General features: G+C 47.7%; 7 protein-coding genes across 14 annotated transcripts in view; 3 read left to right on the forward strand and 4 right to left on the reverse strand.

Moving 5' to 3' along the window:
- Positions 1–8,616, reverse strand: part of RBCK1 (RANBP2-type and C3HC4-type zinc finger containing 1) — a 39,207-nt gene extending 30,591 nt beyond the window's left edge. For 2 of the 3 annotated variants that reach the window (XR_014175124.1, XM_081949725.1), the window contains exons 1-2: positions 8,414–8,616; positions 113–331 (exon numbers count right to left, since the gene is read on the reverse strand). The gene's annotated coding sequence lies outside the window, so the exon portion shown is untranslated. Of the gene's footprint in view, positions 1–112; positions 349–8,413 lie in introns of all 3 variants that reach the window. The other variant, XM_081949726.1, reaches the window with a different exon arrangement.
- Positions 8,617–12,441: 3,825 nt separating this feature from the next.
- TRIB3 (tribbles pseudokinase 3) lies at positions 12,442–22,543 on the reverse strand. The gene is made up of 4 exons (XM_081948911.1): positions 22,314–22,543; positions 18,883–19,167; positions 16,425–16,717; positions 12,442–13,342 (listed from the first exon to the last, which is right to left on the reverse strand). The coding sequence occupies exons 2-4, from the start codon at positions 19,165–19,167 to the stop codon at positions 12,856–12,858; spliced, it is 1,065 nt and encodes a 354-aa protein (XP_081805037.1). The 5' UTR covers positions 22,314–22,543; the 3' UTR covers positions 12,442–12,855.
- An 8,295-nt stretch (positions 22,544–30,838) lies between these two features.
- Positions 30,839–35,944, reverse strand: NRSN2 (neurensin 2; the record flags this gene model as incomplete). The annotated part of the gene is made up of 2 exons (XM_081949679.1): positions 30,839–31,252; positions 35,756–35,944. 2 exons carry the CDS (start codon positions 35,942–35,944, stop codon positions 30,857–30,859), a joined length of 585 nt encoding a protein of 194 aa, XP_081805805.1. The 3' UTR covers positions 30,839–30,856.
- Positions 35,945–62,495: 26,551 nt separating this feature from the next.
- SOX12 (SRY-box transcription factor 12) lies at positions 62,496–63,716 on the reverse strand. The gene has a single exon (XM_081948940.1). The coding sequence runs from the start codon at positions 63,666–63,668 to the stop codon at positions 62,700–62,702; it is 969 nt and encodes a 322-aa protein (XP_081805066.1). The 5' UTR covers positions 63,669–63,716; the 3' UTR covers positions 62,496–62,699.
- Positions 63,717–85,553: 21,837 nt separating this feature from the next.
- Positions 85,554–101,554, forward strand: LOC309390431 (uncharacterized protein C20orf96). 2 transcript variants are annotated; one of them, XM_081949773.1, is made up of 12 exons: positions 85,951–86,108; positions 86,140–86,208; positions 86,826–86,932; positions 88,614–88,749; positions 90,447–90,562; positions 91,948–92,106; positions 97,734–97,833; positions 98,338–98,495; positions 98,620–98,721; positions 99,696–99,782; positions 101,024–101,142; positions 101,342–101,554. In XM_081949773.1, exons 3-12 carry the CDS (start codon positions 86,873–86,875, stop codon positions 101,400–101,402), a joined length of 1,098 nt encoding a protein of 365 aa, XP_081805899.1. In that variant the 5' UTR covers positions 85,951–86,108; positions 86,140–86,208; positions 86,826–86,872; the 3' UTR covers positions 101,403–101,554. The 2 variants fall into 2 exon arrangements, with proteins under 2 accessions (XP_081805898.1, XP_081805899.1); XM_081949772.1 differs by lacking the exons at positions 85,951–86,108; positions 86,140–86,208 and adding an exon at positions 85,554–85,691.
- A 5,181-nt stretch (positions 101,555–106,735) lies between these two features.
- Positions 106,736–124,857, forward strand: REM1 (RRAD and GEM like GTPase 1). Of its 2 annotated transcripts, XM_081949792.1 has the most exons (5): positions 106,736–106,859; positions 114,415–114,817; positions 115,781–115,863; positions 120,079–120,277; positions 124,100–124,857. In XM_081949792.1, the coding sequence occupies exons 2-5, from the start codon at positions 114,493–114,495 to the stop codon at positions 124,375–124,377; spliced, it is 885 nt and encodes a 294-aa protein (XP_081805918.1). In that variant the 5' UTR covers positions 106,736–106,859; positions 114,415–114,492; the 3' UTR covers positions 124,378–124,857. The 2 variants fall into 2 exon arrangements, with proteins under 2 accessions (XP_081805918.1, XP_081805919.1); XM_081949793.1 differs by lacking the exon at positions 106,736–106,859 and having other exon boundaries at positions 114,278–114,817.
- A 31,906-nt stretch (positions 124,858–156,763) lies between these two features.
- HM13 (histocompatibility minor 13) lies at positions 156,764–198,645 on the forward strand. Of its 4 annotated transcripts, XM_081949744.1 has the most exons (14): positions 156,764–157,016; positions 163,075–163,173; positions 167,431–167,553; positions 170,636–170,718; positions 175,889–175,977; positions 178,861–178,946; positions 181,114–181,239; positions 183,719–183,776; positions 185,011–185,094; positions 186,150–186,186; positions 187,144–187,246; positions 189,222–189,307; positions 193,797–194,008; positions 198,097–198,645. In XM_081949744.1, exons 1-13 carry the CDS (start codon positions 156,843–156,845, stop codon positions 193,945–193,947), a joined length of 1,299 nt encoding a protein of 432 aa, XP_081805870.1. In that variant the 5' UTR covers positions 156,764–156,842; the 3' UTR covers positions 193,948–194,008; positions 198,097–198,645. The 4 variants fall into 4 exon arrangements, with proteins under 4 accessions (XP_081805870.1, XP_081805871.1, XP_081805872.1 ...); XM_081949745.1 differs by lacking the exon at positions 193,797–194,008 and having other exon boundaries at positions 156,765–157,016; XM_081949746.1 differs by lacking the exon at positions 167,431–167,553 and having other exon boundaries at positions 156,765–157,016.
- Positions 198,646–217,500: the final 18,855 nt, after the last annotated feature.

Below are 217,500 nucleotides of genomic sequence, written 5' to 3' on the forward strand. Positions count from 1 at the left end.
CTGAACTTTGACCACGTGACTGCCACGGTCGTGTGAAAAACGGGACAGAAATCACTATTTTCAGAACGCCGAATGGTCACAACGGAACGAACGGTTGTAAGTTCAAGGATACCTGGGTTTGGTTTCCCTGCTCCTTACGCCTTTACGATGAGTCCTCCTTAAACGACGGTGCCTGGACTTGAACTCAGGGCAGGAGGCCGAAAAACCCAAAGCACGCACAGCTTTCACTTCCTCTGACTTGTGACTCCGATTTCCGTTGTTTCAGTTGAAAAGGTCATTTTTGGTAACTGGGGCCCAGCGGTGACTCATCTTCGGTTGCAAGGCGTCCAATCTATAGGGGAAAAGAATCTATAGGGAGAAGAAGGCCGTGAGAAATTGGGCCTATTTGACCCCGATACAAGACAGTCCTCAACTTACAACCGTTTCGTTTAGCGACCGTCCAAAGTTACAACGGCTCTGTGAAAGCGGCTTACGTCCACTGCAGCATTCCTAAGGTGACATGAGCTCCAAGTTTCGGTGGCTTCGCCGTTTCAGTTGTTAAGTGAGTTCGCCCCCCCGTTTTGCGACCTTTCCTGCCATGGCTGTTGAGCGAATCGTTGCATTTGTTAAACTGGTAATACGGTTGTTAAGTGAAACTAATCAAGGAGAGAAGCAACTTAGAACTGAGGAGAAACTTCCTGACAGTTAGAACAATTAATCAGTGGAACAGAAGTTGCCTCCAGAAGTTGTGAATGCCCCAACACTGGAAGTCTTTAAGAAGATGTTGGATAGCCATCTGTCTGAAACGGTATAGGGTTTCCTGCCTAGGCAGGGGGTTGGACTAGAAGACCTCCAAGGTCCCTTCCAACTCTGCTATTGTATTGTATTGAATACCACTTCCTTATGGACTTCGCTCGTCAGAACATTGCAAAAAGGGACCCTGTGACCGTCGTAAATACGAGTCAATTGCCAAACTCTGAATTTTGATCACATGAAGATGGGGTTGCAAGCAATGGTCGTAAGCGTGAAAAACGGTCATAAGTCATTTTTTTTCATTGCCGTTGTAACTTTCAATGGGCACTAAACATAAGTCAAGGACCTGGGCCAGCAAATTTGTTTTGAAAAGTCGGCAACCCAAGTGTGTTTCACACTGTTGAACACAATCCCGCCTACACAGCTAGTCCTCGACTTACAATGGTTCATTTAGTGACAGTTCAAAGTTACGATGACTCTGTAAAAGTGACTTATGACCGTTTTTCACCCTTACGACCATTTGAGCATCCCCATTTTCATGTAATCAAAATTCAAACTCTTGGCAACTGAGTCATAATTTTTTTTTCAAGTTTGATTTGTTCTATTTATGTAACATCCAATTTCCATCAAACAGTGTGTGTTCTGGGTACAATTTTACAACTTAAGTAGTCATATTGTATATTTCTGTTGTTATCATTCCTTGCCATCATATTAATAATATAATAACATAATAATATAGTAACATTGGTGTCTAACATTTGACTCAACTGTCTCATAATTATGACGGTCACATGTCCCCTTACAACTTAAGTAGTCATATTGTATATTTCTGTTGTTATCATTCCTTGCCATCATATTAATAATATAATAACATAATAATATAGTAACATTGGTGTCTAACATTTGACTCAACTGTCTCATAATTATGACGGTCACATGTCCCCTTTTGCGACCCTGAGCAGCAAAGTCAACAGGGGAATCCTGATTCACTTAAAAACTCATTTAACAAATGCAATGATTCACTTAACAACGGTGGCAAGAAAAGTCGTAACGAGGGGCAAACTCACTCGGAAAATGTTTCTCTTAGCAACGTAGATTTTGGGTTCAATTGTGGTCGTAACTACAGAACTATACAGGCTCTATAAATTCTCTAAATAAATAAATATAAGAAAAATCAACAGCAAGGCAAAAGTTCCAAGCCAACAGCTATTCAGAGTACAATTTCCAGCTAAAACTGAAAAACACAAAACTCTGTACAGTTTTGTGTACAGTTACATTCAGTACGAGTTTGTGTGACTTCTCCTTGTGCAAACAAATGGAGGCAAAATTTCCTTTTCCCACCAGGTTCATTTTTCAGGATCCAACTTTTTTTTAAAAAAAAATTACACCCTTCGAGTTTATAGCCAGCCAGCACTTTTCTTGCACTGTTTGCAAATACTTAGTAAAGAATCAAGAGTTGTACCAGGAAACGTGACAACGGAAGAAAACCACACCCAGATTACGGAACTGAGAAAAAAACCAGAAGTTTTGCTTCGCAAATTGAACTTCGTAAGGCCCATGGAGATAGACCCCCGCAAACAAGCTAAGAAGGAAACAAAAAGACCACAAGACACATATCAACGGCCAGATAAGCAGGGATTGACACCAGACAAACAACCAAGCAGAAAACAAGAGTCTCATCAAGAAACTGCCAAGCAGAAGACACACGTCATTACTAATACAAGTGCAAACATTATTGTATATAAAGAGGGGGGGGGGGACCCACACTTCCCTGCACTGATGAAATGTCTGCAAGAAAATACCAAGTTGAGAGAGCATCAAAGACTCCACAGTCCTCCTCACTCCCCCCTCCTCCTCCTTACTCCTCCCTTCTAGCATTGATGATGTTACCTAGTTGGGTCATGGAATGTCTGCAAGAAAGCAACCAAACTCAGAGAGCACCAAAGACCCCATAGGTCTCCCACCTCCTCCTCCTCTTCCTCCTCCTCCTCCTCCTCCCTTCTATCATTGATGATGTTACCTAGATGGGTCATGAAAACGTCTGCAAGAAAACAACCAAGTTTAGAGAGCACCAAGGACTCTACACTTCAATTCCGAGCTATAAGTACTCTAGTCTACTCATTCCCACATATTCTTCCCCTCTTTCATATGGAGTGTTTACAGTACCTGAACGTATTGTTTAGTCACAGAAACCCAGATAAAGAGGGATTTACACCGGGCAACAATCAAGCAGAAAACAATACCTCAATCAAGGAAGTACCAAGAAGAAAACCACACCCCACCAACAGTGGCAGGGCAAGCTATTATATATATATGTATAAAAACAGGGAGCAAACCTCGCCCTCCCTAGCACTGATGATATTCCCTAGTTGGGCCATGAGACGTCTGCAAGCCAACAACCAATCTGAGAAACTGCCATGGGTCGCACAAAAGAGAAACTCAGATAAGCAGGGATTAACACCAGACAAAGCACCAAGCTAGGGGGACATGGTGACTGAATGGCTAAGTGGCTGAGCTTGTCGATCAGAAAGGTCAGCAGTTCAGCGGTTCGAATCCCTAGTGCGGCCTAAGGGAGTGAGCTCCTGTGACTTGTTCCTACTTCTGCCAACCTAGCAGTTCAAAAGCATGTAAAAAATGTAAGTAGAAATATAGGAACCACCTTTGGTGGGAAGGGAACAGCGTTCCGTGCGCCTTTGGTGTTGAGTCCTGCTGGCCACAGGACCACGGAGACGTCTTCGGACAGAGCTGGCTCTTCGGCTTTGAAACGGAGATGAGCACCGCCCCCTAGAGTCAGGAAGGACTAGCACATATGTGCGAGGGGAACCTTTAGCTTTACCTTAAAGCACCAAGCCAAAAGCAAGACCCTAATCCAGAGACTACCAAGGAGAAAATTACACCACCATCAACACAGGCGGGGCAAGCTATCATGTAGAAATATGTACACCGATGGTTCTATTCTATTCCTTATTCTCTTCTTTTCTCTTCCATTCCTATTCCTATATTTCTATTCCTAGAATAGAAAATGAAGGAAGGAAGGAAGGAAGGAAGGAAGGAAGGAAGGAAGGAGAAAGAAAGAAAGAAAGAAAGAAAGAAAGAAAGAAAGAAAGAAAGAAGAAGGAAGGAAGGAAGGAGAGAAGGAGAGAGAAAGAAAGAAAGAAAGAAAGAAAGAAAGAAGGAAGGAAGGAAGGAAGGAAGGAAGGAAGGAAGGAAGGCAAGAAAGGCCCAAACAGGCTGAATTATTCCCCAGGCTGGGGGGGGGGGTTAGTTTTGGAATTTATTGCTGTTGTGAGCTACCATGAATTGTGTTTTTAGATTAGCAGTGAATGAAAGGATGACTCAATCAATTGGAGAGAAACAGAAACAGAAATAGAAACAGAAACAGAAAGAAAGAAAGAAAAACATGACTTAAACAAGCTGAATTATTCCCCAGAGAACCCAAAAGGCTGGGGTGGGGGGGGTGGGGGGGGTTAGTTCTGAATTTTATTGTTGTTGTGAGCTACCATGAATTGTGTTTTTAGATTAGCAGTGAATGAAAAGATGACTCAATCAATTGGAGAGAAACAGAAACAGAGAGAGAAACGAAGGAAGGAAAGAAAGAAAGAAGGAAGGAAGGAAGGAAAGAAAGAAGGAAAGAAGGAAGGAAGGAAGGAAGGAAGGAAGGAAGGAAGGAAGGAAGGAAGGAAGGAAGGAAGGAAGGAAGGAAGGAAGGAGTGTTCAAGAAAACCACCAAGCTCAGGGAAGAGCAGCCTGCTTCTTTGTTTGTCTATATGCCCACAAGCCACTCTGGACTCTGCTGAAAAGTCACCAAAAGAAATTAAAAACAGAATAAAATGGAATAAAAGTTGGGAAAACTCCAGCCACCTAAAAAACTCTTTGTATCGACTGAAGCAGCAGAAATCTACTCCAATGCACTTATCGGACTAAGAACACCCAGCTGGCAAAAACTAAAAATCATCAACCTAATTAATAAAGCAACACAAGCAGTCCTCGATGTATGACCACAATCCAGTCCAGAACTTACGTTGCTAAGGAAGACCTTTGTTAAGCGAGTTTTGCCCCATTTCACGACTTTTCTCACTGCCTTTGTTAAGCAAATCACTGCCGTTCTTAAATGAGTAGCCCGGTTGTTAAGTGAATCCAGCTTCCCCCTCGACTTTGCTGTTCGGAAGGTCGCCAAAGGAGATCACATGACACACACCCCACCCAGGACATGGCGACCGTCATAAGTATGAACCGGTTGCCAAGCACCCAAATGTAAATCAGGTGACCATGGGGATGGTGAAAAGGTCTGTGAGAAATGACCCTAAGGCATTTTTTTCAGTGCCGTAGTAACTTTGAAACCATTGCTAAATGGACTTTTGTAAATCAAGGACTACCTGTAAGAGTAACGTTCTACATTTAGGCAACAAAAACGGAATGCACAGGTACAGTACTATAGATGATACCTTGCTCAACAGTAGTAACTGTGAAAGGGATCTTGGAATCCTAGTGGACAACCATTTAAATAGGAGCCAGCCGTGGGCAGCAGCTGCCAAAAAAGCCAACACAGTTCTAGGCTGCATCAACAGAGGGAGAGAATCAAGACCACATGAAGAGTTAATGCCACTTTATAAGGCCTTGATAAGGCCACACTTGGAATACGGCATTCAGTTCTGGTCGCCACGATGTAAAAAAGATGTGGAGACTCTAGAAAGAGTGCAGAGAAGAGCAACAAAGAGGATTAGGGGAGTGGAGATTAAAACATATGAAGAACGGTTGCAGGAACTGGGCATGTCTAGTTTAATAGAAAGAAGGACTAGGGGAGACATGATAGAAGTCTTCCAATACCTCAGGGGTTGCCACAAAGAAGAGGGAGTCAAACTATTCTCCAAGGCACCTGAGGGCAGGACAAGAAGCAATGGGTGGAAATTAATCAAGAGAGAAGCAACTTAGAACTGAGGAGAAACTTCCTGACAGTCAGAACAATGAATCAGTGGAACAGAAGTTGCCTCCAGAAGTTGTGAATGCCCCAACACTGGAAATCTTTGAGAAGATGTTGGATAACCATTTGTCTGAAACGGTATAGGATTTCCTGCCTAGGCAGGGGGTTGGACTAGAAGACCTCCAAGGTCCCTTCCAACTCTGCCATTGTATTGTATTGTATCTAAATACCCATATGCACACGTGACCCCCGTACTTCCTTCTCCCCCCCATGCATTTGCACACGACCCCCCCATGCCCCATTTTGGGCCTAGCAGGCCTCCCAAGACCAAAAACAGGCCACGGGGGAGGGGGGGAAACACCGCACACTCCCCGCTCCCACTTTTGGGCCTAGCAGGCCTCCCTGAAGCCTCTTGAGACCAAAAACGGGCCACTGGGGGGGGGTCGCACTCCCCTCAGCCCGTTTTGGGCCTAGTAGGCCCCTCTGAAGCCTCGTGGGACCAGAAACGCTCCCCCTCCCCCAGTGCACATCTCCCGCATGTGGCAGAGACCCAAAAATCAGCTGGCCGGCGGGAGGTGCGCGCAAGCGCGGTGGAGCTAAGGTGGGGTGAGGACTCAGATGCCCATAAGAGAGGCCACAAGTGGCACGGGTGGCATTGGTTGCCATCACAGGTCAAGGCTATGGAGACACAGATAAAAAATAGTTAGGGTATGATAGTGAAGAAAAGGGAAATGGGAAATTGTAAGTATAAAATTGTATCCTGGCTTGTGGGGATATCATCCCGAAAATAAACCAGTTGAGAGGTGAAAAGAGATAACCACAACAGAAGAAAAGGAAAGGAGGAGAGGAGGAGAGAGGAAAGGGAAGGGAAGGAAGGAAGAGGAAAGGAGAAGAAGGCTGGAAGGGATAGAAAGAGAAGGAGAGAGGGTAGGAGGGGGAAGAAGAGAGTAGGGGAGAGGCAAGGGAGGAAGGGAAGGGAGAAGAGAAGAGGAAGGAAGGAAGTAGAGAAGAGAGGGAGGGAGAAAAGAAAAGAAAGGTAGGGTAGTGATAACACACTACCTTTATATGGAAAAACAAATATGTAAAAGTGATAAATAAAAATAAGAATTGTAACTACGTATGTGAATGGATGCCTGTAACCGTATGTAAGAGATTAAAAATAAATAAATAAACTTTTTTTAAAAAAGGCTCTGGTTTTCCCAGTTGCAATGGATGGCGGTGAAAGTTGAACCATAAGGAAGGCTGAGCGTCAAAGAATGGAGGCCTTTGAACTCTGGTGCTGGAGAAAACACCTGCGAGTCCCTTGGAGTGCAAGGCGATCCAACCAGTCAGTCCTAGAGGAGATCCACCCTGGCTGCTCTTTAGAAGAGGAAACTCAAGTACTTTGGCCACCTGATGAGAAGGAAGAAGGACTCCCTGGAGAAGAGCCTCATGCTGGGAAAGATGGAGGGCAAAAGAATAAGAAGGGACGGTAGAGAAGGAGGGGGCTGAATGGAGTCACCGAAGCAGCCGGCGAGAGCTTCAATGGACTCCAGAGGTTGGGAGAGGACAGGAAGGCCTGGGGGAATGTGGTCCATGGGTCGGACACGACTTCGCAGCTAACAACAACAAATGATGCTTTGCCACTAAAGCCAAAGCAACATGGATTATTTAGGCAACAGGAGAAATTTGTGAGTGGAAGGGACACAAGTGAGACACCAAACACGCTCAGGAATTGTGAGTTGTGAAGGGTCAGACACAACTTCGCAACTAACAACAACAAGAGAGTTAAACCTGCATCTATTTGGTGCCTGGAAACTTTGAAAAAGTCAGGAATTACAGAGTCCTGAAGAGATGAAATTCTCCTCCAAATTGAGGCTCAGTGGCTGGCCACCATCACACAGGGCCCCACGGTGGGCTGGGGACCCCCCTCCAACTGTCTGCAGCCCCCTCCCACCATTACAGCCGGGCAAAAATCCCACCCATAAGGTGGAGGAGGAACAGGCTCCCCTTAAAACTGGACCCACCTCTGCTTTTCCCTGGTGGAGGGTGGGAAATGAGATGATGGGAGTTCCATGACAAACAGACACTTGAAAGCAACAATCCAAACTGTAGTTAGGGAGTTTGCAACTGGTGGGGTTAAGGGGGGGGGGCGTTGTGGACTTGGAGGTCCCTGGGCAAAGGGAGAGGAGGGTGGATGGACCCTTCCCCTTTAAGGTTGAAGTTCATCAGTCCCCACCCACCCACCCCACTCCCCTTCCAGCCCTTCTCTTGCATGCCAGAGCTGAGAAGAAGCCCCAGGGGGATCTTGCCCCCTGTCTGCCTAGGGGCGTGGGGGTGGGGTGGAGAGGAGGGTGCATGCCAGAGAGGGACTAACACCGCCAGGCCCCTAGCAAGGCATATACACATACACACACAGACATACACACACACAAACACAAAAAGAGACACATGCAAACACAAACACCAAACACACACAGACACACATACACACACACCTGGGACCGCAGGAAGCCCGCGGGGTCGGCCAGCCAGGCCCCCTTTGGGGAGGGGAGGAAGTGACTGGGGGGGGACAAAACTCTTGGGGAGGGGAGCAGAGATCTAGCCCTCCCTCCCACTCACCCACCCCCAGGCGGCCTGGGCCTCCCGCCCCGACCTGCAAAACTTGCAAGCTCCGCTATGGGACGGGAGGGACGCCAGCCCCTTTTCCCGGGCGGGGAGGGGGAGATTGCAAAGAAGGAGGGGGGGTAAAGTGGGGTGGGGGGGTCCCGCAAGACTGACCTCCAGACCCGGCAGGGAAACCGCTCCGCCGCTCCCAGGAAAACGAAAGCCAACCGGCGGAGAGGAGGAGCAGCGGCGGCGGCAGCGCTCAGCACGCGCCTTCCGCCTCCGAGCCCGGGCAGAGGGAATCCCCGTGACGTCACGGGGCCGGGTCTCCTCTCTCTCTCCCCCCCCCTTCCCGTAACCGACCCCGCAAGCAGTCCGGAGTGACGCCCCTTCACGGCCAAATCCCCGGAAGCAGAGCCGAGCCGGATTAGCCGGCAAGCGGCTTTTCCGGGCTCGTTTTTTAAATGTTTCTTTCTCTATCTCAGCTCCGAGATCACCTGGTGGTCCCCCGTCCCAATCCAGATTCCAGCCTCTCCCGCTGCTATTGGGGAGGGGGGGCTGCACTTTGGGGGAGCAACTGCCTTTTTCTCAGTCCGAAAGGAGGCAACGGGGAAGAGAGGCTGGGAGTCCTCCAATTAAGGGCTGCGATGGAGCCCCAAATTTCCGTCGCTAAGCAAGGCGGTCGTTCGGTGAGTTTCGACCCATTTTTGCCACAGTTGTTAAGTGAATCACAGGCCGGGTCTTCTCCCACGGTGTCCCCCTGAGGTCTTGAAAGCTGCCGAGGATGGGCTTTGTAATACCCGAAACATGGTTTTTGTAATACCCTGGCTAATTCTTAATTCTATTGATAAAAAATACAGTATATTTTCCCTTTATCACAGTTTGCATATTTCACAACATACCCTATAGAGCATCTTGGCCACTTTAAGACTTGTGGACTTCAACTCCCAGAATTCCTCAGCCAGCTTTGCTTGAAGTCCACAAGTCTTAAAGTAGCCAAGGTTGCTGGCTGAGGAATTCTGGGAGTTGAAGTCTACAGGTCTTAAAGTGGCCAAGGTTAGAGACCCCTGCTATAGAGCAATGTGTGTGGACTACAACTCCCAGAATTCCACAGCAGCCATGCTGGCTGAGGAATTCTGGGAGTTGAAGTCCACAAGTCTTAAAGTAGCCAAGGTTAGAGACCCCTGCTATAGACCCCTGCTATAGACCAATATGTATAGGTCGGTAACTGTGAACTATCTTGAAAGACTGTGGGCCGGGATTTTGCTGGCGAGGACTTCACAGAAAATTAAATAAAAGGGGTTTTATTGGGACGAGGATTCAGCTTCGTGCGGGAATCTGTACTTTGTTGAGGATCCACTGGGAATTCTCCTCGGATAAAATCTGTTTTTCTTTAGTGGAGTCGGTGAGTAGCAACCATTAAAACCCTTTCTGCCATCCATACGGATAGTCCTCGACTTACGACCACAATTGTGGGACAGAGTTTTTCCATTGCTAAGCAAGGCGGTTTGTTAAGAGAATCTCACCCGATTTTATAACTGGGGGGGAGGGGCACAGCAAAGCAAATCACTGTGGTTTTTAAGTGAATTGTGTGGTTGTTAAGTGAATCATGTGGTCATTAAGCGAATCCAGGTTCCCCCACTGACTTCGCTTGCGACAGGTTCGCGAATGGCAATTACGTGACGTTGGCCAATGGCCTGAATTTCAATCCTGTGACCTGGCGATGCTGGGACAGTCGTAAGTGCGAGGAACGATGGCACATCCGTTTTTTCACTTGGAACCGTCACTAAAGGAGTGGTTGTAAGTCGAGGACTACCAGTGTTCTGGGAGTTGAAGTTCACACAAGTTGCTAAGGTTGAAAAATACCACTCTAATAAGCAACAGTTTTTTACAGGTGGTCCTCGACTTACAACCACAATTGAGCCCCAAATATCTGTCGCTAAGTGAGACATTTGTTAAGTGAGTTTTGCCTCATTTTACGACCTTCCTATTCACAGTCGTTCAGGGACTCATTGCAGCTGTGAAGTGAGCAGCACGGTTGTTTAAGCGAATCTGGCTTTTACACACACACCCCTCCCAATACAGCAGCTTGGAAGATCAAGCAAGACGTCTGTTCCCAAGGAATTCTGGGAGAGGTAGTTTTGCAGGCACACTGGAAATTCGGCTGGTTCTCGGGGAGGACAGGCCATTGTCTCCTCTAGTTACGCTCTCTAGCACAGAGCTGCTTGAAGCATCCTCTCTAGATGGCCATGGGGCTCCCCACAAATCCCAGTTCTTCTCCTGGAGAAGATTCTCCATCATGGGGTGCAAGAGTTGGTAGAGCTTGCATGCATAGCTAGCATTTTGCAAGTAGAGCTAGCATGCCGTGGGTTGGGTTGGGTTGGGTTGGGTTGGGTTGAGTTGGATTGGGTTGCCTGGGCACCCATGACCAAACCAGCTCCATTCCTGGAACTAATGGATAAACCAAGTCTTTCAGGGGAGGAACTCAGACGCAACCATATCTTGCTCAACTAACTCATGAAGTGCCTTTCTTAATGGCTACTCTTCAACCCAACCATGATCTACTATGGCCCTCTTCCTACAACATCCCAGTTTCTGGAGTCGGAGAAAGAAACGTGAGAGAGGGAAATATCCATAACTGTTTTATGGGGAGGATCACGAGGTCAGGGAGGAGGACCAGATCTTGGTGGCTTCAAATCTTGCCTTGGTCTTCAAACCCAACCAAGGATTATGGACTCAGATTACAAGGCTCTCCTTTTTCCACCTTTCCACCCATCTTCACAGGTCCATGGTTAAAATCAGCACACGTATCCACATAGACCTCCTCTGATGGCTACCCTTCAACCCAACCATGATCTACTATGGCCCTCTTGGCTGCATCATAAAAACAGGAAAAGAAGGACCGAAAGGACGTTGGGGAGCCAATGTTTTTCAACCTGGGCTACTTTTAAGATGGGTGGACTTCATCTCTCAGAATTCCCCAGTTTCTCTGAGGAATTCTGGGAGTTGATCCACGCATCTTAAAAGCAGAAAGTTGGAAAAACACTGATCAACCCAATCTGTTCACAGTGTAATTATTCATCCTAAGGATGCAATTTAAGGCCATCCCAGTTTTGGGGGGTGTCAGAAAAAAACAGGGAAAGTCAACCCAAGGACCCCCCTCCCTTTGGCCTCCTCCCCCTGAGGCTACCCTCCTCCTACCCCCCCTCAGAAAGCACAAGTCCCTGTTTCCATCACAACCTTTTCTTTGGCACCAGGGAAAACAAAGCTTTGCAGAAATGTCTATCACTCAATGTCCTTTCCCATCCATTCCTTCCCCGGAAATGGTGGACCATGAAATCCAGCCGTGGGAGATGGAAAAAGCAGGGTCTGCAACCAGATCTCTTTCTGAAGGGTGCTTGGTGCCCTCTGAGCTTGGTGGTTTTCTTGCAGACTTCATTACTAAACACGGTAATATCAGTGTGTCAGGCCTGCAGCCATCTTTTCTTGTGGGTCTTTGGCCTGTCACACTTTCTATTATTCTGCTATGCATTTTCTATGGTGGGAAAATGGGAGAGGGGATTGTACAGAGTTAGATGATATGTAGCCATAACAAGATTCTTTCTAGGAAGCCAAGGTCATCCTTTGTCTCTGCACCGCTGCACCTGACCGGAACTGGATGGGTGGAAGCTGCCAGCATGGCAGAGGAAGATTGGACCATGGGATGGGCTTATGGGTGTGGGGGCAAGATCTTGAACTTTCAACTGGGTGGGGAAAACTGGGAAGCTTTCAGATTCGGGTTTTCCCAGATGTGCCAGCATGGCTCTCTTCATCAATTGGAACTTTGAGGAATCCTTTGCCTGGGACTCTGATTTACTTTTGGATGCTATTTGGAACCCTGACACAGTGCTAAAGGGACTGAGAAAGAGGAGGCCCGTGGGGTCCCTGGTGCTCTCTGAGCTTGGCTGTTTTCTTGCAGACATCTCACAACCAAGCTAGGTAACATCATCAATAGAGGAAGGGAGAGGGCTTTGCAGAAAGGAGGAGAAAGTGGGGAGGAGGAGGAAGAGGAAGAGGGAGGAGGAGAAAGAACTAGAAGGAGAGGAGGACTGTGGGGTCCTTGGTGCTCTCTGAGCTTGGCTGATTTCTTGCAGGGAAGCAGAGGAGGGGAAGGGAGGGGGAGGGGGAGGGGGAGGACAATGATGACAACAATGACTTCAGGGTCCCTTCCTTTGTGCTCTCTGAGCTTAGCTTTTTACTTGCAGACATCTCATTACCAAACTACATAACATCATCCATGCTAGATCTTTTTCTCCCACCAATCATTCCACGGCAGGTTCCTTGTCCAAATCAGCAATACAGATCCCGAATTAAAGGTGCAAAAGAGCCCTCTTTAAGAGCTTGCTGGTGCTTGACAAAACTCCCCTAGGTTTCTTTGGCATAGGCGAGAACGCAAAGGGCAAAGAGGGGGGGTGAAGCCCTTCTCTCCCCACGTTTTGGGACAAAGCGACCCCTGCCCCGTGGAAGGGCAAAGGTGAAAGATAGTTTGTCCCCCAAAAGGCACTTCCGAGGTGGCTGAGATATGGCTTTCAAGGCCACAGGTTTCCTTCTTCCGCATTCTTCCCCTCAGGGCCACTTCAACTGTCCTCTCCTCGGAATTTATCCGAATTCTTTCGGCAGCTCCCCATTTCGGGAACCACTTGGTCCAGTCCCTGCCCTCCAAGGAGGCTGACCCCCAGTGCTTTAGGGACTGGGTTGGAAGCCAGCCAAGGATGGAGCAAGATGCCGCTGGCGGTCAGCCTTTCAGCCGGATCCCTTCGCAAGAGGCACCGGATAAGGCACTGGGCCTTGGGCGAGAGGTCGCCCGGAACCGTAAAACGTCCGCGACAGATCTTGCCAAACAATGAGATGGGCTTGGTGCCCTGGAAGGGATAGCAGCCCACTAGCAGAGTGTAGAGGGCCACCCCTAGGCTCCAGATATCAGCTGCTTTTCCAGAGTAGGAGCCCTTGAAGCTGAGGATTTCGGGACCCACATAAGCTGGGCAGCCATGCTTGTCCATCAAGGCGTCATCGTTGCCCAGTAGGACCTGGGCATCTTCCAGGTTCTCCAGCAGCAACTTGGACCTGGAAAAACCAAAGGTAGAAGTACAGGTTAGGCGACACCTGGCTCAAAAACAGTCACTGGGAGAGGGATCTTGGGAGTCTTAATGGACTTAATCCCTTAAACATGAGCCAGCCGTGTGCAGCGGCAGCCAAAAAGGCCAACGGGATCCTTGGTTGCATAAACAGAGGCACAGAATCAAAATCACATAAAGGATTAGTAGCGCTTTATAAAGCCTTAGTAAGGCCACACCTGGAATCCTGCAACCCATTTTGGTCACCACTGTTAAGTAATTATGCTCCCTGTTAGGAGAGCGAGTATGCAGAGAAGCCTAATGAGAGTGGTATGGAATAACACGCACAAACCAGCATACAGAGACACTAAATAGTATAAAAATATCGTAGTTTACTATGTAGACATATAGAGTATTCAGAATCCGGTTAACAGTCCAAGTCATACACGGTTCAGTCATTCAGTTATCAATATTCTCAGTCTAACACACAAAGTACAGCTAAACAGTAGCAAACCACAATACCTCAAAATACACGGACCAGCTTCTAACAAAACAGAGAGAGATCTAACAGCCATTCTGGCTCCCTCTTATGGCTGCTTGAGGTAACAAACCAATTACATCTCTGAATCATTTAAAGTAACAGTAAAGTAATCATAGCTTATATACATTGCCAAGCCAAGCCTAGGGTTACATCCCTAACAACCACATTACAAAAAAGATGTAGAAACTTTGGAAAAAGTGCAGAGAAGAGCAACAAAGAGGATTAAAGGCCTGGAGACTAAAACATATGAACAAGGGTTGCAGAAATTGAGTATGAACAGTCTAGAGAAAAAAAAGGTCTAGGAGGGACAGGAAAGCAGTACTCCAGTATTTGAGGGGCTGCCATAAAGAAGGGGGGATCCGTCCTCCTATTCTCCAAAGCACCTGAAGGAAGGAGAAAAGGCAATGGATGGAAGCTAATCAAGGAGAGAAGCAACCTGGAATTAAGGAGAAACTTCTTAACAGTGAGGACAATTAACCAGTGGAACAGCTTGCCACCAGAACCTGTGGGTGCTCTATTACTGGAACTTTTTAAGAAGAGTCTGGACAGCCATTTGTCTGAAATGGTATATGTTTTCCTGCCTGAGTAAGGGCTGGACTAGAAGACCTCCAAGGTCCCTTCCAACTCTATTCTGACTGAAAGGGAGAATCAAGTTCAGAGATCAGCTCCAAAAGGTTGAACAGGAGTCATTGGGAATCCGTACCCCAGATTCTGTGGAATTCAGAAAAATCAGAATCCTGCAACCGCGATGAATAAAGTGTCTTTTGGATCATTTTAAAAGGAAATCCGGGCTGTTATTGCTTATTGTTATTTATTATGGAGCTTCTTGACTTAATATGAACCAGTTATCATCTGAATTTTGATCATGTGACTATGGCGATGCTGCAACAGTTGTTGCATTGTGTGAAAAATGGTCGCAGTCCCTTTCTTCAGTGCCGTTGTAACTTTGAGCGGTCACTAAATGAACTCGTTTAAGTGTTTTAACCCTACATTCGGCATGAATGTCATAAAAATAAGATAGAAGTGAGCTAAGGGCCTCTTCCAGTCTTGTCAGTTATTTTGCTCATTTGTTTGTGTGTTTGTTTATAAAATTGATTCCAGTTATTCCAGGGAGATGCTGGAATTAGAAATATGACGCACTAAATGGTGGGATATTGAATTTAACAGCTGGAATGGTAAAGCGTTCAAATGGGCCAGAGAACACACAGTTGTAGTTGATTGGTTGGAGAGTGCTGACTCTGGCATGAGGCAATCTATGATAGGATTGGTTCTTGGGTGTAAAAGGGGAGTTTCCCTTTTTTTCCTGCCTTTTTTGTCTTTCCTGTACGCTCTGTAACTGAGGTTCCAGAGTGCTGGATCATGCCTGAGGCAATCTCTGTTATGATTGGTTGCTGGGTGTAAAGAGGGTGTTCCCCTTTCCCCCCACCTTTTTTCTCCTGTGTACTCTGTAGGTGGCTTGATTTACCGTATTTTTCAGAGTATAAGATGCACCTTTTTCCCTCAAAAAAGAGGGTGAAAATCTGGGTGTGTCTTATACACCGAATACATCGTTTTTGGCCTCCCGAAACCCCACCCCCCCTTTGCAAAAATGGCCATGCATAGCCTTTAGGAGGCTTCCAGAGTGCTCCTGGGGGCTGGGGAAGGACAAAAATAAGCAAAAATGGGCAGTTTTTTGCTTGTTTTTGCCCCGCCCAATCCCCAGGAGCACTCTACAAGCCTCCTAAAGGCTATGCATGCTCTTTTTTTGACAAAAAACACACCTGTTTTTGTGAAAAACGAGCCTCTTTTGGGAGGTCTGCAGAGTGCAAAAACTTTTTTTTATAAATTTGCCTCTTCAAAATTTTGTTGTGTCTTATACTCCAATGCGTCTTATACTCCAAAAATATGGTACCTCATGAGGTTCCAGAGGCCTGGCTCACGCATGAGGCAATCTACGCTATGATTGGTTGCCACAAGCATAAAGGGGGTGTTTCCCTTTTCCCCCCGCCTTTTTTCTTCTGCGTGCTTTACCTCATGATTTGATTTACCTCATGAGATTCCTGACTCTCTTGGCTGCTATAAATCTAAATGTAAAATAGATTTATTTATCTAAAATTACAAGTTTGTGTCAATGTCTCTGACTGCGCAATTCCCTGACAATTAGACTTTATCTTCTTTTAATGACCCCATAATCCCTTGTGGGGTGGAGTCTGGGCAACTGAATGGAGCTAGTTTACTGGCCAGATGCCCTTCCTGTCGCCAATGCGGAGTTTTACTTCAGCAGATATATTCTTCATTGTGCCCAGAGAGAGAAATATCTGCCTCTACCTAGGATTGAACTCACAGCCTCCTGATTCTGATGGGAGAATTCCACCTCTACGCCACTGCACCACCCCTTCCCTGACAATTAGACTGAAATACGCTAAAGGGGAGGTGTGTTAATTGGACACCTCACTGCAATTACAATTTAATTTTAATAATGTCTGAAGGCAAATGAACTGAAATCCAGGATTTTTCTGCAGCAACTTTTTCTGTGGTTCTGTGGAAATCGGCTGGTCTTTTCGATTCTCACCGTTCTCGATCCGCGAAGACAAACTTCCTCAGTTTGATGTCTCGGAGGACGATGCCGTGCTGGTGGCAGTGGGCGACAGCTTCGGCCATTTGTCGGAAGAGAGCGATCGCCTCTGACTCTGGCACACGCTTGCGCCGCCTCACCAGGTCATGCATATTGTCCTTCCCGGGCTCAAAAAAGATGTAAACATTCTGGTCTCCCACGATGACCTCGGCCACCCGGGCAATGCTGGGGTGCGAGGGGAGAGCAGCGTATGGCACCATCACTTCGGGGTAGCTCTTCGTGGGATAAACCTGGAAGGGAAGAGAAAGAGGTGAGAGACAAGGTCAGGTGGCAGAATTATCTGGGGGTAAGACGGGCGGCCTATAAATTTGATTGATGAGAGAGAGAGAGAGAGAGAAGAGAAGAGATAGATGATAGACACAGACAGACAAATAGACAGACTGACAGACAGAATATAGATAAATAGAGTAGGTAGGTACTAGTAGGTAGGTGGATGGATGGATGGATGGATGGATGGATGGAGAAAGAGAGAGAGATGAGAGAGAGAGAGAGATGATAGATAAATAGATAGATAGATAGATAGATAGATAGATAGATAGATAGATAGACAGACACACAGACAAATAGACAGAAAGACAGGATATAGATAACTAGTGTAGGTAGGTACTGGTAGGTAAGTAGGTAGATGGAGGAGAGATGATAAATAGTAGATGGATGGATAGAGAGAGAGGGAGATTAGATAGATAGATAGATAGATAGATAGATAGATAGATAGATAGAGATAGATAGATAGATAGATAGATAGATAGATAGATAGATAGATAGATACATACATACATACATCCATACATCCATCCATACATCCATACATACATACATACATATACATAGATAGAGATTGATAGACAGATAGACAGACAGACAGACAGACAAATAGACAGACAAGATATAGATAAATAGTGTAGGTAGGTATTGTTTGGTAGGTAGGTAGATGGAGGAGAGAGAGATGATAGATAGTAGATGGATGGGCGGACAGATGGATGGATGGATGGAAATTAGATAGACAGACAGAGATGATAGCTAGCTAGCTAGCTAGCTAGATAGATAGATAGATAGATAGATAGATAGATAGATAGATAGATAGATAGATAGATAGATAGATATTAGATGACAGACAGATAGATAAGATATAGACAAATAGAGTAGGTAGGTACGGTAGGTAGAGATAGATGGATGGATAGATGGATGGTTGAGAGAGTGATTATGGATAATAGATAGATAGACAGACAAATTAGATTAGATAGATTAGAGAAAGAGAGAGATGACAGAGTACACCTTACCAAAATTTGTATGGCAACAAATTTGTAATGCAAACAATATTTGCATTGAGATAATAAATCTTTGAGTATAGTAACAGTCGAAGGGCCGAGACGTTTGCTAATTATGACTATGTAGCCTTACATTGTCTATTACCTATGCATATGGCTGACTATCATTTTCTCCTCCTTTGCTGAAATGTATAAAGGAACTGCTATAAATTGAGGACTACCTGTATTCTCTTTCCGACAGCCACCCCACGAGGGGAGACTAATTGCATGGCTGACCCAGTTTTCTCTATGTGATGATTGCATCCGTGCAAGGATCTTGTTCCGGATCTGTCACATTCAACAACTAAAACCTTACACATTTATTCTTTTCCTGGGTCTGCTTATGGTTGCTGGGGGATTCTGGGAGTTGAAGTCCGCACGTTTGAAAGAGGCTGTTCTGAGCGAGGCTTCCCAAGAGCCTGAAGCAAACGCCTCGTCCCGACAAAAACCCCTTTTATTAATTTCCTGGGAATTCTGCTCATTCCCATCCAGCAAAGTCTTTCAAGGGAGGATTTACGGTCACAGACCTTATCTGGCTTGGAGAGCTGCCAGGCCAATCTCTGCAGAACTTGGGAAGGAGCCTCAGAGAATCACGAACCAATGAAGCGAACTAATGGTCTCCTGCAAACTCCACTCCCCTGTCGCTCCTCTTTTATTTCCTCTGGGAGGGGCCATTCATCCTCCACCTGTGGCCTTACTCCCAAGTCGACCCCTGTTCTTTAGCTGTTCCCTTCGTCTGGCCCCTCTGCGCATGCGCACCCTGGGAACAGGCTCCAGCTGTTCTTCTGCCTCACTGATGTCTGATTCAGAAGGCAGCTGATAACTGTCAGACAGCTCTGGGCCCCGCTCTGCCTCCGACGCAGAGCCCTCGTCCGAGTCTTCCCCAGCCTCCAGGACTGGCCCAGGTTCCTCCCCAACCATCAGTGGCCAAGCTTGAGAAAAACTGCTATCGGACAGGGGTCTCCAACGTTGGCAACTTTAAGCCTGGCGGAATTCAACTCCCAGAATTCCCCAGCCTGGAGTTGAAGTCCACCAGGCTTAAAGTTGCCGAGGTTGGAGACCCCTGGCCTAGACCCACCATCTCTTACCTTGCAAGTCAGCTCTGCTTCGGTGTGTCTGTTCACAGCCCTGTAGGTACGGCCACCTTCTGTGGGCTCCAGAAGGATGTAGGGGCCGATCTGAGTGATGGTCAAACCCCGATCTGTGGCAGGAGGGCACTGAGGCAGGGGTTGGAGGCAGGGAGACGGCCCCGGGAGCTTGTCCCCACGCGGGCGTTTGGGTGCCGAGCCTCCTGCTTTGGACGCTTTCTCAAAGCACAGCCGCCTTTTTGCCACGTGGGCCTCTGCGCGAGGACTTGGCACTAAGAGGCTCATCTGCAAAGAGCACAGAGGAGAGGAAAGGGTTAAGGGCAGTGCGAGGTATTTTAGGTCAAAAAAGTCATGGCTGGCACGGATTCAGATCCTTCTCCTAGTTCTGTGCCTGGCCCTTGCGGTTGTAATTGGAGCTGGGTTGCTTTCTTGCAGACGTTTCATGACCCACCTAGGTAACAGCATCAGCGTGGAAGAGAGTGGGGTTTGCAGGGAGGAGGACGAGGAGGACGAGGAGGACGAGGACGAGGAGGACGAGGAGGATAATGACTGTGGGATCCTTGGTGCCCTCTGAGTTTGGTTTTCTTGCAGACATTTTATGACCCAACTAGATAACATCATCAGTGCTAGAAGGGAATAGGGTTTGCAGAGAGGAGGACGATGACAATGAATGTGGGGTCTCTGAGCTTGGGAATTTTCTTGCAGACATTTTATTATCCAACTAGGGCAGGGTTCGGCAACCTTAAACACTCAAAAGAGCCACAAGTGCCCTAACCGGAAGCCCCCTGTTCAATTCTGGAGCCGACAGGAAGTCCGGTTCCCCCACCATAGAGTCTCTTCCTAGTGTGCCGTCCTTTTTCCTCTGCCAACCGGACGTCCAGTTCCCCCACCATAGAGTCTCCTCCTAGCGCGGCGTCCTTTTTCCTCTCCCTGTCCTAACCGAAAGCCCTATCCATTGTGGAGCCAACCGGCGACAGGGAGCTGCAGCAGAGGGATGAGAGAGCCACATGCGGCTCCGGAGGCGCAGTTTGCTAACCCCTGAACTAGGGAATATCATCAGTAGTGCTGGGTGGAAGAGAATGGGGTTTGTGGTGAGGAGGAGGAAGAGGAGGAGGACTGTGGGGTCCTTGGTGCTCTTTGAGTTTGGTTATTTTCTTGTAGACATTTCATGACCCAGTTGGGGAACATCATTGGTATGGAAGGGAGTGGGGTTTGCAGGGAGGAGGAGGAGGAGGAGGGTGTCCAAAGTCAGGCAACAGCTGGGAAGGTTGTGCCACTGTCAGCGTTGCAGCCGCAGCGGCTGATGTAAAGTTAGAGCAAGTTACTCCTGGCATTGATTCAGGAGACGGAGCCCAAGGCAGCTCCCTCGGCTCCAATCCCAATCTGGATTTCCTGAACAATGGCTGCATTCTTTCGAAGTTACACGGGAAAACGCTCTGACCAATGACCCTTAAAGCCGCCGCTTTCCCCCCGTTTTGCCATAAACAGTGTTCTAGAATCACAGAATAGCAGAATCGGAAGGGACCTTAGAGGTCCTCTAGTCCAACCCCTTATATCCTATATAACAATTCAGACAAGTGCCTGCCCAGTCTCTTCTTTAAAACCTCCACTGATGGAAGCACCCACAACGTCTGGTGGCAAGCAGTTCCACGGGTTGATTGTCCTCCCTGTTAGGAAGTTTCTCCTCAATTCCAGGTTGCTTCTCTCCTGGATTAGTTTCCACCCATTTGCTTCTTGTTTTGCTTTCAGGTGCTTTAGGTAGCATCATCGCCGCTAGTCCTACCTACTTGGTTACTTAATTTGGGTAATGAAACATCTGCAAAAACCCCAACGAAGTCAGAGAGCACCAGGGAGCCCTTCCGGGTTTCCCATCGAAAGCCGCAGCTCTGCCGAAAGGCCAACTCAGGTGCCATTCACCCTCCCCGCACGCAGGTGAGTGAGTCACCCGGGGCATGTCGCAAGAGGCTGGCAAAGCAGCTCACCTTTGCTCACCTGTGGCAAAGTTCCTTCTCACCCCCCAGGTGATCACCGACAAAAAAACAACAATCAGCAGTGTCAGATGCAACAATTGTCCCCCTGCCTTATTTTACTGCGCATCAGCAGTGACTAATCTAAATATAGCTAGTCCTCAATTTACAACAGTTCATTTAATATCTGTCTGAAATTGCAACGGCAGTGGGGGGAAAAACCCTGACTTATGGCCATTTTCCACACTTGTGACCACTACAGCCTCTCCCTGGTCACGGGATCGAAGTTCAAATGCTTGGGAACTGCCTCGTATTTATGACGGTTGCAGTGCTTACGTGATCCCTTTTTGCGACCATCTGACAAGCCAAGTCAGTGGGGAAGACTGATCCACTTAACAACCATGTTACTAACTTCACATCGGCAGTGATCCACTTAATTACTAACTTCACTTGGCAATGATTAACGATCATGTCACTAACTTCGCCTCGGCATCAATCCACTTAACAACCGTGGCAATAAAAGTCGTAAAGTGGGGCAAAACTAACTTAACCGTCTCGCTTAGCAACAGACATTTGGGGGCTCCATCGTAGTCGTAAGTCGAGGACTACCTGTAACAGGCGTTATTAGCGAATCATTTCATGGGGTTTATTTCAAAGTTGCAAAACGGGTTAAATCCTTCTCTAGGGTGCCCCAAAAGTGCCCGATCCCAGCTTGGCCTGGCCTTTGCCCTCTTCCCATGTGCCAAGCACATACCAGGGTGACTCGTACATGGGCGACTCATGGGTGATGGGCCATTGGTGAGCAATGCACCGGGGCTGAATCAGCGACTCCCAATTCTTCCATCCCCACTGAACCATTTGTGCCAGGAGGTAGTTTAGCCCCTTTCCCCCCCCCGCCCAATCTGCCAACCTCTCGGACTGCCAAAACCCAGGCTGACTCAGGATTATGGAGCCTGTAGTCCCCGCTCCTCTCAATTTGAGAATGCACCTGTGGCGCCTCTACCTGGGGAAACACTCCGAGGGGAGGAAAGACTTTTTTTTTGCAAGGGGGGATTTTTTGCCTCTCTCTGAAACCGAGCCCCCTCCCATTCTCCTCCCCACTCCTCAATTCTCCCCCCTCCCCATTTGCGTTTCTTAACCCCCCCCCTCCAAAAAAACCACACCCTGTTAAACCTGCAATTCTGTGAGACTGAGAAAAGGGTCGGCTTCGATGCGGTGGGGGGGGGAGGCGGCTGAATGAACAGGGGACCTCTGAGCATGAACAGAGGGCTCTTTGGGGTGGGGGAGAGAGCCCTTCGCAGATAACGCACCGGAGAGAGGAAGAATTGGGAGAAAACCCCCTACCCGCTGCTTGGAGGGACGCAACGCTTTGTCCTTGCCCCCCCGCCCTCCCCCCCCCCGACATCAGCACCCCAGCTAGTCCACGACCCCCCCCCCCGCTTTCCCCTCCCCTGCTGCCCCTACCTTCGCACCGCAGCAGTGGGTGGCTGGCTGTTCTGCCTTCCTTCGCCCGGAGGAGCGACCCCGAGGAAAGACCCCTGGCAGAGGTGGGGCCGTGGGTCCTCAGCGGCGGCTGGGGGCCATCCTCGCTGTTGCGACCGACCCCGCGGAGCGGCTTTGTCTGAGCCCCGCCGCCGCCGCCGCCGCAGCTCCTGCCCGAGCCGCCGGGATGATGTAACCCCGGCCGCGGCGGGTTGGGCGGCTGGCAGCGCCGCCTTCCCTCCGCCTCCGGCTCCTCCTCGGCCGGCTGATGCGGCGGGCGGCGCGGATTGCAGCAGGGACGGCCGCCGATTGCAGCCCGATTGCGCCAGGGGCTGCGCTGGCGAAGGGGAGGGGCGGGGGGGGGCACCTCCCATCATTCCCAAGCGGCAGGGGGGCTGTTGCGATGGGACTTGGAGTCCTACGGCCCTGATGATTGGGGGTTCCTGCGATGGGACTTGGAGTCCTAAGACACTGGCCATTGGGGGCTGCTGCGATGGGACTTGGAGTCCTACGGCCCTGATGATTGGGGGTTCCTGCGATGGGACTTGGAGTCCTAAGACACTGGCCATTGGGGGCTGCTGCGATGGGACTTGGAGTCCTAAGACACTGGCCATTGGGGGCTGCTGCGATGGGTTTTGGAGTCCTAAGACACTGGCCATTGGGGGCTGCTGCGATGGGACTTGGAGTCCTAAGACACTGGCCATTGGGGGCTGCTGCGATGGGTTTTGGAGTCCTAAGATACTGGCCATTGGGGGCTGCTGCGATGGGACTTGGAGTCCTAAGACACTGGCCATTGGGGGCTGCTGCGATGGGACTTGGAGTCCTAAGACACTGGCCATTGGGGGCTGCTGCGATGAGTTTTGGAGTCCTAAGACACTGGCCATTGGGGGCTGCTGCGATGGGACTTGGAGTCCTAAGACACTGGCCATTGGGGGCTGCTGCGATGGGTTTTGGAGTCCTAAGACACTGGCCATTGGGGGCTGCTGCGATGGGACTTGGAGTCCTAAGACACTAGCCATTGGGGGCTGCTGCGATGGGTTTTGGAGTCCTAAGATACTGGCCATTGGGGGCTGCTGCGATGGGACTTGGAGTCCTAAGACACTGGCCATTGGGGGCTGCTGCGATGGGACTTGGAGTCCTAAGACACTGGCCATTGGGGGCTGCTGCGATGGGTTTTGGAGTCCTAAAATACTGGCCATTGGGGGCTGCTGCGATGGGTTTTGGAGTCCGATGGTCCTGGTGATTGGGGGCTTTTGCGATGGGACTTGAAGTCCTACGACCCTGGCCATTGGGGGATGCTGGGGGATGCTGCGATGGGACTTGGAGTCCTAAGACACTGGCCATTGGGGGCTGCTGCGATGGGATTTGGAGTCCGATGCCCCTGGCGATTGGGGGGTTCCTGCCATGGGATTTGGAGTCCTACGACCCTGTCGATTGGGGGCTCCTGCAAGGAGATGCGGGAATAGAGAGGAGGGGGTTTGCGCAAGCCCCTCCCCTGACCCGCTTCTTTAGAAGAGCCGGAAGCATTAGGGGAGGGGGCTTTGCGCATCCCCCCTCCCCCGAAGCCCCGCGCCTGCTTACAGCAGCCTCAGATCGCCAGGGGCGTCGGACTCCAACTCCCATCCCAGCCCTCTGCACATGCTCAGAGGCCAGGGTGATGCTTGCAAAGGAGAGAGGCGAGAGGCACTGGGATTGGTTAGAATCGGATGAAGCTTGGCTTTGGAAAGGGAGGGAGGGGTGGGAACAAGCGAAAGTGAAAGCCCCAGAGAGTGACGCAACCAAGAAAAGTTTTGCAGTGTTCCACGGCCCCTCCCCCTCGGGAAAGTTGAATTGGGATCAAGGCACCTGACTTAATTCGCTTGGCTTATGCATCATAATGCTGTAAGCCGCCCGGAGTTACCTGTGGGTGAGGTGGGCTGCCCTATGCATTTGCGTGCGTGGGAGAGAGAAAGAGTGTGAAAGAGAGAGAGAGAGAAAATTATATTAACTAGATAGATCAGTGTTTCTCCACCTTCTCCAGCAAGGCTGGCTGGGGAATTCTGGGAGTTGAAGTCCACACACTTTCAAGTCTCCAAGGTGGAGAAACACTAAGATAGATGATGATAAGATGAAAGAGAGAGACAGACAGACAGACAGACCATAACTAGATAGACAGATAGGCAGGCAGACTGATGGATGGATGGATGGATGGAGAGAGAGAGGATATGTATAATCAATCTCTCCCTCTTTCTCATCTCCCTCTCATTTATTTCAGTGTTTCTCCACTTTGGTGACTTGAAAATGTCTGGACTTCAGCTCCCACTTTTATTGGGTGATTTTAAGGTGATCTTCTAATTTTGTAAAGGCCAAAATCCCTGCTTGGTCTGTCCTCATTCTCTCCCTCTCCCTTCCTCCTTTCCTTCCTTCCTTCCTCCCTCCCCCACCCTTCCTCCCCCCCCCTCCCTCCCCTTCCATGTTATTCTGTCTTGAAGGACATTAAATGGAGGCTGGTCTTCATCTAGGACCAAAACAGGAAATATCTTAAACTCCTAAAACAGCAAGTTTGGAAGACACACTAAAGATCATGTAGTCCAGCCCTGTGCCTAAAGGCAGAAAGTCAAGAAAGCCTCCAGTCTCCACCGAAGCTGGCTAGAGAATTCTGGGAGTTAGGGGGAGGCATAGTTGAGAAAAATTGTTCTGTATTTTGCAGGATCCAATCCGAGTCGGTCCCCAGACCTTACTTTTCTGTAAGCTACAATTTGATTTAATCTTCTCTTTGAGACACACACACACACACACACAGAAATATTCTGCCTTAAGGGTCCCTTGCCTGCATTTCTGGGGAATTGACATTTTATAATGTTGGAAGAGATGTCCCTCTGGGTTCAGTTCCAAGTGGGGAAAAAGACACTGGAAACACGGAGACTACTTGGAAAGATGGTTTTTAATAGTGGACAGGACCACATGGTTTGAGATCCTGGGGAGAAAAGGGGGAGAGATGCTGAAAGTGCTGGGTTTTATGCCCTCTCTGGGCTTTTGAATTTGAGCTTGTGTTCTGATTGGTTGTCAGACTCCCAGGGGTCCATGCAGGGGCATCTGTAGGCTGCCCTGAGTCCCAAGCTTGGTTGACTCTTGCTGGGTGATGATGTAAGGAAGGAGCTTTGGACAATTCCTCCTATGGCTTTGCTTGAAGGAGGTAGACCTTTGTTGTGTAGAATAGACTGGCCCAGGCCTTAATGGCCCATCGGCAAAGGTGGGGTACGACTGCGTTTCTGCCTCCCTTTTAGGGGGAAATATTCTGCCCTTTTAATATTTCCTAAAATATTTCATTTTCCAGGAGAGGGGTGGGTTTTAACTTCCTGCAGTAAAATAATAACTTGTTGTAGCCACGAGAGTTAAGATACGAGCGGTGAAATCGATCGAGCGCTACAACATTTGCAAAGCGACCGCAACATAACAGGAAGCAGGAAAGACGGCGGGGTGGCAAACAAGATGCACGTCAAGTAGTTTTCCGATTCCTCTCCTTCGCTCTCCCCACCCACCTAGGGCCCATCTTGTGACCGTTTTCTTTGCCGCTGCACTTTTTGTCACCCTTCTTCAGTAGACCACAACCTACTTCTGGCTAAGCTGGGAAAAAGTGGGACTGACAGCATTCTCATTAGATGGATTTGTAACTGGCTGACAAACCATACTCAATGAGTAGTCTTTAATGGCAGGGCCATCTTAACAGCATTATGGGTCTCCGGCAAAGCAGTCTACTGGGGCCCCTACGACAACTCATGGGAATAAAAATGTAAATGGTTGATAAAATTAAACATATATTTAATAAAGTAGAATAGAGTTGGAAGGGACCTTGGAGGTCTTCTAGTCCAACCCCCAGCCTAGGCAGGAAACCCTACACCACTTTAGTCAAATGGCTATCCAACATCTTCTTAAAGATTTCCAGTGTTGGAGCATTCACAACTTCTGGAGGAAACTTCTGTTCCACTGATTAATTGTTCTCACTGTTAGAAAGTTTCTCCTTAATTCCAGGTTGCTTCTCTCCTTGATTACTTTCCACCCATTGACTCAGAATAGAGCTGGAAGGGACCTTGGAGGTCTTCTAGTCCAACCCCCTGCCTAAGCAGGAAACCCTACACCACTTCAGACAAATGGCTATCCAACATCTTCTTAAAGACTTCCAGTGTTGGGGCATTCACAACTTCTGGAGGCAAGTAGTTCCACTGGTTAATTGTTCTCACTGTCAGGAAATTTCTCCTTAGTTCCAGGTTGCTTCTCTCCTTGATTAGTTTCCACCCATTGCTTAGGTGCTTTGGAGGGTAGCTTGACTGCCTCTTCTTTGTGGCAACCCCTGAGATATTGGAAGACTGCTATCTTGTCTCCCCTAGTCCTTCTTTCTATTAAACTAGACATACCCAGTTCCTGCAACCGTTCTTCGTATGTTTTAGTCCCCAGTCCCCTAATCCTCTTTGTTGCTCTTCTCTGCACTCTTTCTGGAGTCTCCACATCTTTTCTACATCGTGGCAACCAAAACTGAATGCAGTATTCCAAGTGTGGCCTTACCAAGGCAATATAAAGTGGTATTAAGACTTCACGTGATCTTGATTCTCTCCCTCTGTTGATGCAGCCTAGAACTGTGTTGGCTTTTTTGGCAGCTGCTGCACACGGCTGGCTCATATTTTGCATGTTAGTATTAATTTAAAAATGCAGTAAAATGTAATAAATACGTTGCTGCATTGATATGATACAAGGTGCATTGAAGGGTTAACATACACAGATTAGTATGGGCCCCCTATCCATCAGGCACATGCGTTAAGACAGCCCTGGTTAATGGTACCACATCCACATGGAGGGAAGCAAGCAGTGGGGTACCACAGGGCTACGTCTTCATTGTATCTTCATAAATGGCTCAGATGAAGGAATAGAAGGGGAACTCATCAAATTCGCCGATGACACTAAACTGGCAGGAATAGCCAACACCCCACAAGACAAACTCAAGACCCAGAAAGATCTTGACAGATTTGAACAATCCAACAACGTGAAATTTAATGTGGAGAAAAGAAAGGTTTTACGCCTGGGCAGGAAAAACCAACGGTACAAGTACAGAGTTAGGGCAAAACCTGGCTCAAAAACAGTCACTGTGAGAGGGGACCTTGGAGTCCGAGTTGATGATCATTTAAAGGTGAGCCAGCCGTGTGCGGCAGCAGCCAAAAAAGCTAATATAATCCTGGGTTGCATAAACACAGGCATAGAATCAAAATCACAGGAAGTATTATGTAGTACCACTTTACAAAGCCTTGCTAAGGGCCACACCTGGAATCCTGCATCCAATTTTGGTCACCACATTACAAAAAAGATGCTGAGACGTTGGAAAGAGTGCAGAGAAGAGCAACAAAGATGGTGAGGAGACTGGAGACTAAAGCATGTGAAGAACGGTTGCAGGAACTGGGTATGTTTAGCTTAAGAGAAAGAAGGACCAGGGGAGACACGATAGCAGTGTTCCAATATCTCAGGGGTTGCCCCAAAGAAGAGGGAGTCAAGCTATTCTCCAAGGCACCTGAGGGCAGAACAGGAAGTAATGGGTGGAAACTAATCAAGGAGAGAAGCAACTTAGAACAGAGGAGAAACTTCCTGACAGTCAGAACAATTAATCAGTGGAACAGAAATTGCCTCCAGAAGTTGTGAATGCCCCAACACTGGAGATTTTCAAGAAGAGACTGGACAGTCACTTGTCTGAAATGGTATAGAGTCTCCTGCTTGAGGGGGGGGGGGTTTGGACTAGATGACCTACAAGGTCCCTACCAACTCTATTCTGATTCTAAATTCTAAATTGTTCTTAGCTCCATTGGTGTTACTTCCTCCGGTGGGGAGGTCTCATCCCGGAGGAGGGGGGAAATACGTTATTGTCCCCCATTTCCTTAGGAGGAAATTAGGGGTGCAGCAGGGACAGGGCACGGAGAGGAATTGGCACCAGGATAGCAAGTATGCCACTCCAGCTGTTTGCTGGCTCCAGGATGGGGTGGAGAACGGTTCAGCTCAGCAGGGAAGGAAGGAGGGGACAGCCCTTCATTTCTTCTGTGATCTGGCTTACTTTTTAAAATTAAGAGTTCTCAAATCCAATGGCTGAAAAGCCCGCTTTTAAAATTACAATACAATACAATAGCAGAGTTGGAAGGGACCTTGGAGGTCCTCTAGTCCAACCCCCTGCCTAGACAGGAAACCCTATACCGTTTCAGACAAATGGCTATCCAACATCTTCTTAAAGACTTCCAGTGTTGGGGCATTCACAACTTCTGGAGGCAATTTCTGTTCCATTGATTAATTGTTCTAACTGTCAGGAAATTTCTCCTCAGTTCTAAGTTGCTTCTCTCCTTAATTAGTTTCCACCCATTGCGTCTTGTTCTACCCTCAGGTGGCTTGGAGAATAGTTTGACTCCCTCTTCTTTGTGGCAACCCCTGAGATATTGGAAGACTGCTATCATGTCTCCCCTAGCCCTTCTTTTCATTAAATTAGACCTACCCAGTTCCTGCAACCGTCCATCGTATGTTTTAGTCTCAAGCCCTTTGATCTTCTTTGTTGCTCTTCTCTGCACTTTGTCCAAAGTCTCCACATTTTTTTTTGCAATGCGGTGACCAACACTGGCTTTATAAAGCCACACTAATACTTCATGTGATTTTGATTCTATGCAATCTAGGATATATTCGGGGTTTTTTTTGGCTGCAGTCACACACTACAAACTCATGTTTAAGTGATTGTATTCTATTAAGACTCTTCCTCTTTGCTTTTTTTTCCAGGGTCTCAACATCTTTTTTATATTGTGAGGAGTTGACCCAAACAGAACGCAATACACAGGCTTTGGGTGTGCAGCAGTGGTGTAATAGTTAGAGCGCAGTACTGCAGGCGACTTCTGCTGACTGCCGGCTGCCTGCAATTTGGCAGTTCGAATCTCACCAGGCTCAAGGTTGACTCAGCCTTCCGTCCTTCCGAGGTGGGTAAAATGAGGAACCCAGATTGATGGGGGCAAATATGTTGACTCTATAAACCGCTTGGAGAGGGCTGTAAAAGCACTGGGAAGCGGTGTATAAGTGCTATTGCTATTTAGCCATTGTCTGGAGGTTTTTGACACACCGCCTGTAACCCTCGCTGGCAACTCCAGCCATTCATGGACGCTGCCTTCCCAGCAGTTCTACTGGCGATAGAAAACCAGGTTCCCTCCTTGGGACCAAGAAGCCTTTAAGGCAGTGTTTCTCAACCTTGGCGACGTTAAGTCCTGTGGACTTCAACTCCCAGAATTCCCCAGCCAGCACAGCTGGCTGGGGAATTCTGGGAGTTGAAGTCCACAGGACTTAACGTCGCCAAGGTTGAGAAACGCTGCTTTAAGGGAAGCATTTCCGCCCAGGATTAGCCAACGGACGTGGCCTCAGCTACTTCGCTGACCTTGGACTGTGGGAAAACCAGAAAAATTGGAGAGATTTTCAGGAAATGTCGGTCAGCGGAAATGGGAAACGGAGGAGCATCCTGTGAGAGTTGCTCCGTGTGGGATTTCAAGCGGATTTCCTACGCTGCCTCCCAGTCCCGTGACCTCTGCTTGCCAAGTGCAATCCAGTTCATCCTCAACGTACGACCACAATTGAGACCCGGATTTTTGTCGGGACAAGGAGTTTGCTTCGTGCTCTCGGGAAGCCTCGGTCAGAACAGAGTTTACCTAAGGGTAGTGAAACAAAACCTCCAGGTTTAAGAGCAGTCTACCCGTGAGTTCTGCGGAGATGAGGCGGGAGCACCTTTTCTCCTACCACGGATCCTCCAAGGGAGGTTGTTAACAATGAAAGTTTTCCAGCTGTGCACACCTGTGGCTAGGAGGACTTCAACTCGCAGAATCGAGGGGCGGCGCCTAGGAGTAGAGCCTTCTCTGTGGCGGGCCCAGCCCTGTGGAATGACCTCCCTCCGGATATTAGGACTACCTCTGACCTCCGCTCCTTCCGTGTAAAGCTCAAGACCCACCTATTTCAAGTAGCTGGCCTGGCTTAACTATAGTCTGAACATATCGCTCCTGACGGGTTTTTATTTTTGTAATTTTATTTAATTTATTTAGGGGATTTTAATATTGTGATTTTAACTGTTTCCATCCATTTGTCCACCTCCTCTTTGTATACGTCTTTGTATACGTCTTTGTATATGTCTATATTATATGTATGTTTGTCTATACTTGTATTTTTATGTTTTTATTGTACGCCGCCCCGAGTCCTTTGGGAGAGGGTGCGGCTAAGAAATAATAATAATAATAATAATAATAATAATAATAATAATAATAATAATAATAATAATAATAATAATAATAATAATATTATTATTATTATTATTATTATTATTATTATTATTATTATTATTATTATTATTATTATTATTATTATTATTATTATTATTATTATTATTATTAATTCCCCAGCCAGCGACATGCGCTGGCTGGGGAATTCTGCGACTTGAAGTCCACCGACCTTAAAAGTCGAGAAATTTTGGCCCTTAAGAGCTTTTGGTGAATCTGAATTCACATCTCCCTCTTTGGCTGGACACCCTGCACCCAGGAGGTTTGGAAAACGGCGGGGGTCGCTGAGACGATGGTACCCCACGGATGGGGGGCATTCTCCGGCAAAATGGGAGACAGCTGCTCTTCCTTGTCATCTTCGCCTGGGCAGCCTGTCCGGTTCCTTCTGCCAAGCCTGGACAAGACCACCGAGGCAACCAGCAGCACGCCAGCAACGGCGCACAGCGCCACCCCGATGGCTCGGGAGATGCCCAGGGCACCGTTGTACTCTACGGCTCGCTGGTCCAGCACCACAAACTCGGCTTCACCGATGTCTTCCAACTTGGAGGGCAGGAGGGACCCCGTGGCTACAGCCGCCAGGCCGGTCAGCAACAGCAGAGTCGCGACTGAAAGCATCACCTTGACAGGAGAAAACAGAATGAGAGATACGGTAGCATCCTTGCGCACTAATTCCAAATAACGCTGCTGCAATGGTAATTTTGCAGGTAGTCCTCAACTTACGACCACAAAGCAGCATAACATTCCCATTATTAAGTGAGCTCTGCCCCATTTTGCAATCTTTCTTGCCACCTGTTCTGACCGAGGCTTCCCGAGAGCGTGAAGCAAACTCCTTGTCCCCTCCTTGTCCCGACAAAAACAACTTTAATTGGCTGTGAATTCTGCTCATTCCCATCCAGCAAAGTCTTTCAAGGGAGGATTTACGGTCACAGACCTTCTCTGGCTTGGAGAGCTGCCAGGCCGATATCTGCAGAACTTGGCCAGGAGTCTGGGAGAGTCACGAACCAATGAAGCGAACTAATAGTCTCCTGCAAACTCCACTCCCCTTTCGCTCCTCTTTTATTTCCTCTGGGAGGGGCCATTCATCGTCCACCTGTGGCCTTCCTCCCAAGTCGACCCCTGTTCTTTAGCTGTTCCCTTCGTCTGGCAGCTCTGCACATGCGCACACTGGCAACAGGCTCCAGCTGTTCTTCTGCCTCACTGCTGTCTGACTCTGAAGGCAGCTGAAAAGTGGCATACGGCCCTGGCCCCCTCTGTACCTCCAACACAGAGCCCTCGTCCGAGCCTTCCCCAGACTCCAGGACTGGCCCATCTTCCTCCCCAACCTCCTCGCTGTCCGAATCTGCTGCCAGCTCCACTGGCGGGTCAGAGCAAAGCCAATCACTGCAGTTGTTAAGTGGGTTGTGCAGTTGTTACAAGAACCTGGCTTCTCCCTCCGCCTTTGCTTGTCTGAAGGTCGCAAAATAGGATCTCATGACCTCAGGATACAGCAACCATGATAAATACGTGCCAGTTGCCAAGCATCTGAATTTTGATTGCAAGACCAGGGGGATGCTACAATGGTCGTAAGTGTGGAAAACAGTCATAAATCACCTTTTTCACTGTTGTTGCAGCTGTGAATGCCCACTAAACAAATGTTTAAAGGATTACCTGTATTAATAAACTAATTTATCAAACTGGGCCTGGCATTCTGGCTAAGCCCAATATTAAACTAATCAAGGTTCAACTTCTGGAGGCAACTTCTGTTCCACTGATTAATTGTTCAAACTTCCTGACAGTGAGAACAATTAACCAGTGGAACAGAAGTTGCCTCCAGAAGTTGTGAATGCCCCAACACTGGAAGTCTTTAAGAAGATGTTGGATAACCATTTGTCTGAAACGGTATAGGGTTTCCTGCCTAGGCAGGGGGTTGGACTAGAAGACCTCCAAGGTCCCTTCCAACTCTGCTATTGTATTGTATTGTATTGTATTGTATTGAATTGTATTGTATTGAATTGTATTGTATTGTATTGTAAGGTTACTACTAACCAAGTTTAGTGTGTTGCAGAAAAGCAGCTATTAACTCTTTCAGTGTCCGAAAGGCAACTGGACTTCCTTCTTTTTTCTTTGAAGACATTTCAGTTCTCATCCAAGATGCTTCTTCAGTTCTGACAGGAAAGATTTATATTCCTTGTAAGCAGCTGGTCGTTTGTCCAGTTGCCTCCTAAAAAAAGCACCTTTGGGACAACCGTGACCTGGATGTCGGAGAATCTCCATAGGTTTTCAGCTATGGCAATTTGGGATGAATGGTGTGGGAGCAGTAACGGATTTCCAGAGGGAAAACTGCAGGCTATACAGGAACCATTTGCCCCACTCAAGTGACTCTGAGGACACAGATAAATCTCCAAGTGGCCTCAATGACCCTCTAAAACAGTGATGGCGAACCTTTTTTGGCTTGCGTGCCACAAGTGGGGGGAGCGCATGGGGGTCGTGTGCGGGCATGCCGCACCCATAATGCAACGTGCGACACCCCCCCCAGTGTGCATGTGTGCACAACACGCGACCCCCCCCATTTTACATGCTTTTTTCGCCCTCCCCAGGCTCCAGAGGCTATATAGGAGCCTGGGGAGGGCGAAAAGAGCCTCCCCCCCCCGGAGGCCCTCCGGAGGCTTCAGGGACCGTCCGGAGGCTTCCCTGAAGCCTTCGGAGCGCTTAAAACCACCCTCTGAGCAACCCGGAAGTCACTTCCGGTTTGCTCGGAGGGTGGTTTTAAGCGTTCCGAAGGCTTCAGGGACAGTCCCTGAAGCCTCCTGGGGGGCGGAGGAGGCTCTTTTCACCCTCCCCAGGCTCCTATAAAGCCTCTGGAGCCTGGGGAAGGGGAAAATGGCTTTTAAAAAGGTGAACTCAGCTGGCCAGCGCGCGCATTTGCGCTGGCCAGCTGACAGGGCAGCACCTCGCGTGCCCTGACAAATGGCTCTGCGTGCCACTTGTGGCACGCGTGCCATAGGTTCGCCATCACTGCTCTAAAAGGATGCAAATGACCAGCTGTCTGCAAGGAGTATCAATCCTTCCCTTCACCCTCCAGTTAGAGAAGAGGAAGCTTCTTGGATGAGAAGCGAAACGTCTTCCAAGAAAAACCACGAAAGTCCAGCTGCCTCCTGAAAATAGCATCTTGGGGACAACCGTGACCCGGATGACGGAGAATCTCTACGCTCTCTTTCAGTGAGCCGATTGGCTGAGTTGTGTGAATGCAGCGCTTTGGGGGTGGGTGAAGGCTGTGTGTGAAGAATTTGCCCTTCCATGCACAATCCGCTTCTCAGAATCCTTCTTACCCTCCTACCCTGAAACCCGTCTTAAATAAAAGCATTTTTGGCTGGGGAATTCTGGGAATAGAAGTCCACACATCTCGAAGTGGTCAAGGATGTGAAACCCTGACCTTAAGATGCACTCCTGGCCTGCAGGTGGCACCAGAGCCAACCCAGAGGCTGACCAATGGGCTCCAGATGTGTCTGAGCAGAAAGGGGAAGGGGCTGTCAATCACCCCTCCCTCCAATTGCTCAAAAGCCCTATGCAGCCTTCCGGAATACATTCGGCTCCGTGGGTTTCCCACTTAGCCGCCTTTCCAGAGGCAAAACCCACTTATCTTTGCTATCGGTTCGGGACCAATGTGAGCGCATGTGGCACCTCCGTGCATGCACAGCAGTGGTGGGTCCCTACCGGTTCGGACTCGTTCGGCTGAACCGGTAGTGGTTTGGCGGCCTGGGTCGCTGGAACCGGCAGTGACCAAGGCAGGGGTGGGTTTCAACTTTTTTTTCTACCGGCTCTGTGGGTGGGGCTTATTTTGTGGGCGTGGCTTGGTGGTCATGTCACCAGGTGGGCGTGGCCAACTTGTAAAATGTGGTGAAACTCACTTAACAACGCTCTTGCTTATGTTGGGCTCAATTGTGGTCATAAGTTCTCTTTCATTCCTTCTTTCTTCCTTCTTTCTTTTTTCTTTTTAGTGTGTCTCTCTCCCTCTTTCTTTCTTTCTTTCTTTCTTTCTCTTTCCTTTTTTCTTTCTCTTTTTGTCTTTCCTTTTTTTCTCTCTCTTGCTCTCTTTCTCTCTCTTTTTTCTCTCCCTTCCTTCCTTTCTCTTCCTTTCTCTCTTCCTCTTTCTCTTTCTTTCTCTCTGTTCCCCCCTCTCTCTCTTACACACACCCACACACCCACACCGGTGGTAGGTTCCGGATCCTGTTGCAACCGGTAAGATTGCAACGGGACCCGGCCTCCTCCACATGAATGCACGCAGCTCGCGCAGCATGCGTCCTACCTTCCAGCAACGCCTCCGTGAGCCTTTGCGACGCTCCGGCTGCTCAGCGGAGTGTTGCGCAGGCTCTGTATGCGCTGTGCGCGGAAGCACCAAAGACTTTAAAGACAGGTAAGGAACGCTCCAAACAGGCAACCAATACCGCCTGCAACCCACCACTGATAGACAGCCAGAGAGACACGCCCCTTCCAGACCTGCCACGCCCCCGAACCGGTTCTCCATCTTGTTTTTTGCTTCTGCGCATGCGCCGAATAATTTTTATTGCACCGCATGCCCACGAGTGAACCAGCTAGTAGTGCCTGCATGAACCCACCCCCAATGCACAGTACCTCCTGTACATGCGCAGAGCATCAAAAAGGTAAGGTAAGCGAACAGCAGGGGGGGAAATCTGCTCTTCCAGGTGATTTATATTAGCTAGAAATAAACCATGTGTCACAGCTGATTGTTGGAAAAACTGGTTCACCCTAACGGGTTTCATTTATTTTGCTACCGATTTGGGTCTGAACTGGTAGCATTTCACCCTTGCGCCTGACCTAGAGCAGGGGTGGTCTCCAAACTTGCCCACTTTAACCCAAAGGTGCTTTTTTCCCCCAGAGGCAACTGGACTTTCTTGTTTATTTCTCTTTTAGGGGAAATAGTCTGCCTTTTTAATCTTTCCTAAAATATTCCATTCTCCTAGGAAAGGGGTGCGTGCTAACTTTCTACAGGATAGTGAGACGTTCTATACATTTAATAAATGAAACAATCTTCCCCACTTGCAATCTGAGTGCGGCGGGAAGGCACTCTGTATGTGCTCAGAGAACAGAGCCAGGTTCCTAGCTCCTGGGTGAAACGCTCACCTTCCAGAAGACGGAGGTCCGGCCACCCTTGGTGGGAGACGTAGCAGCGTCTTCAAAATTGCCCTCGGAACGGGCGCTGGTACAATCCTCGTAGAACAGATGCAGGTACGAGCGGACGCCGTACCACTTGCCCTTCTCCATGTTTGGACCTCGCTGGCAGCCACACGTGGCCTCTCCGTCCGTGGCCATCAGTCCTGGAAAGAGAAAGTGTTTTGACCCAGGTTTCCTTAAAAAGGAAGAAGTAAGAGTCTTGGTCCCGGCCCAACCCCTTTTATCTACACGACTGTGGATTCCTTTCATTCACAGTCCACAAGGCTTGGCAAACAGTCTTTCCGAGGAATGTTTATCCACACGAACCTTATCTCATCTGGAGAGCTGCCAGGTAACGAGTGTCCAAACACAGGGCAAGGCAAAACTTGGACAGAGTCTCTTGGAGTCACAAAGAGAACTTTCCACTCTTGAAATGACCGAAGGAACGAACTGTTTCCTGCAAAAGCCCCCTCCCCCATTCGCCCCTCTTTTGTTCCCTATGGGAGGGGCCAATCACCTCCACGGTGTGGCTTTACTCCCAAGTCGACCCTGTTTTCTTAACTGTTCTCGCCTTCTGGCAGCTCTGCACATGCGCACACTGGGAACAGGCTCCAGCTGTTCTTCTGCCTCACTGATGTCTGACTCTGAAGGCAGCTGATAACTGGCATACGGCTCTGACCCCCTCTCTGCCTCCGACACAGAGCCCTCCTCAGAGCCTTCCCCAGACTCCAGGACTGGCCCAGGTTCCTCCCCAACCCTCCTCACTGTCAGACTCTGCTGCCAGCTCTGATGGCCGCTGATGGGCCACAAGAGAAAGTGGACATGTCAGACTGGATTACACAGAATTATAGGGAGCCCTCGGTTTACGACCACTATCAAGTCCAAAGTTTCCACTGCTATGCAAGAAAGTTAAGTGAGTTTTGCCCCATTGTATTACCATTCTTGCCACAGTTGTTAAGTGAATCACTGCAGTTAGTAGCAAAGTTGTTAAGGGAATCAGGCTTCCCCCCCCCCTGACTTTTCTTGTTAGAAGTTCGCAAAAGATGATTGTGTGAACTCGGACACGGCAACCGTCATAAATGTGGGTCAGCCATCCGGTATCTGAATGTAAGTCAGGTGACCATGGGGATGCTGCAATCGTCATAAGTATGAAAAATGGTCATAAGTCGCTTATTTCGGTGTCGTCTTAACTTTCAAATGGTCACTAAATGAATTGTTGTACGTCAAGGACTAGCGGTACGTTGAATCCCAGGGTTGGAAGGGACCTCGGAGGTCTTCTAGTCCACCTCCCCTGCTCAAGCAGGAGACCCTTACAGAATTACAGAATAACAAGAGTTGGAAGGGACCTTGGAGGTCTTTTAGTCCAGCCCCCTACTCAAGCAGGAGACCCTTATGGAACGACAGAATAACAGAGTTGGAAGGGACCTTGGAGGTCTTCTAGTCCAGCCCCCTGCTCAAGCAGGAGACCCTTACAGAATAACAGAATAACAGAGTTGGAAGGGACCTTGGAGGTCTTCTAGTCCAACCCCCTGCTCAAGCAGGAGACCCTTACAGAATTACAGAATAACAAGAGTTGGAAGGGACCTTGGAGGTCTTCTAGTCCAACCCCCTGCTCAAGCAGGAAACCTTTACAGAATTACAGAATAACAAGAGTTGGAAGGGACCTTGGAGGTCTTCTAGTCCAGCCCCCTACTCAAGCAGGAGACCCTTACAGAATAACAGAATAACAAGAGTTGGAAGGGACCTTGGAGGTCTTCTAGTCCAACCCCCTGCTCAAGCAGGAAACCTTTACAGAATTACAGAATAACAAGAGTTGGAAGGGACCTTGGAGGTCTTCTAGTCCAGCCCCCTGCTCAAGCAGGAGATCTTGTACCATTCCAGACAAATGGCTGTCCAGTCTCTTCTTGAAAATCTCCAGTGATGAAGCACCCACAACTTCTGGTGGCAAGTTGTTCCACTGGCTAATTTTTCTCACTGTTAGGAAGTTTCTCCTTATTTCTAGGTTGGTTCTGTATTTGATGCTTGTTTATCATCTGTTTGACAACAGCACCGTAAAGTATGATTTATGGCCACCCTTAACTATCACAATCACCCCAAGTTCTCTTCATCAACATTTCAGCATTTAGCAACTGGCGTTAATTTACAACGGTTTCACTGTCCGAGTCACTGGTTGCCATTCTTAGCAGATCTCTGACAAGCAAAACGGGGGAATCCTAATGACCCCATGATAAGCTTAACAATGACTCGACTCATTTAACGACTGCACGATTCACTTAACAACCGTGGCAAACTAGGTCAGTGATGGCGAACCTCTGTCAGAAATGATGTAGGTGCCAAATAGGATCCAAAAGTAAATCGGAGTCCAAGGTAAAGGATTCCTCAAAGTTCCAATTGATGAAGAGAGCCATGTTGGCACATCTGGGAAAACCCGAATCTGAAAACTTCCCGGTTTTCCCCACTCAGTTGAAAGGTCAAGATCTTGCCCCCCCACACCCACAAGCCCATCCCATGGTCCAATCTCCCACTGCCACGCTGGCAGCTTTCACCCATCCAGTTCTGGTGAAATGCAGAGGTGCAAAGACAAAGGATGACCTTGGATTTCTAGAAAGAATATTGTTATGGCTACCTATCATCTAACTTTGTACAATCCCACCTCCCGTTTTCCCATCATAGAAAATGCACAGCAGAATAAAGGAAAGTGTGGTAGGCCAACGACCCAAAAGGAAAGAGGGCTGCAGGCCTGACAGTAGGACTTAAATCACGCGTGCCAGAAGTGGCATGCAGCACATGTACTGCCACCAGCTGCACTTCTGGTTTCCGGCACTGATCTCCAAGCGTGCCGGAGCCCCGGAAATCTGAAGACCAGCTGGCTGATACACATGCCGGAACCCAGAAGTCCAGATGTAAATGCGCGCACTGCCCAGCTGGATTGGAGGATTATTTATATTTTCCACGGAAGAAAGTAGGGAGTCATTTCCTTAGGAAAGGAGGGAGGTTTTCTTTTTCTTCATACGTTACTTTTTCTTGCAATTCTTTTCTTATTCTCTCTTATTCCCTCCCTCCTCTTTTGTTGTTAATAAAAATTATTTGGGGGGGAGGGGAAAGATTCCCCAGTCATCTGTCAAGACTCGAACCCAGGACCATCAACCTGTGGTACGGAAGAGGGTCTGCCCACCCCCCACCCCCAAAAGAGGCAGGAGAAGTCTGAAAAATGATGAGGCTCATGCCACAGGCGTTTCCTTCAAAATTGGGGCTCCCTTGCACCCCTTGGAATCAGAAGCTGGTTTTGGGTACGCAGAAAACGGGCACACCCTCCCTGTGGGTGACCAACTCAGTGCATCCCTGCCCTGCCCCTCCCCCCCCACGCCTATCCGTGAAGCCTGCCTGCGCAGCTGGCTGGTCCTGGGCTGGCAGCATCCTCTTTTTCTGATTGGCCGTTGCCATGGGAACTGCCTCCATACAGATGAGGAGGGATGGTGGCAGTCAGCCATCCTTGCCTTGCCTCGGTCTGCAAAGAAGCCGGACTGGTGGCAAGAGGAGGCTGAGGCCTGGAAGAGGGAGGGAGGGAGGGAGGGAGGAAAGGAAGGAAGGAAGGAAGGAAGGAAGGAAGGAAGGAAGGAAGGAAGGAAGGAAGGAAGGAAGGAAGGAAGGAAGGAAGGAAGGAAGGAAGATCTATGCAATTGTAAAACAATTGTAAAGACAATCCATCTTTCTCCTTCCTTTCTCCCTCTCTTTTCCCTCCCTCTTCTTCTTTCCTCCCTTCCTCCTTTCCCTTCTCTCCCTCCCTTGTTCCTTCCTCCTTCAATCTATCTCTCCTTCCCTCCCTTTTTCTCTTTCTGTCTGTCTTTCTTTCTTTTTCTCTCTCTCTTCTTCTTCCCTCCCTCCCTCCTTTCTTTACTCCCTCCCTCTGTTCCTTCCTTCCTTCTTCCCTCCCTCCCTTTTTCTTTCTCTCTCTCTTTCTTCTTCCCTCCCTCCCTTCCCTCTCTCCCTTCATTCCTCTTTCCTCCCTCCCTCTGTTCCTCTTTCTTTCTTTCTTTCTTTCTTTCTTTCTTTCTTTCTTTCTTTCTTTCTTTCTCTTGTTATCATAGCTTTGAATGCTCACTAAATGAATTATTGTAAATCAAGGACTAGCCATACTTGGCCAAGGAACTGGGTTTCACAAAATCTTGCTTGATTAAAGCTTAATCAAAGATAAAACTATCCAGGCTACACTTGACTCCTCCTCATGTAATGTCTCCACAACACACGGACAGGTTCGGCAAGGGTCCCATCCCCCTGCTCCAGACCCCTCAAGGCCAACTTGGAGTGAAAGCAGCCAAGAAAAGAAAGAAATTTCAAACCCATTTTGGAACCAGACCAGGTGTAGGACATCCATTTTCCTCCACTCCTCCACAAATTCCCTCTGCACATATTCCTGCTGGGTGGAGGGATGGATGGCCAGGTGGGTGGGTAGATAGGTAGACAGATGAGATAGAGATGATAGAACATAGATGATAGATAGATGGATGGATGGATGGATGGATGGATGGATGGATGGATGGATGGATGGATGGATGGATGGATGGATGGATTGATGGATGGATGAATAGATAGATGAGAGAGAGAGATTGATGATAGGTAGGTAGGTAGGTAGGTAGGTAGGTAGGTAGGTAGATGATAGATAGATAGATAGATAGATAGATAGATGGATGATAGGTAGGTAAGTAGGTGGGTAGGTAGATAGATAGGTAGATAGATGAGAGAGAGAGAGATGGGTGGGTAGGTAGGTAGATAGATAGATAGATAGATAGATAGATAGATAGATAGATAGATAGATAGATAGATAGATAGATAGAATGCATGGATGGATGGACAAATAGACAGAGACAGATGGATAGATGATAGATAGTGTGAATGGATGGATAAATAGACAGACAAAGAGTAGAGTAGGTAAACATAGGTAAACATGTAGGCCAGTCAATAGATGAAGTAGAGAGATGAGATAGCTAACTAGATGGACAGATAAAAAAAGATAGTTAGATGGGTGGGTGGGTAGGTAGGTAGACAGAGCCACATATAGCTACCATATACAGAATCCAGACCCTGGAGAGAAATTATCTTCTTTCTCCAATCCTGGTTGTGTCCCTTTAAACAGATGTTGCCCAAAATGAGCAGCTGCATTTGCTTAAGAAGCTAATACCTCTTTTGGTTTTAATCTGGCTTCAGTTATTTTGTTTTAAACGTTCCAGGCATTGCAAGACCCCCCAATTCAATGGGTTCCTCTCTGCCCTGCAGGGTGAGATGCCCTCACCTGGAGTCACTCAGGAGCCGGGCTCCAAAAGCTGCCTCTGAATAGCCCTGGGCATTTTTCCTGGCCTTTCCATGGCTTTTGAGATCTCCTCTTCCCCAGGGAGCCACCTCTGGCTGAACCTGCCCTCCCTCCCCTACCTTACATGCTGCTCACCTGTGCTGGGGTGCCACCCAAGTCCTCAGTGCCTCATCGGTGGCAAAGTGGGGAGTCCGGGATGTGTCCTTGGCACCTGTTCAGCAGGCAGCTGGCAACCTTGGCTAGCGGTCCTCAACACCAGGCAGCGTAGAAATTCAGGATGTCCTCCTTTTCCAGGTAAGCCAGGTGAGGAGACCAGAGGGCTGGACCGGTCCTCTGCAGGACAGTAAGTGGACAACCGTCCATCGGCTGCGAGAATCGCTGGCCGGAACCCAACGCTGGGAGGCAGGATGGCAAAGCCACCGAGGACGGAGTCTGAGTCACCATCAGAAAGCAGCCAGTGAGTGTCATTTTTCCCTGCCTGTTTGCCGCGCTTCGGTGGGGAGCCATCTCCCCTCCCACCCCCCTGCCTGAGTCATGGCGCCAGGCTCCCCACCTCTGCCAGGCGCCAAGGCAGAAGCCTCCTCCTTCTCCTGGGGATTTGTGGCTCCTGCACGAATCCGGTTAGTGGCTTGCCTTCTGGGCACCCCATGGTTCCGTTTTGGGAATGGTCTAGTGCCCATAAGCTTTGGCTCCCCATAAGCTGCCTGCACATGGATGACAGCCTCTTCCTCTCGCTTTGGAGAGAGGCAGCAGCCTCTTGTAGTAACGCATGCCGCTTCCTTTACACGGGGCTTCTTATGCAGAGTGGAGGTTCCCTCTCGTTGACTTTTTCTGTTTTAATGCTCGGATTGCTTAGTAGAGGCTTGCTTTGTTTCATTTCTTCATTTCTTTCTCTGTCGCCCGCTGTTTCTGTGATCAAGTCAAAGAGGTGAACATATGCACAACGCATCTTCCTCTTTTCCTCACGGCAGCAAGGCACCTGTGAGGTGGGAGAGCAGAGAGAGAAGGACTGGCTCAAAGTTACTCAGCCAGCCTTCAACGTCTAAGGAGGGACTCGAACTCACGGTCTCCTGGTGATTGACCCAAAGTTACCCAGTCAGCTTTCCTGCCTAAGGCGAGACTAGAATTCACCGTCTCCTAGTGATTGACCCAAGGTCACCCAGCCAGCTTTCCTGTTGAATAGGCAAGACTAGAACTCACCGTCTCCTAATGATTGGCCTTGTCACCCAGTTTTCTTTCATGTCTAAGGTGGAACTAGAACTCACCGTCTCCCAGTGATTGGCCTAGTCACCCGGTTTTCTTTCATGTGGCAGAACTAGAACTCACTTTCTCCCAGTGATTGGCCTAGTCACCTGGTTTTCTTTCATGTCTAAGGCAGAACTAGAACTCACTTTCTCCCAGTGATTGGCCTAGTCACCTGGTTTTCTTTCATGTCTAAGGCAGAACTAGAACTCACTTTCTCCCAGTGATTGGCCTAGTCACCCGGTTTTCTTTCATGTCTAAGGCAGAACTAGAACTCACTTTCTCCCAGTGATTGGCCTAGTCACCTGGTTTTCTTTCATGTCTAAGGCAGAACTAGAACTCACCATCTTCTAGCATTTGACCCAAAGTTACCCAGTCAGCTTTCCTGCCTAAGGCGAGACTAGAATTCACCGTCTCCTAGTGATTGACCCAAGGTCACCCAGCCAGCTTTCCTGTCGGATAGGCAAGACTAGAACTCACCGTCTCCCAGTGATTGGTCCAAAGTCATCCAGCCGACTTCCATGGCTAAGGCAGGAGGACTAGAACTCACCCACTCCCAGCTTTCTAGCCTGGTGCCTTAACCACTGGGCTGAACTGTCTCTGATCATGCCACTTGCTAAATCGCAGCATATCCTTTCCTTTCGGTGTCACAAAGCACCCAAGACAGTTTGTAATCACTGCTTCCAAAGCCTTCTTAACCCACGGAGGGGGATCCAGACACCGTTGAGTCCCCTCACTCTTCGGTTTTTATTTTGCATTGCAAAGTCGTGAATTTTTTTCTCATCATGCCAGAGAGGGATGGATGTGGGAAGGCAACACAATACAATACAATAGCAGAGTTGGAAGGGACCTTGGAGGTCTTCTAGTCCAACCCCCTGCTCAAGCAGGATAGAGTTGGAAGGGACCTTGGAGGTCTTCTAGTCCAACCCCCTGCCTAGGCAGGAAACCCTATACCGTTTCAGACAAATGGCTATCCAACATCTTCTTAAAGACTTCCAGTGTTGGGGCATTCACAACTTCTGGAGGCAATTTCTGTTCCATTGATTAATTGTTCTAACTGTCAGGAAGTTTCTCCTCAGTTCTAAGTTGCTTCTCTCTTGATTAATTTCCACCCATTGCTTCTTGTCCTGCCCTCAGGTGCCTTGGAGAATAGCTTGACTCCCTCTTTTTTGTGGCAACCCCTGAGATATTGGAGCACTGCTATCATGTCTCCCCTGGTCCTTCTTTTCATTAAACTAGACATACCTAGTTCCTGCAACCGTTCTTCCTATGTTTTAGTCTCCAGTCCCCTAATCATCTTTGTTGCTCTTCTCTGCACTCTTTCCAGAGTCTCCACATCTTTTCTACATCGTGGTGACCAAAACTGGATGCAGTATTCCAAGTGTGGCCTTATCAAGGCCTTATAAAGTGGTATTAACCCTTCACGTGATCTTGATTTACTCACTCCAACCCCTTGCCCTGGGAGGGAGCTTAAATATTCTGTCCATTATTTGCACACACCTGAATGGACAACCTGTCTTGACAAGTATTAACCCTTCACGTGATCTTGATTCTATCCCTCTAGCAAGTCAGCTTTTCTCTGTATGAGCCTGGCTCTCTTATAGCCTATTTGTGAGGGCCCCTCCCCTCCAGCCGAATGGGACGTTTAGGTACAAACCCTTTCCTCCCCCACTTCCAGTGCATATGTTAGTCACGAAGGTGGGGCTTAAGATGACTCCGCCCCCTTTTAAAAAGATTGGATAATTAAAAGAGGGGCAAGTTGTTCCATCTATTAATTGTTCTAACTTTCAGGAAATTTCTCCTTAGTTCTAGGTTGCTTCTCTCCTTGATTAGTTTCCATCCGTTGCTTCTTGTCCTGCCTTCAGGGGCTTTGGAGAATAGCTTGACCCCCTCCTCTCTGTGGTAGCCCCTCAAATATTGGAACAGTGCTATAAAGTCACCCCTGGTCCTTCTCTTCATTAGATTAGGTAAAGGTTCCCTTTGCACATATGTACTAGTCGTTCCCAACTCTAGGGGGCAGTGCTCACCTCCCAAGAGCCAGTGCTGTCTGAAGACGTCTCCAAGGTCATGTGGCCGGTATGACTCAATGCCGAAGGCGCAGGGAGCGCTGTTGCCTTCCCACCAAAGGTGGTTCCTATTTTTCTACTTGCATTTTTTACGTGCTTTCGAACTGCTAGGTTGGCAGAAGCTGGGACAAGTCACGGGAGCTCCCTCCGTTACGTGGTGCTAGGGATTAGAACCGCTGAACTGCCGATCTTTCTGATCGATAAGTTGAGCGTCTTAACCACTGAGCCACCGCGTCCCCTCATTAGATTAGACCTACCTAATTCCTGCAACCTCCAGCTCCCTAATCATCTTTGTGGGTCTTCTCTGCTCTCTGCACTCTTTCTAAAATCTCCACCTCTTCTTTTTATATCATGGAGACGACAACTGGATGCAATATTCCAATTATGGTCTCACCAGGGCATTGTAAACCGGCATTAACCCTTCACGTGACTTTGATTCTATCCCTCTTATCTCCACAGCCTAGAACTGTGTTGGCTTTTTTGGCTACTGCTGCACACGGCTGGCTCATATTTAAGGGATCGTCCACTTGGAGTTCAAAATCCCTCTCACAGTTACTCCTGTTGTGCCTATTCTATACCTGTGCATTTGGTTTTTTTTTTCCTGCCTCAGCATAAAATCTTAAAATGTCTCACCAGTGAACTGCATCTTCTTGGATAGAAGCCAATGCTCACGTCTGCCAAGATCCTTCTTAACCTTCTAAAGGGTGACACCACCCCAGCGTGGTGTCCCCTGAAAATCTGATAAATTCTCCTTCTATTCCTTTCGGTAGCTCAGGGGTATCTCCTCTGCCAGTCAACTGGGTAGGTGGGGGTTAGGGGGTCAAGATGGGACAGATGCCACCTGCATCACTCTGCCTGCCAGAACGAGGCACGGCAGTGACGTGCGGTGAGGTTTATGGCTGGTGAGGCACCGACCCAGTGGTGGGTTTCAAATTTTTTTTAGACTTGTGGACTTCAACTCCCAGAATTCCACAGCCAAGCATGCTCAGTTCCGATTTAAAGCGACAGCATTTGTTTTTCTCCTTTGCGAAAGAAGATTCCATCTTTCTTTTTCTTTTTCTTCTCCCTTCCCCTCCTTCCTCCCTCTCTCCCTCCCTCCCTCCTCTCTCAAACACACACACACACACACACACACACACACACACAGAAGTTGGATTGGACTACACACACTTTCCCCCAGCCCCGGAAGGATCCAGCCCAGCTTCACTGATTACAGGTTTGAAAAGGCAACGTGGCTCTGCCTGCAATCAAACTACATTTTGAAGTTTGAATTCCTCCCCCTCCCTCCGACCCACACGTACCTTTTCCAGCTGTTTCAGAGAGGATTTCAACTCTGCTCTTGCCTCGGTCCTCTGAAGAAGCCCCGCCCAAATGAGCGCCCTCTACTATGAGGCAGGAGAACTGCGTGCCTCACCTACGTCAGGAGTTTTTGGGCTTTTAACCCTTGCTTAACTCTGCTCGGGTGATTATAAAACGCCTAAAGTCAGACTAGATGAGGCGTGCAGTTCTCCTGCCTCATAGTAGAGGGCGCTTTTTTAGAGGCTTTTTTGAACAGTTAAGCAGGGTCATCCACTAGCTCAGCCTGACCTCAGCTCTCGCCTTTTTCCTTTTACATTTGTTTTTCTTTTCATGATGACAGTGGTGAGGCTGTGCCTCCCCTGCCTCCCCTGACTGCACGTCACTGAGGCACGGGGGGAGGGGGGGACATGCCCCCCCCCCGAGCACCACATTTGCAGCTGGACGGCCTCCCCTGCAGCATTTTGCCAATCAAAACAGGGCTGAGGGTTGCACGCGGCCTGCATATGGCCCATTTTCGGCCTGGATGGCCTCCTGCAGCCCTTTGCTTGTCAAAGCGGGCGTGTGGGGGTGTATGTGCCCCTGTTGTGGCTGCAGGAGGCCACCCAGGCCGAAAATGCGCTGCACCCCCATGGGCTCACCCCCCCCATGCCCCATTTTGCCTGCCAGAGGCACCCCAAGTCAGTCTTCATCTATTTCCAGGCCGGCCCCATGGGGCAGATTTAAGCACCCCACAGGCCAGGTCTGTGACACCCCCCCCCCCCCGGTTTAGATCATTTAGGAAGATGGCGAAGAGCACGGCCCCCAATTTTAATTCTTAAAGTCACCAAGAATGAAGAAACACTGGTTTAAACATAGCGGTTGCTTCAGCATCCTTGCTCACGGGGAAGGTGGCTTCCTTTGGTCCTGAATGTGGTGCGAACGCAACCATTCTTAACCTGGGTTTAGGGTGAAGCACAGGGTGGACGCCGGCCTGCAGAACTAAGCATGATTTCTTAAAGGATAAAGAGGAATCGGTGCACTTCAAGACACGGGGAAGATTTTACAAATGGTTAGAGAAAGACATAGAGAAAAGAAAGTAAGGGGAAGGCATGGAACCCAGACGATACGCCATGAGGTAGAAAAGCGGGGGGAAGAGGGGAAAATGGGGAAGAAAATAATAATATATAAATATATATTCAAACGTAAGATACAAATGGGAGGGGAAAACCATAATCAGGATAGATTTGGGGAAGGAAAGGGAACAAGAAGTGGTATTCAATTATTTTTGGGTCTGCGGAGATTCCACCCCAAGAAAATAAAAATTAAGAGCTGGAAGAGACACCTACAACCATAGAAAAAGAAAGGAGGAGAGGAGAGGAAGAGGAGGGAAGGAAGATAGAGATGAGGAGAGGAAGATGGAAGGGAGAAGGAGAGAAGGAGAGAGGGTAGGAAGAGAAAGAGAGGAGTAGGGGAGAGGAAAGGGAAGATGGAAGGGAGAAGAAGAGAGGGCAGGAAGGGGAAGAGAAAGGGGAGAGGTAAAGGAAGAAGGAAGGGAAAAGAGAGAGGGAGGGAGGGAGGGAGAAAAGAAAGGGAAAAGAAGGTGGTGTCAAAACAGGCGAAGGATGGTGAACAAAGCAACACCAAAGGTTATATTATAACCCTGTGTAAATGGAACGACAAATTTACAAGAATGATGAATGTAAAAAAGAATAATAACTATATGAATGTATACCTATAATTGTATATAAAGAACAGAAAATAAAAAAAAACTTTCCAGGGGGAAAAAAAGAACTGGGTATGATTTCTCTCTCATTTTCAGGTGACCCCGAAGTTGTGGATGCTCCAATATTTTTGAAGAAGAGTCTGCGATGGGTCATTTTGGCTGTAGGGTTTTCTGCTTGAGCAGGGGGTTGAGCTAGAGGACCTTTGAGGTCCCCTCCGACTCTCTTATGCTGGGAAAATGCTGGGATTTGACATTGGCAGCCCATACTCACCGAGTTGAGAAACCATCTGGAGAAAATCCAGAGAGAGAGAGAGAGAGAGAGAGAGAGAAGTATCGGGCATCGTGGCAAATTCTCTGACTGGCTACGCACTGACCGGTGTCTGATTTGAGTGATCCAGCAGGGTCAGCCAATCCAGACAGCTAGGTTGGAGACCCCTGCTTGGTTGCTAGGAGAGGAAGGGCACTGAGGTGGGGAGGGGATGCACTGTTGCTGGGAGGCGTATCCCGCTGGGTGGGAGTGGAGGGGGGGGGCAAGGAAGACCCTGGCTCCCTGTTGCCGGGATGCTGCTGTTGTCGGGAGAAAGGGAAGGCGGGGCTTGTTGCTATGGAGTTTTGGGGTGACCGTTCTAGCAACCGGGGATGGTCCTTTGATCACTGCATGGTACCCTTGCCAATTCTTTTCAGGACTGCTTCTCACCTCCACAACTTGAAGATGGGTGGACTTCAACTCCCAGAATTCCCCAGCCAGCAAAGCTGGCTGGGGAATTCTGGGAGTTGAAGTCCACCCATCTTCAAGTTGTCCAGCCTGAGAAATGCTACTCTGCAAGCTTGTGATTGGTCCAGGGTTCATCACCAAGCAACCATCGCCATGGGATTTCCAGGCACAGTTTCCATGGCAACGGACCAGTCATCTTCTGAATGCTGGATTCTGAACTTCCCTTCACCAGGCAGGATGAAAATGGATGAGGGGATTGGGGGGGCGGGGGGGGGGCACTATGGGGAGATATCCATAAAAGGGGGAAATCTTTTAATTCCACCCCATCGGAAGGCCCTGCAGACCTTGGGAAACACCTGCCAGCGTCCACAGTCTGATCTCTGGAGTGTTTAATGCATCCTGGGATTAAAACCGAGATTGAAAGAGGAAGATTGGGGGAAGGAGAAGGTGGGAGTGTATAAAGTGTGGAGGGGGGCATGGGAAGAAGGTCATTGGGGCTTAGAGAGGAGCAAAGAGATTGAAAAAGATCGATTGCACTAGATCTTCAGTGGTAGCTTGGATGGTAGGTGGTGGGATTGGCTGTTTGTCTGAGAAAAGGGAATTTCAAGGTCCTCAAGACCAGAAGTGAGAAGAATTGCAATCAATCCAGATGCATGGTTCATTTTCTAGATGGGTTTTGCGCAAGGACATAAAGCAGTGTTTCTCAACCTTGACCACTGGTGGATTAGTGGACTTCAACTCCCAGAATTTCCCAGCTAGCATGCTTTAAGAATGGGGGACTTCAATTCCCAGAATTCCTCAACCAGCATGCTTTAAGGACGGGGGGACTTCAATTCCCATAATTCCTCAACTGGCATGCTTTAACGATGGGGGACTTCAACTCCCAGAATTCTCCAGCATGCATGCTTTAAGGACGGGGGACTTCAACTCCCAGAATTCCTCAACCGGCATGCTTTAAGGACAGGGGACTTCAACTCCCAGAATTCCTCAACTGGCATGCTTTAACGATGGGGGACTTCAACTCCCAGAATTCCTCAACCGGCATGCTTTAAGGACAGGGGACTTCAACTCCCAGAATTCCTCAACCGGCATGCTTTAAGGACAGGGGACTTCAACTCCCAGAATTCCTCAACTGGCATGCTTTAACGATGGGGGACTTCAACTCCCAGAATTCTCCAGCATGCATGCTTTAAGGATGGGGGACTTCAACTCCCAGAATTCCCCAGCCAGCATGCTTTAAGGACGGGGGACTTCAACTCCCAGAATTCTTCAACCGGCATGCTTTAATGATGGGGGACTTCAACTCCCAGAATTCCTCAGCCAGCATGCTTTAAGGAGAGTGGACTTCAATTCCCAGAATTCTCCAGTATGCATGCTTTAATGATGGGGGGGATTTCAACTCCTAGAATTCCTCAGCCAGCATGCTTTAAGGAGAGTGGACTTCAGTTCCCAGAATTCCAATGCTGGTTGGGGAATTCTGGGAGTTGAAGTCCACCCACATTCAAATGGCCAAGGTTAAGAAACACCGCCACAAATTTACCAAGTAGGTTACCTGGTATATTCACACATCTAGTCCCCCTCTTAGGCAAGGAAGCTGACTGGGTGACTTTGGGCCAATCACCAGGAGTTCATGAGTTCTAGCCCTTCCTTAGACATGAAAGACGGCTGTGTGACTTTGGCCCCCTCCCTCTCTCTCATCCCGACCCACCTCACAGGGTCATTGTTGTGGGGAAAACAGGAGGAGGAAGGACTATTAGGTATCTGGAGACTAAAACATATGAAGAACGGTTGCAGGAACTGGGTATGTTTAGCTTAAGAGAAAGAAGGACTAAGGGAGACATGATAGCATTGTTCCAATATCTCAGGGGTTGCCCCAAAGAAGAGGGAGTCAAACTATTCTCCAAGGCACCTGAGGGCAGAACAAGAAGCAATGGGTGGAAACTAATCAAGGAGAGAAACAACTTAGAACTGAGGAGAATTTTTCTGACAGTTAGAACAATTAATCAGTGGAACAGAAGTTGCCTCCAGAAGTTCTGAATGCTCCAACACTGGAAGTCTTTAAGAAGATGTTGGATAGCCATTTGTCTGAAGTGGTTTAGGGTTTCTTGCCTAGGCAGGGGGTTGGACTAGAAGACCCCCAAGGTCCCTTCCAACTCTACTATTGTATTGCATTGCATTGTATTGTACTGTATGTTGATTTATTTATTTAAAAAAATAAAAATAAAGGCAGGGTTTAAAAAAAAATCTGAAATTATACAAATCATGGCCAGATGCTCCGTTCTCCCCAAATTCCCCTGACTGCTCCCCTGTTGATGCTACCCGAGCTCTGTTGCTGGCATTCCATTGGGCGATACCTGGGCCCTGTTGCCTAGGAGACAGCCTCCTGTCAGGGATGCTGATGACGTCACTGGGATGCTGCTAGCTCAGGCATTTTCGAAGATGCTTTCAGAAGCAGAGGGGGCTGAAACAGGCTGGCTGGGGGATATTCCCCCCCCTCCCCATCCTTTTAAGGATTTTGGTAGCAAATGAAAATACAACCCCGTCGGTTCGGCATGATGGATCTTTCATTTTAATTCGTTATGTGCATCTCTTTTGCTCGGATCTCTATTGATCTCTGAGCAGCCAGATCTCGTCAAGGCAGACATCCTATGTTTCTAACTATAGCTTTAAGCACTTTAGACCTAAAAATAGTTGGATTTGATCCGTTGAAAGAAGTGTCAGGAACCCATAACAGGGTTCCTTAGGAACCGCTTCCTTCCTTAAGTATCCTTTGTTTTTATTTTTCCTCCGTTCGATTTATTATTTGATAGAAACCGCCTCCGTTGATCCTATGGCATCTCCATGCTTGGGAAGCAGCCAGTTTTAATTCCTGAAAAGAGATGCCGTTCTAAAAATACAGTTAAAATAGACAACCGGAAAGAGGAGGAGACTAGGGGAGACATGGTAGCAGTCTTCCAATATTTGAGGGGCTGCCCCAAAGAAGAGAGAGTCAAGCTATTCTCCAAAGCACCAGAAGGCAGGACAAGAAGCAACGGATGGAAACTAAGCAAAGAGAGAAGCAACCTGGAATTAAGAAGAAACCTCCTGATAGTGAAGACAATTAACCAGTGGAACAGCTTGCCACCAGAGGTTATGAATGCTCCAACACTGGGGATTGGACAACATCTGTCTGGAAATGCTATAGGATCTCCTACTTGAGTAGTTGGAAGGGATCTTGTAGGCCATCTAGTCCAACCCCACCAACAGGGCTGGGCTAGAAGACCTCCAGGATCCCTTCCAACTCTGTGAGAAAGGTGAGAAAAAGGTGTGGACAAACCCCAGGATGCAGAAAATAAAAAACAATCTCTTTGTCTGTTCTCTCCCTCTGTGTAGGGGGAATGTATTTGTGTTTTCCTTTTTATTATCTTCAATAATTTTTGTTTATGCCTAAGGAAATTGATCAGCTACAGACAACGTGGCCTTCTCTCTGGAGCATCTTCAGGCAGGAATTATAAGACGTCTGTCCTCTGGGACTATTCCTGATTATGTTCCCTATTTTCCATCCTGGTTATCTGTGGTCCATTTCTGTTTCCATCCTCAGTCTCCGGTAAGCTGGTTTCTAACAACCTGGCCTACCATGCAGGATCTTCGTGTGCCACTCGGCTGCCTTTGAGGATAATAAGGCTCAGCGCAGACCGGAGTGCTTAATCTAAACTGGAATCTTTCCTTCTGTATCATTGCATGCTATTGAACAAAGATGGTGGGATGGCAGAGTTTGGGAGTGAAATTAGTGCTGGGGCATTAAAGATAAGACTCCCAAAAGCAAATGAATATGAAAAAAAAACCCAATATATTTTATTGCAAGGCAAGCCTTTAGGTATTGTGTTCAATGGGAATGCAAAGCCGGGAACTTGGTTATTTATGCCCCTTTTAATTCTTCCGCTGGGTGAACATCAGCAAGTTGCCTGGGGAATTCTGGGAGTTGAAGTCCATCCATCTTAAAGGTCTGGTCTAGCTTGCTCTCAACTCCTTTAAAGAAACAGGAGCCAGGAAAAAAAGCCTTTCTGGTCATCAGGAGACATTGCCGAGGTAGGATTTGTTTGAGATTCTGCTGGGATGAAGCACCATCATTAGCAAGGAGAAGGTGGAAGCAGCTTGATCCGTCAAGCATCCTCACCAGAAGTCAAAAAAGTCAAGATGGTGGCCACAGCCGCTTATATTTTACACTCACTTATGAACGTGCTTTTGGTAGCAAACTATAGGCAAGAATGGGACAGGGGACACTCACAGCAGAAGACAACTGAAGAATGAGCCAAGATAGGGTTTCTCTATCTCAGCAACTTTATGATGGGTGGACTTCAACTCCCAGAATTCCCCAGCCAGTATCCTTTATGATGGGTGGACTTCAACTCCCAGAATTCCACAGCCAGTATCCTTTATGATGGGTGGACTTCAACTCCCAGAATTCCACAGCAAGCGTGTTTTAGGATCAATGGACTTCAACTCCCAGAATTCCCCAACCAGCATCATTTAAGATGGGTGGACTTCAATTCCCAGAATTCCTCAGCCAGCATGCTTTAAGATGGATGGATTCCCAGAATTCCCCAGCCACCTCCGTGAAACCACAAATCAGAGACAAGACTCGACGTTCCAGACCAAGAACACATTTTATTCCAGGGTTACAACCACCATTTCCCGAGCCAGTCACAGAACCGCAGGATGGATCGAGTGCCGTTAACTTTCCTTTTTTTTTTCTTAAATCCTCTACAATCCTATGTTTTTTTTTTCTTTCAAAGACCACTGTCACGACTAACACAACATTTACCAATAAGGAAACCCAGAAAGGGATTGTTATCATCGTTTTGATTCACTCGGATTACGCTCTTGGCACCTTGTGGGTCTATCGGTCGCGCACTGAAGAAGCGGGCGGGGTGGGGGGACCTCCGCAGACCCCGTCCCCGTGCTGGACAATCTGTGGAGTTGGTACCTGAGAGCATTGTTTCCCCTCCCCCTATTATTACCGATAGTCCTCGACTTACGACCACAACGGAGCCCAGAATTCCGCTTGTGAAGTGAGGCATTTCTTAATTTTACAAACCATTCTTGCACATGGTCCCGAATCACTGCAGTGGTTTAAGTTAGTAAGCCAGTTGTTAAGTGAATCAGGCTTCCCCCGTGGACTTTGCTTGTCAGAAGGTCGCAAAAGGGGATCACGTGACCCCAGGACACTGCAACCGTCCTAAATACGAGTCGGTTGCCAAGGGTCCGAATTTCGATCTGCAAAAGGCTGCAAAGGTCGTACGTATGAAAAACGGTGATAAGTCACATTTTTCAGGGACATTGTAACTTTGAACGGTCAGTGAATGAATTGTTGTAAGTCGAGAGTTTACCGATAGTCCTCGACATATGACCAGAGTTGGGATCTGAATTTTGCTCGTTAAGCCATTGCAGTCATAACTCAAATCATCATGCAACTGGACCTGATTTTAACAACTCTTTCTACTGCGGTCGCAAAGCGAATCACCATGGTCATTAACTGAATCGTGTGGTCATTAAGCAAAGCAAGCTTCCCCAATGGACCTTTTTTTTTTGGTTGAAAAATCACAAATCTCATTCACCGAGTGCCTCAAATGGCTGTAAATGCGACGGTCATAAATGAGAGTCCAGTATGTTAAACACATTTTCCAAAGGTATCGTAACTTGGAATTGTCGTTAAGTGAACAGTCGTAAGTCGAGGACTACCCGTGTTACATTTTTTTTCCTTCATTGCATCGCACACCCACCCCGTTGCGCACCTCCAGGAGCAAGTCACGGGTGCAAAGGATGTAGGAGTGGGTGCAGGTAGTCCTCGAGTTACGACCACAAGTGAGCCCAAAATTTCTGCTGCTAAGTGAAACATTTAAGGGTGTTTGCCCCATTTTATTACCTTCCTTGCCACCATCGTTAAGCGAATCATTGCATTTGTTAAGTGAGCCACCCGGTTGTTAAGTGAATCTGGACTTTGCCGGTCAGAAGGTCACAAAAGGGCGACCGTCATAAATACGAACCAGTTGCTAATCCTTCAGATTTTGATCGTGTGACCATGGGGTCACTGCAACAGTCATTAAGTGTAAAAAACGGCCCAGGGTCGCTCTTTCCAGCGCCCTTATAACTTCGGTCGCTAAGTGAACCATTGTAAGTCGAGGACTACCCGTATGGATAGCCGAAGGCAGCCCAGGGAGGCCTCAAAACACTCTAAAGCACTAATACCGCACACATTTTCCCTCCATGTAAATCCACCACAGATTTATTTCCTTATTCTTATTATTCCTATTTTTCTCCCCTTAACTCAGACAAAGCCCACCTACCCACCCACACCCGCCCTGTGCCCCCACCACCCACCCCTCCACAAACCCCCCACCCCAAAATTGACTGCAACGAGGAAGCGTCGGCGAAGTTTGTGCTTCGAAGACAGAAGGAAGGAAACGTGGCGGCGATCACCCCCTTCCCGTGGGGTTGTGATCGGGTGGAACCGGGTGGAGGAAGATCCCTCCTGCCCCGGTCCTGAGTCCTGAGGAAGATTTCTTTAATTTTTTTTTTTTTGCCTGATCGTTCGTAAAATTCAGAATAGCACTTGAGGCTTGAACGGGTCCCCAGCGGTGTGGGGAGAGCGATGGCCCCATCGGGCAAGGCGAGATACGTCCCCGAACGGGGGACTCGGCAGGAAACACAAAACATGGAAAAAGGGCACCCCAACGGGTCTGGAGTGGGTGGGTGGTGGGTGGGTTAGAGCGGGCATGGTCGGGGGTGTGCTTGGCACCTCGCTTGGCATCCGTGTTTTTTTAGTTTTCTCCCAGGGGTACCTAAAATTTGGACTTGGGTACAACGGACTGCGCTTGGAAAGATGGCATTGGAGCTTCTCCCAAGGGTACCTAAAATTTGACTTGGGTTCAACGGCCTGAGATTGGTAAGATGGCACTGGAGCTTCTCCCTAAAATTTGACTTGGGTTCAACGGCCTGACCGTGGGAGATATATTTATGGAGATTCTCGGTCATCCATGGTTGTCCCAAAGGTGCTTTTTCAAGCGGCCACTGGACTTTGTTTTTTTCTTTTAAGATATTTCTCTTCTCAGCTTCTTCAGCTCCGACTGGATGGTGAAGAATCTATAAATCCTTCCGTTCCCCACCATCCAGTCAGAGCGGAAGAAGCTTCCTGGATGAGAAGCAAAACGTCTTCAAACAAAAAAAAACAAACAAAGAAACTCCAGTTGCCTCTTGGGGGGGAAAGAGTCTTGTAGAGCATGTGCAGAGGGAACAGGGATTTTGGGAAGGACCCCAAGGTAGACAGGGCGTTTCCCCCCGCTCCCCGGGAGCAGTTCCCATCATCCACTCCTTGGGTGCCTGCACTTAAGGGAAAGGGAGGGCATCAAGAAGATGATAACAGAGGGCGTGGCCAGGCACAGAGGATTCTGTAATGTAGCGTTTCCCAACCCCGGGCACTTTAAGAGGGTTGGACTTCAACTCCCAGGATTCCCTAGCCAGCTGGCTGGGGAATCCTGGGAGTTGAAGTCCAACCCCCTTAAAGTGCCCCCAGCCTGATTTCTGGATTTCACTGCAACCACCTGAGCATGTCCAGGTGTGGCATGTGGTCACTGAGTGTGACATTGAGCTGACGTGGGGGACGACGACACCCATCTAATAAATAAATACAATAATTGTCTTTGTTTTTAAAGCAGGAATGACAGAGCAGGGTAACAGATAATCCTCGGCTTATGACGAACAATGGTCCCCCATATTTCTGCTGCTAAGCGAGGCAGTTCAGTGAGTTTTGCCCCATTTTATGACCTTTCTTGCCAGGGTTGTTAAGTGAACCACTGCAGTTTGTTAAGTGAATCTGGCTTCCCCGTTGAAATTTGCTTCTCGGAAGGTCGTAAAAAGGGGGGGATCACATGACCCTGCGACACCACCACCACCCCAGTACAAACCAGTTGCCAAATGTCTGGATGTTGATCATGTGACCGTGGGGTTCTGAAACGGTCGTAAGTGAGAAACGGCCGTAAGTCACTTTTTTTCAGCACCGTTGTAACTTCGAATGGCCATGAAACATACTGTTGTAAGTCGAGGACTAGCTATAATGCTTCGTGCCACAGGCCCCTCCAGCTGCTGGAGAAGACAACTCCCAGAATGCCAGCACATCTGGCAGAAGGAATTCTGGGAAATGTATTCCTTTGACCCTAGGGAAGCCTACTGTAGGATTAGAGTCAGATACGAGCCAGGAAAACTAAATCCTTTGTGGCCCACCTCACAGGGATGTTATAGACAAAATACTGTTACAATCATCACAATGGCAATGAAATCGTGACTTTTTATAGAAAGTACAATATATAAGTCTAAATGCTATTGCCATTGCTATAAACAAGCTGTTTACAAGCTAAATTTGCAATTTTCCTCCTACTGGGATGCTTTTCAGAGAAGAACCTCCCTAGCCAAGAACATTCTACCCCCAGGAGCGAACAATTCCAGTCAATTTTAAGCAAATATTACTCATGAGGGTAGTCTGCCTTGGCGGTTTGTGTGATCGCTAAACATTTGCCAGTATAACATCCCAGATGTTAGGAATTCTCAGATTAAGCTGCTTATCAAGAACGTAGCTAAAAGGGGGAAGGAAAAATAAATAAACAAACAAACCAGCCTCCAGATTAAACCGGCCAGTTTGGGTATTTGTGTTCTATCATTGTTTGTTCCTTTTGCTCTGCACCATTTTCACCTAATCTGCCCAAAGTCATTTAAATCCTACCGCCTAATGGCTTTTGAATATCCTTAAGCCCTTTTCTTTGAAGAGGGAGGCTGCAGAAGTCAGAAGATGGTGAATTCACGAACCAGTTTAGAAAAAAAAAATGATAGAAAGCTTCTTTTATAAACCAGAATATATCTTATGGGACTTTTAAGGTCTGTGGACTTCAACTCCCAGAATTCCCCAGCCAGCGATGCTGGCTGGGGAATTCTGGGAGTTGAAGTCCTTACTACTTCCTGAACTTGGCGAGGTTAAGAAATCTTGATATTTTCCTGAAATTTTAAGCAAAGAACAAAGAAATAATCTTTGCCACATTCCCAAGATCGATTGGGAATGTGGGAAATTGATAAAAGCAATTTAGTTTCTAAGAATCAGGATATATAATTGGCTTAGAATAAACATTATAAGTCTTTGGGAAGGAATTAAAAAAAAGAAGAAATTGGAGCTGTTTTTTTATCATTATTTCAGCCTGGATTTCTTTTGAGAGGGGGAAACTTCTGACCTGCATGGGAAGCCATAATAGAAGTTGTAAAATACAGGAAGTCCTCGACTTACGACCGCAATTGAGCCCAAAATTTCTGTGGCTAAGCAAAACAGTGGTTAAGTGAATTTTTGCCCCGTTTTATGACCATTCTCAACACGGTTGTTAAACGAATCGGGCTTCCCCGTTGACTTTACTTGTCAGGAGGTCGCAAAAGGGAATCGTGTGAAACCCCCCCCAGGACACTGCGACCGTCATAAATATGAGTCGCTTGACAAGAGTCTGAATTTTAATCCCGCGACCATGGGGATGTTGCAACGGTCGTTAAGTGTGAAAAACGGTCATAAGTCCCTTTTTTTTACCAGTGCCGTTGCAACTTCAATTGGTCACTGTTGTAATGCAAGGGCTACCTGTATACCACCGAGCATGTGCAGAGTTTTTCTAGACTGTAGTATTCGTTCCACCTGCTCTAAGACGGGACTCTCACACAGGTCAAACGGCTGCTGTTGCACTTAAATTCTAAGCTTCGTTGGCACAATTGGTATTACAACCAAAGGTTGAAGGGACTTAAGAGGTCATCCAGTCCAACCCCTTGGCCAGCTTGGGTGGTTTGTTAATTTTGTCGTCGTGTTACGCAAAGCCAATCTATCTGTTCCTCTTATTGTGCAAACTCAGGAAACCGTCTGGATTCAGTAAGTGCGTGCGCTCTGCACATGCTCCAAGATTAAGCTGGTAATTAGTTTAGAAGATTCTAAACTGGGAGAATTTCCGGACAGAGTAGCGATTTGGCTACCTGCTGGCTTTGATTCCAGGCCTTTAACAGAAAATTCAGGTAGGCAAGAAAAATAGACCAATAACTCCCCACTCTGCATACCCCACTCAAATCCAGGATTTACAGGCAGTCCTCGTTTAGTGACCACAATTAGGATTGGCAACAGAGTCTCTAATCCCACAACTATGTTTACAGCTTTGCAAATCTGCTAAAGCCATCCACGGGAGGATTGGTTGCCAAATGACTTTTTTTGTCTCCCTCTCACCATAATTTCAAATGGTCACTAAATGAGACGGTCGCTAAATGAGGACTACCTGTGCGGGGTGAGAAAAACGAAGCCGAATTGTTTTTCTTATTTTTCTCTGTTCCGCCTTTCTTTTGATGTTTTCTGGTCCGAGGCAGCCTTCTCCCAGCTGGCCCTCATAAGGGCAACTACAAAGGCCATGCTCCTCTGCCACCCAACGTATCTCAAGCTATGGAAGACGAAAGAGACGACTTTCAGGGGGAAATGATTAAAATGAGAAATATCAAAAGATTTCTCAAAATATTTCTATCCAAATAATTTCTAGTCCCTGGGAAAAAGCTGGAGCCTCAATGGAAGATTGAGGGGGATCCTGCCCCCCTCATGTGGGGTTCATGGGCCCTATAGGTGCCAAATGGGACTTCCAAAAGCCACTGTGGACGAGTTGCTATGGGAAAAAAAATGAATGCAAACCAGCCAGTCCTACTCCCTCTTGCCTAGGTAGTCCTCAACATACGACCACAATTGGGAGGAAAATTTCCATGGCTCGGTGAGTCAGTTGTTAAAGGGAGCTGTGCCCGATTTGACAACCTTTTTTGCCCCTGTTGTTAAATTGTTCAATCGTTGTGGTTGTTAAGTGAATCATTTGGTCGTTGAGCAAATCCGGCTTCTCCTCCATTGACTTTGCTTTTCGGAAACGGTTGTGGGAGGTCGCAAATGACCCCGGGGATACCAGCCAATTGGCAAGTGTCTGAATTTGGATCACATAACGATGCAGATCTGCAATGGTCATAAGTGCGAGGACTGGTTGCAAGTCACTTTTTTTCAGTGCCGTCGTAATATCGCTGAACGAAGGGTTGTAAGTCAAGGACTAGCTATATGTACACTAATGCAAGGGAGGGGAAAGCTTCTAAAACCTAGGAATTCCTACCAACTATAGATAGTCCTCGATTTACGACCACAACAGAGCCCAAAATTTCTGTTACTAAGCGAGACAGTTGTTCAGTGATATTTTTTTTTTGCCCCATTTTCCATAACGTTGCTAAACAAGACAGGGAAATGAGTTTGGCCCAGTTTTACGACCTTTCTGACAAACCGTTGTTAAGTGACTCACGGCAGCTATTAACTTAGTCAGACAGTTGTTAAGGGAGTCCGCTGACTTTGCTTGCCAGAAGGTTGCAAAAGGGGATTGCAGGAGCCCCCTCCAGGATGCTGCAACCGTCATAAATACGAGACAATTGCCAAGCGTCCGAATTTTGACGGTGGGGGATGCTGCAACGGTCATGTGTGAAAAATGGTTTCGGTCACTATTTCCAGTGCCGTTGTAACTTTGAATGGTCACTAAATGAACTGTCGTAAACCGAGGACGATCTGTAGCCTGCCTCTTCCTCTCTATGGTCCTCTCCTCTCTATAACATTGCTGGAAACATGGGTGGGCCTGGACGAAATTCCCTGTTTAGTGGCTGCATTTCCCAACCTTTAGCAGCCTAATTTAAATTAAATATAATTTAAAAGGTGGTTTCCACTAAAGGAGCTCTCTCAGGGATTGCTAGAAGCTTCTTGGCCTCAATTAAATGGCAGATATAAAGCCATTTTCCTGACCTGGGTCCTCCAGAGGGGCTGAGGACTACAACTCCCAGAATCCCTCAGCTAGCCCTGAGGAATTCTGGGAACCGCAGGCCAAAGTGGGGGCAGATGATTGACGACTGAGGTAAGGCATCTTGGTGGAAGTTAGAATGGCTAAGCCAGAGGTATATAGAAGGTGGTCTCCCACCCTGACCACTTTATGATTTGGGGGACTTCAACTCCCAGAATTCCTCAGCCAGCCAGAGGAATTCTGGGAGTTGAAGTCCCTCCAATCGTAAAGTTGCCACGGTTACAGACCACTGTGTTTTGAAGGATGCTGATGAGCAAAATAATTTCCGGGAAGTGAGCATTGGAGTGCCAACGAAGGTCAGATCTTCCCTTGTGCCAACTTGGGGGGTGGGTGTTAATCCTGGCACCGCCTCCCAAAACGTGGGAGCGGGGGGACTCGTGGCGGGGGGTGGCCACTCTCAACTCAACCAGCTTCCTTGCCCTGTTCGTTCCGTTTGGGCACTCTTGGCCCACAACAGCTAAACTGCTTTTTTTCCCCAAAAGTTCTGAACCGCAGAAACCAAAGAACCTCCTCAGATGAGAAGCGAAACCTCTTCAAGGAAAAAACAACAACATTTTGCTTCTCACCCAGGGAGCTTCTTCGCTTCTGAACCGCAGAAACCGAGGAAGCTCCTTGGATGAGAAGCGAAACCTCTTCGAGGAAAAAAAAAACAAAGCCCGCTTGCCTTTTGGGGGGGGAAAAAGTACCTTGACCTGGATGGGATGAGAATTTCCACAGACATTTTGCCGGTTAAAGGAACCCGGAGCCCTGGCATGCCCATCTGGTGGGCAGGGTTAAAAAACAAGCCAGCATAGGTCTGGCTTGCATCGGGGTTCGAGGGAATCAGGGCTGCATCCTAGAAGGAGGAAGGGTTGAATTGTAAGGCAATCCTGAAAACATCCAGAGGGAAGCCACAGCCACACAATAGCTTGCCAATGGTCTCCATCTCTTTAGCGTCAGCCGCTTCCTTCCCAGCGGTTCCCGAAGGACATCTGTTCGCCCCAGAATCAGGTCATGGGGTGCCATCTGAAGATGCCCTTCGGGTCCGGTTTTGGAGAAGGAGCAAGCCCTCGCTGCATGCCTGCAGGTGCAAATCCAGGGTGGAACCGTCCCCCTCCCCTCGGCTGGCTTCTACAAAGAAGGATGCTGAATGGAGAGAGGGGAGGGGGCTTCTCCCTCTGCCTGTCTGAGTTGGCTGCTTTCAGCTAGGCTCGGGGGGCACCCTCTGCTCCCACAGGTGCCGCTACGGCTTCACTCCCTTCCCAGCAGAGCCCTGGCAGGCCTGGCGAGGCACGCCCAAAACATAGGGGAAACGTGGCTTTTTCACCGAAGCCCCCTTCTTGCTGGGAACAAACCCCAAATCGGACCCCGGGGCCTGGCACCCCCCCTGGCAGAATATAGCTGCAAACAGCTGGGAGAAAGGGGGAGAGGGGGAGAAGGGGGCTGCATTGACCTTCAGTGAAAGTCAAAAGACCTCCAAGAAGGATGGAGGTAGCGTTCAGACATTCCCAGGTGGGTTTTCAAAGGGGCATCCCCCCCCCTCACCACCTTTATTTCAGGGACCCAAAGAAGACCCCCTTTTGCAGCAGGAGCCAGGGAGATTGTGGGGGTGAGCCGTGGCATCGGAGGGAGGGCAATCTTGCAATCCGTCATCTGAATGCAACATGCACGGAGGAGACAGTGCCCCGTTCTGCTTGCGGCATAACTCTGGCAAAAATTAAAGAGGGGGGGGGAAGGGAGACTTTTGGGGGGCGATTGACACACACACAAGCCTGCTTGCACTGTGGGTCCACGTGTTTACCACGTGCCCGCCACTTCTCTGTCTCCCCAACCCGAGGCTTCCCACCCCAGTACCGAGACGGGCGTCGTGCCTTGGTGACACGAACGCCTGGTCCAGTGTGGAAGCCGGTGCCCGCCCGATCCCCGGCGTCGCAGAGCGTCACGCCACCCACGTCTCTCCCACCGCCGTGCCCTCCGATGGAATATTTTGCCTGGCAGCCATTGAACGAGGGGGGACAGAAGACAGAAGGAGAAGAGGAAACCTTCCCGGCTGTCTCTCCTCTCGTCGGCTTCGAAATGGCCTCGAATCGACGCCTGGCAAAGACACAGAGCCCCTTTCGAGGTGGGGTGGTGGGGGAGAGGCAGGAGAGAACAGGGCGACGAGCGGGATGCCAAGCGAGGGAATGTGGGCACCCGAGGGCAGAGGCAGAGGAAGGGAGGAGGAAGGAGGGGGTATCAGCATGGATGACAACCATCCTTCCATCCGAGCCGGGAAGCAGCTGCAAAGACGGTTGGACGGATCGGCGACGAACGGTGGATTACAAGGCAAAACCAGACGAGACAGTCAGATTTCATGGGTAAATAAACACGGTGCCAAGCCAAGGGTGGCTTCGAGGTGGAGAGAAGAGGAAGGGGGAGGTTGAGAGGTGGACGGGCAGCCTCCCCGAGCCAGGCAGGAGAGGCTGCCCAAGTGGGTGTGTGCTGAGGGGGGGGGAGGCAGAGGGGATGGGCTGATGGAGGACTTGCCTTTGAATGAAGCCAAGGCAAGCTGTGGAGATACCTGATTCTGCTTGTAAACAGCTGGGTTTCTTCTTCTCTTTCTTTCTCTCTTTCTCTCTCTTTCTCTGTTTGTTTGTTTGTTTTTAAAATCTTTTTCCGGAACCACCTGATTGTTGAGAAGCGAGAGTTCCCTGGGAGAATTCAGTACGTAAAGACCAAGTCCGAAATGCTGGACATCAGCCAGTCCCCTGCGATCATCTCAGTCACTTCCGGGGTGCAGTAATCGGGGAACTCAAAATGAGACGAGGTGCCCAAAGGGAAAAGATCCAGGTCTTTATCGAAGACCGACCAGTCCGGGCTCCGGCAAGGGGGCGTGTTTGGCTGGACTCGGCTGGGCACAACGTTCCAAAGATCTTCCTCCGGCTCGTCGTCCGAGGAGGCAAAGGAAGAAGGAGAAGAAGAAGTAGAAGACCTCGTAGAAGCGGGAGAAGACACGTCGGAGGACCACGGCTTGGCGAGCTCGCCGGCATCGGCATCTTTGGCCTGGCCAGAGTTGGCCTCCCACTCTCCTTTCTCGCCCCCTGCGGGAAGCACGTGCCAGAATTCCTTGCTGGAGGTTTTGGGAGCTTCATCAAACGATACCTCCAGGATGCGGGCTTCCAAGGGGTCGTCGTCCGGCTTTGGAGAGGCGCATCCCCCCTGGCCTTCGGGGTCCGTCTTCGGCGTCTGCCTCCGGGGCGAAGCTGCCCGTCCGAGGATGGAGGGCTTAATCTTGACGGGCACCCTGGGCCGGGCTTTGGCGCTGCCCAGCTTGCCTTTCTTCCTGGGCCGGTACTTGTAGTCGGGATAGTCGGCCATATGTTTGAGACGTAGCCGTTCGGCCTCTTTGACGAAAGGGATTTTCTCCGAATCCTGTAGCAGCTGCCAGCGCCGTCCCAGCCGCTTGGAGATCTCGGCGTTGTGCATGTCGGGCCACTGGTCCATGATCTTCCGCCGTTCGTTCTGGGACCACACCATGAAGGCGTTCATGGGGCGCTTGATGTGCCCGCTGGGGGTCTTGCACCAGTCCGGTTCGCCCGTGCCATCTTTCAACAGCAAGCTGTCTTTGGAACACGCCTCCTGCTTCGCTTCCACGCCTCGGCTCCGCGTGGAGCTGCGTTGCTGGACCATGCTGTTGCCCTGATGCGCCGCCGACTCTCCGAACACTCCTCCTTCGGATGCTCAGTCCAAGCCGGGGTTATTTTCTCATCCTCCGGTGGGTGGAAACACCGTGGCGGCGGGTCTCGGCACGGCTGGCGGGTGGGCGGGGGAGCCTCAGTGGTTGCCAGCAAGCGCGATCGCCCCTCTTTCTCTCTCTCTCTGATCCACGCCCCCCTTTTAACTCCGTCTCCGAAGCAGCCGGCTGGCAAACTGACAGCAGGAGGTCCTGGCGGCACCTGCTTTGGGCCTGGGGGAGATGCCCAGCGGAGGGGGGGCGCAGAGAGCCGGGAAGCGGTCGGAAATCTTTGGCAAAAACAGCTGGAGAGCAGGGAGGGTCGGCAGAGGAGGCCGTCCGTAACTCCGTGCGGCGGGATTCTGAGGGCCAGGAGCATCCCCCAGGAACAACGGCTGGGCAGATGGAGCAGTCACGCCTTCTCCTTCTCCTCGGGGTTGTAGAGACCTGAGTGGGGAGAGAAGAGGGGGAGAGACCCCCAGCGCTCCAGCAGCAGCCCCTCGGTGTCCTCACCCCCCCTCTGGGCCGCCCTAGATCGGCTCCGGCTGGCTTTACAAACAGAGCCTGTTCACGCCCACCCTTCCTTGCTCTCCTCCTCGCTGCCTTCTCTTATAGCCCATCCTCGCTGACAGCCCCCTCCTCCTCCTCCTCCCCATTCCCCCCTCCCCGACACGCTCGGCCCCTCCCCTCCAGCACAGTCTAGGGCTGCACACATTGCTACCCAGAGTAAACACCAAGGTGCTGCTGCTTCTGTCAATGGGGCGCCCCTCCTCCGATGGCACGTCATTGGTTGCGAGGCAGGAATGGGGCATTTGCATCCCCCAATCGGCTGGCACCGCCCCCCTCCCAGGAAGGGAGGGAGGGAAGGTCCAAAACTTTCTCCCCAGACAACACACCCACCTGCCCCCCCCTCCTCCGCCTCCCCCCTCCCTCCCACCAGCAGCAACCCTCTACATGCAGCAGGGAGGGAGGGAAGGAGGCAGTGCAATAACCCCCCCCCCCCCCACAGAATTCCAGATTGGTACCCACTGCAGAGGAATTATGCCAGGGCAGGAGAAGGAAAGAGTCCTCGGGGTCTCAGGAGGCGGTAAAAACAGGAGAGGGGCACCAGGAAAGGACAGGGGGGGGGGAACGCTTCCCATTGCTCAGGGAAAGGTGGATTTTTCACAGGAAGCGGGGAGGTTTTCCAGGAACGAGGATTAGCAAAACTTCCAAGTTTAGAGCCCATCTTTTACCCCCCCACCCACCCACAACCCTCGGTTACTCTCCTGCTGTCTTATTTGTGTTTGCATTTGTGTTTGTGTGTGAAAGTATATTTGTTCATGTTCATGGATATGTATTTATACGTGCGTGTGTGTATGTACAGCGGTATGTATGTGTTTGTGTGTGTGTGTGTGTAAAAACCCAACAATAAATAAGAGAGGAAAGAGGCAGAGTTAGAGTTTTCTGCTCATGTTTATATAGTTTTCACATTTATGTGATGCTGTTTATTTGTATCACGCCTTTATTATTTTTTACTAACAACTCAAGGTGACAAACAAACCCAACATACCTATGTTCCTCTTCTTATTTTCCCCACAACAACCCTGCGAGGGAGATCTGGCCCAGATTCAGCCAGCTGGCTTTTCTGCCTAAGGGGGAACTAGAACTCACCGTCTCCTGGGGATTGGCCCAAAGTCGCCCAATCGGGTTTCATGCTTAAGGCAGGACTAGAACTCTCAGTCTCCTGGTGACTGGCCCAAAGTCACTCAATTGGCTTTCATGCTTAAGGCAGGACTAGAACTCACCAACTCCTGGTAACTGGCCCAAAGTCAATCAAACAGCTTAAGGCAGGACTAGAACTCACCGTCTCCTGGGGATTGGCCCAAAGTCACCCAGCCAGTTTCCATGACTGTGGCAGGACTAGAACTCACTATTACCTGGTGATTGGCCCCCAATCGGGTTTCGCGCCTAAGGCAGGACTAGAATTCACCGTCTCCCTGTTTCTAGCCTGGTGCTTTAACCATTAGACTAGACCAGGTCTCAATATTTATGTATATGCAAATGTTTGCGTGTGTGTACAGTGTGTGTGTGTGTGTGTGTGTGTGTACAGTGTGTGTGTATGCATGCATGCATGTATGTACCTATATCTATATGTCTATCTCTCTACTGTCTGTCTGTCTATCCCTACCTACCAACCTACCTGGGATTCCTATAATCCCAATTTCTCCATTAATTCTTCATTCAAGCCCCAATTAGAGAGGACACTCAGAGACTCCACAATGCTGCATTTCGAGCCAGCTGACCCCGCGGGATTTCGAATCCAGACCCCAGGCTCGTTTTTGCCAAGACTTTTAAGAGCCCCATTCATCTCGAGGGCACCAAACCCCGTCATTTATCTGGGCCAATCATCTGCCCAGCGGCCACTATAGATTATCCCCAACTGACATGGATCCCTTCATTCCTGTCGCTAAGCGAGACGGTTTTGCCCCGTTTTACCTTCACCTTTCTTGCCCTGGTTGTTAAGCGAATCACTGCAGTGAAGTTAGGTTGTTAAGTGAGTCTGACTTCCCTTTTGACTTTGAGGGTCGCAAAAGGGAACCACATCAACCCCGGGACACTGCGACCGTCATAAATACGAGTCAGTTACCAAGCATCCGAATTTCGATTACGTGACCGTAGGGGGATGGTGGAACGGTCGCAAGTGTGAAAAACGGTCATAAGCCACACTTTTCAGTGCCATTGTAACTTCAAATTGTCCCTTAAATCAGGGGTGTCCAAACTTGGGAACTTTAAGACTTGTGGACTTCAACTCCCAGAATTCCCCAGCCAAGCCCAGCTGGGGAACATCCGCATGGACCCTTCCCCGTTTTATCTTGTATTGTGCGTGGATGGGAGGCCACCACGAGATCCTAAAGGCTGCAGACTCAACCGGGAAGCCCCAAAACATCATGGAAACACGCTAGAGCAGGGGTGTCCAAACTTGGGAACTTTAAGACTTGTGGACTTCAACTCCCAGAATTCCCCAGCCAGCTGGCTGGGGAATTCTGGGAGTTGAAGTCCACAAGTCTTAAAGTTCCCAAGTTTGGACACCCCTGAGCTAGAGGAAATCACACCTGTATCACTACCCTCAAAATTATCCGGCCGCCCGGCTCACCTTGAAGAAGAGTTTAGCTTACCTTACCTGGCTGGGAATGATGGATCCTATAGTCCCAGCACATGCAGAGGGGAGGCATGTTCAAAGCGCTTCACGGAGGTTCCCTTGCCAGCGTTTCACAACCCCCCTGTGAAGTAGGACGGCCTTATTTTCTCGGTGAGGCCTGGAAGAGAGTATTTTTTCGGAGGGAAGAATCAGATTTTACTCATTTTGGGGGCTTCTTCTTAGCCTCGATTCCCGTTTTCCTTCTAGATGAGACAAAGAACGGGGAACTGAGGTTATAATGGAAGGGGAAAAAACTGCTTGAAGAATTTTAATCCTGAGGAGAATCTGCAGGGGGGGGGCAAAAAAGTCAAAATGGCGGCCAATGCAATTGAAAACCTGCTCCCTTCCTTCCTTTTTTTGCCCATTTTGGATTGCGTGTAAAAGGGGCTTGGACTGCCCTGTTGCAAGCCCCATTTTGACTTTTTTCACCCCCCATCCTCTATAGGTCCTCCCACAAGTCACACTGAGTTTAGCCCTAAATGCAGGGGAAATGTTATACAGTGAAGTCCTCGACTTACGACCCCAAGCTCTAAAACTCTGTTGTGTTCATTTGAGTTTTGCCCCGTCTTACAACCTTTCTTGCCATGGTTGTTAAGCGAATCGCTACAGTAGTTAAGTGAGCAAGATGGTCGTGAAATGAACCCGGCTTCCCCTTTGACACAGAATGTCAGATGGTCGCAAAAGCGGGTCGGGGTGACCCCAGGACGCCACAAGCGTCATAAATACAAACCAAGCGTATGAATTTGAATCAGATAAACCAAACGGGGACACTGCAGCGGTCGTAAGTGTAAAAAAAAAAGGCCATAAGTCACCCTTTTCAGTGCCGCTCTAATTTTGAACGGTCACTAAACGAATGGTTGTAAGTCGAGGACTGCCTGGACTCACGAATCAAACTACAAGAGAATTGGATAAAATGGCCGAAAACACTTATCTATGACTGTCTCAGCAAAGGAGGCTTAAAATTCTCCATTTCCAGAAACAAATGCAAAAGTATGAAATTTGAAGTAAACGGTTTTAAATCTCTTGTTTTAAGATGTTTTCAAGACTTTAACAATTGTAAATTATTGAATTATGAGCTGCCCATTTGTTGAGAGGGGCAGCTATAGAAATCAGATAGATAGATAGATAGATAGATAGATAGATAGATAGATAGATAGATAGATAGATAGATAGATAGATAGATAGATAGATAGATAGATAGATAGATAGATGATAGATAGATAGATGATAGATAGATAGATAGATAGATAGATAGATGATTGATAGATAGAAGAGAGAGAGAGAGAGAGATTGATTGATAGATGATAGAGATGAGAGAGAGAGAGAGAGAGAGAGAGAGAGAGAGAGAGAGAGAGAGAGAGTTTGATAGATGATATAGATCAGGGGTGTCCAAACTTGGGAACTTTAAGACTTGTGGACTTCAACTCCCAGAATTCTGGGAGTTGAAGTCCACAAGTCTTAAAGTTCCCAAGTTTGGACACCCCTGATATAGATGATAGACAGACAGATAGACAAACATAGATAGATGATAGAGAAAGAGAGGGAGAAATGAATGGATGGATGACAGATAAATCCTGTTTTGTGTAAGATCAGCTTATTAAAATCATAGAGTCGTCCTGCCATGCTACATCACAAGGACATAAGATTCTGCATTTTAGCAGCAAAAAGCTTGCAAATGTATCCTTGACCTACCCATCCCACTCTTGATCGGGTCTCCTATAGCTATTTCTCTCTTTTCCACAAAGACCAAGCTCTTTTTTAAAACCAAAGTTTGCCAATGTGTGATTTCCTTCCCCTTGATCTCATGTAAAAAAATACATCTCTGATTAATTCTAATTAATCACCCAATGTACGTATATTACATTTCTATTGTTTTGATGTGGCTTTCTGCATCCTGTCTTATTCAGCCTAGCGTTGTTTTTACAATTCAAAGTCTTGTACATAATGCTTCCTCCTCCTTTGCACACAACAACTATCTTGTAAGGTGGGTTGGGGCTGAGAGAGAGAGAGAGACTGGCCCAAAGTCACCCAGCTAGTTTTCATGCCTAAAGTGGAACTAGAATTCACCATCTCCTGGTGATTGCCCCAAAGTTATCTAACCAGCTTCCATGCCTAAGGCAGAACTAGAACTCACTGTCTCCTTGTGATTGGACTATAGTCACCTAGCCATCTTTCATGCCTAAAGTGGGACTCAGTGGTGGGTTCCAACCGGTTAGGCCGAACCGTTAGTGGTTTGGCGGCCTGGGTCATTGGAACCGGCAGTGACCCAGGGCTGCCACCCCCCCGAACTGGTTCTCCAGGTGGCGCCATAGCCTCCGCCATCTTGTTTTTCAGTTCTGCGTAATTTTTATTGCTCTGCGCAATTTTTATTGCTCTGCGCATGCGTGCAGCACGTCCACAAGCAAACCGGCAGTAGTGACTGCCGGAACCCACCCCTGGTGGGACTAGAACTCACCATCTCCTGGTGGTTGGTCCAAACTCACCCAACCAGCTTTCCTGCCTAAGATGGAACTAGAGCTCACTGTCTCCTGGTGATTGGCTGAAAGTCATCCAGTCGGCTTTGACGCCTAATGCAGCACTAGAGCTTGTCTGAAGTGGTACAGGGACTCCTGCTTGAGCAGGGGGCTGGACTAGAAGACCTCCAAGGTCCCTTCCAGCTCTATTCCATTCAATGTCAGCAATGTTTAGTCTGGCACCTGAACCACAACTCCACTAAGCTGGCTGTCCATCAAGACTTTACCATATAGCCAGTTGTCCGGAACGGGTGTGTCCTTTTTTTTTAAAAAATTCCGGAAAACAAGGCACAAATCTAAAAAAGTTGTTGAGTTGCAGAATTACTTCCTCTAGAAATCCACTTTTTCCAATTTTCTTCATTGCCAGAGTCATTTCGTTATGAGACGGGTGGCAAATTAATTTAATAAAAGAAATAATTATGTTTTCTTGGTGCTGGAGACAAGAGGTCAGAATGGATTGTAGGGCAGTCTTGCTCAACCTGTGCCACTTTTAAGTTGCGTGGACTTCAACTTCCAGAATTCCCTGGGAGGTGAAATCCACACATGCTGGCTGTGGAATTCTGGGAGTTGAAGTCCACATTTTTTTAAAAAAACCCATCAGCTCCATAACTGGACTGTTGGGACAGGTGTTATAACCGGGAAGCTTTTAGTTATATTTAAAGAAACTCTGTATATAGCCACAACAGGATCCATTGCAAGTTCTTAATTAACTTATTTTTAATGCAGTGTTTTCCAACTGTGGGAACTTTTAAGATGAGTGGACTTCAACTCTCAGAATTCCACAGCCAGGGGAATTCTGGGAGTTGAAGTCCACTCATCTTAAAGTTCCATGATTGGAAAACACTCCTTTAACATATCTGAATACACCCCCCCCCCAAAGAATCCTTGGAAAAATAAACCCCACTGGCCACCCCTGGAATTCCATTCCATTCCAAGGAAACCAACATTCGTTGTTTAATATATCCTTCCCAGCGATGTAAGGCTTGTTTCAAAGTTGATCTGTGTAACTGAAGCAATTTAAGCACACCGGACTGGATTTCCATCGTCCCCAGCCATCATGGCCACGGAAGGACACCACGAACTGGCAAACAGGGCATCTATTTGGAGACAGTTATGAAAGGCAACCTAAGGCTTGGAGAGGAGAGCCTCCATGTTTGAGGGCAGTATATCTTAAAAGCCAAATTTTCAGGAAATGCCCAATGAAAAAGCCAGCCACAAGAAGCCCAAGGATGGGAAATGGACTTTCTAAAAGTTGGACGGAGCTGTTCAAAAGTTGAACTTCATAGCATAGCAATTAAAGTATTGAAGCGTGCAAGAGACGATGGATGGATGATTTCTCTTTATTGTTGTAGTTCTGATTTGCTTTTCTTTTTCTCTCTCTTTCCTTTCTTTTTTCTAAGTAGGTGACATGACTAGAAGTTAGGTAGAATAGAAAGAAAACGTATTTTAAGAAAGGGTGACATAATTAAGAGTTAGAACGAGAGAGAGAAATAAGAAAGGGGGAATATTAATGTATGCACTTTTATATAATAAAATAAGAACAATCACAAGAGAAAGCATGGAATAATTAAATAATGACAGACTGTAACTTAATATAAATATGTATTACTATTAGAAATATATAAGTTGGGTAGGATAATATTTTAATAAAGAGTGACATAATTAAGAGTTAGAATAAGAGATACAAATAAGAGAAAGGGGGAATATTAATGTATGCACTTTTATATAATAAAATAAGAACAATCACAAGAGAAAGCATGGAATAATTGAATAATGACAGACTGAAACTTAATATAAATATGTATTACTATTAGAAATATATAAGTTGGCTGAATGTAATAACTATGATTAATTTTATTCATTTTTTTGTATTAGAAATGTATGACACCCAGGGTGCCATACTGTTCACGCATTGATGTTTGTAAATAGATAAATAAATTTTTTTAAAAAAAAACTTTAACTTCATTATCAAGGATTTCTCCCCCCCCCCACACACTTTTGTGCTAGTTTTATGCGGTCCCACATTATTAAATGTTGTTGCGTAGTGCAAGGAGGAGAGCAACAAAGATACACAAACACACACTTCAACCCCAGGGGCAGAGAGAGTTTAAGTAAACTTTGATGATCTTAAATGAGATAGAAGGATCAGGAAGAAGCAGAGAAACCAGGGGGTGGTCAAAAAAGTCACAATGGCTGCCAGGACGGTGGGATCAAAGCTCTGCCCATTTGTGACTACATCACACTACATCACAAGCTGCCCAGGGGGGCTTCGGACCACCAGAAGGGCGGCATATAGAATGAATGAATGAATCAATCAATTTTGACTTTTTTGACCCTTCCAGGGGTCTTGTAACACTTTGGAAGTCCTTCTAACCAACCATGGGATTTTTTTTTTTTGCTAAAATATGACGGATGAGCTAATCTCATTTTTAATGCCAGTTAATCCCAGTTTATCCAACAAACCATACTTAAACAAACCAGGATCTTTGCGCGGCTCTTGGAGACCATCATTAAAACTCCCTGCCGGAAAGAATGGGGCGGGGAGGAGATGCAGCTGTTGCCCCCCCCCGAAACATCTGTCCCGCGACTCCCACCAACTAACCTGGCGGGCGCTAGTCCGTCTTGCGCTCTCCTCCTCCTCTTCCTCCTCCTGCAGTCTTGGACTACAACACCCATTATCCTCCTCCTCCAGCCCTGGCCAGGCTGCTTCTCCGCCACTCACCGGGTCTGCTGCGGCCGGAGAACGTCCCGGTCCCGGTCCTGCTCCGGCTTCAGCGCTCGCAAAGGCTCCGATGCTGAGCGACCCCGCCTGCTCGCCCCTCCGTCCGTCCGTCGGTGGGCGCAGGTGGGCAGAGGGCGCGGCGTCTCCCTCGCAGCGCTGGAGGGGCTCAGCCGGGCAACCCGATTCCCCGGAGTCCTGTATCCCCCAAAGCTCCGAAACCCCCAAATCCCAGAGCCCCCCAACTCCTGGATCCCTCAAAGTCCCGGAACCCCAAAGTCCTGGGACCCAGACTCCCCAAATCCCAGAGCCTCCAAAATCCTGGAGCACCCAAAGCGCTGGAGTCCTGAAGCTCCAAAGTTCCAGAGCCTCCCTAATCCTAGGTCCCCCCCAAAGCCCTAGAGTCCCAGAGCCCCAAAGTTCCAGAACCCCCAAAGTCCTGGATCCTGCAAAGCCCTGGAGACCCAGAGCCCCCCAAATCCTGAGCCCCAAATCCCAGAGCTCCCAAAGGCCTGGAGTCCCCAAGCCCCAAAGTTCCAGAACCCCTCCAAATCCCAGAGCCCCCTAATCCTGGATCCCCCAGTCCCGGATTCTGCAAAGCCCTGGAGACCCAGAACCCCTCCAAATCCCAGAGCCTCCCAAATCCTGGTGCCCCAAAGCCCTGGAGTCCTGGAATCCCAAACTTCCAGAGCCACCCAAGTGCCAGAGCCCCCAAAGGCCTGGAACCCCTAAAGTCCCAGATCCTGCAAAGTCCTGGAGACCCAGCACCCCCCAAATCCCAGAACCTCCTAAATCCTGGAGCCCTCAAAGCGCTGGAGTCCTGGAACTCCAAAGTTCCAGAGCCTCCCAAGTCTCAGAGTCTCAGAACCCCCAAAGTTCTGGAACCCCCCAAATCCTGGAGTCCCCGAGCCCAGGAGCCCTAGCCCTTCCCCAGGGGCCACATAAACCAGGAACCCCAGGCCTAAACTTCTGCAACAATGCCCTCCTTCTGCCCAAGATGGCCCCCTCTCCCTGAAATGATGTCCCCCCCCTCTCCCTGAAATCCCCTCCCCCTGCCCCACGGCTTAACCCTTGAGGGACCAGACCTCCTGGGCATCATAGCCAAGGCTGAGGCCCTTGGAGAGCAATCCAGGCTGGATAGAGAGAGAAGCAGTAACGCCAGAGGTTGTGTGAAGCCAGCCATGATGAAGGCTTAAGTTCCAGCCGATATCCTGCTACTTGTGGCTTGCTCACCAAAACCATGATTTTGCAGACCATGGTTTAATGCGACAGGCAAATTCAGCCCTGGAAAGGGAGCTTAAAGGACTATTTTATTATTTTATTATTGTTTTATTATTTTATTATTATTTTATTATTGTTTTATTATTTTATTATTGTTTTATTTTATTATTGTATTATTGTATTATTTTATTGTATTGTTGTATTATTTATTTTATTATTTTATTGTATTGTGTTTATTTTATTATTGTTTTTATTGTTTTTATTATTTATTTATTTATTTATGTTATTTGGTTTATCAAACATGTAAAAGATAACAGGTACAAGTATAAACATATGCTGATGAACACAGTAAATGGGTTCGAATGAATGAATAAATTCTACCTAGATTTGCAATAGGTAAAGCAGTCTGGCTTAAGGAGGAGCCGCAAACCATGATTTCGGCAGGCCTGTCTGTGTGCTGGGCCTCCCCAGCCAAGGAAGGAGAGGTAATTTCTTTCTAGGTAGGATCAGCAGGCTCTGAAAGGGTCAACATGGCAAACCCCACAAAACCCCTTTTATTAAAGGAATGTGAATTCCTCTCATTCACCTTCAGCCAACGCCTGGCAAACAGTCTTTCAAAGGAGTATTTATGACCACAGACCTTATCTAGCTTGGAAAGCTGCCCTGTCAATAGTTTCCAAATGAGGTGCTGTGCAAGGAAAGACTTGGCACAGAGTCTCTGAGATTCACGGACAGATCTTCACACGCCTGAAACGAATCTAACGACTGAATGAACAAATTGTTTCCTGCAAAAGCCCCCTCCCCTTTCGTTTCCTATGGGAGGGGCCATTCACCGTCCACCTGTGGCTTTACCCCCAAGTAATTTCTGAGTTGTTATTTTCTTGTGGCAGCTTTGCGCATACGCACACTGGGAACAGGCTCCAGCTGTTCCTCTGCCCCACTGCTGTGTGACTCCGAAGGCAGCTGAGAACTGCCAGACGGCCTCGGCCCGCTCTCTGCCTCTGACGCAGAGCCCTTGTTGGAGCCTTCCCCGGACTCCAGGAGTGGCCCATGTTCCTCCCCACTGTCTGAATCCACTGCCAGCTCCACTGGAGGGCCACAACAGCATGCTAAAAATGGACAGGGATAACTTTTTCAACTTCTGAAGACACCCCTTGAGTAGGGGAAGAGTTTGACAATTGTGGCTTACCAGTAACCCGGTTGTTAAGTAAATCGGCTTCCCCGTTGACTTGGCTTGTCCGAAGGTCGCAAAAGGGGATCAATACCGTCATAAATACGAGTCAGTTGCCAAGCGTTTGAATTTTGATCACGGAACTGTGGGGATGAGGCAACGGTCGTTAAGCGTGAAAAGTCGCTTTTTTCAGTGCCGTTGCAACTTCGAACAGTCACTCAATGAACGGTTGTAAATCGAGGACTACCTGTCAAAGTTGGGATTTTGGTTGAAAACAAAAAAATCCAGTTGGACTTGAAGTTTGCTACCGGCAGCGGCATACCAAGCAATGTGCTGCAATGTGCTTCATTTAGCAACCATTTGTAGATACAACAGCACCGAAAAAAAGAAACTTGCCATCGGTCCTCACACCGTTACAGCATCTCCACAGTCACGTGGTCCAAATTCGGGTGCTTGGCAACTGGCTGGTATTTATGGATCGTAAAGAATCAATGGGGGAGGGAACTGGATTTGCTTAACGACCGTGCGATTCGCTTAACAACTGCAGGTATTCGCTTAGTAGCCGTGGACAAAAAGCTGTACAATTGGGTGCAACTCACTTATTATAACTTTGCAGGTTATAAAGCTGAAAACCTTCAGCTTTCCTTATTTAGCAACCAAAATTCTGGTCCCATTGTAACCACCATTGTGGTTATAAAGTGTGGTTGTAGACTGTTTTGAAATTAAAAGCCCAATTGCCTCTGGAGAGATTAAAGATCACCTTTATTTTTGTATTGTGGGAACTTTGCCACATTAAAAATGAAATATTCTCAAAAATATATAAATATATAACACTCATATACACATGCTACACACACACACACACACACACACACACACACCAGAGTGGGAAGGGACCCAACCCCCCATCCCAGTCTGACAGACGGCAGTCCAGTCTCTTGAAAGCCTCCAGGGATGAAGCTCCCACAACCTCTGAAGGCAACTTCTGTTCCATGGGTTGAATGTTCTCACGGTCAGAAAATTCCTCCTTATTTCCAGGTTGAATCTCTCCTTGATCAGTTTCCATCCATTATTCCTTCTCTGCCCTTTGGGTACTTTGGAAAATAGCTTGGCCCTCTCTCTGGGGCAGCGCCTCCAATATTGGAAGATGCTCTCCTGTCTCCCCTGGTCCTTCTCTTTCCTAGACTACCCAGGCCCAGTGCCTGCAACCGCTCTTCGTAAGTTCTCCGTTTCGGTCAAAAATTGACTTTCGTGGGCCTTACATCATACTTAAGTGGTTAGTAGAGGGGGTGTGCACAGGCTCACTAAGGTGTCTATTGTCCTTGTCACTGTATTTTTATTCTTTTATTCTTGTTTTTGTCTGACAAATTCTAATAAATAAATAATAAACAAACAAACAAATAAGCAAACAAATAAATAAAATGTTTTCGCCTCCAGCCCCTTAATCATCTTGGTTGCTCTCCTCTGCACTCTTTCTGGAGTCTTAACCTCTTTTTTACACCGTGGCAACCAAAACTGGATGCAGTATAAAGAGGAAGCCTCAGAGTTTTATTAATTTTTTTGAGTTACAAAAATAAGCCTTCCATCTTTCCTTACGCCGTGTGTCATCTGAGTACAAACATCCCTGTGCAACATCGTTCCTCCTTTGCCACATCTTTCACATTCATATTAACATTCTACGTTTTGTATGATAATATATTGAGCGTTTAAACGTTATGGAACTCCCCATTTTTCTTCTTAATACCTTCTGGTAATAATATCATATCAACATTAAGCATCATTATTATTCTAATCATACACATGCTAACAGTTTTCATCTTATTTATATCTCTATCTAAGTGTATTGTTTACTTATTTTTTTAGCTTTCTTCATTTCCAAATTGCTTCACAATGTTGATGCTATATGGAAAAAAACTGTGACCGAATCTGGATGTTTTCCTTCGGGTACCACAAAGCCCCCCCCCCCCGAAGGTAGCAAGAAAACCAGGTGTGAAGAGGATGTGTAGCATCTCAGACAATCCAGCAGAGTCTCATCAAGCAACGTGTATACAGCATGCTCCGTCCTGGATAGACGATTTCAAACCCAGAGCACATCCTGCTGCCCTTCGTACGTCTGTCCCTCCCACATTATTTAATATAAGATAGTATTCCACAATTTGAGAGGCTGGCTGGTGCAGTTTTTCGCAGGCAGATGAACTGGGCTGGCTCAGAACTTAAGCAAGGATGAGACGCTTTGGACACTGTCCAAGAAATAGGAAAAGCATTCCTGGAGAATGACAGAATAACAGAGTTGGAAGGGACCCTGGAGGTCTTCTAGTCCTATACCATTGTGGACAAATGACTGTCCAATCCCTTCTTGGAAACTTCCAGTGATGAAGCACCAGGGGTGGGTTGCTCTCAGTCCGGCCCAATTTGGCCAAACCAGTAGTGGTATTTCGGTCCTTGGTCACAGAACCGGCAGCGGCCCCAGGCTGGCCACGCCCCTGAACTGGTTCCCCGGTTGCCATTGTTGGCATGTTGTTTTGTAGTGCGCGTCCAATCATAGTTCACTGTAAATTGTTCTGGGCCTCCATGCACGAAGCGAACTGGTAGTAAAACTGGGAGCAACCCACCTCTGTGGAGCACCCTGTGGAGTTCTGCATAACAGAACTGGAAGAGACCTTGAAGGTCTTCTAGTCCAACCCTTGTTGAAGCGGGAGACCCTATACCAGGGGTCTCAAACTCGATTTCATTGAGGTCCACATCAGGGTTGTGTTTGACCTTGGGGGGGGGAGGTTGGGCATGGCCAGCTCGATGACACTTGTGTTGGGGGCGCCTCTGGTTGCCCATGTGCCCTGCTGGTGAAAATGTCTTTGGCCTCCTGCAACCCTCTGCCAGAGAAAACTCCCGAGCTCCGTTTTGGCTGGCAGAGGCACTAAGGGTTGGTCTTTTGCTATATCTGGGTCGGCCCCATGGGATAGATCTACGCACCCTGCCGGCCGAATCCAGCCCCAGGGTCCTGAGTTTGACACCCCTGCCCTGTACCATTATGGACAAATGACTGTCCAATCCCTTCTTGAAAACCTCCAGTGATGGAAATCATTCCACTTATTAATTGTTCTCACTGCCAGGAAATTTCTCTTTAATTCCAGGTTGCTTCTCTCCTTGATAAATTTCCATCTGTTGCTTCTTCTCCTGCCTTCAGGTGCTTTGGAGAATAGTTGACCCCCTCTTCTCTGTGGCAACCCCTCAAATATTGGAAGACTGCGATCATATTCTGTTCCTAACAGAATAACTGAAGAACAGAGCTGGAAGGGACTTTGGAGGTCTTCTAGTCCAACCCCCTGCTCAGGCAGGAGACCTTATACCTTTTCAAACAAATGTTTGTCATAACTTTTCTTAGAAACCTCCAATGACGGAGCACCCACAAGGCAAGCCCTTCCCCTGAAGTCAAATGTGTGTGCCCTGTTGTCTAGAACACAACAACGACACTCTGAAAAGTTGCAGAAGTGCCACTCAAACAAGATTTTACTTTGACTCAGATGAATTATAAACATTTAAGGCAATCTTTAAGGCAATCTTAGTGTCCTCCCAGTTTTTTTTTTTCAGGCCCATGCCTTCATTTAGACAGGGTAATCTAGAAATAAAAATGATTTTATTCTTGTCTTTTGCTGCCCAGACCCCACTTTATTATTTTTTAAAAATAGTTTTTATTGAAAAATTTTCAAGTTTAAAAAACATAAGTAAAAAAAGAATAGAGAAAAAGAAAAAAAAAACAAGAAAAAATTCAAAACCAAATGCAAAACAGATAAAACACAAACAACATAATAATATACTACAATTTTACAGCTTCCCGTATCAGCATGTATATTCTGCCTTTGTAGTTTTCTGTTCACTTATTGCCTTCTCGTACTTTTTAACAATTCTAATACTAATGTAATAATTATATTGTAATATAAGAGTATAATAATACATATAATCAGATTTTTACATACATGCAATAGTTTTAAAAACTACTGATTATATATATTATGAAGAAAAAATGCAGACGCCACTTTAATCTACACCAGTGTTTCTCAAACTTGGCGACTTTAAGTCCTGTGGACTTCAACTCCCAGAATTCCCCAGCCAGCTATGCTGGCTGGGGGATTCTGGGAGTTGAAGTCCACAGGACTTAAAGTCGCCAAGTTTGAGAAACACTGATCTACACAAGATTCTCCAACATCCACCAGCCAATCTTGATTTCCAGCTTTTCTGTTTCTTAATCTGCAGCCAGGGAGCGTCGGAAGGCGCTGAGCAGACAGGAAAAGGAAGATTTCTCTCTTTGTGCAGGGCTAAGAGAAGACGAAGGATTTAATTTATTTATTTCATTTATTTATGTTTCCTATTATTGAACCGCCCATCTCACTCCAAGGGGGGGGGGCGCTCTGAGCGACACGCAACGGAATAGAACCGATAAAGTAAAAGCGACGTAGGAGAATTAACAAATCAAAATTAAAGATTAAACTATGAAATGTTTTACAATTGCAGAATCATGATAATTAAACATCTGAAAGGGGAAAATAGATATGCATATATTTATTATAAAAATAATTAACTGCAATTCATTTTTAATTTTTATCACCACTGATAAAGTCATTTATTGTTATATTTTATATATTTATAGATATGTTTTATTATATCTGTATGCACACACACACAAATACATATATACACACATGTACACATACTGTACATACCTATACACACATGCACACGCAATACACACCCACACATCATGCTAAATTAAAGCAATCTTTGATTTTGGTTTAGATTAGAATGAAGACTGAATTCCTCTTTAAAAAATACAATTATTTTTTTATTATTGAAGGTTTAAGGTTTATTTTCTGGTTACCAATCCAGGATTTGAAACCAATGATGGTTTGTTGATGTTTTGCAAATCCTGGCTTATTTCAATTGTGGTTTTTAGGTAGATCTGAATCTTTGCTTATTCCTAGCTTATATCTGTGAACTATTCGTTCTGGATGCTAGCAGAAGAAATAGAGGAAAAAACAGAAATTAGGGGGGGAAACCTATTATTTGTTTGTCTGCAAAAGTGTTTTGATTTATATATACAGTACACACAATTTACACATACACACATATGCAGAAGCAAAGGCTCTTATGAAATCAGGAGCCCAGCTGGCTGGCTGATTATCCAGCCAAAAGACAGGGATTTGGATTTAATTTTAATTTTTTTTTTTTGCAACCCATTTCCAAAGGCATCTCCCCCCCCCCTTCTCCCCCTGGCATCTCCCCTTTTGCCAAGGAACGCCTAGGCCCCCCCCCTCCCTCTCCTTTACAACTCCTGTTGCCACGGAAACTGCCTCCACAGGCTGAGGCGCCAGGGCAACCCATCACTCAGCCCGCCAGCCAATCGGAAGCTCTCCTGCCCTTCCCTCCTCGCCGTCACCCGGGCGACCAATGAGCTTCTCACCTGTTCTGGGATGTGCTCAGTCACGCCGAGCAGCCAATCGGAGCCTTCCCTGCCCCAGGAAGCTCCCGGTCGCTTTGGCAACATCAGCTGAGCATCTCGCTGGCCTTTCCTGCTTTGTGCCAGCTGGCTTGGATGCTCGAAAGGCATCGCCAGATTGGCCAGGGGGGCACCGCTGGGCGCCGGGGATGGGCTCAGCATCAAGTAGTACAACGCACAGGGATGAAAAGCCACCCAACCACCTTGGATCCTCAATTCCTAAAATTATAAATAAATTTTATAAAACTTAACAAATGTCGAATCGTAATTTTATTGGGATTATAAATAATTATATTGTACACACCATCCTGGGTGCCTCTCAGAGAGGGATGGGCAGTTAAGAAATACAAAATATAATTTATTTATTTTGCATCACTTTTATTGACATCATCCTAATATAAATCATGTGTGCCAAGAAAGATAATAGACAAGGGAAAGTGGAGCGAGAAAAGAAGGGAAAATAAAGTATTGACTCAGCACTGCAGTGGAAAAATAATTGTACATTTCTTATCTTATCTATAGCATGTTATCAATATTTTATTTATTATTCTTTTACTTGCAAGTAGACCTAAGAAATTCATTTTATTAAGGTGTAGTTCAAGGATTAGAATAAAAATAATAAATCAGCATTTATAAGAGCAATATGGGTAGTCCTCAACTTACAACCACAATTGAGCCCGAAATGTGTGTTGCAAAGGGAGAAATTCGTTCCATAACCAATAGAGTTTTGCCCTATTTTATGACTTTTCTCGCCACTTTGGTTAAGTAAATCACTGCACTAGCTTCCCCATTGACTTTGCTTGTCAGAAGATTGCAAAAAAGGGACTGCAACCCATCATAAATATGAATCAGATGCCAAATATATGAATTTTGATCAGATGACCATGGGGATGCTGCAAAGGTTGTAACTATTATGGACACTGGGTATGTTTAGCTTAAGAGAAAGAAGGACCAGGGGAGACATGATAGCAGTCTTCCAATATCTCAGGGGCTGCCCCAAAGAAGAGGGAGTCAAACTATTCTCCAAGGCACCTGAGGGTAGAACAAGAAGCAATGGGTGGAAACTAATCAAGGAGAGAAGCAACTTAGAAGTGAGGAGAAATTTCCTGACAATGAGAACAATGAATCAGTGGAACAGAAGTTACCTCCAGAAGTTGTAAATGCTCCAACATTGGAGGTTTTTAAGAAGGGGTTAGTTAATCATTTGTCTGCTTTCCTGCCTAAGCAGGGGGTTGGACTAGAAGACCTCCAAGGTCCCTTTCAACTCTCTTATTCTATTCTATTCTATTCTATTCTATTCTAAAGTCATGTCATATTTTTTCAGTGACGTTGTAACCTTGAACGGTCACTACAGGAACAGTTTTAAGTGGAGGACTAACTGTAGTCCTAAAAAATAAATATGAATATTTAGTTATTGTTCCTGGATTAGAATAATGAAAGCAATAATATACCAACTAACAATAAATACAGAATTTGCCCCTCCCTGAAATTGGATAGAGTATTGCATGATTTTGAGATTGTAGGTTGATGCCCAATTCATTTTCCTGCATACTAAAAAGAACTTTTGGATGCAGGAATCCATTGTAGATGAGCTGCCTTTAACTAATATTTTTTTGCAGATGAGCTGTAAATATGGCTTAGGGTCGTTAAGCAGGAAGCAAGTCATTGATTTCATCAGGCACATGTTATGGATTTTATCTGGATTTTGACTGCTGTGAATTTTACTGTGCTGTTTTTTTTCATTGTATTCCTTTTTAGTTTCTTCTCTCCGGGACATTCTTTCTGTTTAGGGAGATCTACCTTTTATTCTCCTAGGCAGGAAATTTAGAGATGTCGTGATTTGCACATCTACCATTGACTTAGGCTTCCAACCACAGTGGTACCAAAAATGACAAGTTACTGTAACTTCAATAGCCAGTTTCTGTTTTGTTTTATAGGGACGGGTGGCTCAATGGCTAAGACGCTGAGCTTGTCCATCAGAATGGTGGGCAGTTCGGCAGTTCGAATCCCTACCGCCGTGTAACGGGGTGAACTCCTGTTCCTTGTCCCAGCTTCTGATAACCTAGCAGTTCGAAAGCAAGTTTAAAAAAAAATGCAAGTAGAAAAATAGGAACCACCTTTGGTGGGAAGGGAGCAGCGTTCCGTGTGCCTTCAGCGTTGAGTCATGCTGGCCACATGACCACAGAGACGTCTTTGGACAGTGCTGGCTCTTCAGCTTTGAAACAAAGATGAGCACCACCCCCTAGAGTCAGGAACGACCAGCACATATATGTGAGGGGAACGTTTACCTTTACCTTTAGGTATGGAATTCTGAATGTTTGCACAGGTAGTCCTCAACTTATGACCACAACTGAGCCCAGTGATGGAGCACCCGCAATCTCCAGAGACAAGCTGCTCCATGGGTTAATTGTTCTCACTGTCAATAAATTTCTCCTTAGCTCTAGGTTGCTTCTCTCCTTGATTAGTTTAGTCTTAATTTTATGGAGGAGGAGGAGCAGAAGAAGAAGAAGAGGAAGGAGAGGAAGAGGAAGAAGAGAAAAGAAAGAAGAGAAAAAGAAGAGGAGGAGGAGGAGAGGAAGAGGAAGGGAGAATAAGAAGACAAAAGGAAGAAGAGAAAAGAAGAAGAGAAAAAGGAGATGAGGAAGAGGAGGAGGAAGAGGAGGAGGAGAAGAGGTAGAGGATGGAGAGGAAGAGGAAGAAGACAAAAGGAAGAAGAGAAAAAGGAGAGGAGGAAGAGGAGGAGAAGGAGGTGGTATCGGAATTTATTCAGCAAAATCTGATCTGCTAGATTCTTTGATCAGAGCCAATCTCAACTTCTAGACTTCCTCTAGATCAGATTTCCTGGTCTGCTCCTCTATCTCCTGGACCTGACATTTGTGACACAAAGTTCCTCTTAGCTTCCACTCCTGGGAAGGGGGCCTATGTTGGGTGATGATGGGTGAGAGCAGAAGGCTTCTGCATCCTCAAAATGCTGCCTTGGCCAAAATTCTCTTTTCCTCCCAAATTACCTGCTAGGGTGTCCCACCCCCCCATCAGCACAATCATTAAGAGAAGGCCAAATTGATCTGCATAGCAATAAGGACCATCTGAATTGGCTCCAGGCAGATTTGCAAGCAAGTGCCTTCATGCTCCTGTCTTCTCCAAACCATCTTAGATATCTCAGTGCAAGGACCCCTCCTCTCCTCTGCTAAGGGGAATGGAGGTGAAAACATACGATGAACATTTGCAGGACTTGGGTCTGTCTTGTTTAATGACAATAAGTGCTAGGTTGACATCATAGCAGTCTTCCAATATTTGAGGGGCTGCCACAAAGAGGAGAGGGGGGTCAGCTTATTCTCCAAAGCACCTGAAGACAGGACAAGAAGCAATGGGTGGAAACTAATCGAGGAGAGAAGCAACCTGGAATTAAGGAGGAAATTCTTGTGCGAACAATTAATCGGTGGAACAGCTTGCCACCAGAAGCTGTGGCTGATCCATCACTTTCAAGAAGAGACCGGACAGACCCTTGTCTGGAATGGGGCAGGGTCTCAAGCCCTCCAAGGTCCCTTCCAACTCTATTATTCTACATTCCATTAAAGCAAATGATTGAATGGTTAAATCTTTCTCCTCCCGTCTTCTTTTTATTTCCACTTTTTTTTTAACCAGACGATCAATTTACCCTTCAATCATTTGAAGATTTCACATAAAACAAGGTCATATTGTTACCTGAAATTTTAGGGTTCATTATTACTCCAAATTACAGGTGGCTCAGTGGCTAAGATGCTGAGCTTGTCGATCAGAAAGGTCGGCGGTTCGAATCCCAGCACTGCGTAACGGAGTGAGCTCCCGTGACTTGTCCCAGCTTCTGCCAACCTAGCTGTTCGAAAGCACATAAAAATGCAAGTAGAAAAATAGAAACCACCTTTGGCGGGAAGGTAACAGCGTCCCATGAGCCTTTGGCTTTTAGTCATGCCAGCCACATAACCACGGAGACATCTTTGGACAGCGCTGGCCCTTTGGCTTTGAAACGGAGATGAGCCCCGTCCCCTAGAGTCAGGAACAACTAGCACATATGTGTCAGGGGAAACTCTCTAGGCTGCGTTTTGAATCCAGGTTTGGTTGAGTTCTCAGATGCCATGTGGGGAGTTGGGTAAAGGGCCAATGTTATCATGCCTTAATCCCATCCCCCAGGAGCTGAAGGGGAGAACTCTTTATTATGTAAAGGGACTGGCTTGGCCACCTTAATGGCCCATTTGCAAAGTGGGTGGAGGCAGGAAGCTGCAGGGAGCTACTCTCAATTTAAAACATGTTTCTTCCTTTTCACATCCAGGGAAATATAATATTCTGCCATTTCAATATTTCCTAGGATATTTCATTTTTTCTGGGAGAGGGATGGGTTTTAACTTCCTACAAGCCAAAGCCATTTTCTCTCTTTAAATATGCAAAAACTAGCCTATTCATAAATTAAACAATGGGGGCTTATTCTGGAGTCCTTGAGTGGTGTTAAAGAAAGAAACCCAGATGGAAAAGGGGAAAATGCAAAATATTTTAAGGGTGTCTGTCTTTTCTTACATCTAATTAATGTATCTTATTGTCTGATGTGTTGCTTTCTAGCTCATATCATCAGCTTCTGTCCCCTAAAGACTTCCCTTAATATTAAATGCTTATATTTTGCATGAATTATTTGGCGGTTTGTATTTTGGTGTGTGTGCAAATAAACCCCTTTGCAAAGGTCAAAAGTGTCTCTCAAAATTCAGGGAACCACATTAGCTCCATGCCAATTAGCTCAAAGGCAGCAATCACTTTTATTGATTTACTTAAATTACTTATTGGTTTAATTACTTATTGCTGCCCATCTCGCTTCAAAGCAACTCTGGGTGGCTTACAATATTAAAAGCAATAAAACCATAAAAGGTAAATGTTTCTAAAAACGATAAAAATATAATTGTAGTTAAAAGGTACAGTTAGGTGATGGGGAAGGAGTAGGATGTGCGTGTGGGAGCACTGGGATATTCTCTTTATTTGGGGGGGGGGCAAACTTGGTGACTTTGAGACGTGTAGACTTCAATTCCCAGAATTCCACAGGCAGCCCACAAGTCTTAAAACTTTTATTGTTATTGTTGTTATTGTTGTTATTTATTGTAAAAGTTTTATTGGCAGCAGAAAAAAGTTTGTTCCTTTGGAAATTATTTCTGAAATTTCCACTCTGGTTTCCCTGGAGATTTCCTCGTGGTCTCCCATCCAACTCTTCTTTAGGCAGTTTCTTCGCTTAAGATTGAGTAGATGCTGCGCCCTAACCGGGCCTTCATTCTCTGGTAAATATATTATCCTATAACTGCAATCAAAATCCGGAGAGCCATTGATGGGAAGCGCAAATCAACTCATTTACGGGGGGCGCCAGGTTGGCGATAGAGGCAGCCTAAGCCTGGAAAGGCTGCCCGCGAAAGACCGCCTGCGCACGCGCAAGCAGGGGCCGGAAGGCGGGGCCTTCACGGCATTTTGGACGCGCGGCCAATGGAAGGAACGGGCGTTGGGGTTGACCTCAAGGGGCGGGGCACGACGACGGAGGGAGTTGCCTCTGGGTCAGAGCGAAGGGCGGAGAGGCTTGAGCCTGTGAGGCTTCCGTAGGTCTTTCCTGTCGCCATGGAGATGAGTACGCGCTGCGTTGCTAGGAGACGGGGAGAAGACACACGCGCGCGGAGCAGGTAAAGGGGAAACGAGGCGGGGTTGGCTCACCTTAAAATGGAGCCTCCAGGGACGGGCGCAGTCTACCCGTGGAAACCAAGCGGCAGCGGTTTTCCGGGTAGTAGGGCTGCTACGGCCCCCAGATCCTACGAGCCAGTGGGGGGGAACCTAAACTGAGACTTACCCCTGGAATTGTTTTGTTTTATTATTTTATTTTATTGTATTTTATTATTTTGTTCTGTTTTATTTATCTTTTTTTAAAAAATAATTTTTATTCCATTTATTCGTTTTATTTTATATTTTATTATTATTATTTTATTTCGCTTCCTCCTTCCCAAGGGTTTCTTAACATTTAAATGTAATGTCATGGATTTTAAATTAATTCATTTTAATGAGACATGCCTTTGGGCAGCTTACAAAATCCATCACACAAACACACACACACACACAAAACTGAGCCGCTTACAAAAGCTAAGAAGGCACTTCATTTGCTATGTTGTTGGAAGCCTCTCTGAAGCAGGAAAGATGGGGCAGCCTGTAAATATTCCATCACCAACAATATTAAGGTAATAAAATAATGGTTTGAGGTCATCAGGATCTCTCACCCATTCCCAAAGATGTTATTTCAAATCGCTTAATTTTTCCTCTGGGGAAAAAATTGTTTCGTTTTACAGAGACAAGAACACCACGTTTTGCAAGATTTGAGCATAACGTCCGGACCAAACGTAATTTCCAATGTTGGATTTTTCCCCCCTACCAGAGGGAGCCCCCCTTGTGGAGGACTCTGAAGCCGTTACCGTGGCAACTCCACTGTACTGTACAGTAGGAGCCATTTTACAGCAGTACGGTAGAAGCCGTTTTAAGGCACAACAGGCTGCATCTTAACAGAATACAAACCCCGAGGGGTTTTAGGGGTGTCTTACCCCCACAGTATTTTTCTCCAGAGAGTAAGTCATCTGTGTAACAAGTTTGGTTGAAATTGCTCGAGGCGTTCCAAAGTTATGCTGGAATACACATACACACAAACATAGATTAAATTAAATTAAACCAATTTCATTGTATTTATTTTGTACAATGACAATAAAGACTATACCAGAGCAATATTTATTTATTTTATTTATTTATTTATAAATATATATATATTTTCCCTCCAGGTGCTGACATTTCTTCTTGTACACAGCTTTTCCCTGGCTGAAAAAAAATGTGGTCCAAGTATCCAACTTTGTTCCCCAAGAGTTTTATCAGTTCCTTAAACCAAACGGTGAGTTGCCCCCAAGAGGGGGAAATAGTCTATTTTGCAAAAGGAAGCACTTTTTTGTATTTTTGTATACTGACCCAGGTAATAAAATGGGGCAGCTCTGCACGAACCCATATTATTATCGTTACATAAAAAGAAATGCATAGGTTTAAGCAGGAGATTGCTGGAGGGAACAGGCTTCCCAGGTCAAACTGGATAGTACTTCCATGCTATGCTGGTAGGTGGGTGCATGACAAGATTATTTTAAGGAGATATTTCTCGTATAATACACTATATTGCCAAAAGTATCCGCTCCCCCATCCAAATAATCAGAATCAGGTGTTCCAATCCCTTCCATGACCACAGGGGTATCAAACCAAGTCCCTAGGCATGCAGGCTGTTTGACACACACGTGTGAAAGGATGGGTCGCTCTCAGGAGCTCAGTGAACCCCAGCGTGCAACTGTGATAGGAAGCCACCTGGGCAACAAATCCAGTTGTAACATTTCCTCGCTCCTAAATATCCCACAGTCCACTGTCAGCTGCATTATAAGAAGGTGGAAGTGTTTGGGAACGACAGCAACTCAGCCACGAAGTGGGAGGCCACGTAAACTCGTCCAACCTCAGTGTGTGACCTCACACATGCGCTTCTGGAAGAATGGTCACAAGTTCCCATCAACACACTCCTGAACCTTGTGCATGGCCTTCCTAGAAGAGCTGAAGCTGTTATAGCTGCCAAGGATGGACCGACGTCCTATTGAACCCTATGGATTAGGAATGGGATGTCACTTACAGAAAGTTCATATGCGAGGAAAGGCAGTTGAGCGAATCCTTTTGGCAATATAGTCTAGGTGGGAGTATGGGTGATCCTTGGGTGATCCTTGGCGCTCTCTGAGCTTGGTTGTCTTCTTGCAGACATTTCATGACCCAACTAGGTAACATCATCAGTGTTACTGGACTAGGTAATCAAATGCCTGCTGCAAGAAAGCACCAAGGACCCCACAGTCCTCCTCCTCTCCACAAACCACATTCCCTTCTTGATTGTTTTCTTTCAGACGTTTCATTAGCCAAACTAGGTAACTTCATCAGGGCTAGCGACTTAGCACTGATCAACTCTAATTACCTATCACAGCATCAGCCCTGGACCTGATGATGTTAGCAATAGCAACAGCACTTAGACACCGCTTCCCAGTGCTTTTACAGCCCTCTCTAAGCGGTTTACAGAGTCAGCATATTTGCCCCCATCAATCTGGGTCCTCATATGACCCACCCCGGAAGGACGGAAGGCTGAGTCAACCTTGAGCCTGGTGAGATTCGAACTGCCAAACTGCAGTCAGCCGGCAGGCAGCAGAAGTCGCCTGCAGTACTGCGCTCTTAACCACTGCGCCACTGCAATTAACCGAACTGCTCCTAACTGAACAACTGCTGTGCTTCACTTAACAAACGTCACAAGAAAGAGCGTAAAATGGAGCACAGTTCACTTTTACTCACGTCTCACTTAGCAACAGAAATTTTGGGCCCCATGGTGGACGTAAATCGAGGGCTTTCGGGTATCCATTCTTTCCCAAAGACCCTGGGAAAATCAATATGTGTGTGTGTGTGTGTCTGTGTCTCGTTGGTTGACTTTTCTTAGGTTTTTGCCCCATTTTAATGACGATGCATTGCTTGTATGCCCCCCCCCCCACAATCCCCCGGGGCAAATTTAGGATTACAGCCAATGGGAAAGGGAAGAGGTGCCCAGAAGACCCAAATTCAAATTACTCCTGCCACCCCCCGTACCTTCAGGGATGAAGAAGGAGCAAAAGAAATCCCCACAGCAGAAGACACAATCCAAGAGAGCAGGTGAGAAAAGAGTTGGGGGGGGGGGAGATGTGGAATCATTTGCAGGGTTTCCTTTTTAGTTGAGTTCCACTTGTGGCTTACTGAAAAGAAGGCCACTCAGAGATGGAAAGAGGCTGAAAAGTCCAAAAAGATTTAGCAAAGATAGAATCTTCTGGGTAGAAAGCATCTTCCGCCCTCCCCGACAGAAGGAAGAAAGGAAAGGAACGGTTCTTCCTGTAGGGGGAGGGCCCCCTCAGTTTGGTTTAGTGGAAGAGAGGAAGCTGAGTGCGAGTCCTGCCTTGAACCCCGAAGCCAGTTGGGTGACTTCGAGGCAGTTGTTTTTTCTCCGCTCAGGGAGAAAGCAGGAGCCTGCACCTCTGACCTTCTGCCTAGGAAATTGTGTGGCTTAATCCATCACTTGTTTAGCAGGAGAGAGGGAGACAGAGAGAGAGAAAGAAAGGAGGGAAGAAAGGGAAGAGAAGAGGAAGGGAGGAAAGAAAGATTGAAGGAAGCAAGGAAGGAAGAAGGGAAGGGAAAAAAGAAAGAAGGAAGAGGGAGAGAGAAAAGAGGGAGGAAAGGAAGGGAGGAAGAGACCGGAGGGAAGAGGAAGAAAGGAAGAAAGGAAGGAAGGAAAAGAAAGAAGGAAGAGAGAGGAAAGGGAGGAAAGGGAGGAAGGAAAAATAATGGAAGGAAGGGAGGAAAGAAAAGAAAGAGGAAGGAAGAGAAGGGAGGGAAGAGGAAGGGAGGGAGGGAAGAGGAAGAAAGGAAGGAAGGAAAAGAAAGAAGAAAGAGAAAAGAGGGAGGAAAGGAAGGAAGGAAAGAATAATGAAAGGAAGGAAGGAAAGTAAAGAGAAAGGAAGGAAGAGAAGAGAGGGAGGGAAAAAGAAGAAAGTAAGGAAGGAAAAGAAAGAAGGAAGAAAGAGAGAAAAGAGGGAGGAAAGGAAGGAAGGAAAGAAAGAAAGGAAAGAGAAAGGAAGGAAGAGAAGGGAGAGAGGGAAAAGGAAGGAAGGAAGGAAAAGAAAGAAGGAAGAAAGAAAGGGGGGAAGAAAAGAAGGAAGGAAAGAAGAATGAAAGGAAGGAAGGAAAGAAAGGAAAGAGAAAGGAAGAGGAAGGAAGAGAAAAAAGGGAGGAAAGGAAGGAAAGGAAGGAAGGAAAGAAGAATGAAAGGAAGGTAAGAGAAAGGAAGGAAGAGAAGGGAGGGAAGAGGAAGGAAGGAAAAAGAAGGAAAAAGAAAGAGAAAAACATGAAGGAAGGAGAGACAGATGGAACTAAGGAAAGGAGAGGGTGGGAAGAGGAAGGAAGGAAGGAAAAGAAAGAAGGAAGAGAGAAAAAGGAGGGAGGAAAGGAAGGAAGGAAAGAAGAATGAAAAAAGGAAAGAGAAAGGAAGGAAGAGGAAGGAAGGAAGGGGAAGGAAAAAGAAAGAAAAACATGAAGGAAGGAAAGAAAAGGAAAGAAAGAAGAAAGGAAAGAAGGAAGGAAGGAGAAAGACAGATAGACAGAAACTATCTCACAATCTCCTGGGGATTGGCCGAAGTCACCCAGCTGGCCTTCAGACCTAAGGCCGGACTAGAACTCCCCACCTCCTGGTCCCTAGCCTGGCGCCTTCCCCAGTAGAGAAAACCTTTGCCCTCCGATGGTTTTGGTCCAGGGGGATCCCGTGGGGCCCCCTCCTCTGTCCCCCCCCCCCAGCAGCTCCCCCCCTTCTCTTCTCTTTCCAGAGGAGCGCAGGGTCCGCAGCCTGGCCTTGAAGGCTACTCCCTCCATGCGGCACAAGGTCGGCTGGCACCAGGCCCTGACCGAAGAAATGGCCAAGGCCAACGTCAAAATCCTCCAGGTACCGGAGGGAAAAGAGGCCCTGGAAGCGGGGCTGGGGGGGGGAGGTCTCCCTCGGGCCCCCTCCCCGTTTCCTGGCTGGGAGCTCCCCTGGAGTTTTGGGGATCAGACCCCCTTAGGGAGTTTAGAAGGGTTAAGCCCTTCAGGCCCTCTTGGCTGAGGTTGGTAGGAAAGAAAGGGAGGAAGGCAAGAAAGAAGGAAAAAAGGAAAGTTGATCTTGAGGAAGAAGGGAAGGGAAAGAAGGAGGGAGGGAGGGAAGAAAGGGGACAGGGGGAGGAGGAGAGAAGGAAGGAAGGAGGGAAGGAAGGAGAGGAGGAAAGGAAGGAAGATATTAAGGTAGGAAGGAAGGAAGGGGAGGAGGAGGAGGGAAGGAGGGAAGAAAGGAAGGAAGAAAAATGGAAGGAGAGGAGGAAAGGAAGGAAGGAAGATATTGATGAAGGAAGGAAGGAAGGAATGAGGGAGGGAGGGAAGGAGGGAGGGAGGAAAGAAAGGGGAAGGGGGAAGGAAGAGAGAAGGAAGAAGGAAGCTTGGTTGGAAGTCTGATCTTGAAGGAAAGAAAAGGAGGAAGGAGGAGAGAAAAGAGGAAGGGAGGGAGGAGGAGAGAAGGAAAGAAAGATGGAAGGAAGGAAGGAAAGATGGAAGGAAGGGGGAAAGGAAGGAAAGAAGATATTGATCAAGGAAGGAAGGAATGAGGGGGGAAGGAGGGAGGGAGGAAAGAATGGGGAAGGGGGGAAGGAAGGTAGAAGGAAGCTAGATAGGAAGTTTAACCTTGAGGAAGGAAAGAAAAGGAGGGAGGAGGAGAAAAAAGGGGAAGGAAGGAAATAAAGAAGGGAGGGAGGGAGGAGGGGAGAAGCAAGGAAGGAGGAGGGAATGGGAAGGGAGGGAGGAAACAGGAACATAGGAATGAAAGGGGAAGAAAGAAAGGAAGGAAAGGAGGAGTTAGGAGGGAAGAAGGGAGGAAGAAAGGAAGGAAAGAAAGAAAGGGGCAGGGGGAGGAGGAGAGAAGGAAGGAAGGAAGAAGCTAGGGAGGAAGGAAAGAAAAGGAGGGAGGAGGAAAGAAAAGAGGATGGAAGGAAAGAAAGAAAGGGGGAGGGGAGAAGGAAGGAAGGAAGGAGGGAGGAGACAGGAAGGGAAGAAAGGAAGAAACAAGGGGGAAGGAAGGAAGGAACGGAGGAAGCTAGGTGGGAATTCACCATTCTAGGACTTGGGGGGGGTCTCCTTCCCTCTGATGGCACTGGGGCTCCTTTGTCATCCAGGATTTCTTCACCTGGACAACTTTAAGGCGGCTGCATTTCCATTCCCAGAATTCCCAGGGCGGAAGCAGCAGAGGGGGAGACACAGAGACACCCCCCCCTTTGTCTTCCTTTCCCACCCCCTCCCCCCTAGAGGCTTTCGAAGAGCAAGATGGCCAGCCTGGAGGAACTCAAGCGCCATTCCTTGGTGCTCCTGGAGAAGAACACAGACCTGATGGAGACCATCCAGGAGACGGAAGCCGATTCGGCCAACCAGGCCAGGTCCCTCCTGCAGCAGTACGACATGTTTGGGGTGAGGCTGCCTGGGAAGGGCCAGTCGGAGCAGCGGAGCCCGGCTTTGGGGCACGGGGGGGCTGCTGGGGGCCTTCACCCGCAGAGCAAGGGATACAGCAACCTCCCCTTTGGGTCCACCTGAATAGAAAAGGCAGCCATTTAATGGTCTAGGGTCTCCTGCTTGAGCAGAGGTTAGACTAGAAGATCTCTGAGATCCCTTCCAACTCTGTTGTTCTGAAAGGAAGGAAGGAAGGGAAAGAGAGAGAGAGAGAGAGAAAGAAGAAGGAAGGAAAGGAAGGAAGGGAGAGAAAGAAGAAAGGGAGGGAAGGAAGGAAGAAAGGAAAGAGTGAGAGAAAGAAAGGAGGAAGGGAGAAAAAGAAGGAAGGGAAAGAAAAAAGAAAGAAAGAAGGGATGGAATGAAGGAAGGAAGGGAAAGAGAGAGAAGAAAGAAGGAAGGGAGAGAAAGAAAAAAAGGGAGGGAAGGAAGGAAAGAGTGAGAGAAAGAAAGCAGGGAGAAAAAGGAAAGGAAAGAAAGAGAAAGAAAAAAGGAAGGAATGAAGAAAGGGAAAGAGAGAGAAAGAAGAAAGAAGGAAGGAAAGGAAGGAAGGAAGAGAGAGAAAGAAAAAGAAAGGGAGGGAAGGAAGGAAGAAAGGAAAGAGTGAGAGAAAGAAAGGAGGAAGGGAGAAAAAGAAGGAAGGGAAAGAAAAAAGAGAAAGAAAGAAGGGAAGGAAGGAAAGGAAAGAGAGAGATAAAAAGGGAGGGAGGAAAAGAGAAAGGAAGGAAGGAAGGGAAAGAGAGAAAGAGAAAGAAAGAAAGAAATGGAATGGAATGGAATAGAATAATAAGGGACCTCAGAGGTCTTCTAGTCCAACCCCTTCCTCAAGCAGAGTTAGCACCCAGAGCCATATTTAGGCCATCAGCTCCGGCTCACAGGTGCACCTGGCCACCCGATTTTCGGCCTTCCGGAGGGCTGGGGGAGGCCGTTTTGCCTGGGGGAGGGTGAAAACTACTCGCGCACATGTGCACGGGGTGTGTGTGTGTCGCACACGCATGCGCAGGTGGGCGGGACACACGCGATAGATATCCCGCACATGCACAATTTTGGCACGCCTTTAGAAGAAGGCTCCCCATCAGTGCCCTAAGCCCAGCTCCTGCGTCCGTTCTGCATCCGTTTTAGCCCCCAGTCCCTTAATCCTCTTGGTAGTGGCAGCGTTGTTTCTTACACGGAATGCAGACTTGGAAGGGGCCTTGGAGGTTGCATTGATTGGAAGGTATAGTTAGATTAGGAATTAAATACGGTTCAAGTTAGTTTAGGTGTTGAATCCTGTTCCTTGAAGACAGGGGTGTCCAAAGTTGGGAACTTTAAGACTTGTGGACTTCAACTCTCAGAATTCCCCAGCCAGCAGAGCTGGCTGGGGAATTCTGGGAGTTGAAGTCCACAAGTCTTAAAGTTCCCAACTTTGGACACCCCTGCTTTAAGAGATTACCTTTCAGGTCATGTAGAATTGCCTTCTGGGAAATGTAGTCTTTATCTCATGCCACATCTGCCTTCCTGTTTGGCCACGGGATTATACCTCTGTATACCTCTGTACCTTAGGCTGCTGGCTCAATGCATCATGCAGACCAGCGGTCATTTGGAATCCTAGCAAGGGAAGCTTCTCACCTTGGGGAAGGAAGCCCCTCTTCTCACCTGCGCATCATAGGATCAAAGCATGGTGTGTGTCTCTCAGAAGAATCTCAGCAGTTTTTGAGAAGGCCTGCAAAATAAACGTAATTTGCACGATTTCAGTTTGCTGCCTGAGAGGTTTATCTGCCTGAGAAGAGCGATCCTACGCTTGGACCAGAGCAGTGAGAAGAGAGCTAAGCCTCTCCTTGAGAAAGAAAGACGCCGTTGACGCAGGAAGTGTTAAAGAATCTGCAAAGGACAGATTCTGTGGGGGGGGGGGGGGGAAGCAGGTTTGCATCCTCGTCTTGGAACAAGTCAGACAAACCCTGTTTCAGTAAATGAAAGCGGAAGATTTTGATCCCTCCTCTTTGCAGAGTAAGAGGCTGCTACCTGATTGTAAAAGCCTCATAGCCCCATGGAGAAGTTTCCATAGACGTAGGATTTGCATGATAAGACCATTTTAATGAAAGGCAGCCTAAGTTTGGTTCAGCTGCTTTCTTTAACTCTTGGTTGAAAATTAACTGGAAAGGCAACCAACCCCCTTCACAGTTTGCAAGCTAATCTCAGTCCAAAATTGGGTCCCTGTCAGGGGAGAAAAGCCCTCGGGAACCCCACAGACGGACATCTCGCCTGTAAATCCTCTTCACAGGGAAAAGCCAAAGGCCAGTTCCTCCAAACATTAGTTAGACGAAGCGCCCTCTGACGGCTCACTTGGAAATTGCAACCTGTATTTTGGCTACTCGCACGCACCGCCCTCTGGTGGTCAGTCTGTGAACCACAGGCACGTGTTCAAGCCACCAGCCTGCAACGCACCCTAGTGGCCAAAAAGTGAGCTGTGTCGACATTGTCTAAATCTTGCAACACACCCTAGTGGCCAAAAAATGAACTGCGCTGACATCTCCTAAAGCAGTGGTTCTCAACCTTCTCAATGCCATGACCCTTTAATACAGTTCCTCATGTTGTGGTGACCCCCAACCATAAAATTGGTGTCTCGGTTCCTAAGACCATCGAAAATATGTGTTTTCCAATGGTCTTAGGCGACCCCTGTGAAAGGATCTTTCGATTCTGTGGGTCGTGACCCACAGGTTGAGAACCCCTGTCCTAAAGCTTGCAACTCACCCTAGTGGCCAAAAAGTGAACTGCACCAACATCTCCTAAAGCTTGCAACACGCCCTAGTGGCCAAAAAGTGAACTTCGCCAACATCTCCTAAAGCTTGCAATGGACTCTAGTGTCCCAAAAGTGAACTGCGACAACATCTCCTAAATCTCGCAACACACCCTAGTGGCCAAAAAGTGAACTGCACCGACATCTCTAAAGCTTGCAACACACCTTAGTGGCCAAAAAGTGAGCTGTGTCGACCTTGCCTAAATCTTGCAACACACCCTAGTGGCCAAAAAGTGAACTGCGCCAACATCTCCTAAAGCTTGCAACGCACCTTAGTGGCCAAAAAGTGAGCTGTGTCGACCTTGCCTAAATCTTGCAACACACCCTAGTGGCCAAAAAGTGAACTGCGCCAACATCTCCTAAAGCTTGCAACGCACCTTAGTGGCCAAAAAGTGAGCTGTGTCGACCTTGCCTAAATCTTGCAACACACCCTAGTGGCCAAAAAGTGAACTGCGCCAACATCTCCTAAAGCTTGCAACACACCCTAGTGGCCAAAAAGTGAACTGCGCCAACATCTCCTAAAGCTTGCAACGCACCCTAGCGGCCAAAAGGTGACTTGCCCTGAAAATTCTTAATATATTCAGGAAATTTCCTGTTTTAATCTTAAGTCATGGAGTCTCTTGCCATGGCAGACATGTCCGAAATGCCTAACCTCGACACAAACTCAGAATTTCTTGTTCAAAACTCAGGATTGGTTGTTGAACACTCAGAAATGACAGAAGCCTCTCGAACAACCGACGACTCGAGGGAGCAGAGAAAGCTTCCTGACGCCAAACAGTCACGCCTGAGGGAGAATTGGGACAAGCACTGTCAACGTTATAACAAATCCTGGGAAAGGCTGCTGAAGCTCTGCAACGCAGCCAACGATGAGACCTCCTCCAGGCACATTAACTCACTGGTGGATGAGCTTTTCATGGAATGGGAGGATTGTGAAAGCCGTCTCGTCAACATTCCATCGCAGCTAAGAGACCCAGAACTCCAAGAGATCACAAAAGGCTTAGAGGCTCTGGGCGAAGAGCGTAACCAGTTCTTCCAAAGCAATAAAAACTGTTTCCCTGCTGCACTGGAGGCAAAGGATAGACCGCAGGAGAAGTCCGAAACCGAAGTGTCGCATCGTTTGCTTGCGCCATCTCAGCAGTCCCATGCAGCTTCCTTTCCCTCTTCTAGCAAAGCCTGAAATGAAAGCTCATCTAGTGGAATTCATGGATAAGATGGTCCAGAATGGACACGCCGAGCTTGCCCCCACCTTTGGGAAGAAATGAAGGATGCTGGTACCTGCCGTTCTTTGGAGTGCACCATCCACAATAGCCAGGCCAGGTACCGTAGTCTTCGACACCAGCGCACAGTTCCCAAACCTCTCTCTGAACGAAGCTCTTCTCACGGGGCCTGCTCTCCCCAAGAGCCTGCTCGGCATTCTCATCCGCTTCAGAAAGGAAGCCATGGCCGTCACGGCCGACATCCAACAGATGTTCTATTCATTCCTCACCGGGGAAGATCGTCGCAACTCCCTACGTTTCCCGCGGTTCAGCGGCGAACAGCCCAACCAACAGATAACGGAAAGCAGAATGCCAGTGGACGTCTTTGGGAATGGCTGTCCCTGGCAACCACCGACTGTGGACGGCAACACACCGCTTGTGTGGGTCAAGACAAATACTTTGCAGATGCCAAACGATTCGCGGAACGGGACTTCAACGTTGACAATGGCCTAAAATCCATACCCACCCCGGCAGAGGCCATAGACTTACTGCGTTTCCCCAAAAATAAGACAGGGTCTAATTTTCTTTTGACCCCTGAAATATGGCCTTATTATTGGGACGGCTTATTTTTGGGGGGGTTCAGGAGATGGCGAACGTGGTCACCTCATGGCTGCTGTGTTGCACTACTGTGACAGCGCAACGCAGCCATTCACCCCCGAGGCTGTGCCCGCGTCCTCCCGTTCCCCACAGTCTTTTGCCAAGAAGCTCTACACCAGGCCAATCACCGACCTGCTATTGCTCGAAGGAAGAAAAAACTTGAAGATTGAACCTCAAGCTTTGCGTGCTTTGTCTGTTGCATTGTTTGATGCTCTACTTCTGTTCATTTTAGTTAATGGTTAGTTAACAGTGGAATTTATAATTCCAGGCAGGGAGTGGACTGATTCAAGGGTATAGTTAGACTAGGAATTAAATGCTGTTCAAGTTAGTTTAGGTGTTAAATCCTGTTCCTTGAAGAGATTGCCTTTCAGATAATGTAGAATTGCCTTCTGGGAAATGTAGTCTTTATGTCATGTCACATCTGCCTTGTTGATTGGCCATTGGATTATATCTCTGATAGGCTGCTGGCTCAATGCATCATGCAGACCAGCGGTCATTTTGAATCCTAACAAAGGAAACTAACTTCAGCTTCTCACCTTGGGGAAGGAAGCACCTCTTCTCACCTGCGCATCATAGGATCAAACTATGATGTGTGTCTCAGAAGAATCTCAGCAGTAATCGTAAGTTATTATTTTTGCGAAGGCCTGGAAAATAAACAGGGGGTTGGACTAGAAGACCTCCAAGGTCCCTTCCAACCCTGCTATTGTATTGTATTGTACTGTAAACGTAGTTTGTACGATTTCCTGTTTGCCTGGTGGAGTTTATCTGCCTGAGAAGAGCGATCCTACGCTTGGACCAGAACAGAGGTCTTCTAGTCTGACCCCTCGCTCAAGCAGGAGACCAGTTCAGAGAGGTGGCCATCCAGTCTCTTCTTAGAAACCTCCAGAGATGGAGCACCTACAACTTCTAGCAGCGAGCGGTTCCACTGGCTAATCCTACTCTTGTTACTTCATATGCCACAGCGGATCATCGCCACTCTCCGAGACTCCAATCAGAACCAAATTGGTGCCGCCAAAGCAGACCTCAGTGCCGCAGAGAAGAAAGTGGAGAAGAAAGTGGCGAGTAAGTGATGCCCCCCTGTCCTCCTCGCTTGGGAGTGGGCCGGGGGTGGGGGGGCTGGGCAGAGGAGAGCTCCACAATTTTCAAATCCCCAAGGAAGCAGTAGCTCCCTGCGGCCAGATTGCTTATCAAGCACCCCCTCTTGGTGTATAGGTAGCCCTTGACTTAAAACCATTCATTTAGCGACTATCTATCTACCATATCTATTATCCATCATTTATATCTGTGTAGATAGATTGCTAGATAGATGCAAAGATACCTTGTCTGTGTCTGTCTGTCTGTCTGTCTAGCTAGCTACTTATCTACCTTCTCCCTCCCTCCCTCTCAATAGGCTGCCTGTGTAAGCTGCTTAGAGAGGGCTGGGTGGAAAACCCTGTGAAGCAGCGTATAAGTCCAAGGCCTTTGGCTATTTTCTTTTGAGAGCGGGCCTCAGAGTTCCATGTTTTCAAGAGCTCCCGCCTCTTCCCAGTAAAACAAAGTGGCCATTGAGCTTCTCTTCTCTTCCAGAACTGGACCAGGAGCTGAAACAGGTGGGCACCCGGGTACACACCCTGCAGGAAGAGGTTAACGTCCTGCGATCCTACATGGACAAGGAGTATCCGCTGAAGGCCGTCCAGATCGCCACCCTTCTGCGCACCATCCGGAACCTGAACGAGGAGCAGCAGGTGGGCGGGAGGGTGGGGGTGACCTTCCCAGGCCCCCAGTCTCAAGGGTGGGGTGGGGTCCTTGGACCCTTCTTTAAAGACACCCCTCCCCCCCCCCCGCTTCCCGCTGTTCTGCCTCCTCCAGTATGAATTGGAAGACACCGAAGATCTGGCCAGGCGGTTCCTGGACACCTTAGCCAGAAAAGCCAGAGACGAGCAGGAGCGCATTCTGCATTCTGTGGCCGATGTGAGTGGACATCGCTCTGACTGGCCCCCATGGCACCTTCCCCTCCTCCCCCCCCCTCAAAAGGCAACTGGACTTTCTTCTGTATTTTTTTCCCCTTTGAAAACGTTTCACTTCTCATCCCAAGAAGCTTCTTCAGTTCTAGCTGACTGGAGGGGAGAGACCGGACAGCCATTTCTCCTGAATAGTATATATTATGGGGTCACCTGCTTGAGCAGAGGGTTGGACTAGAAGACCTCCAAAGTCCCTTCCAGCTCTATTCTTGACGCATTGATTGGGCAGGGGGTTGGACCAACAGAGTTGGGAGGGACCTTGTAGGTCTTTGCAGGTCACCTCGCCCAAGCAGGAGACCCTACACCATTTCTGACCGTTGGCAGTCCAGTCTCTTCTTGAAAGCCTCCAGGGATGAAGCTTCTGAAGGCAACTTCTGTTCCATGGGTTGATGGTTCTCACTGTCAGGAAATTCCTCCTTGTTTCTAGGTTGAATCTCTCCTTGGTCAGTTTCCATCCATTATTATTCCTTCTCTGGCCTTCAGGTGGAGCATAGCTCGACCCCCTCCTCTCTGTGGCAGCCCCTCAAATATTAGAAGATGCTCTCCTGTCTCCCCTGGTCCTTCTCTTCCCTAGACTAGCCATGCCCAGTTCCTGCAACCGTTCATCCTATGTTTTAGCCTCCAGTCCCCTCATCATCCTGGTTGCTCTTCTCTGCACTTTTTCTGGCGTCTCAACATCTTTTTTATAGTGTGGGGACCAAAACTGGATGCAGTACTCTAGGTGTGGCCTTACTAAGGCTTTACAGAGGGGTATTAGTACCTCCCTTGATCTTGATTGTATCCCTCTGTTAATGCAACTGAGGATTGCATTGGCTTTTTTGGCTGCTGCTGCACACGCCTGGCTCCTATTTAGCTGGTTGTCCACTAAGACTCCAAGATCCCCCTCACATGTCTTAATTTTGTCGTTCTTTTTTGTCGTTGTAGGAAAAGCTGCTGCAGTACCAGGACGGTCTGGAGCAGATGCACCGGAATAACACGGAGCTGAGAAGGCAGATAGACGTGCAAAAGGAGGCAAGGAAATCGGGGAATTGCAGCCAGTTAACTGAGCTGATGCCAGGGTCGGTTGGAAGTTGCTTCTCTTGATCCCCTGGTGGCCCCCTATCCCACGGGATAACCTTCCAGGAGGTTTCATGGCCACTAGGAACTGTCACGTATAGAGGGCAAAGAGAAGTCCTGAATTGAGGCCTTTGCGAGACAGGTGGTCCTCGACTTACAACAGCTCATTTAGTGACTGTCCTAAAGTTACAACGGCACCCCCCAAAAAGTGACTTACGGTCTTTTTTCCACCCTTATGACCGTCGCAGCATCTCCATGGCCATGTGAAAAATTCAGACGTTTGGCAACTGACCTGTATTTATGACGGTCGGCGTCTCCTGAGGATCACACAATCCTCTTTTGCGACCGTCGGACCAGCCAGGTCAACGGGGAAAGCTGGATTCACTTTGCAACCGTGGGACTAACTTTTAACAACAGCCGTGATTCGTTTAACAATGTTCAGGTCATGAAAAAACACCGCAACCGTCCTAAATACGAGTCAGTTGCCAAGCGTCCGAATTTTGATTTAGTGACTACGGGGACGCTGCCACGGTCATAAGTGTGGAAAACGGTCCCGGGTCCCTTTTTCCAGTGCTCTTGTAATGCTGGTCACTAAATGAACAGTTGTAAGTTGAGGACATGGGACGCGGTGGCTCCATGGCTAAGACGCTGAGCTTGTCACTGAAAGAAGTTGGCCGTTCAGCAGTTCGAATCCCTAGCGGCGCGTAACGGAGTGAGCTCCCGTTCCTTGTCCCAGCTTCTGCCAACCTAGCAGTTTGAAAGTACGTTAAAAATGCAAGTAGAAAAATAGGAACCACCTTTGGTGGGAAGGGAACAGCGTCCCATGCGCCTTTGGCGTTGAGTCATGCCGGCCACATGACCACGGAGACGTCTTTGGACAGCGCTGGCTCTTCGGCTTTGAAACGGAGATGAGCACCGCCCCTTAGAGTCGGGAACGACTGGCACAGATGTGCTAGAGCTCAAAACGATCCTCCGAGCAAACCGGAAGTGACTTCTGGTTTGCTTGGAGGGTCGTTTTAAGCGTTCCGAAGGCTTCAGCGACCGTCCGGAGGCTTCCCTGACGCCTCCGGAGGGCATCTGGGGGGGAGAGCGGGGGCCCTGGAGGCCAACCGTGTTGCAAAGGCCATGCAGGAGGAGCTGGGAGGTCCAGCCGGGAGTGGGAGATTCTGAACACCTGGCCCTGCTTCCCTTTGCAGGTGATCGACGACCTGGTGAAAGACGTGAGGGAGCTGCAGAAGAGCATCATCACCCTGCATCACTCCCTGGGGGACCCCTACAACACCATCTTCCCGGACATCCTCCTGCGCCGGCCCAAGTACTGCCCCTCCATTTGCACCTCCACCTCCCTTTTTATGCAGCCGCACGGCAGTGGTGGCTTCCGGGGGTTACGGCCTGGTACGGGCGTACCGGTGGTAGCTGGGAGCAGCAGCTACCATACCGGAACGGTGGGCCATTTGGCCCGCCCGCCCGCGTTCCTTACCTGCTCATGCCTGCTTCTCTCTCTCACCCCCTAGATGCACCCCAGACATGGAGGTCGTTCTGGACATCCCGACCGATGACGATTTCCCCTTGTAGTCGCCCGAAAGGAAGCGGGGATCACACATCTTGACTGCCAAAACCTGCTTGGCCTCCATTGTCGGTTGGCTTCGGCTGTGTTTGACCCGGATTGGGTGCTGCCTCCTGGCCAGCTAAATCTTGCAGCCGTCTTTTAAATTTCCTCAATCAAATATATCGGGGTTTTCATTTCCTCTATTAAAGGCAGCCTTTATCGGACTGAATGGTGGTGGGTTTATCGTCGGAACACCCCGAAAACAAATGCTCCGTTTTCCTCGTTGCACCCCAATAGCGATTGCGGAGTCGAGGCCCTCTGTGAAGGCTGCAGTGGTAGGATCAGCGAGCAGGATCCCTGCTTTCTTATACAGCTAGTCCTCGACTTACGACCCCCCCCCAATTGACCCCGACATTTCTGTGGCTGAGTGAGACATTTGTTCAGGGAGTTTTGGCCCATTTTACGACCTTCCTTGCCAGAGTTATTAAAGCAGGGGTGTCCAAACTTGAGAACTTTAAGACTTGTGGACTTCAACTCCCAGAATTCCCCAGCCAGCCATGCTGGCTGGGGAATTCTGGGAGTTGAAGTCCACAAGTCTTAAAGTTCCCAAGTTTGGACACCCCTGTATTAAAGGAATCGGTGCCGTCACGTTAGTAGCACGGTTGTTAAGGGATCCTGGCTTCTGGGAAATGTAGTCTTTGTTGCTCTTCTCTGCACTCTTTGTTGGGCTGACTTGTGGTTGTAGAACTATTAATATGCCTTTCCATTCATGGCTGAATTTAAAAGGCTGCTTGCTTTACAGGTAATGCTCGACTTCCAACAGTCCATTTAGTGACCATTCAAAGTTACAACGGCATTAAAAAAAAGTGACTTGTGACCGTTTTTCACAGCGATGACCTTTGCAGCCTCCCGGTGGTCATGGGATCAAAATTCAGCCGCTTGGCAATGGACTCACATTGCTGTTTCCGAGATCATGGGATCCTACAGGGAGAATTGGGCAGCGTGAGAATAGAATAGAATATGGAATTCAGCCCTGCATGGAAAGGCATATTAATAGTTCTACGACCACAAGTCAGCCCAACAAAGAGTGCAGAGAAGAGCAACAAAGATGATTAGAGGACTGGAGGCTGAAACATACGATGGACGGTTGCAGGAACTGGGTATGTCTTGTTTAATGAAAAGAAGGACCAGGGGAGACATGATAGCAGTCTTCCAATATTTGAGGGGCTGCCCCAGAGGAGGAAGGGGGTCAAGCTATTCTTCAAGGCACCCGAAGGCCAGACAAGGAATAATAATGGATGGAAACTGACCAAGGAGAGATTCAATCTGGAAATAAGGAGGAATTTCCTGACAGGGAGAACAATCAACCCATGGAACAGAAGTTGCCTTTGGAAGTTGTGGGAGCTTCATCCCTGGAGGCTTTCAAGAAGAGACTGGACTGCCATCTGTCAGAAATGGTGTGTAGGGTCTGCTTGGGTGGGGGGTTGGACTAGATGACCTACAAGTTCCCTTCCAACTTTGTTAATCTGAATCTCTCTGAGATGATCAAAGCAGGCCTGGAGGCTAAAACCTACGATGAACGGTTGCAGGAACTGGACATGGCTGGTCTAGGGAAGAGAAGGACCAGGGGAGACAGGAGAGCATCTTCCAATATTGGAGGGGCTGCCCAGAGAGGAGGAAGGGGGTCAAGCTATTCTCCAAGGCACCCGAAGGCCAGAGAAGGAACAATGGATGGAAACTGATTAAGGAGAGATTCAACCTAGAAATACAGAGGAGGTTTCTGACAGTGAGAACCATCAACCCATGGAACAAAAGTTGCCTTCAGAAGTTGTGGGAGCTTCATCCCTGGAGGCTTTCAAGAACAGACTGGACTGCCATCTGTCAGAAAGGGTGTAGGGTCTCCTGCTTGGGCAGGGGGTTGGACTAGATGATCTACAAGGTTCCTTCCAACTCTATTAACATTCTTATTTCTGTTGCTAAGCAATACCGTTGTTAAATGAGTTTTCCCCCATTTTACAACGTTTCTTGCCGGGTCTGTTAAGTGGATCACTGCTGGTGGTTACGCCAGTAACCCATTTGTGACAAAGAATGGATCCTGGTTTGTCTGAAACGGTATAGGGTTTCCTGCCTAGGCAGGGGGTTGGACTAGAAGACCTCCAAGGTCCCTTCCAACTCTACTATTGTATTGTATTGTATTGTATTGTATTGTATTGTATTGGTTTGTTTCATTGCAGCCTCCGAATTCACCACTAGGTGGAGACAAATGGCGTTTAAATTGATCAAAGGTGTACTTCCCTTGTTAAGTGACTGGTCACAACTCTGACCTTACATTTAACGCAACCCATAACTATCCAATTTTGGTCACCATATTACAAAAAATAAGATGTGGAGACTCTGGAAAGAGTGCAGAGAAGAGCAACAAAGATGATTAGGGGACTGGAGGCTAAAACATAGGAAGAACGGTTGCAGGAACTGGGTATGTCTAGTTTAATGAAAAGAAGGACCAGGGGAGACATGATAGCATTGTTCCAATATCTCAGGGGTTGCCACAAAGAAGAGGGAGTCAAACTATTCTCCAAGGCACCAAAGAAGGCAGGACAAGAAACAATGGATGGAAACTGACCAAGGAGAGAAGCAATTTAGAATTAAGGAGAAACTTCCTAACAGGACAATTAACCAGTGGAACAGCTTGCCACCAGAAGTTGTGACTTCTCCATCACTGGAGGTTTTCAAGAAGAGACTGGACAGTCACTTATCTGACATAGTAACTTATCCCGCTTGAGCAAGGGGCTGGACTAGAAGACCTCCTATGTCCCTTCCAGCTCATTCATTCTATTGGATGCCATTTACCTCAAAGCAACTCATTTATTAAGGACTCCAGTTCAAATCACGACATACGTCTCCTTGGAGACAAAGACATGAAGCTTTCAGTCTGAAATGGTGTAGAAAGAGAAACACAGATGAAAAGTTAAAAAAAAATGGAGCAAATGCAAAATTTTCATAACTTTGGGCTGTTCTGGGACTGTTCAGATAGTCCTCAACTTACAACCACTCATTTAGTGACGATTCAAAAGTTAACACTTGGGGCAAGACAGGTCATAAAATGAAGCAGGGCAGCTGTCTCGTTAGCAATGGAAATGCTAGGCTCAACTGGTTATACATGGAGGACTACTTACTGAGCAAGTTTTTTTTTTAAAAAACCCAATGAAATCAGGTAGTAAATAAATAAATACAAATAAATTTAAATACAGATAGTTCTTGTCCGTTTTGGTCATAAGTCGGGCTTCACCTTGAGTGTTCATTAACTTAGCACACCCAGGAGAAGGCTTAATTCAAGAATTACCTTGTTCTGAGTGAAATCGGAATGAAAACAAATGGATCTTTTTTTTAAAAATGCACATTTTCTGAGAAATTTCCACATTGGGATTGGGACAGAAAGTCCTGGTAAGTATCAACATTGCAATGGAGGGCTGAACTTGGGCATTGCTGAGCATCTGCTGCTCTCATTAAATCCTTTCTCACAGCTCCACCTTGGTCTCGTGGTCTTCTGAACACTCCAGGGAGCCAGCTGGACCCCAAATACGGAATAACAAAGTGGGAGGGGGAATGACAGGATAGCAGTCTTCCCGTATTTGAGGGGCTGCCACAAGAAAGAAGGGGGTCAACTTATTTTCCAAAGCACTAGAATAGAAATGGAATGGAATAGAATAGGATAGAATAGAAGAGGGAATAGAATAAAATAAGGAATAGAATAGAATAAGGAATAGAATGAATAGAATAGAATAAGGAATAGAATAGAATATAGACTATAATAGAATAAGGAATAAAATGAACGGAATAGAATAGAATAAGGAATAGTAGAAGGAATAGAATAAGGAATAGAATATAGAATATAATAGAATAAGGAATAAAATGAATGGAATAGAATAGAATAAGGAATAGTAGAAGGAATAGAATGGAATAAGGAATACAATAGAACCGTGATGGCAAACCTATGGCACACGTGCCACAAGTGGCACGCAGAGCCATTTGTCAGGGCACGCGAGGCGCTGCCCTGTCAGCTGGCCAGCACGCATGCGCGCACTGGCCAGCTGAGTTCACCTTTTTAAAAGCTATTTTTCGCCCTCCCCATGCTCCAGGGGCTTTATAGGAGCCTGGGGAGGGTGAAAAGAGCCTCCCCCGCCCCCACGGAGGCCCTCCGGAGGCTTCAGGGACCGTCCGGAGGCTTCCCTGAAGCCTTCGGAACGCTTAAAACCACCCTCCGAGCAAACGAAGTGACTTCCGGGTTGCTCGGAGGGTGGTTTTAAGCATTCCGAAGGCTTCAGGGACTGTCTGGAGGCGCATTGCATTATGGGTGCGGCACGCCCGCACACGACCTCCCTGCGCTCCCCCCACTTGTGGCACGCGAGCCAAAAAAGGTTCGCCATCGCTGCAATAGAATATTAGAATAAGGAATAGAATAAGGAATACAATACAATAGGAATAGAACATAATAGAATAGAATAAGGAATAGAATAGAATAAGGAATAGAATAGAGTAGAATTCTTTATTGGCCAAGTGTGATTGGACATACAAGGAATTTGTCTTTGGTGCAGATGCTCTCAGTGTACATAAAAATAAAACAATACATTCATCAAGAATCATAACATGCAACACTTAGTAATAGTCATAAGTTATTAATAAGCAATCAAATCATACTAGAAAACAAAACAATATAAACTGTAAAGATACAAGCAAGACAAGAAGCAAGGGATGGAAACTAATCAAGGAGAGAAGCAACTTGGAATGAAGGAGAAACTTCCTAACAGTGAGGATAATTAGCCAGTGGAACTGCTTGTCACCAGAAGTTGTGGGTTCTCCATCACTGGAGGCTTTCAAGAAGAGACTGGCGATCCATTTGTCTGGAATGGCACAGGGTCTCCTGCTTGAGCAGGGGGTTGGACTAGAAGACCTCTAAGGTCCCTCCAACTTCGTTATTCGGTTCTGTTATTTCCCCTTCCGAAAGGAATGGGAGAGTCTTAAGGAAAACCAGCTTGGCAGCGCCGAGTGGAGGCAGCTAAGACCAGTGCCAACCTGGGTTTTCTCCATGGCAGACGGGGCTGATACCCAGACTTGTGCCCGCAGGGCATCAGTTCTCAGTTCTAGGGTCTCCGCAGCCCCCAGCCCTGCAGGGTTCGGCTTTCCTCCCACAGCTCAGCCCAGGAGACCCCTTGCCCAGCAGTCTGGATGCGCCCTTCTCGCCCTCTTTGGGAAGGGCGGCGGCGGGAAGGGGGAGGAAGGGAAGGAGGGGGGTCTACTTGGGCCGCAGGGGGTGTGTCCCGCCCGCAGCTGCGACGGGGCGGGGGCGGCTCCGCTCCGCTTAAAAGATCCCCGCCTGCCCTGCCCCGTCGCGGCCGGCGCTGCGCCATGAAACGGGAAGGGCTGGACCGGGCGCAAAGTTGGGGGCACGGTCGGAAGACCCCCGGGAGCGACCCGTCGAGCTGGTAAGCCGGGGACTGGCGGCCAGCTTCCCTCCCACCCCCCAAACTTGAAAAGCGGCGCGTGGGGGGGTGGTCTCGGCCACCGCTCCAGTGGGAGGCCCCCCCGCGACTTTTAGAGCCCCCCCCTTCCCTCCCCCCCCAATGCGGGCGAGAGGACCCCCGAGGCCATGCAAAGTGCCCTGGAAATCTTTCACACCCGTGACTCGCTTTTCGCGAGGTTTCTGGGGAGGTGGAAGGATTCGGGACCCCCAGTGAAGAGGGTAGAGCGGGGGTCTCTAACTTTGGCAACTTTGGAAGAACCATCAAGCGACGGAAGAGAAGTTGCCTTCGAAAGTTATGGGAGCTTCATCCCTGGAGGCTTTCAAGAAGAGACTGGACTGCCATTTGTCAGAGATAGTGTAGGATCTCCAGCTTGGGCGGGGGGTTGGACTAGATGACCTACAAGGTCCCTTCCAACTCTGTTATTTGTTAACTTTTAAGACTTCTGGACTCCAAGTCCACCAGTCTTAACAGTTGCCAAGGTTGGAAACGCCTGGATCAGAGACTCCCAGAATCTAAGCGCGCGGCCCCTTTGGGGATAACCTCCGTGGGAAAGCAGGGCCCTGCGCTTTGCACATGCTCAGGTGCACCTTCGCCTCTTTTTCCCTGAGCCTTACTAGAGCCAGGGCTTCCGGAGGCGGCGGCCGATAGGCAAGTCGGAGGCGGTCAGCGGTCGCGGGACGAGCGTGTAACTTTATGCCGCGCGAGACAATCGGAGACCGCTTCCCTTTTTAAATTTTTAACCGTGTTTTGGAAGTTGGGAGCTGGCGAAACCAGCCTGCCCGGCGTTGGGTTACTGGTGTCCTGGCAAGAAACCAGAGCTGGATTGAAACCCGGAGAGGGAGGGAGGGAGGGAGGGAGGGAGGGAGAGACAGAGTCACAGAGAGAAAGAGAGAGAGATAGAGAGAGACAGAGAGAGAGAGAGAAAGAGAAAAAGTCACACACAGAGAGAAAGAGATCGATACAGAGACAGAGAGACAGACAGAGATAGAGAGAATGAAAGAGAGAGGGAAAGAGAAAGAAAGAGAGAGACAGAGAGAAAATGCACTGAAGGATGCAAAAGGATGATGGGCTTGGTGATTCTTTTATTTAACTCTGTCTCCTGCCTGAGCCTGAGCAGGGGGTTGGACTAGAAGACCTCTGAGGTCAGATTTTTCTGAATAAATTACCTCCTCCTCCTCCTTCCTCTCCTTCTTCCTCTTCTTCTTTTTCTCATATTTTTCTTGTCTTCCTCTTCCTCTCCTTCCTCTTTCCTCTACTTTTTCTCTCCTTTTTTCTTCGTTGTCTCTTCTTCTTTCTCTTCTTCCTCTTTCTCTTTTTTCCTCTCTTTCTCCCCTCCTTTTTTTCTTTGTCTCTCCTCCTCCTCCATAAAATTAAGACTAAACTAAGCGAGGAGAGAAGCCACCTAGAACTAAAGAGAAATTTCTTGACAGTGAGAAGAATTAACCAGTGGAACTGCTTGTCACCAGACGTTTTGGGTTCTCCATCACTGGAAGTTTTCAAGAAGGGATTGGACAACCATTTGTCTGGGATGTTATGAGGCCTCCTACCTGAGCAGGGAGGGTTGGACTAGAAGACCTCCAAGGTCCCTTCCAACTTTGTTATTCAGAATTAACCAGTGGAACTGCTTGCCACCAGAAGTTGTGGGTGCTTCGTCACTAGAGGTTTTTAAGAAGAGATATACAGTCATTTGTCTGAAATGGTATAGGCAGGGTCTCCTGCTTGAGTGGGGGGCTGGACCAGAAGACCTCCAAGGTCCCTTCCAACTCTTGTTATTCTGATATTCTGTAAGGGTCTCCTGCTTGAGCAGGGGGATGGACTAGAAGACCTCCAAGGTCCCTCCCAACTCTTGTTATTCTGTTATTCTGTAAGGGTCTCCTGCTTGAGCAGAAGGTTGGGCTAGAAGACCTCCAAGGTCCCTTCCAACTCTTGTTATTCTGTTATTCTGTAAGGGTCTCCTGCTTGAGCAGAGGGTTGGACTAGAAGACCTCCAAGGTCCCTTCCAACTCTTGTTATTCTGTTATTCTGTAAGGGTCTCCTGCTTGAGCAGAAGGTTGGACTAGAAGACCTCCAAGGTCCCTTCCAACTCTTGTTATTCTGTTATTCTGTAAGGGTCTCCTGCTTGAGCAGAGGGTTGGACTAGAAGACCTCCAAGGTCCCTTCCAACTCTGTTATTCTGTTATTCTGTAAGGGTCTCCTGCTTGAGCAGAAGGTTGGGCTAGAGGACCCCCAAGGTCCCTTCCAACTCTTGTTATTCTGTTATTCTGTAAGGGTCTCCTGCTTGAGCAGAGGGTTGGGCTAGAGGACCTCCAAGGTCCCTTCCAACACTTGTTATTCTGTTATTCTGTAAAGGTCTCCTGCTTTAGCAGGGGGATGGACTAGAAGACCTCCAAGGTCCCTTCCAACACTTGTTATTCTGTTATTCTGTAAAGGTCTCCTGCTTTAGCAGGGGGATGGACTAGAAGACCTCCAAGGTCCCTTCCAACTCTGTTATTCTGTAATTCCGTAAGGGTCTCCTGCTTGAGCAGGGGGATGGACTAGAAGACCTCCAAGGTCCCTTCCAACTCTTGTTATTCTGTTATTCCGTAAGTGTCTCCTGCTTGAGCAGGGGGTTGGACTAGAGGACCTCCAAGGCCCCTTCCAACTCTTGTTATTCTGTTATTCTGTAAGGGTCTCCTGCTTGAGCAGAGGGTTGGGCTAGAGGACCTCCAAGGTCCCTTCCAACACTTGTTATTCTGTTATTCTGTAAAGGTCTCCTGCTTTAGCAGGGGGATGGACTAGAAGACCTCCAAGGTCCCTTCCAACTCTGTTATTCTGTAATTCCGTAAGGGTCTCCTGCTTGAGCAGGGGGATGGACTAGAAGACCTCCAAGGTCCCTTCCAACTCTTGTTATTCTGTTATTCTGTAAGTGTCTCCTGCTTGAGCAGGGTGCTGGACTAGAGGACCTCCAAGGCCCCTTCCAACTCTTGTTATTCTGTTATTCTGTAAGTGTCTCCTGCTTGAGCAGGGTGCTGGACTAGAGGACCTCCAAGGCCCCTTCCAGCTCTAGTCCATTCTAATTCCATTCTAAAAAAGCAAAAAGGAATGCATGAGTCATATAATGGTTGTCATGAGGAATTGGAAGGAAGGAGCATAAAGGAAGTATATCCTGTCTGTTTTCTGAGATCAGTGCAAGAAATTCAAGATTTTGCTTCCAGGTGGAGCTGACTTTGGGGGGGGAGCAAAAGACACAGGCGTTGTTTCGTTGTGTGTTGTGGGAGGGAGCAAATAGTCACCTTTGTCTTACCTGGCAAATAAATTTAAAAATGCACGAACCAGCTGGAACTGCAGGGGAATTTCGACTTACAACCACCAGGGGAGTCCCAAAATTTCCGTTGCTAAACGAGGCAGGAGCTTTGCCCCATTTTACGACCTCTCTTGCCACCGTTATTAAGTGAATTGCGGAGTTGTGCAGTTGGTCATGTGGTCCTTGAGTGGATCTGGGTTTCCCCCTTGACTTTGTTCATTGGAAGGTTGCAAAAATGGAGGATTCTGAGATTCCCGGGACGCTATATGAATACATGCCAAGTTGCCAAGCGCCTGAATTTTGGACACGTGGCTGGGGGAGGGGGGTGGAATGCTGCAACGGTTGTAAGTTGAAACATGGTCGTAAGTCAGTTTTTCCAGAGGTGTTTTGAGTTCGAAGGGTAACTACATGAATGCTTGTCAGCTGAGGATTAGCTGTATCAGCATCCCCTCTCTGACAATTACAGATGAACAGAGTGGGAAGGGACCTTGGAGGTCATCTAGTCCAACCCCCCCTCCCTAGTTGGAGACCTTACACCATTTCTGACAGGTGGCAGTTCAGTCTCTTCTTGAAAGCCTCCAGTGATGAAGCTCCCACAACCTCCGAAGGCAACTTCTGTTCCATTGAATATAGAATAACAGTTGGAAGGAACCTTGGAGGTCATCTAGTCCAACCCCCGGCCCAAGCAGGAGACCCGACACCATTTCTGACCGATGGCAGTCCAGTCTCTTCTTGAAAGCCTCCAGGGATGAAGCTCCCACAACCTCCGAAGGCCACTTCTGTTCCATGGGATGATGGTTCTCACGGTCAGAAAATTCCTCCTTATTTCTAGGTTGAATCTCTCCTTGGTCAGTTTCCATCCATTATTATTCCTCATCTGGCCTTCAGGTGCCTTGGAAAACAGCTTGACCCCCTCCTCTCTGTGGCAGCCCCTCCAATATTGGAAGATGCTCTCCTGTCTCCCCTGGTCCTTCTCCTCACTAGACTAGCCAGGCCCGGTTCCTGCAACCGTTCGTCGTATATTTGAGCCTCCAGTCCCCTCATCCTCTTTCTTGCTCTTCTCTGCACTCTTTCTAGAGTCTCAAGATTTCTAGGTTGCCACAGAGGTTGCCCCAAAGAAGAGGGAGTCAAACTATTCTCCAAGGCACCTGAGGGCAGAACAAGAAGCAATGGGTGGAAACTAATCAAGGAGAGAAGCAACTTAGAACGGAGGAGAAACTTCCTGACAGTTAGAACAATGAATCAGAGGAACAGAAGTTGCCTCCAGAAGTTGTGAATGCCCCAACACTGGAAGTCTTTAAGAAGATGTTGGATAGCCATTTGTCTGAAACGGTATAGGGTTTCCTGCCTAGGCAGGGGGTTGGACTAGAAGACCTCCAAGGTCCCTTCCAACTCTACTATTGTATTGTATTATTGTATTGTAAGATCTTTTTTGTAGTCTGGTGACCAAAAACGGATATAATATTCCAGGTGTGATCTTACTAAGGCCTTATCTCTCGGTGTGTGTTAAATTGTGAACCAAGGACAAAAAACAAAGACATTGTGCATGTGAGGAGCACAATACAGGTAGTCCTCAAGTTAACGACCACAATTGAGCCCAAAATTTATATTGCTAAGTGAATGCCCCAACACTGGAAGTCTTTAAGAAGATGTTGGATAGCTGTTTGTCTGAAACGGTATAGGGTTTCCTGCCTAGGCAGGGGGTTGGACTAGAAGACCTCCAAGGTCCCTTCCAACTCTACTATTGTATTGTATAAACATTTGTTAAGTGAGCCTTGCCCCATAGACGTCGCTTTCCTCAGTGCTGTTGTAACCCTGAACAGGCCACTAAAATAAACTGTTGTAAATCAAGGACTACCTAGAGCCTAGACCATTCCAGATTGTCCAATCTCTTCTTAAAAACGTTGAGCACCCACAACTTCTGGTAGCGGGCAGTTCCATTGGTTAATTGTCCTGACTGTCAGGAAATTCCTCCTTAGCTCCAGGTTGCTTCTCTCTTTGATTGGTTTCCATCCGTTGCATCTTTGTCTTGCTTTCTGGTCCTTTGGAGAACTGGATTTTTTGAAGAAGAGATTGGATGACCAACTTGTCTCAAACGGTATAAGGGTTTCCTGCCCGAGCAAGGGGTTGGACTAGATGACCTCCAACGTCCCTTCTGAATCTATTATTCTGTTATTTTCTCCTTGATTAGTTTCCAGTCATTGTTGTTTCTTCTCCTGCCTTTCGGGGGCTTTGGAAAGCAAGCCCTCCACCTCTTCTTTGTGGCAGCCCCTCAAATTTTGGAAGACTGCTGTCTTGTCCCGTCCTCCCGCCCCCCTAGTTTGGACACCGAAGGCTTTCAAGGTCAGAGGAAGAGTTGTCATTTGCAGAACAGTCAAGTTATAGAGTTTTAGGACTGGAAGGGACCTTGGAGGTCTTCTAAGTGCAAGAGATCCTATACCCATGATGGCAACTTATGGCACATGTACAATAATACAAGACAAGACAAGACAAGACAATAGCAGAGTTGGAAGGGACCTTGGAGGTCTTCTAGTCCAACCCCCTGCCTAGGCAGGAAACCCTATACCGTTTCAGACAAATGCCTATCCAACATCTTCTTAAAGACTTCCAGTGTTGGGGCATTCACAACTTCTGGATGCAACTTCTGTTCCACTGGTTTAATTGTTCTAACTGTCAGGAAGTTTCTCCTCAGTTCTAAGTTGCTTCTCTCCTTGATTAGTTTCCACCCATTGCTTCTTGTTCTACCCTCAGGTGCTTTGGAGAATAGCTTGACTCCCTCTTCTTTGTGGCAACCCCTGAGATATTGGCAACCTCTGAGATATGTGTCACAAGTGGCACCCAGAGCCCTCTCTCCGGGCCTCCCACCGACCAGCTAATTTTCGAGTCTCTGCCACGAGTCTCTGCCTCTGGGTCAGGGGCGTGGGAGGGTCGCATGCACATTGCATTATGGGTGCAGGCGCATGCTGTTACACATGTACCCGTTTTCGGCATGTGACAACAAAAACGTTAGCCGTCCCTTTCGTGCACGGTTGGAAAAATGATAGAAAAACACACAGACTTTAAACCAGGGGTATTTTTTTATTGGGAATCACACCAGAAACATACAGTAGACAATTGAATTGTTTGATTGTAAATGTGTTAACAGCGGCTGGAATAGTATTTGCCAAAAATGGGAAAAAACGGGAAAATACTCAACGCAGGAGGAAGCCATTCAGAAAATAATGGAATGTGCTGAAATGAGCAAATTGACCTTTGAAATCAGAGAACAAGAAGATGAACAATTTTATACGATATGGGATTTATTTTATCAATGGTTAAGACAAAAATGTATGGAAATGAAATATGCTAGAGACAATGATACAGAATGTAATATAAAGATGTACTACTATTGGATGGATTTAGGATGATGTAATGAAATGTCATAATATAAATTAATTCAAAATTTAGAATATCTCACATAAAATGAAGAAATGAATACACACACACACACACACACACACACAATATGTTGTATTCGTGCTGATAAATAAATAAAGGGAGACCAGTATAGATCTATTTCAAGCTATTTAGCTCTCATCAGCTAGCCATACACTTACTGGGATTTGAACGTGGCTAGCTGATGAGAGCTAAACAGCTTGAAATAGATCTATACTGGTCTCCCTTTATTTATTTATTAGCACAAATAGAACACAAATGTAACAAAGGCAACAACATTAAAAATATGGTTTTCTGCCTGGATGGTCTCCTGGAGTGAGCCGAATACATACATACATACATACATACATACATACATACATACATACATACATACATTCATACATACATACATACATACATACATACGTGTGTGTGTGTGTGTGTATACTAGATTGATAATATGAGATTTTATATAAATTGTAAGTGAGGAATATGGAGAGGATGCACAAAGGTTTTGTAACCAACCGACACGCTTGATGTACAGTAACTGGAAGATTGTTTTATGTCTTATGTTTGGTTTGTGTTTCTTTATTTAAAAATAAAAATAAAATAATAAAAAAAAAGATTAGCCATCCCTGTTCTATAACATCCCAGACAAACGGTTCTCCAATCTCTTCTTGAAAACCTCCAGTGTTGAAGCACCCACAACTTCTGGTGGCAAGCAGTTCCACGGGTGAATTGTCCTCACTGTTAGGAAATTCCTCCTGAATCCCAGGCTGATGAGTTTCCATCCGTCGTTTCTCGTCCTGGATTCAGGGCCTTTGCAGGAGAGCTGGGCCCCCTCTTTCGCCAGAGCAGCCGAGCTAACCGTGGACCGATTCTCCAGGGCAAAAGATGAACTTCCAGCGGGGGAGCCCCGGAGGTCCCTGCCAGCGACGGGCCAGCACCCCCCTCCCGACGTCCCACCGAGGGAAGCTGAACCCCGGGAGCAGGCAGGCTGAGCTCGGCCACCCCCAGTTGGGGCAGTCCTTATCCTGGCAACCCCGAGCCCGCCTGCCGGAGCCCTGTAGAGGCTGGCGGTCCGAATCCTCCGGCTCGGAGGAATCCAGTGGCTCCCTCTACCGCGTGGTGCTGCTTGGCGACCCCGGGGTGGGCAAGAGCAGCCTGGTGAGCCTTTTTGCCGGGGTCCAAGAAAAGGACTCCCTGGAGCAGCAGAGAGGTAGGTCGGTGGCAGCGGTGAAATCTCCAGGTTTTTTTCCTACCGGTTCGGTGTGGGGTGTGGCTTGGTGGGGGGGCTCATGTGACTGGGTGGGCATGGCTATGTAGTCGTGTGACTGGGGGATCAAAAGAAACTCACTTTAACCATGTCCTGCTGAAGCAGGGTTGGACTAGATGACCTCCAGGTGCTTCCAGCCCTGGATTATCCTCTGAAGCTGTGTCTAGTGCCAGGTTTGTATTCCTTCCTTCCCCTCCCTTTTCCCTTCCTTCCTCCCCCCTCCCTCCCTCCCTCTTTCTTTCTTTCTTTCTTTCTTTCTTTCTTTCTCTCTCTTTCCTTCCTTCCTTCTTTCTTTCATTCTTTCTTCTTTCTTTCTTTCTTTCTTTTTCTTTCTTTCTTTCTCTCTCTCTCTCTCCCTCCCTCCCTCCCTCCCTCCCTCTTTCTTTCTTTCTTTCTTTCTTTCTTTCTTTCTTTCCTTCTTTCTTTCTTTCTTTCTTTCCACACCCCACCCTCCATTTCCGGAGAACCAGTAGTAAAACCAGTAGTGGATATTTATTTATAGGGGGAAAATATCCCGACCAAAAGTAATTTCTAACATTGGATTTTCCCTCTTACCAGAGGGAGCCCCCTTGTGGAGTACTGTGAAGCCGTTACCATAGCAACTCCACTGTGCTGCATAGTAGAAGCCATTTTACAGCAGTACAGTAGAAGCCATTTTAAGGCACAACAGGCTGTATCTTAACAGCACAAACAGAGGGGTGTTAGGGGTGTCGTCGTCCCCCCTCCCCAGTATTTGTTTCCAGATTGTAAGTCATCTGTGTACCAAGTTTGGTTGAAATTGCTCGAGGCGTTCCAGAGTTACGCTGGAATGTACATACATGCACACAGCCATTTTTATATGCATAGAAGAAGATTCTGAAGCGATTAATCACCATTGCACCCGGTTCTGTGTTCGCTTTCTTCCAGATGACACCTTTGAGCGCACCTTGTCCGTGGACGGGGAGGAGACCACGCTGGTGGTGATTGACACTTGGGAAGCTGGAAAGAAGGTAGGTGGAAGTAATCTGGCCCAAAGACCCAGGCCAGGAGAGTTACCTTTCTCAGACAGGTAAGGGAGGCTGCATATTTCTCAGCTGGAGAAAATTTGCAAAGAGCTCTTCCTAACCGGTGGGCAAAATTTACTTACTTCTCTGTTGGTCTCCCAAAGTTATTATTTTAGCAAAGGGACTGAATATATTTAAACTTAGAATCACTTTAATGTCGCTTTAAATGTACACAAAGTGGCCTATATTACGATGAAATTTCGTTGCATACCACACTTTCAATATATCCAACACAACATTCTCCTCCTACTCCCCCCTCAACAACAACAACAGCCCTGTGAGGTGGGCTGGTCTGAGAGAGGGACTGGACCAACCTGTTGTCAAGGTTGAGAAAACAGTGATGTAGACACTATCAAACTTTGCAAAAGGCTTTTGCTTCGGTCTGTTGGTTAAGGACCCAGACTAGAAAGCTGGAGACCAAGAGTTCTAGTCCTGCCTTAGGCATGGAACCCGACTGGGTGAATTTGGGTCAATCACCAGGAGAGGGAGAGTTCTAGTCCCGCCTTAGGCATGAAAGCCAGTTGGGTGAATTTGGGTCAATCACCAGGAGAGGGAGAGTTCTAGTCCCGCCTTAGGCATGAAAGCCAGCTGGGTGACTTTGGGCCAATCACCAGGAGACGGAGAGTTCTAGTCCTGCCTTAGGAATGAAAGCCAGTTGGGTGACTTTGGGCCAATCACCAGGAGACGGAGAGTTCTAGTCCTGCCTTAGGAATGAAAGCCAGCTGGGTGACTTTGGGCCAATCACCAGGAGACGGAGAGTTCTAGTCCTGCCTTAGGAATGAAAGCCAGTTGGGTGACTTTGGGCCAATCACCAGGAGACAGTGAGTTCTAGTCCCGCCTTAGGGGTGAAAGCCAGCTGGGTGACTTTGGGCCAATCACCAGGAGACGGAGAGTTCTAGTCCCGCCTTAGGCATGAAAGCCAGCTGGGTGACTCTGGGCCAATCACCAGGAGACGGTGAGTTCTAGTCCTGCCTTAGGAATGAAATCCATCTGGGTGACTCTGGGCCAATCACCAGGAGACGGTGAGTTCTAGTCCTGCCTTAGGCATGAAAGCCAGCTGGGTGACTCTGGGCCAATCACCAGGAGACGGTGAGTTCTAGTCCTGCCTTAGGCATGAAAGCCATCTGGGTGACGTTGGGCCAATCGCCAGGAGACGGTGAGTTCTAGTCCTGCCTTAGGCATGAAAGCTAGCTGGGTGACTCTGGGCCAATCACCAGGAGACGGTGAGTTCTAGTCCTGCCTTAGGAATGAAAGCCAGCTGGGTGACTCTGGGCCAATCACCAGGAGACAGTGAGTTCTAGTCCTGCCTTAGGCATGAAAGCCACCTGGGTGACGTTGGGCCAATCACCAGGAGACTGGGAGTTCTAGTCCTGCCTTAGGCATGAAAGCCAGCTGGGTGACTTTGGGCCAATCACCAGGAGACAGTGAGTTCTAGTCCTGCCTTAGGCATGAAAGCCACCTGGGTGACGTTGGGCCAATCACCAGGAGACTGGGAGTTCTAGTCCTGCCTTAGGCATGAAAGCCAGCTGGGTGACTTTGGGCCAATCACCAGGAGACTGGGAGTTCTAGTCCTGCCTTAGGCATGAAAGCCAGCTGGGTGACTTTGGGCCAATCACCAGGAGACGGAGAGTTCTAGTCCTGCCTTAGGCATGAAAGCCATCTGGGTGACGTTGGGCCAATCACCAGGAGACAGTGAGTTCTAGTCCTGCCTTAGGCATGAAAGCCACCTGGGTGACTTTGGGCCAATCACCAGGAGACGGTGAGTTCTAGTCCTGCCTTAGGCATGAAAGCCATCTGGGTGACGTTGGGCCAATCGCCAGGAGACGGTGAGTTCTAGTCCTGCCTTAGGCATGAAAGCTAGCTGGGTGACTCTGGGCCAATCACCAGGAGACGGTGAGTTCTAGTCCTGCCTTAGGAATGAAAGCCAGCTGGGTGACTCTGGGCCAATCACCAGGAGACAGTGAGTTCTAGTCCTGCCTTAGGCATGAAAGCCACCTGGGTGACGTTGGGCCAATCACCAGGAGACTGGGAGTTCTAGTCCTGTCTTAGGCATGAAAGCCAGCTGGGTGACTTTGGGCCAATCACCAGGAGACTGGGAGTTCTAGTCCTGCCTTAGGCATGAAAGCCATCTGGGTGACGTTGGGCCAATCACCAGGAGACAGTGAGTTCTAGTCCTGCCTTAGGCATGAAAGCCACCTGGGTGACTTTGGGCCAATCACCAGGAGACGGTGAGTTCTAGTCCTGCCTTAGGCATGAAAGCCATCTGGGTGACGTTGGGCCAATCGCCAGGAGACGGTGAGTTCTAGTCCTGCCTTAGGCATGAAAGCTAGCTGGGTGACTCTGGGCCAATCACCAGGAGACGGTGAGTTCTAGTCCTGCCTTAGGAATGAAAGCCAGCTGGGTGACTCTGGGCCAATCACCAGGAGACAGTGAGTTCTAGTCCTGCCTTAGGCATGAAAGCCACCTGGGTGACGTTGGGCCAATCACCAGGAGACTGGGAGTTCTAGTCCTGCCTTAGGCATGAAAGCCAGCTGGGTGACTTTGGGCCAATCACCAGGAGACTGGGAGTTCTAGTCCTGCCTTAGGCATGAAAGCCATCTGGGTGACGTTGGGCCAATCACCAGGAGACAGTGAGTTCTAGTCCTGCCTTAGGCATGAAAGCCACCTGGGTGACTTTGGGCCAATCGCCAGGAGACGGTGAGTTCTAGTCCTGCCTTAGGCATGAAAGCTAGCTGGGTGACTTTGGGTCAATCACCAGGAGACGGTGAGTTCTAGTCCTGCCTTAGGAATGAAAGCCAGCTGGGTGACTCTGGGCCAATCACCAGGAGACGGTGAGTTCTAGTCCTGCCTTAGGCATGAAAGCTAGCTGGGTGACTTTGGATCAATCACCAGGAGACGGTGAGTTCTAGTCCTGCCTTAGACATGAAACCTGGCTGGGTGACGTTGGGCCAATCGCCAGGAGTCCCTGTGGGGAGAGGGGGCGACTAATAAGTTTAAATAAATAAATAAATAAATAAATAAAGGAGACGGTGAATTCTAGTTCTGCCTTAGATATGAAATGTGGCTGGGGGATCTTGGGCCAGTCTCTCTGTCTCAGCCCATCTCACCTCACAGGGTTGTTGTATGGAAAATGGGAGGAAGGTGTGTTGGACATTTTCGCCCTCTTGAGTTATTTATATAAAGAATAATAATAAAGTCAGGGAAGAAATAAATGAATTCAATTAAACGAAATGAATTCTTAGCGCTTCAGTTGAGTGGCACCAGAGGCCCTCCTGGGAAATCACCTGTGCTCAGGTAATCAAGTGACGGGTATCTTTTCGTCCTCTCCTCATCTGGCAGCATGCACAAACGGATCTACCTGTGTGATGGGGTACAGGTACTCCTCAACGTACAGCCACAATGGAGCCCAACATTTCCATTGCTAAGCGAGACCGTTGTCTGCCCCATTTTACAAACTTCCTTGCCATCTTTGTTAAGTGGATCACGGCAGTTTTTAAGCTACTTGTGGAGAGCCCGGCTTCCCTGTGGACTTTTCTTCTCCAAAGTTCGCAAAAGGGGATCACGTGACACTACCCACCCACCCGCCAGGATGCTGTGACCGTCGTAAATATGAGCTCGTTGCCAGGCATCTGAATTTTGATCACGTGACCGTGGGAATGCTCCCGTGGTTGTAAGTGTTAAAAACAGCCATAAGTCCCCTTTTCCAGGGCCGTTGTAACTCCGAACGGTCACTGAACCAAAGGTGGTGAGTTGCGGGCTACCTGTACTTTGTGCTAGCAAGAAACGGTTCATCTTACTCCTCCTCTTTTAATGACCCCATAATCCCTTGCATCGGGGTGGAATCTGGGCAACTGAATAGAACTGACATACCTGTTACTGGCCCATTGCCCTTCCTGTCACCAGTACGGAGTTACATTCAGCTGATATATTCTCAGAGAGAGAAATACCTGCCTCTACCTAGGATCGAACTCACAGCCCCCTGATTGTGAGGCCAGAGCTCCACCGCTAGGCCACCGCACCACTGCTAGCAAGAAAAGAAGGCCAAGATTTATTCCCCTCCCTTTTGGCTCACAACGCTAGGCGTGGTTCGTGGTGGGGCGGAGGGCAGAGGAGACCCTTCCCCTCTCGTGAGCACCGCTCTCTCGTCCCTTCTTCTTGCAGCCGTCGGAAGAAGACAACCACTGCATGCAGGTGGGCGATGCCTATGTGATTGTCTACTCCATCACCGACAGGGACAGCTTCGAAAGCGCTTCGGAGCTGCGCATCCAACTTCGGAGGACGCGGCAGGCGGAGGATCTGCCCATCATCCTGGTGGGGAACAAGACCGACCTGGTGCGCTCGCGAGAGGTCTCGGTGGAAGGTGCGTCTGAAAAGGGCTTAAGCCGGGTCCCGAAGGACGGTGTGGGGGGGTGTCTCCGTCCTTCAGGTCACGGGGGTCCCAGAAGTGCTTTTTCAAAAGGAAACTGGACTTTCTTGGGGGGGGGGTCCCCCTTGGAAATGTTTTGATTCTCAGCAGAGATGCTTCTTTAGTTCTTGGGGGGAGGGAGGAAAGAAAGAAAGAAAGAAAAAGAGAGAAAGAAAGACAGAGAAAGAGAGAAAGAAAGAAAGAAGGAGAGAAAGAAAGAAAGACAGACAGACAGACAGAGACAGAGAGAAAGAAAGAAAGAGAGAAAGAAAGAAAGAAAGAGAAAGAGACAAAGAAAGAAACGGAAAAGAAAAGGAAAGGAAAGAAAATGAAAGAAAATCAGGTAGGAAGGAAGGAAGACAGGAAGGAAGAAAGGGTGGAAAGAAAGGAAGGAAGGAAAGGAAGGAAGAGAGGAAGGAAGGAAGGGTGAAAGAAAAGGAAAAGAGAAGGGAAGGAAGGAAGGAAGGGAAGGAAGAAACATGGAGGAAGGAAGCTAAGGAAGAAAGGTGGAAGAAAAGGAAAAGGAGGGGAAGGAAGGAAGAAAAGGAAGGAAGAGAGGAAGGAAGAAACAGAGAAAGGAAAGAAAGAAAGGGTGGAAGAAAAGGAACAGGGAAGGGAGGGAGGTGGGAAAGGAAGGAAGGAAAGGGAAGGAAAGGAAGAGCAGAAGGAAGGAACAAACAGGGAGGAAGGAAGGAAGTCCTAAATAAATGGCATAATGTTTCCTGCCTGAGCAAGGGGTTGGACTAGAAGACCTCCAAGGTCCCTTCCAACTCTGTTAACTCTGGAGAAGCTTTTTGAATGAGGAGCGAAATGTTTTCTACTCCAGCTGCCTTTTGGGAAAGGACCTTGGGGGAGAAGTTCTTGAATGTTGGGAGAATGTGGGGTTGGATAACCAGTTAGAACCCCTAACATGATGCTCCCCCCCCCCCAAGAATGGTTACAGCAGGGGTGTCCAAACTTGGGAACTTTAAGACTTGTAGACTTCAACACCCAGAATTCCCCAGCCAGCTGGGGAATTCTGGGAGTTGAAGTCCACAAGTCTTAAAGTTCCCAAGTTTGGACACCCCTGGGTTACAGGGATTGGGAATGTCTGGTAGTCTCCTGAAGAGAAGAACATGAAAGATTTGAGGGAAGAGAGGGGGCCACCATTTCCCATAGATTTTTCTTCCCAAAAGCAAGACAAGAAACAAGGAAAGGAAACTCATCCAGGAGAGAAGCAACCTGGAATTAAAGAGAAACTTCCTCACAGCGAAGAGAATTAACCAGGGGAACTGCTGGCCACCAGACGTTGCGCACCGGAGGCGTTTAAGAAGAGACTGAACGGTGACTTGTCTGAAGGGTTTCCTGCCTGAGCAGGGGGTTGGACTAGAAGACCTCCAAGGTCCCTTCCAACTCCGTAATTCTGCTCTCTTCTCTGGCCCAGGCAGCCTCTCCACCCCTTCCGATCTCAACGCTGCTTCTTGGAGTTTCCCGATGCTCTGGCTAGAGTCAGCTTTTGACAGTTCTGGACTTCTTTGGCGGCCTGGTTGCCTTCTGCCGCTAACTCTTCCAAACAAAATTGTTTTCTGCAGAGAATTCCCCTGCATGGCCAAAATCAGTGAGCCAACGGTTTCCTGATTTCCCCTTCCCACGTCTGGTGTTATGCCTTTATGTATGTAGATGTAGCAATAGCCCTTAGACTTATATACCACTTTACAGGGCTTTCCAGCCTTCTCTAAGCAGTTTGCAAAGTCAGCCTCCTGCCCTCAACAATTTGGGTCCTCGTTTTGCACAGAACATTGCAAAAATGTTATTTCCCCCCCCCCCTTATGTAATGTGTGCATGCACAGATCTTTTTTCAGTGCAAATGGTGGAGGAAAATTTTTTTGCACCCCGAACCAGTAGTAATGCTGGCAGGAACACGCCCCTACGGGGAACAAGTAACTCTAACCAAGCTTTCTGTGCTGCATTCAGTTTAAGAGGCCAGTTAAAAAAAAAAAACTTTTAAAAGATTTTTTTATTGGCACTTGGGTCCACCATCTCTCTCTCTCTCTCTCTCTCTCTCTCTCTCTCTCTCTCTCTCTCTCTCTCTCTCTCTCTCTCTCCCTCTCCCTCTCTCTCCCCCCCCACTCCTTTTTGGCCTGATTGAATGTATTGCACAAAAGCTACCTTTACTAGACTGGAGACTAAAACATGGTTGGAGAGAAAAAAAGGAGTTTGGAAATGAAGAAAGCTAAAAAATAAGTAGATAATATACTTAGATAGAGATATAGTGCTCAACAGTAGTAACTGTGAAAGGGATCTTGGAGTCCTAGTGGACAACCATTTAAATAGGAGCCAGCCGTGTACAGCAGCTGCCAAAAAGGCCAACACAGTTCTAGGCTGCATCAACAGAGGGAGAGAATCAAGATCACGTGAAGGGTTAATACCACTTTATAACGCCTTGGTAAGGCCACACTTGGAATACTGCATTCAGTTCTGGTCGCCATGATGTAGAAAAGATGTGGAGACTCTAGAAAGAGTGCAGAGAAGAGCAACAAAGAGGATTAGGAGACTGGAGACTAAAACATATGAAGAACGGTTGCAGGAACTGGGTAGGTCTAGTTTAATAGAAAGAAGGACTAGGGGAGACAGGATAGAAGTCTTCCAATATCTCAGGGGTTGCCACAAAGAAGAGGGAGTCAAACTATTCTCCAAGGCACCTGAGGACAAGAAGCAATGGATGGAAACTAATCAAGGAGAGAAGCAACTTAGAACTGAGGAGAAACTTCCTGACAGTGAGAACAATTAATCAGTGGAACAGAAGTTGCCTCCAGAAGTTTTGAATGCTCCAACACTGGAAGTCTTTAAGAAGATGTTGGATAGCCATTTGTCTGAAACAGTATAGGGTTTCCTGCCTAAGCAGGGGGTTGGACTAGAAGACCTCCAAGGTCCCTTCCAACTCTGCTATTGTATTGTAAATAAAGGAAAGCCAAAGAAAAATAAATAACAAATCTTTACATACTTAACAAATGAACTATAACAGTAATATATTTACAATAATTATAATAATATAACCAATGTGGTGGGGGGGGGGGAAAGAAAATGAGCTTTAACTAGATTTCTACTTGCATTAGCCTATTTACAATTCTTCCACATTATTCTATAAATAAGATGAAAACTGTTAGTATGTGTATGATGAGAATAATAATGTTTAATGTTGATATGATATTTTTACTAGGCGATATTAAGAAAAACGGAGAGTTCCATAAAGTTTAAATCAGGGGTGTCCAAACTTGGCAACTTTAAGACTTGTGGACTTCAACTCCCAGAATTCCCCGGCTGGCTGGGGAATTCTGGGAGCTGAAGTCCACAAGTCTTAAAGTTGCCAAGTTTGGACACCCCTGGTTTAAATGCTCAATGTATTATAATAACTAAACTTAGGGAAATAAGGTTAATACGAACTTGAAAGATGTGGCAAAAGAGGGACGATGTTGCACAAGAGATGTTTGTACCCAGACGACACACTGCTTAAGGAAAGATGGAATGCTTATTTTTACAACTAAAAAATAATAAATCTCTTTAAAAAAAAAAAAGACTTGTGGACTTCAACTCCCAGAATCCCCCAGCCGATTCAGTGGCGCTGAAGCCCACAACTCTTAAAGCTGCCATTTTGGGAGAGCTGGGTGAAGAACTCTGGGAGTTGAAGTCCACAAGTCTCAAAGTGGCCAAGGTTTGCCGGCTTTTAAAAGAGGCCAGAGACATCCATCCGTCTTTTGCCTGGCAGGTTCTCACCACCTGGCCTTTATTCCCTTGCAGAAGGCCGGGCCTGCGCCGTGGTTTTCGACTGCAAGTTGATTGAGACGTCCGCCGCTCTCCAACACAACGTGACCGAACTTTTTGAAGGGGTCGTGCGGCAGATCCGCCTGCGCCAAGACAGCAAGGAGGCCAACGAACGGCGCATGTCGCTCTACAAACGCAAGGAGAGCCTCACCAAGAAAGTGCGGCGTTTCCTGGACCGGCTGGTGGCACGCAACAACCAGAAAGTTGCTCTGAAAGTCCGTTCCAAGTCATGCCACGACCTTTCGGTGCTGTGAGAGACAACCAGGGGGTTCCTCGTTTGCTCGCCCCTCTTTCGCCACCCAGTTGTCTGGCCTTGGTCTTCCTTTCGGCACCTAGCATGGCTTTGCAAATGCCCGTAACTGTGAAAGGGGAATCCCAGTGGACAACCGTTTAAATAGGAGCCAGCCGTGTGCAGCAGCTGCCAAAAAAGCTGCCACAGTTCTAGGCTGCATCAACAGAGGGATAGAATCAAGATCACGTGAAGGGTTAATACCACTTTATAACGCCTTGGTAAGGCCACACTTGGAATACTGCATTCAGTTCTGGTCGCCACGATGTAAAAAAGATGTGGAGACTCTAGAAAGAGTGCAGAGAAGAGCAACAAAGATGATTAGGGGACTGGAGACTAAAACATATGAAGAACGGTTGCAGGAACTGGGCATGTCTAGTTTAATAGAAAGAAGGACCAGGGGAGACATGATAGCATTATTCCAATATCTCAGAGGTTGCCACAAAGAAGAGGGAGTCAAACTATTCTCCAAAGCACCTGAGGGTAGAACAAGAAGCAATGGATGGAAACTAATCAAGGAGAGAAGCAACTTAGAACTGAGGAGAAACTTCCTGACAGTCAGAACAATTAACCAGTGGAACAGAAGTTGCCTCCAGAAGTTGTGAATGCCCCAACACTGGAAGTCTTTAAGAAGATGTTGGATAGCCATTTGTCTGGAACGTATAGGGTTTCCTGCCTAGGCAGGGGGTTGGACTAGAAGACCTCCAAGGTCCCTTCCAACTCTGCTATTGTATTGAATACCACCCCTGATTAGGGGACTGGAGGCTAAAACATACAAAGAACGTTGCAGGAACTGGGTATGTTTAGCTTAATAGAAAGAAGGACCAGGGGAGACATGATAGCAGTCTTCCAATATCTCAGGGGTTGCCACAAAGAAGAGGGAGTCAAGCTATTCTCCAAGGCACCTGAGGGTAGAACAAGAAGCAATGGGTGGAAACTAATCAAGGAGAGAAGCAACCTAGAACTAAGGAGAAACTTCCTGTATAGTGAGAACAATTAATCTGGGGGACTGGAGTCTAAAGAAATGACGTGCAGTCAGTGGAGGCAGAGCCTCACCGCTCTCATCATGAAAAGAAAAAGAAAAATCTCCCCTTTTCTCTTTCATCTCTTTCTTGCGCGCGCAAGCAAAATACCCCAGGATCACAGTGGCGGGGACAGCAACTCTTTCCGCTGCGCTGCGGAGAAGAGCCACAGGAAGGAGGGGAATGGGACCACGTGTGCAGGGGAAGGGGACCGCGGCTCGTGCTGATCTGAGGCTGGCGCTGAGGAGCCCCCTGCACACGTGGTCCCATTCCCCTCCTTCCTGTGCCTCTTGTCCGCAGCGCAGCGGAAGGAGTTGCTGTCCCCGCCACCGTGATCCTGGGGTATTTTGCTTGATCAAAGTTGTCACAGTCCTCCCTTCATGATGATCATTTGATGACGTCACCAGCCTCACCAGCCATAAACCTCACCGCACATCACTGGTCTAAAGCACATGAAGAATAGTTGCAGGAACTGGGTAGGTCTAGTTTAAGAGAAAGAAGGACTAGGGGAGACATGATAGCAGCCTTCCGATATCTCAGGGGTTGCCACAAAGAAGAGGGAGTCAAGCTATTCTCCAAGGCACCTGAGGGTAGAACAAGAAGCAATGGGTGGAAACTAATCAAGGAGAGAAGCAACTTAGAACTGAGGAGAAACTTCCCCACAGTTAGAACAATTAATCAGTGGAACAGAAGTTGCCTCCAGAAGTTGTGAATGCCCCAACACTGGAAGTCTTTAAGAAGAGACTGGACAGCCACTTGCGTGGAATAGGGCCTCCTGCTTGAGCAGAGGGCTGGACTAGAAGACCTCCAAGGTCCCTTCCCATTCTGTTATTCTGTCATTCTGTAAGGGCCTCCTGCTTGAGCAGAGGGCTGGACTAGAAGACCTCCAAGGTCCCTTCCCATTCTGTTATTCTGTCATTCTGTAAGGGTCTCCTGCTTGAGCAGGGGGCTGGACTAGAAGACCTCCAAGGTCCCTTCCAACTCTTGTTATTCTGTAATTCCGTAAGGGTCTCCTGCTTGAGCAGGGGGCTGGACTAGAAGACCTCCAAGGTCCCTTCCAGCTCTTGTTATTCTGCAATTCTGTAAGGGTCTCCTGCTTGAGCAGGGGGCTGGACTAGAAGACCTCCAAGGTCCCTTCCAACTCTATTATTCTGTCTTTGTGGGTGGAAACACCTTCTGGTAGTAAAAGAACAGCGGGCAACATGGTGGAATGGCAGAGAAGGAATCTCAGCTGATCTGATTGCTTGAGATTCGTTCGGGGGGGGGGGGCGCTCACCTTGGCTCAGCTGCCTTGGCATATTTGAGAAAGGTGCCAGTGATTCAGCCTTTCTGGCTTAAGTTTGGCGCATGAATGCGGGCACGGAAGGAGATCACAATGTGGGACTTACGCCTGCCCCGAGGCTTGTGATTTTTCTCCTCGTGTCTCCTGCTATCTTCGACATCCAGGCCAGTGGCTTCGTGCCAGGCTGGGCCAGGAATGGAGCTGGCTGCTTGGCAGATGCCAATCTCTGAGCCCTTCTGAGCACAGATAAGGAGAAGGAAAGGGGGGGAAATGCAATTCAACGGGAAAAGTTTCCTGAAATACGGCCTCGTCTCGCATTGCCATTAGCCGAACGTCCCTTCTTGCAAATGGCATTTCCAGCATTGAAACTGAAGCACAGGTAGTCCTCGACGTACGACCACAACGAGCCCAATGTTTCTGTTGCTAAGCGGGACTGTTGTTAAGTGAGCTTTGCCCCATTTCACGAGCTTTCCTGCTGTGGGGGTTGAGTGAATCGCTGCGGTTGCTACCTAACCCGGTCATTAAGCGAATCTGGCTTACCCATGGATTTTGCTTGGCGGAAGGTCGCAAATGGGGACACAGCAACCGTCATAAGTAGGAGACAGTTGCCAAGCGGCTAGAGGGATGCTGCAAGGGTCGTAAGTGTTAAGATTGGTCGCAAGTGCCGTTGTAACTTTAAATGGTCACTAAATGAACCATCGTTAAGTCAAGGATTATCTATAGCCACCCATGGAAGCAAGAGGTCTCACCTTGGAAGGTTGAGAGTTTAGAAAGAGCACTTTTTGGGATCTGCTCTCGAACAGAAGGGGGTTAGGAGGTTCAGAAATGGTCCTGAGTTTTTTTTACGCTCTTCATTAGAGCAAACTTGATTTTCAACTTGGCCATGTTAAAACGGGTGGACTTCAATTCCCAGAATCCCCCACTCAGCCACGATTGCTAAGCAGAGTGGAAGGGAGCTTTTTTTCTATTACAACATTTCTTAATTTAGGGCAACTTTAAGAGGGGTGGACTTCAACTCCCAGAATTCCCCACTCAACATGCTTTAAGAGGGGTGGACTTCAACTCCCAGAACTCCCCACTCATCATGCTTTAAGAGGGGTGGACTTCAACTCCCAGAATTCCCCACTCATCATGCTTTAAGATGGGTGGACTTCAACTCCCAGAATTCCCTAGCTAGCAAGCTTTAAGATAGATGGATTTAAACTCCCATGGATGGCTGGGGAATTCTGGGAGTTGAAGTCCATCCATCTTAACATGGCCAAGATTGAAAATCACTGCTTTTTAGAGCATCAGCCAGCTCCAGAAGGCTTCAGTAATGGCATGATGATGATGAAAAGGAAGGTGCCGAGGATGGAAGAGAAGGCGATGATGACGACGAAGGAGAAAGGGATGACGGCGAAAAGTGCTAATGGAGAAATAGTCTGGACTGGAACTGCAGGGAGGGCTTCTACCCGAGAGCCAAACTCTTGGCGGGAAAGCCACTCGCCATTCCTGGGTTGCCTGGTGTGCCAGGGTCTCCTCCTCTCTGTCTTGCACAGCTGTAAATAAAACCGATACCACTTAACCCCGCTGTGTCTCCAGGCGCTTCCCTTGAAGGCCAAGAGGGTGGGGAGGAGGGCCGGAGGGCCGAACGGTGGCTGAAGGGGAAGGCGGTTGGGCCCGGCGCCAGTCCTGACTTCAGCTCCCCGAGCTGCTCCTTCCTAGGGTCAGGTCAACAGTTTCCATAGCTGGTGGGAGCTGCCAGGGTTTTTTAAGGAGGAGGGGGGAGGACAGGCAGGAAGGGGGGGGGGCTCAGCTCCTGTGCTTTGCAGGATGAAATCTGTCAGCAGCAGCAGGAGGGGTGGGGGAGGAGGAGGAAAAAGAGGGGGAGGAGGAAGGCTTAGCTCAGTCATCTTGCAGAATTAAATCTGTCAGGAGGAGGAGGAGAGGGAGGGGAAGGGGAGAAGGAAGAAGAGGTGGAGGGAGAGGAAGACTGGAAGGGGAGGAGGAGGGAGAGGAAGAGAGGGAGGGGAAGAAAAAAGAATGGGGAAGAGAGGAAGGGGGATGAAGAAGGGGAGGGGAAGGAAAAAGGAGGAGGAGGAAGAGAGGGAGGGAAAGGGGGAAAAGAAAGAGGAGGAAAAGGAAAGAGGATGAGGAAAAAGGAGGGGGAGGAGGAAGAGGAGTCATCTTGCAGAATTAAATCTGTCAGGAGGAGGAGGAGAGGGAGGGGAAGGGGGAGGAAGAAGAGGAAGAGAGGGAGGGGAAGGGGAGGAGGAGGGAGAGGAAGTTAGGGGAGGGGAAGGAAAAAGGAGGAAGAGAGGAAGGGGGATGAAGAAGGGGAGGGGAAAGGTATGGGGCACAAGAGGAAGAGGAGGACAAAGAGGAAGAGAAGCAGGAAGAGGGGGAGGGGAAGGGGAGGAAGAGGGGAGGGGACGGAAGAGGAGGGGGAGGGGGAAAGGAGAGGAAGAGGAGGAAGAAGAGGGAGGGAGGAGGAAAGGATCCTCCCAGCAAATCCCAGCATCCCTGTTTCCTCCTGATGGAAGCCTTCCTTTGCAGCCAACCCCAAGTGGACTTCCGGGGCTTTGGAAGCGGCTGGGAGCCCTTTGCGCTGGTTGGCTGGGCTCCAGGGAGCGATTCTGGGGAGGTTTTCCTCCTTGCAGCCATTCTGAAGTTTCCCAGGGATTCCAGATGTTTGCAACGGACGTCCCTCGGGCCGGCTGGTGTTGCACGAAACATGAAATGGCCAGAAATTTGTCCAGGGCAACCGGGTGACCCCACCCCATCTCCCACCCAGGAGCTTGGAACCCCCTCGGTGGTATCCCGCCTCCCCGTCAAGGACCCTGTTTTTGTAGTTTATGTATTTTAAATATTTCTTTATATCCCACCCTTATTGTTTTTATAAATTATTCAAAGTGGGGAACATTAGCCAACATATTTTTTTACTCCTATTTTCCACAACAACCTTGTGAGGTGGGTTGGGCTAAGAGAGAGGAAGTGGCCCAAAATCATCCGGACATCTTTAACACGTAAGGCGGGACTAGAACTCACTGTCTCCTGGTGATTGGCCCAAAGTCACTCAGTCGATTTTTGTGTCTATGGCAAGACTGGAACTCACAGTCACCCGGTTTCTAGGCCAGCACCTAAATCAGTACGTCAAATTGGCTCTCAATTATTGGATCGCTGCCCAAATACTTGTTCTGACCTAGGCTTCCTGAGACAGTAAAAATCACACGCTTAATCCCCCAAACCTTTTTTAAAAAAATTTAAACGGCTGTGAATTATGTTCATTCACGGCCCGTAATGATTCACAAACAGTTTGTGAAGAGTCCGACGGAAGTCTGCCACAGTCTTGCAGGGTAAGGCTTACAAGCGCCCGCCTTTCTCTCCCTTGAGACGCTGCCAGAGACCTAATTGCCAATTGGTTTTGCAAGGAGCACAAAGCCAGACGGAGCTTCAGAATTTAAACCGACCAGAACGAACGAAGTTGCTTCCTGCAAAGAATCATCTCCATTTTCTCCTCTTTTATGTCCCAATCATCTCCAAGCCTTACTCCCAAGTCGCCCCTTTTGTCTTAACTTTTCTTGCCTTCTGGCAGCTCTGCGCATGCACGCACCGGGAACAGGCTCCAGCTGTTCTTCTGCCCCACTGATGTCTGACTCCGAAGGCAGCTGATAACTGTCGGATGGCCCTGGCCCCCTCTCTGCCTCCGACGCAGAGCCCTCATCCGAGCCTTCCCCAGACTCCAGGACTGGCCCAGTTTCCTCCCCAACCTCCTCACTGTCCGAATCTCCTCTCAGCTCAGTTGGCCGCCTGCAGGCCATAACAATATTATTGCCCCTAAAACAGTCACAAAATGAGATTTAGCACCTCCCCACCGTCCCATCCCATAGAAAGTTAGGGGGACCTCTGGCACTCTGCTTGCAACTGAATTGCCCCTCCCTCATTAAGCAGACCCCCTCAGAAACACAACCCATTTCTCAAGTGCTTTGCAACTGTTAGCAAATCTTGCGTTTGCCTTCTGACTAGGAACGCTGTGCTTGCCAAAGGAAAAGGGGATTTCCTGCAAAGCATCTGCACCTTCCCCAAATGTTTCCCCCCCCCCCCCGGGCCAGCCCCCTCCCAGCTTTCAGTTCAGCGGACCTGATGCAGACAAGGACCCCTGCTCTCCACAGCCCCCCCTCCCCATCCCACAGGCTGCCTACTTCCTGCCAAAAAAAGAAACATGTTTTTTTTTAAATCCACGTTGTCATTCAGTAAGAGGCAGCGAAAAGATGGAAGTTGAGAAGGAGGGGGAGGGAGAGAAAGCAGAGCAGCAGATGGAAAGTTGGCAAGAGGAGGAATGGAAACAGTGAGATCCGACACAAAAAATGCAGGGCGCAAACACAGGAAGTTGTGAGGAGTGAGATAACAACCACATCTGGGCAGGGATTAGAAGCAGCTGAAGGGCTACGGCTTGGGCGAAACACAGAGGAGTCTAAGAGCAAGGGTCTCCAAACTTGGTAACTTTAAGACTTGTGGACTTCAACTCCCAGAATTCCTCAGCCAATAGCAGATCTCCAAACTTGGCAATTTAAAGACTTATGGACTTCAACTCCCAGAGCTACCTAGGGAATTCTGGAAGTTGAAGTCCACAAGTCTTAAAGTGACCAAGTTTAAGTTAACTGCAATGAACAACTCTGGCAAGGAAGGAATGGGCCAATTCACTTAACAACTCTCTCTCTTAGCAACAGAATTTTTGGCGCAATTGTGGTCGTAAGCCCAGGACCACCTGTAGCTCGTACGATAATACATTTTAAAAAAAAGAAATAAGGTCAGTTATGTCGCAATCTCCACATGATTTGGACAGGGGCATATAAATTTAATAAATAAACAATTTAATCCCTAATTATTTTGCCCCAATATGTAGTCCTTCCTCTTTTCTCCAGCGCTTTAATCTCGGTCACTCACTCCAATACAGGAAGTCCAATGAGATTGTATTGTATATTGTATGTCTAATGTCTACTAACTCAAGTTTTCTTTGCACAGCTTCCCGTGAATCAGGAACTTGTCATTTTATCTTCTGTTTCACAGCCTCCCAGAGATTTCAAAAATGGAAAACTGTGCAAGTGAGGGGCGGGTGGGAGGTAAATTGACAGCCATCTGGCCGTGGTAAGACGTTGCTGGAGGTTGATTGGGCCTGTCATAAATTGTTGGGTCTGGGATATGTTAACTCCTATTTAATTCGGTGCCTCTCTAAACGCTTTTGGGAGCCGGGCTGGCCTGGGGCCATTCACTGAGCTAAAAAAAAAAAGGCTTTTCGTGTAACAGGACATAGAATCGTAGGGCTGGAAGGGACCACGGGGGTCATCTAGTCCAACCCCCTGTCTGAGGTGAGAGGCATTATACGAGTGATGGAGAACCCTTTTCGCCTCTAATTTTATGCCCCTCCCCATGTGCCATGCCCCTGCGCATGCACGCATGACACACACACACCCCTGCTGCCCCACGCATGCGCACACAACTTTCTTGGAGCCAGGGGAGGGCGAAACTGGCCTCCCCCGCCCCACGGAGATCCTCCGGAGATCAGAAACAGCCCATTTTCCGACTTCCGGTGGGTTCATTTTTTGCCCTCTCCAGGGCTCCAAAGGCTTTCTAGGTGCCCGGGGAGGGTGAAGAACGGCCCAATGCGCAAACCGGAAGTTCAGGAAAGGACTTCCGGGTTTCCCGTTCGGCCATTTTTCTCCCTCAGAAAGCTTCAAAAGCCTTCCCTAAAGCCTCCGGAGGGTGAAAAACAGCCCAACGCGCAAACCGGAAGTTCAGGAAAAGACTTCTGGGTTGCCCGTTCGGCCATTTTTCTCCCTCCGGAAGCTTCAAAAGCCTTCCCTAAAGCCTCCGGAGGTGAAAAACGGCCCAACATGCAAACCGGAAGTTCAGGAAAGGACTTCCGGGTTGCCTGTTGGGCCATTTTTCTCCCTCCGGAAGCTTCAAAAGCCTTCCCTAAAGCCTCCGGAGGGTGAAAAACAGCCCAACGCGCAAACCGGAAGTTCAGGAAAAGACTTCTGGGTTGCCCGTTCGGCCATTTTTCTCCCTCCGGAAGCTTCAAAAGCCTTCCCTAAAGCCTCCGGAGGTGAAAAACGGCCCAACATGCAAACCGGAAGTTCAGGAAAGGACTTCCGGGTTGCCTGTTGGGCCATTTTTCTCCCTCCGGAAGCTTCAAAAGCCTTCCCTAAAGCCTCCGGAGGGTGAAAAACAGCCCAACGCGCAAACCGGAAGTTCAGGAAAAGACTTCTGGGTTGCCCGTTTGGCCATTTTTCTCCCTCCGGAAGCTTCAAAAGCCTTCCCTAAAGCCTCCGGAGGGTGAAAAAATGGCCCAACTAGCAACCAGAAGTCCGTTTTGAACTTCCAGTTTGTGCATTGGGCAGTTTTTCACCCTCCGGAAGATTCAGGGAAGCCTCCGGAGGATGAAAAAACAGCCAAAAACCAAGGCCAAAAATCAGCTGGCCTGAAGGACTCAGGAATCACACACAGCAGGTATCCAACAGCTCCGCAGAGTTTATTTGCTTTTTATACCGTTTTAACAAGCAGCAAATAGGATATATATAGCAACAGCATTATTATTGGCTTATTCCCTCTTATTCCCTTTGTCAATCTCTAAGACCATCCCAGCCAGGGTAGAATCTCACATAACTCAATAGTTCCTGGTAGCGCCTGGTTCTCATAATTAGGTGAGCTCATAGGTATTTGAGGTAAACAGCTACTGAGATCATGGCAGTTTGCTGTGCATGTCTTTACGTAACCTTTCCTCTATCCTTACACTGGCCAGCGTGCTCATGTGCGCTGGAGCTGACGGGGCAACGCCTCGCTTGCCCTCAGAAATGGTTCCCTGTGCCACCTGTAACACGCATGTTATAGATTCGCCATCATGGCATTATATCATGTCAGTCAAATCAAGTCTTTTCGGAAAACCTCCAGTGAGAGAGCAAACACCATTCCTGGAGGCACTCTATTCCACGGAGTAACAGAGTTGGAAGGGACCTCAGAGGTCTTCTAGTCCACCCTCCTGCTCAAGCAGTGCAGCTGCTGCTGCTGCAATCCATGCAGTCGTGCCTGACTCTTGTTGATCCTGTAGGCCAGGCCGTCTCTCCACGCCTCCCGATCTTGCGCTGCTTGTTTGAATTTTCCGATGCTCTGGCTGGGGTCAACTTTGACAGTTTCCCAGCCACTGATTTTACTGCTAACTCTTCCAAACAAAATTGCTTTCTCCAGTGAATTTCCCTGGATCACATATTATCCTGCTTAAGCGAGAGATCCTGACCTCTAGACCATTCCACACAAGTGGCAGTCCAGTCTCTTCTTGAAAGCCTCCCGTGATGGAGAAGCCCCCACAACTTCTGAAGGCAACCTCTGTTCCACTGACTCTTCTCACTGTCGGGAAATTCCTCCTTGTTTCTAGGTTGCATCCCTCCTTGATTAGTTTCCATCAGCATTCAGCCGGTTCGGACTGGTTTGGGCAAACCAGTAGCGGAAATTTTGAGTAGTTTGGAGCAGTGGTGAAATCTAAATTTTTTACTACCAGTTCTGTGGGGGTGGCTTGGCGGTGGTGAGGTCATGTGACTGGGTGGGCGTGGCTATGTAGTCATATAACTGGGGGATCAAAAGACAGAAATTAATTTTAACCATGTCCTGCTGGAGCAGGATTGGACTAGATGACCTCTAGGTCTCTTCCAGCCCTGGATTATCCTCTAAAGGTGTGTCTAGTGCCAGGTTTGTAGTCCTTCCTTCCTCTCCTTCCTCCCTCCCTCCCTCCCTCTCTTTCTTTTTCTTTCTTTCTCCTTCCTTCCTTCCTTCCTTCCTTCCTCTTTTCTCTCTCTCTTTCCATCTTATTTTCTTTATTTCTTTCTCTCTCTGTGTGTCTCTTCCTTCATTCCTTCCTCTTTCTTTCTTTCTTTCTTTTTCTCTCTCTCCTTTTTTCTTTTCTTTTTTCTTTTCTTTTCTTTTCTCTTTTCTTTTCTTTTCTTTTTTTTCTTTTCTTCTTTCTTTCTTTCTTTCTTTCTTTCTTAGCAACCCCCATCGAACCTATAGTAAAAAAAAAGCTTAAAAAGGTTTTTTTTAAAGTTCCAAAGATCAACTGTGCGACGTGCGATTGTCTGAACATTTTTAAAAACTTTTTAAAAGTATTTTTTACTATCAGTTCTGTGAACCAGTAGCATTTTCTACTACGGGTTCGGGCGAACCATCCTGAACCGTTGCATTTCATCCCTGTTTTGCAGAACTGGCAAATATTATCTATGGTTGGCCCTCCTCTCCTGCCCCTGTCGTTCCCTGTCCTATATTCCATGCCAGAATGTTGATCCTAATAAATGATTGGATTTCTTTTGAACTTTGTCTCGAGGCTCGTAAATTAATTAGGTCGGCTTCAGGGAACTTCACACGCAGATGCAAAGCGCTCTCTCATAGAACTGGTAGGAAAAGATTTGGCATCCCACCACTGGTTTCCATCCATTGCTTCTTGTTCTTCCATCTGGTCCTTTGGACGATAGGTGGACCTTCTTTGTGGTATCCCCTGAAACGTTGGAAGACTGCTATCATGTCACTCCTGGTCCTTCTTTTCATTAGACTAGACATAGCCAGTTCCTGCAACCGTTCTTCGTATGTCTTATCATCCAGGCCTTTAATCATCCTAGTTGCTCTTCTCTTGCACTCACGAACCCTTAGAGCAGTGTTTCTCAACCTTGGCGAGTTTAGGACAAGTGGACTTCAACTCCCAGAATTCCCCAGCCAGCTGGCTGGGGAATTCTGGGAGTTGAAGTCCACTCATCTTAAACTCGCCAAGGTTGAGAAACACTGCCTTAGAGAATACAGAATAACAGAATTGGAAGGTAGTTTGGAGGTCTTCTAGTCCAGCCACCTACTCAAACAGGAGATCCTATACCATTCCAGACAAATGGCTTTCTTGAAGACCTCCAGTGATGGAGCACCCACCACTTCTGGAAGGAAGGTGTTCACTGGTTAATTATCCTCACTGTCAGGAAGTTTCTGCTTAGTTCTAAGTTGCTTCTCTCCTTGATGAGTTTTCACCTGTTGCTTCTTGTCCTGCCTTCAGTTGCTTTGAAGAATAGGCTGGCCCCTTCTTCTTTGGGGCAGCCTCTCAAGTCCTGGAAGATAACGATCATGTCCTTCCCTATCCTTCTCTTTGTTAGACCAGACATATCTAGTTCCCTCAACCGTCCATCGTACGATTTAGCACCCAGGTTCTTTATTATCTTTTGTTGGGAGAAATAGCTATCTGGTTCAGTTCCAACCCGGGAGGAAGACACTGGAAACATGGAGGCTGATTGGAAAGAATGTTAATGATGAAGCAAGACCACATGGGGTTGAGAGAGAGGGGTATTTATACCTTCTCTTGGGGCTTTGCACTTGAGCTTCCTGTTCCATGTGCAAGAACATGCATTCTATTGGCTGTTTTGGGGTTATGTAGAGGTCATAGCTGGCTCTATAGGTTGTCTGAGCTAAGTTTGGTTGAAGTTTGGACTCTGATGCAATGTCCTTGGGATATTGTGCGATGCAGTGAGCTTCCTGTTCCTGTGCAAGAACATGCATTCTATTGGCTGTTTTGGGGTTATGTAGAGGTCATAGCTGGCTCTATAGGTTGTCTGAGCTAAGTTTGGTTGAAGTTTGGACTCTGATGCAATGTCCTTGGGATATTGTGCGATGCAGTGAGCTTCCTGTTCCTGTGCAAGAACATGCATTCTATTGGCTGTTTTGGGGTTATGTAGAGGTCATAGCTGGCTCTATAGGTTGTCTGAGCTAAGTTTTGTTGAAGTTTGGACTCTAATGCAATGTCCTTGGGATATTGTGCGATGAAGTGAACTTCCTGTTCCTGTGCAAGAACATGCATTCTATTGGTTGTTGTAGGGGTTATGTAGGGGTCATAGCTGGCTTTATATATTGACTGAGTTAAGTTTGGTTGAAGTTTGGACTGCTGATGCAATGTCCTTAGGAGATGGTGCCATGTGGTGAGCTCTGCTGCTAGATGGGTTAATCCTATTATGTCCTGGAGGGTCCTGTCTTAATCCTATCACCCTGGAGGTGGAGGTCTTTTGTCTTGTAGACAGGCTGGCCCAGTCTTTCTTAATGGGCACCAAGTATCTGCTGGGGGGGGGGGGCAGGGAGCTGCTTTCTGTCTTTAAAACATATTTCGTCTTTTACCATCAAGGGAAATATAATATTCTGCCTCTTTAATATTCCTCAAAACATTTCATTCTTCTGGGACAGAGTGGCGGGGGGGGACGACGACTGTCTTTTCTCACTTTGTCGCTCTTCTCTGCACACTTTCTAGGGTCTTGGCACCTTTCTCACACTCAGGCTGCACCTTCAACTCACTACAGCATTGCCAAGGCTTCCAATAGCCGCTTCCTTGCTGCGTGTTTTCCTTCTAGGGAGCATCTCCCTTGCTGCCGTTTTTAAAAATAGGACGAGTGAACTCGAGGGGAATTTTCCAAGAATTGAGCTGATTATATGGAAGCAAAACGGGGTGGGTTGTGTTTTTTTTTTGCAAGTTGTTTAAAGCCTGAGCCGCCGCAGCAAAGAAATTTACTGCAGCCAGGGCTTTGTTAGGGTATAATTTGTCGGACTTTCGACAGATGAAAGAGGCACATTTTCTTTGTCATAACAAACTAGATTCACCCAAGCCAGTGGGTTGGATGAGCCATTCTAACCTTGGATCACCTTGCAAAAAAAACAAAACCCAAACCCCCCCCCCATTATTTATGCGTACATATGAAAAGGTGTCCCAAAAACTGTGCAGGAGATTAACAAGCAGGAGTGGGATTCAGCCAGTTCGTGCTGATTCTCACAAACCTGATGACAATTTTACGTCTGGTTCGGCCAAACCTATAATTCTGACGACTGGCTGGCCGCGCCCCACCCCACCACTGCCAGGAGTCCCCTGTTTGGCTCCTGGTGGGAGTGCCGGGAGAACCTCCTAGGCCCAAAACGGGATGCGGGAGGGTGCAGTACCCCCCACCCCAGTCCGTTTTCACTCCCAGGAGGCTGCAGGGAGGCCTACTAGGCCCAAAATGAGGCCCGAGAGGGAGGTCTCCCCGCCCGGGGCCTGATTCTGCTCCCAGGGGTGGGTGAAGGAGGTCAAGGGCTGCCTGTCACACCACCTGGCCACGCCCAACACGGCCACGCCCACCCAACTGGTCATTAGGGCAGAGAACTGGTTGCTAAATTAGTTGAATCCCACCACTGCTATCCTTCGTTCGTTCAAGGTTTGGAAAGATGAGAATTTGGGAGAGAGCTTTATAATATTGATTTAAACTACACAGAAAGGACAGAGATATGTGCTAGTTGTTCCCAACTCTAGGGGGCGGTGCTCATCTCTGTTTCAAAGCCAAAGAGCCAGCGCTGTCCGAAGACGTCTTCGTGGTGATGTGACCGGCAGGACTCAACGCCGAAGGCGCATGGAACGCTGTTCCCTTCCCACCAAAGGTGGTCACTATTTTTTTCTTCTTGCATTTTTTACGCGCTTTCCAACTGCCAGGTTGGCAGAAGCTGGGACAAGCAATGGGAGCTCACTCTGTTATGCGGCGCTAGGGATTTGAACTGCCAATCTTTCTGATCAACAAACTCAGCATCTTAGCCACTGAGCCACTGCGTCCTATCATAGATGAAAGAGAATAGATATATAATAGACAGATAGATGGATAAATGATAGATAGATGGAAAGAGAGAGAGAGAGAGAGAGAAGTAGACAGGCAGGTAGGAATAGATGAGATAGATAGATAGATAGATAGATAGATAGATAGATAGATAGATGATAGATAGATAGATAGATAGATAGATAGATAGATAGATAGATAGATAGATAGAGATAGAAATAAGTAAAATAAGGCTGCATCAACAGAGGGACAGAATCAAGATCACGTGAAGGGTTAATACCACATTATAATGCCTTGGTAAGGCCACACTTGGGATACTGCATTCAGTTTTGGTCACCACGATGTAGGAAAGATGTGGAGACTCCAGAAAGAGTGCAGAGAAGAGCAAGAAAGATGATTAGGGGACTGGAGTCTACAACATATGAAGAACGGTTGCAGGAACTGGGTATGTGTAGTTTAATAGAAAGAAGGACGAGGGGAGACAGGGTAGCAGTGTTCCAATATCTCAGGGGTTGCCACAAAGAAGAGGGAGTCAAACTATTTTCCAAGGTACCTGAAGGTAGAAGCAATGGGTGGAAACTAATCAAGGAGAGAAGCAACCTAGAACTGAGGAGAAACTTCCTGACAGTGAGAACAATTAATCAGTGGAACAGAAGTTGCCTCCAGAAGTTGTGAATGCCCCAACACTGGAAGTCTTTAAGAAGAGGTTGGATAGCCATTTGTCTGAAACGGTATAGGGTTTCCTGCCTAGGCAGGGGGTTGGACTAGAAGACCTCCAAGGTCCCTTCCAACTCTACTATTGTATTGTATTGTATGGTATTGTATTGTGTAGAGAAAAATGTTTTTTTCGCAATTTTGCAATTGTCCTGGAACATTCTTTATTCCAGTCTTCCTTAGCCCAGCACTTCCCGTTATATTCTGTGTGCATCATTTGAAATCCCGGAGACCAGAGATATAAATAAATGCAGCCACACAGATGGGAGAACAGAATCCGAAATGTTGGGCCACAAAGACTGAACCACCGCTTGTGCGCCGCTTATGTGGGATTGAAGCTGGAGGATTGGCGGGCAGTTGCTGTCCAAAGGAAACAACATGCTAGCTAAGGCAAAAGGCCAGATTTTTTTTTTTTTGGGGGGGGGAGGACCACTGCTCCCAGGAGCCTCTTATCTTTGCTCTTAGCTTGAAATGTGAATGCGTGATTCATCTCTCTTGCAGCCTTAAAATAGACGGTGAGAGCATTTTATTTTTGTTTAAAAAAGGGGACATTTTAAAAAGCTCTGCTTCCATTCAGAAATTTTGATGGGTCCTGAGAAGAGTTTGCAAGACAGAGAGTTGCGTTAGGGATCATTTGGCTCCGTAAATAAATAATATGAAACTTGGGCTCATTCGATTTAGAACTTTGCTCCCTACTTCTATGCAGCAGTAGCTTTTGCCTGCTAGTATGGGTGTGGTTTTTTCCCCCTTGGCAATTCCATCCTGAGGATATTGTTTTCTGCTTGGTTATTTGTCCCCCATATCTGGATGTTGACTTAAAATCTGTAGAGATTCTCCGTCATCCAGGTCATGGTTGTCCCAAATGTGCTTTTTTTCAGGACTTTCTTGTTTTTGTCTTTTGAAGATGTTTCGCTTCTCAACCAAGAAGCTTCTTCGGTTCTGACTGGAGGGTGGAGAATGGAAAGATTGACACTCCTTGCAGACAGCTGGTCATTTGCAGCCTTTAAGAGGGTCGTTGAGGCTATATCCATTCCCACGCCATTCCAATGGTGTCCATCCCAAATTCTATAGCTAAAACTCTCTAGAGCAGTGTTTTTCAACCTTGGCAACTTGAAGATGTCCGGACTTCAACTCCCAGAATTCCCCAGCCGCTGGCTGGGGAATTCTGGGAGTTGAAGTCCGGACATCTTCAAGTTGCCAAGGTTGAAAAACACTGCTCTAGAGTTTCTACTGAATGTTGGTTTGAACCTCAGTCCCTGTTCATGGCTGTGCTTTAACAGAATAACAGAGTTGGAAGGGACCTTGTAGGTCATCTAGACCAACCCCCCCACCCAAGCAGGAGACCCTACCTCCACTATTTCTGACAGATGGCAGTCCAGTCTCTTCTTGAAAGCTTCTAGTGATGAAGCTCCCACAACTTCTGAAGGCAACTTCTGTTCCATCATTTGGTGGTTCTCACTGTCGGGAAATTTCTCCTTATTTTTAGATTGAACCTCTCCTTGATAACAGAGTGGGAAGGGACCTTGTAGGTCATCTAGTCCAACCCCTTGCTCAGGCAGAAAACCCTGTACCATTCCAAGCAAATGGTTGTCCAATTTCCTCTTGAAAACCTCAAGTGTTGGAGAATTCACAACTTCTGGAGGAAAGTTATTCCTCTGATTAATTGTTCTCACCGTCAGGAAATCCCTCCTTATTTCCAGGTTGAATCTCTCCTTGATCAGTTTCCACCCATTATTCTTTGTCCGCTCTTCAAAAGTGCTTTGGAAAATAAGTTGACCCCGTCTGTGGCTAAGTGAGACATTTGTTAAATTAATTTTGCCCCATTTTGCAACCTTTCTTGCCACAGTTGTTCAATGAATCACTGCAGCTGCTATATTTGCAACCCGGTTGTTAAGTGAATCTGGCTCCCCCATTGACTTTACTTGTCAGAAGGTCGCAAGAATGGATCATATGACCCTGGGACACTGCAACTGTCTTAAATATGTTGCTAAGCGGGTGAATTCTGATCACATGACCATGGGGATGCTGCAAAATTCAGACGCTTGGCAACTGATTCGTATTTTACGACGGTTGCAGCGTCCCGCGGTCCCGTTTTGCGACCTTCAGACAAGTAAAGTCAGTGGGGAAGCCGGATTCACTTACCAACCATGTTACTTGTTTCAGAACCGCAGTGATTCACTTAACAACGGTGGCAAGAAAAGTCGGAAAAATGGGGCGAAACTCACTTAATAAATTTCTCCCTGATCTAAGTTATTTCCAAGCTCCATCACCGTTGTAGGTCGAGGACTACCTGTAATGTAAATTCTGGTCCCCATCACGGTCGTAAGGCGAGGACTGGCCGTAGAGGAATACCCTCCCCCCACACACAGCTGACTAACAGACCAGACGAGAAGATGCTGGGAAAACGGGAAAGATGCTTAATAGGAAATAATAATGTGAACGCCAACGTGCTAATCAACAACTCCACAAGGAAAGGAAGAATTCCAAAGGAAAATGCATTTTTCGGCCAATTCTTCAGTGACTCCTGGCCCCCTTCCAGCTATGTGGAACATCTAATTCCCTTTACAAGGCAAGTTTCATTAGAGAGCTATAAACTTCGACCCGCTGCAGAAGATCCAGAAAGAAGCCAAGAGACATTTTGCTCCATCTACGGGGAGAGTCATCGGCTTACGACCGCAATTCAGCTCAACTGTTCAGGGAGACATGGGCTCGGTGAATTTCGCCCCATTTTAAGACCTTTCCTCCCCCAGTTGTTAAGTGAAGCACTGCAGTAACCTGGTTGCTAAGTGAATCGGGCTTCCCCGTGGACTCGGCTTGTCCGAAGGTTGCAAAAAAGGGGGAATCCCGTGACCCCGGGACGCTGCAACCCATCACAAATACGAACGTGCTGACAAGCGTCCGAATTCTGATCACGTGACCTCAGGGACGTTACGACGGTGGTAAGTACGAAAAACGGTGTGTAGGAAGTTGGCAGACACCTGTTTCCTAGGAAAATGAGATATTTTAGGAAATATTAAAAGGGCAGAATATTTCCCCCTAATGGGAGGCACAAACTTAGCCCCCCACCCCCCAACACACACTTTGTCTATGGGCCATTAATGCTCGAGCCAGTCTATTCTACATAACAAAGATCTACCTCCTTCAGGCAGAGCCATAATAGGAATCCCAAATCCCTTTCGTTACATCATCACCCAGCAAGAATCAACCAAGCTTGGGATTCAGGACAGCCTGCCCCTGCATGGCATTGGAGTCTGACCACCAATCAGAAAACAAGCTCAAATTCAAAAGCCAAGAGAGGGCATAAAACACGCTCAGCATCTCTTCCCCTTTCCCCCACCAGGACCTCAAGCCATGTGGTCCTGACCAACATTAAACCATCTTTCCAAGCATCCACCATTGTTTCCAGTGTCTTTTTCCCCCACTTGGAACTGAACCCAGAAGGATGTTTCTTCCAACAGGTCACGAGCCAATTTTTTTAAGGGCTGTGGTTGACTCGGAACGGTCACTAAATGAACTGCGATGTATGTCGAGGACTAGTTGTGAGTCAGCAGCAATGGCTGGAGGATGCAGCTGGGTCCTGTCCCCCCCGGGGGGGGGTGCGTTTCTTGCCCTGTCGCACGATGGGAAGCTTTGCACAAGCAGCTTCCCAGGAAGGACTAAAACCCCAGAGGTTTCGCTTTTCCGAGGCAACGAAACCACCGAATTACTTGCACGGACTCAACTACAGATCTTAAAATGGGCTAAAGATCGCAGGGGTGATTTTTTTTTTTCCCCTGAGCACATCCCTTCTGCTTACCCAAGCCCATTCTGCGTTTTCAACTCTGAGGATGTCATCCTCAGAGTTGCTGTACAGACGGTCCTCGGTTTGCAACGGTTCACTTAGCGACCGTTCCGAGTTACAACGGAACCAGGGAGGGGGGAAAAAGGGGGGACTTGTGACCATTTCCCACACTTTGGAGAATGTGGAAATTCTCAAGGAAAATCAGTGAGCATAGACTCTACTTCAGGATTGGCAATATAAAACATTTTTCGCTAATCACACGAGCAATGCCCCCGCCCGCCCCACCGCAAGGCAATCTGACAACTCGCAAAGAATCTACCAGCTGAAAAAGCAGGGAACAGCCTTTAAATGAAAAGGGAACCAAAGATAAAAACATCTTAACTCAGAATAACAGAGTTGGAAGGGACCCTGGAGGTCTTCTAGTCCAGCCCCCCCACTCAGGCAGGAAACAATATACCATTTCAGACAAATGGTTGTCCAATCTCTTCTTGAAAACCTCCAGCGATGGGAGCACCCACTGACTTCTCGTGGCAAGCTGTTCCACTGGTCCCCACTGTTAGGAAGTTTCTCCTTAATTCCAGGTTGCTTCTCTCCTTGATTAATTTCCATCCGTTGCTTCTTCTTTTTCCTTCGGAGAATAGGTTAACCTCCTCTTCTTTGGAGCAGATGCTAAGATCCAAATGGAGGCATGGACATCTGCTCCAGGAGAGAATGCAGGGGAGAATGTATATAATTCAAGATGAGTTTTCTGGATATCACGAACAGGATATCCCAAAGGTGCTTTTTCAGACAACTGAATTTCCTTGTTTTTGTTTTTGAAGACGCTCCGCTTCTCATCCAAGAAGAAAGGTGTAAGAGTAGGAATGGAGTTCCAGAGAGGGAAAAATTGCTGACGACAGGAACCATTTGCACCACACAGGTGACCCTGAGGACACAGATAAAACCTCCAAGGTGCTTCAACGACCCTCTAAAAGGATGCAAATGTCCAGCTGTCTGCAAGGAGTATCAATCCTTCCATTCCCCACCCTATCCCGTCAGAGCTGAAGAAGCTTCTTGGATGGGAAGCGAAACGTCTTCAAAAAGAAAAAACAAGGAAATCCAGTTGCCTCCCGAAAAAGCACTTTTGGGACCTGGAGGACTGAGAATCTTTACAGACTTTTCCAAAACAGAATAGTCCATATAATGGGGTTTTGCTACCCCCTGGAGGCTGAGATACTTGTATGGACATTCCTTCCCTCGGACTCTCCATGGATCCTGCTCTGGATGCATTCCTAATACAATACGATAGAATAGCAGAGTTGGAAGGGACCTTGGAGGTCTTCTAGTCCAACCCCCTGCCTAGGCAGGAAACCCTACACCGTTCCAGACAAATGGCTATCCAACATCTTCTTAAAGACTTCCAGTGTTGGGGCATTCACAGCTTCTGGAGGGAACTTCTGTTCCACTGATTCATTGTTCTCACTGTCAGGAAATTTCTCCTCAGTTCTAAGTTGCTTCTCTCCTTGATTAGTTTCCACCCATTGCTTCTTGTTCTATCCTCAGGTGCCTTGGAGAATAGTTTGACTCCCTCTTCTAATGTGGCTTGGTTTCCCGATGGGATTGATTTCCTACAGTGGTTTCTTGGTAAGTCTACAACCCCAGCGTTCCCTGCCGTAATCTAGGTTCTTTGATCCAGTTCTCACCAAATATTCAACGTTTCCTCTTTGTCCAAAACAAGAGTCAGAGAGGCCCAAGAACTTGGCTTCAGCAGATAAGCTCACAGCTTCAGCTGCAGGTCCAATTTGCTCTTCCTGGAGCTTTCCCCTCCTACGGTGATTTATGTATAAATAAAATCTCCAGGAGAGATGGGAGGGTTTGTTAAGTTGAAGAAATACATTTATTCAGGTTTATTTGGCAGCCCAATGGATTCAGGGCGTTTCTGGCAGCAGTTCAGAGAAATAAAACCCCAAATGCAAACTCCAGTAGACCTCCAAGCTTCTGGTGACAATGATCAAACCAACCAGTTGACGGAATCCGTATCCCCCTGGGGTCTCCAGGCCTGTTGACAAAACCAGGTCTTCAGGGACTTTTGAAAGAGTATCAGGGTGTCTGTCTTTCTGTGTGTGAGTGTGTCCATCTTATCTCTGCAGTGTCTATGGAGATTCTCAGTCATCCAGGCCATGGTTGTCCCAAAGGTGATTTTTCAAGAGGCAACTGGATTTTCTCTGTTTTTCTTTGAAGATGTTTCACTTCTCAAACAAGAAGCTTCTTCAGTTCTGAGAGAATCATCAGAATAGAACTGGAAGGGACCTTGGAGATCTTCAAGTCCACCCCCCTGCTCAAGCAGGAGATCCTACACTGTTAGGTATTAACATATATCACAGCAAGTCTCCTCTCAGGTCCGTCGTTACGGCGGGAAACAGGTATCACTCTGATTGGTTGAGAGGCGTACCCGATCCCTATAAAAGGGGAAACCTCAGACCACGGAGCAAGCTGGATCACTACTACTACTAATAAAGAGCTGTTAAGTCACTACGTGTCCGGAGTCTGTTCTCTCGTTGCCCGAATCTAACATTGGCGACGAAGGTGGGATCGAGAGACAGATAGGACGAAGCTACCTCCAGAATCCCAGGATTCGATCCAGCCCAGGAATTCGGCAGAAATTCCGGCAGCCATCTCAGGACATCGCAGCACGGCAAATTCAACGCAGAGAAGATGGCGATGCACACTCCTCCCGCACCGTTCGACCCGATGAACGACCAATGGGAGGCCTACATGATTCGCTTCGAGTGTTTTCTTGAAGCGAACGAATACACGGGGATCACCGACTCCCGAAAGAAGAACATCTTCCACAGCTACTGTGGGCGAGAAGTTTTCAACACAGCCCAAGACCTCTCCGAACCTACACCGATACAAGCGGTATCATGGACGGCGCTACAACAGACTCTGCAAACTCATTACGCACCAAAACCTTCCCGCCACGTTTGCCGCCAGGAATTCAACACGCGGAACCAGAAGGCGGGAGAATCAATCAACCAATATGTTGCAGCCCTACATAAAGCGGCGACTCACTGCGAGTTCAGGGATCTGGACGAGCAAATCCTGGCAAGACTTGTTTGTGGGTTAAAGGACATTTTGCTACAAAAAAGGCTGTTGGCCAATCCAAATTTAACCCTACAAATAGCGCTAAACGAAGCAAGGGCGTCCGAATCAGCGGAAAGATCGTCGGAAACCATACAACGCGGATTCAACGCGAGCCAGCCAGCAACCAGACACGCCAGAGTCCACTACGAGGACACCAATCCAGACCTCGAGGATCCCGAGTTTGAGGACAGTCACCTGATGCGGAGCAGTCACATGAGGCCTGGGGGTAGATCCGGATTCCGCTTGCCACCCTGCGCAAGCTGCGGAGGGAACCACCCCCGGTCTACCTGTCGGTTCAGGAACGTTGTTTGTTCGCACTGCGACAAACTTGGGCACATCGCACGAGTGTGCCGGAGCGAAGTCCCTGCCTCCTCACGGCAGCCTCCAATGTGCCGCCAACAGAAGTCCAACCCAGGGGCTTGGCGAAATCAAAAAGGGCGCCCAGAGAGAAACCCACGAGAGTTTACCCAGAGAGACAATTCCCAAAGAGCTGAAAGGGCATATTCTCAGAGAGATTACACACAAAGAGCTGAGCGAGCGTATTACCAGAACGCTGAGCGAGAGTATTGCCAGGATACCGATGCCGAGATAGAGTTGACCCAGAGAGAGGAATTGCGAACCTATCTCACCACGATAAGTCAGGTCCGCACTAAGCGACCTAAAAAGCTGAAAGTCACGGTCCTCTTGGAGGGCTATCCTTGCGAGCTGGAAGTTGACACAGGATCGTCCCTGACGATCATCTCATGGGCCTCCATGAAAAAGGCTATCCCTAGCCTCAAAAAGAGCCAACTACGCGCACCAGACATCCTGCTACGAGACTACCAGGGGAACCGAGTCCCCATCGTGGGCCAAGGCACGTTCCAGATTCGTTTCAAGGACATCGTAGCCCAGCTGCCCGTGACCATCGCCAGCGCGCCATTACAGAACCTTCTAGGGCTAGATTGGTTTGAAGCCCTGGGGTTAGAAGTCACCGGGATCAATGCCGTGGAAAACAGCAGCGCTGAACAGATTTTTAAGGAGTTCGAGGATGTATTCAGCCCCGGTCTTGGTAAGTATGTGGGTAAACCTATCTCATTCAATTTAGACCCAAAAGTGGCGCCAATCCGACTAAAACCGAGACGAGTGCCTTTTGCACTCCGCCCAAAAATTGATAAAGAGATCGATAAACTAGTAGAGCAGGGAATCCTTGAGCCAGTGGATCACGCGCGCTGGGAAACTCCCATTGTGACCCCAGTCAAGCCAGACAGGTCAGTCCGCATCTGCGCGGACTATAAATGCACAATTAATGTCGCGCTACAACAAAGCGCATATCCTGTGCCAGTAGTCCAACACTTATTGCACTCGTTGGGGCCAGGAAAGATATTTGCTAAACTAGACATGGCACAAGCTTACCAGCAATTGCCTGTGGATAGCGCCACAGCGGAGGCCCAAACTATAGTGACGCACAGAGGCGCATTCAAATGCAACCGGCTACAATTCGGTGTGAGTATTGCCCCAGGTCTGTTCCAGAGCGTCATGGAACGGCTTTTGCAAGGGATACCGGGAGTCGTCCCTTATTTCGACGGCATCTTGGTGTCCGCTGCAAACGAGGAGCAACTATTAAAAAGAGTCAGAACTGTTTTGGCCAGAATCAGAGAGAAGGGTCTCCGCCTCAAAAAAGAGAAATGCCAAATTAACATGCCTAGTGTAGAATTCCTGGGTTATAGAATCGATGGTCAGGGAATACACCCCACTTCAAAGAAAATTAAGGGGATCCAGGACGCCCCCACACCACGAAATCAGACCGAGTTGCAGGCCTTCCTCGGATTACTTAACTTCTACAGCGTTTTTCTGAGACAGAAGGCGACCGTAGCTGAGCCATTACATCGACTCCTCCAAAAGAACGCAACATGGAGATGGGGACAAGCCGAAGCAGCAGCCTTTGCCGCAGTCAAGCGCCTGCTCACCACCGACTCGCTGCTAGTGCAATACAGCCAGACGCTACCACTGGTATTGACCTGCGATGCATCCCCATTCGGCGTCGGCGCAGTCCTCAGCCACAGAATGCCAAACGGGAACGAAGCACCCATCGCCTTCTACTCCAGGACTCTTTCGGCGGCCGAGAGGAATTACAGCCAGATGGATAGGGAAGCGTTAGCCGCTGTGACTGGAGTTAAACGTTTCCACGAATACCTTTACGGCCACGATTTCGAACTAATTACAGATCATAAACCGCTGTTGGGACTTTTGGCGGGAAACCGCCCCACACCAGTCTCCCTTTCCCCACGCATGACCAGGTGGACTGTTTTCCTGGCCGCGTACTCATACAAGTTAATACATCGACCGGGCTCCACTCTAGGGCATGCAGACGCACTCAGCCATTGCCCACTCCCGGATCTTTTGCCAGACCCCACTCCCGAGGTACCGGTTCTGCTAATTGACTGTTTGGACTCAGGACCTGTTTCTTCCTGCGACGTTGCCAGATTCTCTTCTAGGGACAATGTAATAAGACAAGTTCAAACTTGGGTTTGGAGGGGGTGGCCGAAGGGAAACGTGGGGCCGGAATTTAAACTGTTTTGGGCAAAACGGGACGAACTTTCAGTGTTACAAGGTTGTTTATTGTGGGGGGATCGAGTTGTTATTCCTTATGCGTTACGAAGAAATGTGTTAGAAGCGTTACATGTTGGGCATCCGGGGATCGTTAGAATGAAGGCGTTAGCAAGAAGTTACGTTTGGTGGCCAAACATGGACAAAGAGATAGAGGAATGGGTGGCCACTTGCGATCCGTGCCAAGAATCTAGACCAGCACCCCCTGAAGCACCCGCCACAGAATGGGAGAAGCCCAAAGCACCCTGGTCGCGAATACACATCGATTTCGCAGGACCAGTCCAAGGTCAGACCTTTCTTATAGTTGTGGATGCATACTCCAAATGGCTAGAAGTAGTCCTAATGACTTCAACCACGGCAGAGGCAGTCATTAAGGTACTACGGCGACTTTTCGCCACTCATGGCCTGCCCGACCTCCTGGTCTCCGATAACGGGCCCCAGTTCACGGCCATGCAATTTGAAACGTACTTAGCAGGTCAGGGAATTCGGCATGCCCTCGTCGCGCCATTCCATCCGGCATCGAATGGACAGGCGGAGAGAATGGTGCGATCCGCAAAAGAGGCCCTCGCTAGGATGGGTCCAGGTGATTGGCAAACACGCCTTGATCATTACCTCTTAATTCAGCATATTACCCCCAAGCGTTCTAACTGTCAGGAAATTTCTCCTTAGTTCTAGGTTGCTTCTCTCCTTGCTTAGTTTCCATCCGTTGCTTTTTGTCATGTCATCTGCCCTGACCCTTTTCAAAGAAGAAAAAGGGTGTGACTGGAAAGAGAGAGAGAGAGAGAGAGAGAGAGAGAGAGAGAGAGAGAGAGAGAGAGAGAGAGAGAGAGAGAGAGACGCAAACACAGCCTTTGTCACCACTTTGCAAAACGAGCTTCCCCCTCCCCATCGCAAACCAGCCACATTGTTAGACAAGGATCATGGGTTGCCCCCTCCCTTCTTTGGAAGAGCTGGATAGCTTCTGCTGTGTTAAGAAAGTTCAGAACATCCTTAAAGATCCATCTCATCCTGGGCACCCTTTTGTTTTTGAACTATTACCATCTGGCAGACGGTACAGGATAATAAAAACAAGGACAAATAGGCTGAAAAACAGCTTCTATCCCACAGCAGTAACCATGTTGAATTCTACTGTATAGTGCAGTGATGGTGAACCTTTTCGACATCAAGTGCCCAAATTGGAACATGTGTGCATGCGCCAAAGTGCCAGAAACCCGAAGACTATCTAGCCGGTGCGCACATGCTTGCTTTTTGGCTGGTTTTTTTTGGTCGTTTTCAAGCAGTTTTTCAGCTGTTTTGCGGCCCTGAAAATGCCCCCGAAACAGCCTGAATAAACCCCCCAAAACAGCCTGGAAAATGGCCGTTTTTTAGGCCGTGAAAAGCAGCTGGCGACATGTGCAGACAGAGGGCTCTGCGTGCCACCTCTGGCATGCGTGTAATAGGTTCGCCATCACGGGTATAGTGCAATATGAATGCAGTATCAGGGTTTTTCGATTCAATTGTGTAGAATGTGAAGGATGTGTGTTTGTGTTTTTTTTTTTTTTATAGTTTTCTACAATGAAGATGGCATTTAACTTCGTTGTATGAGGTGCAATGAGAATAAAGTAAACTTAAACTTAAACTAGGTTTGAGACCGGCTAGTTTCTGGGCGAGTTTAGCCATTCTCCATCAAGGTCTTCACGCTTCAAGGTATGGTATACCTGTGTCCTATTGTTCCTGCCCGTCCTTTGAGCCTCAGCAGCAAGGCTAGCATGCTCCAGATGCCACCAACAAAAGAATGCCATCATGCACCCTCAAGATACTCTTTCTCCAGCAGGTAAAGGAAACTATCTTAGCATGGAGTAGGAGCTTTGGTTACACAGATTTGGACAATTGGCTAGACTTATGGGACAAAACCAGAAAGTTAACTTTAGCCACCTTGTATAAGGAAAACCTATACAAGATACAATACAATACAATAGCAGAGTTGGAAGGGACCTTGAAGGTCTTCTAGTCTAACCCCCTGCCTAGGCAGGAAATCCTATACCATTTCAGACAGATGGCTATCCAACATCTTCTTAAAGACTTCCAGTGTTGGGGCATTCACAACTTCTGGAGGCAAGCTGTTCCACTGATTAATTGTTCTAACTGTGGGGAAGTTTCTCCTCAGTTCTAAGTTGCTTCTCTCCTTGATTAGTTTCCACCCATTGCTTCTTGTTCTACCCTCAGGTGCTTTGGAGAATAGCTTGACTCCCTCTTCTTTGTGGCAACCCCTGAGATATTGGAAGACTGCTATCATGTCTCCCCTAGTCCTTCTTTCTATTAAACTAGCCATGCCCAGTTCCTGCAACCGTTCTTCATATGTTTTAGCCTCCAGTCCCCTAATCCTCTTTGTTGCTCTTCTCTGCACTCTTTCTAGAGTCTCTAGATGTTCTACAGGTGGCACATCCCACTCACAAGATTAACTAAAATTAACAAAAATTTATCGCCATGATGTTGGAAATGTAATGCTGCACTAGGGACCGTTTACCATATGTGATGGCAGTGCCCGAAAGCTAGGACTTTTTGGCACTAGATAAGAAAGTGGTTGGAAGAGATGCTAAATCAAAGGATGGAGTTGAGGCCAGAATTATATTCTACTAGGGATCACAAAAGAAAAACATGGCAAAGGTGGACTATATTTAATGCTGCATGTTTTAACGGCGGCAAGACTAGTTTTTGCACAAAAATGGAAAAATAAGGAGACTCCCTCGGAACAAGAAATAATAAATAATAATAAATAATAATACAGAATCGGACAGGCTGACTCCGGAGCTCAAAGACAAGGGAGAGACGGAATATCACAAAATCTGGGACAAATGGTACTGATGGCTAGAAAGGAAGGAAAAAGGCTGGGACAGAAATACACCGACAAGTTAAGAATTGGAAAATGTGGTATTAAGAATGTGTAATAGGTAGGAATTGGATATGTGAAAAGAGTAAGGTTCTACATTTAGGCAAGAAAAACGGAATGCACAGGTACAGTATAGGTGGTGCCTTGCTCAACAGTAGTAACTGTGAGAGGGATCTTGGAGTCCTAGTGGACAACCATTTAAATAGGAGCCAGCCGTGTGCAGCAGCTGCCAAAAAAGCTGCCACAGTTCTAGGCTGCATCAACAGAGGGAGAGAATCAAGATCACGTGAAGGGTTAATACCACTTTATAATGCCTTGGTAAGGCCACACTTGGAATATTTGCATCCAGTTCTGGTCGCCACGATGTAGAAAAGATGTGGAGACTCTAGAAAGAGTGCAGAGAAGAGCAACAAAGAGGATTAGGGGACTGGAGACTAAAACATATGAAGAACGGTTGCAGGAACTGGGGATGTTTAGTTTAAGAGAAAGAAAGACTAGGGGAGACATGATAGCATTGTTCCGATATCTCAGGGGTTGCCACAAAGAAGAGGGAGTAGCAATAATTTATACTGTACCATTTCAAACTACTCCACACACAATAATTTAAAATGAAACCATTGAAAACATTCAATACACAATAAATTACAATAAAACGATTTAAAACAATTCTATACACAATACATTTTAAAGTATTGAGTATAGAATATTTTAAAACGGTTTATTTTAATTTATTTTGGATAGAATCTTTTTTAAAATAGTCTGAGACAATTTTAAAAAAGAATCCATACACAATAAATTGAAGTAAACCATTTTAAAATATTCTACACTCAATACTTTTAAGTAAAAATATTTTAAAAAATTCTATGCACAATAAATAAAATATTATTTTAAAATACATTAAAAAAATAAAAGAAAAAAAAACCAGGTTACTTACCAGCAGGCAGAATCAGCAGCTCTCCGATGCAACAGGCAGCAGACAGGCAGAGAGGCAGGAGGACAGGTAAGACTGTTTAAGACTGCTTAGGGCTTAGCCAGCCAGGCGAGGCTGGAGAGGGGAGGGTGTGGGGCTTTTGGCCTAGCCTCGCGGAGGCTTGCCACCCACGCCAGCCTGGTGCTTCGTCCCGGAAAGGCCCAGGGGCCTCTCCGGGGCTAAGCTAGCTTCCCGGCGGCCGCGTTTCCCACGCGACGCCGGCGCTTCGTCCCGGAAAGGCACAGGGGCCTCTCCGGGGCGGAGCTAGCTTCCCGGCGGCCGCGCTTCCCACGCGACGCCGGCGCTTCGTCCCGGAAAGGCACAGGGGCCTCTCCGGGGCGGAGCTAGCTTCCCGGCGGCCGCGCTTCCCACGCGACGCCGGCGCTTCGTCCCGGAAAGGCCCCGGGGCCTCTCCAGGGCGGAGCTAGCTTCCCGGCGGCCGCGCTTCCCACGCGACGCCGGCGCTTCGTCCCGGAAAGGCCCCGGGGCCTCTCCGGGGCGGAGCTAGCTTCCCGGCGGCCGCGCTTCCCACGCGACGCCGGCGCTTCGTCCCGGAAAGGCCCCGGGGCCTCTCCTGGGCGAAGCTAGCTTCCCGGCGGCCGCGCTTCCCACGCGACGCCGGCGCTTCGTCCCGGAAAGGCCCAGGGGCCTCTCCGGGGCGAAGCTAGCTTCCTGGCGGCCACGTGTCCCACGCGACGCCGGCGCTTCGTCCCGGAAAGGCCACGGGGCCTCTCCTGGGCGAAGCTAGCTGCCCGCCGCCCGCATGGCCCACGCCAGCCCGCCGCTTCAGCGAGGCCTTTCCTCGCCAAAGCTAGCCTCCCCCCCCCTCACGCTTAGTTGCTTACCTGAGGGAAGCAGCAAGCTCCTGGAAGGCGAAGAGAAGGGAGTTTTGAAATGGAGGACCCACTTTTAAACGGGTCACCTCCAGCCCGCTCACTGATAGGCTGGACTCCAGCCAATCAGTGAGCGGCTGCCTGGGCTAGCTAGTTTAGTGCAGATGGGCGGGGGAGCGAGCGAGCTGCATTGGGATGGCAAGGGTGATTGAGCGACAGGACCGGTGCCGGTTCCCAGAAGTTACTTCCGGGTCCGGTTACTTCCGGGTTCGGTCGCCAACCGGTTCGCGCGATCCGGTGCGAACCGGTAGGAACCCACCACTGGGATGGGCCCCACTCAGTGGACCAGACGGGCCGCCAACAGCGAGTCTTGTGAGACCATCTTGGGAGGAGATTGATTCTGTTGCCCCCGAGGATTTAGATAGGTTGCGTGGACGGCTGCGACCCACCACATGTTTAATGGACCCGTGTCCCTCCTGGTTGGTACTGGCATCTTGGGAGGTGACCCGAGGCTGGCTTCTGGGCCTGGTGAATGCCTCATTGGGTGAGGGATCCTTACCAACCGCCTTGAAGGAGGCGGTGGTGAGGCCCTTACTTAAGAGGCCTTCACTCGACCCAACGGAGCTAGCTAATTATCGTCCAGTCTCCAACCTTCCGTTTCTAGCGAAGGTTGTTGAGAATGTGGTGGCGCAGCAGTTTCCACGACACCTTGACGAATCCGAGTATCTAGACTCACGCCAGTCCGGCTTCCGACCTGGGCACAGCACAGAGACAGCCTTGGTTGCGTTGGTTGATGATCTCTGGAGGGCCAGAGATAGAGGTTGTTCCTCTATCCTGGTCCTATTAGACCTCTCGGCGGCTTTTGATACCATCGACCATGGTATCCTATTGCGCCGGTTGGAGGGGATAGGAGTCGGAGGTACCGTTTTGCGGTGGTTCGGCTCCTACCTCTCCGACCAGAGGCAATGTGTGTTGACAGGGGGACAGAGGTCGACCCCGAGGCCACTCACTTGTGGAGTGCCACAGGGGTCGGTCCTCTCGCCTCTCCTGTTCAACACATATGTGAAGCCGCTGGGTGAGATCATCCGTGGTTTTGGGGTTGAGTATCACCTCTACGCTGATGATACTCAGCTGTATATTTCAACTCCAAACCACCCCAACGAGGCTGTCGAAGTGATGTCCCGGTGTTTGGAGGCCGTCGGGGTCTGGATGGGGGACAACAGACTTAAACTCAACCCCTCCAAGACTGAGTGGCTGTGGCTACCGGCACCTCGGTTCAGCCAGCTGATCCCATCGCTGGCCATAGGGGGCGAACAATTGCCCCCTGTGGAACGGGCGCGCAATTTGGGCATCCTCCTTGATGCCCGGCTGTCAATGGATGACCATGTGGCAGCCGTGGCAAGGGGGGCGTTCCACCAGGTTCGCCTGGTGCGCCAATTGCGCCCCCTACTGGACCGGGATGCCTTACGCACGGTCACTCATGCGCTGGTGACGTCCCGCCTGGATTACTGCAATGCTCTCTACATGGGGCTGCCCTTGGGACGCGCCCGGAGACTGCAGTTAGTTCAGAACGCAGCCGCGCGGGCTGTGATGGGGAGTACGAGATACTCCCACGTAACACCTCTCCTGCGCGAGCTGCACTGGCTACCTGTGGTTTTCCGGGTGCGTTTCAAGGTGCTGGTTACCGTCTTTAAAGCGCTCCATGGCACGGGACCTAGTTACTTGCGGGATCGCATCCTCCCACATACATCCCTGCGGCCAATTCGCTCACACAGGGAGGGGCTTCTCCTGGTGCCATCCACTAGGCAATGCCAGCGGGCGACACCGAGGAGTAGGGCCTTCTCTGTGATGGGCCCAACCCTCTGGAATGACCTCCCCCCCGACATTAGAACCACTTCTGACCTCCGCTCCTTCCGGCAAAAACTGAAGACCCACCTGTTCCGATTAGCAGGCCTGGCATAATTCAACTGTCCCTCCTGGCAAATGTATTATATCTGGTTATTTTAGGGTTTTTTTAATTTACTGTAGCTGTTTTTAGGGGTTTAAATTTATATTTATATCTGCTTTGTACAGTTCTTTTAACTGTATTTTAACCTCCTCTATGTCAACTGTCAACTGTACATATTTAATTTTATTGTATGTTGTTATATTTTGTACGAACTGTACACCGCCCCGAGTCCCTTTTGGGAGAGGGGGCGGTCTAGAAGCATTAAATATTATTATTATTATTATTATTATTATTATTATTATTATTATTATTATTATTATTATTATTATTATTATTATTATTATTATTATTATTATTATTATTATTCCTAGCTGCACCCACATAGCCAGTAGCCACCTGCTCTTGCAAGAACGTATTTTATGCGCCATAAACTCCTTGCTGCTTCACTTCACGACTCTTGTCAAATTTCTGAAGGGTGAGTTTGTTTCTGACACAGTCAATAATATGTAAATGAAGACTCAACCATCCAGGCCAAAAGTCTCTAAAATGGTTAAATCAAGGCAACTGGACCAATGATTATTAAAGATTATTTTCCTTTTGACTGATGAAGTTACTTGGATGGATAACGAAATGTCTCCGTTGAATCTACCTTGGTCCAGTTGCCTTGATTTAACCTTTTTTAGATGAGTTCTAGTCCAATTTTATGCATGAAAGCTGACTGGGTGACCTTAGGGTCCAATCCCCAGGCAAGAGTGAGTTCTAGTCCTGACTTTGGCAATAAAGCCGGGCAGGTAACTTTTCAATGATCAGGTGACTGGGAGTTCTAGTCCTGACTTTGGCAATAAAGCCGGGCAGGTAACTTTTCGATCATCAGGTGACTGGGAGTTCTAGTCCTGCCTTAAGCACGAAAGCTGACTGGGTGATCTTGGGCCAATCTCCAGGAGACAGTGAGTTCTAGTCCTGACTTTGGCAATAATGCTGGGCAGGTAGCTTTTCAATCACCAGGTGACTGGGAGTTCTAGACTTGCCTTTGGCAATAAAGCCGGCTGGGTGATTTTTGGCCAATCACCAGGGGATAGCAATAATTGCAGAAATAACAGCAATAATTGCAGCAATAATAGAAATAACTGCAACAATAGCAATAATAATCGTAGCAGCAATAAAAAATAATAACTGCAATTATTTGCAGCAGCAACCCCAATAACTGCAGCCATAAGTGCAATCATAACCGCAGAAACAGCAACAATAATCTCAGCAATTAGAGATAAAAATTGCTGCCAAATAGCAGGAACGCAGCAATAATCACAACAAGTATTCAGGGTCATCCTCCCAGCTCCCGACACGTGTCTTGCCATCACCGCGTGGGAATGCACCGTCTGGGGGAAACGAGGGGTGAGGAGGAAGCGGGAGGAAAGGGGCCCGTAACTTCAATAAAGCCAGGCCCGGAAAGTGGTGGTAGTGGTCCCCATTCTACTCCAACCAAAGCTTCCCATTTTATTCCAAGTAGGCCCGGGCGGTGTCGGCTGCCTAGCAACGGGCCGGGCCGCCGTCGTTTCCAAGGGGCGTGCCCGCGCGGCAACGCCGGCGCATGCGCGGCGGCCCACTTCCGGCTGGCTAAGGGAACGTGTCCCTGGGCGCTTACGGGGGCCGCCTCTGCCGGGTCGGAAGTGCGGGCTGCGAGATGGAGCAGGCCGAGGCGCACAACGGCAGCGGGGCGGCCGAATCCCCCACGGCCGGCGCGCGGCCCCCGGCCACCCCGGAAGGCATGGCGCTGGCCTACGGCAGCCTGGTGGTCATGGCTCTGCTGCCCATCTTCTTCGGGGCGCTGCGCTCCGTCACCTGCGCCAAAGGGAAGGTGAGGAAGGGAGGAGGAGGAGAGCCTCCCCAAGCAGAGGCAGTCTATCTCTGTGGGCATTTCTGTGGGTTTTTCCTCCTTAAAATCAAACTTGGCCCCTTTAAGAGCAAGCAAAGCTGGCTGGGGAATTCTGGGAGTTGAAGTCCACCCCCCCCTCTTAAAGAGGCCAAGTTTGAGAAACATCTCTGCAGCTAATCCTTGATTTACAACCATCCATTTAGTGACCATTCGAAGTCTCTGAGAAAGGCACTCGGGACTGTTTTTCACACTTAACGACCGTCGCGGCCCCTCGTGGTCACGTTGATCGAGCAAGTGAATCGTCTGTATGACGAGTCGTGTCGTGTGGGTGGGTGGGTTTATGTGATCCCTCTTTTTTGGCCACCTTTTTTAACCAGCAAAAGTCCAGGGGGGGGGGGATATGGCTGGATTCACTTAACGGCCGTAGCGACTCACTTAACGGCACATGGGCGTTGTGGCCAGAACGGTTTTAAAACCTGTGTGTGTGTGTTATGAATGATTCACTTAAATTCACCTCGCTTAGCAACAAGAATTGGGCTCCCTTGTGGTCGTAAGTCGAGGACTGGCTGTAACTTTGGAGGGTCACGCAGAGACCGGCTACTCTAGGGAAGGACCAGGGGAGACAGGAGAGCATCTTCCAATATTGGAGAGGCTGCCCCAGAGAGGAGGGAGTCAAGCTACTCTCCAAAGCAAGGCCAGAGAAGGAAGAATGGATGGAAACTGACCAAGGAGAGATTCAACCTGGAAATAAGGAGGAATTTCCTGACAGTGAGAACATTCAACCCATGGAACAGAAGTTGCCTTTGGAAGTTGTGGGAGCTTCATCCCTGGAGTCTTTCAAGAAGAGCCTGGACTGCCATCTGTCGGAAATGGTGTAGGGTCTCCTGCTTGGGCAGGGGGTTGGACTAGATGACCTTCCTTCAAACTCTGTTAATATGAATCTATCTAAGATGATCAAAAGCAGGCCTGGAGGCTAAAACGAAGAACGGTTGCAGGAACGGATGCAGAGAAGAGCAACCAGGATGAGGGGACTGGAGGCTCAAACATTCGATGGACGGTTGCAGGAACTGGGCATGGCTAGTCTAGAGAAGAGAAGGACCAGTAGAGACAGGAGAGCATCTTCCAATAGTTGAGGGGCTTCCCCAGAGAGGAAGGGGGTCCAGCTATTCTCCAAAACACCCAAAAGTCCAGACAAGGAATAATGGATGGAAACCAAACAAGGAGAGATTAAACCTAGAAACAAGGAGGAATTTTCTGACAGTGAGAACTATCAAACAGTAGAAGTTTCCCTCAGAAGTTGTGGGAGCTTCATCACTGGAGGCTTTCAACAAGAGACTGACTGGACTGCCATTTGTCAGAAAGGGGTCTTCTGCTTGGGCAGGGGGTTGGACTAGATGACCTACAGGCCCCTTCCAACTCTGTTAATCTGTTAAAATCTGTCTATGTTCACTTGTATTTGGGGGGCTTTCTTTTTCTCCCTCCTGGGCTCCCACCTTGGCCGGTCTTGACTGCTGCCTGGGATCCAATAAGGCTGGTGTGTGTGTGTGTGTGTATTGAGCAAATAAGGGGTCTTATGTACAGCAATGGAGTGTGTCCCTGTCTGCCCCCCCCCCCATCCTTTTTTTGGCAGCTGGTCCCCAGGATTAATGCAAAGGATTAATGCCCAGAGGTGACTAAAGGAATGTGCCCCCTCCCCTCTCTTTGAATCCAATGGACGGGGACAACAATACTTTTTTTTTGCCTTTTTTCTTTTTGGTCTCTTCTTCTTGGCCTCTTCTTTATATTGTTCAAATAATATATTCAATTAAGGTTAAAATGTTAAAAGGTTAGAATTTCAAATATAGGCTCTTCCCTACTGCAGGGATTCCTATAAATATGATTCATGTTTTTCCTTCCTTCCCTCCCTCCCATTTCTCTGTCTTTCCATTCCTTCCTTCCTATCTGTCTGTCTGCCTTTCACCTTTCTTTCTTTCTTTCTTTCTTTCTTTCTTTCTTTCTTTCTTTCTATCTTCTTTCTGTCTGTCTTTCTATCTACCTTCCTTCTTACTTTCTGTCTTTCTTCATTCCCTCTTTCTTTCTTTTTCTCCCTCCCTCCCTCCTTTCTTTCTTTCTTTCTTTCTTTCTTTCTTTCTTTCTTTCTTTCTTTCTTTCTTTCTGTCTGTCTGTCTGTCTGTCTGTCTGTCTGTCTTTCTATCTATGCCTTCTTTCTGTCTTTCTCTCTTCATTCCCTCTTTCTTTCTCTTCCTCCTTTCTGTCTGTCTGTCTATCTGTCTTTCTGTCTGTCTGTCTTTACCTTCCTTCTTTCTTTCTGTCTTTCTTCATTCCCTCTTTCTTTTTCTTTCTCTCCCTTCCCTTTTTTCTTTCTTTCTGTCTTTCTTTCTGTCTACCTTATTCCTGTCTGTCTGTCTTTCTATCTATCTGCCTTCCTTCTTTATTTCTGTCTTTCTCTCTTCATTCCCTATTTTCTTTCTTTCTTTCTTTCTTTCTTTCTTTCTTTCTTTCTTTCTTTCTTTCTTTCTCCTTCTTTCCCCCCTCCCTCCTGCCCTCCCTCTCCCCTTCAACAAGATGTTTGATGGAAGGGTGAATCTACTTCCCTCCCCCCCCCCATGTTTTTTCCTTCCCCTTCCTGAATGTACACCGTGCGAGGAGGAGCCCGTGAGGCGTCTTCTCGGGTGTGAGCTAAAACAGGCGAAGAACTGACGTGTTAGTAGCCGAGAGGGCCTGATGACAAAGACGCCCCACCTCTTGACAGACTTCGACTGCTTCCTTTGCTGGAAATTGTGGCTAAATGGGTGTCGGGGAGGATGCATTGACCCTCGCCAAAGGTCGGGATTTGCATTGGGTGTATTCATTCTGGATTCAGTTGCTGGCGTTTGCAGAAGCTGCCCAGTTTCAGGCTGTAGAATTCTGTTATTTCTGCGGCATATTTAAAGTGGGGCTACCAACAGCTGTTGGTGGCTGCTGGCGGCAGAGTCAGTCGGGGGTTTTAATCCAGTATGGTTAAAACTCTTAAGAGGGGATCACACAGATTTGCAAATTAATTTGCAACCCGGCATCCAGTTCTGGTTGCCGCGATACAAAAAAGATGTGGAGACTCTGGAAAGAGTGCAGAGAAGAGCAACAAAGATGATTAGGGGACTGGAGACTAAAACATAGGAAGAACGGTTGCAGGAACTGGGTATGTCTAGTTTAATGGAAAGAAGGACTAGGGGAGACATGATAGCATTGTTCCAATATCTCAGGGGTTGCCACAAAGAAGAGGGAGTCAAGCTATTCTCCAAGGCACCTGAGGGTAGAACAAGAAGCAATGGGTGGAAACTAATCAAGGAGAGAAGCAAGTTAGAATTGTGGAGAAATTTCCTGACAGTTAGAAAAATTAATCAGTGGAACAGAAATTGCCTCCAGAAGTTGTGAATCTTCCAACACTGGAAGTCTTTAAGAAGAAGTTGGATAGCCATTTGTCTGAAATCCAATAGGATCTCCTGCCAAAGCAGGGGGTTGGACTAGAAGACCTCCAAGGTCCCTCCCAACTCTGTTATTCTGTTCTGTTAGTTAAATGAAGGAACTAGAAGGGAGCATGATAACAGTATTCCAGTACTTGAGGGGCTGCCCCAAAGAAGGGGGGGGGGGGGTCAAGCTATTCTCCAAAGCCCTTGAAGGCAGGAGAAGCAGCAATGGATGGAAACTAATCGAGGAGAGAAGCAACCTGGAATTAAGGAAAAACCTCCTGATACTGAGAATAATCCACTAGAACCTGTGGCTTGGGTGAACAGGTTTCTGTTTAGGAATCCATCATTCCTTGACTTACAACCATTCGTTTCATGGCTGTTTGAAATTACAAAAGCCCTGAAAATAATGACTTGTGACCATCGTCCCACCCTTATGACCATTGCAGCACCCCATGTACATAATCAAAATTCAGAGACTTGGCGATCGACTCACATTTACGACGGAGCCCAGGGTCACATTGATCCCCTTTTGCGACCTCCCGACAAGCAAAGCCAACCGGCATGCCTGATTCGCTTAACAACCGTGTCACTCATTTAACAGCTGCAGGGATTCATTTAACAACCGTGGCAAGAAAGGTCATAAAATGGGACAAGAAAAGAATTGACAGGTTCCGTCAAGAACTACCTGCATTTCTTTTCTGAATCACCGTTTCTCTTTCCTCATACAGGAAATTCTCCATTTTTCCTTCCTAAGTTGCCAAACTGCATTTCTCAGCGAGACTGAAGCCATGTTGTAATTCAACAACATCTGGAGTCTATAAATTTTTCTTCCCCTCCCACCCCCCACCCCATCTCCATGCTCTCCTTGATTTTCGGAGCAAATTTCTCCTTTTTCGTCGGGTTACTTTCCAAGTCTAATTTAAACCGAAGGACCAGCGTTTTTAAAACCAGAGAATCTTTTCCAAAAAAAAACAGACATTCTCTGGATATAAAGAAGCGGGAATCAAACTATTCTCCAGTTTGCAGGTAGAACAAGAAGCAATGGGTGGAAACTAATCAAGGAGAGAATTTCCTGACAGTTAGTACAGTTAATGGAACAGCTTGCCTCCAGACGTTATAAAAGTTTTGGTCGCCACGATGTAGAAAAGATGTGGAGACTCTAGAAAGAGTGCAGAGAAGAGCAACAAAGAGGATGAGGGGACTGGAAACTAAAACATATGAAGAACGGTTGCAGGAACTGGGTAGGTCTTAATTTGATGAAAAGAAGGACTAGGGGAGACATGATAGCATTGTTCCAATATCTCAGGGGTTGCCCCAAAGAAGAGGGAGTCAAGCTATTCTCCAAGGCACCTGAGGACAGAACAAGAAGCAATGGGTGGAAACTAATCAAGGAGAGAAGCAACTTAGAACTGAGGAGAAACTTCCTGACAGTGAGAACAATTAAACCAGTGGAACAGAAGTTGCCTCCAGAAGTTGTGAATGCTCCAACACTGGAAGTCTTTAAGAAGATGTTGGATAGCTATTTGTCTGAAATCCAATAGAGTTTCCTGCCTAGGCAGGGGGTTGGACTAGAAGACCTCCAAGGTCCCTTCCAACTCTGCTATTGTATTGTATTGTATTGTAATGCTCCAACACTGGAAGTTTTTAAGAAGATGTTGGATAGCCATTTGTCTGAAGTGGTGTAGGGTTTCCTGCCTAGGCAGGGGGTTGGACTAGAAGACCTCCAAGGTCCCTTCCAACTCTGCTATTGTATTGTATTCTTTTTAAATATTTTTATTGAATCTTTTAATCTTTAAAAACAGTAAAGAAAACACAACAAGAAAAAATAAACAGAACATACATAACAATATACAGTAATTTTACAGCTTTCTATATCGGCTTTCCTGCTTAGCTTTTATAGTTCTCCCTTCTGCATTGCCTTCCTATTGCTTTAACCTTGTCCTATAATTGTAGCAAAAGTCGTATTAACACTTATAATAATATTCATTATTTGTATCCACCATATATTCATATTCCCTATTTTCTGTTTTGGCTTCTGATTTCTAGCCACTTACACATTTTATTAAAGTCCGATTCTCTCTTTTCTTTTAGTTCTATTGTCATTTTATCCATTTCTGCGCATTCGAGTATTTTCCTGATTATAGTTTCATCTGAGGGTGTGTTGATTTTCCCCCCAGTTTTGTGCGAAAGCAATCCTGGCTGCAGTGAGTGTGTGTATGGTTCTGTATCGAGATTGTTTATCCATTTTTTTTGTCTAGTAGTCCTAATAAGAATGCTTCTGGTTTGAGTTCTATTTTTCGCTCAGTAATTTCTTCCAACCATTTCCGAATTTTGCACCAGTATTTCCTTGGGATGGGGCACGTCCACCACATAGGATAGAATGTTCCAGGTTTGTGGCTGCATCTCCAACATTTGGGGGATAAATTTGGGTACATTTTGGCCAATCTCGCTGGAGGCAAATGCCATCTATAAAACATCTATTCTAATAAGGGGTTCAGTTGATGTGGGTGAGGTGGGCTGGCTTTGAGTGTAAGACCCTGGCTTCGGCCTGCTACACCGGGGGTCTCAATTCTGACCCGTTTCTCTTCTAGAATGCTTCGGATATGCCGGAGACCATCACCAGCCGAGATGCGGCCCGTTTTCCTATCGTCGCCAGCTGTACCCTCCTAGGCCTCTATCTCTTCTTCAAAGTAAGTCAAGCAACAGAGGTCCCTGGGTGGGGCAGTCTTCTTCTCTGGGGTCCTTGGTGCTCTCTGAGGTTGGTTATTTTCTTGCAGGCGTTTCGTACCCGGACTAGGTAACATCATCCGTGCCAGTAGGGAGTGGGGTTTGATGGGTGATCTCTGGGCTTGGTTGCTTTCTTGCAAACTGGTGAGGGCTTTGCGGAATGAAGGGGAAGAGGAGAAGGAGGAGGACAGGTGTGTGTCCGTGTCCTGGGAGCTCTCTGATTTTGGTGGTTTTCTTGCAGATGTTTTATTACCCAACTGGGGAACGTCATCAGTGCTCGAAGTGGAAGGGGAAGAGGAGGACTGTGGGGTCCTTGGTGCTCTCGTTGGTTTTCTTGCAGACGTTTCATGACCCAACTAAGGAACATCATTAGTGCTAGGAGGGAGGAGGCGGCAGAAAACTATGGGGTCCCTGGTGCTCTCTGAGTTTGGTGGTTTTTCTTGCAGACCTTTCATGACCCAACTAGGGAACATCATCAGTTAGCTAGAAGGAAATGGGGCTTGCAGAGCAGAGAGGAGGAAGACTGTGGGGTCCTTGGTGCTCTCTGAGCTTGGGTGCTTCTTGCAGACGTTTTATGACCCAGCTAGGGAACATCATCAGTAGTAGAAAAGGGAATGGAGTTTGCAAGGAGGAGGACTGTGGAGTCCTTGGTGCTCTTTGAGTTTGGTGGTTTTCTTGCAGACGTTTCATTGCCCAACTGGGTAACATCATCAGTGCTAGAAGGGAATGGGGTTTATAGAGGGAGGAGGAGAACTTGGTGCTTTTTCAGGTAGTTCGTTCGCTTGCATACTTTTTATCACTCAGCTAGGTAAATGTCATCAGTGCTGGGAGGGAGTGTGGAGCAAAGGAGGAGGAGGAGGAGTGTTGAAGAAGGGGAGAGGAGACGAAGAGAAGGAGCAGGAGGAGGACAACTGTGGGGTCCTTGATGCTCTCTGAGCTTGGTTGCTTTCTTGCAGACGTTTAATGACCCCACTAGGTAACATCATCCATGCTGGGAGGGAGGAGTGGGGCTTCCTCTGTTTATATTTCAGTTTTCCTCTGCTTTGAAGCTAATCCAATACTTTTTTTAACTTGGGACAAGGAAGGACTGCGGTCCCTCATGGAGATTGAGGAAACTTTTCCCAGCCATCTGTTCAGAAAGGAATTATGTAGTTCTGGAGGCCGAACCTCACGTCTCCTTTTTAACTGCTTGGTCTGGTTTGGTCTGCTGTGTACCGGAGGCACTGGTTCCATTCAGGGGAAGGCAGCTATTTGGTTTCCTAAAGGTCAAGAAATAATATAATTATAGATTATATAATAATTATAATTATAGATCGGCTACTCCAAGCTTTTTTTTTTTTAAAAAAAAGTTTGTGCAGGGTTTTGAGTGTGAAACATCGGCTGTTGTGCAAGAAAAGCGACGGTTATTTTCAGTGAAACCAGAGCCACGTGGATTGCACGCAAAGCAAAGGCAAACTTAAAGCAAAATATGTGTGTGTGTGTTTTTCAGCATAACTCTGGAAGGCCTCGAGCAATTTCAACCAAATTTGGTACACAGATGACTTACAAATACTGTGGGGTTAAGAGACCCTAACACCCCTTGGGTTATGTGTTCTGTTAAGATACAGCCTGTTGTGCCTTAAAACGGATTCTACCATACTACTGTAAAATGGCTTCTACCGTACTACTGTAAAATGGCTTCTACCGTACTACTGTAAAATGGCTTCTACTGTACAGCGCAGTGGAGTTGCCATGGTAACGGCTTCACAGTACTCCATCAGGGGGCCTCCCTCTGGTAAGGGGGAAACTCTAACATTAGAAATTACGTTTGGTCTGGACATTCTCTCCCCCCCCCCCCCTTATAAATAAATACCCGGGCAATGCCGGGTTATCGGCTTAGTTATGAAATAAATTAGCCGTAAATTAGCAGGTAGCACAGCAGGGAAAGACGTAGAAGCGGTATCCTGATCTGACGCCACTGCGATTCTGTGCTTGCATGAGTTTGGTTCCTTGGGCAGATCAGAGAAAAATGCCAGATGCAAACAGGAAAAGTTAAAAAGTTTTATAATCCATAAGGTAAATATAAGGAGGTGGCCTTATGGCTGCTGTCCAGGAAGGCATTTTGCATATCTTAGTCTTCCAATTTACTGTTAAGAGGCAATGATTCTCAACCTTGGCAACTTGAAGATGGGGGGGGGGGAGGGACTTCAACTCCCAGAATTCCCCAGCAAGGAATTAGAACTCACACTGGCCTGGTGATTGGCCCAAAGTCACCCAGTCAGCCTTCACCACTAAAGCAGGACTAGAACTCGCTGTCTCCTGGTGATTGGCCCAGAGTTACCCAGTCAGCATTCATGCCTAAGGCAGGACTAGAACTCACCGTCTCCTGGTGATTGGCCCAGAGTCACCCAGCTGGCTTTCATGTCTAAGGCAGGACTAGAACTCACCATCTCCTGGTGATTGGCCCAGAGTCACCCAGCTGGCTTTCATTCCTAAGGCAGGACTAGAACTCACCGTCTCCTGGTGATTGGCCCAGAGTCACCCAGTCAGCATTGATGCCTAAGGCAGGACTAGAACTCGCCGTCTCCTGGTGATTGCCCCAAAGGCCCCCAGTTGCATTTTGTGCCTAAGGCAAGACTACAATTCACCGTCTCCTGGTGATTGGCCCAAAGTCACCAAGCTGCTTTTCATGCCTAAGGCTGAACTAGAACTTACGGTCTCCCAGTTTCTAGTCCAGTGCCTCTAGACCAGACTGGCTTCCTCCAGCCAATACCACACTTCGGGGGGTGGGGGATCCCCATTTCCCCTTCCCCCCCCTCCAGCCTCTTTGCAGCCTTACGTCCCCCCTGAGATGTTTGAAATGGCCTGCATTTCATTGCTGTTCGGTCTACCGTATTTTTCAGAGTATAAGACGCACCAAGATTTTGAAGAGGTAAATTTTAAAGTTTTTGCCCTCCCCAGCCCCCAGGAGCACTCTGCAAGTCTCGTGAAGCCTCTGCACATCCATTTTTGCGAAGGGGGCGATAATTCGGGAGGCTAAAAATGCTGTATTCAGTGTATAAGACATTTTGGGGGGGGGGGGAAGGTGCATCTTATACTCCAAAAAATACGGTGTTTGCCAGTCTCAGGCAACGTCACGGCCCAGGAAGCGTCGTAAATTGGCAAATCCTGTTTCCTGCGAGATGGTGGTTTGCACCTCCAGATATTTAGGAAGCTGAAGTCGGAAGCCTGGAGGCTGCTTCTGGGAGTAACCACAAGAAATGAGGAAGGGTGTACCGTGCAGGTAGCCCTCCACTTAATGACCGTTTCGTTCAGCGATCGTTTGAAATTGCAACAGCGCAGGGGGGGCGGGGAAATGTGACTTAGGAACCGTTTTTCACACTGGCAACCTCAAGTCAGTGGGGAAGTCCCATGGTTTTCTTGCAAACGTTTCATGACCCAACTGGGGGACGTACTCAGTGCTCAAAAGGTGTGGGCTTTGCGGAATGAAGGAGAAGGGGAAGAGGAGGAGGAGGAGGACTGTGGGGTCCTTGGTGCTCTCTGGGTGGTGTTCTTGCAGACATTTCATGACCCAACTAAGGAACATCATCAGTGCTAGAAGGAAGGGAGGGTTTCAAGAGGAGGAGGAGGAAGAGGGAGGAAGAGGAGGAGGTGGACAACTGGGGTGTCCTTGAAGCTCTCTGAGTTTGGTCGTTTTCTTGTAGACGTTTCATTATTCCACTAGGATACATCATAAGTGCTAGAAAGTTGTGCGGTTTGTGGAGTGGAGGAGGAGGAGGAGGAAGAAGAAGAGGAGAAGAAGGGAGGAGAAGAAGAAGAGGAGGAGGAGGAGGACAACTATGGGGTCCTTGAAGCTCTCTGAGTTTGGTGGTTTTCTTGTAGACATTTCATGACCCAACTAGGGAACATCATCACTTGTAGAAGGAAGGGAGGGTTTCAAGAGGAAGGAGGGAGGAAGAGGAGGGAGGAAGAGGAGATGGTGGACAACTGTGGGGTCTTTGGTGCTCTCTGAGCTTGGTGGTTTTCTTGCAGACATTTCATGACCCAACTAGGGAACATCATCAGTGCTAGAAGGGGGAGTCTGATGTTACCAAATTGCCTCATAAAACATCTGCAAAAAAAACCCGATCAAACTCAGAGAGTGCCAAGGACCCCACAGCCACCATTTTTGTTTCCCATAATTCCCCTACTGATGCATCGTGGGAACGAAAAAGTAGCTGGATGTTTTTCTGTATTTTAAGGACGTCCAGCTGCGCATGTTTGCCCGTGGAAGAAGCGTGAGCTTTCTCAAGGATCGTCTGGATACCCAAATGGGCTCCCATTTTCAGAGGGAAACGCGCGGAGCAAACATCTTCCCAGACCTTGTAAAATCAGGAGTTGCTAGTGGCTTAAGTCTTGCTTATTATTATTTTTCCGTAGATTATTATTATTATTTCTTGCTAGGGCCCTAAGCAGATTTAATGTACGGGGTCTGGGTGGGGGGGGGAGTACAAACTGCAGAACAGGAAATTGAAAATATATTAATGCTCGGGTTGAGCCACTCCTACAATAGCAGGCTGTTTGCCTAAAGCCTGGCATGGCTTTGAATGCCTGTCAAAACACAATGCGTGGCATAAATCAGGCCTCTATCCTTTGCAATGGGATTTGTTTGCCTTTGGTGTTTACGGCTGGCATTTGGGGTTGTAAACGGAGGCACCGGGCCTCAAAGCAGCCTGGGATAATCACCAGAGTGGAGCTTCCTCGTTGGCTCCCTTCCCTCTTAGCTGTATATTTATTTAATGTGATTTATTGATTGCATTTATAGGCTGCCCACTTCAGTTGCAGCATGATAAAATAAAGACAGAAAGCATTAAAATGCTGCACAAGTCAGTCCCGGAATTACAACCGTTTGTTTAGTGACTGTTTGAAGTTACAACAGCCCGGAAAAAGCAACTTATAATTGTTTTTCACACTTAACGACCGTTGCAGAATCCTCCCTGGTCGCGTGGTGCAAATTCAGACGCTTGGCAACTGACTCATATATACGACGGTCGCAGTGTCCCGGGGTCACGTGATTCCCCCTTTGTGCGACCAAAGTCAATGGGGGAAGCCAGATTCATTTAACGACCGTGTTCTTTCCTTTGCAACGGCAGTGATTCACTTAACAGCTGTGGCAAGAAAGGTTGTAAAACTGGGAAAAGATCACAAATACAGGTAGTTTTTGACTTACAACAGGTCGTTTGTGACAGTTCAAAGTTACAACGGCACTGGAAAAGGTGACTTATGACCTCTTTTCCACACTTATGACCGTTGTGCAGCACCTCTGTGGTCACCTGATCAAAATTCGCCCACTTGCCAACGGACTCGTATTTATGACGGTTGCGGTGTCTGTGGTAACATGGTCATCTGACGAGCAGAGTCAATGGGGAAGCCAGATTCACTTAACGCCCGTGTGACTCACTTAACAACAGCAATGATTCACCGAACAACCGTGACAAGAAAGGCTGTAAAACAGGGCGAAAGTCACACAACAAATATCTCACGTAGCAACCCAAATTTGGGTCTCAATTGTCGTCGTAAGTCGAGGACTACTAACTGAATGGTTGTAAGTTGAGGACTAGCTGTGCCATGGCTAAAAGACTGCTATTGTAACATTGGGAAAAATAAAGGTATGAGCCATTTACTCAATGGATCACAGATCTGAGTGTAGTCATCACCTATGAGAAAGATGGAGACTTCCGATTGATAATTGTAATAATACAGAATATAAATAAGTATTTATATATGTATTGTGTCACAACCCCTGGTATGCCCAAATATGGGAGGGAGCATACTGCTTCCCTTTTTCTGACTTTCGGCTCACCCGAGGAGCCATCCAGGCAGAAAGCCATTTTTTTAATGTTGCCTTTGTTATGTTGCCTTGTTGTCAGCACAAATGCAACATATATATACATATACATATACATATATATGTCACCGTGAAAGACCGAAATTGGTGAATGTCGACACATACCAATTTCGGTCTTTCACGGTGACATTTGTTACTGTGAAAGTCCAACGAGTCAGCGTACCGCTTTACTTTTCCTTTTCAATTCGCGGTCCTGGAAACTACTCGTTCTAACCGCCCAGGATCGCAGTTTAAAAAAAAAAAAAGTCCGCGAATAGAAGACGCTTAAAAGGAAGTGTCTTCCTTTTAAGGAAGTGTCAACAGGATAAGGGTATTAGGGTAAGGGTATTAGGGTAAGGGTGTCGGTTTTAATTTCGGACATACACCAAGCGACTATGTGAATGTCGACATTCACCAGATTTTGGACTTTCACAGTAAAATATACATATACTCTGTGTGTGTGTGTGTGTGTGTGTGTGTGTGTGTGTGTGTGTGTGTATATTTCATACGAAACCCTTTTTTCAAAATACTGTCAGTTTTTTTAAAAACACAATAGTTGTATAAGTGTTTAATAGAAATAAATAGATACATGCTGGTGAAACATTTGCATTAGATAAGTATATATAGAATTGAAACTGATTACTGTTATAACTCTTTTTTCTTGCTTCCTTTGTATTTTTGTCGCTTTTTAAAAAATCAGTTGTTACGCTTTTATTTTTTCTTTGATAAGGAAATGCCTCTCTACCCTGGCTATTATCTCTGCGTTTTGTTACTCTTTTTCCCTGTGATTATTTAAAGTCAATCGAAAGAAAAGAAATGGGTTTTTTTTTCTTTCTTTCCGAAAGCTCTTACCGAAATGTTTCGTTCAACAGGAACTTCGCTTCTTTTGTTAGTTAGAATTTGTGTTGGAGACGTTTGTCTCTTTGAATTATTTCTAAAATAAATAAATAAATAAATGAAGCAGGGATACAAAGAAAGAACTAATAAATAGGGCTGACACCGAAATACAATTTTATCCTAAAGATGCTGAGCTGGTTGATCAGAAAGGTTGGCAGTTCGGCGGTTTGAATCCCTAGCACCGCGCAACGGAGTGAGCTCCCGTTCCTTGTCCCAGCTTCTGCCAATCTAGCAGTTTGAAAGCACGTAAAAAATGCAAGTAGAAAAATAGGAACCACCTTTGGTGGGGGAGGGAAGAGCGTTCCGTGTGCCTTTGGCGTTGAGTCATGCCAGCCACATGACCACGGAGACGTCTTTGGACGGCGCTGGCTCTTTGGCTTTGAAACGGAGATGAGCACCGCCCCCTAGAGTCGGGAACGACTAGCATATACCTTTTATATTAAATTATCATATTTTATTCCAATTTCATTTTAAACTGTATTTTATTCCAGTTTCATTTTAAACTGTATTTTATTCCAGTTTCATTTTAAACTGTATTTTATTCCAGTTTCATTTTAAACTGTATTTTATTCCAATTCCATTTTAAATTGTTTTTATCAGAGGGAATGTGCTGTTTACTATTTTGTTTGTGTCGTTGGGAAACCTGAAGTTTTCACCTGGCTTGCTTTTGTCTTGCCTCTTAGATCTTTTCCCAAGAATATATCAACCTCCTGCTCTCCATGTATTTCTTCGTCCTTGGGATCCTCGCCCTGTCCCACACCATCAGGTAAAAGCCCAGCACAGCACAATGGACTGTGAGTGCAAAGCATCTAAAAAGCTTGTCGTGCCCGGAAATTAATTAATTTATTTATTTATTAAATTGATATGCCACCTGTCACGCTGTTTTCTGACCGAGGCTTCCCGAGAGCATGAAGCAAACTCCTGGTCCCGACAAAAACCCCTTTTATGAATTGACTGAATTCTGCTCCTTCACATCCAGCAAAGTCTTTCAAGGGAGGATTTACAGTCACAGACCTTCTCTGGCTTGGAGAGCTGCCAGGTCAATATCTGCAAAACTTGGCAAAGAGCCTCGGAGAGTCATGAACTAATGAAGGGAACTAATAGTCTCCTGCAACCTCTACTCCCCTTTTGCTCCTCTTTTATTTCCTCTGGGAGGGGGCATTCATTGTCCACCTGTGGCCTTACTCCCAAGTCGACCCCTGTTCTTTAGCTGTTTCCTTCATCTGGCAACTCTGAGCATGCGCACACTGGGAACAGGCTCCAGCTGTTCTTCTGCCCCACTGATGTCTCTGACTCTGAAGGCAGCTGATAACTGGCACAGGGCCCTGGCCCCCTCTCTGCCTCCGACGCAGAGCCCTCATCAGAGCCCTCCCTAGACTTCAGGATTGGCCCAGGTTCCTCCCCAACCTCCTCACTGTCTGAGTCTGCTGCCAACTCCGATGGCCTCTGGCAAGCCACAACCCTCTGTGTCGAGCCACGCGAAATAGAGAAAATAAGCTTTTGCTGTCTAAAAAAAAATGTATGGGACATAAGACTTAGGACAGATGCCCTTAGGGCAGGGGTGTCCAAACTTGGGAACTTTAAGACTTGTGGACTTCAACTCCCAGAATTCCCCAGCCAGCTGGCTGGGGAATTCTGGGAGTTGAAGTCCACAAGTCTTAAAGTTCCCAAGTTTGGACACCCCTGCCTTAGGGGTAGTTATTTTCCCCCCTTCTGACCCCTGAACTTTGGGTGCCCTACAATCAACCCCCATTTACGTCACTGCAGTCACATGCCCCCATTTTACGACATATTTTTGGCTGAAAACTGGCAATGACTTGTGGTTCTCGGCAAAAACAGCCCATCGGTTCACTTAACGACTGCGTCAGTTGCTTTAACGATTGCTGCATTCGACTTACGACCGTGGCCTTCATTTTTACAACGGCGACACTCCATCATCATCATCATCATCTTCATTTCATGACCCCATAATCCCTTGCGGGGGTGTAGGCTGAGTGTTGAATGGCCGGATGCCCTTCCTGTTGCCCATGCGGAGTTTTGTTCAGCAGAGATATTTCATCGTGCCCAGAGAGAGAGAAATATCTGCCTCTACCTAGGATCGAACCCACAGGCCCCTGATTGTGAGGTGAGAGCTCCACCTCTAGGCCACCACGCCACTCACAGCGGTCACCTTAATGACCGCCACAAAACAAGTCACAAAATCAGGTTGTTTGTGTGACCCACTTTATGACTTTCATGCCTTATAATGGACAGGGTCTATTACCGTCATAAGTCAAGGACTACCTGTACACACCGAAGCACATCTGTTACACAAAACTGCATTTTAAACAAATCCATTGGGGTGCTTAATGACTTCAGCAGCCACTTAACAACAGCTGCAAAAAATAATATCCAAAACTCGAGTTCGGTTACATGATAAGCGGACTGTCACAATTTACGGCAGTGATGAGTAGGCTCCCTTGCGGTCGTAACTCAAGGACTACCTGTACTAAGTGAGTCATGCTCATCCTGTCCCTGGAATATCCCTATTTATATCTTTTTTGCTATTTAACAGATTAACAGAGTTGGGAGGGACCTTGGAGGTCATCTAGTCCAACCCCCCCGACCCAAGCAGGAGACCTAACACCATTTCTGAAAAAATGGCAGTCCAATCTCTTCTTGAAAGCCTCCAGGGATGAAGCTCCCACATCTTCCAAATAACAGAATAACAGCGTTGGAAGGGACTTTGGAGGTCATTTAGTCCAACCCCCCTCCCCCAAGTAGGAGATACTACACCATTTCTGACAGATGGCAAGTCCAGTCGCTTCTTGAAAGCCTCCAGTGATGAAGCTCCCACAACCTCTGAAGGCAACTTCTCTTCCATGGGTTGATTGTTCCCGCTGTCAGAAAACTCTTCCTTATTTCCAGATTGAATCTTTCCTTGGTCAGTTTCCATCCATTATTATTCCTTGTCTGGCCTTCGGGTGCTTTGGAGAATAGGTTGACCCCCCCCCTCTCCTCTCTGGGGCAGCCCCTTCAATATTGGAAGATGCTATGATGTCTCCCCTGGTCCTTCTCTTCCCTAGACTAGTCATGCCTAATTCCTCATATGTTTTAGCTTATGTTTCTTCATGTGTTTGAGCCTCCAGTCCCCTCATCTTCTTTGTTGCTCTTCTCTGCACTCTTTCTAGAGTCTCCACATCTTTTTTATAGTGTGGTGACCAAAACTGGATGCAGGACTATGTGTGGCCTTACTAAGGCTTTACAGAGTGGTGTTAGTACCTCCCTTGATCTTGATTGTATCCCTCTGTTAATGCAACTGAGGATTGCATTGGCTTTTTTGGCTGCTGCTGCACACGGCTGGCTCCTATTTAGCTGGTTGTCCACTAAGACTCCAAGATCCCTCTCTCAGTCACTGCTATGAAGCCTGGTTTAACCCAATCTATATGTGGACTTTGGGTTTTTCTTGCCTAAGTGTAAGACTTTACTTTTCTCTTTGTTGAATTTCATTTTGTTAGATTAGGTTTTTTTTTCCACTTCTCTATCAGTGCAGAAAATCAAGTCTTTGGCCTCAGTGAAAGCAAAAATAGTTTCGGAGGCCCCATCGTCTGCAAATAACGGTTGACTACTGCACGTAAAGGAAAGGTTAAAATCCTGGCAGAGACTTTTAAATTTAATAGTTAACTGCTTTATCAGATGGGAAGCTGGCTGCTGAGCTACCTCTCCGTCACCAGGAATGAGAATATTTACATGTGGGTGGAGAACATCTGCCATCTTTTAAAACTCTTCGTAAAAACTCTTTTAAAATGTGCCTTAACAACCCAAAAACGAAGGATTATCTTGCAAGGTTTTGTTGATAGGATTAATGAAAACTGTTGATTGGCAATCCTAGGGCAGAATTTGGGTGGGGGGGTGGGGGGGCACAGCCTTGCATCCCCTGGAGGATCTCTCACCCGGCTGGGGTATTGGATAACACTGATTTTTCTGGAGAATTTCAAGTCAAAGTGTTGATTATAAATTAATAATTGAGAATAACAGAGTTGAAAAGGACTTTGAAGGTCATCTAGACCAGGGGTCCCTAACCTTTCGGAACTCGGGGACCGCTAAATTCATAATTTTAAACCCTGCGGACCACTAATACGATCTGCCTAATGACCGGCTGGGTGGGCGTGGCTAGGTGGTCATGTGATTGGTGGGCGTGGCCAACTAGATGTCACTCATGTTGAGTGGCGCCTCGCCAGCCTCTGCTCGCCCCTCCCCTCCCAGCCCTTCCTCGCCTGCCCACCCGGGCTCCTTAGGGCCCCAACAGGAAGCCGTTGCTGGAGTTAAGCAGCCGCCAGGAGAAAGAGTTGGCAAAACAGCTCAGTTCAAATTGGATCTGACCGAGAAGGAGGCTCGGCAGAAGCACCTCACTGAGGACTAGGAGCATAGGCTTTCCAAGCAGACAGAAGACCTGCGGGAGTGCAAGGCCAGGTGCCGGCGCCTGGAGACTCAGCGGGCTGAGATGGTCAGCCAGTTCCAGGCCATGATGCAGTCCCACTGGAACGAGGCCCTCCGGCTCTTCCCCACCAGCGGCGCTTCCCTCCAACCTTCGCCCAAAGCCCCCCACCAGGAGGCTGAAGCAGACCCCAAGTCGGATTCTCTGCCCCCCTCCGACCCACACAAAAAGACCCCCAAGGGGAGACTCTCTGCAGCAACACAGGAGTTCATTGCACGTATCCGTCCCAGGGGCCGTAGTTTGAGGACCCCTGATTTAGTGCAATATAAAAAATGCAAATTATTTTTTTGTGAACCACCAACATTTTCTCGCAGACCGCCAGTGGTCCACGGACCCCCAGTTGGTGACCGCTGGTCTAGTCCCAACACCTTGCTTAGGCAAGAAACCCTACACCATTTCTGACAGATAGCTGTCCAGTTCCTTCTTCAAATCCTCCAGGGATGGAGTAGCCACAACCTCTGGTGGCGAGCAGTTCCACTGATTAATTGTCCTCACTCTTAGAAAGTTTCTCCTCAATTCCAAGGTGCTTCTCTCCTTGATTAGTTTCCATCCGTTGCTTCTTGTCCTTTTTTTGCCATTTTCCTCCAATTACAACCTAGTGTCTGGTTTGATTGTCATCTTGGGTGTGGAAGATTTTACTGGGGTTTGTATTTGGGGGTTGCCCACTGAAAGCTGCCCTCAGTCCCCTTGAGTGAATTGAGTGATCATATCAATTTTCCTCTTAGGGATGCGGTGGCTTAGTAGCTAAGACGCTGACCTTGTCTATCATAAAGTTCGGCAGTTCGAATCCCGAGCGCCGCATAACAGAGTGAGCTCCCGTTACTTGTCCCAGCTTTTGCCAACCTAGCAGTTCGAAAGCACATAAACAAAATGCAAGTAGAAAAATAGGAACCACCTTTGGTGGGAAGGGAACAGCGTTCTGTGCGCCTTTGGCGTTGAGTCATGCCGGCCACATGACCACAGAGACGTCTTCGGACAGCGCTGGCTTAGAAACGGAGATGAGCACCTCCCCCTGGAGTCAGGAACGACTAGCACATATGTACGAGGGGGACCTTTACCTTATAAATTTTCTTAATTTATAATGGCTAAATTAACTCGGAGCTTATGGCATCATTGCAAGGCTCCAGTTTTCCATGTTTATAATTCTCTTGAGTTTTACAACTTCAGCTATCTTAGTATAATGGCTGGGGAATTCTGGGAGTTGAAGTCCACATACCTTAACATTTATTGGCATGCTGGCTGGGGAATTCTGGGAGTTGAAGTCCACACACCTTAAAGTGCCTGAGGTTGAGAAACACTGCTCTTAACTATTTGGTACTCCTTTAGTTAGCTTTATAAAGGTGTTTTTGTGGGATTTTGATTTTCCTTCCATACAACTGCCCGTCTTGGTTATGCCTTTTAAAACGATGATTTCTTCCCTTTTTCACCCTTCTTTCCTCTTCCTCCCATCTCATTTCAGCCCCGCGATGAATAAATTTTTCCCAACCAACTTTCCCAACAAGCAGTATCAACTTCTTTTTACTCAAGGCTCCGGAGAAGCAAAAGAAGGTAAGTTTGCTCCCTTCTACAGCGAAAGCGTGGAGAATTTGTTTTCTCCGTGAGTCTTTGTTTCCTGCCTTGTGTATTTGCTTGTGTAATGTGGTGCAACAAATGCTGTCAGTATCTTTCTTGGCTGTGTTGTTTTGCGGCCAATGAGTGAATTTAAAAGAACAGCAAAACTTCATTAGTTGCTATTTCTTTATCTATCTATCCATTTATCCATCAATCTATCAATCGATCTATCTATCTACATCTGCATATATATCTATCAATCGATATATATTTATCTATCTACATCTGTCTGTCTGTCTATCTATTAATCCATCCACCCACCCACCCATAGATACCTATCTATCTATGATCTATTGTATCTGCTTACCTACCTACCTATTGTTTCCCTCTCTACCTACCTACCAATCTAAGCTACACTATATTGCCAAAAGTATTTGCTCACCCACCCAAATCATCAGAATCAGGTGTTCCAATCCCTTCCATGGCCACAGGTGTATCAAACCAAGTCTCTAGGCATGCAGGCTGTTTGTGCAAGCATTTGTGAAAGAATGAGTCGCTCTCAGGAGCTCAGGGAATTCCAGCGTGGTACTGTGATAGGAAGCCACCTGGGCAACAAATCCAGGCGTGAAATTTCCTCGCTCCTAAATATCCCACAGTCAACTCTCAGCTGCATTATAAGAAGGTGGAAGTGTTTGGGAACGACAGCAACTCAGCCACGAAGTGGGAGACCACGTAAACTCGTCCCACATCAGTGTGTGATCTCACACATGTGCTTCTGGAAGAATGGTCAAAGATTCCCATCAACACACTCCTGAACCTTGTGGACGGCCTTCCCAGAAGAGTTGAAGCTGTTATAGCTGCCAAGGGTGGACCGACGTCCTATTGAACCCCATGGATTAGGAATGGGATGCCACTGACAGTCAGTTCATATGCGAGGAAAGGCAGGTGAGCGAATACTTTTGGCAATATAGTGTATCTCCCTCCCTCCCAACATCTGTCTGTCTGTCTATCCATCCCTCCATCCATTCATTCTCCCTCAACCTACCTACCAACCAATCTAAGCTATCTCCCTCCCTACCAACATCTGTCTGTCTGTCTATCTGACATTGCATTCCAAAACAATTAGACACAAAGAGTTTGTTCCCCCTGTGCCATCACTCTGCTGAGCACCTAATTCCCACAGCACTGTCTTAAGCCTAAGGATATTTACCCATGTAGTAGGGCTGTATTGCTATCATCCTTCTCATCTATGGTCAATTGTTGTTATTTCTCATGATTAATGATTGCAACCATGATCTTTGATATATGACCTATCTCCTTGTTGTTGTATGTACTCTTGACAGCTTAAGCATCGGAGACAAATTCCTTGTGTGTCCAATCACAGTTGGTCAAATAAAGTTATTCTCTCCTGCCCGGTCCTTTATATACACATACATACATATATACATGCTCTTTTTTAAATGCACGCATCCTCTCGTCCATAGTTCTCTCATGTCCTCCATAATTACATGGGCAGGTACCAACCAGAGGGATGGACGTTACCCCTTTCATCTCCCAAAATTCCTTGCTTTCTTTTTTATTTTTGTCATTCAATTGTTATTTATTTTTATTCAAAACATTAAAATACCAACTCCCCAAAAGGGGGAAAAATGCAAAAACAAAACTACTGTGTTTCTCCTAAAATAAGATAGGGTCTTATTTTCTTTTGACCCCTGAAATAAGCGCTTGGCCTTATTTTTGGGGAGGCCTTATTATTTTGGGGGTGCAGGAGGCGGCGAGTGTGGTCACCTCAGGGCTGCTGCTGTGTTGCAATATTTTCAGGGAGGGCTTATTTTTTGGGGAGGGCTTATTTTAGCGCATGCGCTCAAAAGCCCGATTGGGCTTATTATCCAAGGAGGTCTTATTTTCGGGAAAACAGGATAGATAAAACTATACGCAAAAAGTTGAGAGAGAAAAAAACAACAGCCCAAAACAGACGCATACACAAATTTGTCCTCCTTAGAAGGGAAAGAATTAAAACTGGAATTTTTGGGAGCCCAAGAGAAAACGGTTAAAAGAGGAAGAAAGGGGAATAGAGTTGCATTAGTAGACCAAAGTGAACAGTAGTAAGATTGTTATTGTGAGGTAACCAATTAAGAAATGAAGAAAAAAAATAGTATTTTGCTCATTGCAGAAAAAATTGGAAAGAAACGCTCTCTCTGCTTAAATTGAATGAGAGAATGTATGCCGTTTATAGCAAAATATACCAATGGAGAAAATAAGAAAGGAAAAGTTGGCGTAACGTTGAAGGGGCAACGGAAGGCATTGCTTATGTATTCAGAATAAATAATCCTAAAGATGAGAATAATTTGGCTGAAACCATGATGTAAAAAAGGACGATGTAAATGAGAGGATGTAAAAGAAAAGACCCTCTTTGTTCCTTTAATATGTATAATTTGTATTAAAAAATTAAAAAAACCACGAATGGAAAAAAAATGAAAATAAATTGTCCTCCTTAGTTGAATACTTATAAATATATTTCAAATATAATAACTTCTTCCCCTCCCCCCCCCTTTGTGGAAAAATCTCCCCCTTCTTTTCAGATTGACAGACCTGCAGCTCTCGCCTTGTTGATTGACAAGTATGGCAGCTGCTGGTGGGATTTGGGTAGGGGGCTCTCTTGGGCTCATGCCCAACTTCCTTTGATCTGCTTCAGCTGACATTTTCCCTTCGTTTCCTTAAGGATCCACTGGCTTCTGATCTATCTCCCAAGGGGATCTTTGTAAACAAGATCCCTCTTTTTTTTTGTCACCTTCCTAACGTGCCTCCTTCGTCTTTAGCTTCAGCATCGCCTCACACTAGTGGCCGTGAAAATGGCATGTTTTATGGTTCTCGTTGCAGAGATTGTGAACTACGAGTTTGACACCAAGGATCTCGTCTGCCTGGTCCTGAGCAGCGTCGTGGGGGTGTGGTATCTGCTGAGGAAGGTAGGCCGACCTGCTGGGGAGGCAGGTGGGATGTTTAAGGTTTAATTATAAGGCCTTGGGAAGGCCACACTTGGAATCCTGCATCCAATTTGGGTTGCCACGATATAAAAAAGATGTTGAGACTCTAAAAAGAGTGTAGAGAAGAGCAACAAAGAGGATCAGGGGACTGAAGGCTAAAGCATAAAAGTGTCAGGATTCCAAATAGGATCCAAAATTAAATCGGAGTCTGAGGCAAAGGATTCCTCAAAGTTCCCATTTATTAAAGAGAGTCATGTTGGCACATCTGGGAAAACCCGAATCTGAAAGCTTCCCGGTTTTCCCCACCCAGTTGAAAGTTCAAGATCTTGCCCCCCTCACACCCACCAGTCCATCCCATGGTCCAATCTCCCACTGCCACGCTGGCAGCTTCCACCCATCCAGTTCTGATCAGGTGCAGAGACAAAAGATGACCTTGGCTTTCTAGAAAGAATGTTGTTATGGCTACCTATCATCTCACTCCATACAATCCACCCTCCCATTTCCCCACCATAGAAAATGCCTAGTAGAAGAATAGAAAGTGTGACAGGCCAAAGACCCCAAAGAAAAGATGGCTGCAGGCCTGACATAACGAACACTTGCAGGAATTAGGTATGTCTAGTTAGACCTACCTCATTCCTGCAAACGTTCTTTCTGTTTTAGCCTCCAACCGTTCACCCTGACCAGGGGTGACATGATAGCATCTTCCAGTATTTGAGGGGCTGCCCCAAAGAAGAGGGAGTCAACCTATTCTCCAAAGCACCTGAGGGCAGGACAAAAAGCAATGAGTGGAAACTAATCAAGGACAGAAGCAACCTAGAACTGAGGAGAAACTTCTTGACAGTGAGAAGAAATAACGAATGGAGCAGTTTGCCACCAGAAATTGTGGGTTCACCATCCCTGAAGGTTTTTAAGAAAAGACTGGTCAGCCATTTGTCTATAATGGTATACAGTCTCCTACTTGAGCAGGGGGGTTGGACTAGAAGACCTCCGAGGTCCCTTCCAACTCTTGTTATTCTGTAATTCTGTAAGGGTCTCCTGCTTGAGCAGGGGGGTTGGACTAGAAGACCTCCAAACACTTACAAACTAAACAGCTATCTATACGGTATTGCGTATCAAAACCAACTCTCTTTTCAGCTACGTCTGGTACATTCTGGGCCCATAACCAATGTTAAGTAATTAAGCTCCCCGTTAGGAGAGCAAGTATGCAGAGAAGCGTAATGAGAGTGGTATGGAATAACACGCACAAACCAGCATACAGGGACACTGAATAGTATAAAAATATAGTAGTTTACTATGTAGAAATATAGAGGTATTCAGAGTCCGGTTAACAGTCCAAGTCATACACGGTTCAGTCATTCAGTTATCAAAATAGTCAGTCTAACACACAAAGTAGCTAACAATAGCAAGACTCAGTAACTCACGAGCAGTATCAAATCAGCTTCTAACAAAACAGAGAGAGAGAGCTAACAGCCATTCTGGCTCCCTCTTATGGCTGCTTGAGGTAACAAACCAATTACATCTCTCTAGCATTTAAAGTAACAGTAAAGTAATCATAGCTTATATACATTGTCAAGCCAAGCCTAGGGTTACATCCTTAAAAAAGGTCCCTTCCAACTTTTGTTATTCTGTAAGGGTCTCCTGCTTGAGCAGGCGGCTGGACTAGAAGACCTCCAAGGTCCCTTCCAACTCTTGTTATTCTGTAATTCCATAAGGGTCTCCTGCTTGAGCAGGGGGATGGACTAGAAGACCTCCGAGGTCCCTTCCAACTCTGTTATTCTGCAATTCCGTAAGGGTCTCCTGCTTGAGCAGAGGGATAGACTAGAAGACCTCCAAGGTCCCTTCCAACTCTGTTATTCTGTAATTCTGTAAGGGTCTCCTGCTTGAGCACGGGGCTGGACTAGAAGACCTCCAAGGTCCCTTCCAACTCTTGTTATTCTGTAATTCTGTAAGAGTCTCCTGCTTGAACAGGGGGGTTGGACTAGAAGACCTCCAGGGTCCCTTCCAACTCTTGTTATTCTGTGGCTGGGCAGTTTGAGCCGGCCGCAGACTGGAGGATCTGCAGAACCAAAGGGCTGGCCTGCTGTCCGACCGAGGGCGTGGGGTCTGGGCGGGGAAGCCTGGTTCACGGCAGCTCTTCTCTTTTTCCCAGCACTGGATTGCCAACAACCTCTTTGGCCTGGCCTTCTCTCTCAACGGGGTGGAGCTGTTACACCTGAACAACGTCAGCACGGGCTGCATCCTCCTCGGAGGCCTCTTCATCTACGATGTCTTTTGGGTGAGCCCCTGGCCCTGCAGTCCGTCCCCAGGGTCAGCAGATCCTCCGGACAACAGACTCAGTTCCTTGTTTATTAGCTTTTCGTCCCGCCTTTTTACAATTATTTTTTAATAAGTAAATCAAGGTGGGGGGAATGAATTTTCCTCACAACGACAACCCAGTAGGGTGGGCTGAGAAAGAGGGGCTGGCTCAAAGTCACTGAGCCAACTTCCATGCCTAAGGCAGGACTAGAACTCGCCATCTCCTGGTGATTGGCCCAAGGTCACCCAGATGACTTTCATGCCTAAGGCAGGACTAGAACTCACTGTCTCCTGGTGATTGGCCCAACGTCACCCAGATGGCTTTCATGCCTAAGGCAGGACTAGAACTCACCTTCTCCTGGTGATTGGCCCAAGGTCACCCAGATGACTTTTATGCCTAAGGCAGGACTAGAACTCACTGTCTCCTGGTGATTGGCCCAAGGTCACCCAGCTGGCTTTCATGCCTAAGGCAGGACTAGAACTCTCCGTCTCCTGGTGATTGGCCCAAAGTCACCCAGCTGGCTTTCATGTCTAAGGCAGGACTAGAACTCTCCGTCTCCTGGTGATTGGCCCAAAGTCACCCAGCTGGCTTTCATGTCTAAGGCAGGACTAGAACTCTCCGTCTCCTGGTGATTGGCCCAAAGTCACCCAGCTGGCTTTCATGTCTAAGGCAGGACTAGAACTCTCCGTCTCCTGGTGATTGGCCCAAAGTCACCCAGCTGGCTTTCATGCCTAAGGCAGGACTAGAACTCTCCATCTCCTGGTGATTGGCCCAAAGTCACCCAGCTGGCTTTCATGCCTAAGGCAGGACTAAAACTCCCAGTCTCCTGGTGATTGGCCCAACGTCACCCAGCTGGCTTTCATGCCTAAGGCAGGACTAGATCTCTCCGTCTCCTGGTGATTGGCCCAAAGTCACCCAGCTGGCTTTCATGTCTAAGGCAGGACTAGAACTCTCCGTCTCCTGGTGATTGGCCCAACGTCACCCAGCTGGCTTTCATGTCTAAGGCAGGACTAGATCTCTCCGTCTCCTGGTGATTGGCCCAAAGTCACCCAGCTGGCTTTCATGTCTAAGGCAGGACTAGAACTCCCAGTCTCCTGGTGATTGGCCCAACGTCACCCAGCTGGCTTTCATGCCTAAGGCAGGACTAGATCTCTCCGTCTCCTGGTGATTGGCCCAACGTCACCCAGCTGGCTTTCATGCCTAAGGCAGGACTAGATCTCTCCGTCTCCTGGTGATTGGCCCAAAGTCACCCAGCTGGCTTTCATGTCTAAGGCAGGACTAGAACTCTCCGTCTCCTGGTGATTGGCCCAAAGTCACCCAGCTGGCTTTCATGCCTAAGGCAGGACTAGATCTCTCCGTCTCCTGGTGATTGGCCCAAAGTCACCCAGCTGGCTTTCATGTCTAAGGCAGGACTAGAACTCTCCGTCTCCTGGTGATTGGCCCAAAGTCACCCAGCTGGCTTTCATGTCTAAGGCAGGACTAGAACTCTCCGTCTCCTGGTGATTGGCCCAACGTCACCCAGCTGGCTTTCATGTCTAAGGCAGGACTAGATCTCTCCGTCTCCTGGTGATTGGCCCAAAGTCACCCAGCTGGCTTTCATGTCTAAGGCAGGACTAGAACTCCCAGTCTCCTGGTGATTGGCCCAACGTCACCCAGCTGGCTTTCATGCCTAAGGCAGGACTAGATCTCTCCGTCTCCTGGTGATTGGCCCAACGTCACCCAGCTGGCTTTCATGCCTAAGGCAGGACTAGATCTCTCCGTCTCCTGGTGATTGGCCCAAAGTCACCCAGCTGGCTTTCATGTCTAAGGCAGGACTAGAACTCTCCGTCTCCTGGTGATTGGCCCAACGTCACCCAGCTGGCTTTCATGCCTAAGGCAGGACTAGATCTCTCCGTCTCCTGGTGATTGGCCCAAAGTCACCCAGCTGGCTTTCATGTCTAAGGCAGGACTAGAACTCCCAGTCTCCTGGTGATTGGCCCAACGTCACCCAGCTGGCTTTCATGCCTAAGGCAGGACTAGATCTCTCCGTCTCCTGGTGATTGGCCCAAAGTCACCCAGATGGCTTTCATGCCTAACTAGAACTTTCACACGGAACTAGAACTCTCTGTCTCCTGTACAGTTTGCAGGAGCTCTTTGTAGGGGCCTACCTGGCTTTGGAAAATCAACTTCTCTGGGAAAACAGGGTGGTGGATCAGACATTTGATGGTGGCCAGGGAGGACGAATGGAATGGGAACGTGGGAACCATGAAGGGCGGTCGGTGTGTGGGGACCTCCACTTTTGTAGATCGGCGTAGCTCAACATCCGGCCCATTCCTTGCTCTCCTCAACCTTCACGAGAAGTCTGGACTCCCAAAAGCTCCCAAGTATGGTAGGAACAGGCAGTCCTGCAGTCACCTGGTGGATCTCCGCCTGCCGGTCACTTCTCTTCTTTAACTCTTTAATTTCCTCCCTTCCTAAGGTCTTCGGCACCAACGTGATGGTGACTGTGGCCAAGTCATTTGAAGCCCCCATCAAACGTGAGTAGCTACGGGGCCCTCCCCCCCCACCAAACATTTTAAGGATAGCTGATCCCCGATTGAAGTTAGTAGCCCCTCCCCAATTAGGTGGGTCCCTTCAAGATAACGGGGGAGTCCTCACTATACAGGCACTCGCTTAGTGACCAAAGTCACAATGGCACTGAAAATAGGGAATTAAATGATCGTTTTTCACACTTAACGACCCTGTTGAGTTAGTTAGTTAGTTAAATAAATAATGAGGAGGAATGCTATAGTATCAAACATTTAAGGTGTTGGAAATTAAGATAATAGATTAAATAATTAATAGGGTGGTAAATTTTAATTGTTGGCACAAAATGTTTGTACCCAGGTGACACTGTTTAATGGAGAATGGATTCCTTATATTAAAATTAAAAAAAATATTAATAGATAACAGGACGTCCTCAGCATACAACCACTTGCTTAGTGACCGGTCACAACGGCACTGAAACAAAGGGATTTAAATGACCGTTTTTCATGCTTAACGACCGTTGCAGCATCCCCGCGGTCACATGATCCAAATTTGGCCGCTTGCCAACTGACTCGTATTTATGACGGTCTCTGCATCCCTGGGGTCAGGTGATCCCCTTTAGTGAACTTCTGATGAGCACAGTCAGTGGGGGGAGCTGGATTCACTTAATGACAGGGTGGTTCGCTCAGCAGCTGCCGTGATTTGCTTAACAGCTTCAAAACCAGGTCGTAAAATATATTTAGGGGTCTTGGCTGGAAGGTCAAGGAGTCACTAAGCGACTGGTCGTAGGTCGAGGACTACCTGGTCCTATTCCCTGAGACTTTAGAGCAAGGGTCTCCAACCTTGGCCACTTTAAGGCTGGTGGACTTCAACTCCCAGAATTCCCCAGGCAGGAATCTTGGCCCCTTTAAGGCTGGGGGACTTCAACTCCCAGAATTCCTCAGCCAGAAACCTTTGTCCCTTTAAGGCTGGTGGACTTCAACTCCCAGCTGGCTGAGGAATTCTGGGAGTTGAAGTCCACCAGCCTTAAAGGGACCAAGGTTGGAGACCCCTGCTTTAGATGCGAGGGGCTTTCACTTTTCTAAGGCTAAAAGACCCCTCCCAGCCCAGAACCAAATGTACTTTGATGTCTTTTGTGCCAGTGTTGGGGGGCTCCTCCTCCTCCTGAGATGGGAGTTTTTCCATTTGTCTTCCTCACAACCATCCCCTCTCTTTCTCTCTCTCTCTCTCGTTCTTCCCCTGCAGTGGTTTTCCCTCAAGATCTGCTGGAGAAGGGCCTGGAAGCCGACAATTTTGCCATGCTGGGCTTGGGAGACATTGTGATTCCCGGTAAGGCAAGATCTATCAGGGTTGCTATAAATTTATTTATTTATTTATTTATTTTTCTCTCTGTCCCTTTCTTTCTTTCTTTCTTTCTTTCTTTCTTTCTTTCTTTCTTTCTTTCTTCCTTCCTTCCTTCCTTCCTTCCTTCCTTCCTTCTTTCTTCCTTCTTTCCCACCACACTTCTTCCTTACTTCTGCCTTTCCTTCTCTCCCACACTCCTTCCTTCTTTCCTTCCTTCTTTCTCTCCCACACTTCCTTCCTTCCTTTCTTTCATCTCTCCTCCCTAGCTCCTTCCCTCCTTCCTTTCTCTTTCTTTTTTTTCTTTCTTTCATTCTTCCTTCCTTCCTTCTTTCTCTCCCACCACACTCCTTCCTTCTTTCTCTCCTTTCCTTTCTTTTCTTTCTTCCCTCCTTCCTTCCTTCCTTTCTCTTTCTTTCATCTCTACTCCCTCCCTTCTTTCTCTCTTTCTTCTTTCCTTCCTTCTTTCTCACCCAGCCACCCTCCTTCCTTCCTTCTTCCTTTACTTCTCTCCCACACTTAGTCCTTCCTTCTTTCTCTCCCACACTTTCTTTCTCTTTCTTTCTTCCCTTCCTCATTCCTTCCTTCCTTTCTTCTTCCCCCTCCTTCCCTCTTTTCTATTCCTTCCTTTCCTCCTTCCTTCCTTCCCTCCCTCCTTCCCTCCCTCCTTCCTTCCTTCCTTCCTTCCTTCCTTCCTTCCTTCCTTCCTTCCTTCCTTCTGCAACCGTGAGCAGCCAAGTCAATGAGCAAGCCAGATTCAATTAACAACGACGTTACTAACTTAGCAACTGTAGCTATTCGCTTAGCGACTGCAGCAGGAAAAGGCGTAAATCGGGGCAAAACTCATTTGACTTACCTTGCCTCACTACCAAAACGTTGGACTCCGTGGTGTTTGTAAGTCAAGGAGTGTCTGCATTTGTAGTCACAAGGGGGCGCTGTGGGCCGGTTGCTACCATTGGATTGAGACTATGCAGCTGACCTCTAAAACTGGACTGAAAAATGTTAGATTCAGGGTGACTTTACCCAACTTCCTCTCCCTCCAGGTATCTTCATCGCTCTTCTCTTGCGCTTTGATATCAGGTAAATCCTTTGCAACAACTTGCCAATTGAAAACACACACACACACACACACACCCTTCCAGCATTAAGAGGACAGAGAGCAGGAAAGGTTGGGATCAGAGCAACAAAGAGGATGAGGGGGCTGGAGGCTCAAACCTACGATGGAAGGTTGCAGGAACTGGGCCTGGCTGGTCTAGGGAAGAGAAGGACCAGGGGAGACAGGAGAGCATCTTCCAATATTGGAGGGGCTGCTCCAGAGAGGAGGAAGGGGGTCAAGCTATTCCCCAAAGCCCCTGAAGGCCAGACAAGAAACAACAGATGGAAACTAACCAAGGAGAGAAGCAACTTAGACCTACCTAACAGTGAGGACAATTAACCAGTGGAACTGCTTGCCACCAGAAGTTGTGGGTTCTCCATCACTGGAGGTTTTTCAGAAGAGACTGGACAACCATTTGTCTGAAATGGTGCAGGACAGGGGTGTCAAACTCGCACTGTCATCGTGGCATCACGTGACGTGTCACAACTTCCCCCCCCCTTTGCTAAACCGGGCATGGGTGTGGCCAGCCTGTGTGATGCATTTGGCCCACCGGCAGTGAGTTTGACAGCCCTGGTATAGGATCTCCTGCTTGGGCGGGGATTGGACTAGATGACCTCCAAGGTCCCTTCCAACCTTGGTATTCTGTTAATCAATCAATCGATGAGTGGGATGGCTTATCTCCAGAAGTTGTGGGTGCTTCATCACTGGAGGTTTTTAAGAAGAGATGGAGCAACCATTAGTCTGAAATGGGTATAGGGTTCCCTGCTCAGGCAGGGGGTTGGACTAGAGGACCTCTGAGGTCCCTTCTCACGCTGTTATTCTTGTTGTTCCCTGGCCACCTTTTGCCCTTTGGGTCTCTTTTCCTAATTCCCTCAACCTGTGGCTTTTGTACTTGGGTTCTGGACTGTCCTAACCCACCCACCCTCTGCTTTTCATGACAGTTTGAAGAAAAACACTCACACGTACTTCTACACCAGTTTCGTGGCCTACATTTTTGGACTCAGTGTGACCATCTTCATCATGCACGTCTTCAAACATGCTCAGGTGAGCTTCATGGACCACCCCCACCACCCCCTGCCCCAGACCAGGCTGTAGGAGCTGCACAGGTTTGCAGGAACGAAATCAATCTTGGGAAGAACTGTTGAGAAGACACAGGTGCCGTTAATGTGTCCCTTTAAGGCAGCAGTGGGCTTAGGAATTCTGGGAGTTGAAGTCCACAAGTCATATTATCCAGGCCAGCTGGGTAGAGTTATATTAGTAGACTAAAGAGAATTTGTTCCTGTAACTAATTAAGAAATAAAGAAATGATAGTATATTGTTAAGGGTAGAAAGAAAATTGAAAGAAATGCTCTCTTACGCTTAAATTGAATTAGAGGAGGAATGCTGTTTATAGCAACATGTACCAATGGAGAAAATAAGAAAGGAAAATTTGGTGTAACTTTGAAGGGGCAACGGAAGATATTGTTTATGTATTAAGAAAAAATAACTATAAAGCTGGAAAATAATGGAAGAGAATAATCTGGCTGGAAGTGAAAACAAAACTGATGTAAAAAAGCACAATGTAATTGAGAGGATGTAAATGAAAAGACCCTTTGTTCCTATAATATGTATAATTTGTATTAAAAAAAAAACTTGGGGAGAAAAAAGGACTATAGCAGGGGTGTCCAAACTTGGCATCTTTAAGACTTGTGAACTTCAACTCCCAGAATTCCCCAGCCAGCAGAGCTGGCTGGGGAATTCTAGGAGTTGAAGTCCACAAGTCTTAAAGTTGCCAAGTTTGGACACCCCTGGACTATAGCAAACTATGGCTATAAACACTGAGTAGAGAGGCAGTTGGGGGCAGAGATGTTGGTGCTTAAGTGTTCATTTGGGAAACTAGAACAATCCGAAGCAGTCTAAGGCAAATAACAACTCTTCTCAAGAAGTGAGACTTCCAGAGAGTAAAGGAGGAGTAGGACTTGTAGTAGACTCGGGGAAAGAGTGTAGGGTTTCCAAAGAGAAGTAGTGAAAGAGCAGGACTTGTAGTAGACTTGGGGAAAGAGTGGAGAACTTCCAAAGAAAAGTAGTGAAAGTGCAGGACTTGTAGTAGACTCGGGGGACAAGTGTAGGACTTCCAGAGAGAAGTAGCAGAAGAGCAGAAGTTGTGGACTTTGATGGCTGGCTGGGAAACTCTGGGAGTTGAAGTCCCATCTTTGGAATGGCCAGGGCTGAGGAACACCTGGGCACAGAGAGTTTGAGATTCTCAAGACACCTTGGGCTGTGACCCCCATCGCCTTGTGATTACAACAGACCCAGATTGGAGACGGCTTCCCACCAGGGACCACGAGAAGGTCATGAGTGACTCTGCTGCTGTGAGTGAGGGGTGGTGTTGTGGCCCGCCAGTGGCCAGCAGAGCTGGCAGCATATTCGGACAGTGAGGAGGTTGGGGAGGAAGATGGGCCAGTCCTGGAGTCTGGGGAAGGCTCGGATGAGGGCTCTGTGTTGGAGGCAGAGAGGGGGACAGGGCCGTCTGACAGTTATCAGCTGCCTTCGGACTCAGACATCAATGGGGCAGAACAACAGCTGGAGCCTGTTCCCAGTGTGCGCATGCACAGAGTGGCCAGACGAAGGGAACAGCTAAAGAACAAGGGTCGATTTGGGAATAAGGCCACTGGTGGACGGTGAATGCCCCCCCCCCCCCAGGAAATAAAAGAGGGGTGAAGGGAGTGGAGTTTGCAGGAGACCATTAGTTCGCTTAATTGGTTTGGAGACTCCTGGCCAAGTTCTGCAGAGATCGGCCTGGCAGCTCTCCAAGCCAGATGAGGTCTGTGACTGTAAATCCTCCCTCGAAAGACTTTGCTGGATGTGAATGAGCAGAATTCACAGTCAATGAATAAAAGGGGTTTTTGTCCGGACGAGGAGTTTGCTTCATGCTCTGGGAAGCCTCAGTCAGAACCGGTGTATCTTAACAGGCTGGGCCTTGATTCCCTCTGCCCTGCCCCTCCCGCTCAGAAGTTTCCTCTTGGTCTTCCTTCCCCAGCCAGCTCTCTTGTACCTGGTCCCGGCGTGCATCGGCTTCCCTCTTCTGGTCGCCTTGGTCAAAGGAGAAGTGACCGACCTGTTCAGGTGAGTCCAATGTGTGTGGTGCAGGAAGTCCTCGACTTACAACCACAACAGAGCCTGGAATTTCTGCTGTCGATGTCACGACAGTCGTAAGTCGAGGTAGCCATCTGGCTGATGTGGTGATCTTTTGTGGTGATAATGAAGCTTCTCCATTATAGCGGTTATAAGTGGGGATGGGCCTAAAGTGGTTTCATCCATGAGGCTAACCTCTTTTTTTATGACTTTTAGGCGGTCGTTAAGGGAATGCAGTGTTTGTAGATGCTGAGATGAGGATCCCCCTCCCCGGTAGTCTACAGAAGTGGGTGGGCCGTCTTCCCTAGAGAGTAGCCTCCTCTGTGAGTTAGGGTCTCCCCCACAGGCTCAAAACCCAGATACAGGTAGTCCTCGCCTTACGACCACAATTGAGCCCAAAATCACATGGCCTCGGGAGACTGCAGCCTTCGTTGGAATTTTGATCACGTGACTATGGGGGAGGAGGAGGAGGAAGAAGACTGTGGGGTCCTTGGTGCTCTCTGAGTTTGGTGGTTTTCTTGCAGACGTTTTACCACCCAACTAGGGAACGTCATCAGTGCTAGGAAAGAGAAGGAGGAGGAAGAAGACAGGAGAGGAAAGGGAGGAGGCGAGGGAGGAAAGGGGAGCAGGAGGACAACTGTGGGGTCCTTGGTGCTCTCTGAGTTTGGTGGTTTTCTTGCAGACGTTTCACGACCGAACTAGGGAACGTCATCAGTGCTAGGAAAGAGAAGGAGGAGGAAGAAGACAGGAGAGGAAAGGGAGGAGGCGAGGGAGGAAAGGGGAGCAGGAGGACAACTGTGGGGTCCTTGGTGCTCTCTGAGTTTGGTGGTTTTCTTGCAGACGTTTCACGACCCAACTAGGGAACGTCATCAGTGCTAGGAAAGAGAAGGAGGAGGAAGAAGACAGGAGAGGAAAGGGAGGAGGCAAGGGGGGGAAGGAAGAGGAGGACTGTGGGGTCCTTGGTGCTCTCTGGTTTTCTTGCAGACGTTTCATGACCCAACTAGGGAACGTCATCAGTGATAGAAGGAAAGAAAAGGAGGAGGAGGAGGAGGACTGTGGGGTCCTTCGTGCTATCTGAGCTTGACTGTTGGCTTGCAGGCATCTCATGGCCCATTTCTAAGAGTTACGGCATCCGTTGAGATACGTCCACCAGGAAAGCTCTTCAGGACATTTCTGGATGTTCTTTGATGCTTGGTTTTTGGGAGTGGAGTAGTAAGTGGAGACACTAGTGCAGGGGTGTCCAAACTTGGCAACTTTAAGACTTGTGGACTTCAACTCCCAGAATTCCCCAGCCAGCTCTGCTGGCTGGGGAATTCTGGGAGTTGAAGTCCACAAGTCTTAAAGTTGCCAAGTTTGGACACCCCTGCACTAGTCCCACAGGTGCAGCTTTGAGCATTACCCTGAAATTCCCCACCACCTCCTCCCGCCGGTCTCCTTTCTCCTGGGGGGATTCTGGGAGTTGAAGTCCACCTATCTTAAAAATCTCCCAAGATTGAGCTAATAGAAGTGGCCCAATAGGACCACCTTCAACCAGGGACACCTCCTAGAAACCATATGGAGATGCCCATCTCGTCATCTTGCAACGTTATGGGTTTGGCTCGTCCAACAACTTCTGTTTACGGTGGCCTTTATCTCCCCATCTACTCTGCACCATGGGATTTGTGGTGGCCTTCCACTCCAGGGATCATCCTTCCAACTCTGCTTAGCTCTTCTGCCTAGATGGGACTCTTGTCCCGTCTTCTTCAAGCTTTGATTCTCTTCCCATGAGGGGAACTTAGGGGGGGTCACCAAGAGGGGCTTAAGATGGGACGGGGATCTGGGTTAGTCTGATAATCTATACGGGGCCTTCAAGATATCTCAGTTTCTCTTTCTAGGGTGGAAGACTGCAGTTGGTCTTCTGACTTGGCCCCAGGAGTTGTGGGTGGCTCCACCCCTGGGGGGTTTTAAGAAGAGATTGGGCAGCCATTTGTCCAGAATGGGATGGGGGTCTCCTGGATGAGCAGGAGGATGGACTAGAAGACCTCCAAGGTCCCTTCCAACTCTGTCCTGTTTGCCAAACAATGGATGGAAGTTAATCAAGGAGAGAAGCAACCTGGCATTAAGGAGAAACTTCCTAACAGAGAGGACAATTAACCAGTGGAACGGCTTGCCACCAGAGGTTGTGGGGACTCCCATCACTGGAGGTTTTTAAGACAAGACTGGACAGTCACTTGTCTGAAAGGGTCTCCTGTTTGAGCAGGGGGCTGGGCTAGAAGACCTCCAAGGTCCATTCCATTCCATTCCATTCCATATGTTCCGTTCCATATTTTATTTTATTTTCTATTCTATATTGTTTTATTCTATGTTCTATTCTGTTCCATTCTTTTCCATATGTTCAATTCCGTATTTTGTATTCTATTCCATTCCATTCCATATGTTCCGTTCCGTATTTTGTTTTACTCTATATTCTATTCTATTCCATTGGTTTCCATAGTTCCATTCCGTATTTTGTATTCCATTCCATTCCATATGTTCCGTTCCATATTTTATTTTATTCTATATTCTATTTTATTTTATTCTTCTATATTCTATTCCATTCCTTTCCATATGTTCCATTCCGTATTTTATTTTATTTTCTATTCTATATTGTTTTATTCTATGTTCTATTCTGTTCCATTCTTTTCCATATGTTCCATTCCGTATTTTGTATTCCATTCCATTCCATATGTTCCGTTCCATATTTTATTTTATTCTATATTCTATTTTATTTTATTCTTCTATATTCCATTCCATTCCATATGTTCCGTTCCATATTTTATTTTATTTTCTATTCTATATTGTTTTATTCTATGTTCTATTCTGTTCCATTCTTTTCCATATGTTCCATTCCGTATTTTGTATTCTATTCCATTCCATTCCATATGTTCCGTTCCGTATTTTATTTTACTCTATATTCTATTCTATTCCATTCTTTTCCATAGTTCCATTCCGTATTTTGTATTCCATTCCATTCCATATGTTCCGTTCCGTATTTTATTTTACTCTATATTCTATTCTATTCTATTCCATTCGTTTCCATAGTTCCATTCCGTATTTTGTATTCCATTCCATAAGTTCCGTTCCATATTTTATTTTATTCTATATTCTATTCTATTTTATTTTATTCTTCTATATTCTATTCCATTCCTTTCCATATGTTCCATTCCGTATTTTCTATTCTATTCTATTCTATTCTAAATAATCAAGGAGAGAGCAAATTGGCATTAAGGAGAAACTTCCTAACAGTGAGGACAATTAACCAGTGGAACTGCTTGCCACTAGAAGGCCTCCATCACTGGAGATTTTTAAGAAGAGACTGGACAGTCACTTGGTATGGGTCTCCTGCTTGAGCAGAGGGTCAGACTAGAGCACCTCCAAGGAATGGGCGTGCCCAAACTTGGTGCCTTTTAAGCCCTGTGGTACTTCAACTCCTGTAGTGGACTGGGGAATTCTGGGAATTGCAGTCCACAATAGTGGCCAAGGTTGAACCTCTCCAATACAGATCCATTCTATACAATACAATTGCAGGGTTGGAAGGGACCTTGGAGGTCTTCTAGTCCAACCCCCTGCCTAGGCAGGAAACCCTCTACCGTTTCAGACAAATGGCTATCCAACATCTTCTTAAAGACTTCCATTGTTGGGGCATTCACAACTTCTGGAGGCAACTTCTGTTCCACTGATTAATTGTTCTAACTGTCAGGAAGTTTCTCCTCAGTTCTAAGTTGCTTCTCTCCTTGATTAGTTTCCACCCATTGCTTCTTGTTCTACCCTCAGGTGCCTTGGAGAATAGCTTGACTCCCTCTTCTTTGTGGCAACCCCTGAGATATTGGAAGACTGCTATCATGTCTCCCCCAGTCCTTCTTTCTCTTAAGCTAAACATACCCAGTTCCTGCAACCGTTCTTCATATGTTTTAGTCTCCAGTCCCCTAATCATCTTTGTTGCTCTTCTCTGCACTCTTTCCAGAGTCTCCACATCTTTTCTACATCGTGGCGACCAAAATTGGATGCAAATATTCCAAGACTGGCCTTCCCAATGCATTATTCTATTCCATTCCATTTCCATATGTTCCGTTCCGTATTTTATTTTATATTCTTTCTATTTTATTTTATTCTATATGCTATTCTATTCCATTCCTTTCCATATGTTCCATTCGAGCAGGGGGTTGGACTGGAAGACCTCCAAGGTCCCTTCCAACTCTGTAATTCTGTCATCAAGTCACCCCATGGGACCACCCCAATTTTCTCACACACACACACACACACACACACACACACACTCTTTCTCCGTGGGTAATGCAGCTGGAAGGGGAATGTAGGCAGCTTTGCCAGCTGGGCCTATGCCTCGCCAACTTTTCCTAAGCTTCTCTTTCTCTTTTGCCCCCTCCCCACTTTGTCTATATCTCTCCCGTCCACCCCTTCCTGCCTGCCCCCTTTCTCTCTCTCTTTCTCTCTCTTCCTGCAGCTATGAGTCTTCTGCCGAAATCTTGCCCCACACCCCACGGCTCACCCATTTTCCCAACGTCTCTGGGTCTCCGTCCAGCTTGGCCGATTCCATGCAGCAGAGCCCGACTTGTTCCCACAGGCGCCGCCAGCAGAGTCCCAGCGTCATGTAGCCCCCCCTCTCCTGCCCCCCCAGCAAGGCAAGACCCCGCCCGCCTGTGAGACTCTGGCCAGGTAGGGGGGGAGCGGAGGGCCCCACGGAGTGGGGGGGTCTGGAAGGGGAGGTGGCATGGTGGGAGCCACTTATCAATAAGAGGTTATTTTTAATTCTCCTTTTAATAACGGAACTACGGGGAAGTCCTCGTTTTACGACCACAATTCAGCATGAAATTTTCACTGCTGAGCAAGCGGGTTTTGTCCCATTTTACGACCTTTCTTGTGCCCGTTGTTAAGTGAATTGCGGCAGTTGTTCATCTTGCACAATACGGGCTGTCTTGGAGTTACGACCAACGTGGGACCCGAAATGTATGTGGTTATCTCTGAAACTGAGGCGCATTTGCCCCGTTTTACGACTTTTCTTGCCTTATATTGTTTTAAGTGAAACAAGGGCAGTTCTTAAATTAGTGACGCGGACGTTAAGTGAATCGGGCCTTTTCCCCGTCGACTTTGCTGGTCGGAAGGTCGCAAAAGGGGATGACGTGACCACCGGGACACTGCGACCGTCGTAAATACCAGTCAGTGGTCGAGCATCCGAATGTAACTGGCTGACCACGGGATGTTGCAACGGTGGTTAAGGGTGAAAAGCGATCATAAGTCACTTTTTTTCAGTGCCATTGTAACTTTGAACTGTCACTAAATGAACTGTTGTAAGTTGAGGATTGTCCGTAGGAGATTCTCTGTAATTCTTACCAAAAGTGTGTGAGCTGATCTGGACCAACAATTATGGAAAAAACCAAAGTTGTGATGTATAGTGAGTGGCTTTAAGCGCATGGTGCTTCATTCAGTGACCATCCGAAGTTACGATGGTGCTGAAAAAAAGACTTATGACCATTTTTCACACTTACGTCCGTTTTTCACACTTACGACCGTTTTTCACACTTACGACTGTTTTTCACACTTGCGACCATTGCAGCATCCCCGTGGTCATGGGATCAAAGTTCAGACGCTTGGCAACTGACTCATCCTTACGACGGTCACGCAATCCCCTTATTTTGACCAGCCAGGTGAACGGGGAAAGCCCGATTCACTTAACAACCGTGTGACTCATTTAAAAATGGCAGCGATTTGCTTTACAACGTGACAGGAAAAGTCGCAAAATGGGGCAAAGCTCGCTTGATGCATTTCTCACTTAGCCAAATAAAAGTCGGGGTCCATGGTGGTTGTTAAGTCGAGGACTTATTACCTAAGTGGCCCTAAGTTACGACTGGCCGCTTACCAACCATTTTAAGATATATCCAAGCCTCCCAAAAGGTCTTTGGAATCCAGGTTCCCAATTGCAACTTTGGGGCTCCTTCCTGCTTTTACACTAGGGGTGTCCAAACTTGGGAACTTTAAGACTTGTGGACTTCAACTCCCAGAATTCCTCAGCCAGCATGCTGGCTGAGGAATTCTGGGAGTTGAAGTCCACAAGTCTTAAAGTTCCAAAGTTTGGACACCCCTGTTTTACACAATCACATTTCTCTTTGCTTATTTCTACTAATCTAGAGGAAATGTTAATTTAAAGGGCTACTCCGTCATGATATGCCATGCGCTAAAGAAATAATTTTTTTGACCCTGATTTATGATGGGTTGTTTTTTTTTTGCCAAAAATTGGGGTTTTACCTCCGCTTCCTGGCCAACCCCCCCCCCCCACTCCCCCGGGTCCATTATGGACAAGGTTGTTCGCTGAATGACCGCAGGGTTCGTTTTACGACCTCGGTTCATTTAACCATCCATGCAAAAAAATGGTCGTAAAATCAGATTGATCAAGCGAGCACCTCGACTTACGACCGTCGGGCTCCATTACAGTTTTCCGTCAAGGACTACCGGTAACCAGTTCTAGTCCAGTGCTGAAGCGACACTCGTGAGCCGCAGAAAAATCTTTGGATCTTTGTCACTTGCTTATCCCTTTTCACAAACTTGGTTAGTCGGAAAAGAGGGGAACAGGCTACACAGGGAGTCCTCGATTTACAACGGCTCACTTAGTGACCGTTCAAAGTTGCAACGGCAGTGGAAAAAAATGGCTGGGGAATTCTGGGAGTTGAAGTCCAGCCATCTTAGACTACGACCGTTTTTCATAGTTATGACCATTGCAGCAACCCCCTGGTCACATGATCAAAATTCAGACACTTAGCAACTGGCTCCTAGTTATGACAGTCGCCGAATCCCGGGGTCACGTGATTTCCCTTTTGGGACCTTCTGATACGCCAAGTCAACGGGGAAGCCTGATTCGCTTAACAACTGTTCTACTCACTGAATAATAGCAGTGATTCACTTAACTGTGGCGAGAAAGGTCGTAAAGTGGGGCAAACCTCATTTAACAACTGTCGTTTAGCAACAGAAATTTAGGGCTCTGTTCTGCCCCCATTACACGTTAGTCTGCGTGCATCTCGACATGCAGCTAAACCCACCTATCCTCCTATAAAGCAGACCGTGTGTGTAGATGTTTTATTGAAAAAACAGGATATGGCAGCATAGCTGGCTGGGGAATTCTGGGAGTTGAAGTCCACAAGTCTTAAAGTTCCCAAGTTTGGACACCCCTGGGATATGGTGAAACTGGAGAAAACAGGGATACGTCCAATGAGAACCAAATACAAGATAGACATTATGGAGTTACTGCTGAATATACCTACTAATAAATACAAGCCATTTAAATCTCACCAGCAATGCGGGATGTCCTTGGAGGACCGTGTGCCACAGATTAAGATGGGTTTTTCTTTGTGCTTCTGCCTTCTCCAAATTGTTTTGAGAGTGCGGGCTGATGTGTAACAGGGTCGGGTCAGCTTCAAACGATAGACTTGGTATTTTGTCTTTCCGACCCCTAGATGGGGATAGAGAGCAACAACAGCATATAAAGATTCTGTGTGGGAGCATATTTGTCCCTCCGGCCACTAGATGGGACTAGAGAGCAAAAGCAGGATATAAAAATCACGTGTTGGGGCATATTTATCCCTCCGGCCACTAGATGGGGCTAGAGAGCAAAAAAAGTATATAAAAATCACATGTTGGTGCATATTTGCCCCTCCAGCCACTAGATGGGACAAGAGAGCAAAAACAGTATATAAAAATCACATGTTGGTGCATATTTCTCAGGGGTTGTCAATATCTCAGGGGTTGCCACAAAGAAGAGGGAGTCAAACTATTCTCCAAGGCACCTGAGGGTAGAACAAGAAGCAATGGGTGGAAACTAATCAAGGAGAGAAGCAACTTAGAACTGAGGAGAAATTTCCTGACAGTCAGAACAATTGATCGGTGGAACAGAAGTTGCCTCCAGAAGTTGTGAATGCCCCAACACTGGAAGTCTTTAAGAAGATGTTGGATAGCCATTTGTCTGAAACGGTAGAGGGTTTCCTGTCTAGGCGGGGTTGGACTAGAAGACCTCCAAGGTCCCTTCCAACTCTACTATTGTATTGTATTGTATTTATCCCTCCGGCCACTAGATGGGATAAGAGAGCAAAAACAGTATATAAAAATCACGTGCTGGGGCATATTTGTCCCTCTGGCCACTAGATGGGGCTAGAGAGCAAAACAGTATATAAAAGTCATATAATGGGGTAAGACAGGCTCAATTGTGGTTATAAGTAAGACTCCCTGTATGTCAGATTCCCATCAGCGCTAGACTAACCCAGTTCCCCTCCAAGCTGTGCAACCTTGTTGGGAGTTAAACTGTGGAAGGGGAAGGGGCTTTTAAGCGGTGAGTTTGATGCCGCAGTCAGAAGGCGGAATTGAATTCTGTCTGTTGAGGGGGGGGTGATGCCTTGGGTCTTGAGCGGGAGTGTGTGGGCCTGGTCTTCCCCCAGCTCCTTCAGGGTTTGGGGCTCAATGTTGGAGACCTCACTCTGGATTAGTCTTTCTCAACCGCTTTAAGAGGAGTGGACTTCAGCTCCCAGAATTCCCCAGCCAGCAGGCTTTATTTAAGAGGAGTGGACTTCCAGAATTCACCAGCAAGCATTTTTTAAGCTGTGGAAGGCCACCCAACATAAAGGATACTGGCTGGGGAATTCTGGGAATTAAGTCCACCTCACTTAAGATGCCCTAAATTGAGATTATGGTGGGGGAGGGTGCTATAATGACCCCTCCTGGCCAGGAGTCGGCCTCACCCTCCTTTCCATCTTGCTCCCCAGCTACGAGGAAAACTCCACCCCGAAGGAAGGAAAGGAAGAGGCTAAAGAAGACGTGACAGAGACAAACCTTGAGAAGAAAGAGAAATAACGGCGAGCGACTGGCCAGGCTGGGCTTTCTCCCCCCCCCCCGCCCCTCCCTCCGACCCCCTTCCCCATCGCAAATGGTTTTCATTTTTGTTTTCCAAGCCAACTGGATGGCATCACGGCCGTATGTGGGGTGCGCTTGTGTCTCTGTGCGTCCGTCTGTCTGTTCTGTCGGACTTGGGGCAGCCCAGATCTGCTTTCCTGGACCTGGAATCCCCTCCTCCCTGGGGAGGAAGCAGGCAGGTGGCGTGTGTGGTGTGGAGTTAACGGTTCTCCCCCACCCCACCTCCCCTCCGCCCCCCAGAAAAGCTTTTGACACCGGTTCCCCTTCCCTTCTTCTTCGTTGCCTTGGGGGGTGGGGAGGCAGAGGGAGGGGTCCTGGGTGCTGATTTTTAAATTTTGTATTGTGGATTTGCTTCTTCTCATATTAAAAGGAGGAAAAACAAAATGAAAGCCAGAAGCAAACCGGACCGGATAATTCTTGGGACTGAATTCTCTCTCCTGGGAGGTATTTGAACGGGTGGGGGCGGCTGGATCTGCGGGGGGGGGGTGTCTCCTGGCCTTCAGAGGCAGCAACAGGACAGCGGTTACAAGAGACGGTCACCAAATAAATTTGATAAATAATAAAACCCAATCCAAAGGCCTGCAAATAGAAATAGAATGACTGTGAAAGCAACATTAGGACCAAGAGTAATAAAAAAACGGTTGCAGGAACTGGGTATGTCTGGCTTAAGAGAAAGAAGGACTAGGGGAGACATGATAGCAGTCTTCCAATATCTCAGGGGTTGCCACAAAGAAGAGGGAGTCAAGCTATTCTCCAAGGCACCAGAGGGCAGAACAAGAAGCAATGGGTGGAAACTAATCAAGGAGAGAAGCAACTTAGAACTGAGGAGAAACTTCCTGACAGTGAGAACAATTAATCATTGGAACAGAAATTGCCTCCAGAATTTATGGATGCCCCAACACTGGAAGTTTTTAAGAAGAGATTGGACAACCATTTGTCTGGCATGGGATAGGGTTTCCTCCCTAAGCAGGGGGTTGGGCTAGAGGACCTCCAAGGTCCCTTCCAACACTTAGAGTCCTGCATCCAGTTTTGTTCACCACACTATAAAAAAGATGTTGAGACTGTAGAAAAAGTGCAGAGAAGAGCAACAAAAAGGATGAGGGGACTGGAGACTCAAAACGTACCATGGACGGTTGCAGGAACTGGGCCTGGCTAATCTAGTGAAGAGAAGGACCAGGGGAGACAGGAGAGCATCTTCCAATATTTGAGAGCCTGCCCCAGAGAGGAGGAAGGGGGTCCAGCTATTCTCCAAAACACCCAAGGTCCAGACAAGGAATAATGGATGGAAACTGACCAAGGAGAGATTCAACCTACAAACAAGGAGGAACTTTCTGACAAGTGAGAACAATCCACCCATGGAATGGAAGTTGCCTTCAGAAGTTGTGGGAGCTTCGTCCCAGGAGACTGGAGAGTTATCTGTCAGAAATGATGTAGGGTCTTCTGCTAGAGCAGGTGAGGGGGGGTTGGACTAGATGACCTACAAGGTCCCTTCCAACTCTGTGATTCTGATACAGAGGGTTAAGTGAGTTACCCTTAAGTGAAGGTTGTTAAGTGAATGGACTCAGCTAATCCCAGAAGGTCACAAAAGGATATCGCAAAACCCCAGGACATTGCAAAGGTCACAAAGATGAGTCTGTTGCCGAGCGTCAGAATTTTGAATCCTGTGGCCATGAGGATGCTGCAGTGGCCGTGAGAAGTACAGTCGTGTCACTTTATTTTCAGTGCCGGACGCTAAATGAACGGTTGTAAGTTGAGGACTACCCGCCATTGAAGTCGTCTGCGCTACCCCCCTCTTTAAATTCAGTTCATGGCGGGTGGAGTTTTTCAGCTCCTGCAGTTTTAGTGGTTGAGTAAAGCTTGGCTTTAGGGCCGTGGCTTGGGGACAGTGGCAGGTAAGGAGCTGGTGGGCACCCAATGGGGAAGCCAAACAGGTGTGTCACCTGCTCAAAGGCCTTGGATACCTTTTGCCCAGGTGTTTTTCCTAAATCGAGTTGTTTTAATCCGTACAGACCATTTCTCAATCTGGACAGCAGAGGGCAGCATATGACTCTGGCCTAATAAGCAGGGACCACACTAATGGCTCTGCCACTTTTTGACGTGTGGACTTCAACTCCCAGAATTCCCCAGCCAGCAACACTGCCTGGGGAATTCTGGGAGCTGAAGTCCAGCCATCATAAAGGATGTTGGCTAGGCAGTTCTGACGTTGAAGTCCACCCAACTTAAAGTATGCTCGCTGGAGAATTCTGGGAGCTGAAGTCCACCCATCTTAAAGCACGCTGGCTAGGGAATTCTGGGAGCTGAAGTACACCTATTTTAAAATTGCCAGATTAAGAAACACCACTCTGCAAAATTCTGTGGGGCAGTCAAAAGCGTGGAGGGATCAATGCTGAAAGACCCAAACGGCCTGTCTGTGGAAGCTACAATTTAAACAGTGTTCCTTATCTGGGGTTGGACTAGAAGACCTCCAAGGTCCCTTACAGCCCTAGGATTGCACAATCATTTTAACAGCTTTAGACTTGGCTATGGGGTGAGACTGCTTTAGAGTCCTCCGGGCAGAAAGGTGAGGTGTGTGTGTGTGTTGATCCTCCCTGGGTAGGCCATTTGCACTAGTCCAGGGGTGTCCAAACTTGGGAACTTTAAGACTTGTGGACTTCAACTCCCAGAATTCCCCAGCCAGCCATGCTGGCTGGGGAATTCTGGGAGTTGAAGTCCACAAGTCTTAAAGTTCCCAAGTTTGGACACCCCTGCACTTGTCAAAACTATTAGCAGTGTAAGCATCTCGGAGGCTGAAGCCAATCCTGGCTTTAGATCAAGACCGTATGGCGGCCAAGAAAGATTTTTGGCTTGAAATGCAATTTGCATTTGACAGCCCAGCCGCCTCTCAAGAGTTCTGGAACACCCAGGAAGTTTGTATACATTCACACAACACGCTGACCCCAGTCAGTTAAAAGGCCTCGTTTCTGCGTCTTTGCTAGCAATAAGCTGAGTTTATCTCTCCTTTAACAGCCTCATCTCTTCAGTCAATCCAGCTGTGCTTGGTGTGGAATTTACACCAGAAAATGAGTTGCCTCTGATTCTGTCAAACCAGAACGGAATAGGAAAGAATAGAATATTAGAATAAAATAGAGATTACATTAGAATAGAATTTGAATAGAATATTAGATTAGATTAGAATAGAGTAGAGATTAGAATAGAATTAGAATATTAGATTAGATTAGAATTAGAATAGAATAGTGAGTTTAGATTAGAATAGAATAGAATTTGAATAGAATATTAGATTAGATTAGAATAGAGATTAGAATAGAGATTAGAATAGAATAGAATTAGAATATTAGAATAGAATAGAGATTAGATTAGAATTAGAATAGAATAGTGAGTTTAGATTAGAATAGAATAGAATTTGAATAGAATATTAGATTAGATTAGAATAGAGTAGAGATTAGAATAGAATTAGAATATTAGATTAGATTAGAATTAGAATAGAATAGTGAGTTTAGATTAGAATAGAATAGAATTTGAATAGAATATTAGATTAGAATAGAATAGAGATTAGAATAGAATAGAGATTAGATTAGAATTAGAATAGAATAGTGAGTTTAGATTAGAATAGAATAGAATAACGTCACTTTAAATGTACGCTAATCAGCATTTATTAAAACCAAATTTCGTTGCAGACAGCTCTCAAGAGCCCACCACCTCCAATATACACTACATAAACATGACAGAATCAATCAATCAATCAATCAATCAATACAAAATTATGCATATGCCCTCCTGTATCAGATGACACACAGAAGCAATGCAGTCTGGTCCGCAGGCATTGCACGTCCATGGTGAGAAAAAAACGAATCCTGGGAGTTTACCAAGCGGATGGCATGGTGGCTTGATTTAAGCTTTGGCACCATTTCCTCCAACCGCAAAGGAATACTCGTCCCAGGATGAATTGCAAATCCCTCAGGCTTAGAATCTGAAGGGCTGGAAGGGACCTTGGAGGTCTTCTAGTCCAACCCCCTGACCAAATCGTTATTCGTCCCAGATAAAGACCGTTGCCTTAAACGATGGCTAGAGCTGTGTTTGTGCAACCTTGGCAATTGTTTTGACCCATTTTAGGGCCTTCCTTGCCGTGGTTGTTAAGCGAATCCCTTCACTTGTTAAATGCGTCACACGGTCGTTAAAGTGAATCCAGCTTCCCCATTTGACTTTGCCCTGGCAGAAGCTCGCATAAGGGGATCACGTGTCCCCCCCCCAAGGAATCGCAACGGACGTAAATATGAGTCAAGCGTCTGAATTTCGATCCCAGGACCATGGGGAGGCTGCCGTGGTCGCAAGTGTGAAGAACAGCCGTAAGTCCCTTTTTTCAGGCCCGCTGTAGCTCCGAACGGTCGCTAAGGAAACTGTTGTAAGTCGAGGACAGTCTGTAGTGGCCAACCCCGAAGGCTGGACCAGATGAGTTGAAGACGCAGATCTGAAGCTGGGGGGGATGACCGCTGCTGTTTTCACATCTGGAGTGGTGACCCAGCAGGGGTGTTGCCCCCCCCTCCTCTCCTCCGGCCGGCCTTCCTCCTCTCTTTTCACACTGACCCTTCTGTTCAGATGCAGGTGGGGCTTTTCTGGGTGCTTCCCTCCCCCTTGGACTGCCTTGTGGTGAGGAGGGGTCCCGGAGCTCAGCCCCATCAATGCAAACCTCTGTGGCTGGGCTCTTTCCAAGGGCCCGTCCAGCGGATGGCCTGAGGGGCGCGGGAAAGCTTTGCGTCCCGGCAAGGCTGGGCATTCGTGGCCAGCTCCCATGAGGACAGCCCATGGACTGACCCCAGCAGGGTCCAGGAGCCACAAATGGGGAGGGGGCAGCCTCGAGCTCAGGGCTGGCTAACCTTTTTCTCCACAACTGCTGAAAACGTGTATGAGTGCGACATCATGCACACCCATAAGACACTGTGTGACACTCCCCGCGTGTGTCTCACCCCCTTGAGCATGTACGTGTCACTCCCCACACTCCCCCCGCATGTGCGCCCCCGTGCATACATGTGCCCCTCCCACACAGCCCGTTTTGGGCATAGCAGGCCTCCCTGAAGCCTCCTGCGACCAAAAATGGAGTGTGGGGAGTCGTGCCACACTCCTCCCTACGTATGCGCGCAAGACCCCCCCCATGCATGTGTGTGTGTCTCCCGAGAATCAGCTGGCCAGCGGAAGGCGTGCGCACATGCGCGGTGGATCTGGGACGACGGCTGGCGTTCCCGCAGAGAGGGCTCCGGCTGCCACCTGTGCCACAGGTTCACCATCGTGGCCCTAGGTGGAAACCAGTTTGCCAACCTCACCAGGCAGTCCTCGGCTTAATAACAGCCCACCCATCCCTCTTCCACTCAGAGCAGAGGAAGCTTCTTGGATGAGAAGTGAAACATCTTCAAAGAAAAATCAGAAAGTCCAGTTGGGGGAAAAAAACTGTGACTTGGATGACCAAGAAACTCCATAGACAACACTAAACAGTTCGTTTAGTGACCGTTTGAAGTTACAACAGCCCTGAAAACAAGTGACTTACGACTGTTTCACATTTACGGCCGTTGCAGCATTCGCATGATCAAAACTCAGCTGCTCGACTCGTATTTATGACGGTTGCAGTGTCCCAGGGCGTGTCATCCCCTTCGGCGACCTTCCGACAAAATAGGCAAAATGGGGAAGCTGGATTCACTTAACAACCGTCTTACTACAGGCAGTCCTCAATTTACGACGATCGAGCTCAACATTCGTGTTGTTAAGTGAGATGTGTTAAGTTAGGCTTTGCCTCCGTTTACAGCTGTTCTTGCCACGTTTGTTTAGTGAATCACTGCAGTTGTTAAATGAGTACAGGTCACTGATGGCGAACCTTTTCGAGACCAAGTACCCAAACTGGAAAATGCATTCATGTGCCTCTGCCAGGGAACCAGAAACCCGAAGACCCGCTGGCTGGCAAACTCATGCCTGGTTTTTGCCTCTTTTCCAGGCCATTTTCAGGCTGTTTTTGGGGCCATTTCCAGGCCGTTTTCAACCTGAAAACCTGCCTGATAATGGCCTGGAAAATGGCTTGAAAAAAGATCTGGGGTTTGGCCATTTTCAAGCCGTTTTCTGGCACTCTGGCACCCGCAAAGACCAGCTGGTGTGCGTGCCAAAACCAGAAGAGCAGCTGGTGATGGCGCATGTGCCCACAGAGAGGGCTCTGCGTGCCACCTCTGGCATGCGTGCCATAGGTTCACCATCACGGATATAGGTGGTACCTGGCTCAACAGTAGTAACTGTGAAAGGGATCTTGGAGTCCTAGTGGACAACCATTTAAATAGGAGCCAGCCGTGTGCAGCAGCTGCCAAAAAAGCCAACACAGTCCTAGGCTGCATCAACAGAGGGATAGAATCAAGATCACGTGAAGGGTTAATACCACTTTATAAGGCCTTGGTAAGGCCACACTTGGGACACTGCATTCAGTTCTGGTCGCCACGATGTAGAAAAGATGTGGAGACTCTTAGAAGGAGTGCAGAGAAGAGCAAGAAAGAGGATTAGGGGACTGGAGGCTAAAACATATGAAGAACGGTTGCAGGAACTGGGTATGTTTAGCTTAAGAGAAAGAAGGACTAGGGGAGACATGATAGCAGTCTTCCAATATCTCAGGGGTTGCCCCAAAGAAGAGGGAGTCAAGCTATCTTCCAAATCCCCTGAGGGCAGAACAAGAAGCAATGGGTGGAAACTAATCAAGGAGAGAAGCAACTTAGAACTGAGGAGGAACTTCCTGACACTGAGAACAATGAATCAGTGGAACAGAATTTGCCTCCAGAAGTTGTGAATGCCCCAACACTGGAAGTCTTTAAGAAGATGTTGGATAGCCATTTGTCTGGAACGGTGTAGGGTTTCCTGCCTAGGCAGCGGGTTGGACTAGATGACCTCCAAGGTCCCTTCCAACCCTGTTTATTCTATTCTATTCTATTCTAATCAAGAAGAGAAGCAACTTAGAGCTAAGGATTAATTTCCTGACAGTTAGAACAATTCATCAGCGGAACAGAAGTTGCCTCCAGAAGTTGTGAATGCCCCAACACTGGAAGTCTTTAAGAAGATGTTGGATAGCCATCTGTCTGAAACGGTATTGGGTTTCCTGCCTAGGCAGGGGGTTGGACTAGAAGACCTCTAAGGTCCCTTCCAACTCTTGTTATCTTTGAGCTAAACCCTTCCTCCAATGTGACGGAGAAGTCGTAAATTGTCCCCTGGCGCTCAACAGGCTGAGCTTTCCAGTCCTGTGTTTGGACTGTAGAGAGTGAGAATTAGGGGACATTGTGGGGGGGGGGGGGGAGAGACAAACAGATGATGCCTTTAAGCCCCCCCCCCATAATTCAGACCCTTCCAGGGCCTGTTGCGGTTGCCCTCCAACCAAAATCTTCCATTTTTAGTTTTATTTGTTTGCCGGTCGGGTTAGTGGAGCCTCTGCTGGATGGCTCTGCGGCTGCCCTGCTGACAGGGAACTGGCCCGGCTGGGGAGTCTGCCAGCTGCCAGAGTCAACAACTGGTGTTTGCTGGATGGCTTCTGCATCCACAAAAACAGCATTGAAACCTCGCCGTCATCCGGCTGTGAGGAGCCTCAATCCCGGCGCCTCGCACCCCTGCTATGGGGTGACCCTTTCTCTGCCTCCCACAGATGTTACTCCAAGGCTTGTGGCTCCTTCCTTGCAGCCGCCTTGGCCCACCGCTGGAGTGGCCGATTAAATACCTCCAGCTAAGCAAACACGGCTCAGCCGGAGACGGGCACTGCTGCCCGGCACAAGTCCGGCCCTCCGAGTCACCAAGTCTAGACTCCAGATGTGGTTTCGCCAGCTACCAGTGGCCTCCTCGGCTGCAAAGGATGGGTGCCTGACCCTGGGCTGGAGAAGAGATATGGGAGAATTGGAAGGAAAGGAAGGAAGAAAGAGAGAGAGAGAGAGAGAGAGAAAAGAAAGGAAAGGAAGAAAGAGAGAAAAGAGAAAGGAAGAAAGAAAGAGAGAGAGAGAGAAAAGAAAGAAAAGAAAGAGAAAAGAGAAAGGAAGAAAGAAAGAGAGAGAAAAGAAAGGAAAGGAAGAAAGATGGAAAGAAAGAGAAAAGAGAAAGGAAGAAAGAAAGAAAGAGAGAGAAAAGAAAGGAAAGGAAGAAAGATGGAAAGAAAGAGAGAAAAGAGGAAGAAAGAAAGAGAGAAAAGAAAGGAAAGAAAGAAAGATGGAAAGAAAGAGAAGAGAAAGGAAGGAAGAAAGAAAAGAAATATGGAAAGAAAGAAAAGAAGAAGGAAGGAAGGAAAAGAGAAAGGAAAGAAAAGAAAATGAGAAAGAAAGAAAAAATAGAGGAAGGAAGAAAGAAAGACAAGGAAAGGAAGGAAGGAAGAAAAAAGAAAGAAAGAGAGAAAAGAAAGGAAAGAGAAAGGAAGAAAGAAAGAGAAAAGAAAGGAAAGGAAGAGAGAAAAGAAAGGAAGAAAGAAAGAGAGAGAAAAGAGGAAAGAAAGAAAGATGGAAAGAAAGAGAAGAGAAAGGAAGAAAGAAAGGAAAGAAATATGGAAAGAAAGAAAAGAAAGGAAAGGAAGGAAGGAAGGAAAAGAGAAAGGAAAGAGAAAAGAAAATGAGAAAGAAAGAAAAAATAGAGGAAGGAAGAAAGAAAGACAAGGAAAGGAAGGAAGAAAAAAGAAGGGAAAAAGAGAAAGAAAAAAAGAAGGGAGAGAAATAAACAGAATGAAAGAGGGGGGAGAGAAAGAAAAAGAGAAAGGAAGGAAGGAGAAAAGGAAAGAGAGAAAGTAAAAGAAAGAAAAAAGAACCAAAGAGAAAGGAAGGAAGGAAGTGAGAGAAAGAAAGAAAGAAAGAGAAGGAAAAAGAGACGAGAGAGACACTCCTGGATACGTTTTCCTGCCAATTGCCCTGAAAACTCTGCCCTCTGCCATGCTCAGCCAGCCCATACTAGCCTGAGTCCCTGGCTTGTATAACATTTCCCATCATCCCCTGCCAGGATGGCTTTGGATCCCGGCTGCCCATCCCACGCCCAATTGGACTAGAAGACCTGCAAGGTCCCTTCCAACTCTGTACAGGTAGTCCTCGACTTACGACCACGACGGAGCCCAAAATTTCTGTTGCTATGCGAGACGGTCGTTAAGTGCGTTTGGCCTCATTTTCACCACCTGTCTCCCCCATAGTGCCTCAGTAAATCCCCGCAACCCTTCAGTGAGTGAAGCAAACCTGGCTTCCCCATCGACTTGGCGGGTCCAAAGGTCACAAAGGGGGATCCGTGAAATCCCCTCCCCAGGACACCGCCACCGTCCTAACTACAAACCGGTTGCCAATGGGCTGATGTTGTGACGGTCATAAGTGTGAAAAAATGGTCGTTAAGTCACCTTTTTGAGGGCCCTGGTAACTTTGATCACTAAATGAATGGCTGTAAGATGAGGACTACCTCGGGGGAGGGGGGGAGGAATGGGTCTGGGGGGGGTCATCCCCGAGACTGCAGAGAAGCCCCCATTTCATTCCTCTCCCCCTCCCTCCTCCCTCGGTTGCCCCAAACACCTGGATCAGGGCAATCACAACCCTCCCTTCCCGGCTGCCCCCCCCTCTCTCCCCACTAAGCCTGGCTCCAACCTGTCTGGCCAGCTGTTCAGGCCACCTTCCTGCTGGCGGTGGGGGTCTCCCCAGATGGGAAAAGCTCGGCCGGCCCCTCCCACGGAGGAAATGCTGGCGGGCCAGGAAATCTTCCCCCGTTTGGCTTTCCTAAAAGTCCAGGAATGGGATGGTCGCATCGGGACAGCTGTCCGGGAGGTGGCCGCTCTCTGGATCGCTTCCCGTCAAACCCGGGATGCTCCCCTCCCCCCCTCCTGGTGACCCCGGCTCATCCCGACAACCTTCCCCCAAAAGTGAGCCAGGAGGAGGAGGAGGAGGAGAAAGATTCCCAGCGGTAGTATTCTCATGCCTTTGCTTGCCAGATGTGGTTGCCTCTGGACAGCGAGATGTGGGCTCTGTCCTCGAAGGGGCCGCTCCCGTGGGGTCCTTAACGCGGGGGGGGGGGTGTTCTCTGAGCGTGGCTTTCTTGCAGATGTTTCACTGGTTTGATGAAAAGAAGCCGTCCGAAGCATCTGATGAGGGAAGGAGACGGAAGGAACCAGCATTGAGATAAGCAGGGATTGACCCCAGACAAAGTGACTAAGCAGGTAGGGACAACACTCACTGAGGGACCATCAAGGAGAAAACCAGACTGACAAGGCAAGTCCCTTGTACAGAGAGAGAGAGAGTGCAAACCCAACACCCTTTGAGCACTGATGAAGTTACCTAGTTGGGCAGCTAAATGTCTGCAAGAAAACAATGAACCTTAGAGAGCATCAAGGATCCCACAGTCGTCCTCCTCCTTTCCCCCCCTACATATCTCTTCTAGTACTGATGATGTTCCCTAGTTGGGTCATGAAACGTCTGCAAGGAAGCCACCAAGATCAGAGGTCTCCCAAGGACTCACACTCCTCCTCCTTCTCCTGCTCCTTTCCACAAACCCCGCTCCCTTTTAGCCCTGATGATGTTCCCTAGTTGGGTCATGAAACGTCTGCAAGGAAATAACCAAGCTCAGAGAGCACCAAGGACCCCAAAGTCCTCCTCCTCCACCTCCTCTTCCTCCTCTTCCTCCTCCACCTCCTCTCCACAAACCCATCGCCTTCTAACTCTGTCATCCTCATCCGTTCTTCCTCTTCTCTTCTGCTCTCCCCACATCCTCTCTGCCTCCTCCACAATCCATACGTATTGTCTTACATATTAACCATGGTTAAATCCCGGGGCGTTGAGTGTGGCAGGTGCCCTCCCTGTTTGAATTCTAAAGTCCCAGAGCTCTTTTCAGGTCAAGGCTGCCCCAAAGAAGTGGAGGGGATCAACCTCTTCTCCAAAACCCTTGAAATCAGAACAAGAAGCAAAGGATGGAAACCCCATCAAGGAGAGAAGCCACCTAGAAATACCCCAAGGAGAAATTTTGTAACAAGGAGATCAATTAACCGGTGGAACAACCTGCCTCCAGAAGTTGTGGGTGCTTCATCCCTGGAGGTTTTTAAGAAGAGACTGGGCTGCCTTTTGTCCAGGGCTTCCTGCCTGAGCAGGGGGGGTTGGACTAGATGACCTCCAAGGTCCCTCCCAACTCTTTTACTTTTCTGTATTCTGATGGCTCCATTGATCCTGGGCTTTTTTTTGCATGGCCCTGAGTTTTCCAGTCTGGCATCCAGAGGACGGAGAACGTGGTGAAGGCGGAAACAGACGTGAGGAGGGGCAGGAAATGGAACACAATCCCAGCCCCAGCCTCTGATTCCAGCTGGTCTGGTCTGATGGCGGGGTGGGATGGGTGGGGGGCAGTGGGGAGAGAAGGAGGCGAGAAGAATCTGCTGGAATTCAGGGTTACTTTTTTTCTACCTTCCTGGTCAAGAGGATATTCCCAGAACTTTTCAGAGCCGAAGATGTACAGGATATTACACAGCTGGTCAGGCACTCCGTTAGCTGCATACATACAAACCCCCCATAACCTGGCTGAATATGTACACAGGACTTATGACGGGTTCCTTAACACTAGATCGGCCAACTATGGTCCTTTTAGGACCTGTGGACTTCAACCCCCAGAATTCCAGAGCCAGCATGCTGGGGAGTGAAGTCCACTCATCTTCAACTGGCCAAGATTGACAAGTAGGGTTCTAGATCGGAGGTCCTCAACCTTGGGTGCTTGAAGATGGGGGGACTTCAACCCCCAGAATTCCAGAGCCAGCATGCTGGGGAGTGAAGTCCACCCATCTACAATGAGAAACACTGGTCCAGAATCTGCATCTGCAACAGCTGGATTTGCTGGTGATAAATTCACCCACTTCCACATGTGTGTAGTGTACTTGGAGATATATTTGCAGCCTGGGGAAATCCGGGAGTTGAAGTTTGCTCATCTTCAAATTGCCAAAGCTGAGAAAAATTGGCCTGTAGTTAAATAGGTCAACAATGCAGGTAGTCCTCAACGTCCGACCACAACTTTCATTAAGTGAATCTGGCTTCCCCATGGATTTTGCTTGTCAGAAGGTCGCAAACGGAGATCACGTGACCCCGGGACAGTGCAGCCGTCGTAAGCTTGAACCAGTTGCCAAGGGTCCAAATTTTGATCACGTAACCATCGTGGGGGATGCTGAAAAGGTCGTAACTGTGAAAAACTGTCGTAAATCACATTTTTCAGTGCCCTTGTAACTTTAAAATGGGCATTGAATGAATAGTTGTAAGTTACGGCAATGCCTACCTGGAATTAAGGAGAAACTTCCTAACGATAAGGAGAATTAGCCAGTGGAACAGCTTGCCACCAGAAAATCATGGGTGTTCCATCACTGGAGGCTTTTTTAGGAAGTGACTAGACAGTCACTTAATCTGATATACTAGTAGAGGCCCATGATGACAAACCTATGGCATGAGCCCCCTCTGGGAGCACATGCGCTGTCACCAGCTGCTTCACATGTGCAATGGTCAGCTGGTCTTTGCCGGCACAAGAAAAATGCCGAAAAACATGCCATTCTTCAGCCATTTTTTAGCCATTTGGAGGCAATTTCGGGCTGTTTTCAAGCCATTTTTTAGCTGTTTTGGGGGTCAAAAACGGCCAGAAAAACCAGCTAAAATGCCCCCCCGAAATACCCCAAAACGAACAAAAAACAGCCTGAAAACGGCCCGGAAAATGCCCCCAAACAGCCAAACACAGACCTGTGTGCCCCGGGCCAGCTGGTCTCTGGCACACACATGCACACCCATTCCCATTTGGGCCCTCGATGCTGAAAAGATTCCCCATCATTGGTATAGGTTCTCCTGCTTGAGCAGGGGGGTGGACTAGAAGACCTCCATGGTCCCCTCTCTTCTATTCTCAACATTCTACCTTTTGAAAGAAGTCAAATGCTAAAATTTATCAAAAGGTTTGCCAGATTTGGGGCATGCCCGCAAAGAGCTTATTTTGGTGCCACCTCATTCCCCCCCTCCCCAAAGGGGCTCCGATCTGTGGATTTCATTCCATTCCGCCTCCCCCTCCCCCTCCATCCCACCCCAGAGCACCTCAACTCTTCCACAGCTGGGCCTGGAGACCCCCTTTGTTATGCTAAGACTCCCCCATTCTCTTTATCTGCATTTGAAGAGCCAGCCACAGCCCAGCCAAAGGGGCGCCATCTGGAGCAAAGCTGGCCAGCCATTCATTCTTTGCCCCCCACCCACCTCAGAATTCCTCCCTCCCCCCTCCTCCTCTCCCAACAATTCTCAGAAAGGGTGCCTGAAAAGAAGTAGGGATTTGAGGAAAGGGGGCAGAAAGAGGGATTTTGGAGGGAAAACGGGACATATTTCTCCTAGCCATTCAGCTCTTTGGAGTGAAGCAGCTGTGACCCCTCACCCCTCCCCTGCCCTGAGCCTGGGACAGATGCAAAAACAGGAGGCATCCCCCCCATCCCACCCATTCATATATATTTTCACACACACACACACACACACACACACACACACACACACACACATCTATATCTATATATGATAGATGATAGATAGATAGATAGAAGATAGATAGATACACAGACAGACAGACAGACAGATAGATATAGAAGATAAATGAGAGAGAGAGAGAGAGAGATACCAGCAGATAATAAAATTAGATAGATAGATAGATAGATAGATAGATAGATAGATAGATAGATAGATAGATAGATAGACAGACACACACACACACACACACACACACACAGAGACAGATAGATATAGAAGATAAATGATAGATAGAGAGATAGAGAGATAGAGAGATACCAGCAGATAATAAATTAGATAGATAGATAAATAGATAGATGATAGATAGATAGATAAATAGACAGATATATACTTTTTTCTTTAATGTACATAAGTGCTTAGTGAACAGTGTATTCCCTGGGTCAATTTACACACATAGTAATAATAAGAATATTATTTACGTACACATAGTAATAATCCTTCAACTTCTAATATTTACATGTACTTATCTATAATAATATTTTCATGCACGTAATCTTTTGACTTCTAATATTTACGTGTACTTACATATATTAATATTTTGTGCACATAATAATCTTTCAACCTAATATTTACGTGTACATGGTAATAGTAATCTATTGAATGGAATGGAATAGGGTATAAAAACAGGGAATAGAAAAAGGGAATAGAATAAGAATGAAATAAGAATGGGATAGCATAGCATAGCATTGAATTGAATTGAATTCTTTATTGGCCAAGTGTGATTGGACACACAAGGAATTTGTCCTTGAGAATAAAATACATTCATTGAGAATAAAAAGATGAAACACTTAGTGATAGTCATAGTTACTAATAAGCTTCCTCACAAAGAGGAAGGGGTCAAGTTATTCTCCAAGGCCCCTGAAAGCAGGACAAGAAAGAATGCTTGGAAATTAATCCAGGAGAGAAGCAACCTGGAATTAAGGAGAAACTTCCTAAGAGTGAGGACAATTAACCCGTGGAACTGCTTGCCACCAGACGTTGTAGGTGCTTCATCACTGGAGGTTTTTTAAGAAGAAACTGGACAGTCACTTCAACAACTTATTCCGCTTCAACCTCAATGATACATGAGCAAACCATCAATACAAACTCACAGGAAACTGCTCGAAACTCGACTGCAGGAAATACAACTTCAGCAACAGAGTGGTCAACACCTGGAATGCTCTACCTGACTCCGTTGTTACATCCTCAACCCCCCCCCCCAGCTTCAACCTCAGACTGTCCACCGTGGACCTCATCCCATTCCTAAAATGACGGTAAAGGTGCCATGCACAAGCGCACCAGCCTGCCTTCCGTCCCTGTCCTACTGTCCCCATTTATTCGTACCCATTTCCCTTGTTCATGTCCATCTTTATGCTTATACCTGTTCTCTTGTACATGTTTAACAAACTAAGTAAGTAAGTACTTACTTACTTAAAAAGTCAGGTTCTACATTTAGGCAAGAAAAACGGAATGCACAGGTACAGTATAGGTGGTACCTTGCTCAACAGTAGTAACTGTGAATCAGGGATCTTGGAGTCCTAGTGGACAACCATTTAAATAGGAGCCAGCCATGTGCAGCAGCTGCCAAAAAAGCCAACACAGTTCTAGGCTGCATCAACAGAGGGAGAGAATCAAGATCACGTGAAGGGTTAATACCACTTTATAAGGCCTTGGTAAGGCCACACTTGGAATACTGCATTCAGTTCTGGTCGCCACGATGTAAAAAAGATGTGGAGACTCTAGAAAGAGTGCAGAGAAGAGCAACAAAGATGATTAGGGGACTGGAGGCTAAAACATATGGAGAACGGTTGCAGGAACTGGGTATGTTTAGCTTAAGAGAAAGAAGGACTAGGGGAGACATGATAGCAGTCTTCCAATATCTCAGGGGTTGCCCCAAAGAAGAGGGAGTCAAACTATTCTCCAAGGCACCTGAGGGCAGAACAAGAAGCAATGGGTGGAAACTAATCAAGGAGAGAAGCAACTTAGAACCGAGGAGAAATGTTCTAACAGTGAGAACAATGAATCAGTGGAACAGAAGTTGCTTCCAGAAGTTGTGAATGCTCCAACACTGGAAGTCTTTCAGAACATGTTGAATAACCATTTATCTGAAATGATATAGGGTTTCCTGCCTAGGCAGTGGGTTGGACTAGAAGATCTCCAAGGTCCCTTCTAACTCTGTAATTCTGTAAGGGTCTCTGCTTGAGCAGGGGGCTGGACTAGAAGACCTCCAAGGTCCCTTCCAGTTTTGCCATCCGAGCATCATCAGGAAGCCTTTGACTTGAGGGCCTGGGAGGGGAGCGAACGTGCCCAGTCACCTATGTCCCCCCCAGCAGACCTGTCTGCTGAGAAGAGCGAGACCCCCAAAAGGCTCCCTTGGCCTTGTGCGGTCTTCTCACATCCTTCTAGATGTCGGTCACTTTTATCTTGGCTGCTGCTGAGCAACCTTTGCGAAGCCCGGGGTGCTGGCAGCGATTCCCAGCTTAGCTGAGACCAGGCGCCATATGGCCGGGAGGGCCCCCCCCCCCAGCTCTTTCCCAGAATTCAAATGGTAATGAAGCGATCTTCCGGCAGGGGAAGATGGGCGAAGAGGCAACAGGCGTTCAATGGCCTGGGAAACACCTGTTTGGTTTTCCCACCAGAGGGCAGGAGGGGGAGGGAGGGGGGCTCCGTGAGATTAAACCCCCTCCTGCGGATGGAGGATTGAATTCCTCTCCTCTTCCAGAGGTGGTCTGGGCTGCAACATCTGCCCCGCAACACAACGCAATCCCGTTGGAAACCACAACCGCAGCTGAGCTGAGTTGCCCAGGGATGCTGACCTGCAGTTGGGTTTGCAAGGTTACAATAGAGAGGGCCAGGGTAGGAAAGCTTCCCCCAAGGACGTTCCCCCCCCCCACTTCTCTGAAATGGGAATGGAGGGGGGCTGTTTCATACTGTGGGGGAGCTAGGCACCCAAAGAGAGAAAGAGAGAGGGAGGGAGAGAGATAAATATAGTCATATGAATGGACGGATGGACAGACAGACAGACAAGATGCGTGGGTGGTGGGTGGATGAATGGATGGGTGAGTGGATGGATAGATAGAATATGTTATTAGATAGACAGAGAGAGAGAGAGACATAAAGATAGAGCTAAAGATACATAGTGAGAGAGAGAGAGAGAGAGAGAGAGAGAGAGAAATAGAAATAGAAATAGAAATGGAGATAATGATAGGTAGATAGGTAGATAGATGATAGAATATGTAATAAGACAGATCGATGGAGATAGATGTGTAGAGACAGAGATGATGGAAGTTAGAAGGATGGATGGACGGATTGATGGATAGACAGATAGAATATGTGATTAGATAGAGATAGGCATATAGATGTCTATAGAGATAGATAGATAGATAGATAGATAGATAGATAGATAGATAGATAGATAGATAGATGATAGATAGATAGATAGATAGATAGATAGATAGATAGAATATGTAATAAGAGATCGATAGACATATAATGTGTATAGAGACCAAGATGATGGAAGATAGAAGGATGGATGGACGGATGGACAGACAGAATATATGAATAGATATACATATAGATGTCTATAGAGATAGATAGATAGATAGATGGATGGATGGATGGATGGATGGATGGATGGATGGATGGATGGATGGATGGATGATAGATAGACAGACAGACAGACAGACAGACAGACAGCTACATAGATGAGAAAGAGGGAGGGAGAGATAGGTAGGTAGGACGGACGGACGGATGGACCAGATGGACAGACAGACAAACAGACAGACAGAGACAGATGATAGAGGCAGGTAAACGTTTAACCTGCTGACAAGGCCTGCATTTCTCAAAGTACTGAAGCGATGGGCACCAGGTGACTCCATGGATTCCCTTGGCAAATTTGAACCCAGATCTCGATGCCTCACCCAGCCTCAACCCTGAAGGGACGCCCTCCCCAACCACCCCGTTCTTCTGATGACCTGAACCCTCGGCACATGCTCAGGAGCTCTGCCCCCACCCTCCTTCCTGCAGAGAGCTGGTGCCAGGCGAGCTGGGCACCTCCATCCTGGGCTGCAAGGGGCAGAAATGGCCCCCTGACCTCGGGGCCAAGCTTTGACACAGGGCTAATGGGTGCAGAAGGACCAGATGCAAACGGAGGGGGGGCTGCGGGGGGTCCCTCCCAATTGTTCTCCTGCCCAGAGATTCCTGCAGACAAAGGAAAGCCGAAAAGAGGCTCAAAGACCCCAATGATGGGGAGGGGGATGCCTGGCAGCAGATGGGAACTAATTAGCTGCTTTGAGAGCCCCTGTGGGAACACTGCAGACCCCTCCCCAATGTCCCCTCCCCAGAGAGGTGGGGGGCATTCAGTGAATGGGGAAGCCAGCCTGGGAAAAAAAACTGCAAGGACTCAAAACTCAGCCAGAAGGCCGCCAGCCCACCAATCTTTCCCCCTTTTGGGGGGGGGGGGAGTTGGGAGGGGGGCTTGAGCTTCGACTCCCATCGCTCCCGGCCTGAACGATGAGAATTGTAGTCTAGCACCCTGGCTTCAACACAACTGGAGGGTGAAACATTCCCCCCACCAGGCAGTCAGCCCAGCCAGTCTTCTCATTTTCAGAAGTGCAGTGGAGGCAATTGAGCTGCAGGTCCCATCGTTCCCAGCCCGAACAATGGGAGTTGTAGTCTAGCACCCGTCTTTTGTAGGGATTGGTGTTGGGGAAGAAGGAGGAAGATTCAAGGCAGTCAGCCAAGCATTCTCCCCCTTGGCAGGGCGGGTGAGGAGATTTACTCTGCAGCTGCCATCATTCCCAGCCTGAACGATGGGACTTGTAGTCTAGCATCCTGTCTTTATTACAAGTGGGGTTACACGAAGGAGGAAGCCTCAAGGTCTTCACCCAGCGAATCTTCTGGTTGTTTTAGGGGAGGGGAGGAACTTGCACTTCAGCTCCCATCACTCCAAGCCTGAACGATGGGAGTTGTAGTCTAATAGCCAGTTCCAGCATGATTGGTATTAAGTGAAGGAGGAAACCTCCAAGGCCACCAGCCCAGCCAATTTTCCCCTTTGGGGGTTCTGAGTGGGGTGATTAAGCTGCAGCTCTCATACTTCCCAGCCCAGATGATGGGAGTTGTAGTCTAGCATCCCAGCTTCAGTACCACTGGTGAAGCTCCACTTGACAGGAATTTTTGCAGCTTGAATTTCTGTCTGCCCTTTGGAGGGGGAACCTGTTACATCTTGGGGGCTTCCAGGAGGAGGGTCCTTTCGGCTGTGGTGACCCCCCCCTCTTTGCAATGTCCCTCCCCGGTCTAAGATTGGCCCCTGCACAGCTGGCCATCCGTGACATGGTTGAGCCACGGTGAAGCATATTCACCAGAATTGCATGCAGTGCGATGGAAGGATAGATTTTGCTGCAGATCCCTTATTTTGCTTTTCGTGTGGTGATTGACAGCTTGACATCTCATCTATCTGTTTTATTTCACTTTTTTTTCTTGGATGATTGTTTTTAACTGCTGCCAGCCCCCTAGCATCCCTCAGGTGGAGTGGCTGGACATATGGGTAATTCTTGACTTATGACCATGATTTTCTATCTATCTATCTATCTTATCCGTTCATCCACCCACCCACCTCTCTCTCTCTCTCTCTCTCTCTCCATCCCCCCCCCTCTTTATCTATGTACTCCGTTTCCCTGAAAATAAGACCTCTCGGATAATAAGCCCAATTGAGCTTTTGAGCGCATGGGCTACAATAAACCCTCCCCCGAAAATATT

The sequence above is a fragment of the Natrix helvetica genome, assembly GCF_964273705.1.
Source record: "Natrix helvetica genome assembly, chromosome: 3".
NCBI lineage: Eukaryota > Metazoa > Chordata > Lepidosauria > Squamata > Natricidae > Natrix > Natrix helvetica.

Excerpts from the sequence above, each read along its gene's own strand:
- LOC309390431 (XM_081949772.1), top strand. The coding sequence starts at position 86,873 with ATGTGGTCCAAGTATCCAACTTTGTTCCCCAAGAGTTTTATCAGTTCC. Across the intron at positions 88,750-90,446 it reads GACACAATCCAAGAGAGCAG|AGGAGCGCAGGGTCCGCAGC; the intron begins GTGAGAAAAGAG and ends TTCTCTTTCCAG. Across the intron at positions 99,783-101,023 it reads AGATAGACGTGCAAAAGGAG|GTGATCGACGACCTGGTGAA; the intron begins GCAAGGAAATCG and ends TTCCCTTTGCAG.
- TRIB3 (XM_081948911.1), bottom strand. The coding sequence starts at position 19,167 with ATGAGCCTCTTAGTGCCAAGTCCTCGCGCAGAGGCCCACGTGGCAAAA. Across the intron at positions 16,718-18,882 it reads AAGCAGAGCTGACTTGCAAG|GTTTATCCCACGAAGAGCTA; the intron begins GTAAGAGATGGT and ends CTTCCCTTCCAG. Across the intron at positions 13,343-16,424 it reads GTCTTCGCGGATCGAGAACG|GTCCAAGTTGCTGCTGGAGA; the intron begins GTGAGAATCGAA and ends TGGTTTTTCCAG.
- HM13 (XM_081949744.1), top strand. The coding sequence starts at position 156,843 with ATGGAGCAGGCCGAGGCGCACAACGGCAGCGGGGCGGCCGAATCCCCC. Across the intron at positions 178,947-181,113 it reads TGTGGTATCTGCTGAGGAAG|CACTGGATTGCCAACAACCT; the intron begins GTAGGCCGACCT and ends TCTTTTTCCCAG. Across the intron at positions 185,095-186,149 it reads GGGAGACATTGTGATTCCCG|GTATCTTCATCGCTCTTCTC; the intron begins GTAAGGCAAGAT and ends CTCTCCCTCCAG.
- REM1 (XM_081949792.1), top strand. The coding sequence starts at position 114,493 with ATGAACTTCCAGCGGGGGAGCCCCGGAGGTCCCTGCCAGCGACGGGCC. Across the intron at positions 114,818-115,780 it reads CTCCCTGGAGCAGCAGAGAG|ATGACACCTTTGAGCGCACC; the intron begins GTAGGTCGGTGG and ends GCTTTCTTCCAG. Across the intron at positions 120,278-124,099 it reads GCGAGAGGTCTCGGTGGAAG|AAGGCCGGGCCTGCGCCGTG; the intron begins GTGCGTCTGAAA and ends ATTCCCTTGCAG.
- SOX12 (XM_081948940.1), bottom strand. The coding sequence starts at position 63,668 with ATGGTCCAGCAACGCAGCTCCACGCGGAGCCGAGGCGTGGAAGCGAAG.